Genomic DNA, 243,793 nt, shown 5'->3' with positions numbered 1-243,793 from the left:
AGTTTAGAGTAAATGGGGTTTGGAGAGGGTCAGGTATTTTCCACCGCCAAACCAGAGTGGATGTTGTCACTTTAACTGTGGTGTCCTGGCTGAAGGCCAAAACTTAATTGTTAATGACCCTTCCTTTTTTTTTTTTTGAGATGGAGTCTCACTCCGTCCCACAGGCTGGAGTGCAATGGTGTGATCTCGGCTCACTGAAACCTCCACCTCCCAAGTTCAAGCAATTCTCCTGAGCCTCCTGAGTAGCTGGGACTACAGGCATGTACCACCCTGCCTGGCTAATTTTTGTATTTTTAGTAGAGACGGGGTTTCACCATGTTGATCAGGCTGGTCTCGAACTCCTGACCTCGTGATCCGCCCTCCTTGGCCTCCCAAAGTGTTTAGATTATAAGCGTGAGCCACCATGCCTGGCCTGACCCTTCCTTTTCTGCTAGCCACTGTTATGTACAGCGGGTTCACATAAAAGTTCATTAATGTCCTTAAGAAGTCAGATGGGATGGCTCTGGTGGCCCAGTGCCCACAGACCAGCAAAAGACAGAATGTCCAGGCTGTACTGTAGGTGGCTGGCACCCCATCTTCTTGGTCACCTCCTGGAGGCCACACTTTATGTATCTGGATTCTGTTTCTTTTTAAAATTATCCTATTTTATTAATTTATTAATTTAAAATTTTTGTGGGTATGTAGTAGGTGTATATATTTATGGGGTACATGAGATGTTTTGATACAGGCATGCAATGTGAAATAGCCACATCATGGAGAATGGGGTATCCATCCCTTCGAGCATTTATCCTTTGTGTTATGAACAATCCAATTACATTATTTTAAAATATACAATGAAGTCATTATTGCCTATAGTCACCTCATTGTGCTATCAAATAGTAGGTATTATTCATTATTTCTAACTAGCTTTTTTTGTCCCCGTTAACCATCCTCACCACCTCCCCCACCTTCCCACAACACTTCTCAGTCTCTGGTAACGATCCTTCTACTCTCTATCTCCCTGAGTTCAATTGTCTTGATTTTTAGATCCCACGAATAAATGAGAACATGTGGTGATTGTCTTTCTGTGTCTGGCTTATTTCACTTAACATAATGGCCTCCAGTTCTATCCATGTTGTTGGAAATGACAGGATGTTATTCTTTTTTATGGCCAAATAGTACTCTGCCGTGTAGGTGTTCCACATTTTCTTTATCCATTCATCTATTGATGGACACTTAGGTTGCTTCCATATCTTAGCTATTGTAAACAGTGGTGCAGCAAATATGGGAGTGTAAATATATTTTTGATGTACTTATTTCCTTTCTTTGGTGTATATACCCAGCAGTGGGATTGCTGGGTCATATGGTAGCCTGGATTCTGTTTCTTATTTGCCAGTGGATGTTTTAAAGTATACATCCTATTGCCCTGGGTCAACTTTCTCAAGGACGTCCCCTCAGTCTTTTTCATTTTTACATATATGTTCATTATTTCTAAAAATGTTAAAATTATAGAAAAGTATAAAAAAGAAAATAAAAATTATCTTTTCCAACAACTCAGAAATAGTCACTTTCAACGCTTTCATATGTTTGTTGTATATCTGTGGTGTGTATTTGAGTGTGTATAAATTTCATTCTGTTTAAATTGTGTTTTTTTCCCAATCAACAGTATACCATAAACATTTTCACATCTTTTTTGTCAATCTGATTTCACCACAGTATTTGAACACTTGTCTGGAACTTCATTGTATACCATGATTTTTAATAAATAATCCATTTTTGTTGACTATTTTGATTATTTCTAGGCTTTATTATCAACTGTGCTTCTATAATGTCCTTATACACAAATCTTGGGGCATATATTTGATTTTGGCTTGGTATGTATCATAAAAATGGATTTTCTGGTGGGGCTCAGTGGCTTACGCCTGTAATCCCAGCACTTTGGGAGGCCAAGGGGGGGTGGATCATGAGGTTAGGAGTTCGAGACCATCCTGGCCAATATGGTGAAACCCCATCTCTACTAAAAAGTATAAAAATTAGCTGGGTGTGGTGGTGCACGCCTGTAATTCCAGCTACTCAGGAGGCTGAGGCAGGAGAATCGCTTGAACCCAGGAGGCGGAGGTTGCAGTGAGCTGAGATAGTGCCACTGCACTCCAGCCTGGGCAACAGAGTGAGAGTCCATTTCAAAAAAAAAAAAAAAACAACTTGATTTTCTGGGCCAAAGGATATGCATACAAGGCTTTTGCTTCGTGTTTGTGATGTTGACCTCTAGACATGTGATACCAGTGTATAGTAGTAGTATGTTAGTTATTTTCCACCTCTTTCAGAAAAACCGTTTCGTTATCTATTGATATCTTTGTTAATTAGTCTCAAAGACTTTTAATGTTGTCTGTAGTGTTTTTCATGTATTGAGTGCAAAAAGCAGGAAATAGAAAATGAAGAATCAGCCAAGAGCCTTGTTTGTTTGCTTGTTTTGTTTGTTTCGTTTGGTTTGGTTTTCTTTATGGTTTTACTGTAGATATGTCTGGAAAAATCAAATTAAATGGAATGAGCTTGACTCATGAGGAGGCCCCTTTCATTTTCCTCAAGTGAATTAATGGAGCACCCACCGATCCTGACATTAGTTATTTCAGAAGCACACTAAGAACTGACCGTACTTCTCAGTGTCACCAAACTATTCTTATCTGTCAAAGTTTCATTTCAAATACTTCTGTAAGGTCTAGGTATACCCTGCTGGTGTTTGTGACGTCCTACATTACTCTTGATCTACTTTTGAACTATGAAACAAAGGAAAAATTGGAGGTCCAGAGCTCAGGATTCAGATATTACCTCTGTTACTCACAGCAAAGCAAGTAACTTAGCCTGTGTGGAACTTCATTTTTCTTTCTTTTTTTTCTTTTTCTTTTTTTTAAGACAGAGTCTTGCTCTGTCACCCAGGCTGGAGTGCAGTGGCGCCATCTCGGCTCACTGCAACCTCTGCCTCCCAGGTTCAAACGATTCTCCTGCCTCAGCCTCCAGAGTAGCTGGGGCTACAGGTGCACGCCAGCAAGCACAGCTAAATTTTGTATTTTTAGTAGAGACAGGGTTTTGCCATGTTGGCCAGACTGGTCTCAAACTCCTGACCTCAGGTGATCCACCCGCCTTGGCCTCCCAAAGTGCTGGGATTACAGGCGTGAGCCACTGTGCCAGGCCCACTGTTTTTTTTTTTTTTTATGATGACAAACTTAAAGTCATCTCATAGGAATAGAAAATAGCTTTTTAGTAGAAGCTCTTGGAATTCAAATTGAGACTAAATGGAAAGATGAAAGAAAATAAACTTAATAACATTTAATAAGAACCTTCAATGAACTAGGCATAGTACCAAATGGTTGTATATTTTTAAACCTCATTTATTCCTCTCAAAACACCTGGGAAGGAGGTATTTTTGCCATTTTACAGCTGTTGAAACTGAGGCTCAAAAAGATTAAGTAACTTTTCTCAGCTACACATGTGGCTGAGCCGGTATTTGAACCCAGTTCTGTTTGCAGGCAGAACCTGGGCTTTTTCACACCTGCAAACTGGAAACATTAATTGGTTCTTAAGGTCATCATAGATGTGATAAAACCTGGGACAGAAATTAGTCAAGACTAGCTGCATCTGCCTTTTCCTCTGGTGGATAGGAAAAGGAGTATAATGATTTCATCAGGCATGAAGGTCGATGATGAGCAAAGTGTATACTCTCTAATCTAATGTCATAATTCATATTGTGGAGTAATTATCATCTGGATAAGTGTAGGGTCTCTGACCTCATTTTAGATATTGTACATTCAATGGCTATTTTTATTTTGGCCCATGTACTCTCTTTGCTCTTACGAGCACTATTTTTATCCCAATCTAATCCTGTATGTTTGTGTTTTTACACAGATTAGTTTTCAAATGTTATATATAATTTGCTTCTGAAACACCATTGCTCAGTGACTATGAAATCCTTCTCATTACCAAAATCCTTCTATGCCAGCTTCTTCAAGAAATTTGATCACCTTTAGATAAATTGTTAATTAAAATTAGCTATAGCCAGCAACATGGGTATCTTTGGGCTAATGGCCAACCAACAGGCCATCTGTGTGAAAGAAAACAGGCTAACAATTTTGGACTCTGGTCTCTTGGGGCTACATTGAGCATTGACCTCACCGGTGCTCACTGAAATTAATTGCTTTTCAGGTTGTATTTTCTCATCACGGAAACCTTCTTTTCTCAATTCAAACCATGTGGGTTAAAACGAGAAAACAAAAGCCAAAACGGCTCCCCACACCCAAAAGTTCCTTCTGTCAGAGATCCCAGTAGCCCCGGGAGAGCTGTTAGAAGTCTGAGAAGGATTGGTCATCATCGCATACCATACATAGGTGGAGGGCTTATTATTCTCAGTTTCCCGCCTATGAGAGGATACCCCTATTGTTTCTGAAAATGCTGACCGGGACCCACACTTCCAACAAAAATTCCTCTACCCCTACAGCAGCAGCAAAAGCAGCAGCAGAAGCAACAGCAACAGATAAGTGTTTTGATGAATTGCGAGATGGATAGGGCTTGAGTGCCCCCAGCCCTGCTGATACCAAATGCCTTTAAGATACAGCCTTTCCCATCCTAATCTACAAAGGAAACAGGAAAAAGGAACTTAAAACTCCCTGTGCTCAGACAGAAATGAGACTGTTACAGCCTGCTTCTGTGCTGTTCCTTCTTGCCTCTAACTTGTAAACAAGACGTAGTAGGACGATGCTAATGGAAACTCACAAACCGCTGGGTTTTTGAAAGGATCCTTGGGACCTCATGCACATCTGTGGAAACTGGATGGAGAGATTTGGGGAAGCATGGACTCTTTAGCCAGCTTAGTTCTCTGTGGAGTCAGCTTGCTCCTTTCTGGTAAGGTTTGGCTTTATTTTTTTAATTGAGTATTTTAAAAAACAGAGGTAGTGACTTCTGGGTGCTCTCCCCAAATCTCATCAGTGCTGATTAACAAGGGGTGGCTGTAGCAAAGGCACCATTTCTCTGTGAGTCTCCAGTCAATATGTGTGGAAGGATTGAAATGCAAAGGCTCTGTGGCATGAACTGATTTTGTTAGAGTTTGTCTTCTGGGTGATTTGCCCCTGTGTTATAAACTCTTTGAGGACCTATTAAATCATCTTATTTGAAGAGATCTCCTTACTATCATGCATTATTTTCCTGCTCCTCATTCTAGAGTGTTTTTCTTATTGATTTTTTTAAAGAACAAACCGGTTTTACCTGCTTTAAAGAAAATCTTCAGTAAAAAATGAAATTCATGCTGAGAAATACAGGGGCCCAAATAAGGCAGTATATAGATTGTCACTGTTAAAAGAGAACAAAGATGCTTTTGTGTAAAAAGATTTTATATCTACATCCTATTTTAAGCAAAGCAATGAAATTGTAGGCTTTTTTTTTTTTTTTTCTTGTAGTTAGGGTCAGGGAGATTGAGGCTATTAGAATTTTTGTTTTATTTAAAAAAAATTTTGCCATGTAGTAATTCATAAAGGGTTTACTGGCCCAATGAAGCAAAAATTTAGGCAGTTACCAAAATCGTTAACACAGGAGAGTATATGAAGCCTGTTGTAGAGTGAAGGAATGGTTGGCCAGCGTGTTTGGGTTCAGTGTGTTTACTGCTCAGATACTCCAGATAGTGGTGTGCCTCTGTAGCTCACTCAGCCTATATGACGTAGGCAGAAGGCAGTATCCAAACCTGAACTACAGATCACAAATACGTTATCATTGCCATCAGTCTCTCCCCTTCGGTTTGAAAACATTCTAATTATAATAACGAAAATTGAATTGATATTGGAGATAAATTTGGGAAAATTCACTAAACTTCATGGATATAGGCTATATTAATATAATTTGATTCGAGTATACATATCTGCAGTATTTCCTAGATGTTTGAAATATTTTATTAAATATTCAAAAAACTAATCCAATTAAATAACAGAGTTGAATACCATTTGTTTTATAGCTCTCAACAACCAATATATTGAGAATTTAATAATATTCTTAAAAGTAAGAATGTATAATACAAGTTGCTAAAAATTAAAGATTTTCGGTGGCTTCAGTATTTATATGGAAATTGTTTAAATAATGTTGACTTCTCCAATAATATGTGCATGAAATCTGGAACTGATTCTATACCAGGGATTATAGTGACGTGAAGCCCAGGTGTCTATAGTTTCTCTGAGGTGCTTCGTAGGTTAATACACACACAACTGTTTTCATTCACTTTTTAACCCCTAAAGCAACTATGTTATAGCACTTTGCAATACAGGCTTAGAAGAATTGTCATAAAATCAAACAAAAAGTTACGTGGCCAAAATAGTTGCTCCATGTCTAGACCTTAGATCCCTGAAAAAAACAGCACTGCCTTTAAAAGGGAGGGGACCAAGGAGAGGAAGTAGGTCATGTTCTTGTTAGGAAGGGTGACACTAGCAAGGTTAGTTTCTGAGGTAGGTCTGTTGTCTTGATCGTAACTTGCATTCCTAGTGTAAGCCTCCATGCGCAAGACTGCTCAAGGCTTGATAACTGCAACAACAAGAATCCAGCTAGATCATGTCCACAGCCACAGGAGCCCGTTCCTCTAGTCAAACTCCTGGTAGACTATAGCAGTGGAGCAAGGGGCTTATGGCTTAAAGATTTATCTCTCTAGTCCAGTGGGTTGTTTCTCATTTCTTTTTTCTGAACCCACAGACTGAAAAAAAAAAAAAAGCCACTTTTTTTCAGTGAAGGTGGCTCTGGATGACAGAGTTGCTGACCCATAAGAGGGCTGGAGGGGGTGTGTAGCTCTCAGAAGCTCCTCACAAATACTCCTAGATTCTGTTGCTTTCCTTTTCTCAATTGAGAATCATTGCTAACTTTAGCTTTCAAACAGGTTCTATTATATTCGCTTTTCCCTGCTCTCCCATCCTCGTAAAATCAGGCTGCTCACTTTAAAAAGTTGTGTATGTAGAAAACTAACAAAAAAATCACTGTGATTTATCATAGTATCTAATACATGATCAACACTGATCTAATAGGAAGTCTCTAGTCTCATGCCTTCATACCTCTTAACTGTGTCACTTGACTTTTTTTTTTTTTTTTTTTTTTTTTTTTTTTTGAGACAGAGTCTCGCTCTGTCACCCAGGCTAGAGTGTAGTAGAGCAATCTCAGCTCACTGCAACCTCCGCCTCCTAGGCTCAAGCGATTCTGTGCCTCAGCCTCTTGAGTAGCTGGGACTACAGGCTTGCGCCACCATGCCCGACTAATTTGTTGTATTTTTAGTAGAAACGGGGTTTCACCATATTGGCCAGGCTGGTCTCGAACTCCTGACCCCAAGTGATACACCCGCCTCGGCCTCCCAAACTGCTGGGATTACAGGCGTGAGCCACCACGCCCGGCCTTGTCACTTGACATTTTAAATAACAACTGGATTCAGAGACAGCAGACATCTTGTCTGGGGTGGCAGAGGAAACAGTTGTAAGGTCAGGGAAGTGCTCGCACATGAAACCTCCTTGTTAGGGCTGGTCTTGGAAGGCTAGTGTCAGGTCTGAGTAATCAAGGGTGGAGGTCTGGAAGCTGGGATCAGAGACACCCTTTGGAATTATTCTCAGAGGGAGGAGCTTGCTTTTTTCACAGATGCTCCCTTCCAAGCATTGTCTTCATTGTTAGGTCTCAGCATTTCCCTTTCAGCCCTGCCCTGGGGGAGCTTCCTGGAAGAGTCTAGTTCTTCTAAGGCGTCTCTCCAGGAGGGAAGGAGCCTTCTAAGTTCATCTCAAAAGACTATGTGATGTTCTCTGGGGAATTTAGGTGGGTGGGCTCTAAATTCTTCTGAAATTATCAGTTTGCCTCCTGAGCCTCTATCTCCCCAAAGGATATCTGCGTGATTGTATCACCTGCTTATTCTCTGTAGATGGCTTACTGGTGAGCTCACAGAATCAGGATTTAAATAGATTGTTCTAGGGTGGAAGGGTGGAAAACCAAAACAAAAAGATACCATTTCAAAATAGATAAATGTCTGGTTCTGTGTTTGGGTTCAAGAAATAAATTATGTATATTTAATGTGGGAGAGACCTGGTTTGTTGAAAGTTCTTGTGAATGACACCTAGGTTTGGGGATATGCAAAACTCATGGAAGACAACATATGCTCTGCTTGCTAAAAAGGTAATGCATAAGCTGTAATATGTTGCATTAGCAGAAATATGGAGTCCAAATATGAAGTCCACTTAAATCTACTGCTAAGAGCACATCCATGAAACACTGAAGGCCTGAGAAATTTAACAGCAAACATAGCAGGCAAACTGAAGGAGGAAACATGGATTACAAAGTCAAAGCCCAAATTGGATAACCATAAGCAAGTTATTTCTCTAACCCACATTTTTCTCATCTTTTACGGATGAAATACCCATTTTCCAGGGTTTTGATGAGAGTCAAATGTGATAATGCCTGCGAAATGCTTAGCCAGTGAGAACTCTCTTAATAAATGATGCTTGGGGCCGGGTGCGGTGGCTCACACCTGTAATCCAGCACTTTGGGAGGCCGAGGCAGGTGGATCATGAGGTCAAGAGATCAAGACCATCCTGGCCAACATGGTGAATCCACTTCTCTACTAAAATACAAAAATTAGCTAGGTGTGGTGGCAGGCACCTGTACTCCCAGCTACTCGGGAGGCTGAGGCAGGAGAATCGCCTGAACCCAGGAGGCGGAAGTTGCAGCGAGCCAAGATCACTCCACTGCACTCCAGCCTAGTGACAGAGCGAGACTCTGTCTCAATAAAATAAAATAAAATAAATAATGAAGCTAGTACAATCAAAAGGGAAGAGTTGGTATGAGAACCACTGTGCTAGTCAAGACTGATCTAATCTGCCCCAGGATGTAGGAGAACCACTTAATATTCATAGATACTGTCTCCTTCTACAAAACCTCAGTATAATCCAATCTCTCAAATTTTGTGCTGGCCAATTCCAACTTAATAAACCCAAAAACTTTGCCAACTACCCATCTACCCTCCCCTCACTTATCTATTTATCCCTGTTTGTACCTTGTCTGCTTCAACCAGGCCCATCTCAACAATCTACACATTCTTTCTTCTTGGCTCTTGTTCATCCTGTTCCATCCATTTAGAAATGGCATCTTTCATCTCTACTCTGCAAACACAATTCAACTCAATTTGCCCAGGCCAACTCTTCCTCCTGATGTTCTTCCCCTAAGTTTAGGCTCCTTTACCATGCAGATTGTGTCTTTGAGCTTTGGGCAGCCAGATTTAGCCCAATTAGCCTTTAAATCTCTCACAACAGATACTATTTCTTTTCTATTCTCATTAGTACATGTATTTAATATTTAGTAATTTTTGTTGAATGGAGTTTTATGGTCACAGTAAGAAAATGTTGGTACTTCACAGCAGACCTGAGAGGAAAAGAGAACATTGTAGAAAGGATCTCAGTAACATCAAAATAATAATATTACATTGGGCCAGGCAGGTTGGCTCATGCCTGTAATCCCAGCACTTTGGGAGGCCGAGGTGGGCGGATCACGAGGTCAGGAGTTTGAGACCAGCCTGACCAACATGGTGAAACCTCGCCTACTAAAAATACAAAAGTTAGCTGGGTGTGGTGGCGCGTGCCTGTAATCCCAACTACTCGGAAGGCTGAGGCAGGAAAATCGCTTAAGCCTGGGAGGCAGAGGTTGCAGTGAGCCGAGATTATGCCATTGCACTCCAGCCCTGGGCGACAGAGTGAGACTCCATCTCAAAAAAAAAAAAAAAAAAAATACTAGGTTGGTGAAAAGTAGCAAAAACTGCAGTTACTTTTGTACCAACCTAATAATCAATTTTATGTATCTTGTAAATGATATTCACTCTCATCTTAAAAGTTTAGCTTATATTAAATGTTTGATGTAAATAAAGTTGAAAGAAAGTTTCTTCTGTTAGGTGTGAAACATAAAAGATATAAAAGTGGGTCTAACCAGAGCCTTACTTAAGATGAGGTATTGTACGATTGTTGAATATTACCTATAACATAGGCGTATTTTCTATTCAATAGATATTTATTGAGTTATTGCGTGCCAGTCATTCATTCATTCATTCACTCATCTATGCTTTCAATAAACAAAGACTTATTGAGGGTTTCCTTTGAGCCATATACTGTCCTGGAAACTAGGAATATAAATAAGGATAAATAATTTTTTCCCCTTGCTAAGCTCACATTTTAGTGGGAAAAATGAATATAGGCGGATGAACTGTAAAATGTTGTGATAAATGATTTAATAGAGATATTACAGCAAATAAAGGTCTTTCCAAAATCTGAGCTTTTCAAGGGCTGTAAAAGTATTGCGTCCAATGATACGAAATGAAATAGCAATATCTGAATTGAGCATAAAGGTCTGGTGCAGTGGCTCACACCTGTAATCCTAGCATTTTGGGAGACTGGGCAGATGAATTGCTTGAGCCCAGGAGTTTCAGGTCAGCCTGGGCAACATGGCAAAACCCCGTCTCTACAAGAAAATACAAAAATTAGCCTGGCATGGTGGCATGTGCATGTAGTCCCAGCTACTCGGGAGGCTGAAGTGGGAGGATTGCTGGAGCCAGGGAGGTCAAGGCTGCAATAAGCCATGATCATACCACTGCCCTCCAGCTTAGGCAACAGAGCGAGACCCTGTCTCAAAAAACAATAAACCAATAAACAAAACCAAATTGAACATAAATATTTAATTAAATGTCTAAAAACATGGAATGTCAACTAAAGAAAATGAGAAGTATTTTGAAAACAACTTGTAGGTTGATTTTTCTCTCTTTGCAAGAACTCCAAAATAGTTGTGAATATTGCCAAAAGTCATGTCCAGTTATAGTTATAAGATGCTGATAGCCAAATGATTTTGAAACCAAGATGAAAAGGAAAAGGGAAGAAAGGACGTAGAGGGAGCAACCTATACAAAGGGGGTGTGTATAAAATAGCAGGGCAGGCTTGAGGAAGCTGAGTGAAGCTGTAATGTAGGATGAAGGTGGAGAATTAAAGTTGGGGTCAGATCAAGAAGGGCCTCACATTTTAAGTAGCTTGTATCTCATTCTGTACATGTTGAAATTTAGCAGAGTGTTTGTTCTATCATGTCATATATCAGATTTACGTCTTGAAAAATTCACTCTAATAATAGTTTTCAGGATGGATTAACATGGTAGAGACCATAGGCTGGGACCAACTTGGCTTCCTAACATTCCAGGCAAGAGGACTGTGAGGATAACAGGGGGCTTGAGAGAGATGTAGGAGGTGAAACTGCAGGAGTGAGCGATTGGTTGCATATGGAAGGTTGAGAGGGAGGGAGGAGAACAAGCCGTTGCTCCAGCATTCTGATTTGGATAATGGTGGTGCCATTCAGTGTGCTGAATGAAGATGGGCTGGGATAAGGCAAATAATTATTTTGTTCATGTTGATTTTGAGGCTAGATGTAAAGGAAGTTTTTTTTTTGTTTGTTTGTTTTTTTTGAGACTGAGTCTTGCTCTGTTGCCCAGGCTGGAGTGCAGTGGCGCGATCTTGGCTCGCTGCAAGCTCCGCCTCCTGGGTAAGTGATTCTCCTGCCTCAGCCTCCTGAGTACCTGGGATTATAGGCACCTGCCACCACAGCCGGCTAATTTTTGTACTTTTAGTAGAGATGGGGTTTCACCATGTTGGCCATGTCTCAAACTCCTGACCTCATGATCCACCTGCCTTGGCCTCCCAAAGTGCTGGGATTACAGGTGTGAGCCACCACACCCGGCCGTAAAGGAAGATACTTATCAAAATTTGGCTCTCCAGATCTGAAGCTCAGAGGAAGGGGATTGGGCAAGATATTGAGATGTAGAAATCTTTGGTATATGGTAAGTGAAGCCACGGGCATGGCTATATTTCAAGATTGAAATGAAGGAACGAGAAAAAGCAGATACCCAAAAATTTGATGAAGAAGAAACAGGTAAGGAGCTGACAGGAGAAGTTGACATTCCTATCCTGGGACTTCAGAGAATTGCTGCTGTAGCAGCCATGGAAGGAAATTCTTTTTTTTTTTTTTTTTGAGTCAGAGTCTCACTCGGTTGCCCAGGCTGGAGTGCAGTGGTGCCATCTCAGCTCACTGCAAGCTCCGCCTCCCTGGTTGATGCCATTCTCCTGCCTCAGCCTCCCGAGTAGCTGGGACTACAGGCGCCCACCACCATGCCCAGCTAATTTTTTTATTTTTATTTTTAGTAGAGACGTGGTTTCACTGTGTTAGCCAGGATGGTCTCGATCTCCTGACCTCAAGTGATTGCCCGCCTTGGCCTCCCAAAGTGCTGGGATTACAGGAGTGAGCCACTGTGCCCGGCTGGAAAGAGAATTTTAAGAAGACAGTAAGATGGGGGCAGCAGAGTAACAGCCTCCAGGCCTGACACTGGAGCACCAGCCTGCAGGTGTGTTATTTTACAGAGAGCCAGCTGCACCGGCAGCATCACCAAACCAGAGCTGGAAGGGAGCAGCTGGCTTCACTCCTGGCTTTCAGGAAAGGGAATGTCTAAAGTTGCCTCCCTTATTTTTGGAATTTTGAACTGATAACCCTATTCTTACCCATCTGGCCAGACAATTCCTTAACTTGCGTTACACGTGCAGAATGAGTTTTAGATCTAGCTGTGACCGCTTCCCCCAGCCCCACCCCCATTGCCCCCTTTTGTGCCTTCAGGAATCTGATCATTCTTCTCTCATGCTCCTTCCCAAAGGCTGCAGGAGCAGGTATGAAGACGTGGGTGTGCCAGATGGGCAGAGTCCTGACACTTTTCAACACATCTGCATATTAGAGGGAGTGTATACCCATTGCTTGGTGGTGTCATGTCTAATGTGGTATGGGTGTGACAAAGAGAGGGAGAAAATTTGGACTAGCCAAAGGAGCCAGTCAGGCATGGGGTTGAGGGGCATCGTGGGCGGCTGCCATTTGCTCTCTGCTTGTCACAGCCCCTTGCCCAGGGCTTGACCAGTGAGGTGTATGTGCTGGTCACACCCATCTCAGCAGATCTGTCAGCTTTCCCGCTTTTGTTACAGGGTGATATCATGCTTCCTGGGGGGAGCACTGGAAGACAATGCTCGGCCACTTTCCTCCAGATACAATAGGCGGAGTCAGGAAGGCAGTATTGACATTGCTGGGGCTGGGGAGGCACTCACTGCTCTGCGGTCGTCAGATGGTGAACCAGCTTAACCTTGGCACACAGGGCCTGGGTTGTGCAAGGCGTCTGGCTGCAGAGCCAAAGGGGACTCCACCCTGGGGACAGGAGTGCTTTAGACATCTGGGAATCTGGGATGGGCTTCAAATTCTGATCCCTGTGTCAGAAACAACCACAAAACAATAAGAGTACCAGTAATAACAAAAATGACTACCCAAGGTTGAATGCCTCTATGTGCCAAGTGTTAAATATGATTTTTAATATTTCACAACAACTTTACACTATAGGTATTATTATTTGTTTTTTTTTTAATAGAAAGGGAAACCAAGGCTCACAAAGGTTAAGTGACATGTCCAAGGTTAAAATGTGACTGGCCAAGTGTGGTGGCTCATGCTTATAATCCCAGCACTTTGGGAGGCCGAGGCAAGCAGATTGCATGAGCCAAGGAGTTTAAGACCAGCCTGGGCAATATAGGGAGACCCATCTCTACAAATAATACAAATATTGGCTGGGTATGGTGGCACACTCCTGTGGTCCCAGCAACCCGGGAGGCTGAGATAGATGGATCGCTTTAGCCTGGGGGTTTGAGGCTACGTGAATGTCGTGATCATGCCGCTGCATTCCAGCCTGGGCAACATAGTGAGACCCCATCTTAACAACAACAACAGCAACAACAAAAAACCGGAAAACAACAACAATGGCGGCCATCCATTATTTTCGATGCCTAACATTTCAAACTTTCAAGAACTGCCATGCTTTCCCGCTGGGTTATTCTGATGGGTCTGCCAATCACTGGTCACAGAATGTCACAGAATGTCCCAGCCAACTAACAACAGCAGTTGGTTCAAACAGAAGATGCACAACCCAACAGGGCCAGTTAGACTCTTTCCCTGGGAATTTATGAACACTTGGAAAGCAAAAGCCTCTCTTTTTTCATAGAGGACAGTGTATCCCTGGAGCTACCAACTTTGCCGACCACTTGAAGGACACTAGTCTTTTTTTTTTTTTTTTTTTTTTTTTTTGAGACTGAGTCTGCTCTGTCGCCCAGGCTGGAGTGCAGTGGCGCAATCTCGGCTCACTGCAAGCTCCGCCTCCCGGGTTCACGCCATTCTCCTGCCTCAGCCTCTCCGAGTAGCTGGGACTACAGGCGCCCACCACCACACCCGGCTAATTTTTTGTATTTTTAGTAGAGATGGGGTTTCACCGTGGTCTCGATCTCCTGACCTCGTGATCCGCCTGCCTCGGCCTCCCAAAGTGCTGGGATTACAAGCGTGAGCCACCGCGCCCAGCCGACACTAGTCTTTAGTATGAGAGAATGAGGACAATAACAAAACATGGACCAAGACAGGCACTCTGATAGCATTTGAGCCCTGGGTCCGAGGATTTTCAAACATCCAGCCCTGCCTCTTCCAGTTCTGTGAGCTAGTTTCTTTTATTTCTTTGAGCTATTTTGAGTTAGCTTCTATCCCTTGGAAGTGAATCATCCTGACTGACCACATGTCTCAGTAGGAAATGATGGAGACAAGAGTTACACTGAAAAATGACCTGAACCCGAATCCTGGGCTCTTTGAAACACTTCACTGTGCTGCCTTCGAACTAGTGTTTCATGGTCACCTCAGGTTAGTTCCTAGAAAATGAAGCTAACAGCATTTCTTCATGTGGTTTTGGGGAAGACTTTTTAAAAAAATAACTTAAAAATACTTAGAACAGTGCCGGCTCATAGTTAGCACTCAATAAAAATAAGATGTTATTAAGGTTTGCTTATAAATGAAACTGGTGTCTCATATGTTACCTTATGCTAGTCCTTTCAAAGCACATTTTTATCCACGAGGGCAGGCAACTCACATTCCATGCAGATGAGGCTCCCTGGCTTCCCTTGGTGTCCTAAGTCTGGCCTTACAGTGGGGACAAGGCGAGAGAGGCTTAGACCTGTGGGTTCTTGGGCTTCTGCTAAAAACGTGGAGAGTTGGGTGGGGAGATTCCTCTCTATTGCCCAGCCAGCTGGCAAGATTGGGCTCCCAACTTTTTTCCTGCCAGCCCCCAGTTTCCTCTCATTTCTGGGTCTTGATTGATCACAGGCTGTAGGATGATCTGTCATTTGAAGGTTCCCACCTCATTTATCCCAAACCTATTGATTCCTATTTCTTAACAATTTTTTTACTTCTAGTGGAATCTGCCTCACTTGTGACTAAGCTTGTTGGATTTTTGGACCCATCCTGGTGTCTGTGTGCACATGCATGTGTGTGTGTGTGTGCATGTGGGTGTGGATGCACACGTGTGAGAGAAAGAAATAGCTCTGCCCCCATTTCAGCACATCTTTCCTCTAATTCCACCTTCCTTTGTCTCAATTCTACTTTGTGTCCAATACCCCTTGCATTAGAAAGTATGTTCTAATCTTCTGGGGTTGATTTAAACATCCATCTATTTTATTAATCATTGCTACCACTTCAGAATCAAAGAAGACGGTGGTGGTGGTAGTGATTGCTTGTGGTCAGCAGCTTTTCAGGAGACAGTCTTTGCCTGCCTCACCAGCCTCTCATGGTTCTCAGTCCCACATACTATGATGGAAGTGTACTCAAGTCATACCAGGCTCTTTGCAGTTTCCAAACATTCATGTTCAAGCATTTGTGCCTTCGTGTATGCTGTTTCCTCTTTCTTGCATGCCCTTGTCACCTCTTCTTCACCTGCTTTACTTATTCATGATTAGAGGTTTAGCTCAGGTGTTATATCTTCTAAGAAGTCTTCTTTAACCTCCTTGCATGGATTAGGGCCCTGCCTTAGCCTGAGGCAAAAACATGGCCTGAAGGCCAAGGCGTATGTGCAGGTGGATTATGTGGGATAATGATCCCAGGAAGCAAGAGTGAGGGACTAGGGGAATGAAACTCGACAAGGATGCATTATCAAGCTGGCTGCAGCGACAGAAGCCTGGTGCTCCAGACTTTCTGAGGAGCCTTATGAAATGACACTTAGAACTTCATCTGCAAATGGAAAGGGGAGGCATTCATCTATTGCTATTCCCTTTCTTTGTTCAAGGGTTATGTAGATCTAAGAACCTAGCAGGTTACCACAGGTGAGGAAGTAAGATATACTTGACTGGGCTGTAGGTGAGCTACTTTGAGATTGCACCTGCTCAAAGATCAGAATTGGCCCTTGCAGGAGCAGCCAGGGCAAAAGCTAGGATGAGGAGGGTTTGCACTGGTGCCTAAGAGGTTTCAGATACAGGCACCTTGGTACTTGCCTTTGTCATAATACTTAGAAAATTTAATTACAATTTACAGTTTACTGGTTGGTTTTGCCCACTGGGCTATGAGCTGTGTTTGGCATTTCAGTATTTCCAGTACCTGATATGATATACTAGCTGACAAAGAAATGCTTTAATAAATAGCTTTGCTGGCTGGGTGCTGTGGCTCACGCTTGTAATCCCAGCACTTTGGGAGGCTGAGGCCAGCGGATCACCTGAGGTCAGGAGTTAAAGACCAGCCTGACCAACATATGGCAAAACCCCGTCTCTACTAAAAATACAAAAAAAATTAGCCAGGTGTGGTGCACACTTATAGTCCCAGCTACTTGGGAGGCTGAGGCAGGAGAATCACTTGAACCCATGAGGCAGAGGTTGCAGTGAGCCGAGATCATGCCATTGCACTCCAGCCTGGGTGACAAGAGTGAAACTCTGTCTCAAAATAAATAAATAAAAAAAATAGGTTTGCTTTGTATTAAATGTTCTGAGTCAGGGTTACCTTAAGTGTATTATATATACTACTGCTGGCCTGCAAGATGATTTTTTTATATTTTACGTAAATAAAAATTTATTTTATTTTATAAATATATTTTATTTATAAATATATTTTATTTATATATTTATATACATATCTATTTTATTTATATGCATATCTATTATACGTATAAATATATATTTTGCATATTATATGCAATATGCAAAATTATTTGCATATATAAACATATTTATTTGCTTTTTTTTTTTTTTTTTTTTTTTTTTTTTTTGAGATGGAGTCTCGCTCTGTTGCCCAGGCTGGAGTGCAGTGGCGCTTTCTCGGCTCACTGCAAGCTCTGCCTCCCGGGTTCATGCCATTCTCCTGCCTCAGCCTCCCGAGTAGCTGGGACTACAGGCGCCCGCCACCACGTCTGGCTAATTTTTTGTATTTTTAGTAGAGACGGGGTTTCACCGTGTTAGCCAGGATGGTCTCGATCTCCTGACCTCGTGATCCGCCCGCCTCGGCCTCCCAAAGTGCTGGGATTACAGGTGTGAGCCACCGGGCCCGGCCTGCATTTGTTTATAGATATATGTATATATGTGTGCATATGTATCATATCAGTCATGTGATTTCATGATTAGTCCTCGTTCATATGAGGATAAGAAAAAAGTTAATTTAAATATAATGATTGATAGAAAAATTGCACAGGTGGTATGGAGACTCAGTAAGAATCACAAAAGTGATCCATGAATGAATGCAGTTTGAGAGACACTGCTATAACCAGATGAGTTAGCCACTCGAATCCTGTCCTTTTTAGAACTGTGTATGTGCATGTGTGTCCAAATAAATAACAAAAGCAATTTGGGCATGTAATTTATACTATCCTAGTGACATAAACAAAGTGAAACAGAGTTTCACAGTGATCGACCTGTCTCAAAGGACCATCACGGATTCTAATTTTGTTTCTCCCAGGAAACCTGGAAAGTGGATATTTGTTAATAAAATTATAGACAAGACCTTGGGCACAGTGGGCTTCCTCACAAAAGACCCGGCTAACCAGCAGGCAGCTAACCAGCAGGAAATGCCCATCAGTAGAGAAATGGTTGGTCAGTTCTACTCATTCATTCAAGCTAGCATCTACTGAACCCTTTTTATGTACTAGGAATGTGCTAGGCATTGGAGTTCCAAAGACAGTTAAGAGAGGGACTTAAGCAGTTGCAGTCTGGTGGGTGAGAAACCCTGCCCTAATAAAGGCAGATGGAAGCATGGAAGCTGGAGTGAGCACTTCTGAGGGAAAACAGGGATCTTACCAGGAGGGTGACATTTGAGAAGGGAGAACAGGATTATGGAAGATCAGGAGTGGAAGTGAGGAGGAGGGGCATTCTAGGCAGAGGGGAAAGCATGAAAATTTGGGATAAAAAGTTTAAGAGACTTCTATGCAGTGGTTTTTGCGGCTACACTATAGGTTCATTGAAGAAGGTGGCAGGAATTAAAAGTGGGAAGATGGGCTGGAGAAAAGGTAATTTGGTTTGAGATTGGCCAAGTGGGCAGGGACAGAGCCACTTATAGGAGCCTTTAGGGTATAGGATGAAGCTGTGTGAGGTAGTGAGACGTGTCTAGAGATAAGAGGAGGACAGCAGGGTAGGTCTGGGAACCTACATTGAGAGGTAATACGGGTAGAGAAAGAGGAGACTGACGATCTTGAAAGGATGTGCCAAGGAAGGAGGAGCTTCAACTATATCAAAAATTGGAGGAAAGAGGCCGGGCACAGTGGCTCACACCTGTAATCTCAGCACTTTGGGAGGCCAAGGCAGGCAGATCACGAGGTCAGGAGATCGAGACCATCCTGGCTAACACAGTGAAACCCTGCCTCTACAAACAATACAAAAAATTAGCCGGGCGTGGTGGCATACGCCTGTAGTCCCAGCTACCTGGGAGGCTGAGGCAGGAGACTCGCTTGAGCCTGGGAGGCGGAGGTTGCAGTGAGCTGAGATGGTGCCACTGCACCCCAGCCTGGGTGACAGAGCGAGACTCCGTCTCAAAAAAAAAAAAAAAATTGGAGGAAGGAGCAGGCTAGGAAGAGAGACTAGAGAATTGGCAGCTAGGTGCTGTTGCAAAGCATTTTTAGTGAATGGACAGGGCTTGGGCTTAGGAGAAAGTGGGAAGTGAGGAGGGAGATGGGGTGGGTAAGCATAGATTCCTTTCTGAGAGATGTTTCACATCCTGGTAGGTTCCTATTTCCATGTACTTTTCTGTAAGCTTAATTATAGGGTAAGCTGCTAAAAGGGGTTAGGTCCTTCTCTCTGCCATCATAGGCTCAAGGTACTAAAAGGATATGCAGGGGTGTAAAGGGAGTAGGGAAGGAGCTCTTCCATCACAGGTACTCTCCTTCCCCTGCATGTGGTCCCTAAATCGCCCGAATTAGGGAATATTTTAGTTTCATAAATACACTGTAATGAGGGTAGGTGTTTTCATGGAGAGGCCATGCACTGTTACCTAGAGTAACAGAATACTGGAACTGTCAGAGACATAAAAGATTATCTAGCCCAGTGTTTCTGAAATCTCTTAACAGACTACCAATTCAAGGAGACTTGCATAATCTTTTTTGTTGTTTTTGAGTATCACGTGGAGCTAATGTTCTATATTTTGAAAAATTCTGGTTCAGTTTAACCTGCTCATTTTACAGATGACAACACTGAAGCCCAGAGAGGTCAGCATTTTGTTCAGATTCAGTCAACTCACTAGAGGTTAAATTTCTTCACTTTATTCTTTTGAGATAGTCTTGCTTTGTTGCCCAGGCAGAAGTGCAATGGCATGATTTCGGCTCACTGCAACCTCCGCCTCTCAGGTTCAAGCAATTCTCCTGCCTCACCCTCCTGAGTAATTGGAATTGTAGGTGCCCACCACCACGCCGGTTAATTTTTGTATTTTTAGTAGAGACGGGGTTTCGCCATGTTGGTCAGGCTGGTCTCGAACTCCTGACTTAAGGTGACCCACCCTCCTTGGCCTCCCAAAGTGCTGGGTGGGTGGTGTGAGCCACTGCACCTGGCAAATTTCTTCACTTTAAAAGAGCGTGGAAGGCAACGTAAATTACAGCTTAATGCATGTACAGTGTAGTCAGACAATCAGCTTGCATCCCAGCCTTACTACTGTATCGGTTAGTTGTTGCCATGTAACAAACTACTCCCAAAACTCAGTGGCTAAACCAACATTTATGATTACTCCCATGTTTCTCTCATTCAAGATTCAGCTGATCTATGCTTGACAGAGCTGAGTAGCTCTGCTTCAGGTTGCAGCAGCTGGGGCCGCTCTGCTCCTTGCTGCAGGTATGTGGGTTGCATGGATGACTCTGTGCACATATCATCTTTCTTGGATCAGCGGATCACTCAGGGCATGTTTTACTGGTGATGTTAGAAACACAAGAGAGCTAAGTAGAAACAAGTAAACAAGTGGAGCTTCTTAAGGCCTTGGCTCAGAACTAGCATGTTGTCACTCCGAAAGTGATGTGCCCAAAGTCAAGGGACAGGAAATACACTCTGCCCACAACGAGGCCAAAGCAGGAATGTGGAAGCAAGGAAGGTTGGAGAGTTGGGGCCAATAATTCAACCTATTATAACAACTACTAGCTTTGTACTGTGGTGCGACTCACTCGGCTTCATCTGTAAAATATGCAGCATGATAGTACCTACCTCATGGGTTTTTTTGGAGGGGGGAACAAGTAATTCACGTAGTTCTTAAAAACCATTTAGAACAATGCTTAAATTTAGAAAACACAAAGAAAATTGGTGACAGTACTAATATTTAATCCATCTAACAATCAACACCTGTGCATATGAGGTCTCTACCACCAGAGTGGCTACAGGAGGGTTAGGGTTGACTTCGCAGACTGACCTAGTGTCAGCTGATTCTCTTCCAGCAGAAGGGCAGGAAGGAGTGACCTTCAGAACAGTCCCCAGTCGCTCATTTATAAATCCTCTTTTTCCTCTCATAAGTGCATCACAGCCACAAACTCAAGACCCAACCAGCGTGGGCTTGCATTGTGTTGCCTGGTCTCCCCACCCCCCTCGGCCCTGTGTATCTCACACCCAGAGTCAGCAGTGCTTTTCACACAAACCATCTGCCAAGAGATGGGGAGCTGGAGCCAGAAACACACAACAGCTGCAGAAGCTCAGCCACATTCAGAAGCCTGTAGTAATCGCCTAACAGGCTTGGATACAGCTCTGACTACTGAGTAACTCTAGAGTATGGAAGCCCATCAGTAAATTATGATTGCAGCATGAGTAATACATGAGTTCTGCCAGCTGCTTCTGGAATCAAACAAAAGACAGTGCTGTTGCCAGCCAGGAAAAAATCACCTTTAACTGCATCAGTGTCTTCTTTTTCAGGCTAGGAGAGCCAGTGACTCAGACTAGCTTCTATCAGAGGCCCCCTTTTTCTCTCCTAGAGATCTTTCTAAGGAAACTCATGACTTATAACCCCTACCAAGCCCATCTTTTCACCTTATGCCCAGGCAGTTGAGAACACAGACTCTGGTGCCAGATAAATCTGGGTTGGAGCCCCATTCAAAAATGTGACATCTGTGTGACCTTGGGTGAGTTGTTTCACCTTTCTGTAGCATGAGGACAACAATATTACCCTTTAATGAGGGTTACATGATTTGAAGCATGTCAAATGCTTAGCAAAATATAGGTTTATAACAAATGTTCAATATAATATTAACTATCATTTTTTTTTTGTATCTCCCTGTGCTACTAGGGTAATTGCTTCTAACAGTACCCTGCCTCCAAGAATCTGTGTAAATGTTGTTCCATTCCATCCCACCTCTCTCAACACATCTCATTTCTTTCCAACCCTTTCTATTCTATACATATTTTTTTGAGCTTCTACTCTGTGCCCAACACAGAGTCAGGTACTCAGCAGATATAAACAGAAAAAAATACAGAAACTTGCAGCTAAGGAGGCTTTTGTTGGGGTCACAGCTAGACATGCAGTAGGTTCTTGTTATTCATGGTGCTTATGTTCTATAAACCACGAACACAAGGTTAGGGTCACTGCAAGCTTCTGGTCATGACATTTTCGTCAACACATTAATACATAACCCTGCTTTATGTGTGTCTTGGTGTAAAGACAAACCATTTGGTCTCCATGGCTGATTCATTAACATTGAACTCATAGCCAGAGGCACTCCTGCCTGAACAAAGCTTATCTAACACATATGTTTTCTCCTAAGGCACATCACAGCTTTGCGATGTTTAAGAAGTAGACGGCACTTCAGCACTAGACTTGGGACCATCGTAAATGGTGAAAATGACAATAAAGAGCACAAAAATATTAAAAACTAATACGCTAAATATATCACAAAAAGGACACTTGTTTATAGTATAAGGGCTGAGCAGAACTTCTGCTTCAGCTGGGAATGTGTTTATTCAGGGACTCTGTGCATGTATTCAAATGACTGGGAAAGTGCTTTTGAGGTTACAAATAAATTCTAGCCAGTAGACAAATTCACACATATAGAATCTGTAAATGATGAGGATAGACTGTATATAAAAATGACTATGCAACTCAGACTGCAATAAAGTTTCCATAGAAATACAGGGCAATACAGTACAGACCAGAGATAAATTGCTCCAGTCTAGGGTAATCAATCAGGCTCCACTAACTGAAATTAGACTTTTTTTTTTTGAGACGGAGTCTTGCTCTGTTGCCCAGGCTGGAGTGCAGTGGCACAGTCTCGGCTCACTGCAAGCTCTGCCTCCCGGGTTCACGCCATTCTCCTGCCTCAGCCTCTCCGAGTAGCTGGGACTACAGGCGCCCGCCACCACGCCTGGCTAATTGTTTGTATTTTTAGTAGAGACGGGGTTTCACCGTGGTCTCGATCTCCCGACCTCGTGATCCGCCCGCCTCGGCCTCCCAAAGTGCTGGGATTACAAGCGTGAGCCACCGCACCCGGCCTGAAATTAGACTTTTAAGGACATTTCTGAGACAGAGGAGACAGTAGTGATGGAAGCATGGAGGAATTAAAATATGTGGCTAAATGCAGCCAGATTACCCAGATTGGGGCCAGAGGATGGAAGGATTTTGGCTTCCATCACTGTACAGTGTAACCCAGATTTGACTGGATTCCCCGAAGCAGGCCTCTCCTCACCCACACCCATTACAAGCAAGAGCCAACACTTAGAGATGCCAAAACAACATAAAACAGATGCAACTCCGTGATGTTAGCTAGTAACACAACATTTTTTATTATGATACCTTAAGATCTGGGGTACAGGAGCAGAATGTGCAGGTTTGTTACATAGGTATACATGTACCATGGTGGTTTGCTGCACCCATCAACCCATCATCTACATTAGGTAGTTCTCCTAATGCTATCCCTCCCTCAACACCCAACCCCCCCGACAGGCCCCAGTGTGTGATGGCCCCCCCTCAACCACCCCCCCACCCGTGTCCATGTGTTCTCAATTGTTCAACTCCCATTTATGAGTGAGAACATGCAGTGTTTGGTTTTCTGTTCTTGTGTTAGTTTGCTGAGAATGATGGTTTCCAGCTTCATCCACGTCCTTGCAAAGGACATAAACTCATCCTTTTTTATGAATGCATAGTATTCCATGGTATATATGTGCCACATATTCTTTATCCAGTCTATCATTGATGGGCATTTGGGTTGGTTCCAAGTCTTTGCTATTGTGAATAGTGCCACAATAAACGTGTGTGCATGTGTCTTTATAGTAGAATGATTTATAATCCTTTGGGTGTATACCCAGTAATGGGATGGCTGGGTCAAATGGTATTTCTAGTTCTAGATCCTTGAGGGATTGCCATATTGTCTTCCACAATGGTTGAACTAATTTACACTCCCACTAACAGTGTAAAAACGTTCCTATTTCTCCATATCCTCTCCAGCATCTGTTGTTTCCTGACTTTTTAATGATGGCCATTCTAACTGGTGAGAGATGGTATCTCATTGTGGTTTTGATTTGCATTTCTCTAATGACCAGTGATGATGAGCTTTTTTTCATGTTTGTTGGCTGCATAAATGTCTTCTTTTGAGAAGTGTCTGTTTATATCCTTTGCCCACATTTTGATGGGGTTGTTTGATTTTTTCTTGTAAATTTGTTGAAGTGCTTTGTAGATTTTGGATATTAGCCCCTTGTCAGAAGGATAGATTGCAAAATTTTACTCCCATTCTGTAGGTTGCCTGTTCACTCTGATGGTAGTTTCTTTTGCTGTGCAGAAGCTCTTTAGTTTAATTAGATCCCATTTGTCAATTTTGGCTTTTGTTGCCATTGCTTTTGGTGTTTTAGTCATGAAGTCTTTGCCTATGCCTATGTCCTGAATGGTATTGCCTAGGTTTTCTTCTAGGGTTTTTATGGTTTTAGGTCTTCCTTAAAGTCTTTAATCCATCTTGAGTTAATTTTTGTATAAGGTGTAAGGAAGGGATCCAGTTTCAGCTTTCTGCATATGGCTAGCCAGTTTTCCCAACACCATTTATTAAATAGGGAATCCTTTCCCCATTTCTTGTTTTTGTCAGGTTTGTCAAAGATCAGATGGTTGTAGATGTGTGGTGTTATTTCTGAGGCCTCTTTTCTGTTCCATTGGTCTATGTATCTGTTTTGGTAGCAGTACCATGCTGTTTTGGTTACTGTGGACTTGTAGTATAGTTTGAAGTCAGGTAGCTTGATGCCTCCAGTTTTGTTCTTTTTGCTTGGGATTGTTTTGGCTGTGCAGGCTCTTTTTTGGTTCCATATGAAATTTAAAGCAGTTTTTCCCAATTCTGTGAAGAAAGTCAATGGTAGCTTGATGGGGATAGCATTGAATCTAAAATTACTTTGGGCAGTATGGCCATTTTCACGATACTGATTCTTCCTATCCATGAGCATGGAATGTTTTTCCATTTGTTTGTGTCCTTTTTTATTTCATTGAGCAGTGGTTTGTAGTTCTCCTTGAAGAGGTCCTTCACATCCCTTGTAAGTTGTATTCCTAGGTATTTTATTCTCTTTGTAGCAATTGTGAATGGGAGCTCGCTCATGATTTGGCTCTCTGTTTGTCTGCTATTGGTGTATAGGAATGCTTGTGATTTTTGCACATTGATTTTGTATCCTGAGACTTTGCCGAATTTGCTTATCAGCTTAAGGAGATTTTGGGCTGAGATGATGGGGTTTTCTAAATATACAGTCATTTCATCTGCAAACAGACAATTTGACTTCCTCTTTTCCTACGTGAATACCCTTTATTTCTTTCTCTTGCCTGATTGCCCTGGCCAGAACTTCCAATCCTATGTTGAATAGGAGTGGTGAGAGAGGGCATCCTTGTCTTGTGCCGATTTTCAAAGGGAATACTTCCAGTTTTTGCCCCTTCATTATGACATTGGCTGTGGGTTTGTCATAAATAGCTGTTAATATTTTGAGATACGTTCCATCAATACCTAGTTTATTGAGAGTTTTTAGCATGAAAGGGTGTTAAATTTTGTCAAAGGACTTTCTGCATGTATTGAGATAATCATGTGGTTTTTGTCATTCTGTTTATGTGATGGATTACGTTTGTAACATAAAATTTTTAGCAGGTCAAAGGAAAGGATGATTTGTGCTGTACGGTGTGTAAAATAAAACTTAATACATGCACAAGTAGATATCTCTCTGTTCTTATGACTAATTTCCTTTCCAGTTCCCACCCTACTCTTTCTCTTCTCTTCCACAGCCCCTACGATTGCTGGAAATTCCAGTTTTGCACACACATCCTCATGACACTTCCCCCTTGCATATATACCACTTGGCAAAACAGAAGCCAGGTAGTTATCTAAGCCCATCTCCTCTGGAAATCTTAGCAGGAGCTCTGTATTGTTACTCAAGGATGGCTTTCAGTTTTTACTCCATCCTTCATGGAGCGCCTTCCAAGGGGCTTAAGCAAATATTCACCTAATAAAATATTTCCTTCATATTTTGGCACAAGCAATAAAGAAGTACAAGGTCCCAGATGAGTTGCCCCTCCCTATCATTGCCTCTGCCTGTTATTCCTGACAGAATAAGCATTTTTCTCATCTTAAATGCATGATCCATGGTTTCTGAAATTTCTAAAGACCCTAGACCAGGCTCTGGCCACACTGGATATTCAATAAATGAATAGATTTCCACTAAACTGATGACTTTGGGGAAAGAGACATTGTATAATATTTTTTTCCATAAAACTCATAGGTAAGTTTAATGACTGTTTTCTTATGTATTTCACAGCAAAGTTTCATAATTCGTATCACATAAGTTCTAAGCATTGCCTTCTAATAACTCTTATCCAATCACCTAAAGATATTGGTTTTGAAATTTAACAAAATAATTATACACTTTATCTTGAAGAATAAGCAGGAAGAATAGCTGAAAAAATTCTGAAAAAGAAATGTCTTGAGAATAGTTTTACTGGATCTTAGGGTGGAATATGCTACTGTAATAACAGTGTTACAGTTCCAGGAATTTGGATGCACAGATCAACAGATGAAAGGCCAGAACCAGACTTGAGTTTATGTAAAATTTAAATAATCGTATAAAGCATACAAATCAGTGGAGAAAGAAATAGCAGGAAAACTAATTTTCTGTTTGGAAAAAAGAGTTGTTTAAAAAAACCATCTCTTACCACACACCAAAATAAATTCAAAATGGATTAAAATGTTAAATGTAAAAAAACTGAAGCCATCAAAGGGAGAAGATGGAAATGAATATATATTGAATTTTCATATGGAGAAGGACTTTTTAAGTTTAAAACATAATAGAAGAAACCACAAAACTAAAAATCAGTACACTTGGCTATGTAAATATTTAAAGTGTCAATTCAAGAATAATAAAAGGCAAAGAACAAAAGGAGAAAAATACTTGCAACAAATATGGTAAATAAAAGATTAAAGTACTTTTTTTTTTTTTGCTCACTGCAACCTCTGCTTCCTGGGTTCAAGTGATTCTCCTGTCTCAGCCTCCTGAGTGGCTGGGATTACAGGTGTGCACCACCATGCCCGGCTAATTTTTGTATTTTTAGTAGAGACAAGATTTCAACATGTTGGTCAGGCTGGTCTTCAACTCATGACCTCGTGATTCAAATGCCTTGGCCTCCCAAAGTGTTGGGATTACAGGCGTGAGCCACCGCGCCCGGCCAAAGTACTTTAAAAAACAAAACAAAACAAAACCTCATTGAAATTGATAGAAAAAAATAAAAATATCAATAGAAAAAGAGGAACAAATAATTCACAAAAGGAGGAAATACAGATGGCTTATAAGCATGTGAAAAGTTTACCTTCTAAAACAAATTTAAATCAAATCAAAACAAGGTACCAATTTTCCATGTCAAACTAGCAAAGATTAAAAACAAGTGAAAAGACTCAGTAATACATGGCTGAGGTTGGTGAAATGTTCACTCTCTTACATACTGTACCTTTTTAGAAATAAAGTTGGCAATATAGACCAAGAGCTTTTAAAAAGTTATGATAGGCCAGGCATGGTGGCTCATGCCTGTAATGCTAACACTTTGGGAGGCCGAGGCTGGCAGATCACTTGAGGTCAGGAGTTCCAGACCAGCCTGGCCTGGCCAACATGGTAAAACCCCGTCTGTACTAAAATTACAAAAATTAGGTGGGCGTGGTGCTGTAGTTCCAGCTGCTTGGGAGGCTGAGGAGGTTGGATCAGCTGAGCCCAGGAGGTGGAGGTTGCAGTGAGCTGAGATCTTGCCACTGTACTCCAGCCTGGGCAACAGGACAAGACTCTCTCTCAAAAAAAAAAAAAAAAAAAAAAAAAAAAAAAAAAGTTATGATAAAATTAAGTAAAAATTCAGAATATGAAACAGTATTTGGCCAGGCATGGTGGCTCATGCCTGTAATCCCTGCATATTGGGAGGATCATTTGAGCCTAGGAGTTTGAGACCAGCCTGGGTAACATAAGGAGACCCCGTCTCTTAAAAAAAAAAAAAAAAAAATTAGCCAGGCGTGGTGGTGTATGCCTGTAGTCCCAGCTACTCAGGAGGCTGAGGCAGGAGGTCTCTTGAGCCCTGGATGTAGAGGCTTCAGTGAGCCATGATTGCACCACTGCACTCCAGACTGGGTGACAGAATGAGATTTTATTTAAAAAAAAAAAAAAGAAATTTGATAAAGCTATATATGTTTGTTTCTGTAGTTTCCCCTCTAAATAGTCTAGGAAAGAAATGAAAGTTATACATCAAAATGTTAGCAAGGGTTAAAATGTTCCTTTCTAACCATTTCGTACTGTGTTTAGATAGAACGGATCTAGTATTTAAAGAAGGATTTCATAATAAGGGTATATTATTTCTAAATAATTTGTATTTGGAATGTTCTAAGACCTCTATATTATTTTTGTGGTTTTGATGATTTTTATTTTTATTTAATTTTTTTTCTCGAGACGGAGTCTTGCTCTGTCGTCCAGGCTGCAGTGCAGTGGCATGATCTTGGCTCACTGCAACCTCCACCTCCCAGGTTCAAGTGATTCTCCTGCCTCAGCCTCCTGAGTAGCTGGGATCACAGGCATGCGCCACCACGCCTGACTGATGTTTGTGTTTTTAGTAGAGACGGAGTTTCACCATGTTGGTCAGGCTGGTCTCGAACTCCTGACCTCGTGATTTGCCTGCCTCGGCTTCCCAAAGTGCGATTTTTATTCTTAAATCAGTACCACTTAACAGGATAAAAATAATTATAGAAGAACCCATATTTATCAGGACTGCTATTTTGAGTACATAAAATATCTAAGACTATCAGATATTAATTCAGTGTTATTATGGAAAAAGATTCCAGAGACAATGTCTTCCTTGGATATTTTTATTGGGACACTGGGGCATTCAGATGGCCTATTGAAATGACACAAGGAGAGACAGTGAGAAATGTTTCTTTCATAGTATTCAGTTGATTTTTAAAGTTTGGCAATAAAAACTATAAAATGAGAACTCAGTTATTTCAAACTGTGGCATTTGTGTGCTTTAGCTTCCTTAAAATATCCTTTTCTCTGATTACAGAAATAGTTTATGTTCAGGTGGGAAAATGTAGACATACAGAAAAATGTTTTTAAAATTATGGTCACCAGAGTTAACAAATGTGCTTCTTTAATGATACAAGAAATCTATATCTACAGCTATCAAGAGGGAGGGAGAAAGAGAGAGACAGAGAAATAGAGAGATGACAGAGAGAGAGAGAGACAGGTTTGGCTGTTTGGTTTAAACATCTGGTAATTATTATCTTTAAACATAAACACAATTGTACATGCTCTGTTGTATGATGGTAAGGGTAGCTAAAAAAGAGGAAAACAGTTTCAACTACAGGATCATTGACTATAAACCAGAGAGACCCCGTGGAAAGTCAAGTCACAGAACTAATCCAGGTCTTCCGAAGCTGCCATATTGTTACTGAGTAATGCCTGAAACAAATACTTCCTTCTTATCTCCGGACCTCTTCTCATCACTTAGACTTAACCCTGAAGGATGGAGTAAGGAATGGCAGAAGTATGAGGGTAAATAACAGAAATGGGATTGGAATGTCATATATACGATATTTGTTAATGAAAAATATCTGGACAAGTCATGGCTTATTTTTAGGATCATGAAATAGTTGGAAAGGTCTAAGAATTTCTGGCATCAAAAGGGCATCTTTCAAAATGTCATGTACTTCTGAGTCTGTCTTTTGCTCTTCACTTTACCATTTTCCTTATGAGCCCTAAGAGCCACAGTCGGCTGAGTTTGAGTCAGGTGAAGCCTACAGCCTTTTGATGCCCTCTACAATCTTCCAACATAGCCTCCTTTGTCATGTCAGTGACCATATGATACATCCAACCTGAAAGCCAGTGTCCTCCATTTATTGCTACTTTTTAGTATCTGTATCCAAATCAATTGCTAGTGCATGCCTCATCTTTCTGTAAATCTCCTATTAGATTGCAGGCTAGTGGCTTTCATACTTGCTTTATGGAGCTCGAGGGGTTCCAAAGGAGATGCCTGTGGGGCTGCCATGGATGGTGAGGGTGAGGCCCATGCCTGGATGTCTCGGGGATCTTTACCCCTATTTTACCCCAATTTCAACCAGAGTAATTATACTTTTCTTTAGGTGTAACATATTGTCTTCTACGTAATATTTAATTTGGTAAAACGATGCCTCTGCTTAAATAAAAACACAAAAACACATTGGGGAACCCCTAACATAAGTTGCAGGATTTGCTCAGACAAAGACAGCCCAGAGCTGGAAGTGATGGATAGGTGTCCTGTGTGAGGAGTTACTGGCCAAGCCAATAGTAGTTAGAGGTACAGGTTTGAAACTGAACTATGAGGCATGGAAAGTTGATTTGTATTTTCCACTGGCTGTAGATTGGAAACCAGAGAATCATGCTCGTATGTAGAGGCTGGTAATGCTTAGATTGAAGGTTTGAGTGACAGGCTGTTCTAGTAGAGGGGATGGATTTTAAGTCATAAGCTTTATGACATTGATTTTTGTCAGTGGTATGGTTAAGCATGTTTGCTAGAAAGCAAAAGTTTTTGGTAGATGAACTGTTACTGTATTCATATTAACGCTATATCTACTTGGATTAGAGAGTTAACATCAGCTCATTTACTCTGTGAGATGCACTGCCCACAAACTCAAGGATTTGTAGGAGTTTAGGGACTCTATTGGGTGTACACAGTTATTTCCTTCTAAGTTGACATTAAAAATTTAAAATTCACCACTCAAATCTCAGCAACCAAGTTTTAGTTTCAATCACAAAACAGAGCAAAATTTCGGTTTTCTTTGAACACATTCTATGTTACACAGTCTAAGAACTAAAATCAGTTTAACCTAGTTTCTGTCTCTTTTATGAGCCAAAATTAGGAGTATCAAAAATATGATTTGAAGCCTAGGGGTCTTGCTGACTAGTCATATTTTAAAGTTCTGAATCTAGAGATTTTAGACTTCAGTTCCTAGAGTACATGGCAAACTTCATTTTCCAGTGTAACCCTGGATGATATATGTATGCCATCCTTAGAAGGAGTCAGTTATCATTAAATAATCCATAAACTAAAACTTGTTTTCATGATCCCCTACTAGAAGTCAAGTCCATTTAAAGATCTAATAAAGAGAAGAGAAACCTTAGCAATGTGCTCAGAATACCAGGACATAGGAGGAATATAGGTCTGAGTTTCCAGAAATATGTATGCCGCTGCGGCTCATTTCTTGCCCATGTTTGTATTGCTTCTCTGGGCTGTTACTAGATTTAAAAGAAACAAAAAGGGTGCGTAATAAATTTTTATAATCCCAGCACTTTCAGAGGCCAAGGCAGGTGGATCACCTGAGGTCAAGCGTTGAAGACCAGCCTGCCCAACATGGAGAAATCCTGTCTCTACTAAAAATACAAACATTAGCTGGGCGTGGTGGTGCTTGCCTATAATCCCAGCTACTTGGGAGGCTGGGGCAGGAGAATCGCTTGAACCCAGGAGGTGGAGGTTGCAGTGAACCAAGATCGTGCCACTGCACTCCAGCCTTGGTGACAGAGTGAGACTTTTTTTTTTTTTTTGAGACAAAGGATTCTTGTCTTAGTGTACTATTTTTGAGCTGGTTGGTATTCATTAGCCCACCCTTAGACCTCATTTTCTCTCCATGTAAGATAAAAAATACCACCACAAACATTAGCTTTTCCTTGTGATGGGCTCTGTAGGGTAGGATGCCACCTTGGGAGGGTCTAGTTGTGACTATTTTGCAGGGGAAAAAATCCTATTTCTCCTCATTAGTCTCAAAATTTTAGGGAATCACAAATCATCATCACCTTTATCATCATGTCTTTGTAATCATTTATTGAATATTCCACCATTTGCCACATACTGTTAATACAGCCTCCATAAAATTTACAAAATTTTTTTTTCATATGTATGTATACATTGATACATCCTCAGAGAAATGCTTAGAAGTAAGTACCACCAGCTTCATTTTACAGATGACCAATCTGAGGCACAGAGGCTAAGTAACTTAACTTGTAAGTGGCAGATCTAGAATTCAAACTCCGGATGGCTTGAATCCCTGGACTCTGACCGTGAAGCTTCCTGGCCTTCCACCTTAATCTGATCTGAGATAGGCATAGCACTGCGCAGGCCCTTAGAAGCAGAGAGGACGCCTTTAAAACATCACCATGATGAAGGTGCTAATATAAATTCCAAGACTAAATGTGCAGAGCACAAGTCACTTGCATTCCTGCCAAAAGATTCAATTTTAAAAATGTTTATCTTTTTGTTCTGTGTGTACAATACCGTCATTCTGAGATAGCCACTGTTAATATTTTCTAGATAAGATTGAATTTTATATCCTTCCCTGCAGAATTCAAATGCCCTCTACAAGGTTTCCTCTGTGAATTCCCAGGGCAGTTCCTTTTTTTTTTTTTTTTTTTTTTTTTGAGACAGAGTCTCGCTCTGTCACTCAGGTTGGAGTGCAGTGGCACGATCTTGGCTCACTGCAACCTCCCCATCCCGGGTTCAAGCAATTCTTCTGCCTCAGCCTCCTGAGTAGCTGGGACTATAGGCGCATGCCACCACGCCCAGCTAATTTTTGTATTTTTAATAGAGATGGGGTTTCACCATGTTGCCCAGGCTGGTCTTAAACACCTGACCTCGTGATCCACCCACCTCGGTCTCCCAAAGTGCTGGGATTACAGGCGTGAGCCACTGTGCCGGTCCCTACTTACATTCTTGTAGTTACCTCTGACACTGAGCTGCGGCTTCAATTTAATTTACTTTAATTCACTCACTCTTATGCCTCTCTGTTCAAATTTGTGTCAACCCAGATGTGCAGCTCAGCCTTCTACCTCAATTAAAACTAAGAATAGGCACAATTTCTCCACCCCCAGACAGACACACAGGTACAGATGGACGTACAGACATAATCATAAATACAGAGACACAGGGACTGACATACAATTGTGAGTATTGTGAGTACAACACACTGAACTGACAATTGGAGACAAAGAAGCAGTTTCTACAGAGCCAGTGCAAACAACTTCACAAGTGTCAGTCTCCCCATCTGTTCAAGTCCTTCAGCACGTACTGTATTGCTTGGCCGTTCTCTTTTCTTCTCTTTCCTTTTGTGCCATCCATTGGAATTTTGATTGGGATATTAAATTTATGAATTAATTTAGGAAGAATTATCATCTTTCCAATGTTCTACCTTTCTACCAAAGAGCAAAAAACATCTCTCCATGTTTTTAAATCTTTATTTATTTATTTTTGAAATGGAGTCTCGCTCTGTCACCAGGCTGGAGTGCAGTGGCGCAGTCTCGGCTCACTTGCAACCTCCGCCTCCCGGGTTCAAGCGATTCTCCTGCCTCAGCCTCCCGAGTAGCTGGGACTATAGGCGCCTGCTGCCACGCCTGGCTAATTTTTTTGTATTTTTAGTAGAGACGGGGTTTCACCATGTTCGCCAAGTTGGTGTTGATCTCTTGACCTCAGGTGATCCACCCGCCTTGTCCTCCCAAAGTGCTGGGATTACAGGTGTGAGCCACTGTGCCCAGCTTAAATCTTCATCTTTTGATAAAACTTCATGGATATTTTCATATGGACCCTATGCATTTCACACTGTGCTATTACAATTGTGATTTACTAATCAGATACCCTGGTATCTATGGAAGATAAATCATTTAATAAGTCGCTGAAATAATTTGCTAATATTTTATTTGGGATTTTTGGTTTTTCACATGTAATGTAAGGAGTAGTTTTCTTTTTTCAGCTATTTTAGGTTAAGTAACAGAATTATACTAGCTTAAAAGAATAGATATCTACATTTAAAAAAAAGTTCTTATATTACATAAACTCATTAGCAAAACCAGCTGGCCCTATGGATTTTTGGTGAGATAAGTCAAGCTTTTTACTTTTTGAGTTCAACTTTAGGAATTTATATTTCCTGATAAAAATCATTTTATATATATTTTTAAATTTAGCTGAGAATTGTACATAGAGTTTTCCTATGATTAAAGCATCTTCTTAACAAGAGCTATTTTACCTCTTGTTTTACTCTCAATTTTAGTTACAAAGAGATCTCAGAGGCTCACTACTGTAAATGCTACCCACACCTAGGAACATCTTTTAGAATTCTCATTTTTCTCTTTAGTTAGGTTTATTTTTTCTCTCTGCCTTTCCTGGTTGTATTAGTTCTTTTGTGTCTGGAATTTATTCATTCCGGTGGGTTCTTGGTCTCGCCACGTACGCTTGCGGTGAGTGTTACAGGTCTTAAAGATGGTGTGTCCGGAGTTTGTTCCTTCAGATGTTCAGATGTGTCTGGAGTTTCTTCTTTCCAGTGGGTTTGTGGTCTTGCTGACTTTAGGAGTGAAGCTGCAGACCTTCACAGTGAGTGTTACAGCTCTTAAAGGTGGCGCATCCAGAGTTGTTTGTTCCTCCCAGTGGGTTCGTGGTCTTACTGACCTCAGGAGTGAAGCTGCAGACCCTCTCGGTGAGTGTTTCAGCTCATAAAGGTAGTGCGGACCCAAAGAGTGAGCAGCAGCAAGATTTATTGTGAAGAGCAAAAGAACAAAGATTCCACAGCGTGGAAGGGGACCTGAGCGGGTTGCTGCTGCAGGCTCAGGTGGCCAGCTTTTATTCCCTTATTTGGCCCTGCCCACATCCTGCTGATTGGTCCATTTTACAGAGTGCTGATTGGTCCATTTACAATCCTTTAGCTAGACATAGAGTGCTGATTGGTCCATTTACAATCCTTTAGTTAGACACAGAGTGCTGATTGGTGCGTTTTTACAGAGTACCGATTGGTGCATTTACAATCCTTTAGCTAGACACAGAGCGCTGATTGGTGCATTTTTATAGAGGGCTGATTGGTGCATTTACAATCCTCTAGCTAGACAGAAAAGTTCTCCAAGTCCCCACTCGACCCAGGAAGTCCAGCTGGCTTCACCACTCACTTTCAAAACTGTTTCTTGAGCAGAGTTCTTGATTTATTTATCTTCAGTAATAAGCAAAGTATTTAAAACTACAGCTGACACTTGAATAACACAAGTTTAAGCTTCATGGGCCCACTTGCACCCAGCTTTTTTTCAACCACAGATGGAGAATACAGTATTCACAGGATCTGAATCTCATATAAACAGATGGGTCCAACTTTTCATATATGCAGGTTACTAGAGTGGACTACAGGAATTGAGTATGTGTGAATTTGGTTGTACACAAGCTGTCCTGGAACCAATCCCCTGCGTGTAGCAAGGGACGGCTATATAATGTTATAGATTCATTGTAGCAGTTTTGAAAGTAGGATTCTTGGACGGGCACGGTGGCTCAAGCCTGTAATCCCAGCACTTTGGGAGGCCGAGGCGGGCGGATCACGAGGTCAGGAGATCAAGAACATCCAGGCTAAAATGGTGAAACCTCTGTCTACTAAAAATACAAAAAAATTAGTCAGGCGTGGTGGCGGGCGCCTGTAGTCCCAGCTACTCCGGACGGAGGCTGAGGCAGGAGAATGGCGTGAACCTGGGAGGCGGAGCTTGCAGTGAGCCGAGATCATGCCACTGCACTCCAGCCTGGGCGACAGAGCAAGACTCTGTCTCAAAAAAAAGAAAAGAAAAAAAAAAGTAGAATTCTTATTTTTTATTTTCTAGAAATCCTGTCTTTTTACTTTTGATTTTTTTCTGAGAATTAATAATTATTTGGAAGACAGTTTTACGATTTTTCTTTTTTTTTTTTTGAGACTGAGTCTCACTCTGTCGCCCAGGCTGGAGTGCAGTGGCACAATGTCGGCTCACTGCAACCTCTGCCTCCTGGGTTCAAGCGATCCTGCCTCAGCCTCCCGAGTAGCTGGGATTACAGGCGTGCATCACCATGCCCGGCTAATTTTTGTATTTTTAGTTGAGACGGGGTTTCACCATGTTGGCCAGGCTAGTCTTGAACTCCTGACCTTAGGTGATCCGCCCACCTCGGCCTCCCAAAGTGCTGGGATTACAGGGGTGAGCCACCATGCCTGGCTGACAGCTTTATGATTTTTTAAGAAGTTGGTTTTCTTTTTTTTTTGTTCAACAATATTTGTTAAACTTGATTTACTGTGTTGTGGTGTGGGATTGTTTTGTTGTGGTTTGAGAATATTGTATGGAAAATTTCCTTTGTTGGGCTTCAGTGAGTTGCGAGGGAGAGGGAGAGAGAGTGAGAGTGTGTGTATGTATAGCATAGCAGGAGTAACAACAGGGTTGATATTCCACTGTTGTATACTAGTTTGTCTGTGTTAGTTGTTAAAAGAGTGAAATAATTGTGTATGATTTGGTAAATAACTGCTGCTTGGGCCTCCTGTGTTCACCCTGTTCAGCCACCTTGGCTTCCCCAGTCCCCCTAACTTAGACTCTCTAGACTTCCCAATAATTCAGCAATGAAAGGGTTAATGCTAGCCCCTCAGGGTTTTTCAGATCTATTTCCTGGTGCTCAGATCAGTGTCCATTTTAATCGGTTGGTCCAGGTTGAATTTCACCTTTCAGCAACACCAAACTTAAGTTAGGCAAATTCAACTATACAATTCTTCATCTAAAACATGTAGAAAACAAATACAGTATAAACAATGCGGGTGATTTCACTTGCCCTTTCACTTCATATGCCCCACACTGAGCTTAGTCCCAATTCTTGTGGTCTCTCATACGCTCACCATGTTTGAAGGCATATGTACTTTTTATGCTGTCTGGTTCCTGAACACCACTTTATCTGGTTCTCACCCAAAGAAACAGGGATCTGTTTGTGAAACTTACATTAGCAGAAAAGAAAAAAAAGAAACCTTAATCTCTTCCAGTGCTGGCGGAAAACCTAGCTGTTTCATTGATGGATAAATGATATATGTCCACATTTTCCTTTATGGGTTATTTAAAAGATTGCCAAGAGCCCTTTTGTCTATATACAATTGCACTGATCTTTGTAACCTTAACTCCTATAGAATGTGTTGCTGCACTGGCTATATATATAATTATAAAGACATATATATCTTATATATGTCCTATATAAAGATGTACATATCTTATGTATGTCTTATATAAAGATATACATGTCTTTATAATTATTTAAATGTTATGTTTGATTTTTAGTCTACTTTATCTGTCAAAATGGGAGTGGTGTGGTGCTATCTTCCAAAACTATTATGCTTTCCTTACTTTTTTTTGCTTTTAACAGTTTTTCCTTTATATGTTTGATCCTATATGATTTGGAGCACAAAGATACATAGCTATTATGCCTCCATTGTGGATTTTACTTTCTAGCAACATAATATGATAGACTATGTTCTACTTTATGCCTTCAATCTTCAGTTCTACCTTGTCTGAAACTAGCATTTTTGCTTTCTTTCCTTTCTTCATTCTTTTATTGGTCCTTTTTTCTTTTAATTTATTCATTAAGTTCTTTGCCTATCTCTGTTTTTAAGATTTTATGATTTTTGTTCTAAGTGAATGTTGCACAAGCATCATCTTGGAAGATTTAATTTTCTTCTGCCCTCTGAAAGTATTTGTCGTTCTATAGGTCATTTAAAACATTTACCTTTAAATCATAAATGATAGTCAATCTTAACTTCTGACATATTGTTGTATACTTTGTTTTTTTTTTTATACTTTCCTGTTTTTCCTTTTTGGTTTTTGTTTTCTTTCTTTTGCTTATTTGACTTATATTTTGTTTACATTTATCTTCCCTGGTTATTTTGATGTATACATCCTGTTTTTAATTTTATTAATGGCCACCTTCAAGTTTTTCAAAACTGCTGTTTAACCTATACTTCTCTATTTCTAATATTAAATAGTGAAAGCATATTTTGAACACTCGTGTCAATGAGGAACTCTGCATACTGTAACTTTCTCTCATCCTTCCTTTTCCCTTCTAAGTCTCTGCTAATTTACCATGAAATTTGAGATCTATGTTACTTTTTGCAGTAGATATTTTCAAGAGGAACTTTGACTTTAAATATACTTTAATGATGAAAATACATTTTTCAGCCTAATTCCATTGGCCTTTATGGTTACTAGATGTGACAATAGGTCTATTGACTACTTGGTTAGCACTGTAGTTACAATTTTTTTTTTTTTTGAGACGGAGTCTTGCTGTGTTGCCCAGACTGGAGTGCAGTGGCGCGATCTCGGCTCACTGCAAGCTCCGCCTCCCGGGTTCGCGCCATTCTCCTGCCTCAGCCTCCCGAATAGCTGGGACTACAGGCACCCACCACCGCACATGGCTAATTTTTTGTATTTTTAGTAGAGACAGGGTTTCATTGTGTTAGCCAGGATGGTCTCGATCTCCTGACCTCATGATCCGCCCGCCTCGGCCTCCCAAAGTGCTGGGATTACAGGCATGAGCCACCGCGCCCGGCCTGTAGTTACAATTTTTAAAAAATATTTTCTTGTCTTTAGTGGGAACTTGGAAGAGACTGACAAGGATGCTAGTCAAATTACATTTTAAATCTGAGGTCCAGACTTCAGAATTAAATGGATATACTTCCATTACATGATGCTGTTAATTAAATGTGACCTAACATTGGTGTGTTTTAAAATCCTTTGTTTTCTGTAATTAAAAAAGAAACAGGTGTAATGGGTTTGGACTTTCAGTTATAACAGTCTGCACATTTAAACTTTATTTTTTGAATTGTGCAAAGTAACAGAACATAAATCTCTATTACCATTGAGATTTCAGCTGCATCTTGGAAGAGATTGGACTTCAGCAGATAAATATATGTAGAGAAGGGCATCCTTGGCAGGAGAAATAATGTCAACAATGTCCAGGAAGGGAAAGCTTGCAGGGAGTTTGGGGCTAAAAAGACCAAAGGTAGAAATTTGCAGTAGTTTAAGTGAGAGAATGAGGATGTGAAAAGGAATGTGAGGGACAATACAGAGCTAGAATGGACAGACAATGGACTAAATATTAGCAGTGAAAGAGTCGTTGACAATAACTTGGAGTTTTTAAGCATCTGTACTTGTGAAGGTGAATCTTTAAGATACGATGAGAGAAAGAGTGAAGGTTGAGAGGAGAGAAGATACTGAGTTCTTACTGGACATGTTGCATTTGAGATACCTATCTAGGTGTCCAGCAGGCACTTTCATAACATGCATTTATTGTTGGCAAGACAGAATTAGAGACCTAGATTTGGAACAGGTGCTAAGCAAAGTCCTGAAAGTTGGTGAGATCACTGTGAAAACGGAAATGGGACTTCCGTAGCACTGGTCAGGCCATAATTTCTGGGTTAAGGCCATAGCCACTTGCTGAGTTTTGGCAAGGAGGGTGAATGGGAAATGAGATCCAAGAGAAATCTGCTATTTTAGATTCATAGTCTTACATGTGGTCCAGAGAGTACTCGTGTTTCCACTGGGATGATCAAAGTAGCAAGGCAAAGGGGTTCCCAGTCAAACAATGCATATGGAGAAGCTACTGTGCCCAACTTTGTTAGGAAAAAGGAAGAGTTATGAATTCTAACACTGTTCCGGATGTTTTACATTTGAGATCTCCTTTAGTCATCGCTGTTGCTTATTTTGTCTAAGCCAGTTTCCTCATCCGTGGCATGGAGGTATAATGTCTAATTCATATGGTGGTTGTGAGAACTCATTAAAAACAATGCATGTTGAAGTAAATAGACTGGTAGGTACTTAATAAGTTAAAGCTATTATTAATGATTTTTGCAACTATTCATGTGTCATTGAAACACTGCTATTGTAAAACATAACTAGCAAACACTTGATAGTAGTGATTTGCACACTGCTCTTTAAAGAGCCACTCTAGGGAGGTACCCAAAGGGAGTGCTTCAAGATTGAGGGGGCATGTACAAAGCTGGGCTTCTATTTCTTTATCAACCCACAGGAAGCATGGTGTTATCTGTTTGTGAGCGTTGCTTGAAATGAGTGTAGGTAGACCTAAAAGCACCAGGGGAGGGAGCAGTGATTGAACCTAGAGAGAACATTGGCGAGAGAGGGTTGTATGTAAGAACTGTGGCTTCTGTAGATGGCTCAACAGAGACGGAGCTGGGAAAATAAATAGCCTGACCACACTGTCCTTCCACCCTTGTGTGTCCCGCTGGCACTTTCCATTACCTGAACCCAGTGGGACATAGGTAGCCATCATGGATCCAGGGTTGAGTGGAGAAGGGAGGAGAGCAGCCAGAGAGGGGGCACACCTTGTCAGAATGAAGAGAAGAACCGAGAAACAGCCTGGTTTTAGCAAGTGACACTCATACACTGTGATGTTTAAATTCGTGTACTAAATGTGACTTAAGAATAGACCCAGCCCATGACCAGAATATCTGATTTGAACATTCAATGAAATTGCCTCTCTGGTTTCATGTTTTAGATGGCTTTTCCTCAAGTGACTGCACAGATAGACTGTCTCCTTACTTCCAGAACAACGGATATCTATTATCTATCTATTATCTATCTATCTATCTATCTATCTATCTATCTATCTATCTATCTATCTATCTATCTATTATCTATCTATCTATCTATCTATCTATCTATCATCTATCTATCTATCTATCTACATTGTCTACATAGGAAGATAAAGGAGTTGTTTTCCTAAGCCATTAGTGTGATGAAATGCATGGCAGCTGCTATATATAGGATCATGGCCTGTCATACTGCCATACCTACTGGCTACCAAATTTACATAGTCAGTAAGACATAACCCCTTCCGTTTATGTATTTTTTGTATCATACATACATAAAAAAATACATAAAATACATTAAAAAAACATAAAAAATATTTATGTATTTTCCATTTTGTATTTTTTGTATCCTGGCTACCAAATTTACATAGTCAATAAGACGTAACCCCTTCCATTTATGTATTTTTCCTCTACCCTGGCATCTGGCAGGTTTCCCAGGGTAGAGGAAAGCATGAGCCAAGTCTTGAAGGCTGAGCAGGAGTTAGCCAGTTGAATATGGAGAGAAGTGTTGGAGGAAGGCAATGCAGACAGGGAGTATAGCTCATGAAAAAATGGAAAAGAGTTCGGGCGCAGTGGCTCATGCCTGTAATCCCAGCACTTTGGGAGGCTGAGGCGGGCACATCATGAGGTCAAGAGATCGAAACCATCCTGGCCAACATGGTGAGACCCTGTCTCTACTAGAAATACAAAAATTACCTGCGTGTGGTGGTGCATGCCTGTAGTCCCAGCTACTCGGGAGGCTGAGGCATGAGAATCGCTTGAACCCAGGAGGCAGAGCTTGCAGTGAGCCAAGATCACGCCACTGCATTCCAGCCTGGAGACAGAGCAAGACTCCATCTCAAAAAAAAAAAGGAAAAGGACAATATGTAAAGAGCGTAGCTCATGCAAACATGCTATGATGATGTTACTGCCATTGGAATGAATATGGGGACTGGAATGGGCCCACGGGGATTACACTTAATACATTTATACCTAAAGTTTCTCAGGAACTCTCTCTTAACGAAAGCACGTAGGCCTCTGACTCTTGAGATACTTAGGCCTGCAGTTTGAGAGAGGAAAAACAGACATAAAATCCAGTTGGAATTCCACCTGGCAAATGTATCTGTCGTTTGGAAGCACACAGGATTTTTTTTTTAAATTGAGGTGAGGGAATGTGATCAGACAACTACTTCCCAGATAGGTGGCACACAATCACAGAAATACTTCACATATGGCCTGGAAGACAATAGATTCCAAAATCGTAGTAAAGCAATTCCTGAACTAAATGGTACAAAGCTGGAGGGCCTCTGAGCCCTCTTCCAGTACTGAGCTAAGAATATGTCCCCTCTAGTGAGCCAGAGAATTATGCTTCAGAATATAGCGCTCCTGTCCTGTTCAAGAAGGAAGAGAAGCAACACATAGGGAGGGAAAAGAGAATTCTTTGAGCAAAATATTGGGAGAGTATATTTCATTGTCAGGTTGAACAAAGAGAATTCCACAAGACAGTGGTGCCAGGAATAGAATATCGACTGTGCACACACTTCTAAAGATGAAGAAAATGTAAGTGGGGATTCTTGGGCTTAGAGACACATATGTGGGCTCTTTGGGTTAGGTTAGGTGAGTGGTCTCCCTGAGGCTCAGCTGGCAAAGGCCCAAGAAGCAACTTCTTAAGCTCATCTCCAAATAGCCCCCTGATCTCCCCGAGGCTGCCACCACACTGCCAGGCTGGTTGTGAAACTGCTTTTCCAGAATTGCTTGCACGTGCAGAGAACTGGTCTCCTGTTAAGGTCAGCCCTGTAAAAAAGGGGGCAAGAATCAAAGGACTCTCGAAGGAAACACAGGAACTCTTCCTTAGCTCTTGATCAGCCTGTTTCCTGCCCATGTGGGTTTGAAGTGTGAGGGAGGGTAAGCACACAGCAGGACACAAAGCCATGAGCCGTCCTTCCTTCTAAGCATGTCTTAGCTCCAAGATGACTTTAAAAACAGTCTTCCTCTGGGGCTGACACAGACCATAATTTCACACAGATTTACTTGATCAAACTAGCTTTGTGCCGTGATAATACAAATAGTCCTTTACACAGAAATCAATGATTTAGAAGCTATCGCCCTGTTTTACACATGAGGAAACTAAGACAGAACTTCAAGACCAAAGTTCTTAATGACTCCACTGTCCTGTTAATCATGTCAGGCAATTAGTAATTCACAAAATAGTCGCCTGGGTTTAAGATGTATTACTTTCAATTACTGCTAGAATTGCTCCAATTCACCTCATACATATTTAAAATGTGTAGTCTGTCAACCACAGTGCTTGGTGCTGGGGCGTTGAAGACAGAAAGCTCATTGTCTAAGGAAGAAGACAAACATGTCAATATTTAATTAGAACAATGTCATTAGATTAGTTGTGTGTGCCTTCCTATAAATAAAAATCTTTATTTTAAAATTATAGAGGAAATGAAATACAAAACTAAGCATGCAAAGCAATAAGTGAATATCTTCTATGCTGCTGCTTCTCTCAGCCCCCATGTGCCTGCCAATTTTATCAGCAACAGTAACACTGTTATCAGGTTGGTGTATGAATTCTAAGCTTAGATGTCACTGTTCTGTTCTATATCTTGTTTTCTTCGCTTTATATTTCAAGGCTCATGCAAACTTATAATACTCTATTATATGTATGTACCATTATTTATTTAAAGATGCTTCTGTTGATGAGCTTTATATTGTTTACAGTTTGTGGCTATATGCTGCAATGAATATCCTTGCCATATCTTTGCATATTTTTCCTGGTAAACATGCAAGATACATTTTTATTATAATTGTTAAAATTAATATACAGTATAATTGGCTTTTGCGTGTATACAACTCTATGAGTTTTAACACATACACGCATGTATCTGCCACTAAGAACAACGATCAGGATACAGAATAGTACCATCACCCGAAAAATCTTTGTTGTGCTGCTCCTTTGTAGTCACATTTCTCCCAGCCCTAATCCTTGGCAGCCACGCATCTGGTCTTATCCCTACAGGCCTGCCTTTCTTAGAACGTCATATAAATGCAGTCGGACAGTAGGTAGAAGATGATTTTAGCTTCTTCACTCAGCATAATGCCTTGTTGTTGCAAGTAGCAATAGTTTTTTTCTTTTCATTGTTGAGTAGCATGGATATACTATAGCTTGTTTATGCATTTATCCACTGAAGGATATTTGGGTGCTTCCGGTTTGGGGTGATTATGAATAAACAGAGCTGCTATAAACATTCTTTTTATTTTTGGGGGTGGGGTGGTGGGACGGAGTCTCGCTCTGTCAACCAGGCTGGAGTGCAGTGGCGTGATCTCGGCTCACCGCAAGCTCCACCTCCCAGGTTCTCGCCATTCTCCTGCCTCAGCCTCCCGAGTAGCTGGGACTACAGGTGCCCGCCACCATGCCCAGCTAATTTTTTGTATTTTTAGTAGAGACGGGGTTTCACCGTGTTAGCCAGGATGGTCTCCATCTCCTGACCTCAGGATCCACCCGCCTCAGCCTCCCAAAGTGCTGGGATTACAGGCGTGAGACACTGCGCCCGGCCAACATTCTTTGTATGAATATAAATTTTCATTTCTGAAGGGTAAATGCCTACAAGTGGGATTGTTGGGTGATATGTAAGTGTATGTTTAACTTTATAAGAAATTGTTAAACCAATTTCCACAGTGGCTACACCACCCATTTTGCATTACTTCCATCAATGGACGAGAATTGCAGTTGCCACACATTCTGTCTAGCACTGAGTATTATCAGGTTTTCTTTTTTCTTTTTTTTTTGATCTGTTCTAATAGGTTTGTAGCACTATCTCCTTGTGGTTTCACTTAGCATTTCCATAATGGTTAATGATATTAAACATCTTGTGTGCCTATTTGCCATCTATACATTTTCTCTGGTGAAATGTCTCAAATCTTTTGCTCATTTAAAAAAATTTTGTTTTCTTACTGTTGAGTTTTGAGAGCTTTTTATGCATTCTGGATGCAAGTCATTTGCCAGATATGTGATTTGCAAATATTTTCTCCCAGTTCATGGTTTATCTTTATATTTTCTTAACAATGTCTTCCATAGACTAAAGTTTTAAATATTAATAAAATTCAGTGTATCAATTTCTTTTTTATTCATGGTGTCTGTGACAGCTAAATTTTGGTGTCATAGCCAACAATCACTTTCTAACTCCAGTGTCATGAAGATTTTCTTCTGTATACCAAAAGTTTTGTATTTTAATGTTTTACATGATCTATTTTTAGTGAATTTTTATATACATGGGTGGTTTTAGGTTAGGGGTCTGTTTTTGCGTATTGACGTCCAACTGTTCCAATATTATTTGTTGAAAACAACTTCATTGAATTGTTAGACATTTTTGATGTGAGATGGTGTAATATAGTTTAATTGTTGAAAGCATGGAGTGAAACCAGTCCGCCTAAATTTCAATCTCAGCTCTGCTACAAATTAGCTGTGTAACAATCACCAAGTATTTAATCTCTCTTTGTCATAGTCTCCTTTTCTGTTAAATGGAAACAGTCATAGTACCTACTCCCTAGATTGCTATGAGGATTGAGTTATTATGTGTTGACACACTTAGAGTAGTACCTGACATATAATAAGTGATGAATTAGGGTTAGCTTTTATATAACTTTTCAATTATTGTATATATTGCAAGCACGTCCTGTAAACATGTTTTACTAATTACACTGCCTATCAACAATATAGGTGTTTCTATTTAACAGCCAGCACCAGATATTATGACCCCCTCCATTCTTTGACAATTTGATAGGCAAATAATGAGATGTCTTATTAGTTTGTATTTTGAGATCTGTGGTCAGGTTAAACATCTTTTCAACTTTTCACATGTTATGAGCTTTTGATGAGTAACAAGGCATCCAAAACATAATGGCAAAACAGCAAACATTTATTATGACTTATGCTTCTGTAGGTCATCTGGGAAACTCTTTGGCTTAAGCTGGATTGGTCTCTCATCCTCTAGCAGGTTGGTCTTGGCGTCTCCTCATGATGGCCTCAGGGTTCCACAGAGCAGCAAGAGAGTGCAAGCCCAGTGGGAGAGCCCAGTGGGCAAGCACTTTTCAAGCCTCTGCTTATGCCACATTGGCTAATGCTCCATTGATCAAAAGAAGTCCCATGGCCAAGCCTAGATTCAAGAGATGGAGAAAGAAACTCCACTTCTTGATGGAATGAAATGCAAAATATTGTGACCACTTCTTCTTGAATCTACTGTGATTGGCTGTTTGTGTTTCCTTCTCTGTGAATTGCTATTGGTTCATTGACTTATGGAATTTCTTTATATGTTATACATATTAACTCCTTAAGTTTTACATGTAACATAAGTTTTACATGTAACAGTATTTTTCTGCTTGGTCATTTAACTTCATTTATATAATCTTTTGCTGTATAGAAGGTTTTGGCTTTTTCTGTGATCAAATCTATCAGTGTCTTTTCTTCATGACATTGGATGGCCAGAATGTAAGCTTTTTGAAGGCAGAAACCATATTTTATTTTTTATTATTTTCTTGACCCACAGAAAGCAGCACAGAGCCCAGCCCATAGTAATAAAGTAAAGGTTTATTGAGTGAATTCATTCACTGAAGGCCAATCTCACTCACTCATTTATTTATTCATTCATCGATATTTATGGAATACCTATTATGAACCAGGCATTATGCTCATTGTTAGAGATACAGTGATGGGCAAAATTGACTTTTAGATGGTGTTTAGACTAAAGCATGGTAGGTAGTAATGGAACTTAGTGAGACATAGGTTCAAATTCTGTCTTTCTACTTATGTGACCTTGGGCATATCCCTAAACGTTCCTGAATTTCAGGGTTTTTTAACTTATAAAATTGATTGTAAATGCTTTCCTTCAAGAGTGTGAGAATTCAAGTGGGCAATGTTTGTAAAGCACTTAGCATTGTGTTTATTATGTATTATATAATACAAATTGTCAGCTTCCTTTTCTACATGGTATAATCTCAGGCCTGCTAGGAAGGCTAGGTGACTTCTTTTGTCAATTTCCTCTTAGCAAATATAATCCTGAATTTCTTCCATTATAGACTCGTTTATTTGGTTTGCTCCTCCAATCGTTCTCAGTGAATTGTCACTTTGAGCGATTCTTGCTTGTTCTCCTCTTTGTGCAGGCAAATCAGTCAAATTGCCTTCTCTGTTGGGAGCAGAAGATCAGGGCATTGAGGAGACACTGAGTTTTGTTCAGTGCTGTCTTGGAAGATAGATATGCTTGGTTGTGGGTGTGGGTATGCACGTCTTTGAGCAGCATAAGGGTGGATGGGAACTTGGCAAGTAATTGAATCAGGAGAAGAGCCCAGAAAAAGGTGGTCTGGTTCCAAAGATGCATTTTTCCCATACCAGGTATCCTGGTGCTGATAAACATGGCGCATTTCGAGAGCGTCCCACTCTTGAGACAAAGTGAATAGGGAAGATTATGAGGCAGCACTGCCAGGCTTAAGGGAATCTGTAAGGTGGCCAAAACTCCTCTCTAGATATTCTCAATTTCTCTGTTCTGTACCCGTTCTAGCTTTTTAGCCACCTCTCCTCAAAATCTTTTTTCTCTTCCCCCAATTTCTACCAAACTCCAGGATTCTCCAGGTGCCCTCCTGCCAGATGTGTATACATTCCATATTCCCTCACACTAAGGACTTGGCTGTTAACACTGCTACTCTGGGGTGACAGAAAGGGCCCTGGAGAGAAATCAGCACTTGACGGCTGGCTCTACCACTACGTTTTGTGCAATCACCAACTGGTCTCTTTTCTATATGCCTCAGATTGCCTGTTACGATGTGTAAAGCTTGGCCAGGCATGTTGGCTTATGCCTGTAATCCCAGCATTTTGGGAGGCCAAGGCAGGAGCTTCACTTGAGCCCAGAGGTTCGAGACCAGCCTAGGCAACACAGTGATACCCCATCTCTACAAAAAATGTAAAGATTAGCCGGGGGGAGGGGTGTTGCATGCCTGTAGTCCTGGCTATTCAGGAGGCTGAGGTGGGAGGATAACTTGAGCCCATGAGTTCGAGGCTGCAGTGAGCAGTGACTGCACCACTGCACTGCAGCCTGGGTGACAGAGTGAGACACTGTCTCAAAAAAATAAGGTGTGAGGCTTGCACCAAGCAGTCTGTAAAACCTCTTCCGGTGTAAACAAACCTTCATTTGATGGAACCATGCTTGCTGCACCCCACTGCCTCACAGAATGGAGTTTGCGTATAAACGAATGTTCAGTAAAGTCTCGTTGTGTGGATGCTCTGTCTATTCCCTGGAAATACAAAGTTTCCTGCCAGCTGACTGATCCTCATTCTAACTAACACATGTGTTATTTGGCCTAGATGGAAAATTTCCGGTGTTTGAAGGTGGGGAGAGGATGTCATTCCCTCCAGCAGACAGACAAGGGTCCCATTTGGCTGGAAAGCAGGGATGGGAAACGGGCATGGCCTTTGGGGAAACTGGCTTGGTACATACAACTCCTGGGTGAGAACAGGAGTTTGTTTTTAGAGAGTCACAGCCCAGTCACATCCAGGATGCCCCTGGATAACTCTGAACTCCCAGCTATACAATAAAAATGTTAGCAGCTTCCTTTAGTTATTTCCAGTCTTGTATATTTTGGTATCTTCTTGTTAGCTGCCCAATATCATCTTGGAAAGAATCTTGAGGAAGAAGTTATTGCTCAGAGACTTACTACATACACAAAAGGATGACAGAGAATAAAAAAGGATTAAAGTGTTGGAAACATGCCTGGGAACTGGATTTCTTCAGGGGAGACAAGAAGGCAGAAAAGATACTGCAAATACTTTAACATAGGGTTGACACAGAGGAATAGTGCTGGTAGTTCTTAGGGCCCAACAAAAAGAAATTAATAGCAACTTTAAGATAGAGAAAGAATATTCTAGAAGTGAGTCCTACTAAAAACTCATTTTTGAAAAATGAGTACTGCTCAGTAGTTGCCATTTTGGGCAAGATTTTTCTGATTATCTTCTCATCTCTCTCTTGCTTTGCCTGGCTAACCCCAGCTTTCCTTTAGGCCAAAAGTCCACAAACCCTCCTCCAAAACAGTCAAGTCTGATAAAGTTTACCATTATGGTGTCTCATAAGCATCTTGTAATTCTCTCTCTTAGTACCTATCTGTATTTATGTGTTTATGTGATTAGTTTTCCATGTCTGTCTCCTACATTTGTCTATAAGCTACGAGAGGGTTGTATATTCACTGCTGTGTCTCCAGGGCCAAGTGCAGTACTTGGCACAGGGGCAGCATGCAGTAAGTCTGCTTGGTAAATGAATGAATGGACATATAAACAATTTAATGAGTGTTTTTTGAACTGAAGATAATTTTTCTTTTTCAGGACAGCAAAAACAAAAAACCTAAACTAAAATCCAAACAATTTTGCAAAATATCCTGGATAGTTTGGGAGTTGTCTTTGCTTCTTCGGCTCATTGCCACGGCCTTAATTCCAGAAATGCTTTTGACTCAGACCTTTTCAGTTCATTGCCAATTCCCTGATTTCTGAAATGCCTTTGGCCAAGGAAGTGCTAATTGGTATTTCAAATATTTAGAACTTTAAGATATCTACTTCTGTTACAAAGATGAAATGACCATGAACACCTTTTGAAAAATTTAACCACAGCTAATACCAAATTTCCAAAAAACCGTACAGTGACCATACAGTTAGTTGTTCTGAAGACATGATGCATTATTCCAAACACACATTAGCAGAATTCCACCCAATACTACAATTCTGAGGTAGTAAGAAGCACAAGGGAATAAGCCTGCGATGGCATAATTTAACCTGCCTAAAATTTTCTCCTAGCTTGCCAACACTTCGAAGATCAGGGAACTGGGTAAATCAGAACTTGATTTCATCTGCAGCTGTATCTGAACTGGAATGTGGAAAAAAAAAAGCTAATTGGAGCAAGCATGTTGTGCTGCAGTGGAGTGTATTTTCATTGATATGTTTAACCTTTCATCCCCTTCACCTGTGAAAAAATGAAAATTGATGACCTTTGAGGTTTTATGTTTTTAATTAAGCAAAACTTTTTTCTTTCAAATAGAATCTTATATGAAACCCCCCCACCCCCCACCCCGCAAAAAAATAAAATAAAGTTGAGCAGCTCACTGGGAGCGGGTGAGGGTGTGGGTCTAGAGTCCATTCTGTTGATTTCACCTCTTCCACTCTCAGAAACTTCTGTAGCACCTTTTAAGAAAATGAGAAATTACAGTTTCTTTAAACACAGTTTAACATGGCTCTGTTTCTAGTTTCTAATGTAATTAAATTCTATTATGGATGTTGATTCAGGCCCACAATAATTTCTATAACTATTTTTTTATACTTTTATAGATTTATTTTTAATTTTATTATACTTTAAGTTTTAGGGTACATGTGCGCAATGTGCAGGTTTGTTACATATGTATACATGTGCCAACTATTTTTAAATAAAAATATTCCCATGTCTTAGTTAATGGCTCATTATTCATAGCAATATTGAATACAAGAAAATGTAAATATAAAAACTAGAGTTAAACAACATTTTGAGTTCACCATAATAAGATTTAGTGAGAAGATGTGACTAAGAAAGATTAGATACTGTTCAATATAGCACACAGAAAATACAGTGAGCAAAACATTTTAGAGCATTGTTCTGCTTTAATTGTGATGCTTGGTTATTAACTTGGCAGACGTCATGCCACAATGCCAAGTATTTCCTTATAAACAAGGACACACTTTTATGCAAACATTGAAAAAGCGTTGAGGCTGGGCGCATGGCTCACACCTGTAATCCCAGCACTTTGGGAGGCCGAGGCGGGTGGATCACGAGGTCAGGAGTTCAAGACCAGCCTGGCCAACATGGTGAAACCCCGCCTCTACTAAAAATACAAAAAAATTTAGCTGGGCGTGGTGGCGGGCACTTGTAATCCCAGCTACTCGAGAGGCTGAGGCAGGAGATTCGTTTGAACTCAGGGGGCGGAAGTTGCAGTGAGCCGAGATCGCACCATTGTACTCCAGCCTGGGCGACAGGGCTAGACTCCATCTCAAAAAAAAAGTGTTTGAGAGATCTTTGTTAAGGAAAAATAGCATTAATCTCTAAAACTTATAGGATGTGTGATATTAAATATGCATCTCATTTTAGCAAATTATTAGCCTTCATGATAGAAGTATGAATTAAACTATTAATGAACTTGATCAGAGCCCTTTAGATATGGTTGTGATGAAACAACTCATTATCCGTCCCCAACATGATTTGGAGAGGATAGCGCTATAATGTAAGAAAGGGTATTAAGCAGAGAGATTGATATTGGTATGAGCCCAGATAGGATCTGTCTTCTGGCAATGATTCTCAGGAAATGTCTCTAATAGAAAATGTCTTCAGTGGCACCAGATATGCAGTTGCAGCCATGCCCTTCATGGTGTCAGCAGCAGAACTCTTTCAAGAAGCCACGGACCACAGTTGTACTCATTGTCGTGGAGCCTCTGCTCTATTCTTTCTGAAAGGCTAAGTTTGGCTACTTTTTTTTTCAGCGTTAAATTTTAACTCCTTTATTTTTCAGCATTGTGACATAAATGACATTTCCTATTATTAGTCCAAAGAAGAGAGAAAGAGAAAAATGCATTATTTGGATGTAATTTGAGATTTGGAGTGGATATGGGGATGAAGGATGAGACATAAAGGGACATATATGTCCATGGCTCTTGATTCTTTTCCAGCTGCCATTTTCTCTCTCTCTCTTTCTCTCTCTTATTTATTTATTTATATTACACTTTAAGTTCTGGGATACATGTGCAGAACGTGCAGGTTTGTTACATAGGTATACACATGCCATGGTGACTTGCTGCACCCATCAACCTGTCATCTACATTAGGTATTTCTCCTAATGCTATCCCTCCCTGACCTCAAGTGATCCGCCTGACTCGACCTCCCAAAGTGCTGGGATTACAGGCATGAGCCACCATGCCCAGCCTCCAGCTGCCCCTTTTTAAGGAATGGGCCATAACTTTTTTTTTTTTACATTTAATTTTTATGTGTGACTAATAGTCAAACTGTTCAAAAGCCAGTACACACAAGTGTATAGTGAAAAGTCTTCCTTTTACCATTGTGCCCCAACTACCCAGTTCCCCCGAATAGGTCATCATTGTTCTTATGTGTCACCTTCTAGAAATTCTCTAGGCAGATACTAGCAAATACAACTATAGATTCTCATTTTAAGAAAACTAAAAAGGCGATTTTCAAGACCCATCCTTGGAAGCTGGTAGGTATGTCTTCTTATACCCAAAGCTCACAAAGAAGATCCTTCTGATACTGTAAATGGGGTTACAAAGGACAGAGTGCTGGCGGGTGGAAGAGGGCTTCCTTAACCGGCATGCTGAACAAGGGCAGTGAAGTATAGTCAAGCCCAGAGTCCCAGAGACCCGAATTTCATTTTCCGTCACTGAAAGTTAAGGGAGATCTCTGAAGGGAGCAAGAGGAAAAACTAGATCCATACCTAGAAATAATTTACACATAGCGTGGTTGTCTTTTCAAATCAACTGCATTTTCTATTATTTCCTAAAGCTATTAAATAAACCACGGCCACTGCCACTGCCACTGCTGTGAGTTCAGAGCAGATCCTGTGGTTTTGGCAAGACTCTTGACTGGCCCTAGAAATGGGGCTGGATTGAACTGGAGTTGAAAGAATTACAGTGTTTCCTTCCTCTTGATGACTCTTTCTGGAACATGCCTGGAATGTGTGAGTGTAAGAGATGAGGTGGTGTTCACTCAGAGTCAGGCCTGGCTATGTACGTGGAAGGGGAGGTGTGTGCTGGTGTTATTTTTGGAGGCTGTAATTCCACTGCTAGGCTTTGTAGCTCATCGTCTCTTTCAATGTTTTTATTATCCTAACTGGTATTCTCTGTCCTGAGATCTTAAAAGTTACCAGTGAGGGTAGAAGTAAAATGATGCTTCAAGGCCAGGTTTGGGAACTCACTCTAGTGGAGATTTTCTCCCTTAATCTCATGTAATGAGTTAATATTACAATAAAATGCAGCTGTAACTCCTGCTTACATGAAGACTTGACTTGGAAATTTTTCTTCCTAATCATTCAGATAAAGGTTTAATTTGTACCCAGATTATCCTCAAAACATCACTGAATACAGTAAACACTGGCAATTGCCATTAAAAACAAATTGTATGAGGACTTTATATCAGGTACAATGCTTGACATAAGTATGTGCTCAAAAATTCTGGTAAATGAATGGGTAAGCCTTAAATGCTCAGCAGTCATTGATTACTTTTCTTTGGCATTTTGTAAAAATTGTAATTTTTTTCCCCAAAACATTGGGGATAATGTTTTTTTCCCCCAAAACAGTTAAATATGGGCAAGGAGGTCAGTTCAGACTCGGGGGAGCACTTTTTTTTTTTTTTTTTTTTGAGACAGAATTTTGCTCTTTATTGCCCAGGCTGGAGTGCAGCACTGGAACCTCTGCCTCCCAGGCTCAAGCGATTCTCCTGTTTCAGCCTCCTGAGTAGCTGGGATTACAGGCACCCACCACCACACCCGGCTAATTTTTGTATTTTTAATAGAGACAAGGTTTCACCACATTGACCAGGCTGGTCTCAAACTCCTGACCTCAGGTGATCCCCCTGCCTCGGCCTCCCAAAGTGCTGGGATTACAGGCATGAGCCACCGTGCCCAGCCTGCACTTTCATTTTTAACCTTATTATTCTAGAGTTGGAAGCCAAGCAAATGGATGGACTTGAATCAGGCAGATCTGAAATAAAATTTGCCCATCCATCCATCCATCCACTCATCCAACAAATACTTAAGTCGTCTATATGTTGAGATTAGGGAGAATATTCCATTGTAAACCAATTCCTAAATTCCTGTTCCTATACAGAACATTTGGAGTTTACCATTTAGAGAGGGAGTAAATAAAATAATCACAAATTATGGTAATCTTTATGAATAAAATAGGCCAAATTAGAGGTCAATGGGATGAGTGTGTATACGTATTACAGATAAGGCAGGTAGAGAAGCCTTTTATGAGAAAGTGGCACTTCAGCTGAGACCCAAAGGACAAGCAGAAGGTGGCCATGCCAAGAGTGGAGAAAAGCATTCCAGGCAGAAGGAACAGCAAAGGCTTTGAGGTAGGAAAGAGCATCTTGTATTCAAGGAATGAAAGACCAGTGAGCATTTGAATCCCAGCTCTGCCTTCAATAGCTGTGAAAATGAAACTAACTGCTCAATCTTTTGAGCCTTCATTTCTTCATATTTAAAATTGAGATAATGGTGCATACCTCACAGAGTTGCCGAATTTAATGGGTATTCAATAAGATAACATGTAGCTTATTTGAATCACTTCTACACAAAGGTCTCCGATACTCTAGTTGGGCCCTCATCACTCAATTGATCTTTCCAGTCTCCCCATTGTTTTATGCAGATTTGAGAGCCAACCATCACTGGAGCTAGAGAACATTTTCTATCCCTGATATTTCCACATTTAAAGAGGAGAGAATAGGCACAGACTCTATCTGCTCATGTTAGAACCTTTAGGAATCAAAAAAGGGAGGGATGGTGAGGGGAGAGAGAGAAAGAAAGAGAAATAGTGAGAAAATAACGTGAGAGGATTTTCTTGTTAAAAGTGTACTTCCTCATTTACAGAACAAATTCATAAAATAAAATTTAAAGTTTGGGTAGGGTTTTGTTTTTACATTTGGGGAGAGGGTAAGATTTGGGGCTAAGTGTTCAGGAAACAGAATAAAGAGAAATGAAATAATAATCACTGAGTATGCAATATATAACAGACAAAGTGGTTGGCAAGTTATGTATTTTATTTAATCTTTACAAGAATCCGGATGGAGTAAATGAGGCCCTGAGGGAAATGCAGACTTCACGTAGTCACTGTCTGTCACTTATCTTGAGGTATTTAATGTGGAATTGCGCAATTCTTTAAAAATGAGAATCTATAAGGCATAAGTTTATGTAGTTGATATATTTCTTTAGAATACTTTATTATTGTGACAGTATCACATTAGCATCAATTGATAACTAATAATTAAATATAATGAATAATGATTATGTCATTATTATTAATTCATCTTAATACAACATGCATTTCCTGAATACCCAGCTATGTCTAGTACATGGCTTGTTGGGGGAATAATGGGTAATCCATTGCAACTAGGGTATGCAGTGGGGCAGGAGAGGTTAGCAGGGTCTAGCTGATGAAGGGTCTTGATGCCTTGGTAAAGAGTTCTGGATTTCGTCCAGTGGAAGATAGGCACATGGTCAGAATAGCATTTTAGAAAGAATCCTCACACAACTTTAAGACAAGGCTTTGTGAGCACCAGTTTACCCAATGGGGTCATGTTAATAACCTTAGTCATACATTATTATCTCTCTTTCCTTTCAGGAACTGTGGAAGGTGCCATGGACTTGATCTTGATCAATTCCCTACCTCTTGTATCTGATGCCGAAACATCTCTCACCTGCATTGCCTCTGGGTGGCGCCCCCATGAGCCCATCACCATAGGAAGGGACTTTGAAGCCTTAATGAACCAGCACCAGGATCCGCTGGAAGTTACTCAAGATGTGACCAGAGAATGGGCTAAAAAAGTTGTTTGGAAGAGAGAAAAGGCTAGTAAGATCAATGGTGCTTATTTCTGTGAAGGGCGAGTTCGAGGAGAGGCAATCAGGATACGAACCATGAAGATGCGTCAACAAGGTAACATGTCCCTAAGTTTTGGGCAGGTGAGGCCCACTGAGGCACACACACACCTTTTGTCTTGGCAGCTGCTCCCTCGGGGGCAGGGCATGCACTACCTGAGTGTAGAGCTTGACGATCTTGTCTGTCTCTTTCCATGCATCACCGTGTCTGGTACATGGAATGTTAGAGATAAAGGAGACTACCCAGTCCAACCCCTTAACTAGATACTGTGCCTACTTTGTGAGATGAAATATTTCATATGTTCTAAGGGCATTATGGTACCTATGGATAGATGACTGTTACATGTATGTAATATGAAAATCATAGCAATGAAAACAAGTGTTCATTGCCAAACTACTGACTATTTTGAGCTTTCTTATTTGATTTTTCATGTGATACACTGCTTTGCTTGTCCCTAAATACCCTTAATGGAAGTTAATATTTTCAGGAGAAAATTAAATATAAATAAGAATTTTAGAAGGGGAATATCCATCAGTAACTTAATTGGTTATTTGATATATCAATTTTCTTTTCCCTTTTTTTTTTTTTTTTTGAGATGGAGTCTCACTCTGTCACTGGGCTAGAGTGCAGTGGCATGATTTTGGCTCACTGCAACCTCCGCCTCCCAGGTTCAAGCGATTCTCCTGCCTCAGCCTCCCAAGTAGCTGGGATTACAGGCAAGCACCACCACACCCAGCTAATTTTTTGTATTTTTAGTAGAGACAGGGTGTCACCATATTGGCCAGGATGATCTCCATCTGTTGACCTCATGATCTGCCCGCCATGGCCTCCCAAAGTGTTGGGATTACAGGCGTGAGCCACCATGCCTGGCCAGTGTATCAATTTTCTATTGCCACAATAATACTATGTAACAGAACCACAAACCACCGTGGCATACAATAATGAGCATTTACAGCTTGTGAGTCTAAGCCAGCTGTGTTGATCAGATGGCTGTATTGACCTTGGCTGGGATTCCTTACATATATAGTGTTGCCTGGCTATAGGCTTAGTAGGCTGGCCTTGGCTGGGGCAACTTTGCTTAGTTCCTCATACTATAGCAGGCTGAGGTAGTGTAAGGTCATAGTGTACAATTCTCAGCTTAGGTTGCCAGGAGCCTCACGTGTTCCTATTTTTTTGTACCACTACCATCTACATCTCATATACATGAGATGTAGACATGAGGCTGTTTGCAACCTAGACTCAGAACTGTACACTATCACTTCTGCTTCATTTTATCAACCTAAGCCAGTTAAGTAGCTGAACCTAGTGTCAGAGTGAGAGGGCACTACAAACTGAAATGACAAAGAGTCAGGGATACAGGGAGGGATGAAGAATTAGGGCCCTCTTTGCAGGCTACCATTCTTGGAAAAGGACCATGATTTAATTTTAGCAGTCGAGTACCCAGGTCCAGCTCAGAAAACACCAGAATTTTGCCAGGAGGATTTTGAAGGCCTCCTCTAAGGGAGGATTATTAAGACTTGCTGCCACCCCACAAGGCGATGATGTGATGATGTCTTTCTCTCAAAATAAAAGTGGGCCTTAAGCTAAATCTTTAGACCAGTCCACCTATGTGATGGCAGTTGAAGGAGATGGTGTTGCAAACATTATTTAATAATCGTATTCTAAGGTTCCAGGCCTGGACAGGTGGGCAGACTTCTGGTGCCCTTGATGCTGTCTGCTGGGAGGAAGGTACAGAATTCCAGCTAAGGTGACCTCTCTTTGTTCTGCCTGGAATGATCTGGCCTCTCCCCTATCAGCCACTTTGTCTGGGCTGCTGATTCCTAAAATGAAGGAATCTTTTCCAAATTAATATCATCACACCACAGGAGCTGTGGACTGAGGACTTGTCATTACATAAAATAATGACATTGTCAGCTGTTTAGGGGTTTGATTTTTTTGTTTGTTTGTTTTTTTTAAAGACAAGGGTCTTGCTGTTGCCCAGGCTGGAGGGCAGTGGCACAATCATAGTTCACTGCAGCCTTGACCTCCTGGGCTCATGCCATACTCCCACCTCAGCCTCCCAAGTAGCTGGGACTACAGGCATGCACCACCATGCCTGGCTAATTAAAAAAATGTTTCATAGATACAAGGTCCTGCTTTGCTGCCCAGGCTGGTCTTAAACTAGTAGCTTCAAGCCATCCTCCCACGTTGGCCTCTGAAAGTGCTCGGATTACAGGTGTGAGCCCACTAGGCCTGACTTTTAGAAAGCTGATCCAGTTAAGTAACACACCTCTACGCATTGCTGATTGGCTGTTTCTTTTATAATCCAACCACCTGTAGTCTGCATTTTTTTTAGATCAATGCTTTTTAAAGTTGAACATGCTTACAGATCACCTGTAGGTCTTGTAAACATGCAGACTCTGATTTAATAGGTTGTTTGGGACAGTCTTGGGATTCTGCAGTTCTACTCAGGTCCCAGGTGGTAAGAATCTGCTCGACCATGGACCACGCTTTGAGTAGCAGGAGTTTAGAGTTAGCCTCTAACTGGGGTCATCCTGAAAATATTTCTTTGAATTTATTAATGGTAGTAATGAAAAGATTTGAAGGCAGCAAACTCATTTTAAGGTCAAAAGTAATAAAATTGCTATTCATTACAAATGAAGGAAAGGGTTTTCTTAGCAAAACTAGAATGTTCACCTTTAAATGACAGCAGGGCAAGTGGGAAAAGCGCACAACAGAAATTCCCAGGAATGCAGCTCTCCGTTGAGGGAAGAGAGGTTGAACAAAGGGATGTGAGGTGTGCCAAAGCTATCATGGCTGAAAGTCAGCTCTATTATTTTTCACATGTGTCATTTTGGATTTGACTTGTATAAAGACTAATGTTCTTCTGCTGATGTTTCCACATTCTAAAGGAAGACGATCTGAGATTATGTCCCAGTCATTTCGTGGGAACAAAATGTGAAGTGCCACTGTGTCCTTGCTGCGCTGTCCTGAGGTCATCCTTGACAATGTATAAATGAGAACATGTAAAGCAAACTGGACCAGAACATTGGGAGTTAAAAACCCACTGTAATGATCCCCCCAAACTGTAAAGGATGGCTTAACTTCAGTTAAAAGAGGCAAAGGCAGACCTGGACAGTGAGAAACACTAACGAGAAGATGGCTTTTAGAGTTATACTCACCTGAGTTTTAATTCTTTCTCCATCACTCACCAGCTGTGTGGCCTTTGGCAAGTTATTTAACTTCTATTGGTCTCATTTTTCATCATCTGTGAAATGGGTATAATAATACCTACAAAATTGTTTTGTCTTAAATAAGTTGGTATATACAAGAAGCATTGATTTACACAGTGAATGTGTCCCTAAAAGCTTAGGTAAAGCAATATATTGCAAAATAAGGTACATAGTAATAAGAATAATAGCAGCTTGTAAATGGTGGGAATGGCATTTGATGCCAAGTGATCTGACTTCAGAGCCAGTATTCATTACCACTACACTACCCTTTGGATATCATTCTCACTTAATATTAACAACTCTCCCTGATTCTGAGCTCTGTTTTATAAAGTACAATGATCCTACCTGAAGCCCTAAAAAGCAACCCAGGGCACAGAGTAGAGGTATGAGAGTGGAAGTCAGACAGATATGGGTTCGAGTCTGCCTCTGCAACTGAGTGGTGTGGCTCAGGACAAGTTACGTAATTGAAGTCATATTTTTTCCTCATGTGAAAAAAAATAAGGATAGAGATTTTATCACACATATTTGAAAATTAAATGAGGCACTTTATTACCAATGACATTATCTGCTTCACAGTGTTTAACAACTGATTATTGTAATTTCTTTGAGTAATAAATTGGTGAGACAATTATCCTACTCAATTGTAGAAATGTTTACTATGCATTAACATATTATGGAGTTTTACACAAAATGGAAAAATAGGTGGTATGTTCTCTCCTGTATTTTAACAATAACAGCATCTTGGGCTGATGAACAGGTTCTGTTTTTCTTGCTGACCATCCAGTGGGGGAAATCTGGTTTGAGGAAAGTGAAATCTTTTATGGTGAATCAGGAAAAACCTCCAAAACTGTGTTTTCATGTCACTATTAATTCGTTATTAAAACATCATGGAAACTCAGAAATGCCTGCCTAGGGACACAGCAGGATAAAATAAACATCAATATATTCCTGCTTGCTGCTGACTCGTACATCTGTGGAGGAAGTGGAAAATCCATTTGAGATGTGCCAAAACACAGCTTAAATTGGCTCACACACCCCAAACAGCCAAACTGGATTTTATCAATGGCATCATCCAAAATAGTCAACAGCAGTTTGACTCAAATCTCATTGGTGATTTCATTTGGGGGTAGGAAATTATATATAAAGTTTGATACATTTTCAGATCCAAAGACCTGTTTCAAACTGATCCATTAGAAGAAAGAGGGTTATTTTATTCCTACTTTCATTTGAGAAATAGCTTTATATTAAAAATATCAAACTTCCCAAACATAATTTATGAAGTTGATAGAGAAGAGCCATTTGCACCTAAATAACACAAAGGAATATGTTAAAAGCATCAAGAAAAGAAAATGGGAAAATCTGAAACAGTTTAGTTCATTTATACTTTCATTCCACAATTATTCTTTTTTGTTTGTTTGTTTAGACGGAGTCTTGCTCTGTCACCCAGGCTGGAGTGCAGTGGCGTGATCTTGACTCACTGCAACCTCTGCCCCGTGGGTTCACGCCATTCTCCTGCCTCAGCCTCCCGAGTAGCTGGGACTACAGGTGCGCACCACCATGCCCAGCTTGTTTTTGTATCTTTAGTAGAGACGGGGTTTTACCACGTTGGCCAGGGTGGTCTCCGTCTCCTGACCTTGTGATCCACCCGCCTCGGCCTCCTAAAGTGCTGGGATTACAGGTGTGAGCCAGTGCGCCCGGCCACCACAATTATTCTCGAGCCTCGATTTGTACCACACGTTTTCCTAAATACTTGTATGCCTGACATTCCCCTAGCAACTGTATGTGTATTACTAACTTAGTCTTTATCAAATATATATCAGATGAGGACTTTTAAGGCCCCACTAATAGATGAGGCTTTAGCTATTGTAACTTACGTGCATTTACTAGCTAGTGAGTGTTGGATCTGCGAAGGTGAAGTCAGGCCTGATTCTAGAAGCCTGGCTCTAGCCATCACCCTGTGCTACCTTTCAAAACAGATGTGATCTTGCCCTCCTGGAACACCCAGTCTAGTAGGGGATATATACCATGAGTGGGGCTATGATGAAAACATGCAGGGTATTTAGGGAGTAGCTATGAGGGCATCTAACCTGTGTTCCAGGTGTTGTGTGAGGTCTCTGGAGATACCTAAGTGGAAACTGATGAATGAGTAGGTGCTGGTGAGGCTTAGGAGAAAAGAAGAAAAACTCATGATTTGGACATGAGTGATGAGATCGGGCTGAGGAACTGAATACAGTTCAAAGTGGCTGGAATTGAGAGCTAAGGATGTGGACCTGGAGAATGATAAGTCTGGAGAACTAGGGGTGGAGGTCTTGAGTTTGTGTCTCAACTTCCACGTTTATTCACTGTGGACAGGCCTTGGGTAAGGGACTTAGTCTTCCTTAACTCCATCTCCCATATGGATAAACTGTAGCTATACTGTCTTCACAGGACTGTGGTGAAATTGCACAAAATAATCAAAGATATAAAACTACATTATTTCCTGCAGTACTTACACAACAATTAAATTGAAAGGAGATGACTGAAATTGAGCTCACTTGTTTTTCATCGGTGTTTTCACTTGTATATAACTTTTACTACCACCTGCTTTCTTCTCCAGCCCTTATGGAATAAGGAATTGTATTTTTAGTTAAGTTCTGCCCATGAATTAGCCCATCCAAATGATCTTAAGCAAGTTATCTTCCAACTTAGGCCTCAGCAATATCGATTTTAAAATGAGGTGGTTGGACCTTAAAGCCTTTTGAGTGCTAACATTACATGATCTATGAAAGCATCCAGAGTGAGATTCCTTGGTTCAAATCCTGGCTCTCCCATGTATATGGTATGTGATCTTGGACAGGTTACCTAGCTTCTCTGTACCTTAATTTCCTCATCTGTAAAATTAGGACAATTGTAGTACCTATCTCATAGGGCTATTATAAAAAGTAATTTTTATTTAGTTGGAGTCTCACTCTGTTGCCCAGGCTGGAGTGCAGTGGCACAATCTCAGCTCACTGCAAGCTCCGCCTCCCGGGTTCACGCCATTCTCCTGCCTCAGCCTCCTGAGTAGCTGGGACTACAGGCGCCCGCTACCGCGCCCGGCTAATGTTTTGTATTTTTAGTAGAGATGGGGTTTCACCGTGTTAGCCAGGATGGTCTTAATCTCCTGACCTCGTGATCTGCCCACCTCGGCCTCACAAAGTGCTGAGATTACAGGCGTGAGCAACCAGGCCTGGCCTACAGTCTTGATTTCTTAAGCTCAAGTGATCCTCCTGAACAGCTGGGACTACAGGCATGTGCTATCATACCCGGCTAATTTTTAAATATTTTTTTGTAGGGAGGGGAGTCTCACTGTTTTGCCTAGCCTGGTCTCAAACTCCTGGCCTTAAGAGATCCTCCCACCTTGGCCTCCCAAAGTTTTGGGATTAGAAGCATGAGCCACCGCCCCCAGGTTGACAATTAAATTTGTGTAAAGTGCTTATAACAGCGCTTGGTCCACAGTAGGCGCTATTAAAAGGTATTTATTGTTTTTATGGTCTAGTCAAGTCACATGATATCAATATATGTGTACTGAATACAAGCCAGGCTTCTGTGTCATCAGAAAGCCCAAAGTAGAACATGAATGTTGGATTTTCTTCGTTAGTACTCAGCAGAGAACAATCAGCCTGGAGACATTCATGCAGAGGTAAACTCTGGACAGCAGTGAAACTCTGGTGTGATAATGCCCCTAAGAAAACAGGAGCTTAAAAAGCACAGTCCTAAATAATAAAGAGCCACAGAGTGGTGGGGGGAAAGCTACTTGGAGTTGAGCCTACTGGGGAACCTTGGTTCCTTTCAGAACACAATACTGAGTGAGAAGTCCCACGGTCAGCTAAACAATTCTCACACAAAGGCGCAGAAAATATAAACAAACCACATAGACGGGAACAACAGCATGAAATGGTCAGAAAAAAATTCTCATAGGAGTCCAGGAGCATGCCACAGAGAGCAAGAGCTGCATGTGTTTGGAGGCCTAAATGAAGCACTTGGCAATGTGAGCAGAAGCCCCACAAAGCCAGCCCCCCTCCCCAGCCAGTCCCCTGTCTGCTCCTCCTTTATGGCTGGCTCATTTTAGTGCTCTGGAGAAAAGTGTCCCTCATGTTCATATCACAAATGTCAGCACAGCAGTGTTGCTGTTTATATTAGAAGGACACTGACCTCTTCTAAGCACCTCAGGGCTTAGCCTGCATCACTTAATATTACTAACAACCTTTGAAGGTGGGTATTATTATTTTTCAATTACACATGAGAAAATTGAGATTTGCAGAGGTGAAGCAACTTTCAAAAAGGGTGGCAGAGGGTGGATCCAAGCCCAGGAATGTGTCTGATTCCAGCACTCATACTGCTGGAATGATCTACCCTGTGCTGTCTCTGGGTTTGCCCCCAGGTCATCATCTGCACCAAAGGCATTCACATACCTGACCACCAGGGGAGTTTGTGCAAGGCACCCATGCTAGGGTCAGCAGGCACAGCCCATAGCCGACGAAAGCAAGCAGACAAACCTAAAGCCCAGGTCCTTCTGAGCATGGTTCGGAGGCATCTTTTGCCCTCACAGGGTAGTTGTCTCAGCCAGTGGCGCGTACAGCACTTGATTCGTCTTTCTCAAACCACCATCTGAAAGCCACGGATGGGATGAGATGAGAATGAGGGCACAGCGACCAGCTGGTTCATCACAAGGTCCTCAGCAGGATCCCTACGATCCCAAGGCTTGGTCCTGGTCTGAATCTTTATAGGAATTCTTACTTTCGGGGGACAGGATGTTTTGCTATTAATTTCTAATGTAGGTGCATTCTGGTCAGAGAATTTTGTTATTAACAGAGATGTGCTTTGTGGATAAATAGGCAGTGTTCTGCTAAATAATGTGTATTTCAATAACTGAGCAAGGGGTTAATGAATATTCAACAGATCTCTAATAGCGTTATTAAAATCTTCTAAATATTTCCTTAGGAATTTTCAGTCTTTTTGATTAATTTCTGAAAGTTTCCACCGTGTTCACGGATTTGTCAGTTTCTTTAATTCTGACACTTTTTGTTTCATGAGCTTTGAAATTCTGTTGTTAGATGCATATATAATTTCAGGATTACAATATCTTTCTGAACATGACATGTGAATAAAGTCTAACAAGGTTTTATCAGTAAGTAGATGGTTCTGTTTTATCATTACATAATGACCATCTTTATCCCTAATTTTTCAGCTTTATAATAATTTTTTCTGTATAAATGTTGCAATACTAGCTTTATTTAGTATTAGCCTGCAATATGTTTTCATATCCCTTTATTCACAATCTTATGCGCCATTATGTTGAATGTATATTTCATGAAAAGAGCACACAGTTTTATGTGTGTGTGTGTTTTAGAATTGATTCTAGAATCTAAGATTTTCTGATCTGAATTTGATGTGAGCTCCCGTCTTTTAACATACATTTGGCATAACGTCTGCCACCTTATTCTCTCTTTTCCACACCATGATTTTCTCTGGTCCTTTTTTTCTCATTTTATGTCTTTTGTTTCCTTCTCTCTTGCCCTCCTGTTGAGGAAGTTAGATATACTGTTTCTCTTCCTTTAGTGGTGATCCTTATATTGTTAACATTGGCTTAACTTAAAGCCTAAAGCTAATGCCTCCTTATCTCACAGAGTTTGGCTTTCTGCAGATTATGATATAATTTAAGGGAATTCAGAAACTCTTGTTGCTGGAAGAAAGTTAGAAGATTTTATTCACATATCTTGTCCAATAAGCCAAGGGAATCAGTTGCATGGCAAGCTTGACACAGTAACAGAAATTTTCAGTCAATTGGCCTATGATTTTTTTTTTTGAGACTGAGTCTTGCTCTGTTGCCCACGCTGGAGTGCAGTGACATGATCTAGGCTCACTGCAACCTCCGCCTCCCGGATTCAAGCAATTCTCCTGCCTCAGCCTCCCAAGTAGCTGGAATTACAGGCACGTCCCACCATGCCCGGCTAATTTTTGTATTTTTAGTAGAGACGGGGTTTCGCCATGTTAGCCAGGCTGGTCTCGAACTCCTGACCTCAGGTGATCTGTCTACGTTGGCATCCCAAAGGGCTGGGATTACAGGCATGAGCCACCGTGCCCAGCCTTGGCTTATGATTTTATAAGTCAAATATAAAATAATTTTCCCAGTTACATCTCAATACTGTCCAGTTCCATAACTATGTCAGTTCATACATATATAATTAAAAGGTAGAAGGCAAGATATTAGATTCCATCCTTGTCTTTATTCTTCAATCTTCCAATATTTACACCATAAGTAGTAAGTCCAGCATTTTGCTCATTTTATTTGAGAAATGCATGGGGCTTTCTAAAGCAATTAGAATTATTTGGAACAACAGCAACACAAAAGGACCATGGGAAAAGCCATTTGGTAAATGTTATTTCTCCTTCACTCTGGGGAAACTCAGATTTCATTCATATTTTTTTTCCACTTTAAGAAAACTTGGTTGGGATTGGAGAAGGATGGCAGATTCGTAGTTAATATAGTTTATTGTTAGTATCAGGACTTAGTTTGATAATAGGTACAGGTTGAGTATTCCAAATCCAAAAATCTGAAATCTGAAATGCTCCAAGATCCAAAAATATTTGAGTGCCAATTTGATGCTCAAAGGAAATGTTCATTGGAGCATTTTGGATTTCAGATTTTCTGATTTGGGATCCTTAGCTGGCATAATGCAAATATTTCAAAATGGAAAAATAAAATCTGAAACACTTCTGGCCCTAAGTATTTCAGATAAGGGATATTCATTCTGAACTAATCAACACAAAGTCCTCATCTCCCCAACCACTGAATAGAAAAATTGTGTATAGGCATATTGTTTGTATATATTTACACTCTTATAAAGGAAGTGACCATCCCTTTCATCAGATTCTTAAAAAGGTACATAATGTTAAGAAAGTTTAAAACACATTATCCACCACTGTTTTTCACATTACAAAAACCATCTGACACCTAGCAAGTGCCAGCCCTCATTTTCTGAGTCTCAAAGCTCAATTGCTCCTGGAGAAAATGTGTGACCCCATTTTTGGTATTTGTTTTCTCTTTTAAAAGCTTCCTTCCTACCGGCTACTTTAACTATGACTGTGGACAAGGGAGATAATGTGAACATATCTTTCAAAAAGGTATTGATTAAAGAAGAAGATGCAGTGATTTACAAAAATGGTGAGTATGTGTTTCATTGCTTTCCTCAGTATGATGTGAGATATCAGATAACATACAACATATTGGATCATTTTCCTATTGTGGTCTTGTGGGCAGATGTTTGAAGTAAAGCTGCTATGATGCAAGCTTTCAAATTCTGTGTATGATAGAAGCCCTCTTAGGTGACATATTTGGTTACTTAAGGATATTAAAGTGGAATTCATATATACGAATGTACATGGTGTGTGTACATACAATAAAACCCCATCATAATGTGAGATCCCAACTTCAGCCATATAAAATGTGAGTTTCTTTGATTGTGACATTTTTGATTGCAAGGTTTCGGAAATTACCACAGTAAACATGGGAAGCCAATTGTTAGCAGTTCTGGCCGTCCAACTGTGTAATCCAAATGTGTCTAGGTCCTAGCTATGGTTTGGTACCACCCAGTGTCAGTTGCCTGATCCAGCTGGAATATTGATGGGGATCATTCTGAAGTCTGTGAGTGGATAGGACTTCCAGATTGGAGTAGCGATCATAGATATCTCCTGGTTAATTGGTTAGTTGATAGGGTTACCTATCATTTTTCACCTAACTTTGCCTGCCAACTATGTTCACCTCTCCCTGTAGAATGTAAGAACTTAGACTACCCCCATCTTCATGTGTTTGGTGGTAGATCCCTATCTGTTCTATCACTATGACTTTCTTGACTATTGAGAGAGTACTGAATAGTTCAGCATTTTCATTCTTCCCCACATCCAATATGTGAGAGTACATTTTCTTGACCATGTCAGGGAAAGCTGATTAAGTGGAGAAACCAGACAAGGAAGCAGGTATGTTTCAGTGTGACCTATGGTTCTTCACTCTTCCCTCTTACTAGGTTCCTTCATCCATTCAGTGCCCCGGCATGAAGTACCTGATATTCTAGAAGTACACCTGCCTCATGCTCAGCCCCAGGACGCCGGAGTGTACTCGGCCAGGTATATAGGAGGAAACCTCTTCACTTCGGCCTTCACCAGGCTGATAGTCCGGAGTAAGTGATGGAGAGGCCACCACTTGTGATGGTGTAGTTGTTAGGTTGTTAGGATTTTTAGTTGAAAATAACAGAAACTAACCATGGCTTCTTAAGCAAAAACCAGGGATTGGTTGGAGGTTGTATTAGTCTGTTCTTATGCTGCAAAGCAAATGAATAAGAGATAGCAATCATTAGAGGAATGACAGAGAAACCCAGGTATTTAGACCTTTAGACTTAAATATTTAATGTTACAAATACTTGATATAGCTGGGGAAAATTCAGGGCAAATCATTTTATTTTCTCAGGGCAAATCATCTCTAATTTCACATGCTCTTTATTAAGACATACCTGAGACTGGGTAATTTATTAAGGGAAGAGGTTTAATTGACTCACAGTTCAATATGGCTAGGGAGACATCAGGAAACTTACAATCATGGCAAAAGAGGAAGCAGACACATCCTTCTTCTCGTGGCGGCAGGAGAGAGAAGAATGAGAGTGAAGGAGTGGGGGAAGCACCATATAAAACCATCAAATCTCAAGAGAACTCACTCACTATCATGTGAACAGCATGAGGGCAACTGCCTCCATGATTAAATTACCTCTTACCTCCTACTGCATTCCTCCCACAACAGGTGGGGATTATGGGAACTACAATTCAAGATGAGATTTGGGTAGGGACACAGCCAAACCATACCACAGGGGGACACTAAGGACTCTTAATAAATTGATGGGAAAGCTGAAAAGTGGCCAGGTACGGTGGCTCGTGCCTGTAATCTCAGCACTTTGAGAGGCCCTTTTAGCTCAAGAGTTTGAGACCAGCCTGGGCAACATGGCAAAACCCCGTCTCTACAAAAAATACAAAAATTAGCCAGGCATGGTGATGCATGCCTGTAGTTCTAGCTATTTGACAGGTTGAGGTGGGAGGATAGTTAAAGCTCAGGAGGTCGAGGCTGCAGTGGGCCAGGCTGGTTGAAAGAGCAAGACCTTGTCTCAAAAAAAAAAAAAAAAAACTATAAAGCAAGTTCCAGAAAAGATAAGCTTCAAGGAAGAGCTGAGGTTTAGTTGTGGTGGGTGTGGGGAGGTAGGGGAGCGGGCTTTCTCTCTAAGATGCTGCTTTTACCATGTCTCAGCTTCAGCAATGTTTCTTTCAGTTCCAAATTGCGAATTTCCAGGATAAATAATCAGATTGGCCTAACATACATTAGATGTCCATCAGCCTAGATCAGTGAGCTATAGACAACGGTGGAGCCACATACTACAAGTTACAGGCACTAGAAGCTCACATTTGTACAGCATAATCATCCATATAAAAAGGGGGATCACAATGAGTAAAGCAGTGTCACTGAAAGGTGTCTGCTCTAGAGGGATGAGTTGGACCTCTTGGGTTAGACTAACATCGACTTAAACATTGCCTCCTGTAAATCCCACATTTCCCAGGTCATTTAACTCATGTGTGATTTTTATTTTCAGTTTTGAAACATCTAAGAGTTAGAACTAGTAAAAACTTTTTCTCTCCATTATAACTATTGAAGTGGGGCATGAATATCACCATTACATTTTCCTATAATTTTTACAGGAACTTCATAAATAGAAAAAAAATGATTTGCCCTGAATTTTCCCCAGCTATATCAGGTTTTCGTAATATTAAATATCGAAGTTTTCAGGTCTAAATGCCTGGTCTTCTCTGTCATTCCTCTAATGATTGCCATCTCCAATTCATTTGCTTTGCATTATGTTCCCTCATTCATTTACCAAAATGTGTTGGTCATAACTCTGTGCCAAGAATTGTGTTGGTGTTGAGAATACAGGATCATAAGATAAATCCCTGTCCTTTGGGTCATTCCCAGTCAGAGTAGGGACATGTATAATTAGCTAAATAAATATTGAAGATGACAATAGAAGTATGAGAAGTGTGGTTCATCTAGTTTATGCTCCATGCTTAGCCACCTCTATGGACATAAAATATAGCAAGGTGTTTTATAGGCAGGACTATTTGGGCTTGAGTCGAGAGGAATCTTTCCACGTACCCAGGACCTGTTTCCTGCTGGATAACTACTGTGCTTGACTTCTATTAAATGTCAGAGCAGCCTTTTTGTAATATGAATCTTAAAAAATATAATTATGATGATAGCAAAATTGCAATATTCAGCTTCTAGTAGCTTGCCTCACAGCTACCTTTACGTGAAGTTTCTGTGGACTTGGAAGAAGCAAGTGACATCCCCTTTTATTCCACTACTCAGGAGAGTCTGAAGGTCAAGGAAGCAATTTGCCTTTATTTCATTTAGCTAGTTTCTCTAGAGTCTGATATAACACCATGTACTAGGTGTACTCAGAGGGTAAATGGGGTACATCTTCCAGGAAGGTCAGACATACCTATACATGTTGATATATAGTTGTTTGAGATAGGAAAACCAAAGTGTTTTTCCTAATCTCTGCTCTCAATGAACACAACACTTCTGACACCAATGTGCACAGATTACTAGGCCACTTCTAGAACTTCTCATTCAGTAGGTCGTGGTTGGGTGATTGGGTGGGGTCTGGGGTTTGCATTTCTAACAGATTCCCAGATGATGGGGATGCTACTGGTCAGAAACCACACTTTGAAAACCACAGCTCCAGCCTATAACCATACCTGCAGCTCCCTGGACATGCCGTGCTGTCTTCCCATGCCTTGTCTTTGCCTGGAAGACACTCTCCAGCCTTATCTTCTTTGCTACTTAGTTGGTCCTGCAGATTCAGCTTGCTTACCATATCCTCTGGGAAGCCTTCCTTTTTGCCCTCTTCTATCCACCAGACAGAGTTAGGTACCCCTTGTCTTTGTTTCTGTCACGGTTTCCTGTTTACATGTCTGTCTCCCATATTAGACAATTAGCTTTTAGAGAGCAGAGCCTGTATTTTATCTTCATTCACCATTGTGCACTGAATGACCAACACACACAGTAGGTGCTCAACAAAGATTTGTTGAGCGAATGTGCTCTACTCACCACAGCCTTATTTTCCTTAACAAAAGGATGTGAAGCTCAGAAGTGGGGACCTGAATGCAACCATCTCTGTACTGCTTGTATGAACAATGGTGTCTGCCATGAAGATACTGGAGAATGCATTTGCCCTCCTGGGTTTATGGGAAGGACATGTGAGAAGGGTAAGTCAAGAGACTTGATAAGTAAGCTGTGGATTTAAAAAGTAAGCTGTGGATTTAAAAAACCCAAATGTTCATGGGTTCCCTGACCAGGATGTGGGAAAGCCTAGCTATTGTGCCCTCCATAGAGACATGATCCGTGGATATGGTCTTACTAGGTTAATCAACACAAAGTAGTTTTCACACACTTATCATCACTTCAATTTGGGTGAGAAAAATGCAGAGAATAATGAGCTATGTGGCTGTATATTTGGCCAGTCCCCTTAGACCACAATAACTATCTAATCTACTGTCCAAGCAAGGACCCTTTTGAGAATAAAAGGGAGGGACAGGGGAATGTCTTCAGTAATAACCTTGAGACCATGCAGATATAGACCAAGACTATCCCAGAAAAACTGGCTGCCCTATTTTGAGCCCAAGCCCTGCTGCAATAGCAGACAAGAATGGCTGCTGATGGAGCCATGATGTTGACGATGTTTATCAGTCCTAGTCATTTACTGAAAAGGAAAAAACTAAGTGGGAAGACAGAACAAATGCATCCACCATTTTTCTTATGCCCTCTAACCTCCCTCTATTTAAACATGAAATATAGTATTCTTAAATTTTAATTTCAATAATGCATTCTTTTTTTTTTACAATTAGTGCATTTGCCTTTATTTGAAAGGCTTTCATCTGGGTGAGTCTGATTCTGACATCCTGCATAACAAACCACTGCAAACCTAGAAACATAAAACAGCAGCAATCATTTCTCATCTCTTCCAGTTCTAGGAGTTGACTGGGCAGAGCTAAGTAATTCTTACTCCATAGATGTCCCTGAAGTTACAACCAGATGATGTCCCGAACTGTTGTCATTGCAAGACCTTCCTTCCTCACATTACCTCAGTGGTTAACCTGTCTCTCAGTTAGGATCTCAGCAGGGCCTATCAGCCAGAGCCATGTATACAAGGCCTCCACATGTAGCCTGAACTTCCTCACAGCATGAGGTTTGGGTTCCAACAGCAAGTGTCCCAAGAAAAAGAGCTAGAAGGAAGCTATTTCTCCTTTTATTGTCTAGCCTTAGAACTCACATAGCAACGCATCTACACGGGATAGTGATAGGCACATGGATTCAATAGGTTTTTAAGAAGAAACGACACAGGCACTACCTCCTGCTAGGAAACGAAAAAGTCACATTGTAAGAAAAGGATATGAGTTGGAAGATATTTTCTGGGTAATTGCTAGAAAGTACACTATGTCCAGAGGATATCCAAAAGGTAAAAGAAGATAAAAAATAATTTTGAAAGGCAAACATTTCTGAAATAGACTGAAAGATGAGTTGCATATTTTCTTTGAATCAAACTCACATCTTGTAACTTTCTCATTCTTTCTGAGTTATTTGAGACTAACATTAATTTTTAACCTAAGCAATGAAGATCTTAAAAAAGGTGTACAATGTTGCATTAGCCCAAATTGTTATCCAAAAACTATGTTTCCAGTACCCTTCACTGAATTCTAGCCCTCCTCCTTCTACTCTAAATCCCCACCATTGTCTCCTGTTACCTTTACTTTCAGTCTTCTCTCTCTGCAGTCCATTTTTGACAAGGGCTGACTTTGCCTATATATCCCAAAACACAGAAAATTCAAGTCAGAAAATGGTTTACTTTAAATACCAAGATAATGAAAGCTAAATTATTTAGATTACTGTATAGCCAAAAGATTGAATAGAGGTGAATGTTTTACTTTCCTTTAAGAGATATTAAACAAAACAAGTTAAACTTGACTCACTAGCTTTTTCAATAAGCTTGTAACAACTTTTATCTTCACACCTTAGAGTCTGAAGATCCATTCTAGTTTTCCCATGCATCCAAACCATTAGGTTTAATGACACATCCAAAGCCAGGACCTAAGGAAGATACCTAGACAGATTACATGAATTACCATGTCACTGTGCTTTAAAGAAGAGAGAGATATTCCTGAAGGTGGTATAATTCACCTTGCTCAGGCAAGATCACAGAAACACCAATAATGTATTAGAATCGGAACTCATTTTGAATTGCTTTAGGGCAAACTTTGATTCTGACGACTAATTATAAGCCTTGCGAGAATTTATGTAGCTATCAATTTAGCTGTACAAAATAGCAACTTAAAATTTATTAGAATTGATCTGTTTCTCAGTAATTGGTGTTACTTGAACTGTACTCGAAATTTAACAGAGTTTAATTTTTGAAGAGTAGCCACCTAAAATTGTGATCCTTCAAAAGTATTTTGGGACGACCTCTTATTCCAAATTTAGCATTCAAAGTCAAGTTCAAAACTCAGAGTGACAGGTGGCTGGGTGGAAGTCACAATTGATGGGGTGGTGAGGATGGTGACAAAACTCTGGGGAAATGGCTTGGGACATCACATTGAAACAACTGACTTAATGCCTGGAGTCAGAGAAGACCCTAGAACAGAGAGAGCAGGTTAGAAGCATGGCTGAGTGAGAAAATGTTGGCTGGAAATGCCCCGTCTGTAAACCCTTAGTAATTCTCCCCTAATCTTTGAGGATATATGAAAATAATTTGAAATTTTTTGTCTTAAAGCCAATTGTTCTGCTTCCTAAATGCTGTCTAACGTGATGCAAATTGGTAACTCGTGATAAATTTTCCAATGTATCATTCTCACTCAATATCTTGGACGGAAAATATTTGGAAATTAAGTCATCATGCATTTTTCTCTACTTATGTCATAACAAGGGGAAGATTATCATCTAAAGTCATCTAAATGTAAATACCTGGTCAACAGTCTTTCCAGTTTACCAGCATTAATTTAAATAAATGTCTGTAAAACTTGAAAAAAAAAAGCCATCGTTGCTGGATCTAGAATTTTAGATCTGGACACAGATGGGAATGGAAGCTAAATGGCCTCTGTTAGGTCAGATGGTAACTGTGTGTAAATGAGAAAAACGTGCCTTTTCCTAAAGGTTCTTTAATGGCAGCCACTGGAAGGTTATAATAAATATACAGATCCGTGATGTTTACGGTGTGAATGTTGTCCTCTAGGTTTGTGCACTGCACAAACCTGCATGATTGTGAGTGATGTCCCTGATGTCTGCTCTGTGGGGCAGTTTCATTATCAGTAAAATGGGCCATAACGGTGTGTTCATCCTACCATGCCACAGCTGAGATTTGACTGTTTCCCATATTCACTAGACTAGGAGAAATGAATCCAAAGAATTATGTATTTCAAAGGGTTGCATATTTGACTCTGAATCATCTTTTCTTTTCCTCCCAAAGCTTGTGAACTGCACACATTTGGCAGAACTTGTAAAGAAAGGTGCAGTGGACAAGAGGGATGCAAGTCTTATGTGTTCTGTCTCCCTGACCCCTATGGGTGTTCCTGTGCCACAGGCTGGAAGGGTCTGCAGTGCAATGAAGGTATGCACCAATTACACCCTTGGACAGAAAATGTTCTAGCAGGTATATAAAGGAGATCCAGTTTGCTGGAAATCACAACATAGGATATACCTGGACTGCTTAGCTACCCACTACTGGACGACAGGATTTTGAATCATGGATGATTACATCCAATGTTAATTATACTTTCACAATAAGAATCTAGACTGCATAGAAAGTACTTGTCATAACTATCATCTGGGGATCTTTACTAAAGCACGGATTCTGATTTGGTAGGCATGGACTGGGGCCCGAGGTTCTGCATTTCTAACAGGCTCCCAAGTAGTTCCGATGTTCCTGGTTTTCAGACCACGCTTTGAGTAGGAAGACCATAGAAGACTTGTTTTTTTTTTTTTCAGTGAATCATAAAATCACAGCTTTAGCCGGGCATGGTAGCACATGCCTGTTGTCCCAGTTATTCAGGAGGCTGAGGCAGGACGATCCCTTGAGCCCAGGAGTTTGAAGCTGCAGTGAGCTATGATTGCACCACTGCACTCCAGCCTGGGCAACAGAGTGAAACTTCGTTTAAAAAAAAAAAAATCAGAGCTTTTTTGTTAGATCCAGACAGGATTTGGGGCTCAAAAATTGAAGAAGTTAAAATCTTACCTGCCGTGGACCTTATGCAAGCAGTACTAACATCACCTACTCAGAGTCCCTCTGCCCTTTCTAAAATAAGCTTTCCCGTTTGACCAGGTTCTGTGGAGTGCATCTGACATCCACTTTTCAGTATGCGTTTCACATCTACTGTCGCACAGTAGCTCAACATGAACCTGCAGACAAACGTGACAGAACCACCCTAATGTATATTAATACTGTGAATTAGCCAGAGCTCAAAGGCTTTTCAGTGTTTACCTCACAAAGTCAGCTTTTCCCATATCTGGCACAAAAGGTGGCTACGATGGGGTCCCAGCAACTTGATAACAATGCTCCAGAGCAGAGTAGTTCAGTAGAAATAGAAGCCATCCACATACAGAATTTAAAATGTTCTAGTGTCCACATTAAAAAAGTGAGGAGAAATAGGTGAAATAATTTTGATCTATTAACCCAATATTTTAAAAATATTATCAGTTCAACATGTAATCAATAGCAAAAAGTATTAATGAGATATTTTACACTCCCTTGTTCATAGTAAGTCTTTGAAATTTCAATTTGGACTAGCTATATTTTAAGGGTTCCATAGCCACACATGGCTAACTGTACTGGACAGCATAGCTCCAGGGGCTTGGAGGAGGAGGACAAAGAGGAGAGTTACACAAAAGTTACCTTCAGCAACCTGCAATACCTCATTCAGTTCCCTCTAAATGCTATGTCTGCCCCCCTGGAACATGCAGTGAGCCACAGCAGTGGAGGAATCCCATCTGGCCTCTGAAGTGTGCATCTTAAGGTAAAAGGTGACTCCAGGAAGGGGGCAGATCCCTCTTTTTAAAAAAAAAAAATAAAATATTACACAAACTATGAGCACTTTGCTAGGACCCAGGAGGGGTGCATGCAGGCAGTCTCTAGAACATAAACTTCATCAGCTTCATAGTGAATGTGTCTCTGGGCCCAGGTTTATAAGAGTACATTTCATGAACTCAGCCCATTCCTGGCTCAAGAAATCACCAAGATTTTATGAATAGAACTGTTCTAATATTCTTCCAGACTCCTTTCAACAATTACTATCCTGTTCAATCCATCCAAAAAGCAGTAGGAAAGCAAGGAGACATTTCTAACAGTAACTACTTAAGGACATGGTCTCCTTTAATAGTCCAGGATTTAGAATAGTCAATAACAGATTGTACATTGGCAAGTTTTATGTCTCAGGGCTGGTTTCTGTCTGAGGAAATAAGCAATAATAGAAATTTTTGAAGCAAATAGTGGGGACAATAAAGAGAACAGGGGAATTCCACTGTGCAAATACGTGATCATTCAAAGTCATTCAGAACCTTTTGCCAGGAAGAAAGTTCCAGTGTATTCTAGAAACTAAAAAAATCAAGGCTTCATGATATTTTAAGGTCTTCTGCCATCCCAACAGAAACTTGATTTCAGTAGTCAGATTTCCTTTATGCTTATTAATTAATTCTCAACCTTTCTACCATCTGCTTTGAGTAAGAGGTTGTGATTAAGTTTTTTTCCAGCTTTATCAAAGTCTAATTGCTAAATAAAAAGTGTATGTAGTTAAGGTGCAAAATGTGATATTTTGATATATGTATACATTGTGAAGTGATTACTGCTGTTAAGCTAATTAACATATCCATCACCTCACACAGTTATCTGTGGGTGTGGTGAGAGCATTTAAAATCGCTCACCAAATTTCAAGTATACAATACAGTAATACTAAGTTTAGCCACCTCACTTTATATTAGAACTCCAGAACTTACTTATCCTACTGTGTAAGTAAAAGTTTTTGCCCTTTGACCAACATCTCCCCATTTCCTCCACCCTGTAGTCCCTGGGAACCACTATGCTACTCTGCTTCTATAAGTTTGATTTTTTTTATATTCCACTTATAGAAGAGCTCTTACAGTATTGGTCTTTATATGCCTGGCTTATTTCACTTAGCACAGTGCCCTCCAGGTTCATCCATGTCGTTGCAAATGACAGGATTTCCTTCTTTTCAAAGGCTGAATAATATGCCATTATATATGTGTACACACCACATTTTATTTATCTATTCATCCATGGATGGACGCTTGGTCAAGTCCATATTTTGGCTACTGTAAGCAATGCTGCAATGAACATGAGAATACAGATGTCTCTTTGAGATAGTGATTTTATTTCTCTTGGATATATACCAGAAATGGGATTGCTGGATCATATGGCAGTTATATTTTGAGTGTTTTGAAGAACTTCCATATTGTTTTCCATAATGACTGTACCAATTTACATTCCCACCAACAGCATACAAGGGTTCCCTATTATCTACATCCTTGCCATTCTAGCAGGTGTGATGTGATATCTCATTGTGGTTTTGATTTTCATTTCCCTGATGATCAGTGAGATTGAGGATTTTTCATAGACCTTTTGTCCATTTGTATGTTGTCTTTTAAGAGATGTTGGCTGGGCACGGTGGCTCACGCCTGTAATCCCAGCACTTTGGGAGGCCAAGGTGGGTGGATTACCTGAGGTTGGGAGTTTGAGACCAGCCTGACCAACAATGAGAAACCCCGTCTCTACTAAAAATACAAAATTAGCCGGGCGTGGTGGTGCATGCCTTTAATCCCAGCTACTCGGGAGGCTGAGGCAGGAGAACCGTTTGAACCTGGGAGGTGGAGGTTGCGGTGAGCTGAGGTCACGCCATTGCATTCCAGCCTGGGCAACAAGAGTGAAACTCCATCTCAAAAAAGGAAAAAAAAAAAAAAAAAAAAAAAAAAGGAGATGTCTATTCAGGTCCTTTGTCCATTTTTAAATCAGGTTGTTTTCTTGCTATTAAGTTGTTTGAGTTCCTTATATATTCTGGATATTAACCTCTTATCAGGTGTATACTTTGGAAATACATTCTCTTGTTCCATACATTGTTTCTTCACTCTGTTGATTGTTTCCTTTGCTGTGCAGAAGCTTGTTAGTTTGATGCAATCACATTTGTCTATTTGTGCTTTTGTTGTCTGTGCTTTTGAGGTCATATCCAAAAAAATCATTGCCCAGATCAATATCAAGAAGCTTTTCCCCTCTGTTTTCTTCTAGTAGTTTTACAATTTCAGGTCTTATGTTGTGTCTTTAGTGAATTTTGAGTTTTGAATATAATGAGATGAGGTTCTAATTTTATTCTTCTGCTTGTGGTAATCTAGTTTTCCCAGGACCATTTATTGAAGAGATTATCCTTTCTCTGTTGTGTGTTCTTCATACTTTTGTTGAATCTGTTAACTGTAAATGTGTAAATTTATTTCTGGGCTGTCAATTCTGTTCCGTTGGTCTATATGCCTGTTTTTATGCCAGTACCGTACTGTTTTTATTACTATAGCTTTGTAATATATTTTGAAATCAGGTAATGTGATATCTCTAGCTTTGTTCTTCTTGCTCAATATTGCTTTGGCTATTCTAGGCCTTCTGTGGTTCAATATAAATTTTAGAATTGTTTTTTCTATTTCTGTGAAAAATACCATGGCAATTTTGATAGTGATTGTAGTGAATTTGTAGGTAACTTAGTTGTGATTGATACTAAAAATAAAGAGTGCATTTTAGCTGGGTGAATAAAATACAAAATCAAAACAAATCATCAGAGCCCCAAAAGACAAGCTTTTGCGTTAATTTTTGGTTAGAAGCCTTCTAGTAATGTTACAGTTGATCAAAATAAGGACACCCAGTTAACAGAATCCATTTGCCATGTACCAAATTCTAAGAATTGTCCTGGAAGGTTTAGTCAGCTCCAAGGGAAAATAATGCTTCTACCCTGTCCTCCCAGGAGCTTATTACAAGTACCAAAACATAATTTGAATGGCTTAAATATTCTACTACAAAGAAACAGTCTTAAAAAGCTAACATTTTAAATTATCTTGATTTTTAGTTTTTAGCAGTTTAACCATGATGTGCCTATGCATAATTTACTTTATATTTATTCTGCTAAGGGCTTAACAAATTTTTGAATGTGTAAAATTCAACAAATTGGGATAATTTAAACCATTATTTCTTCAAACATTTTGTCTAACCCTTTCTCTCTGATCTTTCTTGGACCTCCAATTACATGTGTGTTAGATGTTTTGTCTCATGAGTCCCTAAGGATTAATAATCATTTTTTTCCAAACTTTTCCCTACTTTTCTTCTTCAGATGGGCTATCTATTGATGTTGCTTCAAGTTTATTGACTCTTTCTTTTGTCATCTCCATTCTGTTGCTAAGTCCATACAGTGATTATTTGATTTCAAATATTGTGTTTTTCAGTTTTAGAATTCCTTTTGCTTTTCAAAAATAGCTTCTATTTCCCTGCTGAAGTTTCTCATTGTTTCATTTGTTATGAACATATCTTCTTTTACCTCACTGAGCATAGTTATTATAGTTGTTTTAAAATTCTTGTCTATTCCAACATCTGAGTCCTCACAGTTGGTCTCTGTTTATTTTCTTTTCCCTTAAAAAACGGGCCTTAATTCTCCATTTCTTCTTGGGATTGTATCTTGAACACTGAAAATGTTACATTGTGGAGACTCTGGAATATGATATATTCCTTTCAGGAATGTTGATTTTGTTTTGTTTTAGCAGGCAATTAACTTGGTAGGATTCAAACCTCAAACTCTCACTGTTAGGAATCAGGTCAAACTCAGTTTAGTTCTTTTATCTTTAGCTGGGCTGCTTTGAGTCTGTACTGAGCATGCATGGATCAAGGATCAGCCAAAGATCTGGGATTTTCTCTGACTCTTTCTGGGTTTTCCCTCTCTTTACAGTGGCTGTGGTTTTCCTGACTCTGTCTCTGATTCATCAGGCCAGTAGACTGCAGGATTTCTTTGGAGTTTTAGCTTCCATACGTGGTGTCCACTGTACCTAACAGTTGGGCTGAAAGCTGAAAATTGGGAAACACATCATTCCCATCTTCCAAATTTCAATTACCCTCCAGAATCTTCCAGGCCTTTTTTCTTCCTAACCCACTCTTAAGTGCTTTCAGGAAGTTATTTTCTAAATGTAGTTGTATCTACAAGAAAGTTGGCAAGATAGGAGCTCATTCAACTTTTTTTGGAGGCATAACTCCCCAGCTTTTTAAGTTCCTGGTAATTCAGATAAATTACCCCCCACCGTACACAAATCAGCAAAGAAGTTGATGGCTTAGAGAGAAAAATAAAACTAAGCACCTGCAGCCTTAGTTTCCTCTCTTCCCCTGGATTAATACTGGTTTTTTGATGTCTTTGTTTACAGCATGCCACCCTGGTTTTTATGGGCCAGATTGTAAGCTTAGGTGCAGCTGCAACAATGGGGAGATGTGTGATCGCTTCCAAGGATGTCTCTGCTCTCCAGGATGGCAGGGGCTCCAGTGTGAGAGAGAAGGTAAAGCAAGGTAACACTGTAGTCAGGGCCATGTTCAGTATGTCTGAACTGAGCTGTGGTAGTGTGTAATTCTTGTGCCGGCATCCTAAGATCCTCAAGCCTCTTTTGTTTCCATCCAGAAGTTGGGAATAATTTATCCTAAATCCTAAAGCACAGCATTTTAATTCTGCTCTACTAATCCTAATAGTAGGCTTTATTTTTCTTTGCACTAGGCATAAACCATGTGCTCTTTGTAGCAGCTTAAGTGATGACTGGCCAGCTGAGAGCTCTCCTACCTTTTCTGCTCCCTTCTCTAGGACCAGCCTTTTCCCTGGACATGCGTAACAGAGAAAGAGCAATTTGGGATGGATTTAGACAGGGGATATTTTTAAAGCAATAGAAAGAATAAAACAAATAGAAAAGATTATGCTCAAAATGAAATTTTATGTAATTTTAGTTAGGAAATTACTCTCCAGCAGGAGTCAGCAAACTTTAACCCACAGACTACATCCAGCCCACTATCTTTTTTAAAACAGCTTTATAGAGATACATTTTTTATATTATAATGTTCAACTTTTTAAAATGTAAATTCAATGGTTTTTAGTATATTTACAGAGCTGTGCAATCATTGCCATAATCTAATTTTACAACATATTCATTATACCAAAAGAAAACTTGTACCCATTAGCAGAAACTTCCATTCTCCTATTATCCTAGTTTCTGACAACCATTAATTTGCAGTTGACCTTAAACAACATGGGGGCTGGGGGTACTGACCCTCCTCACAGTAGAAAATCTACATATAACTTTTGACTCCCCAAAGACTTAACTACTAATAGCCTTCTGTTGACGAGAAGCCTTACCAATAACATAGTCAATTAACACATAGACTAGTATCTATATATATTTTATGCCTTCATGACATATCTTTTTCTTAATTTTTTGGTATTTCTAGGCTACACAGTTTGTCTGTGAGTTTTTTCAAATTATCCTAAATCTCCAAAAAATTTTCCAATATATTTATTGAAAAAAATCCACGTCAGTGGACCCATGCAGTTCAAGCCTTTATTGTTCAAGGGTCAACCATACCTTCTGTCTCTGTAGATTGTCTGTTCTTGACATTTTATATGCTGTAAACAAGATCGTATAATGTGTCGTCATTTGTGACTAGCTTCATTTGCCACACCTTTTTTGAGGTTTATCTATGTGGTGGCACGTATCAGTACTTCATTCTTTTTTATTTCTCACCATCTGTTATTATAAAGAAAAAAAGTTTGGATCACAGCCACCTCCATTCACTTATAGTATGTCATCTGTGGCTGCTTTTGTACTACAAGGGCAGAAAACATGGCTTGCAAAGCTGACTATATTTGCTCTCTTTGCAGAAAATGTTTGCTATCCACTGCCCTAGAATATACTTTTTAAAATTAAAAGAAGCAGACATATGTATTTTCAAACTTAAATAATAAATATGTGTTGCTTTTTCAATCATATAAATATAAATGCCATTGAAATAAATACATATCCAGTGAAATCTACACTCATAATAATACAGCTATGGCCTTTTTTTCTGTAACTTTTGGAAATCAGAACAAATATTGGGAGTGGGGGTGGGATGCCAGTAAGTGTTTTCTCAAAGTCCTTAAACTTTATATTTTTTATTCTTTTGCCAAGCCTGGACTTTACTATGGGGCAGGAATCAGGGAGTGGTTAGAAAGGGAAGGAAATGCCACGGGGCTACTAGGGGATTGTATTGAACGCGAGCAGCTAACAAGTTTAAGGATTTGAATTTTGTGCTTTGTTCCTTCCTGTCTGTTCCCTACTGCTGATGCTGCAAAAGGAACGCATTCTGATGGGAGAATCTAAGACAGGTTAACCAGGGTGCAACTAGGGCTTTCAGAGAGTAGCTCCCTTCCCAGATTCCACTTTAGCCCAGCACATCCACCTTCACCCCCACCCAACTTCAGAAAATACAAGGGGACGATGAAGGAAAGAAATGCTTTAAAAGTGTCAAAACATGTTTTCCAATTCCTATTCAAATAGCTACTTAGGCTGAAAAATTTGGCACGTTTTCCATAATCTTTCCAAGTTTACAGATGTATCAAGGAATAACCTTGTAAGTATTAGACCTCTTTCCCTTCTCCTCCGCACCTTTACCCATTTCATTCTAGGTTTGAGAAGTAGGACATCAGTACAAAATATCATTATTGACCCCGCCTCTTCCCACCACCGATAAGAAACAGTCTGTAGTTACTGCTGCTCTGAGGGCACCTCTATCGCCTACATTGTTCACTGAGTGTTGGACAATTTTCAAACATGTCTCACATTCAATTACAAATAGTCCACAGTTCCCTGAGTCCCTGTGGTTCAGAATAAAATTGGTATATTTCAGGGTTATTCATTCTCTACTATGTAGATATTAGGCAAGAAAACCTGACACCATTACCTTTATTGACACCACAGACATTTTTCCTTCTTTCAATATTGGCAGCAACATTTTTGATTTGGCTGTTGAGTAGATATTGGTTTGGGGAAGTTATATTCCACTTCTTTGATGTACTTCTTTGGTGAGCAACTTTCTTCACCTTTTCCTCTTAGTTATTTGCTATTTGCAGACTTCCCAGTGCATGAGACATCTCTCACATATCTCAACTGAGGACAATGCTGTTGAACAGCAATACCATGGGGTTATTTGATGAGTGAAGGAAGAACTAGTTTTTTTTTTTGTTGTATTTTTGTAATCATTCATGTAAAAAGAGGGGGATTGAACAGCAAAGTCTAGGGAAGATATGGCCATGATAATCACTTTAATATTGAGACTGTTCCTTTCTGGTCCATGAAAGGAGCACAGCCTCATGGCGAAGAGTGTGGACTCTGGATTTATAAAGATCTGAGTCTGAATCTGGGCTGTGAGCGTCTGTCTCCTCATCCATAAAATGGGAGACCACAATATCATCCACATCACAGGTGTCTTATGTGATGACAAAACAATAAAATATTTGCAAAGTTCTTGCCCGATGCATGACTTACTAAAGTAACTATTACTATTACTACTGCTGCTGGCTCTGTTAAATATTAGATTTCACAGTGCTGTTTTCTTCCTTCAGGCATACCAAGGATGACCCCAAAGATAGTGGATTTGCCAGATCATATAGAAGTAAACAGTGGTAAATTTAATCCCATTTGCAAAGCTTCTGGCTGGCCGCTACCTACTAATGAAGAAATGACCCTGGTGAAGCCGGATGGGACAGTGCTCCATGTAAGAGCCATTCTTAATCTGCCCTTCTTAAACCATGAGATGCTTCAGTGTAGTAATCACCCCACTAAATGATAGATACGAATTATTCAGTGCTTTTATCCTCCTAGGCTAGTGTGTTGTTGGCTTTGATAAAATGCCCTGTTCCCGGAGAGGCAGAACTGACTCACTGCAGCCTCACTGATTTCCTCTGTTGGCCAGTACTGCAGTGCAAGGTTGGGAATGTGCCCCCCGTGGAATTGACAGAGCTGAGTGCCAAGGATGGCACACATCCTGCAGGACTGTCCAGCTGGTATGGGGAGAAGTATGTGTCAATCTGTGCAAAGCTTTGCTCTCACAGTGTCCCCATATCTCTAACCACTCATATCAGGAGAGTAAGGTGGTGTTGCAACCCATGAATCAGCAGATTTATGTGCTACCAGATGCAACCAGGACATGGAGTTTTGATGACCGGTCCACTCCTATTACGCTCTTTGGAGCAGCAGTTAGGGGAGCATAGAAGAGGAGAGTTCCCCAGTTCTGAAACTACAATCCACGGGATCCCTTAGGTCTGCATGCATTCCTCGGGTTTCTCCCCACCTCTTCCCTTTGCCCTCATTGCTGATGCTCACCCATGGTTAGGTAATATCACAGCAGTTCTTTTTAGTTTAAAAGGATCAAGGTACTTTTCGAACATGCTTTCCTTCTCTCTCCCAACTATACCAAATGCAGCAGAGACAGGAGCCACCCCAAATTTCTCTTGTGTTGAAAGTGATCCTTAGGGTATTGATGTATTTTTTAATCTAAAAATTTAGAAATACTTATTATCCTATTTTTCTACCAAAGATGACCAAAATTAGCTTGACCAGAGGCAGGTATGAGTGGCCTTCTGAGGGAAGAATATGTAGAATGTACCATTACTAGGGTCCACGTTTCAGTGTCCCTGATTCCACTCAAACAACCCATCAGGTATAAGAAGCCAATTGATGGCTTCCAAAATCTTGTTGGCTTTTTCATGAGTTAATGAAAGTAATGGCTACTATGTAGTAAGGTTGACCATAACTATATGTAACTTCTTACTTAACATTGCCTAGTCTCTCTCTCTCTCTTTTTTTTTTTTTTTTTTTTTTTGCGGAAGTGGGAACTGGCTGGATGAAGTTAAGTAACTAAGGAATTGGTCAAAAATGGCAAAGAGGCCAGATATGGTGACTCATGCCTGCAATCCCAGTGCTTTGGAAGCCTGAGGTGGGAGGATCACTTTAGGCCAGAAATTCGAGACCAGCCTGGGCAACACAGCAAGACCCCATCTCTTAAAAAATAAAGAAAAGAATTAGCTAGACATGGTGGCATATATCTGTAGTCCCAGCTACTTGGGTGAGGTGGGGGGATCACTTAAGGCCAGGAGTTTGAGGCTGCAGTGAACTATGATCACTCAACTGCACTCCAGGCTGAGCCACGGAACAAGACTTTGTTGTCTCTCAAAAAAAAAAAATGGCAGAGGTCCGTCTATCTTCAGAACCCTGGATTTTTCCAGTACTCCACACTTGACAGCCTCTCAAACACTCAGGAAGTCACTTTGTCCTCCCACGCAGCCATCTCTGTGTTAGATAGGAAACGAACAAATCTTACGAGGAGTAGTTTAAAAGAAATCCTGCTTCAGGTGTCTTGCTTGTAAGTGTTTACCCCGTACTCCCAAACACACAAATACAACAGCAGGATCTGACAGGGCATCAATCCAAAATAAACTTTCAGGGCTACTACAATAGCTTTGGAAATAAGCCAATAATTATATTAGCATTACATTTAGCTTCTTGATCTCTCCTAGGAAACTTCTTATTAAACAATGAGATGGGGTCAGTGTTATGGACCTTTGTGTTTATGCCTCCCTAGAAGTTTTTATTTTTTTGTATTTGACCTTTTCAGCCCAAAGACTTTAACCGTACGGATCATTTCTCAGTAGCCATATTCACCATCCACCGGATCCTCCCCCCTGACTCAGGAGTCTGGGTCTGCAGTGTGAACACAGTGGCTGGGATGGTGGAAAAGCCCTTCAACATTTCTGTTAAAGGTAAGTTCATTTTCGAGAAAAAGGGATTGTGTCCTTGATGCACTATGTTTTTGTATTGCTGCTTCTAGACAGAAATGTATGTGACCACTAAAATACCTTTGGGGTAACTTCCAGGGTACTAAGCCTTTAAAAAATTATATGCATGAAACTAGAGTGAAGAAATTAAGAGTATGAACTGTGGAGTCACACAGCCCCAGGTTTGATTTTGTCCCTAACAGCTCATAATCTTGTGGGTGGCCTTGACCAAATGAAGTTACCTTTTTGAGTCTCTCTCTATTTGTAAATGAAGCATAATTTAGGTACCTCTTAGGGTTATTGTGAAGCCTTGTTAAACACATAAAATACTTGGAGTTGTGTCTGGCACAACATATCTGGTAGTGATTATATTTCAAAAGAAGGTTAGCATTGCCGTTGTGACTTCCTATTCATTATTGTAGAGAATTATTTGGAGAATCCCTATTTTGAGGATTACTCACTTAATAAGAAGCCCAGGCTATGCTATATAATTAACATGAATGTCTTTTCACATTCAGGGCTGTGGGCATTTTTCCTGCTATAAATTAGTATTTCAAAATTCAAATTAACCTGAGTGTTTGTGTGTAGATTTGTGGCTTGAGTTGAAGAACTAAAATGGAGGTAAGTCCACGTTAACTTGGCTGGTGTACATAGCTACAGCAAGGAATTTTAAACCCGCAAGTTACTTATGCACCTGTTTAGACAAGAATACCTAACAGCTCTCTGGCATATATTCTAGGAAAGGCACTCGGCCTACATTACTTGTAATTTCTGATACATTGTAAATGCTCTGTAAATAGTTGCTATCCTGTATTGTTTAGAGAATAATGACAAGAAAGAAAGTCTGTACATGTTCAGACACAATTTGTTTTCTGAATATTTTTGATCCACAGTTGGCTGATCCACAGATGTGAACCCACAGATACAAAGGGTCAACTTTATACAGTAGCGCAGATTGTAAGCACAAATCTTAGTATTAAACCTGGATCTCCTGACTCCAAACCCAGCACTATCTCTTCTGGACCATTTTGCTTTCTGAGTCTCATGTGTTACAGAGGAGGAGACTGTGGGGTGACCAAAGTTGACTTGTATTTGGCCCCCTTGCGTTACTTCATTAGTAATCTCTTGAGAGATCCCAGAGGCAACTTCTATAAATGAAATGCTGTAAATACTCAGAACACAATCTATTTTTTAAAGGCCAATAACAACAGTAGCATAAATGCAACCCCACAGATTTGGATTCTGTGCCCTGAGAATCCATATGAACCACCTCAGAATCCTCCTCCTTCTTATTACTTTTGGTTATAGGAAACAGCCCAAATCTGTTTTATTTGGTAGAACATTCACATGTTCAAGATAATTTCTTGCATCTTGCATGTTCTTGGAAGAAAGGAAATGATATGCAGACAAGAAAAATCACCCTACTTTTAAGCTTCTGGGAATGTTGGCTATCCATGGACATACGTCCAAAACAAACCATGTGAATACACAGAAGAGTCACTGGGTCTAGTTTTTAGTGTGTAGTGAAAGACACAGCACACAACATCAATGTGTAGAAGCGTCTCCAGTCCTAAGTCACTGCTGTCTCTTTGCTGTCACATTGACTGGCAGCCATAAAATGTAAATAGCCATTAGGGAATTTAATCAATTTAATCAGCATCTTTTATTATAGTCTTTACGAAAACAGATACTAGGCTTTAACACCAGTGTACATATTGGTACAGTCACTTTGGAAAACTGGCAACATGTGTTAAACCTAAACATTTACTTACCCTGTGAACCAGCAATTCCACCCCTAGGTATATGCTCAAAAGAATGGCTGTATTATGTTCAAAAAAGACATCTTCAAGAATGCTCAGAGCAGTTGTATTCATAGTAGCCCCAAACCGAAATTAACTCAAATGTCCATCAACATTAGAAAGGATACACAAATCACAAATTATAGTATATTCATATGTATTAGTTTGCTAGGGCTGCCATAACAAAATACTACAGGCTGAGTGGCTTAAGCAACAGGAATTTATTTTCTTATAATTCTGGAGGCTACAAGTCCAAGATCAAGGCATCAACAGAGTTTATTTCTTCTGCGGCTTCTCTCCTTGGCTTGTAGATGGCCATTGTCTCCCTGTGTCTTCACAGGGAGATTAAATTAGGACACAGGTACAGGGTCTTCCCTTTGTACCTGTGTCCTAATTTAATCTTCTTATAAGGACAGCAGTCATATTGGATTATGCCACACCCTAATAAACTTATTCTAAATTAATTACTTCTTTAAAGGCCTTATGTCCAGATACGGTTACATCCTGAGGTACTAGGGGTTAAGACTTTAATGTGTGATTTGGGGGGAATACAATTTAGCCCATAAAATCATGCAGAGGAATATTAAACAGTAATAAAGAAGAATTAATTTCTGCAACAGTATGGATGAATCTTGCAAACACGATAACCAGTGAAAGAAAGTACATGCTTTATGATTCCATTTATATAAAGCTAAAGAACAGGCAATACTAATCTTTAGTCACAGAAGTCAGAATAGTAGCTACCTCTAGGTAGAGGATATTGACTGGAAAAGGGCACACAGGTGCCTTCTGGAGGGCTGGGAATATTCTCTATCTTAATCTGAGTGGTGGTTACATGGGTGTATACACAGGTAAAGTCCCTTGAGCTAAATACACTTAAGATATTTGCACTTTACACTATATATGTTCCATCTCAGTAAAAATGATTAAAAGGCAAAAAATAAAATGGTAGATTACTAAGAGGAAGCCTTTGTAGCAATTTTTAAGCCCTCATAAAAGTATCACAGACTGACATTAATGGCTGTAATAAAATGTGCATCTGCTGGTTTAAAGGGGTGGCCTTATTTTATCATACAAGGAAACATTACTTGAACAAATTTACTTACAGCACTGCCCTCCTTTCTAGCCTAAGTGAAATGTGTACTCAGACTTATCTAACTTAATATTGGCACGATCTGCCTCCAGTTAGGGGATACTGCTTCTTACTGGCTTTATTATCCTGACCTTGGACAACTTCCTAAGTCGTCACTTAGTCAATAGAATTTACTTTAGGCCTATTATGTTTCAGCCCCTGTTCTAGGCACTGGGAATAGAGCAGTGACTAATACAGGGGGAAAAAAACTCATCATGGAGCTTACATTCCCACAGGGAGATAAACAGTGAGCAAATAAATAAGTAAAATGTACAGTTCACTAAAATGCTGAGTGTCTTGGAGAAAATTAAAGCAGAAATGGGGGTAGAGAATGCTGGGGCAGGGCTGGAGTGGTGACTGTAATTTTAAATAGGGTAGTCAAGCCTTTTTGAGAAGATATTTGAGCAAAGACTTGAAGGTCATTTCTAAGGAAGGTGAGCCAAAGCATTGAGACAGAAAGAAAAAGAAAAATTACTGAACATTGCAATGTCCTCTGAAATCGGAAAGGTTCTGCATTGTATAATACACACTCTTGGGGAGGAAAAACAAAACGAGTTATGCATTTCTAAGAAGGCTGGGCCAAGGGAACTATAGAGCTCATTGGAAATTCACTTCACAAACAATAATTCAGCACCTAGTCGGTGCTGGTGAACAAACTACACGGTCTTTGCCCTATTGGAATTTAGAGTGTAGTGTGGTGTTTCACAACCTTTTTATTATCATCCCACTAAGGAGCTCTTTTAGAAATTTTATTCCAGAACTATCCCTCATCACCATAAAATTTTATTATCACAGATGGACTTTATATCTCTTTATGTACTATGGCTCTTCGGCGGGCTGCAACCCATCGTAATATCTAAAATTTTTGCATCCTCCAAGAACCAGTTTTCATTGTTTTTGGGGCATTGTCATCCCCATTGAGAATACGTGGTCTTTGAGATGGGGAGATTGTTTTAGATTATCTGAGTGGACCCACTCCAATCCCTTGAGTCATTAAAAGTAGAGAAACTTTCCTGACAATAGTCAGAGATGTGGTGGTCAAAGAAGGATCAGAGAGGCCTTATGTTGTGGACTTTGAAGGGATAGGAAGGAGCCTTGAGCCAAGGAATGCAGGCCGTCTCTAGAAGCTAGAAAGAGCAAGGAAACAGATTATCTCCTAAGCCTCCAGAAAGGAATACAGCCTTGCTAATGCCTTAATTTTAGCACAGTGAGACCCATGTCTGACTTCTGACTTCTAGAAATGTAATGAATTTGTGTTGTTTGGCTGAAAGACATATATATATATAATATAATATATATATATATAATATATATATATATATATATTATATATATATATATATATATAGAGAGAGAGAGAGAGAGAATGAATGAATTATGATCTAGCAGAAAGACCAATATCAAATAATCATACTACAAAGAGTAATAAACTCTAAAAATCACCATGAAGGAAAAGTAGAGGTTCTGTGAAAGTATACAATACCTTAATTCAGTTTCTACGATAGCCGCCTGTGAAATATTCACATCAGAGCTAAGAATTAACTGGGAGAATAATGGGAGGTGGAGCATTCCTTGCAGAAGAGGGACATCCACAATCAATCTACAGAAAGGAGGTTCGTGCTTTGTTAGTTGCATGAAGTGAAAGGTCAGTGGGACTGGAGGGTACTAGGTGAGGGGAAGAGGAAGCTGGAGAGTGGGCAGGGGCTTAATCACTCAAGGCCTGGCTGGTCATGGTATGAATTTTTGATTTTATCCTACATGTGATGAGAATCCACTGAAGGGTCTTGAGCAAAGGGGCACATTTATTTTAAGGAAGCACTTTGAGGATAATGGATTGGGGAAGCAAAAGCAAAGCAGAGAGCTTAGAGAGCGGGTGATCTCACTGAGTCTGAGCAGAAAACTTTAAGAGGACTTTGTTGGACAGGTAAAACACATCTTCTACCTCTACCTAAGAACAATCATAAAACCTCAAAGCCGAAGGACTAATCTGCCTTCTGAAATTGTATTTAGTTCTTCCAAAGCCCCTGAATGCCCCAAACGTGATTGACACTGGACATAACTTTGCTGTCATCAACATCAGCTCTGAGCCTTACTTTGGGGATGGACCAATCAAATCCAAGAAGCTTCTATACAAACCCGTTAATCACTATGAGGCTTGGCAACATATTCAAGGTAAGCTTTGGACAGGATAGACGCCAGCTGGGGATGTGGCACCAGAAGAATTATTTTTCTCCAAATCTAGAAATTCCCTTCTCTCTGCCTCAATCCTCTACACCAAGGTGGTGGCTGTTATAGAGGTTTCCATTTCAGAGCATTCAAGAGAGTGCAGGGGGCCTCTGAGCTCTGGGGCTAACTTTCTGAAGTCACTGTGTGCTCTGGAACACAGAACCAGCTCACACCATGAGTTACTATCTATATCAATATTTCTTTCTGGATCTCCAGTCCTGTTTTTAATTATTCTATCTTGGCTGGTCATGGGGAAAGACACTTGTTTACGCCATGAATATGGTAGCAGGAAAGTCCAGAGCCTGCTGGAAGGGCAGAGAGGCTTAATCTCCCTAAATTCTGGGGGTGATTGTTGCTGCTGTATTGAGTTGTTTATTCCTTTTCTCATTTCATGTCTTGCCCTGTCCTGCAGACCCTTAACACAGAGAGATTTTTAAAGGAATTTGAACCTGCAAAGTTTGGGCTGTGGCAGACTGGAATGGGCTCGGGGGAGGACAAGGACCAGCAAAGAGAGCTACAGGTCCCTCCCTTAACTTCCTGAAAGAAAAGAATAATTGAACAAAATGTGACAAAATGCCAAAAGTTCATGAAAACAGTTGAATTTATTTTGAAACACAAATTACAATTAATATTTGTTGTATGATAATGTAAAATCACAATTTTAAAAAGCAAAGACAGCATTACCAGTGACCATGCTGCTTCAATTGGACCATCCTGTAAAAAGACCTACCACTAACATGCTTCTAGACAGCATGTCCTCCTCCGCCCATACTTTTGTCTTACTATGCCTATGATTTCCTTAAAATGACCCTCTATTCTCTATATGGAGATAATTAAGAAAACTACGGAAAAAAAAAAGAGAAGAGGAGGAGGGTTTTGGGCTGAATAACACTGGCTGACCTGGGTAGACCGGATAAAATGGTATTATTACTGAGTCCTTCACATGCTATTGTAGATTCTATCAAAATTCAGAATTCCAGGGATGTCAGGCTGATTTGCTGAATTGCTGTTTCCAACATCAATGGAAGGTCTTTTGCTGTCGTATGGTGGTAATAATCCATCACCTTTTTCTACAAGTGGACATCCACAAAGTGGTCTTCTAAGAACTGTTAAACACATCCCAGTTTTTTTCTTACCAAGTAGGAGTTTATCATATGATAAGGCAGAAATTTATCTTGGCAATATCCATGGAGAAACAGAGGCTGACTAAAGCAAGTCGGTAAGGAGAAAAGAGGCAGACACCATTTGTTTATGGGTACTATTTTCAAGGACTTCAGAATGCTTCATTGTAATAGTCTGACCATTACAAATCAGTTTTCTGGTCATTTTGAGCAAACCTCCTAAGCATCTTTTTCTCTTGATAGCTTGATTGCAATCAGTGTACATACTTGAAAACAGTAGCAATTAAATTATTTTATTCTAATCGAGTATTCCCCAATCTGGTATTCCATATAGAAGATTTGTGAGGTTTTAGTCTACAAATGAAAAGACAAAAGCACCAGAGCAGAAATGTGTCAGTGGCACAGAAATATACACTTTAATGTGTACATTGTAACCTGGAAACATTTCAAAAGCCTAATTTTCCTCATATTAGGAAGGATGAGGCCTTGACGATGGAATTGCCTCTCTGTTTCACTAAGACATAGTTTTGAAAACCGAAAATTAGTTCACATCACAATAACAACAACCCCGGCTTAAGGAATGTAAGAGAATGCCAACTTAAGTTTCCTGGACGTTTTCTCTTCTCAGTGACAAATGAGATTGTTACACTCAACTATTTGGAACCTCGAACAGAATATGAACTCTGTGTGCAACTGGTCCGTCGTGGAGAGGGTGGGGAAGGGCATCCTGGACCTGTGAGACGCTTCACAACAGCTTCTATCGGTCAGTGGAAGCCAACAGGCATTTATTCATGAGCTGGGTGGGAGGGGGAGGAAGGGGAAAGAGGAAGGAAGACCAGGAAGGGTGGTGGTGGGTGAGTGGGTGGGTGGGGATGGAGGTGGCAGGAGTTTGCTTTTGAATGGGTGGGAAAGTGACAGGAAGGCTAGCAACTTCAAGCCAAACTGTTCCTTTATTTGGGTTGGACTCCTGGTCTGTCTCCCTGGGAGAGGAGGTCTGCAGCACTCTGTAGGGACAGAGAAGGAAGCAGATGAGCCTTCAGGAAGGCAGGGCCTCCCCTAGGAGCTGGGATTTACACAGCAGCAACTGTGCTGAGCTTCGGCTCCTGCATTTTACCACTGGCTTCCTGTTTCCATCTTGAGGGCCCAGACCAGGCTCTTGCCACAGGCATATTTCAGAAGTCCCAGTTTATTTATTTTCAAAAATAATTTCTAATTTTTCAAAGTAATTCATGTGCAGAGTCATGACATCAAATAGAATAAGAAGCTTTTATCTAAAGAACAGCATTCCCCTGCTCCACCCTCCACCTCCCAGTCCTGCTTCCTATAGGTAGCCACTTTCATCTCCTTAAGCTATTTCTTATATTTACCTCCCTTTTCTAAATCAGTGGTTCTCAAACCTAAGTGTCCATCAGAATCACTCAGAGAGTTTGTTAAAAGATATTTCTGGGCCTCATCCCCAGAGTTTCTGATTCAATGGTTTTGAGGTGAGGATGGGGCCCGGGTTCAATAATTTGCATTTCTAGTAGGTTCCCAAGTGATGCTGCTGGTCCTGGGTCCACGTGTTCTAGATAACATGTGTAAAATTATTTCTTGATTTATCAGTGGTGTTTGGTATTGACTGGCCTTCTATTGCATTAATTAACTTTGTGAAGCCTCCTTGATGCTAACCTGACCTCCAGCTTTCTGTTACCCAGGTACCCTCCATTGAAATACTGGAGCGATCTTTTGTAAGGTTCCATTCCTGGTTCTTTGAATTGTTCACTGTGTATAACCATTCTGTTACTATCTCTTGGTCAGTGCTTTATACTTTCAACTTCATATATATTTGATTTATATCACCTAGGAAAGTAAGAATTATCATCTTCCCTATTTTATAGATCGAAAAATAGAGACTCAGAGGACTTGGTAAGAGTAAGATGCATCACCATACTAAATCTTCAGGCTTCATATCTTTGTCTTTTAGAGTCAGGATCTTGCTCTGTCACTCAGGCTGGAGTGCAGTGGTTTGATCAACATTCATTACAGCCTCTATCTCGTGGGCTCAAGTCATCCTCCCACCTCAGCTTCCTGAGTCGCTGGGACTGCAGGCACACCACCACATCTGGCTACTTTTAAAAATTTTTTCTGTAGAGACGGGGTCTTGCTTTGTTGCCCAGGCTGGTCTTAAACTCCTGCCTCAAGCAGTCCCCCAGCCTCGGCCTCTCAAAAGTGTTAGGATTACAGGGATGAGCCACCACTCCCAGTCCAGGCTCCATATCCTTTTGTTTCACCAATTATTATTTCTACCTAGAATCCCAAAGGCACCAGCTTATTATCCCAGTTCACAAATTTGCCTGTGTTTTACTCCATTTACTACAAGTAGAAGGGTATGTTATGATTGAGTGAAAAAACTAGGAAGAACATCCACTTCTCTTCTGCAGAGATTATGCACCCTTCACAGAAATATCCTTCCTTCACACCACCCACCTAGTTTTTATGTTACTAGCAGCATCCTTAAAGAACCAAATGAGACTCAAAAGCTACTCTGAGGCTTATAGAAGCATTACACACAAGTAAGAAATGGCTTCTTGGGGACCCTCCTGGTTGTGAATATAAAAAATAAACCCAGAAACTATACAGAGAGGAAAAAGGGACCTCTACAACCGTGACCCAAGGGATCCCTGATATGTCATCATGTTACTGCTAAAAGGCAAATGGTAGTTAATTCTCTCTCAAGTCACTGTTGGTGAGTCAAAAGGGGAAGGTCATAAACTGACTCAGATGGAAAGTATTTATGGAACAGAACATAAAACACTTCACAGCCCCACACTGTACTGTCTTCAGCCCTCAGAATATGTTCCAGCCAGGAGGTCTCTCAGAATATTTCAAAGTAGTTCTCAGGGGTAGGCGGGAAGGGAATTATTGAAGATTCTTCTTTTCCCATCATTTGAATTTTGCTGATGTTTGCTTTTCATTTCATCTGGCAATTGCACTGTTTATGTGTGTTGATTGAGATGGTGAAGGCCAGGGAGTCCGGGAGGGGAAGGAAGAGAACACTTTCTGAACATATTGCAGAAAGGGGCAGACAGGGAGGCGTGTGGGGTCATCATGTTCCCAAAAGGAAGGAAAAGGGGAAATGACTATTTATTGAGTTACTCTTCTGTACCAGGCACAGGATTAGGAGGTGTAAATGTATCCTCTAAAATATCAACTCCCCATTCTCCTTTGTCATTGCAAACCTGCCTAAACCACTCTGGGTGGCTATTTTGGAGGTTAAACTTCAGAGGTTAACAAGAGGAGATGGCATCACCTTTCTCCACTTGCAAAGGTTACAGAGAAAGGGCCATCAGACCTTTTGCATAATGCCAAGAAAATGCATGCCTAGCTGCTGGTTCTCACTAGTCTGAGGGTAGTCAGAACCAGGCTGGTGGGACTTGATTCCCAGTAGATGGAAACAGACCCTTCCTCTCACCTCGAACCAAGAGTAAGAGCAGTGTTTCTCAACCTTTTAAAAAAAAATGTATTGCTCATCCCCAGTGAGCTGTTTCAGATACGTTTGTCCTAGTAGATCCTGCCTCCCGTGAAATTTTAATACCACAGATATGCTCTTTATCTGTTTCTGTATTATGGTCCTTTGTAAACAATTGTAGTAATCTGAAATTTTCTCATACACTAAGAACAAATTTTTTTGCCTCGTAGGAGTGATTGTGTCCCTACTGAGAATGCATGAATTAGAGGATCTCTATCCTACATTTTGGAAGGACTTCATATCTGGAATTTAAAAATCAATTTACTGTTATAAACTGAAAACGCACTATTTCCTCCTTTGTCCAGTGACATAAGACATCTTGAAAGAAGGAAGGGAGGGAGGAAACCAGTGTTAATAGAGCCCCTAACACCTTCCAAGCATTTTCGCATCCATTGTCTCACTTATTACTCCTGAGTCTGGAATATGGAGATTTGAATTTTATTTTACAGGTGAACTTGGAGAGATTACGAATTTGCCCGGGGTTGCAAAAGTAAAGTGGCATGTTCCTGTCTCTCTGATTTTAAAACCCATATTGCTTCTATTCAGTGACGTCTTGGTAGCCCAGGCTCCTGTGGGTGATTATGGCCAGGCATCACGTAGTCATAGCGGATACCTTGATGTGATCAGAGCAGGAATAGGCCTGGCCCTGCCACCACAGCTGTATGATTTGTGAAATTCTTGCTAAGGGGAAGGAACCCCTAAATTGCTTTACAACGTATTGCTCAAAATGGTAACAAACGGTAAATACTCGCCCATAATCCCATAACCTTGGCAAATCTACTGTTTTGATTTTTATCAGTTTCCTTCCTATCCTTCACCATTGTCGACATAACTTTTACCATGCCTACATGTACTGGAAGTCTTTTTATTGGGCTTTCATACTTTTCCTAGTGATCTATTTTTCCACTGAATGGCTATATGATAATTTATTAAAGCAGTTTCCTATTTTGAGTGTTTAGGTTTCTTCCAATTGTTTGCTATTATAAATTATGTAATGAGTCATTTTGGTAGAAAGAAAGTATCATATGGCCGCTTGCTTGTGTTTCTTTGATAGCTTATGAAGTTGTATCTTATTCTAGAAGCCAAGGTTACTCTTAAAAGGTGCCCTTTAGCGCTGTCATTGCCTCCACCCTTGTATTAGTCTGTACTTGCATTGCTATAAAGAAATACCTGAGACTGGGTAATTTAGAAGAAAAGAGGTTTGGCTTTTTACCAAACCAAACAGTAAAAACAGTAACCATTGGCTCATGGTCCTGCATGCTGTATAGGAAGCATCTGCTTTTGGGGAGGCCTGAGGGAGCTTTTACTCATGGCAGAAGGCAAAGTGGGAGCAGGCACTTTGCATGGTGAAAGCAGGAGCAGAAGAGGGAGGGGGGCGGTGCTATACACTTTTTTTTTTTTAACTGTTTCATAATTTATTATTTTTCCATGGAAATTATTTAACATTTTCTGACAAAGCTCCTGTTTATTTTTTATTTTTATTATACTTTAAGTTTTAGGGTACATGTGCACAACGTGCAAGTTAGTTACATATGTATACATGTGCCATGTTGGTGTGCTGCACCCATTAACTCGTCATTCAACTTTAGGTATATCTCCTAATGCTATCCCTCCCCCCACCCCCGACAATTGAACAATGAGAACACATAGAAACAGGAAGGGGAACATCACACACTGGGGCCTGTTATATACTTTCAAATGACCAGATTTCATCAGAACTCACTCGGTGTCGGGAGGACGGCACCAAGGGGGATGGTGCTAAACCATTCATGAGAAGTCAACGCTCATCAACCAATCACCTCCCACCAGGCCCCACCTCCAACACTGGGGATTACATTTCAATATGAGATTTGGGTGGGGACACTAATCCAAACTATGTCAGCCGTATATAAAAATAATGATTTTTCTGGATTCTCCTAGGACTCCCTCCTCCAAGAGGTCTAAATCTCCTGCCTAAAAGTCAGACCACTCTAAATTTGACCTGGCAACCAATATTTCCAAGCTCGGAAGATGACTTTTATGTTGAAGTGGAGAGAAGGTCTGTGCAAAAAAGTGATCAGCAGAATATTAAAGTTCCAGGCAACTTGACTTCGGTGCTACTTAACAACTTACATCCCAGGGAGCAGTACGTGGTCCGAGCTAGAGTCAACACCAAGGCCCAGGGGGAATGGAGTGAAGATCTCACTGCTTGGACCCTTAGTGACAGTAAGTAATTCATGCTGCTCCAGCCTCATCTGAGCAATTAGGGGCTACCGCCATGCAGACTTAGCTAACATCACTTCAAGACTATTGGAAATTATGAAAGAAAGTTGTGAGAGAAGGCTAATTAGTGCCCCCCACCTAATCATTTTAATAACTTGCAATATATAACATATATTTGGATTTGCAATAATTCAGGCAGGTCTGTGCTAAAATTTACCTTCCCTTGGTGTGCATTTGTTTATTTAGTAAATTAGTAACAAGAAGAAGGTTTTCTAGGGCTTGTTGAACCATTTATGGGGTAGTTTTGAAGAATTATCATATATCTACATGTACACAGATGTCAGTTAATTCCAGATGGGTCTTTCCTAATCATAAAAACCAAATAACTTTGCTTGAAACCCCTTGAAAACAGGTAATTTTAAAAGTTAAAAGATTTATCTAGGAGTAATAAAATCACTTTTTTTCCCCAAAGTATTTTGCATTTCAGGCTTTTCTCTATTTCAGATTGGTCATTTAAAATTAATGGGAATTTCTTGGATTTCTTTGTAGTATTGAAAGTCTATTCATTACTAAGCAGAGAGTTTTATTTTGATTCACTGAAATTAGCACTGTGTGCATTTGGAACCCTTGGAAAGGTAAACTATTTCTTGGCCACACACAACTACTACTGAAGTCAGGATCATGTGGTCTATGGCCTTACCACCCTGAACACGCTGGATCTCATTGATCCTGGAAGCTAAGCAGGGTCAGGCCTGGATGGGAGATTATGTGGTCCCCTTGCCAGCTCCCAGAGTCTGAGGCTATCTTTGCAGCTGGTTCTCCACTTCCTCAGGAACAGGTGTGGAAGCTGGCTCAGTGCTTCTTTGGCCACTCTTTTATTGCATCAGTGACTTATGAAAGTCTGAATTGTTTGTCAGTGTTTAGGGATTCTTCATATATAATGTTTAATTCTGTGAAACTTCCAAGGTGCAAAATCATGCTAAGAGTAACACAACGAACAATCACATTCCGATCATCCAGAATTAACAACTGTTAACATTTTGTCTTTTGTCATATTTGCTTTCAGCATTTGTTGTTGACTTACGTAATAAACCACTACAGGTGTATCAATATCTCCTGCAGCTGTTATCCCTATTCCATTTCTATTCCCCTCTCCCAAGAGACAACCAAAATTATGAGTTTGTTAAGTATATTTTCATTTAATGTTGTATATATATATTTTTGAGACAAGGTCTTGCTCTGTTGCCCAGGCTGGTGAGCAGTGGTGCCATTATGGCTTCTGCAGCCTTGGCTTCCTGGGCCCAAGCAATCCTCCCACCTCAGCCTCCTGAGTAGCTGGGACCACAGGCACACACCACCACACCTGACTTTTTTTTTAAAATTTTTTTGTAGAGATGGGATCTCCCTATGTTGCCTAGGCTGGTCTGGAACTCCCGGGCCCAAGCAATCCTCCCGCCTTCGCCTCCCAAAGTGCTGGAATTACAGGCATGAGCCACTGTGCCAAGCCCAGTGTTCTATAATTTTAATATCTCTGAAAGTATACACATGCATACATATCATTCTTCATTTTTTGAATGAACATTATGAATTTTATCCATGTTTACTTAGCTTTGATGCATGTAATTTTAACTTCTGTATAATATTCTATCTTATGAATGTATCTTGTCATTCATCCTCTCCCTTTTAGAGGGAGATGTAGGTTTTTTTCATTTTTTACTATCATGAACAAAATGCAATGCCCATTCTTACGCATGTCTCCATGTGCACAGACAGGTGTGAGAGTTTTTCTAGGAACAAGTCCAGTGGTGGAACTCATAGGTTGTTTCCCTCTGAAGTGGTCAGTCAGTGTGTACTATGTTCAGGCGTGTATGAGAGTGCCATTTTCCTTATACCCATCTCTATGTCTATATCCTTTCCCTATATCACTCGATAGTGTCACACCTTTTTACTTTGCATATCTCAAAAGCAAAATATGATGCCTCATTGTTAATTTCAATTTTGATTTCCTTGATAGCTAGCAAAGGTGAGCATCTTTTTATGTTAATTGTTCATCTGGATGTCCTCCTTTTTGATACTTATTGATACCCTTTGCTCATTTGGAATAGGTTGTCTTTCTTACTGATTTGTAAAAATTATTTGTGTAATCTAAATACTTTGTTATGTGTATTGCAAATATATTCTCCTAATCCCTTTATTGTAACCTTGTTTGTGGTGGCTTTTAACCCACAGACACTTGACATTTTGACGCAGTTGGACCTGTCAGTATTTGCCTGTGTGATTTATACTTTTTGCATTTTGGAATTATTCCCTATCCCAAGGTCATAAACATAGTCTCTGTGTTTTTCCTAGTAGTCCTAGTGTTGTTTTGTGTATTTAGGTCTTTAAGATATAAGAATGTTATTTTGGGGTACAGTATATTTTAATATTTTTATTCACATATGGCATGTCAGTGGTCCCAGTGCCACGTATTGAGTAGTCCCCATGGTGAGTTGTGATGCTTTCTGTATCATGCCAGGTTCTCATATTCATTTTGCATCTATTTCTGGATGTTCTGTTCTCTTCCATTGATCTGTTTGTTCCTGTACCATTTCCAGTATATTAACTATAGACTTGTGAAATGTCAGTAACTGTGGGATGAATCACTATTTCCTATTTCAAAATTATCTTAGGTGCTCACTCACTATTCTACGTAAGTTTCATCCTCATTAGAATGATACTCTCTCAAAATCACACTATCAGTATCATATTTATAGGATTAAACAAAAACTAGTTAATAGTCACTGGGAGTCGACTTGCCTTGGATGATTGTATGAAGTTTGATGGAGGGTCAGTGCTGGTGGTGGTAGTAGGGACGTGAGATTGGCAGGGTAGGAGTTGATCCCTATAGGGTCAGGAAATCCGAGGAAGGAGGATGTGAATGAGAACATCTCATTTTTACCTGAAACTATTTGTTAATATGCTGTGTTGTCACTGGCTGATCATGTATGTTCATAAGTAAAATTAATACTGCCAGTTATAAAGTTTGTATTGGTTTCCAGCCTAGCAATTCCATCTGGTCCAGGGGTAAGAAGTGGAGTGAATTAGATTTGGCGTGTCACCCCAATCATATGTTAAAAATAATATATGTGTGTTATGTTTTCCTGTTGGAAAACATTTACATGGGGAGTATTTGACCCTTACAATGACTTTTTGAGGAAGGCAGAGTAAGAATGATTATCACAGTTAACAGATGAGGAACCTGAGGCACAGAGGAGGGTAAGTGACTTGCCCAAAATTATGGAACTAGTATGGCATGGGGATTAGGATTCTAATCCACATTTTAGTTCTGTTTTTCCCCCCACCATGCTACAAATGTCTTCCACTTGTCTCTTTGGATGGGCAACCCACTGCTTCAAAGCAACTATGCTTCTAGAGTTTCTTTAAGTAGTGATATCCCATTTCAAAATTGTTTAAGGTCTGATTAGTGTTTCCTAAAGCATTTTAGAATCTATTTCAGAGTCACCCAGAGAACCTGCTAAAATGTAGATTGCTGGGTCCAGACCCACTGAATTTAAATCAAAGGTTTGTTGAGCTATCCCTAAGAGTGACTCCTTTCAGGCATAAAATGGATAAGTTGGTAGATGCAAATTTATGATTTTTAGTTGGCACAAAAATTATATTCATTATTTTTCTAACAAGCATCTAAAAGACACTGCTGTTTTTTGTGGCAGGCTTAGAAGACCACTGGTTTATTAAGTTGAATTTTTTGAGCCACAGCTATACCAATCAATATTAACTATGCGATCATACTAATCTGAAAATGTTGGTATTTCTATTACCCCTTCAATCTCCTGTGGGAAGAAAGGCTATTGGATATTTTTATAAAAATATACAAAAGACTTGGTACTGGATGTAAAGAAAGTTAAGACATACTGTTGATTAATTGTGATTTTTGGATACTGTACCATCTGCTAGACATAGAACATAACAATCAGATTTGGAAGGTTTTAAATCCAATACCTAATTCTCATAAATTGCCATAGTCCCCTAAAGAGTAACAAGGGCGAGTCAACATAATGAAAAGAAGAAATTTAAAATAGAAAGGATGTACCTTGAGATACTTCTCAAAGGTTCTAATTTGTTTATAAGCAGTAACTTTCATGTGGAAAAACAATGGTGTATGGAATAAAACAGCCTATGTCTACTATTCGCCTACTGGGACAAGTACGAATCCCTTAAACTTTCGAAGTCTCAGTTTTCTCATCTCTAAAATGTGGATCATAAAAATCTCAGTACTGTGGGGTTATACAAGTCAAGAGAGTGTCTGCATATGGAAGCACATTGTAAATAGCCTCATAAATGTAAGGTACAGTTACTATTAAGGACAAGAGCTCAAATCCATTCTTTTCCTGGATCAAATAGGCTTAGCCTTTATCGGGTCGCGAACTTCCCTTCTAGCCTGTGCCCTTTAGAGTCTGAGTGAGAATGTAGTGATGATGCGGTGCCTGTCATCTTCACATGTGGAAAACCTCAAGGCATCTCTTTCTCATCCTGCCTGTGTCCCTGAATGGAATGTGATTCCACTTTTCCCCAAATCCCTATAATACTTTGTCTACTAAAAGTTATTAGCACATTTTCTCATGTATACACTGACCTGCCTGCTGCTCCATAAATTTAAGGCAAGGACAGACCACATGACACTAAGACTATATGGACTACACAGCCAGACTGCCAGGAGTTGAATCTTGTTTCTTCTACTTAACAGTAGTGTCACCATGGCTAAGTCACTTAATCTCTCCAGACCTCAGCACTTACAGAAAGATTGCTATGAAGAGGAAGTGAGTTAATATATACAAGAGCCTAGATCAATGCCTGCCATACTGTAAGCTATATAAATGCCAGCCCTCAGAAGCTTTCCATTCTTCCCAGCATCAAGAATAGTAAGTACAGGTTTGTGGAATAACAGAATTTCTAAGGCCTTCATTTACTGTCAAGATGACAAATAGATGATGTGTTGCCATTTCTCTGTCTGTGCCACTCTTTCAAGTCTGCATGGAGTCCTGTAGCCACTACCAATTGATTGGGATACCATCTGAGAAAACATCTGTTTGCCTTTCATGGTTTATGAGCTGACATGAACTCTATCTCAAAAGCATAATGATCTAAGACATGGTAGTGTATCTTAAGTGAATCTTTTTTCTTTTTAATTTCTAGTTCTTCCTCCTCAACCAGAAAACATCAAGATTTCCAACATCACACACTCCTCGGCTGTGATTTCTTGGACAATATTGGATGGCTATTCTATTTCTTCTATTACTATCCGTTACAAGGTTCAAGGCAAGAATGAAGACCAGCACATTGATGTGAAGATAAAGAATGCCACCATCACTCAGTATCAGCTCAAGGGCCTAGAGCCTGAAACAGCATACCAGGTGGACATTTTTGCAGAGAACAACATAGGGTCAAGCAACCCAGCCTTTTCTCATGAACTGGTGACCCTCCCAGAATCTCAAGGTTGGTTGAATGCACAGGTATTTACATAGGATTACTGTGCAGCCCTATAGGCAGCTGGTTTATCAGGACAGGCCTGTGAGATGAAAGCCTATGAAAGGTCGGTGGTTGAATGGACATATACAGAGAGGTCCTTAATATCAAAATGCCTCTGAGAAGGATCCCTGTTGGTCCATTTTCTATTGTTAAACCTTAGAATAGATCAGTCTATCAGCATACCCCATCCAGCAATCTAAGAAGAAAGCTCTGAGGAATATGAATTTTAACTCCTAGGAGAAAGAAGAATGTGGGAGCTGCTTATAGAAGGCAGGCTATGCAAGAGCTCCAGTAGGAGGCTCCAAGAACCATGCTCCATTCTTCCTCAAACACTCCTTTTTTAGCTTGGATGACACTGTGCAATTCTGAGTCTTCTTCTACTTTACTGATGCAGGTTATTAGGTCTCCGTGTCCACCACTAACCCCAACCCCAGAAAGAGTACGTGCTTTGAGCTAGATAGAGATCCTCTCAGGATGCCATACTGGTGCCCACCATCTGTGATTGATAAGGTCTGTTGAGTGTAATTAAGTGAACAAGGGTCCCATGTGGGTGGAGCTGCAGCGAGAGGATTGACTTCAAGTCTGTGCAGAGGCACCTCCCGGCTCTCTGTGTTGTGTACAATGTGTGCCAGAGAATGTAGATGGAGGCACGTTAGAGGCAAGTTTTGAAAATTTATGATTTGGATTACAGTCTGTTTTTAAAGAAAATACTATAACTAAATCTGAAAACTTGGTTTTCTTGGAGGATTACCTAGGCCTTAAGAAACAAAATCAAACAAGTTGCTTTAACAGTGCTGATTCTTTGGAACATTTTTGAAATGTTCAAGGAATGAAGAGTCTGACAAATATAGAAAATCATGGTTTTCAGGTCACACTCTTAGTGAATGCCCCATTTTTGTAATTACTTGTGTTTTGGCGAAATGTAACTTCCTAAATTCAAGCTATACATAAAATACCAGAGAAAAATTTTAAAACAAGACAAAACCAAAAGTTTCTCACTATTTTAGACATCTCTGTATCTGTACATATATAGAGATAGAAGAAAAGATAAATGAGAAGAGAGGGATTCTTTTAAGAAGACGGGATCATGTTCTGTGTGCTATTGCTAATAAAAATATATTGAGTTTAATTTTATTTAAATTTAAATAAGGAAAAGAAATAGATTTGACCATAGCCTTTAATAGTTTATTTTGACCTGAGCCCTACATTTAATTTTTCCTCTGTATTTTCCTGTCTTCCTCCCTCCCTCTCTCTCTTCTTCTATTGGGTATCATTAGGTTTTCTTCATTAACTCTTTAAAACAAGAAAAACAAAACAAAATATCGGATAGACTCTAAGCTTTTCGCATCATTGAACTTTAAAGCATTTCTAGGTGGGGAAATTGAGGTTTAGGGAGGTTTAGTCACTCTCTCAAAGTTATACCTCTAGTAATTCTCCCTGTTATTCAACATTGTTCATTTGCTTGGGATTCTACTTGGAAATAAAAGTTGAACAAAGGACAACTAATGATTAGCATATTGCTAATTGTAACAGCACTTTTGCATTTTTTTTTTTTTTTAAATGTTATTACAACCCTGTGAGTCAGACTCATCTCCACTGAGTTTGGAATATAAATGAGTAGCCTGAGGTCATGTAGTGGTTAGGTGGCAGGCTTAGGGCTGCTGTTAAGTTCCCATTACACTGCGTCTTCTCCCACTTACGGTGTGGGTCTGTTTCTCTATGTAAACTAAATTACTCGCTTCACCTCTGTCTTCCTGCACAGCACCAGCGGACCTCGGAGGGGGGAAGATGCTGCTTATAGCCATCCTTGGCTCTGCTGGAATGACCTGCCTGACTGTGCTGTTGGCCTTTCTGATCATATTGCAATTGAAGAGGGCAAATGTGCAAAGGAGAATGGCCCAAGCCTTCCAAAACGTGGTAGTGTCTCATCTTCCTACTAGCTAATAAGGGCAAGTCCAAGTACAGGCAGAACCTTCACTTTAAAGATATGGACTAGGAAATTTACTTATATATTTGCCTTAGGCAAGCCTCATCTTCTCTTTGGCTTTCATGATGAAATGGGAGAAAAAAAGTATGACTTTTTAATTTCTTATCCAAACCAGAACAATTTTAAGAGTGAAAAGGGTGCTCTTAGTAAATTATGCAGGAAACTAGGTCTGTCCCTGCCTGCTGAAATGAGATGTATGGTCATCCTAGTAATAAGTCCCCAGAGATGATATCTTGCAATACCATAAATTGAACATTTTTGGTAAGGAAGGACAGAGGGTAACCAGACCTCAGTGAGATAGGTAATGACGTATTATATTAGACAGGTTTTCCTCACATTTGCCTATTTCCAGTTCCCATTTCTTTCTAATAAGTCCCTCAATCTTATCACCCCTCGTATGTATAAGAATTATATATACCTGTGTGTGTCTTCCATTCCTGTGTACCCTCGTCTGAAGTCAGAGTTCCTGGCACTTGGTACTGCCTCATTTTTTTTTTTCATCTAGCAATTCTAACCAGTAGCAAAGGCCTATAAAAATCACACTTTACCAACAGGCATCTTATTTGAGTTCTTTTGGTATACTAAAGCCTGAAAATGTATCTAGTTTGTGGGTTCAGGCCCTGTAAAATTAATTTGAATCAGACTTTATCAATTCTGTATATAATGCATTGAGTGCAGTGATTCAAATGAGGTGTACCCCATGTGCATGAGTCCCCAAGCTTCCCTTCTGTGGAGGACAAGAGGAACTTCACTATCTGACTCCATGCCACAGCTGGCTCAACTCAGGCTGTCGCTGGAGAAGAAGGGCCAGCAAGGGGGTTGGAAGTGCTGGACGCTGTCAAAATACCAGTGCTTTTTCATGGTAGCACCAGCAGCTATTTGAATTCAGGAGAAAGAGATACTGTGTTGGGTTTGGCTCTAAGCTTCGGTCATCCTGTGGCCAGAGTGGACTTATGGATTCTAAGCCTTACTACGAGAGAGAAAGAGTGTGCACTAAAAATAGAGCAGGATCAAGATAATGCTAAGAAAGCTCTCACTGAGGCACATCCTGTGGCTGCCCCATATAGGCTCTCCAAGTTAGTTTCCAAACCAGAACTGAACACTTGTTCATTTCACAGCACTTTAGGGAACTCATGTACAACTAACACAAGGATGGCAAACACATGGCATATGTACTGTTACTCCTTCCTCCATCACCCTTTACAGATATTGCTAATCAACAAGCTTTTCTGGGGAGGCCCAGAATTGTGCCCGTGCAGCCCTGTGGGCAGCTGGTTTATCAGCGTAGGCCTGTGTGATGAAAACCTATTTCCCTTTCCAGTCTATAATTAAATATACTATTTTTTCATCTGGTGTGGATGCCAACCAGAAGACATTATGCCCCTTAGAATTATGAAAAATCCTGACACAAAATGATGAAATAATTATTTTTTTCCAGAGGGAAGAACCAGCTGTGCAGTTCAACTCAGGAACTCTGGCCCTAAGCAGGAAGGTCAAAAACAACCCAGATCCTACAATTTATCCAGTGCTTGACTGGAATGACATCAAATTTCAAGATGTGATTGGGGAGGGCAATTTTGGCCAAGTTCTTAAGGCACGCATCAAGAAGGATGGGTTACGGATGGATGCTGCCATCAAAAGAATGAAAGGTCAGTGGTTGACCAGATAGAGTCAGCATTGCATGAGGGTGTGGAGAAAACCTGATTTCCTGCTGATTCTTTCCTCTGTGGTCTTACAAAAAATTGGCATGGTATCAGACATAGCTGTTATTTGCAACTGAAGATTATGCTTCCTTTGAAGTTGAGCCTGTGATAATCAGGATATCAGTACAAAGGCAGGAGCCATTTAAACACCATTGTCTTGATTCATTGGGATGTGATACTATAGATTCTTGGTCATATACAGCTAACTTTTGGGGAGCATCATTGTTTCTCTTAAAGCAGTGCTTCTCAAAATTCAGTGTGCATCAGAATCACCTGGAAGGCTTGTTTAAGAACAGGCTGTTGGACCCTACCCCACAATTTCTGACTCAGTAAGTCTAGGGCAGGGCCAGAGAATCTGCATTTTTCATTAGTTTTCCAGTGATGCTATCTTGTGGGTTTGGGGACCACATTCTGCAAACCACAGTCTTCATAGGTTAACTGTATATAAGTTCCTGGGGACACTGTTAGAAATGCATTTACTTGGGTTTCTTCTACCCCTTGTTTGACTGCATCTGAGTTTCTTGGGTAGCATATGAAAATCTGTGTTCTTAAGTGGCTTTCTCAATGGTTCCTCTGTACACTCAAGTTTCAGAGAAAACCACTGATTTAAGGTCATAAGAACTAAATCTTTTCCAGCTTCAAGACTGTTTGGTACCTACCCATCTAATAATACTTGATAATAAATATCTTCAGAGAAAGCAGAATGACTAGTTCACTGGCAAATTAGCTAGCTGTCTTCTCTTCTGTGTGAAAGAGCAGTTTGTGTTAAGACTTGACTGTGAGGCTGCACTATTGATTTTACAAAATACAGGCTTGGAATGTGGTGCATTAAAGCAGAGAATGTGACGAACTATTATCATTGTGGAGCTCCATCTTAAGAGCTCTCTAAGGATGCTGGCAGATTTTTTTTTTGGACCACAATATTGAATCTATGATGAATTACCTCTAAATCTTATTAAATCATCTCTGCTTTCTGCATTGTTAAGAAGACTAACAAAACAAAATATTATCTATGATTAGAAACAGCAATATGTTTCTTTAAAAACAATACAAACTACTTGCAAAACAGCCAGAAATCCCTTTTCTGTTTTGCTACTTTAGTCACAGGAAGTTTTGGGGAGCAGTGAGGATAGTGAGAGAGGAGAGGGGTGTAGAATCTTACGAAGGCAGTTTTTATTGGGATCTATTGTGAGCCTGATTTTCTGTCTTGTGCCCATGTGAAGAGGGAAAATAGCTTAATAAGGCACCAGGGCAGATACATCCTGCAGGCAAAGCAGTGCATCCAAAGAACGGCAGTTACTGAAGTAAGCAGACAACCTCACTATAAAGAACTTCTTTAAAAAAAATATTCCCAACATATTGACTCTCAATGAGGCTTCTGTAGTATGAACAGAGCACTTGACTTATGAGTACCATTAGCCCCTCATGAGACGATTGTCACAGTTTCTAAGCATGAGCAGCCATGTTTATGGCCACCAGCACCTCACTTCTACCCTTGCCACCCAATGTGTTTTTTTTTTTTTTAAAAAAAAATAGTAATAGCTCATTGTCCTGGACTCAAGACTGATCAGTTTATGGACCAACCAACAGCCTTCTCTTCATTCTGGTGCCTGGTGGGTTCTCCATGTGGTTAAAGTGCTAGTGGAGAGACAAGGCAAAAAGAATAGAAGCAGATGCGACTCAGTTTCCTGATTCCCATGCAACTTCCATAAGATACCATTTGGATTTGATTTGTTTAGCTCAATCAACCAGATTGAGTTGTAAAAAAATAAGTTACAATTAATGAATAAAGATGCATGCATTATTGGTGATGTCTCATGGAAACTTTGGTTCTATGCCTCAGTTGTCTCTGGATGGTAGATTTAGCTGGAAGAGCTAAAATCTAAAAGATGATACAGCTCCACCTCTACCAAGTCATTTACCTGAGGATCTGGGAGTTTAAACAAGAACACTTTAGAGTAGTGGTTCTTATCCAGGGGTGATTTTGCCCCTGGGGGCATTTGGCAATATCTGGATACATTTTTGATTGGCTATTGGCATCTAGTTGGTAGAGGCCAGGATGGCTGCAAAACATCTTACCATGCACAGGACAGGCCCCTGCAAAGGAATTATCAGCCCAGTGTCAACAGTGCCAAGGCCGAGAAACTATACTTTAGAGTAATCTCTTTGGTTGTATACAGTTGATGGTATCTGATGACTGAGGGTACCTGAAGGTTCTTAGGGGGGCAGGACGGGACAGCTGATTCTGAAAAGGTGTAACAGAGAAGAATCACAACCCTTGACCTTCTTCCCAGAATATGCCTCCAAAGATGATCACAGGGACTTTGCAGGAGAACTGGAAGTTCTTTGTAAACTTGGACACCATCCAAACATCATCAATCTCTTAGGAGCATGTGAACATCGAGGTAAGATGCTCTTTTCCTGTCTTTCCTGCCAGAGTTTTTATAGAAGAGACAAATTCCATATTGATATAAGGAAAGATAATGATCTTAAGAATGTTGCCTATTTTTTTTAAAAGTTGAATCTTCTATCTGAATGTCTGTCTAGTCCCATTTATAGATTGTGCTGTGGTTTGCCTTGTTTTTGGAGGGAGGTGCCGAGGCTGGACTATTTAGCCTCTGATGTGGTTCAGCCATTACTGCCCAAAGGTATTCATGGCTCCTACCTGCCTCATCCTTGGCCATGCAGAGGTTTTCTCCACTACCACTACTATTATAGTAGGGGTGCCCCCACCATCAGCTTCTTAATTGCCTACCTTTACATTTTTCCTGGAAACCCAGGAAATTGGTATTCTGAATGTTAAAAGCCATGAATGCCAGCAATCTACTGTAATATGAAAACTAAGGATGGTTGGATTTTAAAAATAATTATAAGAAGCTTTCATGCGATAGTGCTTTGTTTTCATCCAGAATGCTTTAATGTATAATACAACTATCCTGTGTTGCACATGCATTTAAAGTTAAATTTATGTTATTAATTCAAATGTTTATTGAGTACTTTCTATTGTAATGCATGTAATTACTGGTGAGTGAGTAGGTAACAACAAAAATCTTCTATGGGTTTACCTCTGCATGCTGCATGGCCTTGTAGTTCTGAATCTCTGCTTAAACTTCATTTCTCACGGAAAAGTTTGCTCCCACAAAAAGCTCCATGCAGTAATTATTTACAAACTTGACAGCCTCTTGTTAACTTTGCAGCACAAACACCAACAACAGAAAAGAGACTACTTCCATTTCCTCAATTTATTAAACTAAAAATACTGGTGCTTCAAACAATTTATCATTCTATGATCCAATAAGGGTGTGATTCTGAAAGCCAGATTGTGTCCCTTAGGTTAAATAATGAAGTAATGACATTTATTTTTTGAGCTACTTCCTGAAAACAGTAATCAGCATGGCACAGGAGTATAAATGAAAGTTACACACACACACACACACACACACACCCTGCTGTCCTTGCTGATAGCACTCCCACAAACATGGTGTTCTTAAAACCCGCCTGACTTTCTGTACAAACCCTACAAATGACACAGTACAAAAGGGCAAGGATTCCCTGGATGCCCAGGGAAAGTGGTGTTATGACAGGAAGCCAAGTGGCCGTGGTGGACAGACTAAACCAGTTTTCTGGAAAAAGGCTAAAACTACAAAGAAGACTGTGCTGAGGCTTTAGTGTTGACCCCACTGCAGATCTAAGAGAATGCTGGCTCTTAAGGGATCCAGGTACTTTGCACTAGGAGGAGATAAGAAGAGAAATGGCCAATTGATCCAGTTCTAAGTTTCATCTTTTGTTTTATTCTGAGGACAATAAAATCTTGAGGTTATGTTTACTTCATTTGGTTGCGGTTGGTCTTCCGGGAGAGAATAAACCACGATATTAATGCAGCTTCCTTGGTGGGAAAAAAAACCGCAACAACAAAAATATATCCCTTAAAATTTTGCTTTGTCATCACATTAGCACATAGTTGGCTCTTAAAATTTTAAGATAGGCCGGGCGTGGTGGCTCACGCCTATAATCCCAGCACTTTGGGAGGCCGAGGCAGGCAGATCACAAGGTCAAGATGTTGAGACCATCCTGGCCAACCAACACGGTGAAACCCTGTCTCTACTAAAAATACAAAAATTAACTGGGCGTAGTGGCGCATGCCTGTAGGTCCCAGCTACTCGGGAGGCTGAGGCAGGAGAATCGCTTGAACCTGGGAGGTGGAGGTTGCAGTGAGCTGAGATCGCGCCACTGCACTTCAGCCCGGGTGACAGAAGAGACTCGGTTTTAAAAAAATATATATATATATGAATATATGTATGTGTATATATATGAATATATATGTGTATACATATGAATATATATGTGTATATATGAATATATGTGTATATAAATATATATGTGTATATATGTGAATATATGTGTATATATCTAAGGTAAATTATTTACCTTAATTTTTATTAATAAATACATATTTAAATTATTTTAAAATAATTCAGTAAAGATGTGAGGAAGCACATGTATACCATAATTTAGGTCTAACTTTCATTATAGTGCAACAGGTTTCAATATTAGATTTCCTTTTTTGCTAGAATTTCAATTTCTTAGAAGATCTTTCAAGCTTCCTTTTTTTTTTCTTTTTTTTTTTTTTTTTTTGAGACAGGGTCTCACTCTGTTGCCCAGTCTGGAGTGCAGCAGCACGATGTCAGCCCACTGCAACCTCCCCTTCCCTGGGCTCAAGCAGTCTTCCCACTTCAGCCTAAGTACTCCCAAGTAGCTGGGACTACAGGGATGCACCACCATGCTTGGCTAATTTTTATTTTATTTTTATTTATTTTTTGTAGACATTAGGTCTCAGTATACTACCCAAGCTGGTCTCAAACTCCTGGGCTCAAGCAATCCGTCTGCCTTGGCCTCCCAGAGTGCCGGGATTACAAGTGTGAGCCACTGCACTGGGCTTCAAGTTCTAATTCATACATCATTTTAAAAACATGGTTTGCCCAAAAAATTCTTCTTTAAAAAAAAAACAGTAAAATAACTTTACATTTTACTAGGTATAAATGTCAGTGTTTTTAGCAAGTAGATTCCCTTTAAAAAAATTTTTGCAAGGGGATTATTTTTTAAAAATTCCAAGAAAACAAAAGTTACAAAACTGGGCAAATAACGTTTTATTAAAAAAAAAAAGAAATGATTTGCAACAAAAAAGTGACAATGAACCATAAGTTTTTCTAGGAACTATTGTTTTATTTTTTCCTAAAAGCTTGAGTTTTCTGGTATCTTGAAGCAAAATGCAATCTTTGAAACTAACCTCTGGTGGCCGGAGAGACCCAATCAGCAATATGGTGACTTAGTATGGGTTTTGAGGAGGAGTAGAAGGCAGGAGAGAAAGTTACCTGTTGTGGCTCCTTCCACATGGATATTTAATTGTTGAAAAATAATAACCTCAGGAATAGCTAGAGGCAGACTAGAATAACATGCCTGGCTCATATTACTAAGCTCCTTGATCAAAATGGAATGCAAATGAAAAGGTGATGTGAAGAACGTGTCTGAGATCTGCGAGAGTGTGCTTTGACTCACTCTACTGTTGTTACTGAGTGGGTAAAAGCATTTCAGGAAGCCCTCTGTGTGAGTGCACGTTTGGTAGGAATGGATAGGGGGTGGGAAGGAGCAAAACCAAGCGTTCCAGCCTGGCCCCCTTTGAGTATTGCAGGAGGGTGTCACCTGTCTTCCTCCTGTCCCGCAGTGCTCCCTGGGTAGTGTTACTAGATGTGTTTTTTAGACAAAATGGAGTTTATAGGCAATTCCCACAGCACATCTCTTAGGTGTCACAGCTGTTCAGGGCCAGTGATGAGTCGATGCTTTCTTCCTTCCCCACAGGCTACTTGTACCTGGCCATTGAGTACGCGCCCCATGGAAACCTTCTGGACTTCCTGCGCAAGAGCCGTGTGCTGGAGACGGACCCAGCATTCGCTATTGCCAATAGCACTGCGTCCACACTGTCCTCCCAGCAGCTCCTCCACTTCGCTGCTGACGTGGCCCGGGGCATGGACTACTTGAGCCAAAAACAGGTTTGTTTGGAGGACTTTGCTTTAGATATCTTTCCTGTGGAGTTCCCGCTAAAGTCAGTTTCAATATGTTTGTAGGGTCTGTCAACCTCTCTTCTTTAACTCCTTCTTAAAATCTCCCTCATTTTAATCTCTTTGTGAATAGTCCATCTATTTAAATAAAAATTAATACTGACAATATGTTTATCTAGCAATTTTCATAATTATGAAAATTTTATAATTTTCTTCTATCTGATTTCATATTACAAAAATTTTATAATTTTCATAATATGTAGTGAGGTACCTTCAGCTCTCTTAGCCTGGTTTGCCTCTAAATAATGTGTGATAACAGAGACACACTACATTACAGCTGGAGGATTTAACAACCTGTGTTTTTCACTTGTTCGTTTTCTGAAATTCTTCTGCCAAGGTGTGGTGTGTCATTTGGCAGAATCCATTAGCAGGGAATTTTGGAGGGGAACTTTAAGGGAACTGGATTGTGACTTTTTAAAATCCTTTTTTATACTATTGTCTTCTTTCCTATTCCCCAAAGTTTTCAGCCCTGGGGCTTTCATTAGGCTGAAAATACATAATGTTTTCAAAAATTTCAGTTTATCCACAGGGATCTGGCTGCCAGAAACATTTTAGTTGGTGAAAACTATGTGGCAAAAATAGCAGATTTTGGATTGTCCCGAGGTCAAGAGGTGTATGTGAAAAAGACAATGGTAAGTGCAGGACACGGACACTGATCGCATCCTTTCCAAGGTACTCCCCCATCTCCTGATGTTGCTTCTGAGACTCTCAGTGCTCTGTGGTGACTGAAGCATCTGACTGTGTGTCCAGTAGATACTGTGTGCCCTGGGAAACATTCTTTCTAAATGTTGGTTCCTAACATGATTGCAGCATCTGCATTACTAACGAAGAAGGCACTGTCATGTGTGACCAAGTGATTGAACATTCAAACCTAGTGGTTTGGGGTCTTGGTTCTATCCGGTCCAGACCCCAAGGCATCTCACTCAGAAACCTCTGAGGAGCTTGCACAATCCTCTTTCATGCACAGCTGACACAGCAAGGAAAACAATTAACATAGTTTCCAAAAGTCAAGAAAACAAACTAAATGGTTTCTAAATCACCAGGAGGCTCTATAGAGAAATTCGTAACTTCTACAGACTCATCTAAGATTTCTCTCTTCACTGAAACCTCAATGGTCACTATTCAAACCCAAATAAAATCCACTCACCCAAACAGTAATATTTTAAGTACAAGATTGCAGGAGAACCTAACCATACAGTGTTAGAGGAAGAGAGATACTCATTCTGCTATTGGTGCCCAGTCTAGAATCACATAGTCCTAGAAGTACCACATCCCTGCCTGTTACAGCTGTGTGGATGAAATGTCACCATCCTCTCTTTTCCTTGGGTGCGCAGAATGCAGGGCCTTAGGGATGACAAGCCCTGCAGCCTTTCCATGTGTCTGGCAGATCTACTCTGGTGGATGGCTCTCCCTTTTTTAGGTCTGATGAACATTACTTGGTCCCAGCTTTCCTGGGATGGCTCCAGTTGTCATGAGATATAGACAATCTTTTTGTTTTTGTGGGCACACCAAATTGTCTCTTAGCAAGGCTCAGGTTCCTGCATTTATTCTCAATTCCAGGCTTCCTTTTTTTTCCCATCATACTTATTTTAGTTACTGAGAAGATAAAACAATACTCAAGAACATTTTGAAAGGAAATCACCCATAATTCACCATCTTGGCATATATATTTTTTTCATTTTGGCTTATTGCCTGCCACAGCATACATCCTTTCACATAGCTACAACCACAGTGAACATAAGCATTTTGGATCTTTCCACTCTCCTTTCTGATGAGGGTGTGAAGCGGGGTCCCTTTGGCTCTTTGAGGGCCCTGCATGCTTATCAACATCAACACTTTCAGAAGCCATGTGTGCCTCCCTGAGGGCTGGCTTCCAGGTGATGCTTTTCTCCCTAAGCTTTTCAGACACACTCAAAGCAGATGCTTCTCTGGAGCAGGGGTGGGCTTGTTTTCCTAAAGAAGCAGAATCCATCACTCACCTTCCTACTCCAGCTCTCCCAACTCCTCCCTCACCACCTGGCGTCCTCAAATCTCCTTCCTGAAATCCTTTTCCCTGCTTTACTCCAGCACTTGGGGGATGTGGGTACCCTGGGTGAGAAGGTGGAGGGATAACACACGATAACCCCACAATCTACCCATTCTATTTGGATGCTCTCCTCAGCTTCCCAGGACTAGCATTGGTTTGCTTGGCATTTCATAAAGGGCAGTGATTTCTGCAATATTGGGGTTATTTACAGGGGGAGAGCACCCATCAGGGCTCAACTCTATCTTACAATAGACTAAACAGGGTAAAGGTTTTCTTTAGCACCTTGGGGCTGGGGAACAAAGGGCCAGGTTGAGGGAAGGGGGAAGAAAGAAGGATTGGAGAGGAGCAAGTTCCCTGCAAGAAAGGTGCAGTGTAGCAAGACACTCCTAGAGAGCACAGTGGCTACCTTCTCTGGCAGCCAATTTTAAAATCAGATTTTCAATTCTCATTATACCTCAAATCATCTGCATTTTTTAAAGATCCCCAGATGATTGAGTCCTATCCTGTGGATATTCTGATTCAACCGGTCTAGGGTGAGAACCCTGCGTTAGGTTTTGTTTTTTTTTTTGTTTTTTTTTTTTTTTTTAAGTTACCCGGGGTGATTTTAATACTGAAATTATTACTGCAAACTACTAAACTAAGCAATTTGGGGTTTTACTATCATAGACTAATATCTCCATCCCCTCATCATGGATTTGTTAGTACAGTGTTTCATGCTTGTGCTAGATCTTGGGGTAACATAAGTCAGACACAGTCTCCACCTTCAAAGAGCTCGTAGACATATGACTCAGGATTCTAACAGTTGATGGTGCTACGGGAACACAAAGAAGGTGCACTGAACCAAGCTGAAAGGAAGTTAAGGAGGGTTTCCTGGAGGAGGTCAAATCCTGAGTTTCACAGTAAATGTTAGATAGGCAGTGGCGGTGTGAGAATAAGTTGGAAGAGCTGGAGGACGTAGTACATACAGAACCCCTAAAGGAAAAGGAAAGCATGAAACCTTTAGGAGATCTTTAAGTAATTCACTATGGCTAGGGTGTGTTGCAGAGAGGAAGGGAGAGTTAAAATTCAGGGTTGGAAGAGGAAGCAAGGATAAAGTCCTGAAGGGCCTTGGATTCCAGCTAAGGATTTGGGATCTTGGAACCATAGGGACATTAAAGAATTTTAAGGAATAGAACTACATGGTCAAATTTGCCATTTAGCATGATCATCCTGACTACAGTGAGGAGAACAGATAATTAGGGAGGGAGATCAGTTAGGCAGAGAGACCAGGAGAGATTGTTGTCATCAGGTGTGGTATGATGGCGGACTGAACCGAGGTGATATAGTAGACAGAAGTTAGAAGATGCAAAAGAAGTCAAATAAAAAAATAAATGAAAAAGTGCACAAGAAACTTAGCAATTAGGAGGTGTGAGGTTGGAAGCCAGCAGGCTGGGAGTGAATGAGGGCAAAAAGAAAGCAGGTAACACTGTAGAGAGAGTTAGAATAACAGCTGGGAGATGGGGTGGTGTGGACAGAGTGAAGGGAGGAGGTGTGGATGTGGAGGAGAACAATAAATACGTAGATGTGAGAAAAAATACTTCCATACTTGAACCTAAAAGTATAAAATTACCATTAGGAATTTATGCTTAGAAATGTATGCATCAGAATATTGCCACTCCACAAAGAACTGGGAGACAATTGCACATTCAGGAATCGTCCTGGGGATCTAGGGCAGGGCTGGTCTCATAAATGCACGACCTAGGAGAACACCTGCTCTGGAGAGCTGAGAAAGGTCCCTCAAGTACTCCTGGTTTTGTTCCACCCACTGGCTAATGTAGGTGGAAATGCCACTGCGAAAGTTTGGACAAATCTCTGGGAGGGAGGGATCAACCTCTCAATAACCAACCCTATGATTCTTGAATGAGTAGATAGGAAGGGAGCCCCAAATCATAGAGACTTTGAGGAAACTAGGAATAAAACTTTAAAGTCAAGCTTTACAATGTCCAGGCACATCTCATTTTGCCTAGCCTGGGATCAATAAACTAAGATATGGGGACAGCCTGGAGGCAGTCAGGACCAGGCATCCAAAGGATCAGTATGTCTCCAAACCCAACATAAACTGCACTAGTTACAAATCATCTCAATCTCTACTGTTACACATGCACACTGTTCCCCTTGTCCAGAGATGCTCTTTCCTCTCCCATCCACCTAATGACACCTAAACATCGTACAGAACCATGCTGGGATGTCCTGTCCTCTGGAGAATCTCCCTCCATCATCTCCAGGCACAGCTGTTCTCTTCACCCTACCCCAGTGCCTCCATTTCCCTTTTCCACATTATTAATACAGTTAAATTCTCACTCAGTGTCTATGCCTGTCTCCCTTTTCAAACCTCAGAGTGCCTCTGAGGGCTATGAGGTGAATAAGGAATGACCGACTATCATGCGTGCACACTCACACTTCAATTCATATAAAACTGCTGGACCCCAAAGATAAATAGGACTTACGCTATTTGCATGTTTTGAAATTTGAAAACACACATGTAGCTGGGACATACACAAAGCAATGATTTCTGAGACTGCCCTGCCTATGAGGTTCCCCATGGGCTTTGTGGAGCCACAGCTCAGGCAGGCTGAGAGCCGCATAAAGACCCTGTCCCACTTAAGTGACATCTCACTTTGTTCTCTCCAGGGAAGGCTCCCAGTGCGCTGGATGGCCATCGAGTCACTGAATTACAGTGTGTATACAACCAACAGTGATGTGTGAGTAAGCTTCTTATTGCCAAGGGATTTTTTTCCCTCCCAGAAACATATACATTTGACAGGGGTTTTAAAAAGAAACAGAAATGTCCTGTACCTCTCGGGAACAAAGGTAACCAAAAAGCTCAGGAAATGACAGAATAAAGCCACAGAGTAGACAGTTTCCAGAGTGCAGAATCACTGGTGGCAGGTTTTGGGTTTCCCTCTGCATGCTGAAGCTGTGTATTCTGCATGTGCTTCAAGTTGCGAATTCTCGGACTCAACAGGAAGAAGGGACATACTGGCCTTCCTGTGGCTCCTCTCCCAGACCTAGATCAGAGGAAGCAACCCAGAATAGCTGCTGGGGACAAAATAAGGCCAGCCAGTGGGGGTCGTCTCTGCTTGCAGCCTGCAGTGATGCATCAGAGGCTGGTGGTGGAAGGAAGGATTGGCTCGAGATTTAGGTTATCTTGCCTAAATCTTGTACCTCATTTCCAGGAGGAAAAACCAAGGCCCCGAGGCTGGTGGTGACTTGTCCAAGGGGTTTTGCTGATGTCTGGGGCTGAGGAAGGGGCGGGCAATTGCTGTGTCCTCACTGTGTGCAAGGTGCTTTTTATGTTTCTCTGCATAATTTTGAGGCAGGGATTATTGTCCCCACTTTTGGAAGAATACACTAAGAGGTCCCAAGAGGTTCTGCAACTTTTTCCAGGTCACATAAGTATTGGGTGGCAGATTGGATTTAACTGAGTTGGATTTAACTCAGATCTGTCAAGCTCCAAAACAAATTTCTTCTGTTTTGGACAGTACCACCTTGTAGTCTCTAGTTAAAGTGATTTGGGGGCTTTGGCAAAGTGAACACTGTTTCTTTGTTGTAACCCTTCCATAGAGCTAAGAGGAGAGAAACCTACACTGTGTGCAAGGGCCTATCCTAGGATGTAGACATTTAACATCTCCTTTTCTCAGAAAGGGTGGGTCTCCCTGGCTTTTGGGGCAGGAAAATGAGTGGTGACTCTGCTGATTGTTGGTTTCACACTTGTCCCTCCTGCAGATGGTCCTATGGTGTGTTACTATGGGAGATTGTTAGCTTAGGTGAGTATCTATGTGTATCTACCAGGTGAGACTCTAGGCAAAGGGAGTGGACCCCCCTAGCACTTCCTTGCTGCATAATTCCACAGGACACCATTTGTATGTGGTTCTACCAGATGTGACTTGGAAATAGAAACATAGTGTATTTATTCCCATATTTTTCTTTTTAAAAGCCCTATACCTAATGTCATATTTAACACTAATGACCTGGAGGCCATGAACTTCATTATATATTGGCTCTGCTTGTACAAGTTGCCAAGTTAACTTCTCTAAAACTCTTAGATTATGCAGCTATTAAAAGTCACATTTTTGAAAGTCATTTAATAGCATGTGAAAATATACATGCCAGAAAATATGTAACAATTTCATGTATACGCTGATCCTAGTTTTATCAACATTGCATATTTTAAAAAACTGGAAGGTACTACACAGAAAGGTAATAACATTTATTCTTCATGCTTTTTAATATGGCACATATACACCATGGAATACTATGCAGCCATAAAAAAGAATGACTTCATGTCCTTTGCAGGACCATGGATGAAGCTAGAAACCCTCATCCTCAGCAGACTAACACAGGAATAGAAAACCAAACACCACATGCTGTCACTCATAAGTGGGGGTTGAACAATGGGAACACATGGGCACAGGGAAGATAACATCACACACTGGGGCCTGTCAGAGGGTAGGGGACAAGGGGAGGGAGAGCATTAGGACAAATACCTAATGTATGTGGGGCTTAAAACCTAGATGATGGGTCGATAGGTGCAGCAAACCACCATGGCACATGTATCTCAGAACTTAAAATTAAAAAATCTGTTCTACAATAAACATGCATTGCTTTTATAATTAAAACTGGCCATAACTATAACTGATAAAATATGAGTTATAAAACTATGGACTGCCAATCAGAAAAAAAGGTTAATCTTATTGGTATAATAGATGTGCTCTGTGTGGGGAGACTTAGGGAAGAGAACAGGCACTAAGGAAGCCTGTGGTGGTTCCTTCCCCTGAAGCAATGATCATGCTTTCGCGTAGTCTATGGTGTAAGCCCAGCTTTGATGTGCGGTGAGTTTGCCAAGGGAGGCATGCAGGATGCTCACCCTCCCTTGACATACCATGTCTTCCTCCTGGCCCCTTAGATTTAGAACCCCTGGACAGGAAGCATTGCTTTTCATGCCAGGGAGGACTTAGAGTGGCACTGTTTGTCTTCCAGGAGGCACACCCTACTGCGGGATGACTTGTGCAGAACTCTACGAGAAGCTGCCCCAGGGCTACAGACTGGAGAAGCCCCTGAACTGTGATGATGAGGTGTAAGTCAGGCCTCATCCTGGGGCTATTTTGTCTTACCTTCCCCCTGTGTGTTTCTGGGGCCAGCTGACTCTAGCAGAGTCAGCTGGTGGTATACACATATACACAAACACCTACACACAGAGATCCCAAATAGGTGAATAAAAGGGGAGGGGTTCCTAAAACTAATACTGTTATGTAATCCACAAGGAGTATTAGCTTTACAGGCATAGAAATTTAGGAGGAATTTAATGACTCTTGGGAAGGTTGAAATGAGGAAGGGCAACAAATGCAGAAAAGCTCTGAAACAAATTTGTGAAGTTTTTCATTAAACGTACAACACCATTCTTGGGGATAAAGATTTCAAAGCTATTCATTAAGAACGATACATTTTCGGGCTGGCAAGATGGCTGAATAGGAACAGCTCCAGTGTGCAACTCTCAGCGAGATCAACGCAGAAGGCAAGTGATTTCTGCATTTCCAACTGAGGTACCCGGCTCATCTCATAGGGACTGGTTAGACAGTGGGTACAGCCCATGGAGGGTGAGCTGAAGCTTCACCTGGGAAGCGCACGGGGTCGAGGAACTCCCTTCCTAGCGAAGGAGGGACTATGCCGTGAGGAATGGTGCATTCCAGCCCAGATACTAAGCTTTCCCCACAGTGTTTGCAATCCGCAGACCAGGAGATTCCCTCTGGTGCCTATGCCAACAGGGCCGTGGATTGCAAGCACCAAACTGGGTGGCCATTTGGGCAGACACCAAGCTAGCTGCAGGAGTTTCTTTTCATACCCCAGTGGCACCTGGAACACTCCCCTGAAAAGGGGCTGAAGGCAGGGAGCCAAGTGGTCTAGCTCAGTGGAGCCCATCAAGCTAAGATCCACTGGCTTGAAATTCTCGCTGCAAGCACAGCAGTATGAAGTTGACCTGGGATGCTCCAGCTTGGTGAGGGGAGAGGCATCTGCCATTACTGAGGCTTGAGTAGGCGGTTTTCCCCTCACAATGTAAATAAAGCCACAGGGAAGTTCGAACTGGGTGGAGCCCACCTCCGCTCCTCAAAGCCACTGTAGCCAGACTGCCTCTCTAGATTCTTCCTATCTGGGCAGGGCATCTCTGAAAGAAAGGCAGCAGCCCCAGTCAGGGGCTTATAGATAAAGCTCCCATCTCTGTGGGACAAAGCACCTAGTGGTAGGGGTGGCTGTGGCTGTTGGTGTAGCTTCAGCAGACTTAAACGTTCCTGCCTGCCAGCTCTGAAGAGAGCAGTGGATCTCCCAGCAGAGCACTTGAGCTCTGCTAAGGGACAGACTGCCTCCTCAAGTGGGTCCCTGACCCGACCCCTGTGCTCCCTGGCTGGGAGACATCTCCCAGTAGGGGTCGACAAGACACTTCATACAGGACAGCTCTGGCTGGCATCTGGCAGGTGCCCCTCTGGGACGAACCCAGGCAGCAATCTTTGCTGTTCTGCAGCCTCTGCTAGTGATATCCAGGCAGACAGGGTCTGGAGTGGACCTCCAGCCAACTCCAGCAGACCTTCAGCACAGGGGCCTGACTATTAGAAGGAAAAGTAACAAACAGAAAGGAATAGTATCAACATCAACAAAAAGGACCTCCACACCAAAACCCCATCTGAAGGTAGATAAATCCACGAAGATGGAAAGAAACCAGTGCAAAAACGCTGAAAATTCCAAAAACCAGAATGCCTCTCCTCCTCCAAAGGATCACAACTCCTTGCCAGCAAGGGACAAAACTGGACGAATGAGTTTGACAAACTGACAGTAGTCTTCAGAAGGTGGGTAATAACAAACTCCTTCAAGCTAAAGGAGCATGTTCTAACCCAATGCAAGGAAGCTAAGGACCTTGAAAAAAGGTTAGATGAATTGCTACCAGAATAACCAGTTTAGAGAAAAACATAAATGACCTGATGGAGCTAAAAATCACAGCACGAATACTTCATGAAGCATACACAAGTATCAATAGCTGAATGGATCAAGTGGAAGAAAGGATATCAGATATTGAAGATAAACTTAAAGCATGAAGACAAGATTAGAGAAAAAAGAGTGAAAAGGAATGAACAAAGCCTCCAAGAAGTATGAGACTATGTGAAAAGACCAAACCTGAAAGTGACGGGGAGAATGGAACCAAGCTGGAAAACACTCTTCAGGATATTACCCAAGAGAACTTCCCCAACCTAGCAAGACAGGCCAACATTCAAATTCAGGAAATAGAGACCACCACAAAGATACTCCTTGAGAAGAGCAACCCCAAGACACACAATCATCAGATTCACCAAGGTTGAAATGAAAGAAAAAATGTTAAGGGCAGCCAGAGAGAAAGGTCAGGTTACCCATAAAGTGAAGTCAAACAGACTAACAGTGGACCTCTCTGTAGAAACCCTACGAGCCAGAAGAGAGTGGGAGCCAGTGTTCAACATTCTTAAGAGAAGAATTTTCAACCGAGAATTTCATATCCAACCAAAGTAAGCTACGTAAGTGAAGGAGAAATAAATCCTTTACAGACAAGCAAATGCTGACATATTTTGTCACCACCAGGTGTACCTTACAAGAGCTCCTGAAGGAAGCACTAAACATGGAAAGGAAAACCCGGAACCAGCCACAGCAAGAACATACCAAAATCTAAAGACCATCGACACTACAAAGAAAACTCCATCAACTAATGGGAAAAATAACCAGCTAGTGCATCATAATGACAGGATCAAATTCACACATTATAATATTAAGACGCATTGGTGTGCTGTATTCAGGAGACCCATCTAACGTGCAAAGACACATAGGCTCAAAATGAAGGGACAGAGGCATATTTACCAAGCAAATGGAAAGCAATAAAAAAAAGCAGGGGTTGCAATCCTAGTCTCTGATAAAACAGACTTTAAACAAACAAAGATCAAAAGAGACAAAGAAGGGCATTACATAATGGTAAAGGGATCAATGCACCAAGAACAGCTAACTAACTATCTTAAATATATATGCACCCAATACAGGAGCACCCAGATTCTTAAAGCAAGTTCTTAGAGACCTACAAAGAGACTTTAAGTCTCCCACTATTATTGTGTGGGAGTCTAACACCCCACTGTCAATGTTAGACAGAAGATTAACAAGGATATTCAGGACTTGAATTCAGCTCTGGACCAAGTAGACCTAATAGACATCTACAGAACTCTCCACCCCAAATCAATAGAATATATATTCTTCTCAGCACCTCATCACACTTAAAAAGTTGACCACATAACTGGAAGTAAAACATTCCTAAGCAAATGCTAAAGAACGGAAATCATAACAAACAGTTTCTTAGACCACAGTGCAACCAAATTAGAACTCAGGATTAAGAAACTCACTCAAAACCACACAACTACATGGAAGCTGAACAACCTGCTCCTAAATGACTACTGGGTAAATAACGAAATGAAGGCAGAAATAAAGATGTTCTCTGACACCAGTGAGAACAAAGACACAACATACCAGAGTCTCTGGGACACATTTAAAGCAGTGTGCAGAGGGAAATTTATAGCTCTAAATGCCCACAAGAGAAAGCAGGAAAGATCTAAAATTGACACTCAAACATCACAATTAAAAGAACTACAGAAGCAACAGCAAACAAATTCAAAAACTAGCAGAAGGCAAGAAATAACTAAGATCAGAGCAGCACTGAAGGAGACAGAGACACGAAAAACCCTTCAAAAAATCAATGAATCCAGGAGCTGGTTTTTTGAAAAGATAAACAAAATAGACCGCTAGCCAGACTAATGAAGAAAAGAGAGAAGAATCAAATAGATGCAACAAAAAATGATAAAGGGGATATCACCACCGATCCCACAGAAATACAAACTACCATCAGAGAATACTATAAACACCTCTATGAAAATAAACTAGAAAATCTAGAAGAAAGGGATAAATTCCTGGACACATACATCCTCCTATGTCTAAACCAGGAAAAAGTCAAATCCCTGAATAGACCAATAACAAATTCTGAAATTGAGGCAGTAATTAATAGCTTACCAAGCAAAAAAAGTCCAGGACCAGACGGATCCACAGCCGAATTCTACCAGAGATACAAAGAAGAGTTGGTACCATTCCTTCTGCAACTATTTCAAACAGTAGAAAAAAGGGGATCTTTCCTAACTCATTTTATGAGGTCAGCATCATCCTGATACCCAAACCTGGCAAAGACACAAAAAAGAAAACTTCAGGCCAATATCCCTGATGAACATTGATGTGAAAATTCTCAATAAAATACTGGGAAACAGAATCCAGCAGCACATCAAAAAGCTTATCCACCATGATCGAGTGGGCTTCATCCTTGGGATGCAAGGCTGGTTCAACACACGCAAATCAATAAACGTAATCCATCATCTAAACAGAACCAATGAAAAAACCCACATGATTATCTCAATAGATGCAGAAAAGCCTTCAAGGAAATTCAACACCCCCTCAGGCTAAACATTCTCAGTAAACTAGGTATTGATGGAACGTATCTCAAAATATTAAGAGCTATTTATGACAAACCCACAGCCAGTATCACACTGAATGGACAAAAGCTGGAAGCATTCCCTTTGAAAACCGGCATAAGACAAGGATGCCCTCTCTCGCCCCTCCTATTCAACATAGGATTGAAAGTTCTGGCCAGGGCAATCAGGCAAGAGAAAGAAAGAAAGGGCATTCAAATAGGAAGACAGGAAGTCAAACTGTCTCTGTTTGTTTGCAGATGACATGATTGTATATCTAGAAAACCTCATCGTCTCAGCCCAAAATCTCTTTAAGCTGATAAGCAACTTCAGCAAAGTCTCAGGATACAAAATCAATGTGCAAAAATCACAAGCATTCCTATACACCAATAGCAGACAGAGATCCAAACCATGAGTGAATTCTCATTCACAACTGCTACAAAGACAATAAAATATCTAGGAATCCAACTTACAAGGGACGTGAAGGACCTCTTCAAGGAGAACTACAAACTACTGCTCAAGGAAATAAGAGAGGACACAAACAAATGGAAAAACATTCCCTGCTCATGGATAGGAAGAATCAACATTGTGAAAATGGCTGCCCGAAGTCATTTATAGATTCAATGTTATCTCCATCAAGCTACCATTGACTTTCTTCACAGAATTAGATAAAACTGCTTTAAATTTCATATGGAACCCAAAAAAGAGCCTGCATAGCCAAGACAATCCTAAGCAAAAAGAACAAAACTGGAGGCATCAAGCTACCTGACTTCAAACTATACTACAAGGCTACAATAACCAAAACAGGATGGTACTGGTACCAAAACAGATATATAGACCAAAGGAACAGGAAAGAGGCCTCAGGAATAACACCACACATTTACGACCATCTGATCTTTGACAAACCTGACAGAAGCAATGGGGAAAGGATTCCCTATTTAATAAATGGTGTTGGGAAAACTGGCTAGCCATACGCAGAAAACTGAAATTGGACTCCTTCCTTACACCTTATACAAAAATTAACTCGGATGGATTAAAGACTTAAACATAAGATCTAAAACCATAAAAACCCTAGAAGAAAACCTGGGCAATACCATTCAGGACACAGGCATGGGCAAAGACTTCATGACTAAAACACCAAAAGCAATGGCAACAAATTGACAAATGGGATCTAATCAAACTAAAGAGTTTCTGCACAGCAGAATAAACTATCATCAGAGTGACCAGGCAACCTACAGAATGGGAGAAAATTTTTGCAATCTATCCATCTGACAAGGGGCTAATATCCAGAATCTACAAAGCACTTCAACAAATTTACAAGAAAAAAACAACCCCATCAAAAAGTGGGCAAAAGATATGGACAGACACTTCTCAAAAGAAGACATTTATGCAGCCAACAAACATGAAGAAAGCTCATCATCACAGGTCATTAGAGAAATGCAAATCAAAACCACAATGAGATGTCATTTCACACCAGTTAGAATAGCAATCATTAAAAAGTCAGGAAACAACAGATGCTGGAGAGAATATGGAGAAATAGGAACACTTTTACACTGTTGGTGGGAGTGTAAATTAGTTCAACCATTGTGGAAGACAGTGTGGCGATTCCTCAGGGATCTAGAATTAGAAATACCATTTGACCCAGCAATCCCATTACTGGGAATATACCCAAAGGATTATAAATCATTCTACTGTAAAGACACATGCACACGTATGTTTACTGCAGCACTGTTCACAATAGCAAAGACTTGGAACCAACCCAAATGCCCATCAATGATAGACTGGATAAAGAAAATGTGGCACATATACACCATGGAATACTATGCAGCCATAAGAAAGGATAAGTTCTTGTCCTTTGGACGGACATGGATGAAGCTGGAAACCATCATTCTCAGGAAACTAGCACAAGAACAGAAGACCAAACATTGCATGTTCTCACTCATAAGTTGGAGTTTAAGGATGAGAACACATGGACACAGGGAGGGGAACATCACACACCTGTTGGGGGGTGGGAGCTAGGGGAGGGATAGCATTAGGAGAAATACCTAATGTAGATGACAGGTTGATGGGTGCAGCAAACCACCATGGCACTTGTATACATATGTAACAAACCTGCATGTTCTCCACATGTATCCCAGAACTTAAAGTATAATAATAAAAAAATAAAGATACATTTTCTTGCCTAGAACCTTGCTTCTGCTAAGATTACTTTCAAAAGTAAGATTTATTCCAAGGGCAAGAATAATGAACTGTAGTGATACCAGCATTCCCAGAACTATCCATGGTAGAAGCTAACTGGCATGTTTGAAGACTGCAAGGTTCTAGGTTGAGCAAATAATTTATTGTCTAAATGGGGCTACTTCTAAGAGTGAAGGAGGGTGTTCATCTCACTGGAGCAAGAAGCATACATACCATCCTGGAAAAACCTGGACATAGTTGGACCATCACTAGACATAGTCCCTAAAATTCCACCTTTTGAGATCACTTCATAAGGGGTGAGAAGATTTTTTAGTCTTTAAGAAACGTATGTTAAAGTATAAGCTGTTCTGGGATCTGTGACACCCTAAACCAATGGTCGATAGCCTTCCATGCACATAGGTTCCCCAGAGTCATTTGCTCAGCATGTGGGCTCTTGGTCCCCACTGCCAGTCATTGATTCTATAAATTTAGGGCAGGTTCCAGAATTCTGCATTTTAATAACACGAGTAGTTCTGAGCACAACTGAGAAAGCACTGTCTTAGGTCAGTGTTTCCCAAACTATGTTCACGTGTTGTGCAAGATATAAATACATGATACGAGGGGAAAGGAGTTCTGTGGTCACTTAAGTTGGAAACTTTGTGTTAAACCTGTTGTCTTAGTCATTTCTGGCCGCTGTAACAAACAACATACCATAAACTTGGTGGCTTATAAGCAAGAGAGATGTATTTCTCACAGTTCTGAAGGCTGGGAAATCCAAGATCAAAGTGCTGGCAGATTTGGTGGCCATGAGCCCTTTCCTGGCTCATAGATGGCCATCTTTCTGCTGTGTCCTCACGTGGCACTAGGGGCAAAAGAGCTCTTTGAGGCCTTTTCTGTAAGGGCACGAATCCCATTCATGAGGGTTCTACCGTCATGACCTAATCACCTCCCAAAGGACCTACCTTCAAATACCATCACATGGTTTCAACACATGATTTTTGGGTGGCATGAACATTCAGTCCATAGCACCTGGTTAAACAGGCGTTTTTTTGTTTCTAATGACAGTGCTTCTAAAAGTCCTGCCTCTTAAAGGGGGATACAACGGGTGGCATTTTACAAGTTTGAGCATGGGCCCTTTAAGAGACACTAACATTTTGAAATATGTAGCACTCCAAGGCAAATGCTGCTGTAGACACATACCCAGTTCTTTCTAGATGATTGTAATAGCTGAGACCAAGATCCTGTGGAAACAGTACTGAGGGCAGGAACTAAATCTATGGGGAGTTGAAATGGGACTGCCCTAGGGAGGTGGGAGGCCTAGTAGAAACTGCCTAGCTGCTGTACTTTGGTTAAGCTTCATAACCATGCATTGGGCGGCTTCATTCTCTCCTCTCTTTTCCTGCCGTGCCCAGGACTGAAGCAGTTATAGAATTAACCCTTTAATTCTTTGCTTTCAAAGGTATGATCTAATGAGACAGTGCTGGCGGGAGAAGCCTTACGAGAGGCCATCATTTGCCCAGATATTGGTGTCCTTAAATAGAATGTTAGAGGAACGAAAGGTGAGTATTAAATTCAGGCAGGAGATCTTTAATTGGAATTCCTGATGTGCCCAGGGTGGTTCATAAAAAACATTGAAACAATCGAAGAAGTTCTTCTTGGCATGGCCCTAAGTATTATAGAAATAAAGGATGTCCCCCCACCCCCGCAACTTTGAAGAAGTTACAATTTTGGGGGGAAATAAGATTTCTATACAAGATATAGTCACGTACACACTAGAATAACATACATAATTAGCCTATTAGAGCTTGAAGGAATTTTAGTCATATAGCCTGACCCTTTAATTTTATAGATGAAGAAACAGACTCAGAAGTGGGTGACTTGACCAAGGACACACAGCAAGTAGACAACAGAGCCTGACCTGCAGGTTACTATGAGGAGGGTCAGGAACTCCATAAAAATTTCTAGAAGTAAGTTGGCTGTACCCATCTGGGAGTCAAAAGAAAAGTAAATATAGTTTAAAGAAATAGTCATCAAAACCTAAGTGGTAATTCAGCTTGAGATGCAGGTGAGATCACACAGAGAGATGTGAAAATGAGATTCACACAGAGGAAGGAACCCTAGAGAAGCTGAGCACATTAGGAGGAACCAATAAGACACTGCGAGAAAGGCAAGCTCAGAAACTGGGGATACAGTAGGAAATCTTACTTGCAAAAGGCAAGGGGATGCATTTTAGGAAGAAAGTCATCAAATACAACAGAGGGACTGAGGACAGAAAAGTATCCCCTAAGTGCTTAGTATTTGAGTTGAAACAAACTAAGAAAACCAAAGTATTGCTGTAACTGCCACTGGCAGAGGTGGAATCAAAGCAGCCTATGTCTCTGAACCATTCTCATTCTTCCAGACCTACGTGAATACCACGCTTTATGAGAAGTTTACTTATGCAGGAATTGACTGTTCTGCTGAAGAAGCGGCCTAGGACAGAACATCTGTATACCCTCTGTTTCCCTTTCACTGGCATGGGAGACCCTTGATACCTGCTGAGAAAACATGCCTCTGCCAAGAGATGTGATACAGAAGTGTACATATGTGCTGTACACCTGGGACCTTCACTACTATAGATCCCGTGCGTGGGTCTATATAGTAGGCTCTGACTCTAATAGGACTGTATATACTGTTTTAAGAATGGGCTGAAATCAGAATGCCTGTTTGTGGTTTCATATGCAATAATATATTTTTTTAAAAATGTTGACTTCATAGGAAGGCGTGAGTACAATTAGTATAATGCATAACTCATTATTCTCCTAGATATTTTGATATTTACCTTTATATTGAATGCTATTAAATGTTTTGCTGTGTCAAAGTAAAATATTGTTAATAAACCTAACAATGACCCTGATAGTACAGGTTAAGTGAGAGAAATATATGAATTCTAACAAGACATAGGTTAATATTTAAGAAGCTGAAAAATCTAAGTGATATAAATCAGAGTCTTCTCTCTCAATTTTATCCCTCACCTGTAGCAGCCAGTCCCATTTCATTTAGTCATGTGACAACTCTGTCTTGTGTTTCCACAGCCTGCAAGTCAGTCCAGAATGCTAACATCTAAAAATAGACTTAAATCTCATTGCTTACAAGCCTAAGAATCTTTAGAGAAGTATACATAAGTTTAAGATAAAATAATGGGATTTTCTTTTCTTTTCTCTGGTAACATTGACTTGTATATTTTAAGAAATAACAGAAAGCCTGGGTGACATTTGGGAGACATGTGACATTTATATATTGCATTAATATCCCTACATGTATTGCACATTGTAAAAAGTTTTAGTTTTGATGAGTTGTGAGCTTACCTTGTATACTGTAGGCACACTTTGCACTGATATATCATGAGTGAATAAATGTCTTGCCTACTCACGTCTCATCCAGGAGTGTGTCTCATAGCTATTGCCACATGTCCTTATTATACTTTAAAGAGAAATGCTTTAAATTATCCATCCCTAGCACATAGAGTAGTGAGAGTATACTCCACCAGATACAGAATCTGAAGCTCATCAGATTGAAAAGGTCTCCTAGAAGTGTTCTACTGCCTATTTCTTTTTCTTGCAACAGGCAGTATACCTTTGGGAGTGTTCCAGTGTGAACCAAGGGCTTAGAATTGGAATTCCTTTTAATTGTGTCACAATGTTAAATAGAGTATAGTCCTCACTTAATGTCACTGACAGGTTCGTGGAAACTGCAGTACTATATAATGAAACCAATTTCACCATAGGGTAACTGATAGAAACAAGATGCTATCCCCATCAAGCTACTATTGACTATTTTCATAGAATTGGAAAAAACTGCTTTAAATTTCATATGGAACCAAAAAAGAGCCTGCATAGCCAAGAAAATCCTAAGCAAAAAGGACAAAATTGGATGTATCATGCTACCTGACTTCAAACTATACTACAAGGCTACAGTAACCAAAACAGCATGGTACTGGTACCAAAACAGATTTATAGACCAATGGAACAGAACAGAGGCCTCAGGAATAACACCACACATCTACAACCATCTGATCTTTGACAAACCTGACAAAAGCAATGGGGAAAGGATTCCCTATTTAACAAATGGTGTTAGGAAAACTGGCTAGCCATATGCAGAAAACTGGATCCCTTCCTTACACCTTATACAAAAATTAACTCAAGATGGATTAAAGACTTAAACATAAGATCTAAAACCATAAAAACCCTAGAAGAAAACCTGGGCAATACCATTCAGGACATAGGCATGGGCAAAGACTTCATGACTAAAACAAACACCAAAAGCAATGGCAACAAAAGCCAAAATTGACAAATGGCATCTAATCAAACTAAAGAGCTTCTGCACAGCAAAATAAACTATCATCAGAGTCAACAGGCAACCTACAGAATGGGAGAAAATTTCTGCAATCCATCCATCTGACAAAGGGCTAACATCCAGAATCTACAAAGAACTCAAACAAATTTACAAGAAAAAAACAACCCCATCAAAAAGTGGGCAAAGGATATGAACAGACACTTCTCAAAAGAAGACATTTATACAGCCAACAAACATGAAAAAAAAAGCACATCATCACTGGTCATGAGAGAAATGCAAATCAAAACCACAATGAGATACCATCTCATGCCAGTTAGAATGGTAATCATTAAAAGGTCAGGAAACAACAGATGCTGGAAAGGATGTGGAGAAATAACGCTTTTACACTGCTGCTGAAAGTGTAAATTAGTTCAACCATTGTGGAAGACAGTGTGGAGATTCCTCAAGGATCTAGAACCAGAAATACCATTTGACCCAGCCATCCCATTACTGGGTATATACCCAAAGGATTATAAATCATTCTACTATAAAGACACATGCACATGTATGTTTATTGTGGTACTGTTCACAGTAGCAAAGACTTGGAACCAACCCAAATGCTCATCAATAATTGACTGGATAAAGGAAATGTGGCACATATACACCATGGAAAACTATGCAGTCATAAAAAAAGGATGAGTTCATGTCCTTTGGAGGGACATGGATGCAGCTGGAAACCATCATTCCCAGCAAACTAACACAACAGAAAACCAAACACCACATGTTCTCACTCACAAGTGGGAGTTGAACAGTGAGAACACATGGAGATGGGGGGATGTGGCGGGGCATCACACAGCAGGGCATCTCAGGGGTGGAGGCCTCTCTTGAGAAGGGCTAGCATTAGAAGTACCTAATGTAGATGGCAGGTTGATGGGTGCAGCAAACCACCATGGCACGTGTATACCTGCGTAACCTGCACATTCTGCACATGTACCCCAGAGCTTAAAGTATAATAAAAAAAGAAACAAGAGTTAAGTGTCTGTGGCATACAGTACATCATTTCACTTAAGAACCTATCAAGAACATTGAGGACGTATTGTAGTTCTACATGCTGCACAAACTTTACATATTCTTATGTATTCAGGAATTACAACTAGGCAACTGAATTCATCCTGAACATTCTTTATTCCTAACAGCATATTCCAGCAAAGACACAGAGCAAAATAAAGGCTACTCACATAACACTTAACTACATGGAAACATGAATGAAAAGCCATTGAAATATCAGTCCACCATGTCAACACCAAGAGGGCATACTAGGAGATACCAGTATTTATCATCCCACAAAAAAAAAGAATAAATAAATAAATACAACTATTCACATACCAAAACAACCCAGAGGGAGTGCAAGGGCCCATTATAGGATATGCAGCAATACAGTGGAGCATAATAATGGAGCTATAGTGATATTGTCTTTTGTAAGGAACAAAAGATACCTGGCTCCATTATTTGGCTTAGTTAGGGAATATGACACATAGTTAATAAGACATTTAGATCAAGAAGAAGTTAGCATAGATGGAGTGCATGGGTTTGTTTAAAAATATTTTCTAAAGAATGTAATGCATCAAATGCATTTGAAGGTTTTCAAGATTCAAAGGTTTTTTTTTTTTTTTTTTAACTAATGTCAGCCCTTCAGTTCTCATTTTGCCATTATGAGTATCAATAGTTACCTATTTCCTGATTCGTTCCAAAAAAAGGAATTAGGGAAGATTCTGTTAAACTCATGGAAGAATATGAACAAATAAGGGTAAAATAGATGGGAGGGCTGGCAAGATGGATGAATAGGAACAGCTCCAGTCTGCAGCTCCCAGTGAGATCGACGCAGAAGGCGAATGATTTCTGCATTTCCAACGGAGGTATCCGGTTCATCTCACTGGGACTGGTTGGAGAGTAGGTGTAGCCCACGGAGGATGAGCTGAAGCAGGGTAGGGCATCGCCTCACCTGGGAAGTGAAAGGGGTTGGGGGATTTCCCTCCCCTAGCCAAGGGAAGCCATGAGAGACTGTACCTGGAGGAACGGTGCACTCCAGCCGAGATACTGCGCTTTTCCCATAGTCTTTGCAACCGGCAGACCCGGAGATTCCCTCTGGTGGCTACGCTACCAGGGCCCTGGGTTTCAAGCACAAAACTGGGTGGCTGGGCAGACACCGAACTAGATGCAGGAGTTTTTTTTTTTTTTTTTTTTTTTTTCATACCCCAGTGGCACCTGGAATGCCAGCGAGACAGAACCATTCACTCCCCTGGAAAGGGGGCTGAAGCCAGGGAGCCAAGTGGTCTGGCTCGGCGGGTCCCACCCCCATGGTGTCCAGCAAGCTAAGATCCACTGGCTTTAAATTCTCACTGACAACACAGCAGTCTAAGGTCGACGTGGGATGCTCAAGCTTGATGCGGGGAGGAGCGTCCACCATTACTGAGGCTTCAGTATGGGGTTTCCCCCTCACGGGGTAAACAAAGCCACTGGGAAGTTCAAACTGGGCAGAGCCAACCGCAGTTCAACAAGGCTGCTGCGGCCAGACTGCCTCTCTAGATTCCTCCTCTCTGAGCAGATCATCTCTGAAAAGAAGGCAGCAGCCCCAGTTAGGACTTATAGATAAAACCCCCATCTCCCTGGGACAGAGCACCTAGTGCAAGGAGTAGCTGTGGGCACAGCTGCAGCCGATTTAAATGTCCCTGCCTGACAGCTCTGAAGAGAGCAGCGGATCTCTTAGCACAGCATTTGAGGGACAGACTGCCTCCTCAAGTGGGTCCCTGGCCCCCATGTATCCTGCCTGGGAGACACCTCACAGCAGGGTTCGACAGACACCTCATAAAAAAAGAGCTCCAGCTGGCATCTGGCAGGTGCCCCTCTGGGATGAAGCTTCCAGAGGAAGGAACAGGCAGCAATCTTTGCTGTTCTGCAGCCTCCGCTAGTGATACCCAGGCAAAAAGGGTCTGGAGTGGACCTCCAGCAAACTCCAGCAGACCCGCAGCAGAGGGTACGGACTTTTAGATGGAAAACTAACAAACAGAAAGGAACAGTATCAACATCGACAAAAAGGACGTCCAAAGACACCATTTGAAGGTCACCAACATCAAAGGCCAAACAAAGGTAGACAAATCCACAAAGATGGGGAGAAACCAGTGAAAAAGGCTGAAAATTCCAAAAACCAGAATGTCTCTTCTCCTCCAAAGGATCACAACTCCTCACCAGCAAGGGAACGAAACTGGGGGTAATAAACTCCTCTGAGCTAAAGGAGCATGTTCTAACCCAATGCGAGGGAGCTAAGAACCTTGAAAAAGGTTAGACGAATTGCTAACTAGAATAACCAGTGTAGAGAAGAACATCAATGACCTGATGGAGCTGAGAAATGCACAGTACGAGAACTTTGTGATGCATACACAAGTATCAATAGCTGAATCGACCAAGCGGAAGAAAGGACATCAAAGATCAAAGATCAACTCAATGAAAGTGAGAAGATTAGAGAAAAAAGAGTGAAAAGAAACAAACAAAGCCTCCAAGAAATATGGGACTATGTGAAAAGACCAAATGGGCCGGGTGCGGTGGCTCACGCTTGTAATCCCAGCACTTTGGGAGGCCGAGGCGGGCGGATCACGAGGTCAGGAGATCGAGACCACGGTGAAACCCCGTCTCTACTAAAAATAGAAAAAAATTAGCCGGGCGTGGTGGCGGGCACCTGTAGTCCCAGCTACTCGGAGAGGCTGAGGCAGGAGAATGGCGTGAACCCGGGAGGCGGAGCTTGCAGTGAGCTGAGATTGCACCACTGCACTCCAGCCTGGGTGACACAGCGAGACTCCGTCTCAAAGAAAAAAAAAAAAAAAGACCAAATGTATGTTTGATTGGTGTACCTGAAAGAGATGAGAGGAACGGAAACAAGCTGGAAAACTCTTCAGGATATTATCCAGGAGAACTTCCTCAACCTAGCAAGACAACTCAACATTTAAATTGAGGAAATACAGAGAAGACCACAAAGATACTCCTCGATAAGAGCAACCCCAATACACGTAACTGTTAGATTCACCAAGGTTGAAATGAAAGAAAAAATGTTAAGGGCAGCCAGAGGGAAAGGTTGGGTTACCCACAAAGGGAAGCCGATCAGACTAACAGCGGGTCTTTCTGTAGAAACCCTACAAGCCAGAAGAGACTGGGGGCCAAAATCCAACATTCTTAAAGGGAAGAATTTTCAACCCAGAATTTCCTATTCAGCCAAACTAAGCTTCATACGCAAAGGAGAAATAAATTCCTTTACAGACAAGCAAATGCTGAGAGATTTTGTCACCACCAGGCCTGCCTTACAAGAGCTCCTGAAGGAAGCGCTAAACATGGAAAGGAATAACTGGTACCGGCCACTGAAAAAACATGCCAAATTCTAAAGACCACTGATGCTATAAAGAAACTGCATCAACTGCTGGGAAAAATAACCAGCTAGCATCACAATAACAAGATCAAATTAACACATAACAATACTAACCTTAAATGTAAATGGGCCAAATGCTCCAATTAAAAGACACAGACTGGCAAATCAGATAAGGAGTCAAGACCCATCAGTGTGCTGTATTCAGGAGACTCATCTCACATGTGAAGACACACACAGGCTCAAAATAAAGGGATGGAGGAATATTTACCAAGCAAATGGAAGGCAAAAAAAAAAAAAAAAAAAAAAGGCAGGGATTGCAATCCTAGTCTCTGATAAAACAAACTTTAAACCAACAAAGATCAAAAGAAACAAAGAAGGGCATTGCATAATGGTAAAGGGGTCAATGCATCAAGAACAGCTATCTATCCTAAATATATATGTACCCAATACAGGAGCACCCAGATTCATAAAGCAAGTTTCTAGAGATCTATTGAGAGACTTAGACTCTCACATAATAATAGTGGGAGACTTTAACACCCCATTGTCAATATTAGACAGATCAACGAGACAGAAAATTAACAAGGATATTCAGCACTTGAACTCGGCTCTGGACCAAGTGGACCTAATAGACATCTACAGAACTCTCCACACCGCCGGGCATGGTGGCTCACGCTTGTAATCCCAGCACTTTGCGAGGCCAAGGCGGGCGGATCACGAGGTCAGGAGATCGAGACCACGGTGAAACCCCGTCTCTACTAAAAATACAAAAAAATTAGCCGGGCGTGGTGGCGGGCACCTGTAGTCCCAGCTACTCGGAGAGACTGAGGCAGGAGAATGGCGTGAACCCAGGAGGCAGAGCTTGCAGTGAGCCGAGATCGCCCCACTGCACTCCAGCCTGGGTGACAGAGCAAGACTCTGTCTCAAAAAAAAAAAAAAAAAAAAAAAAAAGAACTCTCCACACCATATCAACAGAATATCCATTCTTCTCAGCACCTCATCACACTTATTCTAAAATCTACCACATAATTGAAAGTAAAACACTCCTCAGCAAATGCAAAAGAATGGAAATCATAACAAACAGTCTCTCAGACCACAGTGCAATCAAATTAGAACTCGGGATTAAGAAACTCACTCAAAACCCTACAACTACATGGAAACTGAACAACCTGCTCCTGAATGACTACTGGGTAAACAACGAAATGAAAACAGAAATAAAGATGTTCTTTGAAACCAATGAGAACAACGTACCAGAATCTCTGGGACACATTTGACACATTTAAAGCTGTGTGTAGAGGGAAATTTATAGCAGTAAATGCCCACAAGAGAAAGCAGGAAAGATCTAAAAATCAACAACCTAACATCACAATTAAAAGAACTAGAGAAGCAACAGCAAACAAATTCAGAAGCTAGCAGCAGACAAGAAATAACTAAGATCAGAGCAGAACTGAAGGAGCTGGAGACATGAAAAACCCTTCAAAAAAATTCAGTGAATCCAGGAGTTGGTTTTTTGAAAAGATAAAAAAATAGACCACTAGCCAGACTAATAAAGAAGAGAGAAGAATGAAATAGACAAAAAAAAGTTGATAAAGGGGATATCACCACCGATCCCACAGAAATACAAACTACCATCAGAGAATACTATAAACACCTCTACGCAAATAAACTGAAAAAACTAGAAGAAATGGATACATTCCTGGACACATACCCCCTCCCAAGTCTAAACCAGGAAGAAGTCAAATCCCTGAATAGACCAATAACAAGTTTTGAAATTGAGGCAGTAATTTACAGCCTACCAACCAAAAAAAGTCCAGGACCAGATGGATTCACAACCAGATTCTACCAGAGGTACAAAGAGGAGCTGGTACCATTCCTTCTGAAACTATTCCAATCAATAGAAAAAGAGGGAATCCTCCCTAACTCATTTTACGACGCCAGCATCCTCTGATACCCAAACCTGGCAGAGACACAACAAAAAAAGAAAATTTCAGGCCATTATCCCTGATGAACATCAATGCAAAAATCCTGCATAAAATACTGGCAAACCAAATCCAACAGCACACCAAAAAGCTTGTCCACCATGATCAAGTGGGCTTCATCCCTGGGATGGAAGGCTGGTTCAACATACGCAAATCAATAAACGTAATCCATCATATGAACAGAACCAATGAAAAACACCACATGATTATCTCAATAGATGCAGAAAAGGCCTTCGACAAAATTCAAGACCCCTTCATGCAAAAAGCTCTCAATAAACTAGGTATCGATGGAATGTATCTCAAAATAATAAGAGCTATTTATGACAAACCCACAGCCAACATACTGAATGCACAAAAACTGGAAGCATTCCCTTTAAAAACCAGCACAAGACAATGATGCCCTCTCTCACCCCTCCTATTCAACATAGTATTGGAAGTTCTGGACAGGGCAATCAGGCAAGAGAAAGATATAAAGTGTATTCAAATAGGAAGAGAGGAAGTCAAATTGTCCCTGTTTGCAGATGATATGATCCTGTATTTAGAAAACCCCATTGTCTCAGCCCAAAATCTGCTTAAGCTGATAAGCAACTTCAGCAAAGTCTCAGGATACAAAATCAAGGTGCAATAATCACAAGCATTCTTATACACCGATAACAGACAAACAGGGAGCCAAATCATGAGTGATCTCCCATTCACAATAGCTACAAAGAGAATAAAATACCTGGGAATCCAACTTACAAGGGATGTGAAGGACCTCTTCAAGGAAAATACAAACCACTGCTTAAGGAAATAAGAGAGGACACAAACAAATGGAAAAACATTCCATGCTCATGAATAGGAAGAAATCAATGTCGTGAAAATGGCCATACTGCCCAAGGTAATTTATAGATTCAATGCTATCCCCATCAAGCTACCACTGACTTTCTTCATAGAATTGGAAAAAACTACTTTAAAGTTCATATGGAACCAAAAAAGAGCCCGCAGAGCCAAGACAATCCTGGGCAAGGAGAACAAAGCTGGAGGCATCACGCTACCTGACTTCAAACCATACTACAAGGCTACAGTAACAAAAACCGCATGGTACTGGTTCCAAAACAGATATATAGACCAATGGAACAGGACAGAGGCCTCAGGAGTAACACCACACATCTATAACCATCTGATCTTTGACAAACCTGACACAAACAATGGGGAAAAGATTCCCTATTTAATAAATGGTGTTGGGAAAACTGGCTAGCCATACGCAGAAAACTGAAATTGGACCCCTTCCTTACACCTTATACAAAAATCAACTCGAGATGGATCAAAGACTTAAACGTAAGACCTAGGACTATAAAAATCCTGGAAGAAAACCTGGGCAATACGATTGAGGATATAGGCATGGGCAAAGACTTCATGTCTAAAACACCAGAAGCAATGGCAACAAAAGCCAAAATAGACAAATGGGATCTAATTAAACTAAAGAGCTTCTGCACAGCAAAAGAAACTATCATCAGTGTGAACAGGCAACCTACAGAATAGGAGAAAATTTTTGCAATCTATCCATCTGACAAAGGGCTAATATCCAGAATCTACAAGGACTTCAACAAATGTACAAGAAAAAAAAAAACCACCAAAAAATGGGCAAAGGATATGAACAGACACTTCTCAAAAGAGGACATTTATGCAGGCAAGAGACATATGAAAAAATGCTCATCATCACTGGTTATTAGAGAAATGTAAATCAGAACCACAATGAGATACCATCTCACACCACTTAGAATGGTCATCATTAAAAAGTCAGGAAACAATAGATGCTGGAGAAGACGTGGAGAAATAGGAACACTTTTACACTGTTGGTGGGAGTGTAAACTAGTTCAACCATTGCGGAAGACAGTATGGCAATTCCTCAAGGATCTAGAACCAGAAATACCATTTGACCCAGCAATCCCATTACTGGGTATATACCCAAAGGATTATAAATCATTCTACTATAAAGACACATGCACACGTATGTTTACTGCAGCACTGTTCACAATAGCAAAGACTTGGAACCAACCCAGATATCCACCAGTGATCGACTGGATAAAGAAAATGTGGCACATATACACCATGGAATAAAAAACGATGAGTTCCCGTCCTTTGCAGGGACATGGATGAAGCTGGAAACCATCGTTCTCAGCAAACTATCACAAGAACAGAAAACCAAACACTGCATGTTCTCACTCATAAGTGGGATGTGAACAATGAGAACACATGGACACAGGGAAGGGAAAAACACACGTCAGGGCCTGTTGGTGGGTGGGGAGCTAGGGGAGGGATAACATTAAGAGAAATACCTCATGTAGGTGACAGGTTGACGGGTGCAGCAAACCACCATGGCACGTGTATACCTATGTAACAAAACTGCACGTTCTGCACATGTACCCCAGAATTTAAAGTATAATAATAATAATAAAAAGATCTTAAGCTGGAAAATGGAATACTGTCTTCTACATTTAGTATAAGGAAATGCCACAAATCTTCTTTCCAAATATACAATGGGGAATAAAAACTTGATGTTTTATTAAAGATGACTATTCATATGTTTGACATGCACAAAGCACTTTCCTATATTTTAGCATATCTGATTTTCAGAGTCACTATGGGGTTGTTACTGACTCCATAATTTACAGCTTAGGGCATCTAAGAGATTGCTCAGAAGGTCACAGCTAGTAGAACTTTCCAGGTCTTGTAATTCCAAATTCTGTTTTCCCCACTTTTTAGCACTGATTCTTATATAAAGGAACATAAGTCCCTATAAAGATTTTATTGTCTCTAGAAATGATTTTGCCAAAAGTATTAAAGCATTTATGCTGATTATTTTTCACTCACATAATTTCAGCAATTTGATGAGTAGAATTACCACTATTTATATATTTTAGAAATTTGACCGATAAAAAGACACTCAGGACAGTTCCTGGCTCCATCACTCTAGGTGCGTGAACTTAACCAATTCACTAACTCTTCTCAGCTTTAATGGCTTCATCTGAAAATTTGTGAACAACCAATGCAGCACTGTGTCATCAAGGAATAAGGCCCTGGAAACCCTTATACCAGGTAGACTGCTACACAATCATTCAGTCATAATAGCCACAGTAAAGTAAAATATAAAACCAACATACCACCTCACAACTTACTGCAAACACACCGTGATTACCATCAGCAGGTGGGAACTTGACAAAAGTCTTCACAAAGCCCTTTAAGTTTTCTTTTTGGTCATGAACATGAAGCTGAAACAAACACTGTCAAATAAATTACTGTTTTTTCTAAGTACAATTAGGCTCATAAAATGTCATCAACTGAAAATTAGTTAATTTTTTCAAATGCTTATCATCACCAAGGCCTGTGTTGGAGGCTACAACTTGGTTTCTGAAACAGGCAGCACTTTGGGCGACAAGTCCTACCTTGGCGACCTGACACTGAGGGGATCCAAGGAAACCTCCACAACAGCTGTATCGAGATTCAAAGCCACTGATGACTGTAAACCAACTGAAAAAATAAAAATCAAAAAAAGCTTTACAAGGCGGAGTGACTAAATCTCATGAACATGCATTTTCTTTGACCCTTAAAGATCTTTAAGGACTCTACTGTGCAAATATTTTTAAGTCACCTCTCTTCAGTTACTTTTTTAGATATTACATAATAGACAGAAAAAAATCTATTCCGATAAGCAGAGTTCTCACTGGCCATGCTTGAAGGTGAATTATAATTGCTAATGTTGTGAACACCTTTCTTCCCCTCTTTTTATCATTTGCCCTGGCCCATCAGCTCTCCTCCAGCTTCCTTACTTTACCCTGCATTGACTGGTTTGACAGCCAAACCACTTCAATCATCCTTTCAACATCTACTCTTACTCCCTGACCTTTTCTTGCTGCTAGAACCTTCTGTATGACTAGTTCCAACTACCACCTTCTCCATTCCTGTATCCAAATTTTTTTTATCTGACCCAAGAAAAATCACCCAGTTATGCAGACTGAGACCACAATACAGATGTTGGCTCCAACCTTGGCTGGACCTTCAAAGTCCTGATGCCTTTGGCTTTTGCATCCTTTGCCAGACACCTTGTACATTCTTCCCAGCAATAATCTCAAGACTTCATATGTCTTTTCTTACCCTACTCCCATCATCCAACTCATCCATACCCTTACCTACCCTGAGCCCTTCTGTCTGGCCCTAGGTAATATTCTCCCAATTGCTCCCTAACAAGTCCCTCTGCCTCCATTGGTTTTTGCACTAGTTTTTCTAGTAAAAACTGCCATACAAAGCCCTTTCTACAAACATGGTAAAGAAAAGCTCAGGATGTAAAAGTAACGTGCCCAGGAAAGCAAGCAGCAAAACAGCCCCAACTCTCAGCTCTGCCGGCTCCGAAGTCCCTGTTCTGCCCATTATCCTGTATGGTCCCATCAGCCCAACTGGTTTATTTGCTACACTTATTCTTCCTCAGCATCTTCCCTCCTTGTTCGTCTTCTTGGAAATCAGTCTCCCACTTTCCCAAACTAAGCCCTCCATGCTTTAAAGATGGATTGAGCTTGTCTGATTTACTTTATGACATTATTTATTTGTATATTTTTCCTCCCATGGTTCCCCTCTATTTCCTTTCCTTTTTTTCCATAGGATTTATTACAATATTATCCATAGTTATGTCCACATCTACATAAATAATTTACCTGTTCACCCATCCAAATGTTTATTGATGGCTTATGTGTGTCAGAAACTCTGCTAAGTGCTGGGGGAAAATGGGGAGAAAAAAATGTTGGACAGTCCCTGCAGAAGCTTATTTTTTGAAGATGGTGGACAGATTACCAACTCATTACAAAATATAGTTAACTGCTATAGAAGAAAGAGACAGGGTGCTGCAGAAGAGGGAGGCCCTATTTAGAAAGTACAGTCAGGAAAGGACCTTGACGATGTGACAATTAAGCAGAGACCTCCAGGTTAAGAAGGAACTAGCCATGTGAAAAGCCGAGGATGCAGCAGGCAAGAAGGCTCCAGAAAGGTGGGAGAAAGTGTGGTGTAAAGACAGCAAGGGAAAGGGTGGAAGAGGGGGCAGGGGCCAGATCAGAGAAGCAGCAGGTTTGGGATACGCTTTTGACACAGAATAGTGGGACTCGCACACTGTCCAGATGAAAGGGTGTGCAAAAAGGAGGCAGTGAGGATGACACCAAGTTTTTTGGTTAAGCAGGGGAACAAATACATCTAAGTGGACTATAGGGAATTGAGGGTGCTAGAGATGACCCCAGGGTGGGGAGAGGATCGCGAGCTCATCTTCATGCAGGTGATGCTGTGGTACCCGAGGGAAACCCACATAAGCAGGCAGATGGATATTCAGCAAAGCTGGGAGTCCAGGGGAAATGTTTCTTTAGAGATACACATTTAGGGGCTAACAGCAGTTAGAGGCTGTTGAAAGCCATGGGAAAGAATCAGTTCATGTAGGGAGAAGGGGGAGATGGAGAGACAAGGCTCCCAAAGCTCTGAGAATTTCTGCCACTAGAGGCTGGTGAGGAAGAATATTCAGCAGAGGAGGTTGAAAGGAAGTAGCTAGGAAGGGAGGAAGAAAGGCAGAAGTGGGTGTTGTTACAAAAGCAGAAAGGAGAATACTATAAGGTAGGACAGTACTGAAAAGATAAGTAAAGTGACTCAGAAACAAGTCTATTAGATCCAGCAGCCTCGAGGTCACTGATGTGAGCTTCAGTGGTGAGTGGAGAGAGTAAAGCCAGCTAGCACAGACAACTCTTTGTTGTGCATGAAGTGTATGCAACAGGCGGAGAAATGAGAGTAGCTATGCAGCAAGAGACCTGGGACCATGGAGGTTTAGTTTGCTAAAACAAATGGGAGATATCGGAATGGTATGTCAAGAACATGCTGATCTTATAGAGAAGGGAAGTCTGGTGAGTCCCTGAGTAGGTGCAGGAGGACAGGATACAGAGCACATGGAGAGGAACTGTGACGGGAACAGGGATGCTACCTCCATCGTGACTCTGGAGAGGAGCAGATGTTGGTGAATCTACTGGGAGGGAAGAGCAGGGCATTATTTCCCAAAGGCTTTGTTTTTTCAGTAAAGTATTAGGCAAGGTCACACGCAAGCATTGAAGCAATTAGCAAACAAACAAAAACTACTGCAATGCTGGCATGTGGAAAGGGCAAGGTCAGGAGGCAGCTGATTGACTTAAGGTCTTCAAAAAAGGAGAATTGTCATAGCCTGAGGCTTCTTGAGCCAATGAGCTGCAAGGGTAAGACAAGTGGTGGTCAGAAGTAGGTATCTACAATAAAGGTTTTAGAGTTGATATAGTTTTTTCTTTATTGGACTGTACTGAACATTGAACTTAATACTTCATTCCACTTTTCTCTGAACAATTGGCTTGTCAAACCAAACAGAACTACCAAATACTTGTCTTTATGACTCAACACTCAGCCAAAGTGGCATTTACATTCTTCTACCCTGCTGTGTCAACCTGAGGGAGTCGCACCATCTATTTTTCCACATCGACAACAGATCTTCTTAGATGCTGAAACAAAACGTGAAGTAGGATTATTCCAGACAAGATGGGAGAGAAAAGGTAAATGGGCCAATGTGGAGACTTGCATTTGCATGCTGGGTCCTATGGGAAGCACATACTCAGTGTGATTACAGAGTAACAAGAGAAGCTACAGGATCACTCAAGGGAGAATTTGCAAGTGGCCTGCCTATTGCACCAGGGCGGCTGCTGCTTAAACAGGTACCCTCTCCCCTCCAACTACCTTCAGAGTCAGCCCAATGCCAGCCAATTGCAGTTTTAGTGTTACAACTTGACTGTAACCAACTTGACCAGTCACCTGCTCTAGTACATAATAGCTCCCTGAAATAGGAGCCATGTCTTCCTTATGATTTTATCCCTTCAAGAGTCTCCCACAATAAACTGTACATTTGCTAAGTTATTAAGAGTATATCCGCGTTTTTCACTAGACCCATTCATGAATATTTGTTTTATTAATAAGCCTCAGACTGGTTCTGATAGTGATAACAGTGGTGATAACAGCAACTCTTATTTGAATATCCATGATGAGATTAGATTATGGGGCAGGCTCTGTGTCAAGCACTCTATATACATTATTTTAACGGATTCTTACAACAACCTGATGGGGTAGTTACCATTATCCTCATATTCAGAATGAGAAAACAGAGGGTAGGAGGGGTTAAATGACTTATCTAGCATCCAGACCTTGAATAACACTTCACTGAGAAAACAGCCTTTAGGAAGCCTGACTTCCCCCTTCAGAGCCCATATTCTTACCTGCTAAGTGCATTGCCTTCCATTGAGGGGATTTGAAAAAATAAAACAAAACGAGAAAAGCTAATAGTGAAGATAATCCCAAGGGAGAAGTCCTAAAGAGGCAGAAGATGATAAATATTTTCTAGCCACTGTAGAATATTTGTATAACTGCATTTCATACTCTGATCATCAACCTAGTTTGACAGCTGTGATGTTTAGCATTCTCTCTCAGTGGGGATGAACATATTAACTAATTATGCCTAGTATTTGGAGAACATGCAAAATAAGACTAATTATAAATCTTTGTATAATAATTCACAGTGAGAATTTATATAGTTTTCGAAACATGGCATTGTATATGTAAATGAATAGTGACTAAGAATAGGAGCTCAGGAGTTGGACACCTTGGCTTCAAATCCTGGCTCTCCCACTTATTCTCTGTGACCTTTGACAAGTTATTTGACTTCTCTGAACATCAGTTTCCTCATTTGTGTAATCAGGGGAATAACAATACTGATCTGAAATGGTTGTTTTGAGGACTTAATAAAGTAGATCACTTAGATAAAATTAAGCACTTAGATCATTGAAATGAAAAGGAAAATGAAATACAGTGCAAGAATGTTTTTATCAGTGGTATAACTATGCTGACCAAAAAATCTCATTTCCACTAAAATAATTATATATAAACATATATATATACATATATAAACATATATAAAAACATATATATAAACATACATATATATTTATCAGAACACTGGGCCCCCTAGGTTTCAGTCTTAGCATGTAGAAAGGGTAATTGTGGGCCCCATCTACTTACCATCATTTCCAAGTTTTTTTCATGCCTAGGTTTAAAAGAATACTTCCTGGTTTGTTGGGGTATGGTCTAGGGTAGTTATTTTTGTGTAGCTGTTCCTCAGTTAGCAAGTAGTTTTTAAGATGTCTATAGAGAATAATTCTTGTGAGCACTAAGAAAAAAAGAAAAGCTATTCCATAAAATTTAGATAGCATTATCTTTCTTTACGTTGTGGTAAGTTTAGAGTTTACCAACCCTTTCAGATCCGAAATGCTAGGGTTCTGATTAAGTAAGGTAGTGGCCTAAAAGAATTCTAGGTCTTCATATCCATCATCCAACACCACCAATAAAACCAACACTGTTCGTATACCATGTGACATCATACGCTTTGGGTGAGAGAAGGGAAGAGTCATATCAGTAATAGCGTATATTAAGCATAGCACCTTTGTTAAAACTTTACATTAACTTAGGAAGGCAACTGTATTGATTTCATTTTTGCAGATGAGGAAAACGAAGCTCAGAAAAATAAAGACACACGCCCAAGGTTACACAGCACAACTGACACACAAACCCAGGCCTTCTGGTTCCAAACTATGCTGTTATTCTTAATATTCAGATAAGGATACTACAAATGCTTATAATCAAGGACCATACAGGGAAACATGACAAGTCTCTCACGGCAAAAGAGTTCAAGTTCAGGTTCCATTTCCAACATCATTAACCCAGACCAAGAGTCCCTCATTTTTACGGATTCTTTTAGAATTTTATCTAATTTCTTATTTAAAACTCTAACAGAATTTGCTAGATACTCTTTGGTAAACACTTTGGCAAAAGGAAAAATTATTTTGTGAGAAGTATTAGGAGATTCAAAAGGATCTATTTTGTTTTCATTCTTATATATAAGGCTTTATTACAGGAGAAGCACTACCATTTGGTTTTATTCAAAATATATCCAAAGTCTAATAACTCCTTTTCTGTAGCTTCTTGCTCCTTGGAGTTTGTTATAAATTCAGCGTTTGAGGTCCTTCCCAGACCTACTGAACCAGATTCTGCATTTTAACAAAAGTCCCGGGTAATTCAAACCCACGTAAAGTTTGACATTTGAGAAATGTTGGTCTTGCTGACTGGACATACGTTAACCAAAAAAGAAAAATTAACACATGTTAATCAAAAAAGCAAAATAGTTGAGAATTCAATACAAATATAGCTTAAATTTAAGTTTCTTTTCAGGCAGGAGAATGGCGTGAACCCAGGAGGCAGAGCTTGTAGTGAGCCGAGATCGCGCCACTGAACTCCAGCCCAGGCAACAGAGCAAGACTCTGTCTCAAAAAAATTAAAAATTAAAAAATATATATATATAAATTTTAAAACACATATTAAATTTACCATTTCAACCACTTTTACGTGCACAGTTCAGTAGTGTTCACTGTATGCACACTGTTGTGTAACAAATCTCCAGAACTTTTTAATCTTGCAAACCTTAAACTACACCAGTTGAACATCTCCCCATTTCTCCATGTCCCCAGTCTCTGGCAATCACCATTGTAGTTTCTGTTTCTATGAGTTTGTCTATTTTTGAAACCTCATATAAATGTAATCATACAATATTTGTCTTTCCGTGATCGGCTTATTTCACTTAGTACAATATCCTCAAGGTTCATTCGTGTTGTAGCATGTGACAGAATTTTCTTCTTTGTTAAAGTCAAATAGTATTCCATTGTATGTATATTCCACATTTTCTTTATTCATCTTTTAATAGACATTTGGGTTGCTTCCAACTCTTGGCTTTTGTGAATAATGCTGCAATTAACATGGGTATGCAGATAACTCTTTGACATAATTATTTTCATTCTTTTGCAGATATACCCAGAAGTGAGATTCCTGGATCATATAGTAGTTCTATTTTTAGTTATTTGCGGAACCTCGGATCATTTTTCCATAGCAACTGCACCATTTTTTTCATTCCCACCAACAGTGTACAAGGGTTCCAGTTTCTCCACATCCTTGCAATATGTTTTGTTTGCTGTTTTTTTGTAGTGACCATCCTAATGGGGATGAGATAGCTCATGGTAGTTTTAATTTGATTAAAGGCACTGAACATATCTTTTTATACTTGTACCTCTTCTTGGGAGGAATGTCTATTCAAGTTCTTGGCCCATTTTTTTTAACAGATTGTCTTTTGTTGTTGAGTTGTAGTAGTTCTCTATAGACAAGTATTCTGGATATTAACCCCTTTTAGATATAATTTGCAAATATTTTCTCTCATTTCACAGGTTGCTTTGTCACTTTGTTTCTTTGATGTGCAAAAATTTTTAAGTTTGATGTAGTCCTATTTGTCTACCTTTTTCTTTTGTTTCCTATTCTTTTGGTATCATATTCAAGAAATCATTGCCAAATTCAGTGTCATGAAGCTTTTCTTACACTTTTCTCCTAGGCATTTTATAGTTGTAGGTCTCATGTCTAGGTCTTTAATCAGCTTTAAGTTAATTTTTATATATGATGTAAGGTTAAGTTTCAACTTCATTCTTTTGCATGTGGATATCTAGCATTTACAACACCAATTATTGAAGAGACTGTCCTTTCCCCATTGTTTTGTCTTGGTACCCTTGTTGAAGATCATATATGTGACAGTTTAATTCTGAACTTCCTGTTCTGTTTCATTGGTCTATATGTGTCTTTATGCCAGTGTTACACTGTCTTTAATTACTGTAGCTTCACAATATTTTTAAAATCAAAAGTGTGAGCACTCTAACTTCATTCTTCTTTATTAAGATTGTTTTGGCTATGCAGGGTCCCTTGAGATTCTATGTAAGTTATAGAATGGTTTTATTCCATTTCTGCAAAAAAGTCATTTGCATTTTGATAAGAATTGCATTGAATTAATAAATCACTTTCGGTACATGGATATCTTAACATTAAGTCTTTCAATTCATGAGTACAGGATGTCTTTCTGTTTATTTACATCTTCTTTAATTTCTTTCAGCAATGTCTTATAGGTTTTTTGTGTTTTGCTTTGTTTTGCTTTGTTTTGTTGAGACAGGATTTCACTCTGTTTGCCCAGGCTGGAGTGCAGTGGCATGATCTCGGCTCACTGCAGCCTCCACCTCCTGAGCTCAGGTGATTCTCCCACCTCAGCCTCCCGAGTAGCTGGGACTACAGGCACATGCCACCATGCCTGGCTATTGTTTGTATTTTTAGTAGAGAGAGGGTTTCGCCATGTTGCCCAACTTGGTCTTGAACTGCTGGACTCAAGCAATCCACCCACCTTGGCCTCCCAAAGTGCTGGGATTACAGGTGTGAGCCACTGCACCCAGCCTGTTTCATAGTTTTCAGTGTGCAACATTTTCCTGGCATTGCTTAAGTTTATTCCAAAGTATCTTATTCTTCTTGTTACTATTGTTTATGCTATTATATGTTCTTGATGGGATTGTTTTCTTAAATGAGTTTTTTTGATTACTGACTGTTAGTGTATAAATATGCAATTACTTTTTGTTCACTTTGGATTATAAAATTTTGTTGAATTTATTAGTTCTAACAGTTTTTAGTGCTTTCTACACATGAGATTATGTCATCTGTAAACAGATATCATTTTACTTCTTGCTTTCCATTTTGGATAGCTGTTATTTCTTTCTCGTATCTAATTTCCTAGGCTAAGACTGTCACTACTATGTTGAATAGAAGTGGTCAGTATGGGCCAGGCGTGGTGGTTCACGCCTGTAATCCCAGCACTTTGGGAGGCTGGGGCAGGCGGATCACGAGGTCAGGAGATCGAGACCATCCCGGCTAACACGGTGAAACCCCAGCTCTACTAAAAATATAAAAACAAAATTAGCCAGGTGTGGTGGCGGGCGCCTGTAGTCCCAGCTACTCAGGAGGTTGAGGCAGGAGAATGGCATGAATCCAGGAGGTGGAGCTTGCAGTGAGCTGAGATTGTGCCCCTGCACTCCAGCCTGGGGAACACAGCGAGACTCCGTCTTAAAAAAAAAAAAAAAAAAAAAAAAAAAAAGAAGTGGTCAGTATGGACATTCTTGCCTTGTTCTTTTTTTTTATTATACTTTAAGTTCTAGAGTACATGTGCACAACGTGCAAGTTTGATACATATGTATACATGTGCCATGTTGGTGTGCTGCACCCATTAACTCGTCATTTACATTAGGTGTATCTCCTAATGCTATCCCTCCCCGCTCCCCCCACCCCACGAGAGGCCCCGGTGTGTGATGTCCCCCTTCCTGTGTCCAAGTGTTCTCATTCTTCAATTCCCACCTATGAGTGAGAACATGCCGTGTTTGCTTTTTTGTCCTTGCGATAGTTTGCTGAGAATGATGGTTTCCAGCTTCAACCATTTCCCTACAAAGGACATGAACTCATCCTTTATGGCTGCATAGTGTATATGTGCCATGGTGTATATGTGCCACATTTTCTTAATCCAGTCTATCATTGATTGACATTTTGGTTGGTCCCAAGTCTTTGCTATTGTGAATAGTGCCGCAATAAACATACATGTGCATGTGTCTTTATAGCAGCATGATTTATAATCCTTTGGATATATACCCAGTAATGGGATGGCTGGGTCAAATGATCCTTGCATTAGGAGGAATAAAACCTGGTCACAATATAGAGTTCTTTGAATGTACTGTTAAATTCAGTTTGCAAATATTTTGTTGAGGATTTTTCATTAATATTCATCAGGTATAATAATCTATAGTTTTCTTTTATCTTTGTCTAGGTTTGGTATCAGGGTAATGTTGCCCTTATAAAATAAGTTTAGAAGTGTTTTCTCTCTGTGATTTTTTTGGAAGAGGTTAAGGATAATTATTAATTTTTCTTTAAATGTTTGGTAGATTCTCCAGTGAAATCATTTGGGTCTGGTCCATTTTTTGTTGGGAGATTTTTGAATACTGATTTATTCTCCTTACTAGTTATACATCTGTTCAGATTTTTTTATTTCTTCATGATTCCATCTTGATAGGTTGTATCTTACCAGGAATTCACCCATTTCTTCTAGTTTGCCTAACTCATTGGCTTATAATTGTTCTTAGTAGTCCCTTATAATCCTTTCTATTTCTGTGGTATCAGTTATAATATCTGATAAAAAATGAATGAGGCATTCATTTCTCATTTTAGTTATTTGAGTATTCTCTCTTTTTCTTAATCTGGCTAAAGGATTTTCAATTTTCTTGATATTTTTTAAATCTAACTTTTGTAAAATTTATTCTTTATTCCATTTATTCCTACTCTAATCTTTATGTTCTTCCTTCTGTTAACTTTGGATTTAGTTTGTTCTTCTTTTACTGGTTCCTTTGTGTATAAAATTAACTTGTTGATTTGAGACCTTTTTTTTTTTTTTTTTTTTGAGATGGAGTCTCGCTCTGTTGCCCAGGCTGGAGTGCAGTGGCGCCATCTCAGCTCACTGCAAGCTCTGCCTCCCGGGTTCACACCATACTCCTGCCTCAGCCTCCTGTAGTTGGAACTCCAGGCACCTGCCACCACGCCTGGCTAATATTTTGTATTTTTAGTAGAGACGGGGTTTCACCGTGTTAGCCAGGATGGTCTCAATCTCCTGACCTTGTGATCCGCCCGCCTCAGCCTCCCAAAGTGCTGGGATTACAGGCGTGAGCCACCGCACCCGGCCCAGAGACCTTTCTTTTTTCAATGGCATATTCCAATATAAAATTCTCTCTTAGTATTGCTTTTGCTGCTTCTGTAAGTTTTAGTGTGTCATATTTTTGTTTCTTTTTTACAAATTATTTTGCAATTTTCCTTGTGATTCCTTCTTTGATTCATTGGTTATTTAAGAGTGTGTTGATTAAATTCTGCATATTCATTAATTTTCCAGTTTTTCTTCTTCTGTTGATTTCTAGTTTCCATCTATTGTACTGGGAAAAATACTTGATATTATTTCAATCTGCTTAAAACTGTTAAGACTTGTTTTATGGTCTAATATGTGGTCTTTCTTGCAGAATGTTCCAACTGTGCTTGAGAAGAATGGGTATTCTGCCATTGTTGGGTGAAATGTTGTATGGATGTGTATTGGTCCATTTGGTCTATGATGTTATTCATGTCCTCTGTCTCATTACTGATCTTCTGCTGGCTGTTCTACCCATTATTGAAAGTGGAATATTGAATCCTACTATTATTGTATGCTGCTTATTTCTCCCTTGAATCCTGTCAATGTCTGCTTCACATATTTGAGAACACTGACGTTAGGTGTGTATATATTTATAATTATATTTTCCTGGTAAATGGACCAGGTTATTATATATTGTTCTTTGTACCTTGTGGTATTTTTTACTTAATGACTATTTTCTTCTGGTACAAATGTAGCTACCTATACTCTCTTTTTGTATACTCTCTTTTTGTTACAATTTGCAGGGAGTATCTTTTCTATTCTTTTACTTTCACCTTATATGTCTCCTTAGATTTAAAGTGAGTCTCTTGTAGATAGCATATAGTTGAATTTTTTAATCCATTCAGTCAACCTGTCTTTTTACTGGGGAAACTAGTCTATTTACATGGAAGGTATTACTAATATGGAAGAGCTGCTATAGACATTTTATTCATTGTGTTTTTGTATGCCTTGTAGCTATTTTGTACCTCTTTCTCTCTGGCATCCTTCCTTTTTGTTTCATTGATTTTCTTTTTGGTAGTATATGCCTTGATTTCTTTTTCATTTTCTTTTGTGTATTTTCATTAGCTATTTTCTTTGTGGTTACTGAAAGGATCACATTTTCTTCTGTGTACATCCATAAGCTGTTCTCTTTGTGGTTACCATGGGGATCACATAAAACATCTTAAAGTTTCAACAATGTATTTTAAACTGGTAACAACTTCAATCACATACAAAAACTCTACTTCTTTACGTCTTGCCTCCCCACTTTATGTTTTTGATATTCCAAATTCTCTCTTGAGCATACTGTGCTGTGCACACTAGGTGAAGGGGGTATCACGAGTAAATAGAGTACATTTTCTTATCCACTTCAATACAGCTCTTCTTGGCTTTGGATTTACCTGGGGTGCTGCAACATAAGTTGTTTCTGGAGTTCTAAAAAAGGTAACTTGTTCCATATATTGTTGTTAACTTGGTGTCTCTATGGGAGAACAAGGCCTAGGGCTCCCTATTCCACCATTTTGGTGACAACACTATTATCATAGTTTTAACTGAAAACACTAATTGTCCTCCTGACCAAGCCAAGGATTGTTTCAAGATTTCCATCTTTTGAAGGCTGATTTCACAATTAATCATTAAAATGTGTCTAAAATATCTGTCTTTAGTCTTGATGCTTAATTTAAAAACCTATTTTTGTTTCTCTTTTATCATTTAATTCCATGAAGAAACAGGTAAAAGTTAAACAAAAGATTAGATAATACTATACACTTTCCCTTCTCCAGTCATTTCTTGGATGAGACAAATCAAAGTTAGGCAAGTAGTCTAGGAAATTAATAGTACAATGTTATCTGTGCCTCCAAATTAAGTCCTTTTTATCTCCAAACTGGATTCTGGCAGGCCATAGTCAAGGGCCTATTTATTTCTTTTTCCCTAAATTTTTTGTTCAGATGCTGTAATTTAAAAAGACTTATGTTCTTACAGATTCAAGAACAGCCAAGTATTTTACTTGAAAATATCTACCAGGCCAACATTTTATTTGGGAGCAGGAGTGAAAACTTCTGATCATGATTCTGTGACATGTAGATATCATGTAGTATAATTTAATTTTATCTTTCTGAGATTTTGTACTTACAAGTTTCACAGAAATCCATTTACGAATGAAACGTTTTAAATTTGGAAACTTTTATTGGTTACCACCTTGAGTCAATTAAACAAACTAAGAACCATGGAAACATAAAGTCTACACACTAAACTAGTCAGTGGCCTACTAACTAAAAATGAAATTAAATTTTCTGGTAGCAGCAAATGGATTAAAATGAAAAAAGAAAAGCCTGGAACCTGATGATAGCTTTACTGCTGAATTTTACCAGACATTTAAAGAAGAACTAATACCAATCCTACTCAAACTATTCCAAAAAATTGAAGAGGAGGGAATACTTCCAAACTCATTCTACAAGGCCAGTATTACCTTTATGCCAAAGCCAGACAAACACACAACAGAAAAAGAAAACTACAGGCCAATATTTCTGATTAATGTTGATGCAAAAATCCTCAACAAAATACTAGTAAATCAAATTCAACAACAAATTTAAAAAATCATTTATTATGACCAAATGAAATTTATTCCAGGAATGCAAGGATGGTTCACCGTACGCAAATCAATGAGTGTGATACAACATATCAACAGAATGGTACATCATATCAACAAAAACCATATGATAATTTCAAATAATTCTGAAAAAAATTCAATAAAAATCTACACCCTTCATGATAAAAAAACTCTCGAAAAGATTGATAAAGAAGGAATATATGTAAACATAATAAAGCCATATACAACAGTCTTACAGCTAGTAACATTCTGAATGGGAAAAAACTGAAAGCCTTTCCTCTAAGATCTGGAAGAAGAAAAGGATGCCCATTTTCACTACTATTATTCATCACAGCACTGGAAGTCCTAGATGGAACAATTAGACAACAGAAAGAAATAAATGGCATCCAGATTGGGACAGGAAAAGTCAAATTATTCTTGTTTGCAGATGATATAATCTTATAATTTAGAAAAACCTAAGGACTCCACCAAAAAATTATTAGAGCTGATTAACAAATTCAGTAAAGTTGCAGGATACAAAATCAGTATATGAAAAACAGTAACATTTCTATATGCCAACAGCAAATAATCTGAAAAAGAAATCAAGAATGTAATCCAATTTATAATTGCTACAAATAAAATACATAGAAATAAACCTAACCAAAGAAGTAAAAGATCTCTATAATAAAAACTGTGAAATACTGATGAAGGAAATTGAGGAGTACACAAAGAAATGGAAAGATATTTTATGTTTATGGGTTGGAAGAATCAATATTGTTACATCCATACTGCCCAAAGCAATCCACAGATTCAATGTAATCTCTGTCAAGATACCAACAACATTCTTCACAGAAATAGAAAAAAATGATTCTAATATTTGCATGGAACCACAAAAGACCCAGAATAGCCAAAGCCATCCTGATGAAAAAGAAAACTGGAGGAATCAAATTACCTGACTTCAAATTATACTACAGAGCTATAGTAACCAAAACAGCATGATACTGGCCTAAAAGAAAGACATATAGACCAATGGAACAGAATAGAGAATCCGAAATTAACCCATACATCTACAGTGAACTCATTTTTTTTTTTTTGAGACGGAGTCTCGCTCTGTCGCCCAGGTTGGAGTGCAGTGGCACGATTTTGGCTCACTGCAAGCTCTGCCTCCCAGGTTCCCACCATTCTCCTGCCTCAGCCTCCCGAGCAGCTGGGACTACAGGCTCCCGCCACCACACCTGGCTAATATTTTTGTATTTTTAGTAGCGATGGGGTTTCACCATGTTAGCCAGGATGGTCTCAATCTCCTGACCTCATGATCCACCTGCCTCGGCCTCCCAAACTGCTGGGATTACAGGAGTGAGCCACCGTGCCCAGCCAGTGAACTCATTTTTTACAATGGTGTCAAGAACATACATTGGGGAAATAGTTTCTTTAATACATGGTGCTTGAAAAATGGGATATCCATACGCAGAAGAATGAAACGAGACCCTTATCTCTCACCATATGCAAAAATTAAGTCAAAATGAATTAAAAACTTAAATGCGAGACCTGAAACTATAAAACTAAGAAAATTGGAGAAACTCTCCAGAACATTGGTCTGGGCAAAGAATTCTTGGTAATACCTGAAAAGCACAGGCAACCAATGCAAAAATGAACAAATGGGATTATATCAAGTTAAAAGGCTTCTGCATAGCCAAGGAAATAACAAAGTGAAGAGACAATCCACAGAATGGGAGAAAATATTTGCAAACTATCCATCTGACAAGGCTTTAATAACCAGAATATATAAGGAGCTCAAACAAGTCAATAGGAAAAAAATCGAATAATCCAATTTTAAAATAGGCCAAAGATCTGAAGAGAAATTTCTCAAAATAAGACATACAAATGGCCAACAGGTATATGAAAAATGTTCAACATTATTAATCATCAGAAAAATGCAAATAAAATATGAGATATCATCTAACCCTAGTTAAAATTGCTCTTATCCAAAAGATAGACAATAAAAAGTGCTTGTGAGGATGTGGAGAAAGACGAAGCCTCGTACACTATTGGTGGGAATGTAAATTAGTACAGCCACTATGGAGAAAAGTACGGAATTTTCTCAAAAAACTACAACTAGAACTACCATATGATCCCACTGTTAGGTATATATCCCAAAGAAAAGAATCAGTATACTGAATAGATATCTGCACTCCTATGTTTATTGAAGCACTGTTCACAATAGCCAAGATTTGGAATCAACCTACGTGTCTAACTACAGATAAATGAATTTTTTAAGATGTGGTGCATATACAGAAGGGAATATTATTCATCCATAAAAACATGAAATCCTGTCATTTGCAACAGCATGGATGGAACTGGAGGACATTAATTATGTTAAGTGAAATAAGCTAGGCACAGAAAGACAAATTTTGCAATGTCTCACCCATATGTGGGTGCTAAAAATTAAAGCAATTGAACTCATGGAGATATACAGTAGAATGATGGTTACCAGAGGCTGAGAAGGGTAACAGGGAGTAGAGGGAAAAGTAGGGCTGGTTAATGGGTAGGAAAACATAATGAGATAGAATAAAAAATATCTAGTATGTGATAGCGCATTAGGGTGACTATAGTCAACAATAATTTAGTGTATATTTTTAAATAACTAAAATAGTAGAATTGGAATATTCCTGCCACAAAGAAATGATTAATGGTTGAGATAAGTACTACCTCAATTACCTTAATAGTGTGCCTGTATCAAATCATCACATGTACCCCATAAACATATGGACTATTTACCCATAAAAATTAAAAATTAATAATGGAGAGAATAGTCACCCTGAGTCGAATTACCTGATGCTCTAGAACCACCAACTACTGCTTCTAACTTATTCTAGTATCCACTTTCTTCCCCTGTTACTGAAATTTACAGTTGAAATAAAATAAATCTGCTTAATTTTATGCCTGTGTTGCTTGATTCAGTTACCAGTGTGGATTATTTCTTTCCAATGGGAATCTATGTGAGTGTACATAATTACTACACCACGTTTCTTATGTGGCCTCAGGCGATTTTCATCAGGAACAGCATTAAGCTAGTGAGGAGATAACAGTGTTCTCCTTTTCATTGCCTTCCTCTGGGTCAACTGATTTGCACATGACTAAATGGTTTTCCCTGGTTTCTCTATACAGACACTTTTCTACAAATTATGCATGATGCTAGGTATAGTCCAAAACCAGCCAAAAGCAGCAGGCTGTAATTTGTTCACTCATAATTTGCATTTCACTGCATAAAGTGATTTCAACTGTACCAACATTTTTTCATTCAGAGTGAAAAACTAGATTCTCAAAGATGAAATGCTTGAGCCCCCGATTCCAAGGAAATTGAACACCATTTCTTCAACTTTCAGTATTTTGACTTCTTTTGTCCTTAACCCTTAAATAGCAGCTTGATATGCAACAAAATAAGCATTTTAAATTTATACCCACCAAAAACATACTGAAAGTATCTGAATTATGTCCAATCCTTCTCCTCCACCCCTCATTTTCTATAGCGAGTCAGCAACATAAGGTGAGACTTCAAAGAACTAAAGAGATTGGACCAAGAAGAAAAGAAAAGGAAGCTGAATGCTCGAGTTTACTGTTTATAAACCACATGTTACCCTAATTTGGCATTTGGCAAGCACATTGAATGCCCATTTCATTTGACTTTTTCCTTCCCTTTCTGTATGGATAAATCCACTTTTACCTGCAGGGTTTCTGTGTGTGTGTGTGTGTGTGTATGTATGCGCACACTTGCTGGAACTTCAGCTTTTTTCTCTCTTCTGACTGATTTTTCTCTTCCTACTCTATTCATAACTCTTACTTCTTACAATTTTTAGTTCGGACACTAACAGAATAAGAAATCCTTGGAGATCTCTTAACCCTTTCATTTTGAAGATGGGAATATTGAATACTATTGATATGCCTGACTCAGTAAGAAATTTTTTTGATTTTTTTCTAAAAGGCCAATATCTGAAATGCTGCACTGAATAATACATTTCTCCCCTCATTGATACATGGAGCTTCTTTTATCAACTATCCTACCTAGTCTGTTTTAAAACTCTCTATCTTGTTTTATTAAATTATCTATCTATCCTTGTTCCTTATCATACTATTTTAACAATAACATTTTAATTGCAGGAATCTTTTCCTCCAAACTTATCTGTGCAATTTATGCTTGCTGCTTACCTGGTAGGATATTTTCAAGTCAATTTTTCAAAGTAGTAAAAAAACAAAAAAAGTCCAATTGAAATTATTGGAATCAAAATTAAATTACACATTATTTTTTAAAGAAATTCAATCTGGCCAGGCACGGTGGCACATGCCTGTAATCCCATCACTTTGGGAGGCTGGGGTGGGCAGATCACTTGAGGTCAGAAGTTCAAGACCAGCCTGCCCAACATGGTGAAACCCCGACCCTACTAAAAACACAAAAATTAGCCAGGCTTGTTGGCGCATGCCTGTGATCCCAGCTACTTAGGAGGTTGAAGTAGGATAACTGCTTGAGCCCAGGAGGCAGAGGTTACAGTGAGCAGAAATCACACCACTGCACTCCAGCCTGGGTAACAGAGCAAGACTATGTCTCAAAAAAATTCAATCTTTGCCATGTTTAATTTTTCCATCAAAGATACAGAATGCCTACTCTATTATTCAAAGCTTCGTTTATTTTTCATTCTCTCATGTTAGTCTAACATAGTCTTCATGATTACCAATCCTATGTTTGCATTTTTTGGCAATATTATTTATGTTATCTATATTTCCATTATATTTTTAAATTAGGACTTTAGGCCGGGCGTGGTGACTTACGCCTGTAATCCTAGCACTTTGGGAGGCCGAGGCAGGCAGATCATGAGGTCAGGAGTTTGAGACCAGCCTGGCCAACATGGCGAAACCCTGTCTCTACTAAAAATACAAAAATTAGCAGGGCGTGCTGGTGAGCACCTGTAATCCTGGCTACTCGAGATGCTGAGGCAGAGAGAATCACTTCAACCCAGGAGGCAGAGGTTGCAGTGAGCCTTGATTGCGCCACCGTACTGCAGCCTGGGGGACACAGCGAGACTCTCTCTCAAAACATGAAAAATAAAGATTTTATCGATACAGGTATGCAAATTCTTATTTCTTCTTATTTTTAATGCAAACTTGTTTCTAGTCACTTTACCAAACTTATTGCTGGATAGAGGTTTTCATTAGCTAATTCTCTTAGATTTCTGACTTTTAAAGTTATATTATTTGAAAAAACTTAAATTGGCCAGGCGCGGTAGCTCACGCTTGTAATCCCAGCACTTTGGGAGGCTGAGGCAGGTGGATCACGAGGTCAGGAGATCGAGACCACGGTGAAACCCCGTCTCTACTAAAAATACAAAAAATTAGCCGGGCGTGGTGGCGGGCGCCTGTAGTCCCAGCTACTCGGAGAGGCTGAGGCAGGAGAATGGCGTGAACCCGGGAGGCGGAGCTTGCAGTGAGCCGAGATTGCGCCACTGCACTCCAGCCTGGGTGACAGAGCGAGACTCCGTCTCAAAAAAAAAACTTAAATTATCTACACAAAAGTTCTGGAATCTTCACCATCCTGCTTTGTCTTGCCAGGCCTGCCTCTGCCCTCCAGAATAAAAGGGCCCTGGGAGTGATGTTGGAAGAGTTTCACCACCCTTCACCCCAAATGGGCCACTGGTCCATGTAATATTCCTGGAGGGGACATTTGTGGAGGCCTGTGGAAAATAGCAGACCAGTGAACAGTACAGGAATGAAGGTAAAATAAGTTGTATTTCCAAAATAGTTTTTAATATAGCATCATGTACTTCCACAATAATGAATTGGTCTCTTTGTTTTAATAGTTAAACGTGTATTTCTGCTGTTTCATGTTTTATCACAAGGACAAAAAGCCCCAGAATGATTTTAATGTAGAACTGAGAACACAGGGAACCTATAGGAGAATGCCCCCACATGAACAGATGGCTAAAGGCAGATGCCTCTCCTGACACATCAGAGCTGGGGCAGTCCCAAGTGAGAGCTCCCTGGGGAGGCCCCAGGCTGTGGGGTGGCCACCTCTGGAGTGTGGATTCCACAGGAACTCAGAAGAGAGGTAAGGGGGAGGCCTTAAGGCCCCAGAGCTGAGATGATGGGAAACCAGAGTCTGTGCTGTCTCATGGAACAGCTGGGGGAATCTGGAGTGGGATCCTCTATCCCATGTCACCTATAAGAGAGATCATTGGCTTTCTTTCCAGAAGCTGGGAAATATTCTGTCAATTTCTATAATTTTCATCACCACACCTCCACTCTGCACTTTGACTGTCTTACAGCTGTCAGGCAAAGTTGAAACTATATAACCTGAACCACTTTGTGAAAATTTAGCTGTGAAACAAAAAATAGCTGAAAACCCTCTGGCTACTCCTGTGTTTATCATTCTTGCCCTACTAGCAGATAGCCTCTGTAGCTAAGGTTTCTCCCCCTTTTATTTAGAGTCTGTCAGAGTTTATATCTTCTCCTCCAGGAGAGGATCCTGACCTGAATTAATGTAGTGTGAAATGAGAGGGGGAGAAACAGATTAGAATGCATTTGGAACTATTCATTCTAGCTGCCCACAGGAATTTTGTATTAGGAAAGGATGAAGATATATTCCAAACATTCTAAGCTAATAACTCCAATGGTGCCCAAGGAGTGTTGAAGATCAAGTACTCAAAGCATTATAGGAAGCAGCTTTTCCAAAAACGATTCTAAGAACATTTGTCTATTTATATACTATGAATCCAATAAGAAAAAATGTTTCACGGAGTGTCTTAACCACGTTTTCTCAGAAAGCAGAGCTTAAAGAATAGGCTTATTGGTACTCTTTTGTAACAATGTGCAATCCAGGCTGCAAAAGCTAGGGACAGGGGCAGCGAGGTGGAAAGAAGAGAGATTCACATAGGAGGAGGCGATACTGAGCTGCCCATGCCAAAATGCAACCAACAGATTGCTTGACCGTGTGGGGCCTTTTCCTGAGATGCCAGTAAGCCCAGTCTCAGAAGTCAGTGAGGAGATGGAAAGAAAGAGAACACATCCAGCAGTTTGTCTCTCCCACAGGCTAAACCTTCCCCCAGGGGGCATGACCTCCCCCTCACTCCTAGATTACTCCTAAGTGGACACCAAGTGGGGTCCAGCAGCATACAAGACCTCCAACCCACTGTGTATTAGTCCACTTACACACTGCTATAAAGAACTACCTGAGACTGGATAATTGATGAAGGAAAGAGGTTTAATTGACTCACAGTTCCATGGGCTTAACAAGAAGAGTGGCAGGGAGGCCTCTGAAAACTTACCATCACGGTGGAAGGTGAACAGGAATCAAGGACCTTCTTCACATGGTAGCAGGAGAGAGAGAGAGCAAGATGGGGAAGTGCCACACTTCTAACCCATCAGATCTCATGAGAACTCACTTACTGTCACAAGAACAGCAAGGGGGAAATCTGCCTCCATGATCCAATCACCTCCCACCCGACCCCTCCTCTGACACATGGGGATTACAATTCGGCATGAGATTTGGGTGGGGATACAGAAACAAACCATATTTCACTGGGAACCCAGTATGGTTTTCAATGATTCTTAGCTGACTTGTTTTCGCCCCATCTCAGTATACCTCCTACCTCTCCACACACATGGTGATGAAAAAAAATTTTAACTAGAAAATTTTCATGTTGGCAAATGTCTGAAAAATCACCTACTCTGGGTCTTCCTTTTACAAATGAGGAACCTGAGATTCAGACAAGATCTGTATCTGCAGAATCTGGACATGTTGTTCAAGTAACTATACGTGTAATTTAGAAATGTCTGGGGACTAGTTTATAAAGTATGCTAGGCCAGGCACGGCGGCTCACGCCTATAATCCCACACTTTGGGAGGCCGAGGTGGGCAGATCACAAGGTCAGGAGTTCGAGACCAGCCTGGCCAATATGGTGAAACCCCATCTCCACTAAAAATACAAAAATTAGCCGAGTGCCTGCAATCCCAGCTACTCAGGAGGCTGAGGCAAGAGAATCACTTGAACCTGGGAGGCGGAGATTGCAGTGAGCTGAGATCACACCACTGCACTCCAGCCTGGCTACAGAGCAAGACTCCATCCCCCCCCAAAAAAAAGGCAGGCGGGGGGCGGGCACGGTGGCTCATGCCTGTAATCCCAGCACTTTGGGAGGCCGAGACAGCTGGATCAAGAGGTCAGAAGATCGAGACCATCCTGGCTAACACAGTGAAACCCCCTCTCTACTAAAAATACAAAAAAATTAGCTGGGCGTGGTGGCGGGCGCCTGTAGTCCCAGCTACTCCGGAGGCTGAGGCAGGAGAATGGCGTGAACCCGGGAGGCGGAGCTTGCAGTGAGCCAAGATCACGCCACTGCACTCCAGCCTGGGTGACAGAGCGAGACTCCGTCTCAAAAAATAAATAAATAAATAAAAAATAATAAAAATAAATAAATAAATTTTTTTAAAAAAGTAAAAGTGAGGCATTTATTAAAGGGGCCAAGCAAGGAGAATTGGGCAGGTCATGTTTAAGACCTGAACTCCCCAATGGCTTAAAATAAGGGCTCTTAAAGATGGGGAGGCAGAAGTTACAGATGAAGTCGTAAATCAATACATGGAGTCTCTACATTGGTTTGGACCCCAAAAGCCAAGACATCTTCAAGCAGGTGGTGGGAGGGCCACAGGTCATAAGTGGATCCAAAGATGTTCTCCTCTGTGGATGGTTAACAGGTGATGCTTTGTCTAAAACTCTGGGGTCAGTAGAAAAGAATGTTAGCTCTGGCCACCAGGCCCCTCAGGAAAACATTTATAACAAAGAAGAGTCAGAGTTCAGTCCCCAGTTCCCTCTTATCTGAGGTCCAAGAGCCATGGATGGCCTTTTTCATTTGGTGGGGGTCCAGGTTTCTGAAAAACTACTCAGGGACACAGGTTAAGATGTTTTCTTTAGTTTCTATAAGGGATCAAACATTTTCTGGCTGTAACTTCTTTGGGTATTGTTCGAAGCCACTATTACTTTCTTGCTTACCAATTGCTCGTCTACTCCTCAGGACTAGCTGGGTGCCTCAACTTGCCCTTGAAGGAACTCAAGACTTTGCTTCATTTCCATGCTTGGGGGACCCAGCAGACCCCTAAGAGGGATCCCTGCTCTCTCAAATGACAGAAAGGCTTCAAATTTCAAACGTCAAAACGACAATTAGCTAAAGTGAACTTGACAAGGGCTTCATATATGGAAACAGTATTTTCAAAAATAAAATAGACCAAAACAGCAACACTCTTAAAAGATCACATCTTTCTATATTAAAAGCAGGTAATGTTAGATTTTGAGACAAGGCAAGGGCTAGTTACTATTTCATTAGGCAAGAGGGCCGACAGCTCTGTGGCTGAAGCACTTTGGAATGAAGGCCCCAGCCCCGCCCAGCCCCTCTCTGGAGACAGCAGGGCAGCTGTTTGCACAGTGTCTGCCAAACAGCACATCAGTGTACGGCTCACCACAAAAAGATGCCAGGCAGGTCCAGCGGGGAGATTGAAATTGGGGTTTTGGCAGCTTCAGAATTCTCGTTGCTTGAAACAGCCTAATATTGTGCAAATTGAATTGAATCTCTCAGATGGGTCTGTGTCTGCAGAGAATCTGCAAGCTCCTAAAAGGGGATTAAATTATATCAGTCAGAACTAGTTACTTATCTAATATGTTGGTTTTTAGTGGCAGTGGATCCATGGCCAAATAAAATGGCACACTTGTTTTTTTTGAAGGTGTTACAATTAATTGCCAGCAATATAGCCTTTTTAAAAAAGTGAGACTTCTGGTTTTAGTTGCAACATGTAAGGAATTTAAAAGTTGTCACTACTGCACTTACAATAAGAAAAAAGCTGAAAAAAATAGAAATTAATTACTTTTCTTGGACTCATCAGAGAATTGAGGTCACAGAGAGTGACCATAACCCTAGAATCTGGACAGACAGAACCACAGCTGAGATCAGCTGCCCAGGAGCAGAGGCTACTGGAGCCATAAACTAGCAGGAATACTAAAACGGTAATTGTGATGAATTGCTGTTGGCTGATTGTGGACCAGAGTGTGGGGAAGAAAACCCTGGAGGCTACAACATTGAGAGGACCTCACTGCTTCTGTGGGCGTTACCTCCAGAAACCCCACCAGCTTCTCACAGTAAAAAGCAAAGAAACATCACTTCCTGCCTCTTTCAGTGGGAGGGAAAAAGTAGTGGTTTTGAAATATGCCCAGAGCATTTTCCGTAACAAAGGCCTAGTCTCCAGGAGAAAAGATGTCACTAGAGCCTTATCTGACCTAGGGGGAAGGGCATTTCCCCCACTTGAGTCCCCTTTAGCTTTCCCGTCTCATCAAGGGCGAGGGGTTGGAGTGGGGGACACACAAAACTTGTGAAGATCACATCCGGGGTCAGGAGTTTACATAAAACTAAGATTTGACCCTCAGATTATAAACACTTTCCCTCACTTTCTCTCCCCTACACCTTATCATTAATCAACGGGACTCCATTACAATAATAGTGGATAACAGCTGAAAAGACCACAAAGCACAATTCTTAGGAAAAACTAAAGACAATAGGAGAGAAAAACAAGGACACCAGAGAAATCTGAAGCCTCAGCTACAGCTACAGCAGGCACTAAACTCAGCCGGCTCTCAGCCAGATTAATAGAAAACCTCACACTACAGGCCTCTTTCCTTTGGTTCTTTTTGTCCAGTATATCAAATGTGGCTTTCAACAAAAAATTATAGGGCTACTAGAAGTTAAGAAAAAGCAGTCTGAAGAGACAAAGCAAGCATCAGAAGCAGACTCAGATATGACACAGGTTTTAGAATTATTAGACAGGGAATTTAAAATAATAGGCTCTGATGATAAAAGTAGACAACATGCAAGAAAAGATGGGTAATGTAATCATAGAGATGGAAAATCTAAGAAACAATCAAAAGGAAATTATAGAAATAAAATAACCACTAATAGAAGTGAAACTGCTTTTGATGGGCTTATCAATAGACTAGATGTGGCCAAGGATAGAATCAGAAATCTTGAAGCCATGTCAATAAAAATTCCCAAACTAAAATGAAGAGAAGAAAAGAATGAAAAACACGAACACAAAATAATATTCAACAACCGTGAGAAGATTCCAAATGGTATAACCTAGCATAATTAAAATAATAGAGAAAAAAGAGAACATTTTCCAAAATTAATGACAGACACCAAATCACAGATCTGGGAAGGTTAGAGAATACCAAGCAGGATTTAAAAAAAAAACAAAAACCTATGCCTAGGTATATCATGTTCAAACTTCAGAAAACCAAAACAAAGAGAAAATATTGAAAGATGCCAGAGGAAAAACACCTGACTCATAGAAGTACAAGGATAACAATTACAGTGAACTTCTGGTCAGAAACATGGGAGTAAGAGAAGAGTGGAAGTGAAATATTAAGGTAAAGTAAAAATAAAGAGATGGAGAAAGATATACCATGATAACACTAATCAAAAGACAACTGGAGTAGCTGTATTAATTTCAGACAAAGCAGTCTTTAGAGAAAGGAAAATTATCAGGTTTAAAGATGAACATTACAAAATGATAAATGATTCAATTCTCTAAGAAGTCATCACAATGCTTAATATTTATGCACTTCACAACAAAGTACAAAATACATGAGTCAAAACATGATAGAATTGCAAGAAACAGGCAAGACCACTATTAGAGTTAAAGGTTTCAATACCCCTCATTCAGTAATTGATAGATTCAGCAGACAGAAAATCAGTAAGAATATAGTTGACCTGAATAATATTATCAATAAATTTGACCCAATTGACATTTATAAAATAATCTCTTCAATAACAGCAAAATACACAATCTTTTCAAGCTTACATGGGACATTCACCAAGACCATTGTCTATAAAACAGACATCAACAAATTTAAGAGGCCAGAAATCATACAAAGTATTTTCTCAGGCCATGATGAAATTAAACTAGAAATCAATAACAGAAAAAGAGATGGAATCCTCAAATATTTAGAGATTAAACAGCACACTTCTAAATAACACAAAGGTCAAAGAAGAAATCTCAAGAGAAATCAAAAAATATTTTGAATAAATGAAAATATACAATTTATCACAATTTGTGAGATCCAGTAAAAGCAGTTTTTAGAGAAAAAAATTATACATTGAATGCATAGTTCAGAAAAGAAGAAAGATCCAAAAACATTTTTTTAATCTAAGCATCTACTACAGGGACTAGAGAAAGAAGAGTAATTTAAGCCTGAAGCAACCAGGACAATGAAAATAATAAAAATTAGAGCAGAAATCAATACAATTAAAAACAGAAAAATAATAAAGATCAGGCCGGGTGTGGTGGCTCACACCTGTAATCCCAGCACTTTGGGAGGCCGAGGCAGGTGGATCACGAGGTCAGGAGTTCAAGGCCAGCCTTCCCAACATAGTGAAACCCTGTCTCTACTAAAAATACAAAAATTAGCCAGCCATGGTGGCGTGTGCCTGTAATCCCAGCTACTCGGGAGACTGAGGCAGGAGAATCACTTGAACCTGGGAGGCGGAGGTTGCAGTGAGCCTAGATTGTGCCACTGCACTCCAGCTTGGGCAACATCTCAAAAATAGTAATAATAATAATAATAATAAATATCAGTGAAACCAAAAGTTAGTTCTTTGGAAAGAAAAAGAAAATTGATAAACCTCTAACTAAGATAGCAAAGAAAAAAGAAGACACAAATTACTAACATCAGAAACGAAAGACTTATCACATCTGGTCAAATATTAAATATATATATTATCAAAAACTCTACCAACAAATGTGTTAACTTAGGTAAAATGGCTGAGTTCCTTAAAAATACAAACTACCAAGACTCACACACTAGAAATAGATACTCTGAATAGGTCTATATATATTAAGAAATTGAATTAATAACTAATAATGGCTTACTAAAAGAGAAAGAACTAGGACTAGATTTTGCCACTGGTGAATTCTACAATACATTTAAGGAAGAACGTATACCAATTCTCTATAATCTCTTCCCGAAAATAGAAGCAGAGGGAATATTTTCTAACTCACTCTATGAGGTCAGCATTACCCTGCTGATTTTGATATTTTATCAAAATCAAATAAACAGGAAGGAAAATTTCACAAAAATTAACTCAAAATGGATTATGTACCTTAAAGTAAAACACAAAACTATGAAGCTAGAAAAAAAACTGGAGAATATCTGAGTGTCCTTGGGGTTAGCTTTGAGTTCTTAGCTACAACACTAAAAGCACAGTCCATGAATTAAAAAATGGGTAAGTTGGACTTAATTAAAATTAAAAATTTCTGCTCTGTGAAAGACACTGTTTTTTGTTTTTAAGACAGAGTCTCACTCTGTCACTTAGGCTGGAGTGCAGTGGCGCGATCTTGGCTGCCTCCTGGGTTCAAGCGATTCTCCTGCCTCAGCCTCCCGAGTAGCTGGGACCACAGGCACCCGCCACCACGCCCGGCTAATTTTTGTATGTTTAGTAGAGATTGCGGTTTCACCATGTTGGCCAGGCTGGTCTTGAACTCCTGACCTCAGGCGATCTGCCAGCCTCGGCCTCCTAAAGTGCTGGGATTACATACATGAGCCATGGCGCCTGGCCAACACTGTTAACAAAAACAGCCACAGATCTGTAGCTGCCATCAGTTTCAAAATGAAGATTAGCTCTATCTTTAAACATTTTCAGAGATTCATGATATCATTAAACTTGAGTCAGTCCAGACAATTGAGTAAATACCCATGGCCACAATAGTCATTTTATTATATCGATGACATACTTATTAAAATTACAACCTTTCCCTTGTTAGATGTAAGAATTTTTGCTAAAGTTTTCACATTTTGCTCTCATTTTTAGAAGTACTTGATTAATATCTAACATTATATTAGCAAAATTATAAGCATTTTTGTGAGCTCTTGTTGAGAAAAGAACACTGGAAATACAGTGATGTAATCTGAATTCAACTCCTACTTTGTCATTTCCCAGCCATGTGACACTCAGAGATCCATTTCTTCTCACTGGCTCTTTGCACTTCACCTATGCAATGGTGGTGAGAAATGCAATGATATGCAAGGTCTCCACTATCCCAAACACCCTATGATTCTATTCATCACATCATTTTGATAAATGTAATTGACATGTATATGAGTTGTTCAGAAATGGTAACCATTATTAGAAAAACCACTGTCGCTCATTCAATCCAGACTTATTGTGAATGAGTTATTGTTCTGAGCACTGAAGTAATGGAATGATGTTGAATAAACAAGGTATGCTGCCTGACCCCACAAAGCTTACACTCCATTGGACGTATCATACTCGGGTAATGAAAACACAGGACCAGACATGATGAATGGAAACAGCCATAGGTAGGACAGGAGCACAGAAGAGTTCATTCCAAGTAGATGGAATGTAAGGGAAGGGGGACACAGAGAAATCCATTTCTCTAATACTAAGTATTTGCAAAATGATTTATGAGCACTGATAGTAACAACACTGTATGCATAGTAAGGCTTTTAACTTATTAAAATACCTACTTTAGATCATTGTTCCCTCATAACAGTGCGTTAAAATAGAGAAGGCAGCCATGATCAGCACCGTTTGAAATAGGCAGAAACTGAGATTTAAGACAGTTAAATACATGACATGATTTTATAACTACTGGCTAAAGTGAGGTCTGAAACTTAAGATCCAGCTATGGCCACTGCTAACCCCTTCCCTCTGTAGAGAGACATTATCCCAGATGTGACTCAGTTCCCTTGGGAGCTTGATGAAGTTTCCACTTCAATTGGATGAAGTGCCCGCCTTGAGCACAGCTGACTCTTGCGCTCATAACTAAACCATCCTTACTGTAGCTATAAAGTAATGAGATGCTAATATGTAATTTATCTCTTACAACTACTATGCAAACTTAGTTTCATTATTGCCATTTTAAACACGAAGGAACTAAACTCAGACAAGTGATGCAACTTGCCAAAGCCCCTCATCCAGCATGGAGCAGAGCTGGCTCCGTCCATCTCTGTGCTCACTGCTCTCTCTAGGGCTTCTGCCCAGCTTATCACATGCACTCTGCCATCAAGACCCTCGACAAATCCACGGGATCAGTGGGCAGGAATTCACAGGCAAGGGGATTGAGGGAGGATACTCCCAAGGACAGGCCCAAAGCTAACTCCCGCCATGTATGCTAAACCGAAAAGGTGCAGAGAGGCTTTTAGAAAAAAATGTCGCCTTACAATAATTTGGGTGCTTCTAGTGTGAATTCTGGATGCATAAATAACAGTAATAATCATAATAACAATTTGAGTTCTGACATGAACAAAATGGAACTGTACTGCTCAGAAGGAATTCCTGGAGACTATTTTGAATTCTAAGGAAATATGAATCGGTGAGTTTACTATCATTAAATGTAATGTACATATATACTACATTTTCTTTGTCCATTAGTCTGTAGATGGACATTTAGTTTGTTTCTATTTCTTGATCACTGATCTCATGTTAAATGAAAGAACAAGTAAGATAATTTAGCATTTTGTTAAATTTAAGGAAGATTCATTTAAATTGTCATCAGTGAAGCAATAGGATCTATACTGCTCACCTTAAATATCATCAGCAGTGCTGACATGAAGGATAGAATCATAACAGATAGGTAATAGAGAAAAGATTCTATCAGCCTCAGGAAAATTAATGTAAAAGTCAGGGCTTGATTTCTTATCAGAGCTGATGCTGTTCAAAAGTCTTGCAGATGTTCAGCCTCTCTGACTAACTTCTTTCCCTTCTGATGTGGATCATTTTGTTCTGCACTCCATTTTCACTCTAGGTGTGTTACAATATCATCCATCTTGTATATTTGTCAGTTTATAAAAGCTTTGCAAAAAGCATGTGAATTGCCTCAAGGCTAGTAATAAAAAATCTTTCCAACTTCCTGTGGATTTTTATATGTGCTTCACAGTTTCCTATATAAAATAATTGGGGGAAAAAATCTTAACTGTTCAAAATTGCTCTTTAACTTGCTTCCTTTTCCTTCTTTTATTCATTCACTTTTCATTTCTCTTACCTTTACAACGATCATCAAATATAAAATCCAAGATCTTATTCTTAAAATGCAAGATTTTGAAAAGGCTTATTTCAGCTGGCTTTCAGCTTAATCTAAAGGAAGATTTATTGATGATCTGTCAGGTGGAGTTTCACTATTTATTTTTTTCCCATAGAATCTTCCATTTAAGACCCGTTCTTTGAAACAGAGCGATCAATAAGGGCTGGGAACATGGGCAGATACTGAGTTGAGTTCCCAAAAAAAGAGAAGCTAAATGGTTAGCACGTAGGTGACAAATGGATTCTGCAGTTCAATGATGCCAGCCGTGCAGAAGTGCCAATGTGTCTTGGAAAGACTTCATCTACTGTTATTAGAAATACTGAGGGGCAGGACGACTTTTGCCAAGATGAAGTGTCCCATCTATGCCTCAGAAATATAAAGTCATTCATGATTCCATGTCTAATTACAGTTTACCAGTGGAGATTTTTCCCACATATTACTTTCACTGCCATGTCTGTATATTTTCTGTAATCTTTGGCCAATCTGCTTGGGAAACTGACAAACTCTTCCATAAGAAATACTTTCAACATATTCCCAGGCTTTTCCTTCCATGAGAACTGGCTATATTAATGTTTAATCTATAGACAGTTCTTGATTACCTGACACTTCAAGGAGAAAATTAGTATTTTATTTTCCAATAAAATGCTGTATATATTTTTTCAATTCTATGTTTTGCTTCTGTTACTCAATACATGTTTGTTTGAATGGACGGAGGGAGGGAGGGCAGGCAAAATCTCGATTGCTTGATGCTTTGGAAGAAGGTAGCTGTTAGGCTAAGTTGAAAGTCCCCTGGTGCAAGAGAACCACTGTCTATCCTGGCATCTGCCCCACACCCCCTCTCAGTCTGCACCTCTTCAGAGCAGGGCCATCTTTCACCACATGCACAGCACCAGCTTGAGCTAAGCTCTCCCTAAGGATAACATCTCTCAGCTCACATTTTCCTGGAGATCAGGAGAGATCATTGACAAAATTGAGTGTCCTTGCCCTAGATCCTATCAGACTCACTGACACAGGAAAAAATAAATTGAAGTGGTTAGTAAATGTTAGGAAAGGAGATGGGTTGTAAAAAAAGTTAACATTTCTAAAAGTAGTGAAATACAAGGCAACCCAGACGAAAATTGGGAGGAGAGAAGGTGATATACCCACCGGCAAATAAGTTTGTCCAGTTTGATACAAATATGGCCTATATCAAGTCAGAGAAAATAGCTAATTTTTAAATGCCACCACTAAAAGCTAAGACATATGTCGGGGCAGGGGTGGGTGGGGAGTGGGACGACTCCCTCTGTGGGCTACATTTATGGTTTTGTGTGTGTTTGGGAGTTCAAAGCTACACACAAAGATGTACACTGCTGGACAGTCAGATTCTAGAGAGGCATTGAGAAGACTATTTGACCCCAGGGAAAATTGTGGCTGTAAATCCAAAGAAACAGAGGGAAAACTGAGCTTGGATTCTACTGTCCCATGATGTCATTTTTGCTGCAAGTGAGAATGACTTGGAGTTGCCGCCCTGGCATTAGCCCTCTTGCAGTAGTGCAGTGTCTGTGTTTGTGTATATCCCTGAAGAAATGTAGTTGAATGAATGTAGATTACTCCAGCCCACATCTCTTTGGGTTATTTCCATCTCAAGTTGGGCCCTGTGAGGCTGCCTCCTCACTCATCATACACCCGTTTTCTTCTTCTTCACCTTCAATCTTTTTGACCCTACCATGTTGAAGTGAGCCCCATTCCTCAAACTTCCCATGAGCTCCCTCAAACTTCCCATGAGCTCCCTCAAACTTCCCCATTCCAAGCCCTGGCCTTTCCCCACCTGTCCAATGGATCCTTTTGCACGTCAGGCAGGGGAGAAGAGCAGAAACTCCTGCTTAAACTTTGGCTAGTGGGGAAAAAAAATCAAGAAGACAGACACCTTGTTTCTGCCTACATATGGGAGAGAAGAGAAAAGAACATCTCTCCTTCAGTGAGAGAGAGAAGGTGGTTCCAAGACAGGGAATATGACGGAGGAAGTATTCTATTCCAGGAACTAAGACCGCCGCTAAATGATTTGTGATTCACCATCCTCAATTCCTGGCAATAAAGTAGAAAATTTACTATATTTCAGATATATTTTGGATTAAGCAGGTTTCTGATGCTTAACAACTATTTATTACATCCTTTCACTGGGGAAATGTGTTCCAGATTTTATACAAAATGCTAATAAATCAGGGACTTCCACACTGACAAAACTGGCACTATAAACACACCAACCAGCCCCGTCATTCATCAGCCACACATTGTGCAAGTTTACTCCTACAAATAAACCAGTTATTCATAAGTCTGAAGTTAAATCCAGCTGGTGGAGGGCTTATTGCTCCTCACTACAGCATCACTCTTTAGAATCTTATTACTGTTTATCTGGCATGTTGTTATTTTGCTTTCCCAGTTAGGGCTCAGCTGTTCATCTAGCTCATGAGCACTTGAAGGCAATGGACCACAGCTTCACTGCAAGGTCCCTGCAGCTGCCAGGACAGTGCCTGGCCTCTAGAGCAGCTGTCTATTCAGTTACCGATTAATTTCTTCTTGAAGCCTTTAATCCGTCCATGTTATATGTGGTGCAAAAACAAAATTCCTAGCAGTTCCTTATCTAGGCTCCCAGGTACTCACTCTGCATATTAGGACAGAAGGTAGTTATCCCCCACAGAGCAGAACTCAGGTGCAGGCTAGGCTGATGCAGCCCTTCCAGACCCTGATAATCCCAACTCCAGAACTACGTACCTGCAGCCAACCAGGAGACAATACAAAACCAGCCTGCACAGGTGCCAACCAGGGTCCCTGCAGGAACCAGGGCAGCACAAAACGCTAGAGAAACCATGGTAGGGTCAGACTGAGCGTGGAAGTTCCAGCCATTGACTGAAACAACCTAGGCAGGTACTCACGTTACACAGCAATGCTCAGGGATTCTTGGAGGAGTCTAAGGAGTCTGGAGTGATGTGACGGGAACCTGTGCAGTGGGAATCTGAGAGCTGGTCATGGTGACTGGCCATTTTTGAGAATCTAGGCAGGTGGGAAGCACAGTGCAGGAAGCCCCAGGCACCCGACATGAGGTCCGCAGAGAGCATTCATGTGTTTTAGAAGTTCAGTGATGGCACACCAAGGGGAGAACGGCAGTGCCGTCCTCTGCCTCATCATCCATTCTGGCATTGTTGATGCTCAGGGCTCAGCGGGCCGTGTTCATCCGGCCATTAATGCTCACCTGGTCACAGTTTCATTGGCTTCCAAGCCTGCATATCTTTTTCACCTGCTGGGCTTTCAGCCCTAGTTCTTGGCTTACATTAATCACAAACGCCTGTCTAATTAGATACTGCTGGTCCAGCAATGATTCTCAACCTTGGCTGCACATTGGAAACACCTGGGGCGCTCTTTAACCATTCTGATCCCAGGCTGCACCAATTAAATCAGAATCTCCGGTGGAGGGATCCAGACACCGATATATTTTTTTCATCTTCCCAAATAATGCATGTAGGGTTGCCATATTTAGCAAAGAAGAAAACAAAATGTCAAGCTAAATTTGAATTTCAGAGGAACAAAACAAGTAATTTTTTGTACAAGTATATCCTGTGCACTATTTCAGTTTTTCCCAGGTTTAGATGTTTTCCTCATGATTACACTACGGTTATATGCTTTGGGAAGGAAGACCACAGAAGTATATCCCTTGCACTATTTGGGACATATTTATACTAAAAATATTATTTATTGTTTATCTGAAATTTAATTTACATAGGATTACAGCATTTTATCTGCAAACCCTATAACAAGCAGCCAAATAGGAGAGTCACTGGAATCAAGGAGAGAGAGTGGGAGCGGAGATTGGAGGGATGAAGCTGCCCAGAAGCACTGCAGAAGACCTGGAGCTCAACAACTGTTTTTTCTCAACATTTTACCAAACAGCACCTGAAGATATCTAAGGATTTAGAGCTGTAATGCACATTTAAAAAAAAAATCCTAGTAAAATGCTTTGTAGTCTGAATTTTTCAATGAATCAAAAGTTTGTTGATTTATATACTTAACAACACATCTAGGACACAATTTTTTTTTTTTTTTTGAGACAGAGTCTCACTCTGTTGCCCAGGCTGGAGTGACGTGGTGTCATCTCGGCTCACTGCAAGCTCCGCCTCCCAAGTTCACGCCATTCTCCTGCCTCAGCCTCCCAAGTAGCTGGGGCTACAGACGCCCGCCACCACACCCGGGTAATTTTTTTTTTTGTATTTTTAGTACAGACGGGGTTTCACTGTGTTAGCAAGGATGGTCTCTATCTCCTGACCTCGTGATCCGCCCGCCTTGGCCTCCCAAAGTGCTGGGATTACAGGCGTGAGCCACTGTGCCCAGCCATCTAGGACACAATTTAATGTCAATATTTAGGAATAAGTAATCCAGAATCTTTGCCCAAGGGAGCTGAATCTGGGAGTTCTGACTCGCTGAGCAGGGGAGGAGCAGGGGAGAACAGAGGGAGTGTCAGGGACTATCGATAATTCTGTAATGCCTGTCATACCTTACAAACTTTACGAAGACACACACACACACACACAGACATGTGTCTTCATAAAGACATATATATATATATACACACACATATATGTGTGGGTGTGTGTGTGTATATATATGTGTGTGTGTGTGTGTGTGTATATATATATATATATATATATCTCCCTCTTTCAAACTGATGAAACATCAGCATAATTTTTTTTCCTGTGAGTTCGAAGCAGTTGTAGAGATTTCGGTAAACTCCTCACAAATCTAGAGAGGATGTTGAATAGGAAAACCAACTCAACAATTCAACTTAACAAAAATCTATTTGATAAGACAAAGTATAAGATAAATATCTATAAGTCCATACTGATATAAATAAATGATTGAGTAAATAAATAAATGGGGAAGAACAGGCAAGTGTTCCATTCAGAAGAATTCCAAATGGTTTGTATAGATGTGTACCCTCAAGAAGGACAAGCATAATTCCCACTCCTTAAGGGTGAGTTCTTCAAAATAACTTCCTTCTGAAAGCACAGTAAGGAAAGGGGAAAAAATAGTAACGTCGTAGGGGAGAAATCTGCCAATGCCATGTCAGCCAGGTTAACATCACTAAGGTTACCATCCACAGTGCTGAAGTCCTGTTGATAGTGTCTCCCTGTAAAGTGATGGGATGAGAATGATGCTTTACCCCGAGGTCTTCCTCCCCAGAATGCATAACCCTCATCTAATAATGAGAAAAACCTCAGACAAATTCCAATAGAGGGGCATCCTACAAAATTCCTGACTCAAAACCATGGCAGTCATCAAAACCAAAGAATGTCTGAGAACCACAGCCAAGAGGAGTCTTAAATGTAAAGAAGTATCCTGGAAAAGATCTTGGAGCACAAAAAGGACATTAGGTAGAAACTAAGGAAATCTGAATAGACTTTAAAAAATCTATTCGGCACATAGTATATGCTTATCCTGCACTACTTCTGTCCTCTCATTGGCTCATGAATTTGCTATTTCCAGAGAATAAGTCAACTGTATTGATGTCACTCTGGAAACAAAGGTCCCCTTGCACGGTGGAGCCACAGGGCATGACTGGGAGGGGAGAGCAGACAGGTACACAGAGCACACAGGGAGAACGTGGCCAAGATTATAACCAAGTACAAGTCCCTGTGGGAACACAGAGAAAAAGAGAAATTCCGGCTGTGGGGACCAGGGAGGAGTCCATGGAGGAGATGACCAGCATTTTCACTGCATCTGGGAGAACTGGTGTGATTTCAGCAGGCAGAGTTGGGCATCTGAATATCATTTAACCTAAGGAATAGTTGAAGAAACCAGAGGTATTAGATACAAGTGAAGATCTGAAATTGAGCAGTGACCTAAGAGCTGGCTTTGAATAATTGTGGGATGCTCAAATGGAGGAAGAAAGCATATCTGTGGGTCACTGCATTAAAAGAGAATAACAGAACGGACCAGAGAACAATTTCAGAAGGCAGATTTGAGCTTCACAAAAGAAAGATGTTTACAACAATTTAGCACCGAACCAAATTTTATTTGAAAAGAAAAAGAAACCCTCCCTTTGAAAAATCAGCATGGATCCAACAGACCAATGAGAAATACGGGGTGTCTACACTGAACCACAGATCTTACTACATTTACACTCTTTAAAAACATGATGACTAAGTCAGAATTTTAAATGTTTCAATGAATATTTTAATTATAAAAATATTACATATAAATGGTGCATTATAGGCTATAAAAACAATATATGATGTTTCTCCTCAATGAGCAAATGAAACATATGGAAGAGAAATTCAGCCAAAATGTATTCCAATAAGCATCAATCAACTGTGAAGTCTCATAAAAGAATAATGAGAAGGAAACCGAAGTTGGATGAATAACAACAAAATGGCCCACTGCTTTGATGACGAACTCCATAAAAGCGTGTCATGTAGTCCTATGAGAATCCTGAGAGCAAGCCTGGCAGAGCAATGTAATGTCCATGTAAGTCAGTAGATTCTACAGAGATCTTGGGGAACAATATCTCATGGCCATCCAGTTCAGTACCATTGACAGGCATATTTCATAAGGATGACAAAGTCATTGATATGGGGGCAAAATGTATTGTGTCTTAGCCATTGTGTCACAGTAAGGCTGTGATGTATTCTAAGCACAAGCCTTGCCACCACTCCTTGCACAAAAGGCACTAACTCATTTTTCCAGTGAATTAATACAGGGTCCCTCTCCCAGAAATAGTGTAAATCTGCTGGCTTCTACATCCAGCTCATTTGTCTCCTTCCCTTTCCTACAGGAGGGAGGGGAACAGTTGGGCACTGTTCCCCAGGCCAGCTGCCTTGGGCCTCTGAGTCTAGTGAGTTCCATGAGGTTGTCAGTTCCAAAGAGCAGGGAAGGTCTGGACATGTCAAGGTCCAGTCACAGTTCAGTGTGATGAAGAACAAGATGCAACTGTTTGTTAGAAAATGTTGAAGAAAGAAAATATAATTCTAGAATTACCTATGCCCATGTGAAAACATAATTCTAGAATTACCTATGCCCATGTGAGTTGAAGAAAATTGGTGTACAGCAGTGGTTCCCGGCCAGGGGTGATTTTGCCTCCTTGGGAACATGGAGTAATGTTTGGGTTGCCACACCTTGAAGGAAGGAGTGTCGCTCCTGGCATCTAAGTAGAGGTGAGGGGTGCTGCAAAACATCCGACAATGCACAGGACCCCCCAACACAATTATCCAACCTAAAATATCAACGACACTGAGGCTGGCGAATGCTGCTTATAGGACAAACATGCTACAACGCACAGGACCTCCCAGCACAATTATCCAACCGAAAATATCATTGACGCTGAGGCTGGGAATGCTGCTTATAGGATAAACATCCTACAATGCACAGAACTCCACAGCACAATTATCCAACCTAAAACATCAATGATGCTGAGGCTGGGAATGCTGCTTATAGGACATCTCAGGCTTGGGCTTGAAAGCCAAACAAAAAATATAGTTTCTCTGGACACTACTTCCTACTACTTAAGAGCTACGTGAGACTCAGTTTCCTCACCTTTAAAACAGAGACAGAATCCCCTACTCTGCCCCTATCACATTCATTGTGGACAGCAAATGATGAACTGCTTTATCACCTGCAGAGTGCCACACACGTGAGGGGTTATTGCTCGGAGAAGATAGTGGGCCAAAATTATCAGACAAGCAGGGGTTTAGGTGGGAAAGTAGCCAGGGAGCACGTCAATTGTGTCATTATTCATGTAATTCAAAGTAGTTGAATGTAACTGCTATGGACCTCCTACTTTATAAAGTCCTGTGCCAGCCCCTACATGCTAAATGTCTAGGGCAGAACTGAAGGTCTTTATCCACCAGCTTCAGTCTCTTTCTGTGCCTCAACCAATGGGTCTCAGACCTGGCAGCTTGGAAAGTACGGACTGCCCCAATGGGTGGTATCCAGAATGAATCTCTCACCTGCAGCTCAGGTCACCCCTTGCCTCAGTTCTGACATCTGTGCTTTCTCTCTCTTCTCCAGAGCCCTTGGCTGAGACCTCAGCATGTCCACAGCTTGAGCCTGCTCAGGTTATAACACTGGGGGGATTCAAAAGAATATAAGGCTGATCTGGGCTAAAGGTCTTGTCACTTGTTAGCTGTGTGGCCGTGGGTAGGTCACTTAACCTCTCTAAGCTTGAGTTTCCTCATTCATTGCATGAGGATAACAACTTCTACCATGCTAGATTGGCAAGAGGATTTGTCAGAATAATGTAGGCAAAGCAAATGGTTCAGTGCTTGGGTCACAGATGGTGTGCAATAAATGTTAACTGCATGATGGTGAAGATGATTATAAGAAGTGATGAAACAGAGATACGAACAATCAGAACTCAAGAAAGAATGTGATATGAGCTGCAGAGACTCAAAATGGCAGAGCTAGAAAAGCTCTGAAAGCTCTCCTGGTGCATGACCCATGGTGCCATCCTAACAAGAAGCTTTGCTGTCTCCATTCACAGGGAGCTCTCTCCCTCCTGCCTCCTGAGGTAGCCATAGTCTCAAGTGTGGGAAGGTCTTTTCCATAGTAGGCTGTGTCTCTGTGAGATGATTTAAGCATATTTGAGCAGCCCTGGGTGCTGACAGCTGCAATGGCTTGGAAACCAATTCTGAACTCTGAGAGCTTTGGTTGGGTTGGGGCATGGAGGGTCAGGGCTGTGCACAGTGGAGTAGAGGTGCAGGAGAGGTCCTGGTGGCTATCTGACCTCATAATTGGCATTGGCTCCAACCACAGGGCACCCCAAGCTTTAGGGGTTGACTCAACTCACATGATAATGGCAAAGCAGTTCCCCAGCAGGTAAGAGGTATCATCTCTCTGTCTACAATGCTCTCGTCTTTGGAGGAAGGACAAGATCAAAATGATGAAGAGCTGTAAGAAGAGAAGATGAGAGTGAGTGGGCATGTTCATTCTCAGCATGGCCTCTGACCCTCCCTGAAAACAAATGTGTGAGTTAGCAGAGTGCATAGAACATTAGGGACACCTCAAACTCCAGAGCCAGAGGGCTGACTGCATGCACCCTTAAGCTACCAGAATGTTCTGTACTGAGCCTTCCCTTTTGTTTCCCTGAACAGATGTAGGTTCAAATCTGGTCTCTCTCACATCCTGGTTGAGAGGGAGATTTCACTTTCCTGTACCTCAGTTTCCTGTTCTGTCAAAAGGCAGTAATAACTGCCAGGTTGCAAAGCCTTCTTTGCTGCTTTTCTGTGGGTTCAGTCATGTTCTCACAAACTTGATGCTCTTTCTCTCTCCTGCTTTTATCAGAAACTTCTTGAGAATTGTCTACACTTGTGTCTCCATTCCCTTACCTCTCACTGGCTCCTCAACCCCCGAATCTGGCTTCTACCCTCATCACTCTGCTGAAACAGCTATGGCCAAAGTCACTGATGACCGTTTTGTGGCTTGGTCCCGTGTATACTTGAAGTCCAAATCTAGCTTGATCTCCCAGCAGCATTCTACAGTGTTGACCATTCCCTCCTCTTTGAGTACTCTCTTCCCTAGGCCTTCATCAACCATGTTTTCTTGATTTTTCCCCATTATTTCTCAGCATTCTCTGCTGCATCACTCTTTACCCCAGCCCTTGCTGCAGAGTTCCTTATAGCTCAGTCCAAGGGCTACTCATCTTACCTGGTCTTCTCTTGGTGATCTCATTTATGTCGCCCAGGCCGGTCTCAAAGTCCTGGCCTCAGGTGATCCTCCCACCCTGGCCTCCCAAAGCACTGGGATTACAGGTGTGAGCCATTGTGCCTAGCCTCATGTCCATGTTTTAATAACCATAAATACGCAGAAGACTTAAATTTGAATCTCCAGCCCTGACCTTGCCATGAGCTCCAAAACTATTTAGCCAACTACACTGTAGATATTTCTTTTTAATGTATTGAAAGCTTCTCAAAGCTTTTATCAAAAGCTTCAGTATGCGTCTTTTTATTTGAGACAGGGTCTCACTTTGTCACCCACGCTGGAGTGCAGTAGCACAATCACGGCTGACTGCAGCCTCAAACTCCCAGGCTCAGCTGATCCTCCCACCTCAGCCTCCTGGGTAGCTGGGACCACAGGCACGTGCCACCACCCCCAGCTAATTTTTGTAGAGATGAGGTTTTGCCGTGTTGCCCATCCTGTTCTCAAACTCCTAGACTCAAGTGATCTGCCTGCCTCGGCCTCCCAAAGTGCTGGGATTACAGGCAGGAGCCACTGTGCCTGGCCAAGTATGTCTTATATCTGCCCCAAACCTGGATCTCTTCTAATGTTCCTTAATGAGTAAATGGCAGCTACCATCATCCTTTCATTGTGCAAGTTAGAAACCTAAGTCATCCTCAACCTCCCCCTCTCCCTAACCTTCCTATCCAGCCCATTACAAGTCCTATTGTTTTCACCTCCTGAACTTCTGGAGTTGACATCATCATCTAGGATGTGATAAAATCACGTCTCACCTGGATCCCTGCAACTCTCCCAGTTGGTCTTCCTGCCTCATCTCTTGCCCACCTCCAACTCAATCTCCGCATTGCAACCAGAGAGATCATTTAAAAATATAAATCTGATCCCACCACCTTCATGCTGGAAACACTTCCATTATTTCCTACTGTACTTAGAATGAAGGCAAAACTGAACACAGAGCCCCAAAGGGCTCTGCCTGGCCTGCCCCGCCCACCTCCCCAGACCTCTCTGCCTCAATTCCTCACTCCAGCCATGGCTGAACTTCTCAGCTCTTCCCACTCTGCCTTCTCCCTCCCTCCCCAGAGCCTCTGCATGTGCTCTCCCCTTCTGTGTGCGATATCCTTAACTACATCTTCCAATTGACCTCAGAGCCATCATTACTTCATTGGAAAAGCCTGTTTCACTCTCCTAAAAGTCCATATGCCTGATTCTCGGGCCCGCAAAGCCTTCTTCTGCCATATTTTTGGTATATAATGTGAGACATTTTAGAAGGAAACTCAGCTGATCTCTTTCCTCTGACCTATTCAGGTCTCTTTGGGAATCTGTGTTTGGCAGCAGCCCAGTTGCCCTTTCCTGCCCTCCTCACCCTTCCCCTGCCTTTACTTACTGATGGGATGAGGGAATAATGAAGGAAGAGCTCCATGTCCACTGAGCTGGTACAAGTGCCATTTAACTGCCTGGTCCTGCAAAATGGCCAAAAACATCACATTCATATCATCAGTCATTGCTGTTGTCATTCACCCTTTAGTCTTGAACATCACTGTCAAGAAGTTTGGCTTAAGACCATCCGCTAAGACCACCTGATCTTTTTAAACTTCACTTCCTCAGAGCCAAGGCTGCTCACCTGTAGTGTGTCTTCCCTAAGTGGAATAATCTTTCATATTTTTTTCTCCAGCTTTATTATTTATCCAACTTCTCTGCTAACTGAAACTAAGTCCTTCATTTAGGGGCAGAATCCAGTTCTGTGGGGCTCAAAGCTTATATAATTTGGGCATGCTTTTAAAGTAATACTACAAAATGTCTTACTTTTTCATATTTTAAGGGAGACATATGACCATGTAAACACCTCATCAGCGTTCTTCCCACTCTCCCAGAGCCTTGGAAGGGTCCTGTGTGAGTGAGGGGCCCTGAGACTAAAGCATCCTTCACAAGAAATTAGCATTAGTCAAGGTCAAGAAACATCAGCTCACACCTGAGCCACTGCCGGGCTGTTGGGGCAGGAGAGAGATTACTGGACTACAGGCTGCAGACTCTGTTCTCTCCAGCCCCCACTATCTGCGGGACAGGACTGTCATTGTCTCATGTCTAAAACACATGGCAGTAGTGTTATGGCTTCTCTTCAGACAGATGCCTCCTTTCTGGGACTCCCACCACACTTTGTTCTTTCTGCTCTGATCTCCACAAGGCCACCACAACACACTCTATCATATATGTCCACATTTTTGTTCATGCTCTTCCCAACTCCTACACCATCCACCAACCAGCCAGCCATCTGCTGACCTTCTTTCCCTAGACAGCACCTACTGTTCCCTCAGACGTCTCAGAGAAGAGGACTCCTCTGGGGATTCCACAAGCTTGGCATATTCCCCAGTAAGTCTTTAAAATGCCAGTGCTCCACATTTATGTCTAACCATGGATCTGAAATATCTGATAATTGGTGGGGAGGGGATGGATGAGACCCAAACTGTCAGATATGTGATAGAACTGTAAAAGTCAGACTTCTGCTTTTAAGGAGGTAAACAGAGTATATATACCAGTCTCCTCAACCCATACAAAACCCTCAAAATGATAGGAAAGAAAGAAAGAACGAAAGAAAGAAAAAGAAAGAAGGAAAGAAAGAAAGAGAGGGAAGGAAAGAAAGAAAGAGAAAGGAAGGAAGGAAGGAGAAAGAAAGAGAGAATGCATAACCATACTAGAAAGCGAGAAGGGGCTCTATCAGGGACATGGAAATTACCAGAAGACCCTGAAAGATAGAGAGCAACTGGGACTAGATCAGAGTAAAGGCATCAGCCAACATGGCCACAGACTGTAGGAGCACTCAGGATGTGCTCAATACCCACAGTACAAGAAGTGGAAGCAGAATGGGGCTGGCAACAGACCACAGGAGAAGGAGGAAGAGGAGGAAAAGGAGGATGATAGGAAGGAGGAAAAAGAATTCTGAAACTTTAAGACAGGTCTTTTGAAATAACCTAGTCAGAAAAGAAAATGAGAATAAAAAATAAAACAAAATGAGAATAAAAAAGAATGAGAGCAGTCAAGCGAGAAGGCTCAAGATGGTGTGCCTGTTGGAGACCCCAATCTGCGTGAGCTTCCTTTCAGAGCATGAATGAAAGTTACTGGAATTCTCCAGTCCTGTCACTCCAAAGGAGCTACTGTTTACAGATGCCACAGTGACACCGCACCTCATGGCACTGCTTAGCAGGTTCCACTATATCCAGGAGTACATCTGTCGGATCGTCTCACACTGCTGTAAAGGGGCCAGATCATCAAACAATTTTATTTAGCTGTGGTGCAGTTAAGAATATTGCTCACCTACTAACCTCATTCTTCTACAAAGTTCAAATGCAAGCACTGAAATGTTTCTCAGTTTTACCCTGGTAAATGTTTTGGTTGATGGAGAATTGTTATCACAGATTTTTGTGATGATGTTACAGAGGGATAAGCATATTGAGATGCAGCTTACATCAGCAAAATGTTTAACTTACACTTATACAGCTGTAGCAATTCAGACAGATAACAAATGTATTAAAGACATTGCCTTATTTGGTTCAAATGTGCAGTAAGAAGAGATTACTAGAGGAGAGAGTTAAAGGAGCTGAGACACTCGCTTATCTGACTGAACCAGATATTGAGCTACAGAGAATCCCTAGCGTAACTGATCACCTCATTGCCATGTTTGCTGACTATTTCAAGTATCCCAACTCATTGAGTGCCATCACTGATATTAAAAGGCTTGATCATGATTTAAAACATGCTCATGAACTCTGCCAGGCTGCATTCAATCTCTACGACTCTCTTAGAGCAAATGATGAAGACATTCAGAAGAAAAGCCCTGAGACTGAAACTATGATGGACTGAATTGTGACTGGCTTGTCTGAGTCTAGTGTCAAGGTGCGGTTACCTGGTTACCTGCTGTCAGATGTTTGCACCGTTTATCCAGATCTGTGCAGCAGCTTCAAAACAGTTTCTAGGATCACACTCGGTGAAAACCTTTAATGAAGGTTTTACAAAATGCACCAGATGAAATCCTAGTAGTAGCATCTTCCACGGTATATAATCTTCTTGAATTTTCTCCAAGGAAAGAGTCAATTTTAAAATCAGGAGTTGTAAATCTACTTTGTGGATTAACCCAGAGTGAAAATCCTGCTTTACGAGTGAGCAGAATTTGGGCTTTAATGAATATGGCATTTCAGGCTGAACAAAAAATAAAACCAGACATGTTACAAAGCTTGAGTACTGAACGGCTATTCTGGTTATTATCAGATTCAGATTTGAATGTGCTGATGAAGACACTGGGACTTCTCAGAAATCTCCTCTTGACCTGGCTTCATATAATAAAATGAGTACTTATGGAAAGCAAATTATGCAAGCTGTCATCCTTATCCTGGAAGGGGAACATAACTTTAAGGTCAAAGAGTAGATACTGTGCATCTTAGCCAATATAGAAGATGAGACAACAGCAAAAGAATGTATTATGACCAATGATGATATCCTTCAGAAAATCAAATATTACATGGACCATTCACATGTCAAACTGCAGCTTCCAGCTATTTTTTGTATATCAAACCTCATACGGAATGAAGAGGAAGGTTCACAAGAATGCCAGGGTAAATTATGAGACATTGGCATCATAGATATTCTACATAAACTGAGTCAGTCACCAGATTCAGACCTTTGTGACAAGGCAAAGATGGCACTGCAGCAGTACCTGGCATGATGAGAGTGCCCCTAGGCACCTGTGAGCATCCTACATCCTTGTTTAAGAAAGCACAGGTGGCTCATGCCTGTAATCTCAGCACTTTGGGAGGGTGAGGCAGGCGGATCACGAGGTCAGGAGATCAAGACCATCCTGGCTAACAGAGCGAAACCCCATCTCTACTAAAAATACAAAAAATTAGCTGGGCGTGGTGGCAGGCGCCTATAGTCCCAGCTCCTCGGGAGGCTGAGGCAGGAGGGTGGCGTGAACCCGGGAGGCAGAGGTTGCAGTGAGCTGAGATCACACCACTGCACTCCAACCTGGGCGACAGAGCGAGACTCCGTCTCAAAAAAAAAAAAAAGAAAGTACAGGAACTAGTTTCATTTGATTTCTTCTATTTGCACAAGTTGCCTTGGACTGCAGGGAACTGTTGTGCAAAAGTAATTTAGTAGGCTTAGATCTCAACTTCACCTTGAGAACATTTTTTGAGGTAGTAATTTCCTCAGAAGATTACTATGTTTTGTTTTAGTTTTTTCTTAGCTACATGGACTCTTTATTAGAACAATCAATCATTTTCCTTCAGACCTACAATCTTTTGCCTATGCTGCAGCCACTTTGTGAGTGAGAATGAATATGTCTGTGTGAACACACAGGTGTGCGTGTGTGTGTGTGTGTGCATGTACATGGGCCAGAATGAATGTACATGTGTGTATGAAGGATACCTCACATTTTTCTTTTCTTATTTTGTGTGAAAATCTCTTTTCTACAGATTTTCCAGGTTTTAAGCATTGCTTGCTGTATAAAAACTTTACTGAATTATATAAAGTTTGAATGAAATGTTATTTTAAATACAAAACAATTGTTAAGTGTTCAATAAAGGTTATGCTGAATTTTGGTCAGATGAATATTTGTAAGTAAAAAATATATACATGTCTGAACCTGAAAAAAAAGGAATGAAGAAAGTCGATGAGACTTAAGGGAAATCATTAAGCAAAGAAATAGCTGTACTACAGAAATGACAGAGGGTAAGAGATAAACAAAGGCACAGAAAACCTACTTGACTATAGCTGAAAAGTTTACAAGTTTTGGGAGAGACATGGACGTCTAGATCCAGGAAGCACAAAGATCACCAATTAGATTCAACCCAAAAAGATCCTCTCTGAGGCACATTATAATCAAATGGCCAAAAACCAAAGACAAAGAAAGAATTCTAAAAGCTATAAGACAAAAGCATCAAGTCACATATAAGGGAAGCTCCATTAGAATCTCTGCAGATTTCTCAGCAGAAACCCTACAGGCAAGGAGAGAATGGGATGACATAGTCAAAGTGCTGAAAAACAAAACAAAACAAAACCAAACCCCTGTTAACCAAGAACACTATATCTAGCAAAACTCTCATCCTTCAGAAATGAAAGAGAAATAAACACCTTCCCAGATAAGCAAAAACTGGGAGAATTTATTACCACTAGACCAGCCTTACAAGAAACGCTTAAACGAGTGCTGCAACTGGAAGCTAAAAACCAATAACCAGTGGAGGTACATTCATAATCAAACTGATACTACCCCAGTGTTATAATGGTGCTATGTAAATCTTTCATTGCTTTAGTATGAAAAGTAAAAGTCAAAATGGTCAATAAGAGCTACAATTAGTGGCTAAGGAACATGCAATAAAGATATAAATTAAGGCAATGAAAATATAAATATTGGAAGGAGAACAATAGTATGGAGTATTTTTATACAACCAAAGTTAAATTATTATCAGCTTAAAGTTGTCTATTATAACTACAAGGCTCTGTGTTAGCCCCGTAATAACTACAAAAAAAAGAAAACAGACACACAAACAAGAAAAAGAAAGTAAACAATGCTTAATACCATAGAAAACCACTGAACCAAAGATAAACAGTAAGAGAGGAAGAAAAGAAAAAAGAATCTACCAAACAGCCAGAAAACAATCAAATGGCAGGAGTACATCCTACTTATCAATAATAACCGTGAATATAAATGGATTAAATTATCCAATTTCAAGTGAGCTCCTGAATGGATTTAAAAAAAAGACCCAACTATATGCTCCCTACAAGAGACTAGCCTCACTGGTAGACAAGCATACGCTGAAAGTAAAGGAATGGAAAAAGATATTTCATACAAACAGATACCAAAAGTGAGCAGGAGTACTCATACTCCTGATAAAAGATATAAGAGATAGACATTTTATCAGATAAAATAGACTTTAAGTAAAAAACTATAAAAAGCAACAAAGGAGGTCATTATCTAATGACAAAGGAATCAATCCAACAAGTGGATTAACAATTGTAAATATATATACACTCAACACTGAAGCACCCTAATATATGATGAATATATAATATTATGAATAATATATCATGAAGCACCCTAACATAAATGAATATTATTAGATCTAAAAGGAGAGATAGATTGTAATACAATAACAGCAGGGTACTTCAGCATCCCCCTTTCAACAACGGACAGATCATCTAGACAGAAAATCAAGAAAGAAACATTAGACTTAGGCCAGGCATGGTGGCTTATGCCTATAATCCCAATGCTTTGGTAGTCCAATGCAGGAGGGTCACTTGAGGCCAGGAGTTCAAGATTAGCCTGGGCAACATAGCAAGACTCCTTCTCTATAAAAATTTTTAAAAGTTAGTTGATCTCGGTGGCACATGCCCTGTCTCTATAAAACAAACAAACAAAAAACAACAACAAACAAACAAAAAACAAGAAACATCAGACTTAAACTGCTCATAGTCCAAATGGACTTAACAGACATGTACAGAACATTCCACCCAACACTGCAGAATACACATTCTTCTCAACTGCACATGGAACATTCTCCAGGACAGATCATGTATTAGGCCACAGAATAGGTCTTAACAAATGCAAGATGTTGAAATCATTTCAAGAATTTTTTTATTGACCACAATGGTATAAAAACTAGAAATCAATAACAGAAGGAACACTACAACAGAAGTACAAATGTATGGAAATTAAACAACATGCTCCCAAATAACCACTAGGTCAATGAAAAAATTAAAGAGGGAATTTAAAAATTTATTGAGGAAAAATAAGAGTGGAAACACATTGTACCAAAACCAATGGGACACAGCAAAAGCAGTTCTAAGGGGGAAGTGTATAGCCATAAATACCTACATCAAAAAAGAAGAAAGACTTCCAATAACCCAATGACACACCTCAAGGAACTAGAAAAACAGAAACAAACCAAACCCCAAATTGTTAGAAATAAGTAAGTAATAAAGTTGAGGTAAGAAATAAATGAAACAAGACCAAGACAAGCAATTTTTACTTCATTTATTTTTTATTTTTTTATTTTTTTTGAGATGGAGTCTTGCTCTGTCACCCAGGCTGGAGTGCGGTGGTGTGATGTCAGCTCACTGCAACCTCTGCCTCCCAGGTTCAAGTGATCCTCATGCCTCAGCCTCCCCAGTAGCTGGAATTATAGGCTTCCACCACCATGCCCAGCTAATTTTTGTATTTTTAGTACAGACGGGGTTTCACCATGTTGCCCAGGCTGGTCTCCAACTCCTGACCTCAGGTGATCCACCTGCCTCAGCTTCCCAACGCGATGGGATTACAGGCATGAGCCACCACACCAGGCCAAAAAAAAAGCAATTTTTAAAAACTTAGCAAAAAAGAGTTCTGTTTTCTGAAAAGATAAAATCAACAAACCTTTAGCTAGACTAACAATAAAGAGAGAAGATGCAAATAAAGTCAGAGATTAAAAAGAATACATTACAACTGACACCAGAGAAATATAAAGGATCATAACAGACTCATGAATAACAACTATACGCAAACAAATTTGAAAACATAAAAGAAAAGGATAAATGCCTAGACACATATAACACCTGAAGGTTAAATTATGAAGAAATAGAAAACCCAAATAGAGGAAAAACAAGTGAGAAAATTGAATCAGTAACAAAAAGTCTTTCATCACAAAAAGTCCTTGACCCAATGGCTCTGCTGCTAAATTCTATCAGACATTTAAAGAAAAGCTAATATCAATTCTTTTCAAACTATTCCAGAAAATTGAGGAGAGGGGAATAGTTCCAAATGCATTTTACAAGGCCAGCATTATGCTGATTCCAAAACCAGATGAGGGCACACAATAAAACAAAACTACAGGCCAATATCTCTGATAAACATAGATGCAAAAATTCTCAACAAGGTATTGACAAACCAAATTCAACAGCACATTAAAAATATCATTCACTATGATCAAGTGAGATTCATCCCAGGGATGCAAAGATAGTTCAATAAATGCATTTCAATACATGTGATATACCACATTAACAGAAAGAAAGACAAAAACCACATGATCACTTCATTAAATGCTGAAAAAGCATTTGACAAAATTCAATATCCCTTCAAAATAAAAACTCTCAACAAATTAGGCATAGAATATATGTACCTCGATCCAATAAAGGCCATGTGCGACAAGCCCACAGCTAACATAATACTGAATGGGGGGAAGCTGAGAGATTTTGCTCTAAGATCAGGAATAAGACAAGGATGCCCACTTTCACTACTTCTATTCAACATAGTACTGGAAGTCCTGACCAGAATAATTAAGCAAGAAAAAAAAAAGGCATTCATATTGGAAATGAGGAAGTCAAATTGTTTCTATTTGCAGATGACATAATCTTGTATCTAGAAAGTCTTAAAGACTTGACAAAAAACTATTAGAACTAGCAAATGAATTCAATAAAGTGTCAGGAGGCCAAATCAAAACATAAAAATATCATTGCTATACAGGGAAAGAAGGAAGGAAGGAAGGAAGGAAGGAAGGAAGGAAGGAAGGAAGGAAGGAAGGAAGGAGGGAGGGAGGGAGGAAGGGAGCGAGCGATGGATGGAGGGAGGGAGGGAAGGAACGGAAGGAAGGAAGGAAAAAAGAAAGAAAGAGAGAGAAAAAACAAACAAAAAAACCCTAGGAATAAACTTAACCAAAGAGGTGAAAGATCTCTACACTGGAAACTATAAAACATTGATAAAAGAAATTAAAGAGGACACAAATAAATAGAAAGATGGTCCATGTTCATAGATTGAAAGAATTAATGTTGTTAAAATAGCCATAAAATACCCAAAGCAATCTATAGATTTAATGCAATCCCTGTCAAAACACCAATAATATTCTTCACAGAAATGTAAAAAACAATTCTAAAATGTATATGGAATCACAAAAATCTCCAAATAGCCAAAGCAATCCTGAATAAACCTGGAAGCATCACACTATTTGACTTTAAAATATACTATTAATACAAAGCTATACTAACCCAAACAGCATGGTGTTGGCATAAAAAGAGGCACGTAGAACAATGGCACAAAACAGAGAGCCCAGAAATGAATTCATGAATCTACAACTAACTGATTTTTCACAAAGGTGCCATGAACACACATCGGGGAAAGGACACTCTCTTCAATAAATGGGGCTGGAAAAATTGGATATCCACATGCAGAAAAATGAGAATAGACACTCCCACTACCTCTCACCACATACAAAAATCAAATCAAAATGGATTAAAGACTTAAATGTAAAACTTAAAGCTATGAAACTATGAGAACATCAGGGAAATGCTTGATGATATTGGGCTGGGCACGGATTTTTAAAGTAAGCCCTCAGAAGCACAGGCAACAAAAGCAAAAATGACAAACGGTATTACACCAAACTAAAAAGCTTTTGTGCAGTGAAGGAAAGAGCTGACAGAGTGATAAGACAACCTACAGAATGGGATAAAAGATTTGCAAACTATCTGACAAGGAGTTAATACCCAGAATATACAAGCAACTTAAACAACTGAACAGCACAACTAGTTATTTAACCCAACTAAAAAATGGGCCAAAGACCTTAATAGCCATTTCTCAAAAGAAGACATACAAATGGCCAACATGAAAAATTTCAACATCACTAATCATTAGGGAAACGCAAATCAAAACCACAATGAGATACCACCTCACTACAGTTAGAATGGCTATTCAAAAAGACAAAACAAAACAAGTGTTGGTGAGGATGTGAAGAAAAGGGAACATTTACACACTTTTGGTGGGAATGTAAATTAGTACAGCCATTATGGAAAACAGTATAGAAGTTCCTCAAAAAAACTGAAACTAGAACTACCATATAATCCAGCAACCCCCAGTATGGGTATTTATCCAAAGAAAATGAAATCAGTATATCAAAGAGGTATTTGCACTCCCACGTTTACTGCAGCACTATTCACAATAGCCAAGGTACAGAATCAACCCATGTGTTCAACAACAAATGAATGGATAAAGAAATCGCGGTGCATACACAGTGGAATACTATTGAGCCATAAAAAAGAATGAAATCCTATCATTTGCAACAACATGCACGAGCCCGGAGGACATTATGTTAAGTGAAATAAGCCAGACACAGAGAGACAAATACCAAATGATCTTACTCATATGCAGAATCTTTTAAAAAGGTGATACAGAAGTAGAACAGTAGTTACCAGAAACCAGGGAGGGAATGGGAGAAGGAAGAATGGGAAGAAGTTGGTGAATGGGTACAAAGTGATAATTAAATAAGATTAATAAATTCTGGTGTTCTATTGCACAGTAGGATATCTATAGCTAACAGTAAGGTATTGTACACTACAGAATAGCCGAAGCAGAGGTTTTTAATGTTCTCAACATAAATAAATGATAAATGTATAAGATAATAGGTATACTAACTATCCAGATTTGATCGTTGTACAGCACATGCATAAACCAAAACATTAAATTGTGTTCCATAAATATGTAGAATTACAATGTGTCAATTAAATTTTTATTTTAAATGATAAATAAAATGAGGGTCAATCTGAAGAGCGACATACACCTACGTGCTGCATCTAGAACACAGTTATCTATATTCCTCCCTCCATTCTCCAACATGTGCCACTGATCGCCTTTGCGGGCAGGGGCGGGGTGGCGTCTCCCACATCCTTCTGCTTTTTTTGGTCCTAACATGATCACTCTGTAGTAGTAAGTTAAACCTATGATAGTAGCTTTCACTGATTGGTGTCACTTTATTGTGTCCCTATGTCCCAGGCATTCTGCTATTTTATATTACCTAACTCAACCTTTACTAGAATCTTATGAGGTAGGGTGTATCAGCCCTTTTTTAAAATGAGGAACTCAAGCCAGGCGAGGTGTGATGATTTACCCAGGAGGAAGCAAGTGTGGGAGGCAGGCTCCCCTTCACGTCCCCTTCCTCTGTCCCAGTCCTTGGCTCACCCAGGTGGTTTCTCGGAGCTCCAGAGTTTCCTGGCTTTCCAGGCTGTGGCCAACTCACCTCTGTCCTCAGAGACCAGTCCAGCGCCTGGCAAAGAGGCTCAGGGAATGGTGATTAATTCCATGGGACTCTCTGCCAGGGAACTGAGGCCCAGAGAGCAGAGATCAGAAGCATCAGCTGCCCAGGACTTCTGAGGTCCCTCATTGTGCTCATTGAGCAGGGCGCTGACCACCTTGTGGGCACAGAAGAAACGGTTCCCACTTCTCAGTGCAGAGTGGGTTAGGGAAGGAGGAAGGGGTGTGTGCAGAGTGCATGTGAGTGTGCATCCATGTGATGCCTTCTGCAGTGCAGCCATGTGTACTTTGGGATGTCTGATTCTGCACCCGCCCTGCCCTGCCTTTGTGAATCCCACGAATCCCCTAGTTCATTCTCCAGAATCCTGCCTTGGAGGTCTGAGGTAGATGTAGAGGTGCTGAGGCTGGCTTGTGCCAAATTGGAAGAACCAATTGTCATGCTCTAAGGAATTCTGCAAGCCAGTTGTGAAGCACCACCATTGTTTTTAAAAATTAAATTATATAAACCTATAATTAAATAAGTTATATTAAAAACAAAAGATAAAAAAAGACTCAAAACTCATCTCTTCAGGCTGGGCACAGTGGTGGGCACCGATAGTCCCAGATACTCGGGAGGCTGAGGCAGGACGATTTCTTGAGCCCAGGAGTCTGACACCAGCCTGGGCAACGTAGTGAGACCCTGTCTCTAAACAACAAAACTCATCACTTCCCTATTGTTTTGCTACCTTTTACTATCATCTATGCTCTTGGGATTATTTACATCTATTGCATCTGTATAATGTAAACACTGTTATGATGTGCTGTTGTGCGTCGCTTTCCAACTCCATATTCAGTGACATCACCTCGCTTGACATCAGCCATGGTGGAAGTGTTTATATCATGGCAATAGGCAAATACCACAAAATCAGGGCTTGATTTATTGTTTTGTAGACTGCCTGTAAAGTGACAGAGAAAATGTTAATAATGCAGATTTAAAAACATGTTTGTAGCTATTACAGAGTGCATAGCACAAATAATTGAGAAAATATTCTTCCAGAATTCAAGAACGTTCACCCCACTCAGCAAAGTAGCTCCTGACAATCAACAAACAAGTCGTGACTTACATCTAGTCTTTGTTGTCTCCCATTTTTCTTACTTATTAATATAAATAAAAATATCAACCAATAATCATGTCGAAACTATGTTCACTCATCAATTGCAATCATAGCTTGGCTACAGATGAATTCAGCAGAAATTAAGGAAAGCATTCTATGATAATTAATTGGCTGAATGGAATTTGCAATAAAGATATTGTATATTTTTTGTCAATTATGTAAAATGTATTGTATCAGTATAATTTATAATAAGCTTATATATACATATGCATACTTTTTCAAGAGCCAGTTATGATACATTTCCCAGGATACCACTGGGCACAAGGGACCTTGGCTCTGGCATTTCCTAAAATAATGAAGATATCAGAGTTTCTAGGACCAAGGTCAACATTAACTATGTTTTAGAGGAAAGACAACAAGGTTAAATAAAAGAACTCAAGAGAAAGCCAGTGCCCTACCCTATGCTCTTCTCTCTATGCTCTGCATTGCACAAATCCTTTTTCCCTACTTTGTAAAATGAGGACATTGGACCAGACAAAATTTTTTAACTACAAGTCACAATTGTATGTGTTACATATATAACACACGACTCATAGTTACAACTATGACCCAGTTGAGATGTGTGTGCACACATGCATGTTTAACAAATTTCTGTGCATGCGTGTTTAACGAATTTTCACAAAACAATACCCTTACCATGCTCAGTGCCCTTTGGTAGTCCTAATTTGGTTCAAGTCATCTGTACTCTGTCCCATTCATTTTGTACAATGCTGGTCATAAACACTAAATTGATTTTACAGCCCACTAATGGGTTGCAATCAAGTGTTTGGAAAAAGAAAACACAAACAAACTTGACTATCAGATGATGCTAGGGGGCCATCTGTCCATGAAGGCCTCTGACGCATTCTGCAAATACGTGTCTTCACACTGCAGGATCCTAAACACCCGCGACCTGCTCAGATGTGTAAACAGCAAATGAGGTCAGGTGCAAACTTTAGCTCAGAGCTTATCGCCTCTCTGGGCCCTCCTCCTCGCTCCTCCCTGACCCAAAGTCATTCCCTCCTCCCTCCCACTTCTCCTGTCCCAGCCCCACTGAACTTGGCTGAGGGTCCTCTCTAGCACTCATCACATCTTCTTCATGCTATAGGGGCACTTTTCACGTCTCATCTCTCACTTTCCAGTTGCGAGGTTTTCAAAAGCTAGAAACACGTTTTCTTCAACTGTGAATTCCACCCGTCCCTTACCCAACCCCTACCCTGAGCTTCTGGACTTCAGGCAAGGTACATGATAAATCCAAGTAAGTGCTTGCTGAATGAGTGAGTGAAGGAAGGAAGGAGAGAATGCAGGGAGGGCGGGTGCCAGGGAGACATACACTCTGCACTGTGTACTCGGCCTGCATACGGCTGAGCTGTCTCCTGGCCCCTCATCCACTCGAAGTAGTGGAATCACAGACTAGCATCCACCCATGGGAAGTGTGAATGCCTCCACACTCTCTGTCACTCTCCCTCCCCACAGGGCAGCCCTGAAGCTCCATTCGGGCACTTTCAGGGGTAAGAACCCTGTACCTCCCAGGCCGACCCTGCCATCTTGCTGAGTCAGCCAGGCTCAGTGGAAAAGCGTGGGCTTTGGAGCCAGGAAGACCATGAGAGTGAGTCCCAGCTCCACCACGCGCCAGCTGTGTGACTGTGGGCGAGCCGTGCCCCTCTTTGGGTCTTACTCTTCTCATCCTGAAAATGGATCCAGTGTCCCCCTTCCAGGGCTCTGTGTGGATGAACTACAACGAGAGTCAAGTGCCCGGCCTTGTGCCCAAAGAGTAGTGCTTATTTTCTCAATCTTTTCCCTGCTTTTGGACAGCTCTGACAAAAGAAAGGTGTTTTTCCTTTCACAGAACTGAAAGGGGACTGTCACTGGTTGCGTTTCTACTCCCTCAGAGCCTGGACCCTGCCTGCTCCTCTGTCCCCAGAGCATGTGGTAAGCAGTGGCAACCTCTCCCATTCCCCACAGGCTCTGCCTTCTATCCCCCAGCCCCAGTCCAGTGCCATGCATGGCTGTGCTCAGCCAGGCTGGCATCCCTGGCCTTCTGCTAGGGCTGAAAGTGCCAAGGACTCCACTACCTTTGGGTCCCTGACCGTGCAGTGAATTGCAGTCCCCACCTGGTTGACCAGTAGCCAGAGCGGCTGCCCACACCTGGCCCCATGACCAATCTTACCCTTCCCTACTGCAGGAAGACTGACCCAAAGCCCAGCACCTTTGCCCAGCATGGGCCAGGTGCCCTCCTGAGCCACCGGCCTCCTTTGAAGCCCTCATGTGAAGAGGCCCAGTCAGGAAAATCCACTTTGAGTCCCTCCCAGCTCTGCTGCTAAGCACTGTGGCTCTTTAGGCTCAGGGGCCCCATAGGTCTGTTTGCTCACTTCTGAATTGAGGGGATGGGATGGACTGCTTGGGACACGGCCCAGTTTCACAGCCACCAGTCCACTGTTTGGAGCTAACTTTTTGTAGGTCTGTGTCCCCCACTGGATGGGGAGCTCTTCGAGGGCAGAGGCCCTTCTCATTTAGCTCCCTGTGCCCAGCTCCTGCCCATATCTCTGGCAACAGTTGGCACTCACTCATGTTTCCTAAGCGGGTGGATGGAAGGCTAACATCCCTCAAGGGTCTACTGTATGCCAAACTTTGTTTTAAACATTTAGTATGTTTACCACCTCGTTTCATCCTCACAACAGCCCTATGGGAAAGGTACATTATCACCCCATTTCACAGATGAGGAAACTGAGGCACTGAAAGATCTAGAATGTTGTCCAAACTTAACACAGCTAGCAAGTTGGGGAGCCAGGCATTGAATGCTAACAATCTGGATGATCGTAAAAGAACTCTCTGACTGCCAAGTTTTGATTTCAATATAATTTTCAGCTTCTATGGCCAGGGCAGTCTGGGCTCTCTCAGAATCAAGATGAGAGAATGGCAGGGGCTTGTGTAGGTTTGAGAACAAACTTCCGTATCAGATCACTTGTACACCACTTTAAGAATTCCCTGGAGAGAGCAGATTTTTTTTCAAAAAAGAAATCCAGGCAGGGCATGGTGGCTCGAGCCTATAATCCCAGCACTTCGGGAGGCTGACGGGGGAGGATCGCTTGAGCCTAGGAGTTCGAGACCAACCAAGGAAACACAAGGAGACCCCCATCTCTACAAAAAATAAAAAGCTTAGCTGGGCTTAGAGGTGCATGTCTGTGGTCCCAGCTATTCAGGAGGCTGAGGTGGGGGGATCACCTGGGCCAGGGAGACCAAGGCTGCAGTGAGCTGTGATCGCACCACTGCACTCCAGCCTGGGTAACAGAGTGAGACTCTTGTCTCAAACAAAAACATAAAAATGAAATCCATGATGAAGTAATAGGCTGCCTAGGAGAGGAGGAGGGGATGGGGGAGTATCAATGAAACTAGATTGGCCATATGTTGACAATTGTTGAAGCTGGCGGTTCATGATGCTATTCCCTTTTCTTTTGCATGGGTTTGCATATTTCCATTATAAAAAGCTTAAATTTTTAAAATAAAATAAGAGGAAGTCCATGACTACCATAAACCCACAGAAGTTTGCTGACTGTCTTTCTGGTTGTTTCCCAGTTTCTCCCTTTCCCCTGCAGGCCTGCCTCTGACAGCCCCTCAGAGCATCACATGCGGTCCCCCTGCCTTTCTCTCTTTGTGTGTTGGCTTGTCTCTATGTCTGTCACTTTCTGTGACCTTCTAAGAATCAGGGAAAAGTTCTGCAATCAAGCCCACACATAAACACCCTGTTTTTATTTCATTTTCTTCCGGAGCCTCTCTTTTTCTTCTCTGTATGTCCAAATCTCTGTTCTCTTTGTCTTTGCCTTGACTTCTCCATTCATTTTGACCTTGCTGTACGGCTGGCTAGGAATGGTCAGCTCCGGCTGGTACCCTGCTTTAGAAAATGTGCACGGAGGGTGTTTTCATGCATGCCTGAAAAGTTCAGAGAGTGCTACCACGAAAAAAATTGGTTGTTGAAGAAGACAGAAACTTTTCTTTTCTACCTCCTTTCTTTCTTAACTGTCTAATAAAGCCATACTCATTTTCACTTCTTTTCACTTAATAAAAATAACATTAATAATAGCCATTGTTTATTGAATGTGTGCTGTGTGCTGGGCATTTGGATAAGGTTCTTATAGTTATTGTCTCACTCAACCCTTCACAACCTGTGTAACACGTATTCCCACTTCACAGATGAGAAAACTGAGGCTTTAGAGAGGTTAAGTAAAAGCCCAAAGTCACTTAGCTAGAGGCTAGCAGAGCTGGAGTTTAAACCCTTCTTATATTTTCCAAAGAGGAAACATATTCGGGCACTACAATGACATTAAGACATTGATAAAGGTTTCATGTCTGGGGTCCTTAGTGGGAACAGTGACACCCCTCCCCCACCCCTCACTGGTAGACAAATCTGAACTACATGCTCAGGCTGCGCCCTGCCCTGTGAGAAGGACCCTGACCAGCTGAACTATACCCAGAAAGAGGACCGTGATGGAGAGGGGGCCCTGAGAGGGATAGGTAGAAGCTCTCAGGGGCATGGTGCTGACTTCAAAGGAACGTCAAGGGTCCAAGGGGCACAGCTGGCACCAAAGGGGAGGCCACATTCTCTGGGTCCATCCTGGACTTTCCCTCTAATTCCAGACCACAGGGCCAGTTGTCAGCCTCCTGGTTATGTGTCTCTGGATGTCCCATGGGCACCCCAGTCCAACATGCCCCATCTGAACACCCCAACTTCCTGCTCCTCCCCTGGCATCCTCATCTCAGGAGTGGCACCACCTCTGACCCATTCATCCAAGTCAGGGACCCAAAGTCATCCTCTACTCCTTCCTCTCCAATCCCTGCCAAATCCAGACACATCTCTTCACCCCGACAGCCACGACCTTCGTCTAGGCCACTGTCCCCTTTGTCTGGACTATCTCAGTAGCCTCCTGCTCGGGCTCCTACCTCCTAACCATTTTCCATTCTGTGACCGGAGGGATCTTCCTAAAAATCCTCCTCTTAACCTTTCCCTTCTCCCAGCCCAAGGGGCCAGCTGGAGAGAGGGGGGAAAGGAATAATGCTCTCAGACCTTCCAGTTCCAGTCTTTGCCCACCTCTGGCTGCCTCCTGTGCTCCCTGTCCACTGGTCCTGCAAGCCGTCCCTCTGGTCTGTTTCTGGCCTCAGGTCTCTTCCATCCACTGCGTTCAGGCTCCCTCCCTCTTCCCGTGGGTGGGATTCGGGGTATCTCCTTTCCCAAGTCACTCTTATTATTCCTGTTGGTGTTTTCTTGGCTCATTTCCCTCTTTGATCCTCCACGGTTCTAAACAGATATTGTGACGCCAGAAGGTGATGGTTGGATTTTTTGTTATATTTTGGAGTAGGCTTTCAGTTCTTGGATCTAAAACATTTGAAGGTTAGAATAAGAATTCTTAATTCCTGCCATCGGGGCAGGACTCTACAGATCTCGAATCCTTCCACATTCTTGTTCTCACATGATCTTCACAAAGCTGTGGTTTAGGTAAGGCAGGGGGTATCACACCTGATTCGGAGATGAGGAAATTCCAGGATTTGAACCCAGGCCCCCTAACAACACATCTGGGCTCTGCCCACTCCACTCTGTCTCTGAACTGAAGATGAAAGGAAATCTATTCACTGACCAAGTAACCTATCTATGTTATTTCCTCCACGCCAGCCTGTCTACAAATTCGCTAAAACATGCCTTTCTCCTGGTTTTCATTAATCACCAGCATCAAGGAAGACAGTTGCTAGGAACATGCCGCTATCCAGCATGACTTGTCTCAGATCTGCCTCTTAAAGCTTAGCTGGTGTTTTTGGGAAGCATCTTGGAGCAGGGGTACCACGTGCAGCCCTGCTGGGCAACGCGCTGGCAAAGGAGGCTTCTCTCAATTGTTCTTCAGGTTCCTCCGGGCTCTTGGATGTCACTGCTTCTGATGAGCTGATGTTCTGCCCAGTTCTCGTCACAGCACCGAAAAACTCAAGAGAAAAGGCAAACTTCCAGCAAATATTTACCTAAGAAATGAAAGCAAGCAGGCAGCCCACTTCCTCATTCCAGAACACTGCTGACTATTCAGCTCTTCCTCCCCTTCTCATGCTGCAAATGTAGGACTTACACTCCTATTTCCTCTCTCCTGGGCTCTTGCTGGCCCTTTCAAGCTCCTGCTGTGGGCACCATCCCCGAGCTGTTGGAACTTTGCCCAGCAGCCATGGCCCCTTTGGTTAGCTGTAAAAATTATTACAGGCAATAAACTAGGACTCTGCCTTAAGGCAATACACTAGGACCCTGGGCTTCCAGATTCTCTTGGAAACAAGGCAGCCCATTTGCGGGGAGAAGAGGCTGAAGACAAGTTCAGAACTGAATTCCAACCACACGGCAGGACCCGCTAGCTGTCCACCAGGTGTTCCTGCTCCCTTTCTATAAAGTCAGGATCTTTTCATCCCAGGCCATACTTCCCAGCCACCCCAGCATCTAGGGACAGACATGGACTAGGTCTCACCCATGGAGTGTGAGCCAAAGTGAGGTGTGTCACTTCTAGGCCAAGATGGCCAGGGAACAAGCGTGTCTTTCCCACCCTCTCCTTCCCCATCTGTTGGTTGGACTCTAAGGCTCTGAAGGATATAGAATCACAGGAGGGAAGGCATCTGGGTCCCTGAATCACCATGCAGACAAAACTGTCCTCTACATAGCCTGTCCTCTCACAGACTAATGCATGAGCAAGAAGCAAAGTTCTACTGTAATAAGCGGGTGAAGAGTGGGGCTTATTTGTTCTAGCAGCTGGTGTTACCACAGCAGACACAGCACAGGATGTAGAGGACTTGCAAGCACCATGTGGTCCATCCTTTATTTTAAGGATAAAGCTTCATTTTGATGTAATTACCTCTTTAAATGTCCTATCTCCAAATACGGTTACATTCTAAGGTACTGGGAGTTAGGGCTTCAACATGGGAATTCGGGAGGGAGATACAGTTCAGTCCATAACACCCCTGATCGAATTGGCCATGGTGGAGTGGGAGAGAGTCATGGAGGCAGTGAACAGACACCATAACTGACAAACCCAGGCCATTTGTGTTTGCCAACCCTGACCTCTTCACTCCTGCCTGGAGAGGCTCCTCCCACCTCTACTGATCGGCATCGCTCTTGTTCATTAAATTCTGCCTCAAGCAGAATCTGCATGAAGTATCTTCTGATCGCCGTGATGCAATATGCTGTCTGGGCTTGGCCTACATCCTTTTTTGTCATACGTTTATTTGTTCATTTAACACATACTTATGGAGAAATAGTCAGGTGCAGTGGTTCCAAGTGTGGACTTGAGGGCCAACTCCATCATTTACCAGCTGTGTAACTTCAGGCAAGTTTCATTGTTAACCTCCCTGAGCCTCAGTTTTATCTAAGATAAGCTATGACCACCTTATGGACAGTGGGGCTGAAATGAGCTAGTAGACATAAAATACTTAGCAGGGTACCTGACAGACAGTAAGCACTCAGTGAACATTGGCTATCATTGGGAGCCAACTATGTGCCAGGTACTGAGCACACAGTCACAAAATCACAGCCCCCTTCTAGGCCAGAGTGGCTTGGAAGCCACAGCTAGATCTGATTCAGCATGATATATGGGATACAGGCGAAGCCCCATACATACTTATTCTCAAAATGAAAATGATGAAAGAAAAAAGAGGACGAGAAATACAAGGATTGAGTACAACATACCTCTTTTGCTGGATGTCTAAAAGCAAAGAAACACTGCAAATGCATTTCCTCTGAAACCAGGCTGTCTCCCTCACTGATGGAAGCATTTCTTTGTGTGTCTTTGTCACATGGTTCATAGAAAAGAATTGCAAAGCTCTTCTCCTTCTAGGCACATGGAGATGCCATCTCTTCCAGGAGTGCCCATCCACAATGTGCTTCCTGGCTCCATTTCCCAGACTTCAAATGGATATTTTAAATTCTTGGATGATTGTGGCAAGTTGCCTCATAATTTTACAATTCCTCTCTTCATAGCATTAAGGAAGAGTCATTATTGAGTTGTCACCAAGCACTCTGGGGACATTGGGAAGGCAGCCATCTTAAAGTGGGGGAAAAAAAAAGCTAAGACATTGGTTTTAAAACGCTTAAATTCTGGACATTGGTTTTAAAATGCTTAAATTCTGGAAAATTTGGTTCACAGTAGTAAAGACTCACTTCTGAGGGGCTGCCATGCTCCAGACTTGGACCCTTTTGCAACCAGATGATAGATTTCATTTCTCTTCTCTTGGGCTTTCTCATTTTGGTGTTCAACTCAAACATAGAACTTGACATGTATCTCCAGAACATTTCAACATCTGATTTCTCTTCACCATGCTAAGCTATGCAAGCCTTTTTGAATATTGCTTTTCCTATCCAATGTATATTAATTTCTTTGGGGGCATTTGAATACTCTGAGTTCATCTAGGTTACGGATAAAAACATTGACCAGAACAGAGCCCTATAGCACTCCACTACAGACTTTTTTCCAGGAGTTGACGCAATGGTGCTGCAGTTGGCAGAGAGTGAGGAAAGAGATGACTGACCGCACCAGACCCAGGTTACTGTACCGGGGCCCTGTATGTAGTACGGTTCACAGCCTGGGTGATGTCGCAGAAGGAAATTCAACAGTGTATCACAAAGGTTGTGCTTGTTTCCTGAGTGTTGCAAGCTTATCACAGGCCAGCTTCTAGTTATTCTCTACAGATATGGTTTAATTACTAAATTTAGAAGCAAAAAATCTCAGTTATCTAGAAGACCTAGTGCAATTTCTTCATTAAGTTGCGAAAGGAAAATCTATCTCAGACCCTCACTAAGCTAAAGGGAAAAGTCAAGCTGGGAACTAAGTCAGGCAAATCTACTTCCCATTTTATTTCTAAATAAGATAGCTACAAAGCTTCAATTAAAAAAAAAAAGCTACATACCTTTCTCATAATTTACCCACAAGGAAATTCTCTGTGGGCCTCAAGGTCTTTACCCTAAAACAGTTCTGTTGAATTTCACCTTGGCTATGTAAATTGATGGCTTATCTTCACACGTACAGTACAAAGGACAGACAGAACTCAAAGTTATCCCTTTGTTCACCCCAGACAAATGCGCATCTGATTGCTTCCTCTGCCCCATTGTTTATGTAAAAGTGCAGATTCACTGAGCCAGACTAAGGGATAAGTGACTATTCCTCTACCCTCCTCTCACATGTAAACTGTGTATTCGGGGAAAGGCTAATCAGACACTCTGAAGAATGCAACCATTTGTCTCTTATCTACCTATGACCGAGAAGCCCCCACTTTGGCTTGTCCCACCACACCAGACAGAACCAATGTACTTCTTACACATATTGACTGATGTCTCATCTCTCCCTAAAATGTATAAAACCAAGCTGTGCCCCGATCACCTTGGGCACATGTCGTCAGCACCTCCTCAGGCTGTATCATGGGTGTGTCCTTAACCCGGGCAAAATAAACTTTCTGAATTGATTGAAACCTGTCTCCGATATTTTTGGGTTCACAAAGTAATATCAATGGCTGGGACAGATAAGAGTTTTGACTTGGGACTATTTTGCTCTCTTTGACAAGGAATGAAACCAACCTATATTCTGATCCTGCTCCTTCCCTGTTCTCTAACAGGTTTGCTTCCCCTCTGCTAGTAGAAGAAAGACAATCTTTTTAGCTGGGCATTCAGCGACCTTTGTAATCTAGCCCCAACTAATCTTTCCAGACTATTCTAGAGAAGACACAACTCTGAATAAGCCCAAAGGAGAGCTGGGACTAACCTGTCAGGCCTATCCACCTCCCCTGTCTTCACTGATTCATTCACATCATAATATTTACAAAGTACCTATGTACCAAGAGGATAAATGCTCTTGGGACACACCTTGTTTCTTCTTCCCAGGGAGAACAAGATCCTGGCTTTAGCACAGTATTCACTCTAGGGAGAGTTTTAGTGTTTTGCAATTTCACACAGATCACAAAGGAAGAGATTACTGCATCAGAAAGCTGGCTGTGACCAATTACCATGATGGGGCCTGGGAACAGGCAGGAGCAGAAGATCAGATTCTGCAAAGGCCATTTCTAGAGCACCAGGAGTGGGACCCAAATAAACTGAAGGCCAACCATGTATAAGAAAGAGCTCTGGGCTGACATACCCAGAAACTTGGGTGCTTGCCCCAGCTCTGCCCTGAAGAGCTGTGTGACCTTGAGTGAGTCCTTTCCTATTCTGTGCTGCAGGATGGAAAGTGAATATGGCCCCCAAAGACCCCTTTTTACCTGACTCAGTGCAGGTGTCATCTCTGAAGCTTTCCATGACCTCCCCCACCAACCTATTGCTTCAGGCATACCTCTGAACATTCACTGACTTCTGTATACATTTCTGTTCTCTCCACCTGATAGACAGCTCCTTATTCCAGCACTGTGGCTTGTAATTATTAGGAAATACACATTGAATTCAGAAATAAGGAACATCATCATTTCTAGATCTGTAATTCCAGCATTACCCACAAGGTGGCAATTTCCTACACGTGGTCCCAGCACAAACCTTACATTTGGATAGAAGCCCCAGGAAGGGCCAGGTGCAGTGGCTCATGCCTGTAATCCCAACACTTTGGGAGGCCAAGGAGGGAGGATTGCTTGAGTCCAGAAGTTCAAGTCTCCAGTGAGCTATGATAGCACCACTGCACTCCAGCCTGTGAGACAGAGGAAAGGAGAACCAGAAGGACTTTCCAAAAGGCTCATCCTCTGGCCCCTGGTGGGTACGTGCTGTCCCCTTCCCCTCCACTTGCAAAGTGTCCATCTGTCAGAAAGCAATACAGGCCTGCTCTACTGTGGCCAAGCCTAGGCTGCACTGTTTCCAAGCTTCTCAGCTGGCCAGGAAAGACTGGTGGTCTGGCTCTTACTGGCCTCTCAGGCTTCCCCTCCTGTGTCTCCACACCCCACACAGCACTGCAGCTGTGCTGAGCTGGCTCCTGCTCTTGACGGTGCTGTCCTCTCTCTGGTCATCATGCCTTCCCATACACTGTTCCCTCCATGTGGATTCCCCTTCTCCATCATCCTTCCAGGCCAACACCTACTGGCTCTCTGAGATTTAATTTAGGAAGCGCTCTGTCCAGAAGCTTTCCTTGACTCTCTTTTCCCCAAATACTCTTCAATAGTAACATTCATTGCACTGAAATTGCTTCCCTATCCACCCTACCTGGGCCACCTTCTTGAGCACACAGAGCATGGCTTCCTCAGCTACTCCCCAGTGTCCAGCACAGGCCAGGTGTACAGCGAGCCTTCTGAGAGCTTGCTGGATGAAGAACAAATGAGTCAATGCATCAGTGAATCTACAGATTAGGGATGTGACGTGGCAAGATGAACTGAGACCTGTATCCCTCCCCAGTACGGGAGAAATTTGAGAATAAGTGGAGGAAAAAGCTACAGCAGGTCCTTGAATAAAGTTGTCACATTCAAAGTGATTTTTTTACAACACTGATGAGAAAAAAGGAAAACACTTCCAGCCAGGACGACTGTCTGTGTGGGGTTTGCACATTATCCTGACGTCTGTGTGGGTTTTCTCCAGGAGATGCCTGGAGATGTGCACCAGTGAGGGGAACTGGCGAGTCTGCATGGTTCCAGTGTGAGTGACTGTGTGTGTGTGTGAGCGCCCCCTGCGATGGTCAGGGTCAGTTCCTGCCTTGTGATCTGAGCTGCTCAGATAGGGTTCAGCTCCCGCAACCCTGAGTAACAATTATCTTGTTCTTATTAATTTTTCTTAAATGTACCTATAGTTCACATTCATTTTAATGTTTATGATTAGAAGTATTTGGGGTTTTTATTTAGAAGTTTGGTAATGTTTTTATAACCAGAACTATGCCATAGGAACTTAACCTCTTGCCTGTATCAATCAGCCTACGTAAAATTGGTTGTTATATGTTGTCTCACTTAAAGTCAGTTTCCAAGAACCTACCCACGGTGTTAAATAAGGACTTGCTGTGTGATTTTTTGTTGATCTGGATCAGAAAGCAATCAAATGCTCTTAGCACAATAATGGTACATTACTATTTTGAAAGGAAAAAGGCCAAAGGCATGAAAAAAGGGGGCAAGTGCTTTCCTCCTATGAGACTAGGCTGTGCTGCCTTCTAAGAAAGTGAATTCTCCCATTGGCAAGATGAATTCTCTTTCAATTATTTGTGAGGAAACTGGCAGCAGATATTTTACCCTCCTGGTCTGAAAGGAAGTTCCAGGGGCTTCCACTTTGTGTCACAGAGCTGATGCTGGGATTTTGCTGCTTGCCAAGTGCATCTATTCTATTTAGGAAGTGGGGAGGTAACCACAGGATGTGTGCCCTGTGATGTGAACTTGGGCCCTGAGTGCTGTATTCCCCGACTTTGACTGTGGGCTATGGTGGTTCACTCTCGTAAACGGTCAGAGGTCCCTCTGGGGAGGGCTTACGGGATGGTTTATAGGATACATTTGTAAAGAGTCCTTCTTTATTTTATTTTATTTTATTTTTATTTATTTTTTATTTTTGAGACGGAGTCTCGCTCTGTCGCCCAGGTTGGAGTGCAGTGGCGCAATCTCGGCTCACTGCAAGCTCCGCCTCTCGGGTTCACGCCATTCTCCTGCCTCAGCCTCTCCGAGTAGCTGGGACTACAGGCGCCTGCCACCACACCCGGCTAATTTTTTGTATTTTTCGTAGAGACAGGGTTTCACTGTGGTCTCGAGCTCCTGACCTCGTGATCTGCCCGCCTCGGCCTCCCAAAGTGCTGGGATTACAAGCGTGAGCCACCACGCCCGGCCAAGAGTCCTTCTTTAAGGGGACCCAGCTGTCCTTTCAAAGAAGAGGCTCTGGGTTAATACTAGGTCTGAAAATGGACAAGAAATTCTGGCTGTCCACTGTGGTGATTGAAATCAGCTTCTAGACACCAGATATGGAGTTTTCCCTGTTACATAGAGCACACAGCATTTTAGTAAGATGCCATCTCTTTCAGTCCTAGGGACACGGTGACAACTAGCCAATGACAAGGTTCCTGTGAGTCAAAACACAGTGATGTCCACCATTTTACTGCCCATTACAGTGTAGGTGCCCTGCTCTGCCCTTGGCAGTTGGATGCTACCACTTGGCCTCTGCTATTCTGGGATCCCATGATTCCCAGTGGACTAAGGAGCCCGTCACAGTGGTGTCATCTCTTATTTTCATATGTGGCCAATAGAGGAGAGCCACCACCAAGTCTTCAAGGATAGTAGTGGTCCCCTCGCTAATGAATTTCCCAATGTCATAGTGAAGGGAATGTCCTCTGGGCCCCCCTGGAGAATGTAGTGGTTGGGTGGGTGGGTGGGTGTGCGAATTGTCTATAATAAATCTATTCCAACATCTCCCTAAGCCTTTTTATCCCATCCCCTACAACACACCAAGGATGTTCTCGCACCTCAATGTCTTTAAATATAGGTCACCATTGAGTCCCAGTTCTACTCAAACAGCTAAGTAAACTATAGAGCCCCTTCCCTCTGCACAAATCAACACATTGAATCCAGAATCTCTGATCAGTGCACCTGTATCAATAAATTTGACTTGATGCTAAGTTCTATTCTGCTTTCCTTGGTCTAACACCCTAAGAATCTATTCATGCACATATTCTCCAGGTTTCTACAATGTAATGTATCAAAATCTTGCCATTTTTTTTTGGTGTAGAAGCTAAATCTTCCCAGGGTAAACTTTGTATGTGTCCTACTCAAGTACATAGAGTTCTGATGTCAGTTGAGAGTCTAGTGGCCACAAGTCCTAAGTTTTGAAGAGAAAAGGTATCCCTTGCAAGGCAACTGCCTTGGGTGATCTTAACACAGGGTCCTTAAGCAAGGGAAAGAGAGTCTTCTCAGACATGACAGGCAAGCTGCTTCCATTGGCAAAGGAAGCTCAGAATGACTCAAGGGTTCAGGATTCTCAGCTTCATCTGAGTCCACCCAGATTTCTCCATTCTAAGTCTCAGGTTCTCATTCTCTAGCTTTCACATAAGAGACTGGAAAGCCTGTGAATTCAACTTATAATTATGCAACACACACAATTATATTTTCTGTGTCATTTTCAGCAATATTGACCCTGTAGCTGCAAGAAATGTATTCTTATTTATCATTTAAATAAATAATTTGTACGATTATTGAAGCATATTTATAGTTAAGCTTTCTAGTTCTCTGATTGTGACCCATCTTTGACAGTTGTTTCCTGGGGCCACTCCTGGTTCTATTAGCTAGATCACTCAGGCCTAGTCAGATGACAAATAGAATTCATTTCTCTTTTTTTCTTTTTCAGGCATGCAATAGCTCTGTTCCCCAGGCTGGAGTGCAGTGGCCTGATCACAGCTCACTGCAGTCTTGAACTTCAAGGCTCAAGTGATCCCCCTACCTCAGCCTCCTGAGTAGCTGGAGGCGTGTACCACCATGCCCAGCAAACTTTACATGTTTTTGCTAGGAGAAAAGAGGTCTCACTATGTTGCCCAGGCTGTTGAACTGGCACAATCCTTCCCACAAACCTTGGGAGGTATAGGGATTACAGGCATGAGCCACTGTGCCAAGCCTACAAATGGAATGTAATATAAAGAATTATTGGGCCAGGCATGGTGGCTCACACCTCTAATCCCAGCACTTTGGGAGGCCGAGGCGCATGGATCACCTGAGGTCAGGAGTTCGAGACCAGCCTGACCAACATGGTGAAACCCTGTCTCTACTAAAAATACAAAAATCAGCTGGGCGTGATGGCACACACCTGTAATCCCAGCTACTCGAGAGGCTGAGGCAGGAGAATCGCTTGAACTCGGGAGGTGGAAGTTGCAGTGAGCCAAGATAGTGCCACTGCACTGCATCCTGGGTGACAGAGTGAGACTCCATCTCAAAAACTAATAATAATAAAAAAAGAATTATTGGCTGGGCACAGTGGCTCATGCCTGTAATCTGAGCACTTTGGGAGGCTCAGGTGGGCGGATCACTTGAGTTCAGGAGTTCAAGACCGGGCTTGACAACATGGCAAAACCCTGTCTCTACAAAAAAATACAAAAATTAGCCAGGCATAGTGGCAAATGCCTGTAGTCCCAGCTACTCAGGAGGCTGAGGCAGGAGGATGGTTTGAGCACAGGAGGCAGAAGTTGCAGTAAACCAAGATCGTGCTACTGCATTCCAGCCTGGGCGACAGAGCCAGACCCTGACTCAAAAAAAAAAAAAAAAAAAAAAAAGAAGAAGAAGAAGAAGAAGAAGAGGAATTATTAACTAGGCAACTTGGAGGTAGCAACTGTGAAGCCGCTACCACCATTAGGGCTAGGAGAACAATGGAAATGGTTGGAATGACTAAAACTTAGATGCATATAGGAGGGGTCCTTGGAGCTCAAACTCAGACCTCTGCAGGGTGTGCCACTAGGCTGATGCTAGTGCCACTGAGCTTGGAGAAAGAACCCCAGGGGAGCTGGGGCAGTTCATTCTGGGTGGGCCTGAACTCTAAAATCTTATCAGCACCGTGTGAGCCCCAAATCTCTGCTCAGCTCTCACCTCCCAGCAGCCTCCCTCAAGTCTTGCCCTGTACTTGTGCAGTACAGGGTCAGCCAAAGGTCTAAGACTTGTGGGATTCCCTCTCTGTGGTTCCTCATTTTCGGTCCTAGATCTCCAAATCTCTACCTTAGTCATGAATTCTGATGTCTACCTCTTCTGCCCAGTGAGACCACTTGGCCTCCACCTCCCTGCAGAGTGGCCTGGAAAGTGTCCCCAGGGAGAAAGCTTGGGTAGATGTGGGGCTCACATGGTGTACCCCCTGACGCTCTCAAGGATCACAGCCCTGTATTAGAACACTGTCCAGTGCCTTTCCATAGCTGTTTTCTTTAATTTGTCCAAGTCATATAGTGGTTTACAGCAGAACAGCAAATCCTCTATCATTCTTGTTTATCTGCTCAGTATCTGAATTCCCATCTTTGCAGAGTTCTACATCTTGCTACATCCCTTTGCATGCAATATTGAAGTGAAATCTGTCTCCCTAAAAATCTCATCTGTCATTTATGGAACTTCCCTCTAGAAACTCACCTTGCCTTCTACTCTGTAATGGCCCACCAGAGGTCTGGAGAAAGGGCTTTCACCTTCCCTTAGCTTGGAGAAGACTATCTAGGATTGCCCTGACTGTTAAAGCTTGAGGTTCAAATCCATGGCCTATTTATGGAGTAGCCTTTGCTCAACTGAGCTTCTGTTCTCTTCCTCTGTGCTGGAAGCTCCCCAAGGACAGAGAACATCTGCCATTTATCTCTACGTTCAAGCGAGGAATTAATGGATGGGACATTCATACCCACTTCAGCAGCTGCTGGGTGGGCACACATCTGCTCTGAGTGGGGGACTGACTAGTCTCCCCTGTGTTGTGTTTGTGTTCAGGCTGGAAGCTGAAGAGGAAGAAAATCACACCCATTCTTGTTGCCTAATTACTTACCCGGGTGCATGGGATCTCTCCACCTGCCAGACAACAGAGGCACCTCAACCCCCCTTCCCGACTGGGAGAATTTGTCCCTACTTTCTCCCATCATCTTAGGGGGCCCACAGGTGTGGCCCACAGTGTTAACTGGTACTCTGGGAACCAGAGAGACGAAACAGCACAAATGCCTCTGCTGGGCTATGGGCTTGCGGGCAATTTTAAAAGGAAATAGACATGACTGATGACCTTCAAAGCTTGGGAATGTTTTCTCCACCCAGATACAGGGGCTTTGATGCCACAGGCTCAGTGTTGGAAAATGAGTCTTCTGATTTAATTCTGAAAGAGTCATTATGCATACATAATACTCCCCTTCCATTTAAAAGGAATGTAGATCATAGTAAATGTGCCTCTGTGAGACTGTGTATCCTAACCTGCATCAAGCACACGTTAACTTCATTATGACACCGTTCACTTACTCCTCCTTTAATGTCTGCATAAAAAGCAGGCAAATCATTTCTGTACACATTTATTTCTCAATCATGACCACGTTTTGTCCAGTCCAGGTCTCAGGGTCGGGCACTGTACTACAGGAATGGTGGCTCAGTTTGAGGTAATCAAACATCAACTCCTCTGACCCCTAATTCTGACCCCCTCCACGCTCCTTGCCAAGATTCATTCTTAAACTCCTTCTTTGACAAGGACCTCACTATCTCTGGAGGAGCCTGATCTCTCTTTGGACAACTATGAACCATTAGAAAGTTTGAACTTACCAGCAAAGTTGTCCCTGAAAAGCAGCGTGGAGTTCGCTTATCTCTTTTGTTTGCAAATCCTGCTTTGTTCATTTAACATTGTAAGTGTTTCCTTCTCATAGTGAGACCCCATCTCTGAAAAAAAAATTGTTTAAATTAGCCAGGCGTGATGGTGCTCACCTGTAGTCCTAGCTACTCAGGAAGCTGAGCGGGGGAGGACAGCTTGAGGCTCAGGAGTTCGAGGCTGCAGTGAGCTGTGATCATGACGTTGCACTCCAACCTGGGCAGCAGAATGAGGTACCATCTCTTTTTTTTTCTTAAAAAAAAAAAAAAAGGGTTTCCTTCACATCATTAAAACAATCTTAAATTTTTGCATGTTTACACATTCACATATTTACAAATATGCCATTACATTAGATGTGCACTTTTTAACTGCTATTTTACTAAACAATGTATTATAAACATGTTTTCATTTCTATTAACCCATATCTTCTTTCTAATTTTTAATGCCTGCATAATCCTCTATTGTTAGATGTACCATAATTTATTTAATGATTGCCTCTCAGTGGGCATTTAGGTCGTTTTCTTTTTTTTTTTTTTCTTTTTGCTGTAGTAACCAACTCCAGGATGAAAACTTCACACATAGTGATCATTTTTTTAGGAGAGATTCCTAGAAGAGCACAGAGGGGTCAAGGGGTGAGAGCATTTTAAAAGGCCACTCCTGGTAAAGACAGCAGCTTCCAGGTTGAAAGTCACTGTTGATACGTTCTGAGAGCTGCGCTGAGTGCATTACCAACATTGTTATATTTATTCCTTACCACCACCCCTTCATGGTGCCTGACCACCCCTGCTCTGTGTGGCTGATTGTAAGGTAAGGCCCGGCGTGGACCAGGCAGAAGGCCCTCCTCTGACCACCACATAAAGTGGCCTCAGAAGAGGCTCCTTTCTGGGGATAAGAAGACTGCAAACTGGGAAGGAACTGGGCTTGACAAGCAAAATGAACCCCACCCAAGAATGGTGTAGCTAGTCTTCCCAGGCTGCAAGAGGCTTTCTCCATCTCCAGGAGTTCAGCAAAGAAAAAACAATAGAGCACAAGACAAATGAGGGGTGGCCAGTAAAGGCAGGAAAAGTCTCCTATAAAACCTGCTCAGCGAGTCCCTCCCTCCATCCAATGCCTTTACCCGGCAACACATCAAATCCCAGCAGCCAAGACTCTCTTAGGTTTCTCGTCTGGGTGACCTGCCAGAACTCAGGCAGGATGGTGTGCACAGAGCCTGGCCCAGAGAAGGCGCAACGGCGGCATGAATAACTGACTACAAGAAACTGCATCTTTCCAACATGCATTCCCCACTAAGCCACAGGTACACTGACCCTTGTGCACCAAGACTTCATCAAAACATTATTCGTATTAACCAAAGGATGGAAAACAAGTGGTTAAATAACTGCAACTAAACCCTGTGGAAAGGCCACTCTGTATGAACTCCAAAATGTATCACCATATCTCATCACAACAAAGTCACTGTGGACGGAGATGCACCATGACTTTACGCGGCATTAAGAAACACAAAGAGCCAATGAACTATGCTCCCATTGATTGTATAGGAAACCCAGTTTCAGAGATGACAAGAGGTGGGGAAACTGTGAAACACTGTAAGTGCAAAAACCAAGCGCAGACTAATGTGTATGGCACGCTACTCTGTGTGTGTGAGAGAGAAAGAGTGTGTTTTAAAGGAAGGGGCTTTTTTAGGCACATGTACTTTTATAGGCATAGAGAAAATTTCTGAAAAGATATACAAAAACCCGATAGCAAGAGTGGCCTCTGGAAGCCGAGTTGGAGGATGGGGATACAAGGTGGTAGGGTAACCCACTTTTCATCCTTAGATGTATATGTAAAATCTACATTTTAAACCATATATTCTCTTTATAAAATAAAACTTTGAAAGCTACTGAATGCAAAATAAAATTAAACAAAATAGCGCATACTTCTGGGAGGATTTACGGGCATACTATCTGGAGCCAGCCTTGGATCCGGGGACCTTACGGTTATCCAATCCTGACTCTGCCATAGCGACCTCGGGCAAGTTCTCGCCCCGACTGGGTCTCGGTTCCCTCAAGAGTCCAATCGGAGGTCGGAGAGCTGTTCTCTGGGTGTCCCTCCAGCTCGGAGCCCCGGGCCGCGGGCACTGCGCGGGTCCCGGGCTGGAGCAGCGGTCTGCGGGCGCCCCGCGGTGCAGGCCCGGCCAATCAGCGGCCGCGGGGCGGGAGCGGTGGCTGCTCGGCGGGCGCGGAGCGGAGCGCGAAGCAGAGGCGCCGCCGCTGCCCCGGAGCAAGCCATGCCGCGCTTGCCTCTGCTCTTGCCGCTGCTGCTTCTGCTGCTGCTGCCGCTGCTGCCGCCGCTGTCCTCGAGCCTCGGAATCCGCGACGTGGGCGGCCGGCGCCCCGAGTGTGGTCCGTGCCGGCCAGAGGGCTGCCCGGCGCCTGCGCCCTGCCCGGCGCCCGGGATCTCGGCGCGCGACGAGTGCGGCTGCTGTGCTCGCTGCCTGGGAGCCGAGGGCGCGAGCTGCGGGGGCCGCGCCGGCGCGCGCTGTGGCCCCGGCCTGGTGTGCGCGAGCCGGGCCGCGGGGGCGGCGCCCGAGGGCACCGGGCTCTGCGTGTGCGCGCAGCGCGGCACCGTCTGCGGCTCCGACGGTCGCTCGTACCCCAGCGTCTGCGCGCTGCGCCTGCGCGCCCGGCACACGCCCCGCGCGCACCCGGGTCACCTGCACAAGGCGCGCGACGGCCCTTGCGAGTTCGGTGAGTCGGGGTCGGGGATTGGGTGGGTAGAGAAGGAGGGATTCCAACCCTCTGGGGTGTGGAGCGAAGGATCCCCCTGCTCAGTGGTGGACGGCGCTGCCTGGCACTCAGTTTCCCCTTAGGGAGCAGTATTTCTTATCTCTCCTCGTGCTCAGAGAGACTGGAGCGAGAATCCTTGGAGACGCCACTCACTGTGCTAGTCGAATTTTGGTGAGCCTGCTACTCCTTTTGGTACTTAAGTACCTGCTGATGCAGTCACTTATGTATAGGCATGGTATGTTTGCCCCGCAGGAGACTGGGAGTTAAGGAGGGGGATCCGAGTTCCCAGGTATCCAGCGCTAGGTGGATTGTTTGAATGGGGAAGAAGGGAAGTAGAGGATGCAGGAGGAGGATGAGTTCCAGACTGGGGAATCAGGAGTCACCAGGCCATAGCACCAGAGCACCAGGGCCCCAGGTGTGGGGTGGGGCTGAGCTGGGATGCTGAGGGAGCTCCATTCAGGAAAAGTAAGACCTTTGGAGACGTAAGATCTGAAAAGATTGTGGTGCTATTAGGGGCAGGCCCAGGTTTCGTGGGTCTGGAACATACATAATTTGGAATTCCTGCCTTAAGTAAAGGAATAGAACTGCTAGGGACTTAGAAACTTATTATGAAATGCTAGGGACTTAGAAACTTAAGCTTCATTAACATCACAGTAAAATAATCTCTGAGTGCTATAGTTGCCCACCCTCTTTATGTACCTTTTGAAAACCAAACAAAAAGAAACCAAAACGTTAGCACTGCTTTACCGGCTTCCTAAGCATGAGTGTATCCCACCCACTAGGTTTTGAAGTGCCCCTGCGTATTCTGCCTGGAGTGGGCAGCGCAGAGTTTAGGGTGAGTGAGAAGGTGGCCAGTGAGTCCCAGGGAGCCTGGGTTTCGGCCTGGGGTTCAGGCTTCTGGGAAATAATTCTGGCCTGAGCCCAGAGACCAAGTCCAGACTTTAGTGCCTAAGTCAGTGTAATGACTTAGCTTCAAGAAAGAAGCTTGGGGTGGGGTGAGACCTTTCCAAGCCTTAAGAAGTATCTAGTAGTCTTTCCTCTCAAGTAGTTCAGGTAGATGTACCCAAGTCCAGGAGACGCAGTGGGTTGTTGGAGATGAGGCAGGAAGCCTCCTGTCCCGGGAAATGTAAAACCAGTGTGTGGCCAGTTGAGCACAGGAAAGTCACCATTGACTGTTCCTAGCTGAAGCTCCCCATGGAGGACAGAGCTGGCTGGGGGTGCATCTGTGCTGCCGCTGGCTCCCTGAGTGGCCCTGGACGGGCCGCTTCCCCTCTCTGGCCATATCAGCCCCAGTGGAGTCATTGTTGAGGTCCCTTTCACTCGGAACAGTTAGTTTCCGCCTTGTGGCACTTAAACAGTCCTGTCTCTTTCCTTTTGCTAGTTCCTATCACTCGTTTTTACAGCTGCTTTCCTCAGCAGTTAATTCACAGGCAATTCTCTTTGTCTCCAGACAGGTAACACTTTAACTCCACATGCAGGAGACATAAGAAATGCTGACCAGGTCCTCAGACTATACATGGTGCTGATGATCTCAGATAATTTCTCCCCAGAGTGGCATTCTCTTCCTAAGAGAAAGGCACCTTGAAGACATTCAGACCAAATCTGCTGTTATACAGAGAGAGAGACTGAGACCCAGCAAGGTCAGAGCCCTTGTCCAGGGTGGCCAGTAAAGGGTGACCAGCTCCCTGGTCCCAACACCCTGTCCAGTGCTCTTTCGGCACAGGACTTGATAGTATTAAGTCAGGCAGATGGTGGTTACCATGGTTACCAGAGTGAGGCCAGATGGCAGATGGAAACTCCATACCCCTAATTCACTGAAAATTACCAAATGACAAGTAAATGTGACAGCCCCTTCACTCTGATCTATGGGATCTGAGGCCCACCCCAGGCACAGACCCAGGGAAGAAAGATGTTTGTGGGGCCACACGGAAGCAACTCAGAACTGCTTTTCATGATCTCATTACTGACAGGCGTCAGGCCTCCCCGGGGTTCAGCCCTTCTTCCGCACCAGCCTTTGTGTCTCCACCACAGAACCGGGCACTGTTTGCCTGTCACTCTCTGTCCTGAAGTGCTAGTGTGGCCTCTGCGCTTGTGTCCGGATAAAGCATGAAGGTTTGGACAGGGGATGTTTCCTAGCCCAGGCAGCAGCTCATTCTGTGCTGCCCTAAAGCCATCTTTTATTCAGAAGACACAGCGGGAGCGTTTTTTAACAATGCCCCTGGGGATCCCGGTTGAAGGAAAACAGACTGTGAGTCAGAGCAGGGCTGTTCTGCTTCAGTATTCGTGATAAAATCACCCCTCCTGACTCCTTGGGTACCCAAGCACCGAGATTTCATGGAATGAGGCCTCGGAAAGTATTTATTATGTTGTTCACAGTGTGTGAAGGGCCCTTATACATGCCTCTGAGGAGCCTGGGGAAGCAGTTTTCAGGCTTAAATTCTGCCCTTTCTTCCTATGCCCTAAAACGCCCCAAACTGCCACATAATGAGAGTGATCCTTTCATCCGCACACATGTATGGAAGACTCACATATGAATAATTCTTACTGTTGGAAATTGCTTTTGCATCCTTTTTTTTTTTTTGAGACAGGGTCTCACTGTATCTCCCAGGTGGAGTACAATGGCTTGATCACAGCCCACTGTGATCCTGGGCTCAAGGAATCCTCCTGCCTCAGCCTCCCAAGTAGCTGGGACTATAGGCACATGCCATCATGCCCAGCTAATTTTTAGAATTTTTTGTAGAGACAGGATCTTACTGTGTTTCCCAGGCTGTTCTTGAACTCCTGGCCTCAAGCACTCCTCCCACCTCAGCCTCCCAAAGTGCTGAAATTACAGACATGAGATACCATCCCTGGGCTGCACCCATCTTTTTACATGATTTTTACAAGTGCCCTGGTGAGGTCTCCTTCCCATTTGATAGAAGGGAAAGCTGAGGCACATGGAAAGAAATTCCCTGGAGCCACCTGGCTGGTCCCCGCTGTGAAAGGGCTCCAGTGTAGGTTTGCCTGGCTGTTTTGTTTTGTTTTGAGACAGAGTCTCGCTCTGTCACCCAGGCTGGAGTGCAGTGGTGTGATCTTGGCTCACTGCAAGCTCCACCTCCTGGGTTCACGCCATTCTCCTGCCTCAGCCTCCTGAGTAGCTGGGACTACAGGCACCCGCCACCACGCCCGGCTAATTTTGTTTTTTGTGTTTTTAGTAGAGACGGGGTTTGAGTCCCTGTTCCTCCGAGCACTTTACCTTTCTCAGTCTTGGTTTTCTCATCTGTAAAATGGGGATGGAAGCAGCTACCTCACAGGGCTGCCATGAGGATTAAAGGGTGGTGTACATGGAAGGGTCCTCTAGGGAAAAGGCAGGATGGTGTTAGCACAGTGGTTCAGAAGAGCTTGCGATCTGGAGCCACATCACTGGGCTCATAGCCTCCTACCTACACCCTTTAATGCTCGGTAACCCAGGGCAGCGCCACCATCTGGCAGCTGGTGAGATTGCTGGAGAGATAAACAGGTTAATTCCTGTAGGCAGAGGAGTGCTTAGCACACAGCGAGCGCTGTGCTAGCTGATAGCATAAGAACAGTGTTATTATTATTGATCATAAAGAGCTACTATGGATAAAAATATTTTAAATTTAAAATCAGATATGTTAAAATATGTTAAAATTAAAAACAGGGCTGGGAATACAGTGACTCATGCCTGTATTCCCAGAGCTTTGGAAGGCCAAGATGGGAGGATTGTTAGAGGCCAGGAGTTCAAGACCAGCCTGAGCAGCATAGCAAGACCCATCTCTACCAAAAAAAAAATTTTTTTTAATTATCTGGGCATGGTAGTGCATGCCTGCAGTCCCAGCTACTCACGAGGCTGAGGCAGGAGGATTGCTTGAGCCCTGGAATTCGAGACTACAGTGAGCTATGACTGTGCCACTTCATTCCAGTCTGAGTGATAACATGAGACGCTGCCTCAAAAAATAAAAATTAGAACCGGATTATTATGGCATGAGCAACATGAAATTTTTTGAGATCACAGAACAACTGTTCTGTATCTTGGCTATAGTGGTAATTACATGACTGTATCCATTTGTCAAAACCTAGAACTGCACACCAGAAAGAACGAATTGTGCTTTGTATAAATTTAAAAATAAATAAATAAAAATTTAAATGTCCCTTTAATGTGCTTTGACGTCCCTTTAAAAGCAGGGCTTCTTTTGTAAAGGAATTTGTAATTTTTGCCACAAAATCAGTTACAAAGTCAGTATTTCCAAGACAGTCTTTCTTAACTGTAGTTGTTGAAAGAGAGAGAGAGAGACTGAAACATGAGGAGAGAGAGATGAATTGTGATTTACTGGTTTACTCGTTTAGGCCTGAAAGGGATTGATGAAATCACATTTAAAATGTAAGACTTTACATGAACAAAAGTAAACCACGCTGATTGAGAGTCCCCTTGGTATCCAGGTCTTTCTGACTGTCACCACAGCGAGCCACTGGAGCACCGGTTTGGGCTCCCCTGGAGGCAGCATCCCAGCGCTTGTGTGGTTGGGGAGGCGCTGGCGGGACAATGTGAATAAATTAGACTGTCTTTGTCATCACAGATGGGGCTCCTGCCGGAGAGCTCAGTGTTGTGGCTCTCTGTGGCTGTCAGGCAATGTTAGACATCTAGGATCTTGGTTCCAGGAGCTTTGGCTACATTCAGGCACATGGGTTGGGCACCACCCTTCAGAGGGCCCTCAGATGGGCACAGCTGAATGAGTGGGCGGATCAGATAGAGGGGGAGGAAAGCAGCCTGGGATGGGGAGGGCAGTCTGTATTCAACTAACTGGTGGGCTGCTGGGACACCCAGGGGCTATGGGGCTCCAGAGGACAGCCCCAGGATCAACAGGTGGGAGTTACAGGCTTTACTAGGTGAGGATGCACTTTCTTACCAGTAGAGCCCTCCAAAGACAGAATGGCCTGGCTCCATAGGTGGTGAGTTCTCCATCCCTGAAGACATGCAAATGGAGGCTGCGTGAGCATGTCATACATGGTCAGGCACAGAATCGAAGAGAATTAGGATGCTAAAGAGCCTCTCTAGTTTGAGACTGTGGCTCTAAGGCGATTTTCCAGAGATTTTTTTGGCACTGGCTTGACAGGGTCTGCTTCCCAGTCTGTCTGGAGGGGCCAAACTAGTCTTTTTTCTGCACCCTGATCCTCCTGTGCATTGGGGTGTGATGCGACCCTGTCCATCACCTCCTTCCTCCTGCCTTCTGTCTCCTCCCTTTGCTCTCCTTTTGTATTGCAGCCTTATCCGGGTGCAGTCTTGTGGAGAACAACAGTGCTGTCCTTGAGTCACCAGGCAAAGCCCTAGGAGTTCTAGACTCTGCAGTTTGATGGCCTGGAAATGAACATGTTTGTTCCTTGATTTGTCATGTGTTCGTTCATCCAGTCATCCTTTTGCTCCTGGCCCTCACTTGCATATCACATTAACTTACACTTTTCACTCATTCCATGGTTAGATCAGCTTGACCGCCCTAGGAAGCAGGGGTGTGATCCCCACCTTATAGATGACAGCTGGGTGGGAGCATTCCCTGGCCAGGACTCTACACTGCACGTTGCCCAACACACTGTGGTGCTGGATGCCGGGGTGGCTGAGCTGCTGTCCAGTGCAGGTGAGAGCAGGTAGAAACGCCTGGCCTTGATTATTCCAGCCCAGTGTGAGCAGAGCCGATGCCAGGCACGGGGAGGAAGGCAGAATGTGGAGAAGGAGTTTGAAACATCTAACACTTGGTCCTGTCCAGAGAGCCCATACCCTCCCTCTCCTCTCCGTCATGTTCTGGCAGTCTAGAACCACATTTCCCTGATTCCCTGATTTGCCCAGGCTTGGATCGGCTTCTGGGAATGGGGAGGCAGAGGGAGTGGGGGAGTCCTGGGGAGTCTTTACTCTGTGCATGCAAATGGGCATCTTGAATGGACCGCAGGAGGTTGAGCTCCAGGGTGTGTGCAGCTGTTCTGCCTGGCATTCTTCTTCCTAACGTCCTCCACGTGGAAGGAGAAAAGCCCATCTGTTAGAAGACTCTGCCATTGGTGGCGTAGCACCAGCCCCTTTAGGAGTCGGCTGCCGTGTTTCCTGGTTGAGGTACAGCAGATGGCAGCCGGAGCCTGGAACGGACCCTGGGAGGGAGCACTGAGGCCCAAGCTCTGCCACAGATGGCGCTGGGAGAATTTGGGAACTCGCCCTTCCCCTCTGGACCCCTGCTTCCCCATTGGTAAAACAATCATTGGATCAGGAGATCGGTCGGCAGCTTTCCAGGTCTGAGGAAATCTCTCTTTTAGGATTCCTGCCCAAGCGTGACCTGCCGCTTCCCTCATGTCAGGACATCACAGCGGGCTCTCTGCGGCAGGGGAATTTAGAGGTGGGTTGCTTGGAACCCGGCAGGGTAAAGGTTGCGTCTCCTTGTCTCCTCCTCCTAGCTCCTGTGGTCGTCGTTCCTCCCCGAAGTGTTCACAACGTCACCGGGGCGCAGGTGGGCCTGTCCTGTGAAGTGAGGGCTGTGCCTACCCCAGTCATCACGTGGAGAAAGGTATTTTTGTCCAAGAACTCATGCGTCTCGTGTGTGTGTGTGTGGTGTGTGTGTGTGTGTGTGTGTAAGAGACAGGGAGAAACAGAAAGACGTGAGTGGTAAGAATGTTTTTCTTTTAAATGTGTTTATATATATATGCCTTTATAGGTGGGCCAGAGGATGAAGAAAAGATATCATCTGTACCACTCCTCTGCCTCGAAACTTCTACCCCGAAGCTCTCCCCTTAGAAGGGGACGTTGCAACCCTTCCTGTGCCACTTACACCCTTGGCCACTTAGGACCCAGAAAGCTGCGCTTTTACCCAGTCTGCTTCAGCTGCGGTGGCCGGTGTGTGTGTGTGTGTGTGTGTGTGTGTGTGTGTCCTGCTTCACTTCGGGGCTGTGTTTCAGACAGACCTGGCTGGTGGCAGAAGACTCAGTCCTATTCCAAAACCAAATCTTCTAAAGACCAGTTTTTGAGAGACCGGCAAGGATCACAGTGAACGTTGTCCCCTTAATGTCAACAGCCCTGAGACGGGCGTTGAGATTCTGAATCTTTCTGTGGGATAGTGGTGATGTTCGGGTCTTTGCTGTCCGGCAGAGCGTGCTGTCTATATGTACAAGTAGGTTTAAAAAATGACTGATGTCATTTGCATCGGCATGAGCAGTGCTAGGGTTTCCGTTTTTGAGTCAGTGGGAGGAGGAGGAAGGAGGAGGGCAAGGAAGCCTATGGGATGGTCTTTCTCCAGAATTGCTTTTTCTAAGCCCCCTCCTGGCATTCCTGTCCCCTGTAGGTCACAAAGTCCCCTGAGGGCACCCAAGCACTGGAGGAGCTGCCTGGGGACCATGTCAATATAGCTGTCCAAGTGCGAGGGGGCCCTTCTGACCATGAGGCCACGGCCTGGATTTTGGTGAGTGTTTAGGGTTATTGGATATTGACTGACCATTATAAACCATCCTTTATATTTCTGCAACACATTACATGTTTCAAAGCTGTTCTTACCCATTTCTCACTGGCCCCTCCAGTAACTGTGAGGCAGGCAGGGCAGGTTTCAGATCTGCTGGGAACATATGTGTTCTGCTGCCAGGGGCAGAGTGATGGCCCCACAGTCATGTCCACGTCCTCACCCCCAGAACCGTACGATGTTACATGGCAAGGTGGTGGGAGGGAGGTTGTGGTTGCTAAACAGCTGAGATAAGGAGATTTAAGATAAGGAGATTAGCCTGGATTATCCGGGTGGGCCAGTTTAAAGGTGGGTCTTTAAGTGTGGAAGAGGGAAACAGAAGAGTCAGAGGCAGACCGAAGTGATTCGATGTGAGGAGGACTTGACCCACCGTTTCTGGCTTTGATGATGTTGGAAAGGGCCACAGCCAAGGAGTGCCAGCATCCACTAGGAACTGGAGAAGGCAAGAAAAGGAGTCTCCTGAGAGCCTTCAGGAAGAATGCAGCCCTGCCGGCACCTTGATTTTAGCCCACCGATTTTAGCCCCCTTTGGGCTTCTGACCTCCAAAACTGTAGATAATAAATGTGTTTGTTTTAAGGCACTCAGCTTGTGGCGATTTGTTACAGCAGCCCAAGAAACTAGTACTCCTGCCTAAGGTCACCCGCTGGTAAAGGCGGAAGGTGGCACATTCGAGTCCTCCAGAGCTCTTTCCTGCCTCACAGCACTTTTACGAAGATGAAGAATGCCACATGTTTGAAAGAGTGATGGAACGAGGAGATAGGGCTCCATGTTGCGTCAGTCACTGTACCTTTCTGAGCCTCCATTTCCACTGTTGTTAAAAGAGGGCTTCAAACTGAAAGACCTCTGAGGGCCTTTGTGGCCCTGGCAGTCTGTGATTTACCTGTGAGTCTCCAGTAAAAAGAAGACCATAATGCTCACCCTTCCCCCACGACTGGCATGAGTTTAAAACGAGCTGATGTGCATACCCCAGCGCGTGGTCCATAGGATGATTTGTAATTGATGGAAGCGGTTGGTTGTAACAAGAGAAAGCAAAAGAGAAACGAGCTGGTTATGGAGCTGGCCGTGAACGTCCTTGGGGTGCTCCCTAAGGACAGCCTCCTCATTCCACCCACAGCTCTGGGAGGCTTGGTGACTCCTCTCCACCCAGCTGAGAGATTGGGAATGCAATTGGCTGTGTGATTTTTTCAAATCAAGCACATTCCTCTGTTTTCTTAGGAGAAAAAACAGGGAAAAGAGGTTATCTCTGGTGGTATTTTGTAGAGGCTGCCCCTATAGGGAATAGTTTGTGGATCATTCTTTGGTCAGTAGATTTTTGTTCTTCTTTTAACTTGAGGTATTTTCCAAATAACCTATACCTTGCACCTTTAATACAAAAGACCAGGTAGCTCACAGTAAAAGGCAGGTATGCGGAGGAATCATTCAGATGAGAGCCACAATAGGGAGCGTGCCTTTCAAGAGGGTCCCTGGGAAGGAAATTTACCTGCGTGCTCCTTGGCAGCCAAGGCAAGGAGAGAAATAGAGCCAAGTTTTAGCTTATTCTGAAAAGGAAGAAGTGTGCAGACTTATCATTAAGAACTAACTAAGGAAGTCATTTTGCTGTACCTTATATAACTGTATAAACTTGCCTGTTGTATTTCTAGATCAACCCCCTGCAAAAGGAGGATGAGGGTTTGTACCAGTGCCATGCAGCCAACATGGTGGGAGAGGCTGAGTCCCACAGCACGGTGACGGTTCTAGATCTGAGTAAATACAGGAGCTTCCGCTTCCCAGCTCCCGATGACCGCATGTGATGGAGAAATGTACATGTTCTAAGTCATTTTCAGTATTTTACACCCATGTTATGAGATATTTGAGGTGGCTTATAAGACCTGTAATAAAAAAGAAGAAAAATACGTAAATGGAGGAAACCAGGGAGAGAGCAAAAGAAGAGTAGGGACATACTTAGATGAGCAGTAGAATCCCTGGTATATTCTGCACACATCTCCCTCTGAGCTTCTTAGCATGCAAAGACAAGAGCTGTGAACATGATGTGTGTCCATGAGATGAAAAGACCAGTTGTGTTTTGGGGCTGGAGGGAATATTTCCTCTGTATTCTTCTAGAAAGAGCACTGAGAGAGGTAGTAGACAGTGTCATTGTGACAGCGTCCATGTGAAAATATTCCCGTGAAGAAGATGCCTGAGCTTCCTTTGTGTATTCCTGGAGCTCTTCCTTGTTCAGGATGCCTGAGCTTCCTTCCTGGGGCTCAGGCCTTGCCTTCCTGTCCTCAACACTGTATGCTGCTTTGCAACACATCTCCTTGTGGGTAGGGGCAGAGAGAATCTCTGCATCCCCTCTGGCCAGGGCCTCCTAGTCTGTAGTCACACAGGTGACAGCTGGGGTTGCATCTGTTCCCTGCCTACAGGTGAACTGGGAATTCGGGAAAGGGATCACTTTATAAGCCAGCTTTTGCTCATAAAAATCCCAGAATCTTGCTGGTTCACAGCCACAGACATTGATCACTTGCTCATGTTCCATGTTATAGCTGTGAGCTGGCTGTGGCCCTGTCCCCTCATTCAGGACCCAGCTGGAGGAACAGCTCCGGTGTGGACCATGTCCGTTCTGTGGCCAAGCTGCACACACCATTGCATTTAAAGTTTCTGCTCGGATGTGATGTGTGCCCCGCCCACTTACAGACAAATCAATAGATCTGGGATGGGGAGAACGGGTGGTCCCAGTGGGGATGGTGTGAAAGGATGTGTGCTTCACTTGCCAGAGGCAAAAGGGCAGGGATTGCATGATCCTCTTTTTTTTTTTGAGACAGAGTCTCACTCTGTCACCCAGGCTGGAGTGCAGTGGTGTGATCTCGGCTCACTGCAAGCTCCACCTCCTGGGTTCACGCCACTCTCCTGCCTCAGCCTCCTGAGTAGCTGGGACTACAGGCACCCGCCACCGCGCCTGGCTAATTTTTTTGTATTTTTAGTACAGACGGGGTTTCACCGTGTTAGCCAGGATGGTCTTGATCTCCCAACCTCATGATCCACCCGCCTTGGCCTCCCGAAGTGCTGGGATTACAGTTGTGAGCCACCACGCCCGGCCTGCATGATCCTCTAACAGGAATGGGGGAGCAGTGGTGAATAGACACCATTACCAAGGCTGATCAACAGGTGCTTAATAGAACAGGAAAAATTAGAAACAAGTCTGATAGGGTTTCTCAAAAGCAGGGGGATTTTGCCATGGTTTTAGTTATATTATTCTTTTAGCCAGTACTGTTGCACACAGATCTGGTCTGTAGGGGATCACAGAAAAACAAAAAGTGGACATAATTATAATACAAGGAGTGTGAATGTAAGGGAATGGGAGGAGATATTAAGGCACGAAAAGCAGCTTAGAACTGGGGAAGATGAAGGAAGAATCATCGAGAAGGTGGCATTAGGGTTGAAGGATGGGTGTACGTGAGTAGTTAGAGGTCCTAGAAATGGAGAGAAAAATATGAAAATGTAAATCTGTGAAATAGGAATTCAACAAAGAGTTAGGAGATTGGGTCTTAAAATGGTGTTCATGATGATATGTGACTTGTTTTATATAGATATGTTTCTAGTTTTAAATATATATATCTATAATTTTCAAATACACATATATTTTGAGGCAGAAATGATTCTGGGGTGTGAATACATCAAAAGGATACCATGAAAAATTGTGGAATTTTAAGACCATCACTGCTGCCTAGGTCTTGATTCCCTCTGTGACACACAGTATTGCCAGCTCCGGCTTGCATACCTCCAGGGATACAGAGCTCACTACCACTGAGAGCCGTCTGTGGATTTTCCAGTGGTTGAAAGATCTTCTTATTAAGCTGGAGTCTGCTGCTCTGAAACGTCCACCTTTTGGTCTTAAAAGTACTTCTTGGGGCTCCATGGGACCCTTCACTCTCCACTGGCATCATTTCCTGCTGGGGAGAGGTTTGAAGTGAAGGATCATTTCCCCCACCTTCCATGTCACACATAGTTGATTGTAACAGAGCAGGCTTACGTTCTCTAATTCTTTTTCTCCTTTTCTTCCTAGGGTCTTAGAAACATTGATCATGGGATGATGGAAAAGTCAAATAATGGATCTTTGTGCTTCATGAAGAGTTGGAAAACCTGTGTGTGTAGATGACTCCTTTTGTATGTTTTTAAAAATTAGATGCAAACTAGATTTGTGTACAGATGTAGTTTTTAGCAGGGCAAACAGTGAGAAACAGATTTGCATGTGGCTTTTTTATACTTTTGCAATGAATTGTTCCATGAGAAGTCTTTTTTTAATTACTGTCTTCCAGGGAGATCACAGAATGGCATGTTTGCAATTTCTAAAGGGCTCGTGTCAGCTGTGACTCTTTACCTCATTTGCCTATGACCTATTAGTGGTGCTCTGTGACTTAGTGTGTGTTGTAGAAGGTGGGATGAGGGTCCCAGCTGTCCTCTGCCTGACTGTAACTTGCTGTGTGACTTGAACAGGTCCCTTCCCCTCTCTGGGCCCTGGTCCCTTCATCTGTGAGTATGGCATTTTAACTGGAGGTTATCAGTGTCCCTTTTAGCCCTGCCATCCTGGAGTAAGATGGCCTTTTGGGAAAATTACAGGAGGTGTGGTCTTAGAGTTCTTTCTAAAATGGTATTCCCTCAGAAACAAATTCCATTGCTTTACCCCAGGGTGTGGACAGCTGGCTGTAGCTCTTCTATTCCTACCTTTTTCCCTTTTGAGATTTAGTTTTAGGTGGGATGCTTTACCAGACTCAGGAGCACCTTGGCTGGGTCTTTGGAGACCAGAGCATCGATTTGTTAGCCTAGCATTGTCTTTTTTAAAATTTTATTTTGAGACAGGGTCTCGCTTTATCACCCAGGTTGGAGTGCAGTGGCGTGATCATGGCTCACTGCAACCTCCACTTTCTCGGCTCAAGTGATCCTTCCACCTCAGCCTCCCGAGTAGCTGGGACCACAGGCAGGCCCCACCACACCCAGCTATTTTTTTTTTTTTTTTTGTAGAGACAGAGTCTCCCTATGTTGCCCAGGCTGGTCTCAAACTCCTGTGCTCAAGTGATCCTCCTGCCTTGGCCTCCCAAAGTGCTGGGATTACAGGCATCAGCCACTGTGCCTGGCCTAGCCTAGCATTCTCTAAACGGGTGGTTAGAAGCAGTGGAGACCAGGCTTCTGACGATCAAATTGTAAAAAAAAGGGGTCAGGTCTTATCTCCAGACTGTGGAATTAGATTGTAGTAGAATATATTTTACCTACAAACATTTTGACCTCACCCAAGTATAAGGCTCTCTTTTTTTTCTTTTTTAATGAAAAAAGAAAGGAGAATATTTGCTGTTTTGTCTTAAAAAAATAGATCCTTAGGTGATTAAAATTTTCAAATAAGAATTGAGATCCCTTACTATGCACAGTCCTTTAAGTTCGTAAAGCTTGATCCCAACTCTGGGAGATGGGGCAGGACAGGTGTTAATGTCCCTGCCTTTTGCAGATGAAGAAACCAGGCTCTGAGAGGAGAAGCTGCTTGCCCAAGGTCTGAAGGCCTCTGAAAGAGGAGCAGAGCTCAGGGCACCTGGCCCTCCTTGGTCCCCTCTCTACTCCACGGTGCTGCTACTCAGGGTCATGTCAAAACTATGTAAAGGCAGATGTTGCCAATCCACAGGCTTCAGGGACTCTTACCAGGACTCATCCCAACTTTGAAGGCACACTTTCATACCGCTCACATTGTGCATTACATTTTGGAGTCCTTGTTGGAAGTGAACTTTGCGCCTGTAAGCCTGCCATTCCATATCTGAAACATTGGGATGGCATCACCTTCTGTACTGTGCAGCAGAAGGAGACTGGCCTGGGATTCTGGAAACATGATATCTATTTGCATATTAATCCCTGGCTTGCTGTGTGACCCTGAGCAAGTCTCCTTCACTTTCTGTGCCTCAGTGTCCTTATTTGAGTAAAAAGGGAATAAAACTAGATGAGTGGTTTTCAAATTTTAAAACACTGGAAGCTCTCTTTGAAAACAAAAGATGAGAATTGAAATGGATGGCACTGGAAGCTGTTCTTGTCTACTGGGGTTTGGAGCTGCCAGGGGACCTGCTCACATCCACTCCTCACTCAGCACCTCCCGCCCCTCCCTTCTCCACGCACTGTGACTTACTTCCATGTGTGAGGGCCTGCCCCTAATTCTCCTGTGTCTTCAATGGTTGGGAGATGATTTGGTCAGACCCTTAGTGAAATGAGGTGGGAAGGAACAGGGATGCTGTGGCTCTGAAGAAGGCAGTAGAACATCCCACACCTGCTAATAAGCACATTTTGCAAACTCAGTTGACTCACCTCAGATTTGCCTAGTGAAAATTGAAGGGCTGGATGTAGACCCAGAGAGCAGGGTGGACAGATCCCATGCTGGAATTACTGAGCATCAAGACTGTATGGGGCTGGCTTTAGCATCATCATTCTGTGCAAAACAAATAAAAAATTAATGTCACGCTGTCTGAAATTTTCACCAAAACCAAAAAGGTGTATTAACATGATTGTTCTAACCTCATGGTTTTTCAAGTGTGAGTGCCCAGAGACCTCTTCAGAGGCTAAGAGAGCATGCGTTGCCACAGCTGTTAGCATTTGGAGACATAATTACAACGCCCTCCCCTACCTGCACCAAACCTGGGTTTTTCTACTGTTTTTATAGATGTCATGATGTCACGACCTCTGCACCCTGAAAATAAATGTTTTTAAGGACAGTCTTTGTGGTGTCTTTGTTGTAGGAATGCTGTATAGGTGGGTGCAGGTCCCACTGGTATTCCTTTATCATCCCTCATGCATCCTGTCCTTTCTTCTGCATGCCCACTTCAGCTACTTAGTCTAGACCCTCCTTACCTCTCACGCCTGGGCTATGATCACAGCCCCACCGTTCACTTTGCCCGCAATTTTTAACCAGCCCTAATCATCTTACACGACTACCCTTGACTATGTGTGTCCTGCCGTGTAAGCATTCTAGTACTTATTTCACTTGCTGAGATATGTGCTCTGTCCCCTCCCACACACACTGAGTAGCATTCTCCAGGTGCCAGACGGGTACAAGACGCTGAAAATCATATGTTTGGAATCATCTGGATTCCTCCCATATGAAAGTAGGTAGAATCAGGTCCTGAACTCAGACTCCAGTGGAGGCATGGGTGGGATGAGGTCACTATCCCTGGCAGCATATGGTGTCTGCTTGTGGTTAGAGCAGAGGGAGATCAAGAAAGACTTCCCAGAAGAGGAGCGGGCATTGAACTGGCAGGAGTGGGTGTGGGGGATTCCAGGCTAAGGAAACAGCATGCAAAAAGGAGTCAGGGTAGAGAAATGCAGTGTAGATTGTGAACAGGGAGGAATGGCCAGTTGCTGCTGCTCAGAGCTGTGGTGGTGGGCGGGTAGTAGTTTGGGGCAACACCCCTAAATGCAGACAGAGGTGGTCGAACTTGCTGCCGTAAGCAGTGGACAGCCTGAATGTCTGTCTTCTGTTGTCAGCTGGGCTTGAGGAAGACAATTCCACGGCCCATGTTCAATCCCAAATGTATCTGCTTTCCCCCTTAAACACAAATAAGGCTAGTTTTTAGTTAAGGTGGATTTTTTTTTCTTTCAGGTTTTATGGTGAAATTAATTCCAACATCTTTAGAAACACTGTCCTGCCCTCTCCTCCAGGGATGGATGGTGCAGGAGAAATGAATAAGAACGGCAGATCCAGCGACAGTAAAAGTCTCCGCTAATGAATTTCCTCCTTCCCAGCCTTTACCAGGGCTTCTTGAACATTAAATCAGACAATGATTATTCCATGATATTTTAATTAATCAAGGGAAAGCCAAGTGCTCTGGTGTCGCAGTTTAATGAATTCAGAACATGGAAGCCCAGCGCCCAGGGCCGAGTTGGACACCAACACTTGCCCACGCTCTGGCTCCCTGGGGCTGACCTGTCTCCTGGAACGTGAACTCCTTTACGGCCAGGGCTCCTTTTGAGTTCAGCCTCGATTGCATCCAGCAGTGAGAAGTGTGTGGGTCCAAGGAGGCAGACTTCCCTGTGTTGGCTTTCACTGTGGCTCTCTTCCTCATGCCTACCTCTCCCCCCCCTGTATTAGGGAACAGTTGATTCTCGAGGGAAGAGTAAAAATCCTGAGTACTAGGGAGTGGGGGAACAGTCTCCCCTCTTCTCTCCATGCATAAACCCACCCATCACACACATTTGCAGAGCTCCTCCAGTGCACCAGGCATCGCCAGGTAGCAAAGGGTCTACAATTGCTCACAGACCTTGGAGTCTCAGCTCCGGCACAGAAGGCTGCCTGTGGTGCCAGGCGGCATGCCCCTGTCTCTCTGCTGTTGAAGGTGTATGCAGCTCTTGTTTGGGTGGAAAGGGCACTAGCTTTAGAGTTGGAAGACCCAGAACCAAGGTCAAGCCCTGTCAGAGACTGCAAGGCTGGGTCACTTCCATCAACTCTTAGAGCCTCCATTTCCTCTTCAATCCAGGAAGGGTGGCATCCCTGCCCTGGCCTGTTGCTCTGAGAGCCCCATGTGTGAATGGCCATGCACTGTCTGTTCTGCACAGATCTTGGAGGGCTGTGTGCTGGTGGGAGAGGGCTGGGAGAGAAATCAAACATGCTCAGAGTATGTGAGACATAGTCCAGCAGGACAAAAACATTAGACCCGTTCCAACCAATGAGAGCTGCCTCAGTACAAGACTAAATGAAGGGTGCCCAGAGACCTCTTCAGAGGCTAAGAGAGCATGTGCTGCCACAGCTGTTAGCGCAAAAGGTTAGCTTAAAGGGTGAGATTGCTTAAATGAGAAGTTCAGAGGAACTGTCCTGGAGGGGGTGGCCCTTAAGTAGGGCTCCAAGAGAAAGGAACAGCGTGAGCACGGCTGGATGGGAGGCAGCAGATGGCCCACAAGAGCATTAAACTCAAGAAACGTCCTTGTGAGAAGCAGTCTCCTGTTGGCATATCTCCACGGACGTGCCATGGGCGGCAGAGCTGGGGCGAGCTGCCAGCAAAACCCAGGGTCTTCCACAGTGTTGAACTGTCCTGTCAAAGACTATACTTCCCATCTCCTCTTGCACCTAGGCTGGGTCATGTAGCTAGTGAAATGTGAGTAGAGGTGATGTGTTCCATGCAGAGCCCAGGGCTTTCAAAAAGTTGCTGTGCCTTTTCTGCATTTTCTTCCCCATTTACCAGCTGACACGGAGATCTCTGAGGCCCCATATAGGGGTTTTCACTTGGATCTCTAGACCCCTTGGGATTCTATAGGTAGATTCACAGATTCTGTGAACTCCTTGAAAGTGTGCAAACTGTGTGCATGTGCGTGTGTACACCCTTTTCATGGTGAAAAGGTCTATTGCTTTGATTAGCTTTTCAAAGGAATACAAAACATAAAAATGGTTAAGAACAGGCCAGGTGTGGTGGCTCATGCCTGTAATCCCAGCACTTTGGGAGGCTGAGGCAGGCAGATCACCTGAGGTCAGGAGTTCGAGACCAGCCTGGCCAATATGGTGAAACCCTGTCTGTACTAAAAATACAAAAATTAGTCGGGCATGGTGGTGGGCACCTGTAATCCCAGCTACTCGGGAGGCTGAGGCAGGGAGAATTGCTTGAACCCAGGAAGCAGAGGTTGCAGTGAACTGAGATCATTCCACTGTACTCCAGCCTGGGCAACAGAGCAAAGGCTCCGTCTCAAAAAAAAAAAAAAAAAAAAAAGGTTAAGAACCATTGTAGACGGTGGAACCACAAGACGAAAGGAACCTGTGTCCCTGAATCTCCACGTGGAAGGAAAATGCCAATTTGCCAGGTACCTGCATTAGATTGTTACATAAGCAAAACTAAATAGTCATTGTATTGAACCCTCAAATTTGGGGGGTTATTCGTTGTGGCGGCTAACATTATGCCAATACACATGGGAAGAACGCTTGGCTGGGAGCAACTTGTCCAAGTTGCTCTGTCCACATTTCTGGCTAAGTGAGGTGGGATGCACCAGAGGCTCTCAAAGGGCCTCATACCAGGACTTCCTGTTTTCCCTTGAGGGTCTTCCTAACTCCAGGACTAATGTACAGATCACTGGGGCTTGGGAGGATTAAGTGACACTCTCAACCCAGGCTGTCTGGCTTCTGTGCCCAACTCCACCAACTGCTCTTACCAAGGCCTACAGGGAGTCCTGGTGGCTGCAGCCAGGGACATTGCTCAGCGCTCCTCCTACTTGACCTCTTGGGAGCCTCAGGCTTTGCTGGGGGCTCCCTCCCCTGGAAAGTACCCCGCCTTCCTTGGCTTCTTGCCTCATTTCTCCTGGGTCTTCCTCCTGCTCCTCCTCATTCTCTGCTCACTCCTTGTTGGCATTCTTAAGGTCAAGTGATTTTGCTCCCCTTACAATCTGTTCTCAACATAGCAGCCCCAGTGATCCTTTTAAAGCAAGTTATAGCATGTTGCTGCTGTGCTCAAAAGCCTCTGGTGGCTCCTTCCTCAGAGGAAAGGCCCCCGTCAGTCCATCCACACGGTGACCTCCAAACACTAGCCCTCTGCCCCCACTCAGGCTGTGACTTCGCTGTCCTGTTTCCCCACCTGGCTTGCTCTATGCCAGCCACCTGGCCTTCTCCTGTGTTCCCGGAGCCTCCGGGCATGCTCCAGTCTCTTTCAGTTCCTTTGTCATCTCTTTGGTGAGACGACCTCTGAGCACCTTACTGAAAATTACAATGTCTACTCCATCCCACCCACTTCCCTATTCCCTTCCCAGCACTGTTGTTCTCTATGATACCCTTCACCTCCTGACAGACTCATGATTTCACCTATTTTGCATATGGTCTGCCTTTTCTATCAGAAAGGATGTTCAGGATTTTTTTTTTTTTTTTTTTTTAGTTTCCTGCTGTGAATAGTTCCTAGCACATAGTCAACATTCCATAAAATGTGTTAAACAAAAGAATAAATAAGAGTCCCACCGTGTCCCTAAACATGCAACCTTCAGGGTGGTTGCAGTGGCTGGCACTACCTCCCAACGTGGTTACCGCAGCCAGAAACATGAGGTTACCCAACTTTCTCTCCTCTCTTGTGCCAAGTTGTCCATCTGTCATCATGCCCTGAAGCCTGCCTTCTGGCTGTCCAGGCTCTGCCCCCACCCCACACCCTGGTGCACCAGCATCACTTTGGGCACAAGCAACAATGTCCTGAGAGGTGCTGACTCCAGGTCAACTCCCTCAATCTATCCTCCATATTGATGCAGAGCCAGCTTCAGAAACCGAATGTGATCCTATCACTTTCCTTTAAAAGCCCTCAGGGGCAGCCGGACATGGTGGCTCAAACCTGTAATCTCAGCACTTTGGGTGGCTGAGGCAGGAGGATTGCTTGAGGCCAGGAGTTCAAGACCAGCCTGGGCTACATAGCGAGATGTCCCCCATCTCTACAAAATGTTAAAAAATTAACCCAGCATGGTGGCACACACCTGTAGGCCCAGTTACTTGGGAGGCTCAGGTGAGAGGATCGCTTGAGCCCAGGAGTTTGAAGCTGTAGTGAGCTATGATCAAGCAACTGTGCTCCAGCCTATGTGGCAGAGGGAGACCCTGTTTAAAAAACAAAAGCAAAACCAAAAAGCATCCTCCCATTGCTAGACCAAGTGTGAGCTTTCTGAAAGGATGCACAAGCCCCTTCACAGTCCAGCCCCTGCCTGCCCCCTGCCCCCATGCTTTTCCTCCTGCCTCTTTCTACCTCATGGAAAAACTTGCCCTTCCTCCAACCCTCCATATTTCTCAGACTCCAGGAGCATCCTTCCCTTATCCCTCTGGTCCCCTGCTAGTCATTTAGCAGGACCCCATGCCCACTCCCACTGGGCCTGTGCCTGAGCTGAGCAGGGAGCCCTGGGAGGCAGCGGTGTCTGGCAGAGTCAGAGGACCTGAGCTTGAGCCTGGCTCCACTCACTGCTGAACACCTCCCGGGCTCGATGTCTGTCAAGTGCAGAAGAATAATACTGAGGGCCCTGATGGCAGTTAGAAAGTGAAACCCTGTCTCTACTAAAACTACAAAAATTAGCCGGACGTGGTGGTGTGTGCTTGTAATCCCAGCTACTCAGGAGGTACCCAGGAGGCAGAGGTTGCAGAGAGCCAAGATTGCACCACTGCACTCCAGCCTGGTAGACAGAGCAAGACTCCATCTTAAAATTTAAAAAAAGAGGGTGGAGCCAAGATGGCCAAATAGGAACAGCTCCGGTCTACAGCTCCCAGCGTGAGCGACACAGAAGACGGGTGATTTCTGCATTCCCATTGGAGGTACTGGGTTCATCTCACTAGGGAGTGCCAAACAGTGGGTGCAGGACAGTCGGTGCAGCGCACTGCGTGCGAGCCGAAGCAGGGCGAGGCATTGCCTCACTTGGGAAGCGCAAGGGGTCAGGGAGTTCCCTTTCCTAGTCAAAGAAAGGGGTAACAGACGGCACCTGGAAAATCGGGTCAGTCCCACCCTCATACTGCGCTTTTCCAACGGGCTTGGAAAATGGCACACCAGGAGATTGCGGCCCGCACCTGGCTCAGAGGGTCCTATGCCCACGAAGTCTCGCTGATTGCTAGCACAGCAGTCTGAGATCAAACTGCAAGGTGGCAGCAAGGCTGGGGAGGGGTGCCCACCATTGCCCAGGCTTGCTTAGGTAAACAAAGCAGCCAGGAAGCTCGAACTGGGTGGAGCCCACCACAACTCAAGGAGGCCTGCCTGCCTCTGTAGGCTCCACCTCTGGGGGTAGGGCACAGACAAACAAAACGTCAGCAGGAACCTCTGCAGACTTAAATGTCCCTGTCTGACTGACAGCTTTGAAGAGAGTAGTGGTTCTCCCAGCACGCAGCTGGAGATCTGAGAACGGGCAGACTGCCTCCTAAAGTGGGTCCCTGACCCCCAAGCAGCCTAACTGGGAGGCACCCCCCAGTAGGGACAGACTGACACCTTACTCGGCCAGGTACTCCTCTGAGACAAAACTCCCAGAGGAACTATCACACAGCTGAATTTGCGGTCTCATGAAAATTCTGCTGTTCGGCAGCCACCACTGCTGACACCCAGCCAAACAGGGTCCGGACTGGACCTCTAGCAAACTCTAACAGACCTGCACCTGAGGGTCCTGTCTGGTAGAAGGAAAACTAACAAACAGAAAGGACATCCACACCAAAAACCCATCTGTACATCACCATCATCAAAGACCAAAAGTAGATAAAACCACAAAGATGGGGGAAAAACAGAGCAGAAAAACTGGAAACTCTAAAAAGCAGAACACCTCTCCTCCTCCAAAGGAACCCAGTTCCTCACCAGCAATGGAACAAAGCTGGACGGAGAATGACTTTGACGAGTTGAGAGAAGAAGGCATCAGATGATCAAACTACTCCAAGCTACGGGAGGAAATTCAAAACAATAGCAAAGAAGTTAAAAACTTTGAAAAAAAATTAGACGAATGGATAACTAGAAGAGCCAATGAAGAGAAGGGCTTAAAGGAGCTGATGGAGCTGAAAGCCAAGTTTCAAGAACTACGTGAAGATTGCAGAAGCCTTGGTAGCCGATGCAATCAACTGGAAGAAAGGGTATCAGTGATGGAAGATGAAATGAATGAAATGAAGTGAGAAGGGAAGTTTAGAGAAAAAAGAATAAAAAGAAATGAACAAAGCCTCCCAGAAATATGGGACTATGTGAAAAGACCAAACCTACGTCGGATTGGTGTACCTGAAAGTGACGGGGAGAATGGAACCAAGTTGGAAAACACTCTGCAAGATATTATCCAGGAGAACTTCCCCCAATCTAGCAAGGCAGGCCAACATTCAGATTCAGGAAATACAGAGAACGCCACAAAGATACTCCTCGAGAAGAGCAACTCCAAGACACATAATTGTCAGATTCACCAAAGTTGAAATGAAGAAAAAATGTTAAGGGCGGCCAGAGAGAAAGGTCGGGTTACCCACAAAGGGAAGCCCATCAGACTAACAGCTGATCTCTCAGCAGAAACCCTACAAGCCAGAAGAGAGTGGGGGCCAATATTCAACATTCTTAAGGAAAAGAATTTTCAACCCAGAATTTCATATCCAGCCAAACTAAGCTTCATAAGTGAAGGAGAAATAAAATACTTTACAGACAAGCAAATGCTGAGTGATTTTTTCACCACCAGGCCTGCCTTACAAGAGCTCCTGAAGGAAGCACTAAACATGGAAAGGAACAACCAGTACCAGCCACTGCAAAAACATGCCAAATTGTAAAGACCATCGAGGCTAGGAAGAAACTGCATCAACTAACGAGCAAAATAACCAACTAACATCATAATGACAGGATCAGATTCACACATAACAATATTAAGTTTAAATGTAAATGGGCTAAATGCTCCAATTAAAAGACACAGACTGGCAAATTGGATAAGGAGTCAAGACCCATCAGTGTGCTGTATTCAGGAAACCCATCTCACGTGCACAGACACACATAAACTCAAAATAAAGGGATGGAGGAAGATCTATCAAGCAAATGGAAAACAAAAAAGGCAGGAGTTGCAATCCTAGTCTCTGATAAAATAGACTTTAAACCAACAAAGATCAAAAGAGACAAAGAAGGCCATTACATAATGGTAAAGGGATCAATTCAACAAGAAGAGCTAACTATCCTAAATATATATGCACCCAACACAGGAGCACCCAGATTCATAAAGCAAGTCCTGAGTGACCTACAAAGGGACTTAAACTCCCACACAATAATCATGGGAGATTTTAACACCCCACTGTCAACATTAGACAGATCAACGAGACAGAAAGTTAAAAAGGATATCCAGGAATTGAACTCAGCTCTGCACAAAGTGGACCTAATAGACATCTACAGAACTCTCCACCCCAAATCAACAGAATATACATTCTTTTCAGCACCACACCACACCTATCCCAAAGTTGACCACATAGTTGGAAGTAAAGCTCTCCTCAGCAAATGTAAAAGAACAGAAATTATAACAAACTGTCTCTCAGACCACAGTGCAATCAAACTAGAACTCAGGATTAAGAAACTCACTCAAAACTGCTCAACTACATGGAAACTGAACAACCTGCTCCTGAATGACTACTGGGTACATAATGAAATGAAGGCAGAAATAAAGATGTTCTTTGAAACCAATGAGAACAAAGACACAACATACCAGAATCTCTGGGACACATTCAAAGCAGTGTGTAGAGGGAAATTTATAGCACTAAATGCCCACAAGAGAAAGCAGGAAAGATCCAAAATTGACACCCTAACATCACAATGAAAAGAACTAGAAAAGCAAGAGCAAACACATTCAAAAGCTAGCAGAAGGCTAGAAATAACTAAAATCAGAGCAGAACTGAAGGAAATAGAGACACAAAAAGCCCTCCAAAAAAGTAATGAGTCCAGGAGCTGGTGTTTTGAAAAGATCAACAAAATTGATAGACCGCTAGCAAGACTGATAAAGAAGAAAAGAGAGAAGAATCAAATAGAGGCAATAAAAAATGAAAAAGGGGATATCACCACCAATCCCACAGAAATACAATCTACCATCAGAGAATACTGCAAACACCTCTACGCAAATAAACTAGAAAATCTAGAAGAAATGGATAAATTCCTCGACAAATACACCCTCCCAAGACTAAACCAGGAAGAAGTTGAATCTCTGAATAGACCAATAACAGGCCCTGAAATTGTGGCAATAATCAATAGCTTACCAACCAAAAAGAGTCCAGGACCTGATGGATTCACAGCCGAATTCTACCAGAGGTACAAAGAGGAACTGGTACCATTCCTTCTGAAACTATTCCAATCAATAGAAAAAGAGGGAATCCTCCCTAACACATTTTATGAGGCCAGCATCGTCCTGATACCAAAGCCTGGCAGAGACACAACCAAAAAAGAGAATTTCAGACCAATATCCTTGATGAACATTGATGCAAAAATCCTCAATAAAATACTGGCAAACCGAATCCAGCAGCACATCAAAAAGCTTATACACCATGATTAAGTGGGCTTCATCCCTGGGATGCAAGGCTGGTTCAACATATGCAAATCAATAAATGTAATCCAGCATATAAACAGAACCAAAGACAAAAACCACATGATTATCTCAATAGATGCAGAAAAGGCCTTTGACAAAATTCAACAACCCTTCATGCTAAAAACTCTCAATAAATTAGGTATTGATGGGATGTATCTCAAAATAATAAGAGCTATCTATGACAAACCCACAGCCAATATCATACTGAATGGGCACAAAATGGAAGCATTCCCTCTGAAAACTGGCACAAGACAGGGATGCCCTCTCTCACCACTCCTATTCAACATAGTGCTGGACGTTCTAGCCAGGGCAATCAGGCAGGAGAAGGAAATAAAGGGTATTCAATTAGGAAAAGAGGAAGTCAAATTGTCCCTTTTTGCAGATGACATGATTGTATATCTAGAAAACGCCATTGTCTCAGCCCAAAATCTCCTTAAGCTGATTAGCAACTTCAGCAAAGTCTCAGGATACAAAATCAATGTACACAAATCACAAGCATTCTTGTACACCAATCACAGACAAACAAAGAGCTAAATCATGAGTGAACTCCCATTCACAATTGCTTCAAAGAGAATAAAATACCTAGGAATCCAACTTACAAGGGATGTGAAGGACCTCTTCAAGGAGAACTACAAACCACTGCTCAATGAAATAAAAGAGGATACAAACAAATGGAAGAACATTCCATGCTCATGGATAGGAAGAATCAATATCGTGAAAATGGCCATACTGCCCAAGGTAATTTATAGATTCAATGCCATCCCCATCAAGCTACCAATGGCTTTCTTCACAGAATTGGAAAAAACTACTTTAAAGTGCATATGGAACCAAAAAAGAGCCCGCATCGCCAAGTCAATCCTAAGCCAAAAGAACAAAGCTGGAGGCATCACGCTACCTGACTTCAAACTATACTACAAGGCTATAGTAACCAAAACAGCATGGTACTGGTACCAAAACAGAGACATAGATCAATGGAACAGAACAGAGCCCTCAGAAATAATGCCCCATATCTACAACTATCTGATCTTTGACAAACCTGACAAAAACAAGCAATGGGGAAAGGATTCCCTATTTAATAAATGGTGCTGGGAAAACTGGCTAGCCATATGTAGAAAGCTGAAACTGGATCCCTTCCTTACACTTTATACAAAAATTAATTCAAGATGGATTAAAGACTTACATGTTAGATCTAAAACCATAAAAACCCTAGAAGAAAACCTAGGCAATACCATTCAGGACATAGGCATGGGCAAGGACTTCATGCCTAAAACACCAAAAGCAATGGCAACAAAAGCCAAAATTGACAAATGGGATCTAATTAAACTAAAGAGCTTCTGCACAGCAAAAGAAACTACCATCAGAGTGAACAGGCAACCTACAAAATGAGAGAAAATTTTTGTAACCTACTTACCTGACAAAGGGCTAATATCCAGAATCTACAATGAACTCAAACAAATTTACAAGAAAAAAACAAACAACCCCATCAAAAAGTGGGCAAAGGACATGAATAGACACTTCTCAAAAGAAGACATTTATGCAGCCAAAAAACACATGCAAAAATGCTCTTCATCACTGGCCATCAGAGAAATGCAAATCAAAACCACAATGAGATACCATCTCACACCAGTTAGAATGGCCATCATTAAAAAGTCAGGAAACAACAGGTGCTGGAGAGGATGTGGAGAAATAGGAACATTTTTACACTCTTGGTGGGGCTGTAAACTAGTTCAACCATTGTGGAAGTCAGTGTGGCGATTCCTCAGGGACTTAGAACTAGAAATACCATTTGACCCAGCCATCCCATTACTGGGTAGTTACCCAAAGGACTATAAATCATGCTGCTATAAAGACACATGCACACTTATGTTTACTGTGGCACTATTCACAATAGCAAAGACTTGGAACCAACCCAAATGTCCAACAAGGATAGACTGGATTAAGAAAATGTGGCATATATACACCATGGAATACTATGCAGCCATAAAAAAGGATGAGTTCATGTCCTTTGTAGGGACATGGATGAAACTGGAAACCATCATTCTCAGTAAACTATTGCAAGGACAAAAAACCAAACACCGCATGTTCTCACTCACAGGTGGGAATTGAACAATGTGAACTCATGGACACAGGAAGGGGAACATCACACTCTCGGGACTGTTGTGGGGTGGGGGGAGGGGGGAGGGACAGCATTAGGAGATAACCTAATGCTAAATGATGAGTTAAGGGGTGCAGCAAACCAACATGGCACATGGATACATATGTAACAAACCTGCATATTGTGCACATGTACCCTAAAACCTAAAGTATCATTAAAAAAAAAAAAAGATTCTCTGTCAAAAAAAAAGAAAGAAGCATGAAGGGAGGTGGCCCACCGTGTGTGCTTGATACAGATGCTTGCTTTCCGCTCACGATCTCATGGCCTCTGTACTTCTCACTGCACTTTCTACCTGGCTCTGTAATTGTCTCCCCTGCCCAGCTGTGAACTCCTGCAGGGAAGGGACTGTCTTACTCAATTCTCTTTCCCCCAACAATAGGCCTAGAGGAGGACCATCGCCCCCGCAACCCCTTTGTTTTTTCTTAAACCAAAGTTACTTGTGTGAATTAATGAATCAGATGGCCACCAGAGGTCAGTCTCACACCCAGAATGGAGCCAACCCAAATGAAAGTTCCTAAATGGCCCCGGGTCTGAGGAGAACCCGTGGACTGAGCAGCAGCTCTGATGCATCCAGCACAGGGGCTGGCTGGGTGTGTAGGGCTTGCTGGGCTTTGCCGTGGGTTCTCCAGGCTTGGAGGGTTGGTTCCATGTGCTTGCCGGTATGCCCCGCTCTCTGGTCCCTCGTGCATGCTCATGGGGAACTGATTCCAGAAGAGTTCCCTAGTAAACCTCTCCACTTCCTTTTCCTCACCTGAAAGAAAGTGGGGAGATAACTCCACTACTCTACTACCTGCTTTATAGGACGGCTGTGAGGCTTCCGTAGCATGGCAAGGTGCCTGGCATAGTGTTCATGGAGGAAGATCTTGGTGAGAGTTTGCTGAGTGGATGGAAGCCCCAGAATTACATCTCCCAAGTGTGAGTCTGGTGGGCAGTGTCTGGCCTAAATGAGGACACCCAGTTAAACCTCCCTACTCACAAGTCTGTGCATTCAGCACAATGGTAAAATGAGTGGAAGGGACTGGGCTTGGTGGCTCACGCCTGTAATCCCAGTACTTTGGGAGTCCAAGGTGGGCAGATCGTGTGAACTCAGGACTTCAAGACCAGCCTGGGCTACGAGGCAAAACCCTGTCTCTCCAAAAAATACACAAATCAGCCAGGCATCATGACATATGCCTGTATTCCGAGCTACTCAGCAAGCCACGCAATGATCGTCTGCTTGTGATAACATGAGCTCACCAGACTGTCCCATCTGGGTTCTAATCCCAGCATTACCGGAGGTAAGTATTTGCTCACCTCTAGAGACAAGGAGCTAGAGGGAAGCTGCACTATTTGGATCGACAGGGAGGAGGAGACGGCCATGTACAAAAGTGCCAACATTAAGTAAGTAAATGCAAAGATAAACTGGTGATAAAAGATGAAAGGGATGTCGAGGTCCTGGCTATGTATGTTGATTTCAGCATGGCTTCTCCTGGCTGCCTGCAGCAGCTAAAAACAGTAAGACTGATCTATGGCTTCCCTAAAGAAGTGCACCAAGCTTTCTTTGGCCTCTCAGGTTCCAATTTGGCATGGCCAGATCCTGACTGTGTGACTTTGGGCTGGTCACCTTATTGCTCTAATGTTTTACTACAAATGCATTTAAGGAGATGTCAAGGGGATTTTCAAAAGGAATTAATGCACTTCAGTATGGCTTCTCCTGGCTGCCTGCAGCAGCTGAAAACAGCAAGACTGATCTATGACTTCCCTAAAGAAGTGCACCAAGCTTTCTTTGGCCTCTAGACCTTTGCATGTGCTGTTCTCTCGATGATAATCCAGCCCTCTCTTTGCCTGGCCCACTCTTGCTTCTCCTTCGGGTCTCAGCTTACTTGTTGCCTCCTCTGGGAAGCCTTTCCTGACTCCCCCGCTCCACACTACCTCTGGCTAAGTACCCCTACCCCGTGCTCTCGCAGGTTCCTATGCTGACCCTGCTATGACATTCATCACACTGCATTACAAGGGTTGCATCAACAGTGTAATAGCTCATTGTTACAGTAGCAACAATGGTCTATTTTCTTAACTGCAGCCCCTTCTTAACTCCCACTCTGCCAGGGCAGGGACTGTGCCTCCTTTGTTCACTCAGTGTGTGGTATGTAAGAGATAGTCGACAAATATTTGCTGAATAGATGATAGTTGAAAAGAATGATTTTCAACATTATTCGGTGATTAAAAAAATACTTATGGAGCACCAGCTCCACACCTCCTGTAAGTAGGTGTTGAAGTCATTAATTCCCTTTTAAAATCCGCTTGACATTTCCGTAAATGCATGTGTAATAAAACACCAGAGCAATAAGGTGACCAGCCCAAAGTCACACAGCCGGGATCCGGCCAGGCTAAATTGGAACCTGAGTCTGCAAATTCCTAATCCCAGTTCTGCCTCTTTCCTACCAGTGGAACTTGGCTGGTCTCTTCTGTCCCAAAGACTCCACAGTTTTCTTTTCTGCATGACAAGAGGGTCATGCCAGATCAGTTCTTGACCTTTGAGAATTGACGAAAGCAATGAACTAACCCTTTTGCTTGTGCTGGAAATGCACACATGCACAGAAATGTTTACACATAATTTCATCGGTTCATAGACCCCATAAAACCCAGCCACAGTTTAAGAGACCCTAAACTCACCAAAGGCTTTGCCAGCTCTCATAGTCTCTGGATGGTTTACGTTTCACCCACTGACACCGGTTTTATGAAGTGGCAAAATTTTTCCCACTCATTTTTCAAAGTCTCAGCCTCACCTCCTCTCCTCAGCCCAGTTGGCAGCAGTTTCTCCCTGCGGTGAGACTCTATTAGTCCCCAGACCCCAGAGCCCTGCCAGAATGTGGCTGTCACACTGAGTCCCAGTCCTGATTTATTCTCCATGGTGTCTCTCTGGATGAGAAGTTATGCATAACAGCAGGACTCAGCCCCTGATAGAAGAAATGGCCAAGTTCAATCCTCAACAAATAAAACCACTGCCGTTCAGTAATTCCCATGGTTGATGAAAAATGTGATTTCCTTGCCACAGCAAATGTGGAAGGCGGGAGATGTAAAGATGCTCCCACTTTGGTCTATGGAAGAAACCATAACAACATAAATCAGTGAGATAGATAACCTTCTCCTCTATTCATTACCTGGGCAGGCCAGAGCTAGTGTGTTTGTTTTTGAAATCCTCTGTTGTCAGCCACCCTTCCCCCTCAAGGATGCCTGCACTTTTCTGAAATCCACGAGGAGCACTGCAGCAAAGAAATAGAACTTTCGGTTTCTGGAGATTATACTGATTCTCCAGGATCTTAAAGGTTAGGCTGAGAATTTTATCCTGTGGGTCAGTGAGTTTTATCTAGGGGCATCTAGGTGCAGACCCCTGATGAAGCAGCTGGTGAGGGTCTTAGAACCAGGGTCTCATTCTAGAAAGATCATTCTGGCTCTGGATGGGAGCCCATCAGAGGGGCCAAGAGGGATAGGGGTGCAGGCAGGTAGGGAGCTGTGGGAGAAGCCTGATGCAGTCAGGGGAGAGGGTTGAGAAGTCTAGGGAGCTGTCTCCTCTTGTTCCTTATTCCACAATGGGGATGGCAGTGTGCTCACTAAAACTAGACGCAGATAGGACACTGCCCCTCTGCAGGTAGGAGCATCCAAGGAGATGTAAGGGGAAGCAGTTGGGCGGAGCTTCTTGGAAGACGCTTTAGAAGAGGCTTCTAAACCAGTGGTGTCTTTTTGCCCATCTCCATGTCTTTGTTCTTCCTGTCTGGAATGCAGATGAGATGGCCAGTGCTACAGCTGCCTTCTTGCAACCACAAGGGAAAGGCTAAGAGAACCAGAGACTTCAGCTCGGACATGCTTAAGCTGCTGAGTCAATGCAAGACACTGCCTGCTTCTAGACTCATTATGTGAGAAAAATCCCTGCAGGGCATCAAGTGGAGAAGTTATGTAGGTAGGTGGATTAATACATCTGGCACTCTGGACAGTCATCACATGGGGTTAATGGAAGACACGAGGGTGGGCAAGATGGTGCAGGGGATAGATAGATAGATAGATAGATAGATGATAAATAGATAGATGTTGATTGATCGATGATAGACGAATGGAAAGACAGGTGATAGAGATGAACGAATAAATGAATAGATAGATAATAAATGAATGGGTGAATAATAGACATAGATAATATAGATGGATGATAGCTGATATAGATACTAGAAGATGGATGAACGGATAGATTATATAGACAGATAATAGATGGATGGATGAATATATGATAGATTATATTGATAGATAATAGAAGATATTAATAGAGGACAAATGATAGAGAAAGTGAGAGAGAGAGAGAGAGGATAGACAGAAAAGAAGATGGTCCTGGAGAACACCAATCTTCAAGGAATAGACTGAGGAAAAGGTGTCTGCAGAGATAAAACAGCCAGAAAAAGAGAGTACATTTGGATACTGTGGAGTCCCAGGAGCAAGGGAGGATAGGGACTCTGTTAGTGGTGAGTGGTTAACAGTACAAATGACAGAGAGGGCCAGAGGCTGACACCAGAGAAAGGACTTGGCAGTGATCCTGACAAGGACTAAAGGGAGAGCCCTGATAATTCCACCCCAAAATGTCAATGCTGGTCTGTCCAAGGGTTCTACTGTACCCTCCAGGCCCTCTCTGTGGGGCCGTGGGCACAGGCTGGTGGCTACCAGAAGTCCACAAAGAGAACAAGAAAATGGAGCGGGAATACTTCCTTACCCCACTGCCTTGACTGGGATCTTTTTGGACATGGTTACTGTGATATGCTTCTCCCTGTTTCCAGCCTATGTTCAGATGTGCTTGTTGACCTTGTTAGATTTGATTCTTCTTTGCTCAGAGGGTGTGTGGCTTGGATGTTTAACACCAGCTCTGTCCCAATGCTCTGTGGGGCTTTAGGCAACTGGCTCAGCAAGTTGAAGGCAGAGCTCAGGCCTTCTGATTCCAAATTCTTCAGACCACTAAACCCACGCGTGGAATATTTCCTAAGTCTGGGTTTTAACACGCACATTGAAATTGGCATGCCGCCGACAGTTTGCTGGCTTGGAGAGGGAACCAGGATATTTTTTGCAAATTGGGTACTCCATCATGTAGAAAAACTTCTCTTCAGGAGGTAAAACATCTGGAGTTACATAGCATGAAAGGAGACTAAAAGGCCAGGTTACATACTCCACACACAGCTCTCTGGGTTTTAATGATGCTCAAAGATTTGAAATGTTCAGCAAATCTGTTTGTTGCTGCTCTGACTTTCGATGTTTCCCTGGGGAGATGCTGCTGGTTTTTTCTGTCTCGTTTAACCCAGTAGGATTCCTGGGGATGGATGCATCTTCTGAAGCTTGAAAAAAACTCTCCAAGAAAGCTCCAGATCTCAGCATCGAAGTCACAAAAAGATGCTTCTAAAAATAGAGAAAGCCTGGCAAGGACAAAGGCCTTGGCCTACTCAACCCAGCCACACAGGCAGCCTTTTTCTTGATACCAAGCCCGAAGTTGTCTGGAAAGAGCAGCCCAGATTGGAGAGTATTTGGGACTTCTGCTCAAGGGCATAACTGCAGTCAGGAAATCTAGCAATGAGCAAAAGACTGAAAAAAGAACAGAAATATGGAAAAGGGGAATATTGCAAAGCTCTGAATGCTTGGGTAGGATTTGACCAGAGACTAACAAAGGACTGGTGCCCACTCTTAGAGTCAGGAAGTCCAACTCCAGTTCCAACTTGCCACTGACTCTCTGGATGTTTAGCAAGTCTCTTTCCCTCTCTGGGCTTCAGTTTTCCCATCTATAAAATAGGGATGGTAAATCCCAAAGCCCTATCTGCTTCCAGAATTGCTGGATGATAATAGATTTGAAAGCTGTACAGATGTGAGACATTGCACATATAAAATAACCCAATTCTCCAGTGAAGAGTGCCAGCTAAGCCCATCCAGATAGCCCGAGGGGCTCTGTGGGCAGCTGTGGAAGAAGGCTCTTCCATGTAGAAACATGTGTGTTCCTCTGGAAATGACCCTCCTTATTGGACCCATTTAAGTGAGTGTTCACAATGATTCTGGTGGGTTATTCCTCAGTGTCTGAAGCTCAGCTGGGAATTGGCCTTGTCCCCCATCTAATCACCAAAGGGTTGAGCCTCAGAAGTCTAAGGTAGATACCGACCTTTCTTCAGCTCCAGGGGCTACAGTTGATGCTTGTGTTTGGTGTGATGAAACACAACAAAATGAGAAAGGAGACTTGTTGGCAGGCTTGTGTTCAGAGTTAGAGAAACTGACTTTGTCTTCAGAGTCTCTCAGCCAAGTAGTCTCAGGAGCTTCTGTGTGCAGGGGACAAACCCATTGCACGTGTTTAAGAAACATCTTGTCTGTTGGGAACTTCTGAACCTTGTGAGTGTGTGCACATGTGTGCATGTGTGAGTGTGCATATGTGGGTGTGCATGCATTACATATCTATAAGTTCACGCAGGATGTATGTATATGTGCATGGGCTATGTAGGGGTATAGTGCACATGTGTGCATGTGTGTGCATTTATATGTATGCACGTCTATGCACGTGTATTAACATGCATGTTTGTGTGTGCATGTGTGTGTCCACATGTGTTTCTGTGGGCCTATGTGCAGGCATGTGTGTTTATGTGTGTGCACGTGTATATACTCGCCCTCTCTCCTGAGCAGGGAGGCTTGCTCAGTTGCATTGTGCCAGAGGGTGATTTAATAAGCCCTGGGTCTCCTTGTCCAACATGATGAGCTATGGAAATGGCAAAGCCTTTCCAAACCTGAAAGACAGATGCGTTCATTTTCAGGTTTTGCCATGAATTGGTGGTCCCTGGAATGGCTAATGGCTCAGAGAGGCAGCATTTGTATCCAGCAGAGTCAGAGCAGCTGTGGGATTACTGGATGAGGGGTGATTTAGGATAGTTCTTTAGGAACATCTACCATTTTCCAATAATGCTTGAGAAATTGCCTGTCCTGAGAAGAGAAATTTCAAGAGGGTGTGGAACAGCAATGGGGAGGATAGAGAAAATGCAGCCTCCTCTAGTATGAGCAGCACAGCTGCAGGAGTCCAGAAAGCCTGGTGTCCCAGACCCCTCTAGGCAGATTGGCTCCATCGATTGCCTGGCAGCCCT

The 243,793-nt window shown here is 41.9% G+C and overlaps 2 protein-coding genes, 1 long non-coding RNA gene and 1 pseudogene across 9 annotated transcripts; 3 read left to right on the top strand and 1 right to left on the bottom strand.

Annotated features, from left to right (window-relative positions):
* The first annotated feature begins 4,370 nt into the window (after nt 1–4,370).
* Nucleotides 4,371–128,534, top strand: TEK (TEK receptor tyrosine kinase). Of its 5 annotated transcripts, none has more exons than XM_003263989.3 (23): nt 4,371–4,872; nt 54,597–54,908; nt 65,139–65,249; nt 66,109–66,261; nt 69,254–69,385; nt 72,637–72,777; nt 78,615–78,743; nt 81,830–81,981; nt 83,881–84,025; nt 88,982–89,143; nt 90,947–91,081; nt 95,747–96,031; nt 101,222–101,521; nt 103,317–103,471; nt 104,980–105,190; nt 107,539–107,649; nt 111,101–111,291; nt 111,879–111,992; nt 116,057–116,127; nt 117,152–117,192; nt 118,406–118,502; nt 126,572–126,671; nt 127,514–128,534. In XM_003263989.3, exons 1-23 carry the CDS (start codon nt 4,821–4,823, stop codon nt 127,586–127,588), a joined length of 3,375 nt encoding a protein of 1,124 aa, XP_003264037.1. In that variant the 5' UTR covers nt 4,371–4,820; the 3' UTR covers nt 127,589–128,534. The 5 variants fall into 5 exon arrangements, with proteins under 5 accessions (XP_003264037.1, XP_003264038.1, XP_030673455.1 ...); XM_030817595.1 differs by having other exon boundaries at nt 4,379–4,872; nt 103,317–103,468; nt 127,514–128,530; XM_003263990.3 differs by lacking the exon at nt 78,615–78,743.
* On the bottom strand, nt 49,301–59,415 carry LOC115836376. Of its 2 annotated transcripts, none has more exons than XR_004031407.1 (4): nt 57,528–59,415; nt 54,673–54,791; nt 53,482–53,731; nt 49,301–49,406 (listed from the first exon to the last, which is right to left on the bottom strand). It is a non-coding gene; the product is annotated as an uncharacterized LOC115836376 (long non-coding RNA). The 2 variants fall into 2 exon arrangements; XR_004031408.1 differs by having other exon boundaries at nt 58,013–59,415.
* A 52,490-nt stretch (nt 128,535–181,024) lies between the features above and the next one.
* On the top strand, nt 181,025–182,708 carry LOC100589372 (annotated as a pseudogene). The gene has a single exon (XR_004031406.1). The product of XR_004031406.1 is annotated as an armadillo repeat-containing protein 8 pseudogene (transcript).
* A 27,763-nt stretch (nt 182,709–210,471) lies between these two features.
* On the top strand, nt 210,472–225,258 carry LOC100590057 (insulin-like growth factor-binding protein-like 1). The gene is made up of 5 exons (XM_030817598.1): nt 210,472–211,013; nt 217,485–217,594; nt 218,366–218,482; nt 220,177–220,335; nt 222,579–225,258. Exons 1-4 carry the CDS (start codon nt 210,554–210,556, stop codon nt 220,324–220,326), a joined length of 837 nt encoding a protein of 278 aa, XP_030673458.1. The 5' UTR covers nt 210,472–210,553; the 3' UTR covers nt 220,327–220,335; nt 222,579–225,258.
* Nucleotides 225,259–243,793: the final 18,535 nt, after the last annotated feature.

This window comes from Nomascus leucogenys, chromosome 8, assembly GCF_006542625.1.
Source record: "Nomascus leucogenys isolate Asia chromosome 8, Asia_NLE_v1, whole genome shotgun sequence".
NCBI classification, from domain to species: Eukaryota; Metazoa; Chordata; class Mammalia; order Primates; family Hylobatidae; genus Nomascus; species Nomascus leucogenys.
The sequence above is the reverse complement of the archived record's forward strand: the minus strand, read 5'-3'. Positions and strand labels throughout refer to the sequence as shown.

Bases quoted from the DNA above. Each gene is read 5' to 3' on its own strand.
- TEK (XM_003263989.3), top strand. From the start codon at position 4,821: ATGGACTCTTTAGCCAGCTTAGTTCTCTGTGGAGTCAGCTTGCTCCTT. The intron at 89,144-90,946 runs GTAAGCTTTGGA...TTCTCTTCTCAG, and splicing joins GGCTTGGCAACATATTCAAG to TGACAAATGAGATTGTTACA. The intron at 103,472-104,979 runs GTAGTGTCTCAT...ATTTTTTTCCAG, and splicing joins CCCAAGCCTTCCAAAACGTG to AGGGAAGAACCAGCTGTGCA.
- LOC100590057 (XM_030817598.1), top strand. From the start codon at position 210,554: ATGCCGCGCTTGCCTCTGCTCTTGCCGCTGCTGCTTCTGCTGCTGCTG. The intron at 211,014-217,484 runs GTGAGTCGGGGT...TCCTCCTCCTAG, and splicing joins CGACGGCCCTTGCGAGTTCG to CTCCTGTGGTCGTCGTTCCT. The intron at 217,595-218,365 runs GTATTTTTGTCC...TGTCCCCTGTAG, and splicing joins CAGTCATCACGTGGAGAAAG to GTCACAAAGTCCCCTGAGGG.